Source organism: Podarcis muralis, chromosome 6 (genome assembly GCF_964188315.1).
Source record: "Podarcis muralis chromosome 6, rPodMur119.hap1.1, whole genome shotgun sequence".
Lineage (NCBI taxonomy): Eukaryota > Metazoa > Chordata > Lepidosauria > Squamata > Lacertidae > Podarcis > Podarcis muralis.
In genome coordinates, this window is record NC_135660.1 from 64,690,712 (window position 1) to 64,926,516 (window position 235,805).

Sequence of the window (235,805 nt, forward strand, 5' to 3'; positions counted from 1 at the left end):
GCGCCGTTTCTGAAGCAGCTGTGTTTTGGGCAGTTGTGTCATCTGGGTAGGATACTGGGAGAGAAGTCAGGGCCCCACTCAGCAGAAAGAAAAGGAGGGCTGTCCTTGTCTCTCTTTGGTCCACCCCCTTCATTTCTCTGTTCTGGGAAACATGGGAGATGGTTGCAGCAGGAGAGGGAGACTCTGGATTCTTCAGCAGCTGCCTTCCGCTCTGCCTCTTGACACCACTCTGCTTCTGCTTCTGCCTCTGATTCTGGACTGCTCTCTGCCACAGCCTCTTCCTGCTTACTAAACCCTGTTGCCTCCTCAGTTTCCAACACCTCCTCCCCCAGTATTTCCCCTCTGACCACTCATTGTCATCCCACCACCAGTCTCTGGACTACGAGGCTTCTTCCCTTGGAGATTCCCCAGATAGTGCCTCCAACCACTCCTCTGTACCCAGCCAGTCCATGACAATTGCCAGGTACCAAGAGGGAGAAGGGCAAGGCCGCGGGGAGCTCTGTGCAGTGCAGGTGCAGCAGTGGTGTTCCTCCTGTTGCTGTACCTACACTGTGCCAAAATTGCTTGCCACTTTGCCCCTCTCCTTGATTACTGGCAGTGATGCTCAACATTGGGAGCAAATCAGCCACACTACTGTATTGACTGCTACTGCTATGATAGTTCTGATGATCTGCCACACTCTGCTGTGCCCAAGAGCAATTTCCCACATCTTGCACAAAAAGGAAATCATGCCATGCCTATTGGAATATTGTACAGTCTTGCATGAAATGTCCTGTTCAAGGGATAGCCAATGTAGAGCCCTCCAAATATTGTTGACTACAACTCCCATCATTGCCAGGCACCCAAATACCTGGAGGGCACCATGTTGCCTACCCCTACTTTATTTGGATAGAGCTATAAATGATAGGCTAGTTTGATTCATGAAAGTCCATCATGACCACAGCATGCAGAAGCAAGCAAGGAAATGACTTGGTGTCTGTTTCAGTTCCTTCCCCTCATAACATATACCCAGCCTTTCTTTAGAAACGTGATCAGATGACTAAAAACAATAAAAAGCAGAAACTAAATGAAGGTTCTGCTTCAGTCAGTAATTTCGGCTGCCGTTGAAGAAGTTGGCAGTTTTCAATGGCATTACTGTGAGTGCGAAGGGAACAGTTAGAAATGTGCTGCCCCAGTATTTTAATTTTAAAAACTGCTCATTTTAATACAGCTTTTTACTCAGGATTCTGGGCACAGTTTTTACTGAGGAAAAAGATCCATTTAATGGCCACCTGGTGTGAACATCTGATGCAAGATTGTGTCAAGGTCACTCTGTGCAGAAATTCACTGAGTAGTGGCAAGGTTTTCCAACATGTACACCCTCTAGTGCTAGGGAAACATGCATCTAGGCCCTCTCTGAAGGAAAATCTACCCCTTTTTATCCATGCCCTTTTGTATCAAAACTGGTCTCTGATCTGGGTCTAATGGAAGCCAGTGTGGCACAATGGTTAGAGAGCAGGGTCTGAATCCCCACTCAGCCATGAAGCTCACTGAGTGACCTTGGACCAGTCGTCATCTCTTAACCCAACCTACCTCATGTTGTGAGGATGAAATGGGGAGGAGGAGAACCATGTACACCATCTTGAGAGCCTTGGCAGATAAAGGTGGTATAATAATAATAATAATAATAATAATAATAATAATAATAATAATAGGAGCATGAATTGCAGCACCCACGTTTGCTGGTGAGGGGCCTGTGACTCTAATGGTTGATATTAGGATGAGGCAAATTAGCTTTGTTTTGTTCTAATCTGAAATTCTTGAAGGTGTTTTTACACTGATAGCCTTTCTTAACTGTCTTTTCTTGGTAAAGGGTTTCTGTGCTTGCAGTAGAACCACCTTAATAAAGTGCTCAATAGTTTTCACCCAAGCTCTGGTGAGTAGGTAAGTGCCTCTTTTTTCTGCTCTTTTAACCTTTATTAGTTGTAGAAGTAGTTTGTGATTTGGTATTGCATTGATTTTTAAAGTGTGTCATAATGTCACTTCTGAGCACCTTAAAGTATGATTCAAATATTGCATATAAATAGACACATCAGTCTCGTAGGGTTTGTACAGGTGGATTGCAGCAAAGCAAAATAATACGAATGACCAAGCAGAATGTAGTGAGCACTCTCTACAATGGGGAAATCCCCAGCTGATTTCATAGGGACAGAAAGCACTCTGTGTCTCTGTGGTGCCATGGGAAATCCCAGCGGCGTGAAAATTCCCTTCCTCTGATTGTTATGCAGAGTCAAAAGCCATGTCTAAAAAGGTGGATTGTGAAATGAAACTGTACAAACAGCTTTGAGTGGCAGGTTTGGGGGTTTGTTTTTAGCCCATTGGAAATCAAGAGTGAGTGGTTAATAATAACACTGAGAGAAGCCAGATGCAAAAGAATATCCTGCACCTTTGCCAAGATGCACTTGCTGAAATCCTTTCTTTTACACAACTATTAAAGTTGCAGGAGCCCCCACCCTTTTTTTACCTGACCACTCCATATGTATTGCAACATTAATATGCCCATCAACTGTCCCAGAGAAAAGGAACATACCATTTTTTTCTTGTGGTGGGAGGTGGCCAAATGGCCACTGCAATCTTGCACAATTTTGGGCCACACTCTTGCCCTGAAAAAAGCCCTATCTTGCACCGCACCTCTAATCAAACATTTTTGGGCACCATGCTGGAAAAAGTGGTGGTTTGGGGGGGGGGCACACTTTTGCGTGGATTATGTGACTCACACTGGAATGCAGCCCTGGAAGCTGGTGTCCCAGTTTGGAGTCACTTTGTATTGGAGGAGATGCACTAAGGTTATAATCACAAGACTGCAAAATTATTGTAAAGGTGAAAGAGAGAGAGAGAGTACAGAAATGAGAAAAGAAAAGCTAGTGCTGTGTCAAAATCTATCCTCCACTTTCTAGAATCCACATCCCACCTTTCTCTACAAAAAAAAATAAATCCATTTTTTCTGCCTCATTCTTAGGCGCTTTAGAAATTGGTGCAGTCAAAACATTTTGGTCTATGGTTTTCCTGCTGGCTAGGGCTGATATGAGTTATAGTGCAAAAAATCTGGTGGGCCTTATGTAGGTGAGGGCTGAGTTAGAGCAAGGAGGGGAAATGTTATTCTGATTTGCAGAACAACTTATCCCAGGATGAGTGTAAGAAAGCATTAAAAACACACAATGAAGCAGCTCAATTTCAGTCAAAAGTTGAAAAGCATCAATTCCCATAGCTTTCCCTGGGCAGGTCTGTGATGCTTTTAAGAGCTGCGTGTCAAAACAGCATGTGAAACTTCTGCTCCCACCACTGCATCTCCATGCTGGAAAGACTCTTGCCTTGCACGCCAGCACAGCAGTTAAAAGTCTGCACAGAAAGTCTATTCAAAAGACTTGGCAAATTGACCTTCATGGTATGCTCTCCCTGGTTAGCCCAAATCCAGGAACGATGTAAAAATCATATCCTGTTTCTGCAAGATACTTTAGAATTCTCCCTCCACCCAGCAATACACACACAGGTTCAGTGAATGTGTGAAAAGTGAAGGGGGAATGTAGTCACTGGAGTCTGTGCAATGCACAAAGGAGCCTCTGCATCCTTACAGCAGAACACGTATAGGCTTCCCACCTGCTCAAGAAGACTGACTTGAGTCTTTTGGAAAGCCACTGATGGATCACTGGCTATTTTCCACCCGAGGCAAAAAAGCAATGAGGGAACAAGCGGGGGGGGGGGAGTCAAGCCACACTGCCCCATCTCAACAAGACAATGTGATCATTGGCCTACAGTTCCCATCCCTCCCAGACTGCTAGCCACACTTGCAGGAGCTTGTGGAAGCTGGAGTTCAATAACAGGAATGACTTATCAGAGGACAGAGCACATGACCTGCATGTAGAAATCCCCACTTCAGTCCCTGGCATCAGTCAGATTCCTCCTTCATGTCTGTGGGAAAAACCCTGGAGAGCTGCCACTAGCCACAGTAGAACAGGCTGTCTTGGATAAGGCGACCTTATACTTAGAAGTCCCACTTCTACCGAATGCATTGAGAGAAGGCACATAATGATAGATGCTCCCTCTGCTTCCCCTTTTGTACTTCTCAGTGCAACATTTCTACAAATTAGCAGAATAGTTAGTTCATTCACCCTCAGATCTCCCTCAGTTTGTTCTGCTATTTATGTCCTGAAGAGCTTGCTACAGTCACTTAACAACTGTTGTGTTTGTGGTTCTTTTCCCCCTTCCTTGCAATCATGGGTTACTAATCTCTGTTATCAGGTCTGTATGGTAGGGGTGGGGACCTGTGGCTTGCAGATGGAGGACTCCAACTCCCACAAGCCCCTGTCAGCACAGCCAGAAGTGAGGGAGGATGGGAGCAGCAGTCCAACAACATCTGGAAGACCGCAGTTTCCCCATCCATGCTCTAGATGATATGACATATGATTAAGCATTAAGTCATAATACTTATGTGATAAGATAAGATACATGTAGTAGTAATCATCATCATCTAATGAATGAACATTTCACCCTTTTGATTCAGCCACTTATTTACCTTTGAACTTGATTATCACTTTTAGGTGATAATCAAGGGCAAAAGTCTCCATATGAGCCCATGGAAGCCACTGTCAATCAGCAGGCTAGATGGACCATGGTCTGATACAACCTCGCCCCACCTGTTGTTTAATAAAATCTTTAGCCTTCACCCCATTTGTGTGTCCATTGTATTTGGAATCCAAAATGGCAGTACATGGGCCCCCTGGCATTGCAGAGGTTCTGCAGCTGCCCCAGACTTGGAGCAAGAGCACTGATTCTCCCTTGATTGTCATCTGAAAGAGTTTCATGTCTGTCTCTAGTCTATTTTTGGACTCTCCTAGATTTGGATCCAGATCTGTCTGTGGAGAGACTCTTGCATAATAGTTCAGCTTGGGGGTGAAAGGGACTACAATGTTTGCTCAACCAGAACAGAGTAAGCACGTTGATTATTGAAGTTCAGGCAGGGTCTGATTATGGCGCTCTCTCTCTCTCTCTCTCTCTCTCTCTCTCTCTGGTTCATTATCTGCTATTTTATTTTTATTTATTAAAAGATTTTCACAAAACTCACTGAAGTGGTGTGCAACAATCTAAAACAATATAACCACACAATATACAATAGCAATATACACATCACACAGTAGGCCAAGAATAAACCACAAAGAATAAGTGAGATGATGATGATGATCAAAGGCCTGCAAGTGCTCTGGTGGACAAGAATGGTTTTAATTGTTGGCAGAGACTATTAAGTGTTTTACAGCAGGGGTGGCCAACTTCCAAGAGACTGCAATCTACTCACACAATTAAAAACTGGAATTGATCTACCCATTTTTTTGGGGGGGGGGTTAGGTCAAATTTGTTGAGCATTTTTTAGCGAGGGAAATCCTGTTGGGGGGGGGGTCAGGGCAAAGGAATAAATAAAAAAGTCACACACCAAGAGATTGCTAATGAAACAGTCAGCCTCTCAGCAAGAGCTCTGTCTTCCGGTATAGCGATCTAGATGGCAGGGCCAGAGGAAGGAGCCAGCAATTGTCCTCAATCTACCAAAACCTCCCAGGGAGTGATCAGTAGATCATGATCGACCTGTTGGGCATCCCTGTTCTACAATGACTAACAGGATCAGCTGGAAAGTCTCTTCCAAGTGACGGGTTTACTTAAGGCTTAAGGCACAAAGTTACTAGATAGTCTTAGGCAAGACACTGCCCTCAGGAGTCACTTTTGTTCCCATTCTTCTACCACGATGTGCAAGTTCTCCTCACTGACTCAGCTGATGCAGGTAACAGCTCAGTAGTGGGGAAGGGGTGTGTGTGGTTCAGTCCTGCTACAGCTGCAGTAGCTCATGGAGAAAGCAAGGACTGACAACATCCATGGAAAGCTCTTTGCATTTCCATTATGTGTGCTGACAAAGAGAGTACCATTCTGACCACATGGAAATCAAGCCATTTGCTAATCCATTGCTACATCATTCCTGATAGGCAGCCATTCAGTTTTGGTCCTGAAACCTCTACAAAAAAGGGTCTGTCTTCTACTGTTCAGTTTAGCAAGCGTTGCTTAAATGGGCATATAACCATGTAAGGCATGAGCATCCTGTCCTCTGTGTAATGAGAAGAACACTAGGACACATCTGGCACCCAATAAGAAATTCAAGCAAGGCAGAGATTGGTAGAATTGGTAGAATACTCCTCATCAGTTTGTCTAACCCTCTTTTAAAGCCATCCAAGTTGTGGCTGTCACTACATTGAGTGGGAGTGAATTTTGTGGCATAACTGTGTGTTGTGTAAATAAGTACTTTTTTTGGTTTGTCTTGAATTCTCCAACATGTGTGAGTGATCGTCTATATTATATTTATTTGCCAGACACAAACATTCTCCAGCAGCTTACTGTTATAATGAAATAATGCAATGATTAATCAGTAGATTGAAAGAATTAAAAAATAGATATATGAGATCTTTGGAAGTCTTAATAGGCCTGGGAAAATAAGACAGGTCTCTTCCCGGCATTGATATTACCCCAGAGAAAGAGCCAGGATATAACTCGATCCATGTGCTCCTAAAGGAATGCATTTCTTGGCCATTCTTACTCTACAAATCTACATTGATTTAACAATCAATCTCCTGCCACCCAGCCTCCTCAATGACCCTGGGAACTATAGTTCCAAATTATGGTTCCTAGGATTATTGGTGGGGGCAGACAGTCATGATGGTGAGAAGCAACATACGTTTGTGGTGTAGATAAACACTGTGGGTGGCATCCCACAGTTAATTCTGCTCAGATTAGAAAATAATGGTTGTGGCTAATTTAGCTCCACTCTCTCTTAATTTAGTTGGACACAAGCCAATGTATTCACCCATCAAGGCAGGATGATGAGTATCTTTAAAGCTGTGTTTATGGAAGACAATCTTACTCGGCTACAAGTGATCGCCAGAGAGAAGAGAGAGACCCTGTACATACACGGGTGCATTGTCCTTCAGCCGGTGGGTTGAGTTGCAGACATGGGCTACATTCTGAGCTAAGTAAGCCCCAGTAGGAACACTGCAATATTATTTTGAAAAAAGGAAAGCACTTCACATGGCACACAAACGATGGAATTTGCTACCACAAAAGGTAATGTTGTCCGCCAGCTTGGAAAGGATTAAAAGAGGATTTGACAAATTCATGGGGAATAAGGCTATCGGTATCCAGAAGGGCTATTTTCCACCTCCAAGATCAGAGACAGGGTTCTTCTCAAACTGTCACTGTTCTGTGGGAGGCCAATTAAGCTCTGTGTGATTGAAGTGGATTAAAGTGCTCTGTCGGCCAAAGGGCAGCTAATTCACTTCAAAAGAAGAGATGGACTTTTTGCTGTTAGGGAAGTGCCAGGGAAATGCATCAAAGAGTGTGGGATGAACAAATGACTAATGGGAAGACATATGAGCACAAATAAACAGAGCAAGATGAATGTGGGATGAAAACTTAACAACTTAAGAAAAATACCCAAAGAAATACAAGATATAACATCTGTGTAGGCTTTGTGCTAGCACCTCAGGATGATTGCTCAACAAGTAGGCCATCTCAAGGAGCTCCCAGTAGCCCATGGAATACCAGTTGTTGGGGAACATGAACAGGAGAGAGTGCTATTGCACTCACATCCTCCATGTGGGCTTCTCATAAGCATCTGGTAACATATTGTGTTCTTATGGAAAAGAAACAGAGAGACACACAGAGTCCAAAGCAGAAGGAAGATCGGGTTCCTGTACCTTTAATGATTGTAGCAGAAAAAAGAATTTCATTGATGGTGGATTTTCTCAGCTATGCATAGCTAGCTACATCTACTAAAAGTGTACATGTTTCGTAGTTATTTTGTAGGTATGCAGCAACCCTCTCTTCCCTTCTATCTGGGTAGGGCACTCTAGAGAAGTCTTTTTAAAAGAAATAAGTCAAGGGTTTGTCCCAAGTTGCAGTTAATCTTGGATCCTCAGTAGGAAAAGGTTAACATCTACTGCATTAGAACTTGGCATTTAACAACAGTCTCTCCTCTCCTCTTTCTCCTGCTGGGAAATCAGAATTCCATGCTTCCTATTTCCTGATTTGAAATCCAGGCCAGCAGACAGGACTCTTTTGAGTGGGTGGTTTAAACATGATTGCTCATGTGCCAATTCCTGTTCTTGTGCTGCAATCCGAGGGGAAGTCCTCTGACATTGTGTCTTGATGGTGAATGGAAGCTAGAATGGGGTGTGGTGTGGAAGCCAAAAGTGGGGGGGGGGGGGGACAGAACAAAGTACAAAAGCATTAATCTGACCTGAAACTTGTGGCATGTTTGATCATGAAATAGAAAACAAACTGTATAACAGGAAAGTGTATGCATACGTGCGTGTGATGTGCTCCTTCTCTCTAATATCTGGGGACAGAAGAAAATCACTAGGCCTTTCACAGCTAGTGAAGAAAGAAGGCCATGTTTGAGCAACAAACACCTACCTGTCTCTAGACCAAAGATTCTAGGCATGTGAGAATTTTTGCACCCGTAAAAGAATTACACCAGTCTGCCCTTTGCAAGTTCTTGTGCACAAATATGCTGGAATCGAAGGTTGCTTAAGAATAGAACTAACATGGACACCATATCTGTAATTCCTACTGTGGGCAGCATATTCTATGGGAGAATGTGTTGGATGGTTGTCAATAATAATAATAATAATAATAATAATAATAATAATATAAATTATAGCCCTTGTACTGTGTACAGTTTGTAGCTCTTTTACTCTATACCAGGGTTTCCCAAACTTGGGTCTTCAGCTGCTGTTGGACTACAGCTCCCATCATCCCTAGCTAGCAGGACCAGTGGTCAGGGATGATGGGAACTGTAGTCCAAAAATACCTGGAGGCCCAAGTTTGGGAAACGCTGCTCTATACTGTTTCTTGCTTTAGAACTGGTGCCCCAACCAGGTGCAATTTACCATATGGCCCTTTCCTCTGTAGCAGAAGCCCGGATAGTAGCAGAATGTGACCCTTTCCTTCCTCTTCATTCTCCTTTTGTCTAAGACAGGAGTTGCTAACATTGTGCTTGCAGGCAAAATGGTGCCCATGAGGTCTTCCCCTGGCACAAATAGAGCTTCTGAGCCTCTCATTTAGTTATGAAGTAGTGAGGGTGGTTATCGATTTTCTCCCTTGAAAAATACGAAAGGGTCGAAGGAAGAAGTTGGAAGAGTGATGCTCTTTTCCACTTCCTCTTTCTGCTTGACATATTTTTCAAGACTCAAATTAATTCTATTGGATCCAATTTTTACCCAGATCCCTTGGAAAAGTGAGATGACTGTACTTTGGCTAGTATAGATCATAAACTCTGTTCCAATGAAAGAATTACGGTAAGCTTTGCTCTTCACTGCCATTTAACCATTAAGTACTAAGGGCAATATATGCACAAAACAGTTCTTGCTTTTTTTTGAAAGCATGGTTAAACAAGGGACTTTAACTATGAAGACCAAGAAGCCATGGGACAATGATTTGGAATGTTCAACCTATATAGATCAGGGCCACATATGAGCTTTCTGTCAGCGCTCTCTCTCTCTCTCTCTCTCTCTCTCTCTCTCTCATTACTCTTTGGCCAACAAGATGCTGTTTGTGCTAATCAGCAGCTCTGGGGAATAAATAAGAGCTGGGGGGGGGGGGGGTTAGCTGGAAGCTGGGGGGGGTGCCTTGTGCTATATCAATAGCACATTGTGGATTGGTAGCTGCTTTCAAAATAAAGGTGGCCCATTTAAGAACTTTTTAAAACAACTTGTATAGTGTGCATTTGGATAGTAAATGGAAGAAACAGGGTCTAATCTTTGGGAAGTGAGCTGAGAATACACACTCAAGCATTTGTAATTATACAATGATTTCCAGTGCATTCTGTCAGGCTACACAGATGTTTGTTTGTTTGTTTTAAAAAAATTATTAAAGATTTTCATGAACCACAAAAGAACGTGCAATCTCTCTCTCTCTTTATGTTCAGGTTGTGTTTATAAGTTTTTAAAAAAATCACTCAGTCTAAACTATTATTTAGAGAGGATCTGCAGGATCACATTGTCAATCTCTACTGGCAAATGCATTTATGTTGCAACCCCAAAGATGGTTAGCTGGTAGAAAGTCTCACTGAACTCAGTATGATTAATCATGAGAAGACATGTGTCAAATGCTGTTGCTTCAGATACTATTGGGGGTGTTCTTTTTAAACTAACCACATGCACATGTCATTCTTTCACCTTCTGTCCTTTGTTAGCCTAAATATGTGGTTGGGCAAGATGAGAACAGTGTCAAAGGAGTAAGTTGGCCCCTCCATCATTCCAGTAACTATTTTAAATACATGGGCATGCTCCAGATGGGTTTTCTGTTAAAATAAAAAGGACTCAAATCAAGCAGGCAACTGGGTGCTTAAATCCTATCTGTTGCAATGTGTTTTAAACATGCCTCCTTAAGAAGACAAAGTGTTCAGCAAAATGCTAAAATCTACCATGGTGACTTATAAGCAAAGAACTTTATTTTTTTATGTAGTGGCATGCGTAGGTCCTACGAGCATTTCAAAAAATGTTGATCTCATGTTACTTTTGCTTTGTGATTGGTTTCTATTTCCCATTTGCCTCTCCTTGTTGTTGCTCTGTTCAGATGTTTTTTATTATTTCACTCTCTACTCAGCCTCATCTCTAGATTGTATGGGGGTGGGGAAGGAAAAATGTTTAAAAGCACAAGAGAATACATGCAGAATGGAACACAACGTGATTAAACGTGACAAACATACAAACAGCATTACAGTTACTTCACACCACCCCAGTTAACACCCATCGCCAAACAGCAGCCCAAATAATGCTGTTTTGCTGAGCTTTCTGAAAGTTCTGCATCTCAGGTTTGGAATCTGGAAAATCTCAAGGGGAAGAGTGTTTCAAAGCTGGGAGGATAACTTTTCCAGTTGTTTGAAATGATGGGCAGTGCAGCCAAGACGATTAACCTGGTTCAGCTTAAATGTAATAATAGAATATAGGGGAGAAGGTGGTCTCCAAGCCACGTGGGAGACATGTGGCCCTCCAGATGTTGTTGAACTGCAACTCCCATCAGCCTCAGCCAGTCTGGCCAGTGGTCAAGGATGGTTAGAGCTGCAGTACCACAACATCTGGATGGCCATGTGTCAGTGTCGGATATAGGAGCCAGCTGTCTGTCATCTAGCCTGTATGCCAGCTGTCTGTCATCTATCCCTCCCTTCTGAACTGTATTTAAGCCAGGTTCCATAGAGTGAGGCCAAAGCAGCATCAGAAACCTTATTATCGGTTAACTCTTATTTTGCTATGGAGTTAAAGACTAGGTTGTTTTGTAATATTGAATTTGTTTGATGTTTGTCAAATTCTTTTTGTCACATAGCATGTTCTCTGTTTGGGTATATTTTGGATTTCTAGTGCTGTGGCATTTTGATGTTTTGAATGATTGCTATAGGATGCTTTGGGCAGAGCTCATGGTGGGGAAAGTGGCTTGTAAGTGAAGCAACCCGTCAATTTCCCAACCTTGCGAGTTACATAGGCTCCAAGCCATTCAAGGAAGGTTTTTTTTAATATACTGTATCCCACACCAATTACAGCTTCAATACAACCAAAAGAGTCTTTAAGAGAGTGTATTATTGTAGTCCAGCCTCAATATTGCAAAAGCATTAATGAATGCCCCCGGGACTTGATCATATAGAAGGCATCCTCACCTGGGAATGCGAGTGCCACTCTAGCTTATATTTCTTCTTTTTAAAATTTTCACTTATTGATTGTGATGACTGAATGCAAGACTTGTACATATTTCAGATAAAGCATTCCTGGATGGAGGATAGATGGGTGTGTGCAAGTGTCTGTAGAAACTGGCCCACTGTATAAAGGCGAAGTTCATATTAGTTCCTTCACTCACTTTTGCCTCTGTTCCCATCTACCATGCACATGTGGGCTGCAGCCCTTGCACTCTCTACCCTTGGAGCTACGAAGGCCACTGCTGCTTTAAAAAAAAATAGGTGTTAGGAATTCCATTCCACCCTTTGCTGCAGATATGTGGATTGTTACAGGTCACATGTCTGTTTACATTCCAGCATAGATTGCTGGCATGAGCAGAACTTCCGCTCTGTATTGCTTTTGTTTTCTGTGTCTCTCTGAGACGAACGGCAAGGAGAGAAGCCATGTTTTCTTTGTCCTGATATATGTATAATAAATGCGTAGCTTAGTATCGTGTCCATGCCTCAAGCCTCATCTGTTGTGCAGTTTACACTGCTGAGTAATGTGTGCTCAAGCCTGCTCTGCTGCTTGAGTCACAGATGCACATCGGAGGAGAAGAGGTCGATGGATCTCCACAGTGGCAAGGCTGAGAAGGGAGATGCTCCAGCTGGGGCTGAGCCAGCTGGCTTTTCGTCCCCCGATTCCGATACCAGGTATAGACCAAAGCTGTCGTCTAAAGAGACTAGGAGATCAACTTCTATTCTATCCAGAGCAGATGGAGGCAAAGGCAGTTTGCAGGCTCTTTATACTTAGGGGAAGTTGGAGTAAAAAGAGACCAGAACAGACTGTTTTTACTCCAACTTCCCCTAAGTAAAAAGAGCCTGCAAACTGCCTTTGCCTCCATCTGCTCTGGATAGAATAGCAATTGATTCACCCATAACCTGTGAGTGTCCTGCTGTAGCCAAACATGCCTTTCTTCTAATGCAAGTGACAGTCTGTGCTTTTTTAAAAAATAATCTAATTGATTCAAGATTTTCAGCCTGAAACCATTCCTTCCAATGACCTTATTGTTTTCCTCTAACCACCACCTACTCTAGTGACTGGTCTTTATAGATTTGTTACTTAATATGCACCCACTGCTTCCAAGCAATCAGAGGTTCATTGTGTACATATCCCCTGCTTCCCAGATTTCTCCTCCTGACTACTAGTGACTTTATTGCTAGATCCATCTGCTAACAATTTGAGAAAATGCAGCAAGAGACAATCATGTAATTTCTTTGTCCAAAGAAGATGGTATTGTGCAAGTACAGCTTGTTTGTTGGTCTCAACCAAGTCTCTGTTTGTAAACAGTTCTTAAATGAAGCATTGTTCGTTAGCTGGAGAAAAACAATAGTCATCATTGTTTAAAGAGATTTGATGGTGGCTTAATGGAGAGTACCAATAATGTTCACTTACTTTTCTTTTGCTTCACTGTCATTTTTGCTCATATACTTTTCTAGGGCAGGGAAAATAATTTGAGTTGCTCTGAAGAACTGCCCATACATAATTTGAGTTGCTCTGAAGTGTGCCCATACGTTGCACAAGCAACAATGGCTCTCTTGACTATGTTTCTCCCAGCAGGAACATGAATGCTTAGTAAACCATGTGAGAAATCTGACAAAAACAGTAACAGGAGAAGAAATGTTCCCTTATTTGTCCCATTCCAGAAGAGAAATCAATCCAGCAAATACAATCGGTATTTGCTGCTGCTGTTGGTCTCCATCTGTAAAGGATATGTAATTGGTTACTCCCCCTACCCCACAGTTGCATTGTGTTTCCTTTGTAATTAAATGAATGGGGTGGAGTAACAATGCAAATTTAATAAATACAGGGCTTTTTTCAGCCAGAACTCAGTTCTGGCACCTCTTTTTCTAGAAAAATAGCACTGCATAAATGTCACAATTTCACCATAGCAGGCAGCAAGATGATTAATATATATTTTTGGCTGAAGATGAACTGCAACAGAATGGAAACAATGCTGCATGCGACAAATACAAGGTTGATCAGAAAACAATGCTTTTTTATATCCCTAGTTATCCCTAGTTATATCCACATTCTCACATGCTAGATTGACAGCTGGCACTGGGTGGATTGACCATTTTATGTTTGTGCTTTGTTCTGGTTATCTCCTCCCATTTGTATCTAATTGGACCCTGAGGTTCAGTGGGTGGCGACTAGGGAAGGGACCTTTTTAGTGGTGGTACCCTGGTTGTGGAATCTCTCCCAAAGAAGCTTATTTTGCACCTACTCTGGAGTCATTTTGATGTGAGGCAAAGAGCCTTTGCTCTTTCCAGGCCTTTTGAAGGTCTTGGAGCTGATAATATTTAAAATTCTGTTTAAATCTGCTTGTTTTGTTTTGTTTTAACATTATTTATATGTTAACATTTTAGTGATGCTGTAAGCTACCCAAAAAACAATGTTATCAGGTGCCAGTCATCAAATGCAAAGAAGCCAAGTAATGCATGTGCAAAATAGGCCCAAGAGTTGCCTAAATATATACTGGCCCATTCCAGTGTCTTGGAATCATAGAGTTGGGATCTTGTAGGCTCTGTAGTACAACTTCCTTCTCAATGCAGGAAATCCAGAGCTAGAGCATCTTCAACGGATGACATAACGGTCTCTCCTTGAAGAACTCCAGTGAGGAGTCCACCACCCATCTAAGTAATTGGTTCCATGGTCAAACCATGAAGAAATGTCTCCTAATCTTCAACCACATCCTTAAACCTCTGATCCTGCTCTCTGGGACATGGTCTTCCTATGACTTGTTCTCTTTTACGTGACCGTTCCTCAGGTATCTGCACAGTGCTATCTTGCCCCCACCAATTGCTTTTTCTCCAGGCTAAAGATACTCAGTTCTTTCAGCCTTTCATTTTTCTCCATGCTGCTATCTTCTGAACCCACGCCAGTCTGTCTTCATCTTCTTTAAAGCCAGGAACATGGAATGAACACACAACCCCAGGTGAGGTCAAACTATGTCAGAATGAAGTAGAGCTATTATTTCTAGGAAATGATGCTACTATTGATACAACCTAAAATCACACGAGCCTTTGAGTTTAGTCTTGGCTTTCTTTTTCTTCCGCACTCTTTTGTGTAAACACAACCTTCCTTCTCCGGCTTCATGTTATGTCTGTAGCTTAAATCGTCATTTGTACAAACACATGCCTCTCTTCTTATTGCTTGCTTGTTTGTTCTATTCTCGGAAAGTAGCCAGGAATGTGTTGTAGCAAGCAATCCACGCCATCCAGGTCCTCGTTATTCCTTGCACTTCTCTATTATCCTGAAGTTGTGCTCCTTGTAAAGAAGTAACTGAAGGTGTGCCAGGCAGAAAACCCCCCAAAATATTATCTTCCAGCCGATCTCTAGATAGGCCACACAATGGGTCTCTGACTTCCCCTCCACTGTAAAAAGGATGTGTTGATGTCTGAAAATGTTTAGAAAACTGTGTTTAGCTTACCAGGAAGCTATTGGCTGACATTCAGTGTCATTTGGGAAGCTGGAAGAACAAAAAGGCAACAAGTGTTTCTGACATCCCCAGGAGATCAGTCAGTCATTTCCGTCAGCTACTCCACTGAGTCTAGGCTTCCCTTAAATTCAACCATCTACTGACTTACAAAGAGCAGTGGGTCCCGTCCCCCCACTTTACATTCCTACTTGAGTACATCCATGTGGAGACATGTGGAGTAACCAAAGACCAGAGCACAGACAGTTAAAGCATCAACATGTAAATAATTAGCGAACATAACATCCAGAATAAGTGGCTATTCTGATGCCCAAAAAACTGGCTGTCCTTTTACTCTGCATCCAATCGCATGCCCTCATTTTCTCTTTAGCATCTCTCTTTTTAACTACCTCCAGCTGTCGATCCCAACAAAGACACTCTCTTATCTGTCACTCACTCCACCTCTACCCAGCATTTCATCACATTCCTGTCCTCACTCCTCCAGGGACGGAAACCGTTTTCAGCTCAGGGGCGTGCGGACCTTCTGAGGGTCCATTGACTGGGCAGAGGCAAAAGTGAAGTTTTGTGGGTGTGATTTTGCACATAAGGCTACATTCTAGCCAGCCATAACACTATACATCTCTCCATCTCGGGCAGCAAAAGGCACAATCACAAAAGGCATTGCCACAAGAATACATTCCAGCCAGACAAGATCACTTAGAGTACAGAGCTGGGCCAGTGACATTTGTCTCCTGGCAGAGTCCTGAGGGCCCAACAGAGAGATATGGGGGGGCAGGTTTGGCCCCTAGGCCTGAAATTTCCTACTCTTGCTGTGTCCAAAAGACCAATTACACCAGGCCTAATATTCTGACACAATGACTTGCTTCCAGAAAAGTTTCCTAACTAGCAGGTCTTAAGAGCTCTGTCTTCCCACACTTCTGAAAGCAACTTCCCATGTCACTCCACACACAAATCATTTCCAATTTTTAAAATAACATCAGGAGGACCATCTGATGAGTGGTGGTGAAATAAGCCAGGGCGCATGTGGCAAGTTCTTGACATACGTGGAAAGGGCCCTTTGGGTTCCAGCTAAAGTTTGGCACTCAGGGCTTTCATAAAATACATTAATAATTTGAAGCTGGGAGCAAGAGCTTTCTCTTTTAAACAGCAGCAGCAGCAGCAACATCTTACAAAAGAGTTATTGGGGAGAGGGGAAGAATTCTTAGTGATGTGCACTACATATTTTGTATCTTGTAAATGTAATAAGATCCTGTATCAGTTTTGGTCTGTCTCTGTTACAAATAAAAGAATATATGGTCAAAATGATTCCAAAGTATGGTAGGTGCAAAATGAGCTTCTTTAAGAGAGATTCCACAACCAGGGTGCCACCACTAAAGAGGTCCCTTCCCTAGCTGCCACCCACTGAATCCTTGGCAGCTGGCCATCCAACCTCTGCTTAAAATCCTCCAAGGAAGGAGAGTCCACCACCTTCCAAGGTAGTCTATTCCACCGTTGAACAGCTCTCTCCATCAGAAAGTTCTACCTAATGTTTAGTCAGAATCTCCTTTCTTGCAATTTGAATCCACTGGTTTGTAAGTACTTCCGTTTATTGATTTTTTCTTTTCTTTATGAAGCAACCACATCTGCTGGCATAAAACAGGACCAACCCTACCATAGCAGAGGGAAGTAGATATGCGGGGGAGGTCAACATCCCTCCCATTCCTCTAGAGAATTTTAAGCTAGCCTGCCTTGTGCTCCCAAAGCTGGGCTGCTGCTCCCAGATGCAGGGGAGGGTGCTGCTGACAGCACTAGTGCTGAATAAGAAGAATTATACTGTCAGACCAACTGGATTCTATACTCAAAATGGGTGGGGGCTCCAGGGAGCAACATGTCTTGGCACGGCCCTGGACTAACGTGATAGAAAACGTTCCCACGCATATGGATGAAAACCATGATTGTGTGGAAAGGGTTGAGTTTTCCCTGCCTCTGTGTTCCACCATTCAACAACTTTGTCAATCTGGTTGCCATATGGTGATGTCTAGTCTACTTGCCTTGGAATGGTTCACTGTCTGATGTTGCAGTGCAGAGCTGCACATCTGATAGACGAAAGCCAGAGTTTTTAGGGTGGTATGCTGTGATTTTGGACCAAATCAAAGCTTGCCCTTCAGAACAGCTGCTGAAATGTAAAGGCAAAATATTGTTTTGGACCAAATCTGGTGCCTTCCTGATGCTGTTGGGGGCTTCAGTTCCCACCACCCCTGCTCATGGGCTGTGGTAGCTTAAGGGAGTCAAACAACATCTCTGCAGAGCATCAAGCTGGCTATTCTTGTGCACATTTACCAAATGGGCATACCAAGCACATTTAACATTGTGGCCCTGTTTCCTGTGCATCACTGCCTTCGGAGAAGTCAGCTGGTGAAGACACAGCCTAACTGGAAAAGTTTCCTGTTTCTCCGTTTCAGAAACACGCTGACTATTTAAGAAGGCAAAGTGCATCCCTCGTGTCTGCCAGAAATCTCTTCAACTGTTTACTCTTTGAATAAAAAGAGAAGCTACTTCATGAGCTTTTTTATTATCTTAGATTAGAGAAAACCAGTAAAGTATACAATAGTTGTTGAATCCCTCTTCCTGGCTTCCTTTCATTTCCCCAAAATGACATTAAAGCGGGAAACTATTATTCATTTTCTTCTTTAATAAGTGCTCAAGGTTTCCATATAGCATTTCCACTGTACACATGGGTTCATGCCAAGCTGTAACACCTTTAACATCCCATCAAACACGGTAGGCTATCATAATTATTACAACCATCACATACGTATTTACAATAGCATCATTAAGTCCACTCCACCTCCACTGCTGTCCCTCCCCTTTGCAATAGTATTTTCAAGACCAGGAAACATTGGCCCCCAAACTTCTTGGTGCACCATTTGTGTGTGTGTGTGTGTGTGTGTGTGTGTGTGTGTGTGTGTGTGTTTTTAAAAAATCACTAATCCCTTGATGCTTTATGAACTGATCATACATATCCCAAATGAGATAGAATATTTTTAACTTTAAGGATGTGTTTTCCTAGAATGTCTCTTTAACCTGTGCTTACTGTACACGGTCATGCCATTTCCTTTTGTGAATTTACAATAGGTCCATGGCATTCCAAAGCTGTGTCCACAACCAGGCTGTTTCTTGACCTCTGACCAAATGTTCCACCTCTGTTTCAATTAAAAGAATACATGCAGTGCAAAACAGTAATTACTCCACCCCCCAACAGTTCTGCCTTGAGATTGATGTAGAAAAAGGCAGCAAATTTACCAGCAAAGGACAATGGGTGCTGGGTCCAGTAAAACAGTAGTGTGAAGCTGCAACCCTTTTTAATAGAAGTTTGCATCAGAAAATTGATTGGAATAACTTATTGCATAGGCAATGTTAACATATTCAAGACAGAGATGGGATTTATTGTTATCATTATTATTACTGCATTCTTATAATTTTATTTAGCAACCTACACTTTGGCCAACCTAGCAGTTCGAAAGCACGTCTAAGTGCAAGTAGATAAATAGGTACCGCTCTGGCGGGAAGGTAAACGGCGTTTCCGTGCGCTGCTCTGGTTCATCAGAAGTGACTTAGTCATACTGGCCACATGACCCGGAAGCTGTACACCGGCTCCCTCTGCCAGTAAAGCGAGATGAGCGCTGCAACCCAGAGTCATCCGTGACTGGACCTAATGGTCAGGGGTCCCTTTACCTTTACCCTTTGGCTAGCATAGCTTCCGTAGCAGTTTCATAATGCTTAAGCATTAAGCATCTATAGTATGGAGATAATAGTTACCTACTGTATTTACTAAATCTTTGCTCATTTATTTATGTATTTCATAACCCACACTTTCACACACACAAATGTCAAGGCGGTGTATAACATGTAAAAATAAAATTGGCACAAAATATCAATGAAAACACCATTAAAGGAAATAAATAAATTTTGAGAACATTCATATTGCAAAGGCCTATCCAAAAAAATATAATTTTCAAATATGTCTAAAACAAGGGAGGGATGGTTTCTACTGGGAGGCAGCAGGGCTTCCACACTAAAAGCTCAGTCCTGCACTTCAGGGCTGTGGGTAACAATCACAAGTGTCCAAAGTTATTTAAGGCTTTGTAAATCAACACAACTTACACAAGATGAATGACAAATAAAACAGTCCCACCCTGACAAATGGGCACCAGAGAGTGTTGCTGTAATGGTGCCACTGGTGGAGACAGATATTGAGTTCTGCTCAGCAGCTCTGCTACAGACTGACAGGCATGACATTTCCATGCACTCTGGTTTCCATCACGGTGTTCTATTGCACCAGAAGCAGTTTAGTCATTCTGGCCACATGACTCGGAAAGCTGTCTGTGGACAAACGCCGGGTCCCTCAGCCTGAAGCAAGATGAGCAACGCACCCCATAGTCGCCTTTGACTGGACTTAACCGCCCGAGGGTCATTTACCTTGACATAGCTTGTGAACCTGTAGGTTCACAATTCTATAGCTGCTTACCTGGGAGTAAGCCCCATTGAACTCAGTGAGACTTACTTCTGAGCAGACATGCAGAGGATTGTACACATTTGGATGCTCTATAGAAATGTGAAGGATTAATCAATGGGATTTTTCTCTGAGCACCACATACAAACATGTATCAGCCAACTTCTGGGACACCAGCTCCCCTTGCACTGTCCTCTCCCTGAATTGTTTCCATTGCAACTGTAGCTTTAAGAACTGGCGCCAGAGTTTGCTTGCTTTGTTTCTACACACACCCGGGCCCATCTTGCAATTAGGACAGTAAATCGGCTGGAGGGACTGTTTTATTTGTCATTCGTCTTGTGTACGCTGTTCTGTGGGTGTGGTCAGCTGAAGATAAAGCTAATGCTTAAAAATAAATAAATATGTAAGAGAGAGTCTAGAACAGTGGTTTTTAAAGTGTGTTCCAAGTAACACTCTGCTTCTTGGAATTGTATGAAGAGAAGGGATGGAGGAGTCTGGTTTTGGTTTGTGTCACTTAAACAAGCTTTTAGTCATCAGTCCAGTCTGTCCCATTTCTGCACGAATATGCAGGGATCTTTTTTTGGGGGGAGGGGGACCCTCTCCATCTACATACATATTTGAATATGTATTTATATGTGTGTTTTCTATCAAAATATGTATCTCCATCCACATTTTACATGTTTAAACTGCTGAGAACTACACTCTGACATTCAAAAAAACTGCAAGATCTGTTGGATAACTAAGTTCTTATCAGGATGTTAGTCTGAGAGGTGGAAATTCACATATGAAGTCACAAAAAATGAATGCCTCAGCCATTGCTAATCAGGAGTTCCTCTCTGAAGAGCCAGATTTTATACGTCACTTCCTCATGCAGGGATCTGGGGTGGGGCAACCCAGAGTTACTGGGTTATTATTATTATTATTATTCTGTGGCCTGGAGGTAGACTGCATATTCACATACAGTGGTACCTCGGGTTACATACGCTTCAGGTTACATATGCTTCAGGTTACAGACTCCGCTAACCCAGAAATATTACCTCAGGTTAAGAACTTTGCTTCAGGATGAGAACAGAAATCGTGCTCCGGCGGCGCGGCAGCAGCAGGAGGCCCCATTAGCTAAAGTGGTGCTTCAGGTTAAGAACAGTTTCAGGTTAAGAACGGACCTCCAGAATGAATTAAGTACTTAACCTGAGGTACCACTGTACTGCATTTTCCACAACTACATTGTGCTCAAAGCAGTCCAGAGAATAGACAATTTAAGCACAATGGCCATCAACAAATAAAAATGTGCTACAGTGTACCATTGATATTTCAACAGATACCTCAGATGTGACAACTAGACGTGATCCAGGTGGTGTGGATGCCTGCACAGTTACAAACTGTTTACCTGTTCAGCATCATACTTAAACAAGGCTGGTGGATATAGCCAGTATCCTTCACAATACATATGCAAAGACATTATCTAGCAGATGGACACATGTAGAAAGGCTGCAGTCCTAAAACTTATCAAACATCTGGCGTGTGAGGAGGAACATACTTGTGAGTCCCTTCCTTCGAGAACATCAGTCTTAGGCTGGTGCGATTTAGAAATTGCAAATTAGGGAGGTTCACCTTGGAAAGTGAAATGAATCCATTTCTTCCTCATTCCTAAGAGGAATCAAATATTCCCCAATTAATTGCACTCTGTTGGCATTATGGTGCATTATGTTGTTTGTTGCATGTCTTGAAATCATAGAATTGTAGAGTTGGAAGGGACCACCAGGGTCATCTAGTCCAGCTCTCTGCAAGGCAGTGGGAATATTCTGCCCAACATGGGGCTCAAACCCACAACTCTGAGATGACGAGTCTCGTGCTCTACCGACTGAGCTACTTGGGCTGGCCTTGACTTTCAAGCATCTGTTGAAGCCCTTTTCATGTGGACTGATGTCTGCAGCTGTTTAAATTGCAGGCACTTTAATGATTACTGTATAGTTTGTGTTTTATGTTTTACTGTTGTACACTGTCCCAATACAGTGGTACCTCGGGTTATAAACACTTCGGGTTACAGACTCTGCTAACCCAGAAATAGTACTTCAGGTTAAGAACTTTGCCCTAGGATGAGAACAGAAATCGGGTGGTGGCGGCATGGCAGCAGCAGGAGGCCCCATTAGCTAAAGTGGTGCTTCAGGTTAAGAACATTTTCAGGTTAAGAACGGACCTCCGGAACAAATTAAGTTTGTAACCAGAGGTACCACTGTGTACATATTTGATTATACTTTTAAACAAAATAACTAACTAAATTTGTGTAGTTCCTCTTGGAAGAAGAAGAAGAAGAAGAAGAAGAAGAAGAAGAAGAAGAAGAAGAAGAAGAAGAAGAAGAAGAAGAAGAAGAAGAAAAGCAGCCCTGTGCTTCAACAGGCAGGTGAAATTTGAAATGTCTCAAGGTAAACAGACTCAAGTGGAGAAGAGGGCTGACTATACAATCCGAACAAGTACAATAAAGAGGCCATTTCTGCCACATGTTTTGAGTCACGTAGCTCATAGGAGTAGCATGCAAGTGTGGAAAAAAGCCAGATCTTTGGACTAAAACATAAATACATCGGTGGCAATTAAAAGTATTATTTATGAACCCCAAAGCCACTTCCCCAAGTGCATCTGAGTTGTTGTGCTTGCTCACTGCTCTCCTACCAGCAATTAAAATCGAGGTTAGCAAACCATGCTTATCCGCTTCATGCAATCTGTGGTTGATGAGGAACAGTTAATTCCAGTTTATGGAGAACCTCTGGCACCAAATGATTTCCGTTTGTGGCTACTCGTAACCACCACTCAGTCCCATGGCTGCCGGCGAAGCTTTCACCCTCCTGCTTTGGAAAACAGATTCTTTGGGACAATGCAATGACAAACAAACTTCTAAATAAAAAGGTAAAGGTAAAGGACCCCTGACAGTTAAGTCCAGTTGCAGACAACTCTGGGGTTGCGGCGCTCATCTCGCTTTCAGGCTGAGGGAGCTGGCATTTGTCTGCATTCAGTTTTTCCGGGTCATGTGGCCAGCATGACTAAGCTGCTTCTGGCGAAACCAGAGCAGCGCACGGAAACACCGTTTACCTTCCCACCAGAGCGGTACCTAGTTATCTACTTGCAATTTTTGGCATACTTTCGAACTGCTAGGTTGGCAGGAGCTGGGACCGAGCAACGGGAGCTCACCCCATCACAGGGATTCGAACCACCAACCTTCTGATCCGCAAGCCCAAGAGGCTCAGTGGTTTAGACCACAGAGCCACCCGTGCCCCAAACTTCTAAATAGCATGGATGAATTGGTTTGTGTTAACCTGATGCTGACTCGATAGCCATAATGATATATTTTTTATGACTTCCAATAATAACAAAGAAGATAAAAGTTTGCATTGCATCTTCTACAAAAGTTCTAATTTCAATTTTGGATCAACCTGTCATATTTTAAAATATATGCTCCCTCCATTCTTGATAATATGATCTTGGAGTTTACTATAGTCTACAGGTGTGCAGCAGCAGAGTTTAAGTAGAGCTGTTCTTGCATTTAAAAATCTGCCAGCTGCAATGCTATGGCCACTTACTTGGGAGTAAGTTCGTTTTAATTCTGAGTAGGCATGGTTGGGATTGAAAAAGTCAAGTAATCACATGGGCATAGCTTGCAGTCTAACACACATTAACCTAAAAGCAAGTGCCATTGAACTCAAAGACTTACCTCTGAGTAGACAAGTATGGGATTGCACTGTTAGTAGGTTAAGCAATTACTCTTGCATACAATTACAAACAACATTCCCATAGCAAAAGACCCTTTGTTTTTTATTTATATATAAGTAACAATCTTATAAGAGGCATTCTCACCTGTGTGGGAGAGATTGGTGGGGGAGCTTTTAAAAAAATAATAATGCTTGCCACCTGCAGCTTTTATAAATATTTGTATTAAAGCAGTTCTTTTAAAACTGCTTGACAATTAATTGGGGCACTTTTATGGTCCACCAGTAAATTTCAGAGAGATTAACCTAACCGATAAATTAGTTAAAGCTGCCCTGAGTTTAAGGTTTCATGTGTAACTGAAACTTGAGCAACATAACTTGCACAGATCATTTTATAGCTATATATATATTAATAATGCTAAAATAATTGTGGCAGGCTGTGTGAAAGGCAGTAATTTCCAGAAATGAGTTTGGCAGTTTGTTTGTTTTTAGCAATCCAATTCATTCATTTCCCTCCTGGGGGGGAAACGGCTGCCAGCACCATTCTTGGTATAGTGGTTGTTTGGCTCCACGCTCTGGAAGATCTTAGGGCAGTCAGCATAGAGGACTTTCAACACCAATAGTTGTGTAACTGGAAGACAAGGATTGGGTGCTGGAAGGATTTTGGGGCTCAATCTCATTTTTTTTTTAAAGTAAAAAAACATGTTTAAAAATTGGAACTCTGTTTTCTTTCCTGGAAAAAAAGACACCAACTTCCTGAATTTATTTCTTATTAGAATGCTGCCATCTGGTGGATACTTCCACAAAGGGAAAACACATTCAGTTTATTGATTATGTTAAGGATGTTTGACTTTCTCCCCATCATACAAATATCACATAACAGCTCAGGAAACCTCTTTTCCTGTTGCAGACTGCATTAACTTGGAGAACAGGAGTACAGTGGTACCTTGGGTCCGTTCTTAACCTGAAACTGTTCTTAACCTGAGGTACCACTTTAGCTAATGGGGCTGCTGCCATATGATTTCTGTTCTCATCCTGAAGCAAAATTCTTAACCCGAAGTACTATTTCTGGGTTAGCAGACTCTGTAACCTGAAGCGACTGTAACCTGAAGCGTCTGTAACCCAAGGTACCACTGTACTCTCAGAGACCACAGACTGGCAGTCAGTGAAGCCAGTATGGAAAAAGAGTTCAGATTTAAGGCATATGGAATAACAGACTGCCCTGCGGTTAGGCATTGGCAGGGGTAATTGTTATGCAAATGAAGGGGGGAAGGAAGCGCCATCACCTTCCCCCAAGGAAAAAGGGTAGTTCGGTAGAGGACTCCAGGGGGCATTGGCTTTGTCCGAAACCTAGGGAGGTAAGGGCCTCTGGCACGCCCCCGAGCGGTGACACCTGTGGGATCCTAGTTGGCGTACTTCAACAGGACTCCCATGGCTTGTGGATAACCCTTCCCGGTTTCCATGCTGGGTAGTCGATAGGAGCCAATGCCTAAGGCCAATACCTTTCAATTCTGTAATCAATAAAGTTGTGGCCTTTTATGCCCATTAACCTTAAATAATGTGTCCGGTGTCTTTATTTCACATGGGGGGAGGGGCCTTGCCACGCAACTTTCACCATGGCTATCACAGACTCCCCAAGCTGATGGGGTCTGCTTAGACGTAAGCCCTGCTGGTTTCAATGAGAATAACCTCAAAAGCCATGGAAGGACCTGCCAATGTTTGTTCTCTGTTTCTCCTCTTGCCAATGTCAAATTTGGCTCTACACATTTTTGTAGCAATTTGTGATTAATTTCTTTTTAAAATCCTCATGACAATTCATCAGTGTTTGGGTGTGATTTTCTCCTAATAAACAAATGCATTGCTATTATTTGTGCAAATGTTTTAATTTCTCTTCCTTCCCCCTTTTGCTGTTTTTTTCTTTGGGGGAGGGGATTGGAATGACTTTTGCCTCTTGAATTATGGAAAAAAGGTTGAAACCACCGTTACAGCCCTCATTTAATATATAGGCCAGGCCTACACATTTCTCTTGGGAGGGAATGACTCATTCCTGAGGTGCTTTTCTTAAAATAAAAATAAAAAAGAGGAAGAGAAGAAGAAAGGTTTGAATAGCCACAGCTGCTGGGGAAATTCCATTCTATCTAAAGTTCGCCACCAGACGGAAATGCAAGGTCTGTGCACCTTTTAGGAAGGAAAGGGTATACCGTAATCTACATCAGCTTCATGTGAGCAGGAGAGCTTGGTCTGGCTCCTGAAATATTTGAGTCATTTTCTCCTCCTCCATTTCTTTTTTTCTGCTTGACCCAACACATCCAGTCTTAGAGCCTGTAGTTTGGGAGTTAGAGACCCCCATCCGCAGGGCCATTTCTAGAAAGTAATGGCAGGGAACTTCTGTTTGGCCCCATAGTAGGGATGGGGGAGAAATTCAATTCAGTTAGCATTTGTGCTTTCTGAAACAATAGGCAAACTGAAACATGCAGTCCTCATTCAAAACTCATGCTTCTCCAAATTTTGCATTGCAGTTCTCCAGCCATGGAATGGGTACAAAAATGAATAAAGGTAAAGGTAAAGGGACCCCTGACCATTAGGTCCAGTCATGGCCGACTCTGGGGTTGTGGCGCTCATCTCGCTTTATTGGCCGAGGGAGGCGGCGTACAGCTTCCGGGTCATGTGGCCAGCATGACTAAGCCACTTCTGGCAAACCAGAGCAGTGCACGGAAATGCCGTTTACCTTCCCGCCGGAGCAGTACCTATTTATCTACTTGCACTTTGATGTGCTTTTGAACTGCTAGGTTGGCAGGATCAGGGACCGAGCAATGGGAGCTCACCCTGTCGCGGGGATTCGAACCGCCAACCTTCTGATTGGCAAGTCCTAGGCTCTGTGGTTTAACCCACAGCACCACCCGCGTCCTGCATACACTAGGGTAAAACATACTATTTGCACTGTTAGGGGGGGGAAATGTATATATGTAGATCTCTCGCTCTCTCGCTTGCTCTCCTCTTAATGGGGCAAAATATACTTGGGGGGTTGCAATTTCCATTTTGGAAAATGGCACAGCAGCAAAGCGTTGGTTTTCCTGCATCATGTCCTAATACGGACCACACACACGCAGCTGTTATTTGCAAACATGTAAAAATGGGTGAGTTGCATTCAAACATCTCTGTTGCCAGGCCTAATTGGCCTTTGGAGGATGTTCAGAATGGGTATATAGAAATTTGTAGGCGGGTTTCAGATGAAGGTGCTGGAACAAATCATAATATTCTTTGAATGGTAAGAAATTTCACAGGTAATTTATATAGGATCCATCTTTTCATGAGGAGAGAATAGTGGAGAATAGTGATACCTTTTTAAATAAACTGTTTATTTACATATTTACAGGCTGAACCGATTTTATAGGCTGCAACAGCACTCTCAAGTGACTTACAAGGAGAAATAAAACCATGTGAAATTCAATAACAATAAAAACAAAGAGGTAACAGAAAGCAAAAGTAGCTTAAAGTTAAAACAGATTAAAAGGCCTAGAAAATAATATTAAGGTTTTTGACTAGCACTAAATTCACTCCAAGGCAGGCACCAACCAGCCAAGCCACTTTGGGCAGGGCATTACACAGCCAGGGTGCCACCACTGAAAAGACCCACTCTCCTGCAGTGATAAACAAACACATAAACAGTGCTGGCCTGCAAGCAGTATCGTTTCAGCACTTTAGAAAGAGAGCTGTGCTGAATATTCCCGAATTTTGAATTTTGGGTTGACAAATCAATTTTCTTTTTCCCCCAGAGAAAGAAGAAAGATTTCATGAATATTTGTTTCGTTTTCCTGAATTAGTGTGATCCCATTCGATGAAGAATTTACTCAGTGTTTCTCAACTTTTTTTTTTTAATCCATGCCTCCTTTTCTCTGCTATACAAATCTCATGCTCCTCTTCAAACAAGGCTCCTTTATTTCATTTGAACTTCTAAAGAATTTAAATATCATGGAAGCACTCATACCCTCCTTCCCTTTAGATCCTCATGCACCCCTCATAGAGAAACACTGGATTACGAGAACAGAATGAAGTCATACACTTTGTAGCCAATCTGCTATTTGATGACACCAACGAAAGCATGAGGTGAGCAGAAGATCAACTGAATGTATATAAACCAGTGATCAGGAAGGAGCCTGATTGCTATTTTCTTGCACCATTTATTTTTTCTTCAATCTTATCAGCAGTGGCACGAAAGCGAAGGTCTCTCAGTGTGGTGATCAAAGTCTTGTAAGCATCTTTCATCCCATGTTCTTGGTACCAACATTCCAACAGCTTTATTTTCTGCTCAGCACCATCATTTGGATTATCATTTATGATCACATCTATGCGACTGGGCTTCACATTCAGTCTCCGAACAAAAGCCTTGACGTCTGACTGCCGCATCTCCTCTGCAATAACAGGAATGTGAGGGAGCAGATCAATATCTAGAAAGGAAAAATGGGGGAAATGTTACACATCATCCAAATCTCTAAGCAGAGAGAGAATCGAGGGGTTCCAGGTGCTTCCCAGGGTTGGCTTCCTTGGAATGAAGGTCAGGTGTCTTTAGGATATATGGTTTTATTTATGCATATATACAACCTCGGCATAATACGGAGGGGCTCACAGCATTATTGACCCCAAAGGTCTTCCTTCTTCATTCATCACAGATGTGGATCCAGCACAGAGCAAACATGTTCCAGCTCCCAGCCTGCTTCTAGCTTAGCTCACACCCAACTGTCCCCCTATCTCTCTCCTACATAGCAGCTAGGGGGGTGGGGGTGGAAAAAAGGCTTGTGCATTAGTCAGGAGGGCACCACAACATTTTTTGTTCTTGCAACCTAGCTCATTCTTTTGGGTTGCTGTTGAGGACATTTAATTGGCCTGAGAATCATGCAAAGAAACTTGTTCAATGAGTTCAGCAACAGATTTTCACCTTCAGTGGGTGTAGGACCCCAAGAATTGGAAGGTACTCAGGCATCATCCAGACTGACCCCCTAAACCCACAACAACATATTATCTGCATAAACAGGTAACTCGCAACTTATTCACGTTTAATTTGCACTCATTCATCTTTAAGTGTTTACCAAAACTTCTGGTGAACCAGAGCAACACACGGAAATGCTGTTTACCTTCCCGCCAGAGTGGTACCTATTTATCTACTTGCACTTGGACGTGCTTTCGAATTGCTAGGTTATCAGGAGCAGGAACTGAGCAATGGGAGCTCATCCCATCGTGGGGATTCGAACCGCCAACCTTCTGAACGGCAAGCCCTAGGCTCTGTGGTTTAGACCACAGCGCCACCCATGTCGTGTAGTGAGTTACACTTGTTTAAAAGTGTCCCTATAAGAAGAATGCTTTCTCCAAGGCGATACATTTTTTTTCTCTTGTGGAAGTGTGTGCTTTCAAAGCAAAAAACTAGCTTTCTAAAACCTGGGTTGATTCAGCAATGCTATTCACCCCCCCCCCCCAAAGAAAGAAAGAAAGAAAGAGGGGGGAGATGGTTACATATGTCTACCATGTGACATCTAGCTCACTTATTAAAATTTTACATGACTTTTATTATTAATTTAATCAAAGGGAGATAAGAGAAAAGCTGACAAGGGTGCTATAGAAAATTCCATAGAAACTCCTTAGACAGCTTTACAAATGAAAAAGAAAGCAATCAAGTGACCAAAAAATAGCAAGACATGTAAACCTGTCTCACTAGAATCCATATCTAAATATGTAATACTAAATCCTGGCCGACAGTGAGTGGGCTTCATAAAGAAGGGAAGTCAGTGTCGCATCAACAGCCCTGGCACTTGTGCTGATCGATTGGAAAAATGTCTTTGGCTATCCCAATTCCCATATTGGGCCACTTCCTATCATGTGATGGCAACAGAGTCCAGGCAGGCTCCATTGCTGGCCCTATTCCACTCCACCCATCAGGCTTCAGCGAATCCGATCTCTCCCCCTCACAGCAGACTGCCAGTAATAGATAGACAGTAAGTTCTTACCAATGTCTTTTATTCATTGTTCACAGAGAGAAGCTTGCAAATGTTGCCTCTTGGGGTAATGGCGATGCTCTGAGTAATCTCCTCCCCCCTTCCCTTCTCAGTCGTCAACAGCACCACCCCCTTTACGGTGGCTGCTTAAGGCCATTTGCCTCTTAGCTTTCTGCTCTCCCACTTTCACTGCTCGCTGGGTCCTGGGAGAAGGGGGCGTCTGGAATGCTTTCTAATGATAACGTGTCAGCCAGCTGCTCTGGCTCTGCTCCTCCCTGCTAAATTCAATTAATAATAATAGTGAAATCATCATTTTTTCCATACCTGGATAATGGAGAGGCTTCATTTCCTCTAAGGGCAGCTTACAACATATATAAAAAAACAAAACATTAAACATTAAAAACAAAATATCCTATACAAGCAACAAACCAATAAATCAATAGAAACCACTAACAACAACAACAATAAAGAGTGTTACGAGAAGGAATCCCCCCCCCCGACCCAAATTAATGTAACCACCAACCGCAACTAAACATTTAACCAACACCAACCTGACAAAAATGAAACAGAGGAACCAAAATTAGAACTGTTTAGGTTATTTAAAAACATTTTAGCCAGTTGTCCCAACCCAAGAATTGTTCCAGCAATGTCCCAGTGGTCTCCCAGGAGCCTCTTTTAGCTGTTCAAGGTAAGTCTGGGCCCCTTGCAGCAGGAACACAAGACCAGGCACCTTGGGTCCTATTGATACATCATCTAACACAGGAATAGCCAGTGTCTAAAGAAGCATTTAAATACATCTATGAGGTTTTAGGGACGCTGGTGGCGCTGTGGGTAAAAGCCTCAGTGCCTAGGACTTGCCGATCAAAAGGTCGGCGGTTCGAATCCCCGTGGCGGGGTGCGCTCCCGTTGCTTGGTCCCAGAGCCTGCCATCTAGCAGTTCGAAAGCACCCCCGGGTGCAAGTAGATAAATAGGGACCACTTACCAGCGGGAAGGTAAATGGCATTCCGTGTGCTGCGCTGGCTCGCCAGATGCAGCTTTGTCACGCTGGCCACGTGACCCGGAAGTGTCTCCGGACAGCGCTGGCCCCTGGCCTCTTAAGTGAGATGGGCGCACAACCCTAGAGTCGGACACGACTGGCCCGTACGGGCGGGGTACCTTTACCTTTACCTTATGAGGTGTTACAGATGGCCAAATGATGCACAGAGGTCTATCTGATTGTTCCATCTTCTGACGAGATTAATAGTCAGTTTATGATGAGGTTTGCAAAAAGGCATGCATGCTTATCTAGCCCAAGAACAAGGATTATGACAGGACAAACTGTACCTGCTGCATTATGTAATATAGGTAAAGGTAAAGGTACCCCTGACCATTTGGTCCAGTCATGGATGACTCTGGGGTTGTGCACTCATCTCACTCTATAGGCCGAGGTAGCCAGCATTTGTCCCCAGACAGCTTCCAAGACATGTGGCCAGCATGACTAAGCTGCTTCTGGCGAACCAGAGCAGCGCACGGAAATGCCATTTACCTTCCCGCCGGAGCGGTACCTATTTATCTACTTGCACCTTGACGTGCTTTCGAACTGCTACGTTGGCAGGAGCTGGGACCAAACAACAGGAGCTCACCCCGTTGTGGGGATTCGAACTGCTGACCTTCTGATCGGCAAGCTCTAGGTTCTGTGGTAGACCACAGCGCCACCTGCGTCCCTAGATTATGTAATATATGGTTGTGTTAATATCTTCCTTTATATTGACGTCAGCAACTTTCAGACTCTCTCCATTTCAGTGCTTGTATGAACTTTACTAAGGGACGCGGGTGGCGCTGTGGGTAAAAGCCTCAGCGCCTAGGGCTTGCCGATCGAAAGGTCGGCGGTTCGAATCCCCGCGGCGGGGTGCACTCCCGTTGCTCGGTCCCAGCGCCTGCCAACCTAGCAGTTCGAAAGCACCCCTGGGTGCAAGTAGATAAATAGGGACCGCTTACTAGCGGGAAGGTAAACAGCGTTTCCGTGTGCTGCGCTGGCTCGCCATATGCAGCTTGTAACGCTGGCCACGTGACCCGGAAGTGTCTGCGGACAGCGCTGGCCCCCGGCCTCTTAAGTGAGATGGGCACATAACCCTAGAGTCGGACACGACTGGCCCGTACGGGCAGGGGTACCTTTACCTTTATGAACTTTACTATCATTATTTAGATCTGAACTATGTCTTCAGGTTGGGTAAAAGTGGGGGGAGGGATAATAATAATAATAATAATAATAATAATAATAATAATAATAATAATAATAATAATTTATTTAAATGCCATCCATCCATCTGACTGGGTCACCCCACCCACTCTGTGTGACTTCCAGTAAATTAAAACACAGTAAGACACAGTTTAGTTCATTTTTTTTGTTCTCAATATGCAACTCAATGCACATTTTATTTTATTTTTTGCAACTAACTATAAAACTCAATTAAAATAAGAATGTGAAAAAGACGTACACATATCTAGATCAAAGGACTTTGTTATGTGGCCAGCTGTAATGTGCTTTGAATTTACTATAGAACCAGGGATCTGATTTTGGTCTAGGCCAGTATGGCTATTTCATCATTGCCAGCCCATAATAGGTGTCCCAAAGATAAGCAAAACTATTCTTCGTCTGAGGAAAAACATTGTCCCCTATTTTTTTTCTTACAATATTCCTTGGGTTATGTTTATATATTTATTCCATAAAATTTATATACCATTTTATTGTAAATGTCATGCACTGTATTCAAAGTAAGAAAGTATACTCACCATTCCATTTGGCTCCTCTTTGACATTGTACTCTTTGGTTTTCTTCTTTTTACGCACTGCAGCCCCACAGAAAAGAACTATGGTTTGTTTGTTTGTTTTACTACATTCATAAAACAACAGGAGCAGCAATAGGAAGGGACATAGAATTCTACATCACTGGCTAGAAGTACCCATTAGGGCTGTGAACCAGATTTGACCAAAGTCCATATCCCAAATTGTATCGGGCTGATTTGGGTGGATCAAGGTTTGGGCTGGATTGTGATGAGACAGTGCCAGATTGTCTCGAGTTGGGTTGGCCCACCTGCAGTGATCTGAGATGGTCAAAATGTAGGGGGAGTGATGGATTACAGGGGGAAAGAAGGTGAGATTGGCAACCCCTGAAAACAACAGCATGAGGCTGTCTGCAAAAGGGCTTTCAAACAGCCCTGCATTGCGCTGTTCCCAGTAGCCTGCTTCCATCAGGTGAACAGGTCAGTGCAGCCAAATTGAGCAGTACTGAACCCTCTGCTCACCAGATGAGTGGGTGGTTGGATCCTGATTGCTGCAGAGGTCTGTAGTCATGCGGGACAGGGTGGGAGGTGAGTTTAGAAGCCCATTTCCTGAAGTACAAAGACTACACTTCTTGCTAGCCCCATCCACCCTTGGATTAAAGCTGGGGACAAAAAATCAGATTGGTGGAATACCAGCTCAGAACTAAACCATTTAATGGTGCTTACTCCCAGGTAAGAGGGGTGAGGCTTGCTACCTTAGTTCTCTAGAAGTATGTTCACATGAACCTTGAGACAATCTCTGAAACTTTTCTTAAACGTGGCTGGGCATGAAAAGACCCATGTCTATGTTATATAAGCCTTAAGTACAACCCTCAGGCATGCATTGCAGGTTGCAGAATATTTTAGGTAGTTTAAAGGTGCATCAACTTACCATACCACATTGCCCCAATGACAATCACCGCCACAACGACTATGACTACAACGGGTGCAACAATTGAAGCTGTTTTATCTTGTACAATCTCTGTTAAGTAGAACATTGCAAAGTTTCATACAGAATATGCAGATACTTTTCACCAATAAGCATTTTAGACTTATATGGCTCACATGGCAGGTCTCTGCTTCATGAGGCTCAACTTTGACACAAAGCCATTTTATGGGTAGAATGAACAAATGAAACCCAGCCCCACCATGCCCAGTACAAAATGCAAACATCCCCTTAAATATAGTCAGATTGAAAACAACTGACAGCCCATTCACACAACTGTTTGTTTCACTCTGTGGCTGCTGAGTTTTTGAATCAATCCATGCTGACTTTCACTTCCCGCCCACCCCAAGGCTGAGTGATGAGCGCTGTATGTAGGAGAGGTCTCAACCCCACCCCAACCTTTTGATTTACCAGCCCCATCATATACAAATACACCACATGTGACCAGTGATAGGATGGCCAAAGTTTGGCTGACTGAAAAATGAAGTTGTCATGAACCTGAAACAGCAGACCAAAAGCCAACTCTTCTTTTATAATCATTCCCTTGTTTAAGGTATATTTCAGAGCTAAGTCAAAGATCCCAACAGTTACCTGTTCTGTCACATCTGGTGTTATTGGTTTGGGTGCAATTTTCTAGAATTTTACCACCTTTACACCTGTGAATAAATTATTTGAAAACAATGGAAAGATTAGGTCATCTGTCAAGGGAACAGAGCAAAATAGTCAATTTCCTCAAGTTATTGCTTTTTGAGTTTCTGATTATGATATAGGAATTTTGAAGTTCCTTTTGTCCAATGACATTGTCAAGCTGGACCCCCCAGAAGCTGCAATCTAGATCTTTTGACTTTCCAGCCCAGAGTCTCTGAAGTCAATGGCCAGAGCTGGAAGCTAGAACCTTATATGAAACAAATAGAAGGCACTGTTCCACAGGCTAGGCCAAGGATATGGAATCAGTAGCTGTCCAGCTGTTGTCGGGACTCCAACTCCCATCAGCCTCTGCCAGCATAGACAATAGCCAGGAACGATGGGAGTTGAAGTCCAACATCTGGAAAGCCACTGATTTCCCATCCTTGGACTATGCAAAAGCAAAAGAGCAGGTGCCAGCATAGACAATAGCCAGGAACGATGGGAGTTGAAGTCCAACATCTGGAAAGCCACTGATTTCCCATCCTTGGACTATGCAAAAGCAAAAGAGCAGGCTCTTGGTATCTATATACCATGCCTGGAGTATCCGATACTTATTGCTGATGATGCACACCCTTATTCCATTCTGCTCCAGAAAACGACTTTGAAGCATAAGCATGTGCACTCCTCAGTAGCTTTCTAGGCTAGGTTCAGGTCCCTGTTTAGGTGAAACTTAGAGTCCATTATGGAGAAGCTGGAAAGTGTGGTTATGTTTGTATGTCATCCCTCACCATTGGCCAAACTGGTGGGGAATGGTGGGAGATGTACTTCAGATTATGCTCCACTCCAAAACACACCCAGAGAATGGTTGGAAATACATGGAAGAAGAGCGAAGATGCCACCTAGTGTTTGGAAATTATTGTGCATTCTCTTCCTTCTGGATTTGCTTATTTTATGGTAGTCCATAATGAGTAGCCTGTGATTTGGACAAAGTTTCAAATCAGACCATCGAGGGTTGCATTCCTATGAATACAGAGCAGGGGTGCAAAATCTGTGGCTCCGTAGAGGTTGATGGTTGTGCATTCTTCAAATTCGGGGATCTGTATCTTTTATGGGGAAGTGCATACAAAGAATGCAGATTTTATGGGGAAAATACATAAAAACAACTATTTTGCAGGGGGAAATATGATGTGCAAAAGGTGTGTTTCAAGAGCAGTGCCTAGCAAATCATACAAAAATGCGTATTTAAGGAGCAGGTATTGTAAACTGTACAAAATGTGCACTGCAGGAAATATCGCATACAAAACTGTGTTCAGTTTAAAGGAGTCATGCATCCCTAGTCAACCCTATCTCATCAAAGCAATAGGTGTTTAGACCTATGGGGTGGATACTGTATATTTCAGAGACCATATATATCGGGAGCAGGTTCAGAGGTTCAAATGCAAGATCTACAATTCAAAAATGCTTTAGATCCTGTCTCCAGTCCCTGTTTTTCACTCAAATTGCCCTTTAGTCAGTAACTGTGCAGGAGACTTACTCATCGCATGGATCACAGTGGCGGCATGGTTCAGAAGAATTGCAGAAGTAGCCAGACCTACATCTACATTTTACGTTCTGGTGGATGGTACAATTCTTTTCAACTTCTAAACCTAAAATAAATAGAAACAGAAACAAAGCTGATTCCTGAAGGACTGTCACAAAAAAGAGGTCTATTGGGATTGTTGTGTTAGGTTTCCTGGTTATAATGCTAGTACTTCTTCCCCAGTTTCTAATGTTCTGTTTACACTGCATTACCTAGTGTGTTATGCCACCAAGGTGTGCTAAATTTCATTCACACCAGTGGACTTTATCAGACTTGCTGCTACCCTCCCACCTTTCATGTGTATGTGTGCTTCTGTTCCTCCATGGAAATAGCAGGGAATAACTGCATGCTGGCCTACAGCCCAATGATTTTCTGGAGAACATTAGGAGACACTTCTTAATGGTAAGGGCAAGTCAACAACGCAACCAAGTACTGGTGGTCTTCAAGCAGAGGCTGGGCAGCCATCTGTTAGGGGCTGCTGTAGCCTTGTATTCCCTGCAAGGAAACAGATGATTGGCAAGGCCCCTTCAGCTCTGTGATTCTAAATGTTCTTGAAGTTCAATGAAAAGCCAAAGGCTTGATCATATATTTAAGAGTCTTCAGTTGATGAAAATCAGGATATAAGCATGTTTTAACTTCTATATTGCACCCATTGTGTTCTGTTTTGTTCCATGTGTCTACATGTCTTCACCACAGCAGCACATAATGTTTAGCTGTTTTAATAAATAAGAGTCCTCTTCTGTTATTTGGTTCCCATCCCCTAGAGGCCAGTGTGTGCAACGGCTGCCACCACCACCTTACCCAGCATGCAATCTGATGCATATACGGAGGAACATGTGTAGGGAGACAAGAAGCCTTTTCTCTGTGTTGCACATGCTAGGCTTTCTGCAAAGACATGCACTTAAAACATTTCTCTCTAATGCAATACGCATCACAACCAATAGTTCTAGATTGCGAACATACCATGCTGCGTGTCACAGTGACCACATCGCCGACATTTGGGGTGATAATTGTAGTTATCCATATACTCTTCCCCATCTATGCATTTTTCACAAGAAGTTGTAGGATTGTCCTTTGTGCAACCTTCCCGTTTAGCAAAGGAACCTATTTTTAAAAAAACAAAAAAGCAGTTTAAACATTAAGATGGTGTGATTCACTTGAATGTCTCAGATTTCCTGAATCACTTTTTCTTGTTCAGCACCACCTAAGTGCCAAATCATTGCAGGAACAATGCTAACCAGATAGTGATTAGGTTAAACAGGTATCCATTTCCAAACTATTTAATAATGTGACTTAAGTGGAGCTTGACAGAGTAATATTCAAACGCTTTCCTTTTAAGTAACCTTATGAGAATGACACATGAAACGTGATGGTGATGGCAACAGAGGCCAGAGTTAGCACACTTATCTCGGCTGTAATAATAATAATAATAATAATAATATTAATAATAATAATAATAATAATAATAATAATAATAATAATAATAATAGTTTTATTATTTAAACCCCACCCATCTGGCTGGGTTTCCCTAGCCACTCCCTCATGGGGGACTAGAATGGCTGCACAGGGCTTCAATGTGTTTCCCCATCTGTATTCTGCTCTAAGTGGATGAGAGAGAGAGAAGGAGCATAAGTCTGGTTGCCTTGGCAATGAGAACCTAATTCATTTCCCTCTAACATTTACTGCCTTGTAATCAGGTTCATGCAAAAACAAAGTATAAAGCTGCCTGGAGAAGCTGAGTGTTCCATAGGGGTGAGCATGTTCCTCAAATGCACCCGTGTTTCAGCTCTCCACTATTGAAAATGGAAATGCTTCTCAGTTATCTTACAATCATACCTACCGGGCTTACAACTATCACAGCAAAAATCTTGAAACTGATATTGTGTATCATTCCGACATCCGATAACATTCCGCTTAAAAATACTTTTCACTGGCCCAGGTTTCTTATGTGCTCTGGGCGCCATAGACATAGAAACATTCTCATGCAATGGTCCAGGAGTAATAAAATCAAATGCCTATATGACGGAGAGGGAGAGAATATATAAATATTGCATGTCAATGCATTATGGCATTTTCCGAAAAGACAATAGTTTTCTTTGGATTCTGATAGGCAATAAAGACAGCCAAATTGCTCCTTGTCAAGTTTTATTCATATGAAAATAAAGAACAAAGCAAGTAAAGGCATATATACTCTGATGACAGAAGGCTGCACAGAAGGGATTGGAAGTTCTGAGTTTGTGGGGGGAGGCTTCCTTGTGGGTAATTTTGAGAATCACTCTTGGCTACTGGTGTGACCCCAAAGAAGATGTAAGCACCCCAAGTGCATAGCTTAAGTTTTCCTTTCTGTGAGGAAAAATAGAAGAAGCAGCTGTTGGGATGTTGCAGGCCCTTCCCCATCTGGAAACCAGAGTACACTCAGCTGTGGCTCCTTTGGTGTTTTTAAGGGCATGCTGTGTCTTAAATTTTATTTTATAGCATAGTAACCTGTGTGGTATCATATTGAGTGTCCTTTTTTGCACGTTAATGTTGCCATTTCATTAAAAATCTATCTCCCATCAGCCCCAGGCAACATGACCAATGACCAAGGGAGTTCTCCCCTCCTGAGCAGAGTAGTGAAGGAAGCAAAGGAATCCCGCACCTTTTACAATCATCCCTGATTACGCAGTTAAGAAGGCAGGAATTTCCATTCCGGCCTGTCCTTGTCACAATCAGTGCAGCTTCTGTGCCACTGCAGTTTAAATTCTGCCAGATACAGTGTTAGAAATCTAGTGCACCTGGCATGCTTCCATACCTCCCCCAAAACAAGATTTCCTGTTTCTGTTATCTCTTGAGCTTATCTGTAGCAAAACTACTACATAATGCTTACTACAATAATAAGAAACTGATAATAATATGCTGCATTGTACTAAGGTGAGTGAAACAACAGAATTTCTAATCTTCATCATGTTCAGGGCAAATTCACACGATAGAGTCCAGCTGAGACTACCCTCCTTCAAATTGCTAAAGATGAGAAATTTGCATCTTTAAACGGTTCTTCAAGTGAAATGTGTCCATGTGTCTAGAAAGTTAGCATGACAGGAAGATCTAGAATCTTGTCCCTAATGCGCTACTTTAAAAGAAAAAGGGGGGGAAAGACAGGGACTTTTTCTACAGAACAGAGCACATAAAAATACCATATCTAGCATGAGGTGGTGGTCCACAGGATGGAAAATTCTGTTATATTATTCTGTTACATGAATACAATAACACTTAATGACTCATAGGTACTTTCTTACTGACTTGAGCTCAACGGCATATGCCCAGACTTGACAGTTACCACGTATCATCTCCCTCTTTCCTTCAAGTTTTCTTGGGACTTCCCTTTGATTAATTTGTAAAGTAAAATAACTCAGTCAACCATAGATATTAAAGTGCATCGTGCTAAGAGTGAGAGATTTGTTGCTTCTCTGAAATACATTTGTGAATAATACATTCAGGAAGAAAGCTGAAGTCCCGACCAGTTGACAACAATGACCAACTTCCTATTGACACAACTCAGCATTGCATTATAATAAACTAAGTATCCAAAGATTTCAACTTACCTAACCTAGTCGTTTGAGGGAAGGAAAAAACCACCATCATGTGCTGGTGATAGTTGCGTAGCCAGATAAGAAAAGGAATTTACTGTACAGGCTGCATCCAATAGTTTATGAATTAATGCTTTTAATTTGTGGTTTTTTTAAAAAGGCTTTAATAATCTTTATTGAGGTGCAAGCTTCTCAAAGTACCTTCTTTTCCGCTACACAAGAGAAAAACAAACTGTTTCTTGGTCAGCTAACCACACTGTTCAAAACACTAAACCAAACCAATCATTTGGGATACTGTTTCAAACCTTGCCACTGCCTGACTACCGTTTCTCATGCAGCCTTCCTTCAGAACTGTTGGCAAAAACTCTCAAAACAACAGACTGACAGAATGCTTCTGAATAAGAATGTGGTGGCTAGTAACAGGTATTTCAATGATTACAGGGAGGTGATATGTGGGGGAAAAAATAATACTTACCAGACACAGGGTTAAGAGGCAGAGAACAAGTTTCTTGGCCATGTTGTTTCGCCGGCGCATGTAAAAAGAAAATGAAAGGAGAGCACTTCTGAGAAACTCCCTCCCCCTTATAGTCAGCAATGTAAACACGGCTTGACAGGCCGGTGACACACTCTGCTTTGGAGAGCTCGTGCTATTTCAAGATAAGGAAACAGCCTTCTGTGAACAGCTCAAGTCAAACGGACTTTGTCATGTCATTATTGCAGTGAGCCAAAGGAATCTTTAAAGCATTTGCTGTTACGTGTGTCTTTGCCACTAGGTGTCCTGACACCTCAACTGTCAAACAAGTGACCATTATGGTAGAAAGAACAACGCTTTTTGAAAGCTCCTTTATTCTGGGTGTGCGGTTGCACTGTGCGCAAGGTGCACAAAATAGTGTCTCCAGCTTGCAAATGCGTACTAAGGCCCTCAAAGTTTTCCTGTTTAGGAATAAGAATTTGTACAGCTCCAGATGCAGCGCACGCTGAGCATCTTTCCCCCACAAAGGTTCTCTCTGGTTCAGAATGCAAAATATTGTTATGAGTTTGGGGGAGTGGTCAGTCTGGATGATTCCTTATACCCTTCCAAACCTGTGATCCTATGCGTGTTTGGGGTGGCTTCCAATTATTGTAATAGCCAGGCCAGCCTTCTGATGAGGTGAGAACCAAGGTGATGAGCCATTAAGGGGGCTTAAGAGGCTTGGTGAAAGACGTCAAATGGGTGGGGGGCCCTCCCTCAACAGATAAATCCAGAAAGTTGAGTTTGTAGTGACTTAGAAGTAACAAGCTAGAAAGCAACATTTGAGAGGAAGTTTAGTGACTGTTTGAATCAAAGGTTGTGGTTATGGGAGAAACAAGAACTGAGAACTTTTTGGGGTGTTAATGCTGTGCACCCCTCCACCACAGGCTCAGCTTGTATACATGTGTAAATAAACCATATTATATAAAAACACTGCAGTCTTCACTGTACGTAATTCCCAAAAGGAAACACGAACCCTGGGAGAGAGCACAGAAACCATAGAATCTCTCAGAGATTGGAGTGGCATGCAACAATATATTATCAAGCTGCACAGATTTTGCTGTTGTTTACTCTTGCTGTGGATTTTTCGAGTGCAACAATATGTCATTAAAACCATATGTCCTAAAGACACCACAGTCTCCGTTGACCTTCATTACAAGGGAATTGAACCCTGGCTAATTGACTGAAACCCTTGGAATCTCTCACCACTTGGAGATAAGGATGGCGTGTGACAGTATGATTCTACCCATCAGTCAGAGTGAGGGATAACTGAGTTGGTTTGGGAGACTAGACATGCACAAAAGTGCTTCAGTGTTAACTCCTTAGCCTTAATAAAACTCTTGTTGAGTGTTGTGATCTATATGACTAGATCATCTGACAAAGCAGCCTTTTTGTTTGGTTAGTCTTATATCTCTCTTCGGGTTTATTGTTTCTTGCTAACAATGTTTGCATGTGCTATGTAAAAAAAAATTGTGATGTGGGAGAAACTGTGAAGTCGGTCATCGCTTCTCTCGTGATTTCTGCCACCCCAGTTGCTCTGTGCTATAAAATAACAGTTGTAACAATATGTTAAAGCTAAGTAAAAATGTATCGGCTTTAGCCCCCTAAGTCAGGCATCCCCAAACTTGGCCCTCCAGATGTTTTGGGACTACAACTCCCATAATCCCTAGCTAACAAGGACCAGTGGTCAGGGATGATGGGAATTGTAGTCCCCAAACATCTGGAGGGCCGAGTTTGGGAGTGCCTGCCCTAGGTAGTAGCAGTTGCCAGAACATTACCCGGTTCACCTCTACATAGTTCCATCCTTATTTCAGATATTGTGATATATTGGTATACAGTGGTACCTAATGTTACATATGCTTCAAGTTACATACGCTTCAGGTTACAGACTCTGCTAACCCAGAAATATTACCTCAGGTTAAGAACTTTGCTTCAGGATGAGAAAATAAATTGTGCTTCGGCGGCGCGGCGGCAGCAGGAGGCCCCATTAGTTAAAGTGGTGCTTCAGGTTAAGAACAGTTTCAGGTTAAGAACAGACCTCTGGAATGAATTAAGTACTTAACCCGAGGTACCACTGTATTGCAATGTTTAGCTGGTGATATATCACAACACTGAAAACCAGACATTGCTTAGCCCTAGACACCACCCAAAGTCTCTAAGGTAAATTGGGCTTCAGCTCCAATCTCTTCCTGTAATCTGAAGCCACTCAGTTTGAGTACCCAAGCAGCCAGCGCAGCTGAGAAACCACAAAAACCATTTTGCCCTTAAATGGTTCCTTTGGGGGGTAAGTAGTAGGTGATTAGGTCGAAAGACTCCTGCTCATGATGACACTGCAGCAGCTGGAGAGAAACTAAATGGAATATGTGTTTCACAGATTATTATGTATCTTGTTTTAGCCATAAAACCATATGTTGAAAATTGTCATTGCATTGTTCACAGTAGAACCAGCATTTCCCCTCAAATAGCCCAAGCATTCCCTTAGACTGGAAAAACAACAACAATTTGGCTTGATGCCTTAGTGTGCTCACAGCCAATCACTGCAACGTTAGCCTTAAATGTAAATGCCTTTCCATCTCAGAGTCTTTATTTTAGCCACAAGGCTCCCATGAATGTTCAGCTTTACAGAAAGAATCCCCTCCTGGTTTTCCCTAGTGTGAGCTTTGTACTACACCGTTGTCAGTTCTGAGGTAATTTTCTATCAGAAATGTAATGTTTTATATGTTGTTTATTTACTTATTTGAAACATCATCATCATCATCATCATTAATTTCCCCACCCTTCATCCTTAAACTCCAGGGCAGATTACAAGAATTAAAGCACAATAGTTCAAAACAGTTTTTTTTTAAAAAAAATTACAATCACAGAAATAAGGTGGGTCTTGAAGATATACAGCTCAAGTGTCAAAAGCAGGGTAAAGTGGTATGTTTTTAACTGAGAAGATGCCAGACGCACCGTTGTGGAGGGGGCGTTACACAACTTAGGGGCTGCCCCAGAGGATGCTGTGGCCTGGGCAGTGGCGTAGCGTGGGGGGTACAGGGGGGGCCAGCCGCACCGGGCGCAACATCTGGGGTTAGGGCAAATCCACAGGTTAGGGGGCGCAAATCCACGGGTTAGGGGGCGGAAATCCATGGGTTAGGGGCGCAAATTACTTGCCTTGCCCCGGGTGCTGACAACCCACGCTACGCCACTGGTCCTGGGCCACCAACATGCTGAACTTCTGAGGGCTGTGGAACAACCAACAGGGCTCCCTATGCTGATCTTGGCATCTGAGGGGGGTGGGTCTGTAAGGAAGGAGTGGGATTTATCAGGTATTATCAGGAGTCTCAGTCGTTTAGGGCTTTAAACACTAGTGTTAGCTTTGAATTGGACCCTGGGACAAACTGGCAACCAGTGCAGCTGCTTTGAAACAGGGTTTATGTGAGATCTGAAAGACATACATAATTAGAAAACACAAACAGTTTTCATCTCTTCTTAGTCTATTGTTATTTTAGCATTCTGAAAATTTTAAATTAGTCTTGTTAATTTTTCCTAGTGATAATTTTATTGTTTTATCTTTTTTTGTAAACCACTTTGAGGTGTTCTTTCTTTCTTTCTATCAGTCAGGAGGTGTTAATTTTTCCTAGTGATAATTTTATTGTTTTATCTTTTTTTGTAAACCACTTTGAGGTGTTCTTTCTTTCTTTCTTTCTTTCTTTCAATCAATCAGTCAGGAGGTATAAAGTTTATGAAATAAATAGATAAGATAAAGTAGAGGGATATAATAAGAGGATATTTAGGAACATAGGACCCTGCCTCAGACTACTGGCCCATCTAGCTCATTGTTGTCTACAGTGATGGGCAGTGACCCTTTAGGGTGTCAGGCAGAGGGTCTCTCCCCACCCTACTTGGAGATTTAACATGAGGCTTCCTGCACGCAAAGCAGATGAGCGACTTCTGAGCTAGCTCAGGCCAGTGTGATCGTCCCTTGCTGGTTCCTGCTTTTTATCCTACGTGACACGAGGGGAATATTCATCCTAGACATCTGACTGATCTAGATTGCCAAATGGCTCACATCCCATCATTTAGAAGGCATCATAATACACTGGTATGTATCCTTTACCACTTTCATGAACTTGGCAAACCACAGTTTTTAGAAGATGGCAGCTGGGAGTAATAAAATGGCGGCCAGTGTCACTATCTATAGCCGGCAGATGTGTGCAGTTATTGTCTGAGAGCAGTATTTCAAAATCCAACTGCAGTTCTCCACATGACTGAACTACGTAGGTGCCGAGTTTTGAAATCATGCTCTTGTTTTTCTAATTCATCACAGGATGTGCAGTTGGGAGGGGGGAAGAAATGCACAAAGTTCTGAAAAAAAAAGAAAAAAGACAGATACTGCTAGCAAGCTGTGGTGACTGAGAAGCTAGTATTGCTTCTCGTGTACAATATCGTGTACAATCGTGTGCAAAGGAGCATTTCCTTTTCCTGCTTTTTCAACCCTCCATTAATCCTTGGGATAGTTTGCATCATTTGTAAAAGCACAACATTAAAAACACCAAAACAAAACAAAAAAGCCTAACAGCACAGTCCTATATTTGTCTACTCAGCAAGAAGACTCATTGAATTCAATGGAACTTGCTCCCAAGTAAGTGTGCATAGGTAAAGGTAAAGGTACCCCTGCCCGTACGGGCCAGTCGTGACCGACTCTAGGGTTGTGTGCTCATCTCGCTCTAGAGGCCGTGACCCGGTGCCGTCCGAAGACACTTCCGGGTCACGTAGCCAGCGTGACGAAGCTGTGTCTGGCGAGCCAGCACCAGTGCAGCACACGAAAACGCCGTTTACCTTCCCGCTATAAAGTGGTCCCTATTTATCTACTTGCACTTAAGAGTGCTTTCGAACTGCTAGGTGGGCAGGAGCTGGGACCGAACGACAGGAGCTCACCCCGCCGCGGGGATTCGAACCGCTGACCATACGATCGGCAAGTCCTAGGCGCTGAGGTTTTACCCACAGCGTCACCTGTGTCCCTAGTGTGTGTGCATAGGACTGCAGCCTAAATCTCCAAAAATGAGCCAGGTCTTCTGTATTATCTCTTATGAGATATTAATAGATTCAGGTAGGTAGTTGTGTTGGTCTGACGCAGATGAAATAAATAAATTAAAAATTGTCCAGTAGCAGCTTAGAGTCCAACGAACTTGGTTCTGGGTATAAGCTTTCGTGTGCATGCACACTTCTTCAGATACCACTTCTTCACTTCTTCTTCAGGTATCTGAAGAAGTGCATGCACATGAAAACTTATACCCAGAACCAAGTTCGTTGGTCTCTAAGGTGCTGCTGGACAATTTTTTAATTTTGAGATATTAATAAATAACTATACCAAGCCCTTCAAAAAATACACCCAAGAGCTAGGATTGCTCACGACTTCAGTGGCAGTTTGATCAGCAGGTGCTAGCTGGTGATAAATGTCAGAAGAAATTTCACCTTTTGATTTCTGTAGACCGCAAGATAAGGAGGCAGTGAGGTCTGTGGAGCCCCAGGTTGGCACTGGCAGAGTTGCCACCGCTGTTGCCTGAGAGCTTCCCCCAACCCCACTACTGCCTTGTTCTGCCCCATCAAGAGGAGCACAGCATTCCCACCACTGGGAAAATGCCACTGTTGGCATGGATTGTGCTCTCTTTGTAGCACCTAGTAGGGAAAAACAACTGAAAAGTTTCCCCTCCCAGTTGCTCTAAAGGAAGAGCATTTACTGTATGCGAAATGCAGACCCTCCAAGTGTCCCTATTTTCCAGGGATGTCCCGGATTTAGAGAAGCAGTCCCAGTTTCTGATTTGATCCTGGAATGTTTCCTTAGGACGTCCCTATTTTTATTGGAGAAATGTTGGAGGGTATGGAGTTATCCAGCTCTTAAGCTGTCTGAAGGAAATCCTGTATAGGGAATATTTTTTAATGTTTAATGTATTATTATGTTTTTTTACATATGTTGGAAGCTGCCCAGAGTGCTGGGGCAACCCAATAAGATGTGTGGGGTAGAAATTATCATTATGGAATGGGACGTCCCTATTTTCATCAGAGAAATGTTGGAGGGTACTTCTGCTTGTCTCTTTCCCTCCCTCCCCGCACCTTCCTCTGGAGGTGTATCTAGTCTGTAGTGCAGCTTGAGCTTCCTTCCTTTTTGTCAGAGAGTCTACGTTTCCGTTTATAAACCTTGCATTTGTGCTTTGCAGACACGCTAATACGGCAGTTGCAATAAATCAAGCTGTTAGGAGAGTCTCTCCCTCCCTCCATCCCTCCCTCCCTCCCTCTCCCTCCCAAACTGTTCTGTGTCTCTTCTAGCCGTGTTTTAATAAGAACCTTGGTGACTTATGGTGAGGCAGCTGCATTTGGAAATCCTGTCAGCTAGCAAAATGACACGACACTTTCTAAATCAGAAGGGAGACAAATGCATTTTTAACAGGACCACCCAATTTCAGCACAAAAATGATCCTTGCATGCGCACAGCTGGCTTCCTTGCCTTATAAAGCAAAAGCATGTGCGTATTTTCCTTTGGAGGAGTGCAGCTGTTTTTGCTTCATAAAGCTGCGCGCCATTTTTTTTAAAAAAAGTTTTATTTACTACAGAAGCCTATTATTTTAGCCATGTAAAGTGCTGCAGTATGATGATGATGATGATGATGATGATGATGAATGATATAATAACACTGCACACTGGGCTGTGTGGGGTGTTGGGGGATGGGTAGTAACTGATGGGGGGCACATTTTGCTCCTTCTGGGAGAGATTGCTCACCTTTGGTTCCCCACCCTTTACTCAGTTTTCACCTGAGGCTCAAAGAAGATGTCAGCAGGTGACATCTAGTATGGAAATACAACTCTGGGGGAAGCTTCACCAGTTCATATTCAGTCTGGAAGTCATTTTATGACATTGTGGCGGAAGAGGGCACGCATTTGCATTTGATGAAGCATTTAAAGAAATTGGAGTGGGGGTATTTCCTTGGTTTTGTACATGTTTATTTCTCTCTACATGGTTTGTGGACGCTGCGTACTTTCCCATCCTCACCTTACCTTTTATCTTCGCAACAACCCTGTGAGGTAGGTGAGACTGAGTTAATTAATATATGTGCAGCTAAGCAGCATTTGGTAGCTGCAGTTCGTGTAACGTTAGGCATGCAGTCCCTGAAATGCTGAAATATATTCTTTTTGGGGTGCAGTCCTATACACACAGCTTCTTCAAGCTGAGAATTTCTTGATCCAAATCCCACGACAAAAGGGAACTCGGCAGGGCGTTTTCCTGTCCAGGCAGTAGCAGCTCTCCTTACGCCCCGTTTGTCAGCTGCCTGCTTTCTAACAAGGACGCTGTGGGGTGCATGACTGAAACACGCGCTCCTTGCCAGAAGCTGCCTGTCACTTGTGTGCTACCCCAGTAGTCTTTCAGCGGCTATCCTGAAATTTAGCTGTGTTTATATTACCGTGCTGCTGAAACCTCCCTCCTGCTTTGCGAACAGCAGAAAGGAATGCAGACTGGAGGAGACCAAGGGCCCTGCGAGGCCACCCAGATCAGAGAGTTTTGTGCAGAAGCCCCTATATGGCTCTGTTTGACAGAGAGATGGAGATGGAGCTCTGCTCTGCTCCTTGTTTGGGAAGCTGGTGGGAGGGGAACAGGCCAAGGAGCTATATAAGCCGAAAAGGTTCACTTTGCCAGTGCACCACCCCAGAACAGCTCTCCCCAGCCAAGCGCTGACAGGTAAGAGGCAGGGAACCAAAGAAGTGATTTCAGGATTTGCCTGATCAGTTTAGATAAAGAAAGAAGGGGGGGGGGGGGGAAGAGACTTTCTTTGCTGTTTCAATCCAGTATATTGGTGGCGCCTAGGAGAGTTCATCACACAATAAATGAGTACATGTGCAATAATCCACGCCCATTGAGCTTAATTGGTGTTTGCTATTTTACTTCAGTGGGATGTTCCATGTACTCTTAGGTCGCGCTCCTGCTGTCTGATGCACTGCACATTTACTTGGAAGTAAGTCATCTGAACTCAGTGGAGTTTAATCCTAAGTAACTGTGCTGCAATTCTAAGGAAACATTCTTGGATGTGGGACTTATTTCTGAGTAAACAAGCACTGGATTGTGCTGTTTGTCCTGATCCAATTAAGTTTTTATTTTTATGAGAACATTTAAGCACATGCCTTACTCTTCCAGTGAAATTGGTGGGGCTTAAAGAAGGATACTATAATTTTGCCTCGATTGTGCCATTGTCTTATTCTCTGACCCTCACTTTTGCATTTCCATTTCTAAGATGAAGCTGGTATGATGTTTATAAGCAATGTCTTTTATAGCTAAGCCTCTGTAAGCCTTTCTGCCAGAGTATTTATTTCTCAAGCTGCATTGCTCTTTAAGCACCATCCTTGCTGGGAAAGGGTGTCTCTCTCTCTCTCTCTCTCTCTCTCTCTCTCTCTCTCTCTCTCTCTCTCTCTCTCTCTCTCTGTTATGATTCAGATTTGTTCCTAGTGTGTTCTTGCTCTTTAGAAGCTGTGTGGATATTAGGCTTTGCATGAATCTGTACATTGTGAACCTGAAAAGGCTTTCCCACTTCAGGCTTTTGACAGGTTCTTTTCACACCCTCACTGGGATTCTCAAGCTTGGAATGAACTGGTGGATTGAGACCTAATTGAATGTGTGTGTGCGTGCGCATTTTCACATGGAACCCCTTCGGTTGTTTTGCCAAATGGAAATCATATGCATTCACTTCTAGTCATGGCCTTAAGTTCGGAGCAAGAGGAGATATGTAGCAGAAACTTGTGTTTTGCTTATGTCGTGGTGTAAAGTGCCATTTATATACATTGATAGTGCTGCATAAATAAAATTACTATTACTACTTCACGTGCTGCTATTACTCCTAAGTAGTGCCTAGAGGAAATTCCTTAGAAGCAAGCATAAAAGCACAAAATTAAAACTCTAGTGAGTCATAACTTCACTCTGTCCCTTGTTCTGTGTAAGTGTTGATGTTAACTAACAAGGGTAAATTAAAATACTGCAAAAAAGCATAATCCAGGGTGGCTAGATGCAAAAGAGGACATGGTTCTGCAGGTTGCATAGAAGTGGGATATTCAACAGGTGTGGCTTGTCATGCAATAAACAACTGTTGAAATCCTATCTTCTTTCTGTTCTTTGTCCCATTTTGCATCTTATTCTCCTAATAATAGCTGCAGCCTAGGTTCTCATGGATGCCCTGTACCCAGTTGGAGCTTGTGGGTAGTCCAATGCTCATATGTAGACCTGTGCCAGTGGAGGGTACATGCACTAGAATCCCTCCAGGCACACTGGCTCTGAGCATGGTCCTCTCCATGCCTCAAACACATAGCTATCCAAACTGGAGTGGCCAACATTTGTTGACATACCACAATATTTACTGTAGCATTTCCTCAGTATACAGTTGCCATTCTTCTCATGTATATAATGTACTTGCTGAACTCTGCCTATGATAATATATTTGGACATTTAATTATTAGAACACACACACACACCACTCACTCACTGGGGAAAGCCCATTTTTTGCTTTTCCTGCATGTGTTTTTTTGTCAGTGTCTGACACCCCCACACCTGAGCTTTGCCTGCACTGAGGCTGCAGGTCATCAGGACAGGCCAGCTGCTTCTTCCCCTTCCACCTGCAGTCCAGTGCTTGTATGTGAGGAGGGGCCAGTGGAGAAAAGAGCGCAAAGCCCAGGGCCTTCTCCATCGCGACACCATCCCTGCAGAATTCCCTTCCGAAAGAGCTTCATATGGCCCACTCCTTCCATGGTTTTCTAGAGGGCAACTCTTCTCTTTATAGCCCAGTCTAGCACCTGCAAGGGACAGCGATAGTAAATCTTCACTCGGAGTTGTGTTGTTTAAATTCTCCTTGTGTTGATTTCTGTCATTTCAACTTATAATTACTATAGATATTTACTTGCACAGCTTTGACATATTGTGAGCCTGTTTGTTTGGAAAGTGGGAAAAAATAGAAGGATCCTCCTCCTTCTCCTAATATCTAAATAAGCCACAATATGCAGACAGTATATTTCAATGAGATTTGCCTTTCCTGTAGCATACCTGGTATGCTGGGATGCCTTTTAGCTCTGTCAAGAAGCAAAAATTAGCAGACAATTCCACATCTTAGGACAGCTTGCTACTGCCCTCCAGATGATGTTGGAATACAAATCCCATCAGCCCCACTTAGTATCACCAATGGTCAGGGATGATGGGAGTTGTAGTCCACCAGCAGCTGGAGAGTACCAGGTTGGGGAAGGCAGCCTCAGGCTGCAATCCTGGTCATGCTTTTGCTGGCAGACAGTCCCTTTGAACTCAGCAGGGCTTACTTCTCAATAGACATCCATAGGATTAAACTATTAAAAGACAATCCTATGTATAAACTCCATTAGATGTACTGGGGTTTATTTTCTTAGTAAACATGCATAGGATTGCTCATGAGAGATGCACACAATGGGTTTGTTGCATGTTTCTGGGTTACATTAGCAGCTGCAGTTATCACCTTAGCACTCTGGAGCATCCCAGGGGCCTTAGAGCACTGCTTGCTTCTCTGTCACTAGAAGACACATGTTAAAATCTGCTTGAATTTATCCTAGTTACTAAATATGGTTTTCATTTCGAGTTCACCCTGCTCAGGCAGAAATGCAGCATTCCGCCTCCCCCCTCCTCCCTCTGAGGATTTTTGGCTCAGTTGGCTTGAGTTTGAGCAAACCACCCTTGACCTCTCCAGCTCTGTTCCAAAAACAGACATTTGAAAGACTTTGTTTCCTAATTAGGAAATCGTTTGTTCCAAACAGGCTAGCTAGAGGCACTCAAGTTAGGTAAGGTTTCTACTGTGCTTTGGAGTAAAATGGTCATGTATATATAGCCACTAGCTCCACAAAATATGTGCTATTAAACATTTCTTTTCAGTAAAACTAAATATAAAAAGTCTTCTTCTACTTGTTGTTCTAAATTTAAGGTTTAATTCCCACCCCCTCCCTGAGCATTTCAGATGAACTATATTATACCCTCATCCACTTTTTATGTGAAGTAACCTGGACTGATGAGACAAAGAGTGATTTGACACATCACGTTGCTTGAGGTGATGTGTCGAAGATGTGTCAAATGCAAAATGTAAATGTGACAGATATAGATTTGCAAATGTGGGTTTATTACCACCCAGGGAAGAGCTAAGGTTAGCAGGAGCTCTTTGCTGAGCTCACTCATTTTGGGACAACCCCAGGTTTCCCCTGTGTGATGTGTATAGAAGTGGCCTCTCTCCATATTTATATTTTGGTATAAACATTTCCTTAAAGATCTCTTATCCCAGGTTGAGAAGGCATTTGAATTCGGTTCCCTCTCACATCCAAAGCAAAGGCTCACTGGCTCACAAAGCATTTCCTTTGAACACTGCCTCACAGTTCCCATTCCTGAGTCCCAGGGTGTGTTCTGAGGGCACCATCTTGTATGTTTGGGACTGGATGGGAGGCCACCTGAGAATCGCAAAAGCTTCACCTTGAGTTCCACATTGGAAGAAAATGAACTAAATATTAGTGACAGCAGATACCAATGGAAAGGCACAGGAAATGCCATTCTTTGTTTCTAAGAGGCATTTAGAGCCTATGTTCTTTGCATTCATGCTAGACATCTCATTTTTACCTTCACCAGTTTGAGCTTTCATGCTGCTGCTCTCATGATGAGAACATCAAGTGCTTCTAGTTTCTTAATTAAGGCCTGCAGTGCTTGATCTTATCTGCCTTGTTAAAATCCAGCACCGCAGGCCTTAATTAAGAAACCGGATAACAGTATTAAGTTGGGTTAAGTTACACTTGAGTTTCCTCATGACTAGCAGAACTGTTTGTACCCTGTACTAAATCAAACTGAAATCTCGCATCCAAACCCTACACACACACACACACACCTTCTGAAACCCTTGGAGAAATGATGGGATAAAAATTTAAGTAAGAATTATATTGTCACTATTACGATAAGAAACATTTGCTTTTTAAGAAAAGTAAGCTCAGATTCTTAGGAGGGTGAATTCTGTACCTAATAGCCGCATTCTGTGGCTTTATCTTCACTCCCACTGCATCATGGGGGAGCGGGGGGTAAAATAGTAAAGATAAAGGACCCCTGGATGGTTAAGTCCAGTCAAAGGCGACTATGGGGTTGTGGCGCTCATCTCGCTTCAAACCGAGGGACCCGGCGTTTGTCCACAGACAGCTTTCCGGGTCATGTGGCCAGCATGACTAAACCGCTTCTGGCTCAGTGGGCAGGGGCGTACGAAGTGGGGGGGGGTGGAAGGGGCAGGTGACCCTGGGTACCACTCTGGGGGTGTGTGACAAGATGGCCCCTGCCTCCCCCCAGCTGTAGAGTGGCTGAGGGTGCACGCAGTCAGTATGGGCGCCACTCAAACAGCATCCGTATGGACTGCCTCTTGCACAGCGACTGTATGGGCTCCCACATGTGTGCAGTCCATACAGGATGCCGCACATGCGCACTCTGTACAGACGTCATGCATGCGTCACCAGACATTGCCCCGCCACTCGGCACCCTGCCCCGGGTGCCGGAGAGGGTTCCTCCACCACTGGCAATGGGACACCATGACACAGAAATTCTATTTACAGGGGGGCGGGGGAACAACTCTATAGATTAGTTACATATGCTGCGTTTCTCCACACTCAAACAGGTACCAAACACCTTTCTGGGTGTTGGCAAAAGAACTAACATTTAAGTTTATTTAACAAGATATATTTGTGCACCCATGAATACCTGAAACTGGTTTAAGTTCTAGTTACAGGATGGACTTCCATTTCATGCGGCTCAATGTGGTGCCTTCCATAGTTCCAGTTACAGGATGGACTTCCATTTCATGCGGCTCAATGTGGTCTTTAAGGTGCTACTGGAAGGATTTTTTTTTGTTTTGGTTTAAGTTCTGTAGATTTAAATGGATGCACCCGATCCTCCTTTCAGCCTTTGTTGATCCAAAGACCAAACAGAGGACAATAGCTGATAATCTGATATTAGACCCTTACATACACTGTAAATCACCATTTTGGCTCAGTCTACAGCTCAGAACTGAAGGCTGTCCTTCTCTATTGCAAGTTTGGATTAATTAAAGGATTACTGACTCTCGAGTCCTGCTATTATCTTTCAAGGACTTACAATTGCCTAACAACCTGTTAAAGTTATAATCCATTTAAATACCCATATTTACATCGTTGAGCCTGCAATTTAATAGAGAGTGAGGCTCCCGATCAGGATTCTATATGCCTAGCATGGAAACAAAATGGAGCAACAAATGTATGCTTAGATCAGTATGTGGGGAGGGAGCTCTTAATATAATAATCTCCATGATATTGGACTTAGGCCAGTATAGCAATAAGTATTATGGTAAATTCATTAGTCAAACAAGGATGGATGCCTTTTTCGGACTATTTAGAGAAATACTATAGTATGATGAGCTCATGAGCAGGATTTGAGCTATGAGGAACAGAAGTAATTAGATTATAATATTGTGGTTATGATTTGATAGATAGACGTTAGGGTGCAGCAGAAGGAAAGAAGCAGCAACTCCATGGGGAAAAAGAGGTGGGAAATCAACAAAAATAAGAGAAAAGTCAAAATTGTGTTTTGACTGTATATGTTTAAAATGTTTTAACATGTTAAAAACTTAATGAAATACAATTGGAAAAATATTCATTGGTCAAACTAAACATTACACTTAACCACATGGCTAGGGGTTGGTATGGGAAGTGAGGTGTAATGTTGTCACATGTGTTGTTTGCTCTAAACCAGGGATGGGAAACCTGTGGCCCTCCAGATATGCTTAGGACTCCAACTCCTATCATCCCTGACCATTGCCCATGCTGATGGGAGTTGGAGTCCAACCACAGGTTTCCTGCCCCTGCTCTAAATGAGTTTTTGTGTGTGGCATTTCCTCCCTACCACCCCAGAAGCTGCACAATGTGTGTGTGCAAACATTGGTAGTACTGAAAAATAGGTTTTGTCATCCGCTTCGGTAGTGTATGCCCTTAAGTAATATGGCTGCTCTGCTTGCATGGCCTAATGACTCCCTCCCTTTGTGCCAGTACTTTCACATTCAACTATAGGAAAAGAAAGGGCTAGATTGTATCTGCAGCACGGTCTACATAACTATCGTGAAATTTATGAGGTGGGATGCAAGAGCAGCAACACATTCCAAAAGACAAGCATAGACCAAATAAGAACTCCAAAATCATCAGGTGAATATAACATTTGGAAGTGACCCATATCTATTCTGAAGCCTCTGCCTGTTAGGGGTGTGGAGAGTTGAAGGTTAGACTACTACACATGTACTTGGGCTGGTTTACAAGAAGATGTCAATAATGGCCATTTGTATACTGTGTTGTGTTTGCAATTTTTCTTGTTCCCTTGGTTATGTTCTATCTGGACCCTAAACAAGGCGCACAGTTTGGCCTGGAATTGCCACCTTGGTTGCTAATGAACCATTTAAAAAGCAAGCTCTTGATTAGGTAGTAAAACCTGGATGAAAAAAAAACCCCAGAGGACTTTGCATTCCAGAAGCATGTAGTACTTCTATGAAGGAATGTTTTACATTAATTTAATGGCACATGGGCTAACTTTTTGTGCAGGATTTTGGTGACAGTTATATTGCTCTAAAACCAGCCATTGTGACTGAATATCTCTTTTGACTGCACCCCATTGGTGCACAACTTCTCTGACCTCCTCCTCCTCCTCTTCCTTCTTCCTTTATTTATTCTCTTTTCGCTCCTTATTTGCTTTCTAGCAATACTGAGTTCACTCAGAAGTGACCAAGGAATGGACTTTGAGGGTTCTTAGGCCTCAAACAAGAGGAAAATGTTTAAGTTCCCGCTGTTCTCCAGCTCAGGTCAAAATCCATGTCCCCATATCCCTATCGAGCCTCTTTGTCTCCAAAAGCGCCTTTCCTTTCTCACTGTCAAGGATGGAGATGGTAGCAGAGAGGATGAAGAGTCCCTCCCTCCTTCTCACCCCTTTGTCATCCAGAAGCATTGCAGGGCAGAAGAGTGTTGGCCATTGGGGCTACTTTCAAGGCAAGTGGCCCTTCAGAAGCCCGGAAGTCCCAAAGGCCACCACTTTTAAAGTCATGAATTGCTGTTCTGCCACATGTCAGGACAACTGAGAGAGGTGACAGGGATTTCCTTTTTGCTACTGTTACTAAGTCTCTTCTAATTGGAGCCAGACCCTGTTAACTCTCATAGCTAGCCTTCCCCTGCCCCCAACCACCACCACCACCACTCCTGGGAATGTTTTCTTTTATTACATTGAGACTTCTCTGTTCTCTTTATAGGTCTGTACTTGTGTGGAAGGTCTGAGAAAGTTGCTATAGAAGATGTGTGAGGAAGAGGACAGCACCGCACTGGTTTGTGACAATGGCTCAGGACTGTGTAAGGCTGGCTTTGCTGGGGATGATGCTCCAAGAGCAGTTTTCCCATCCATTGTGGGACGTCCCAGACACCAGGTGAATAACTGGTTCAGCTACTGAAACACTGCTTGGTACAGAAGCCACAGGATTCATTAGCAATAATAACGTGGACCTCGAAAGGAAGAGTTTTGTTTCCCCCACACACTCCCTTTACAATGCCACAGTCCTTATCCAATTTCTTTTAGATCAGTCCTGTTGCTGCAAATAGAGTTTTGCCATGTAGCATGTTGTGGTCCGATTTAAAATGCAGTTTAAACTCTTGAACAGCCATATTGGAAGAGAGTAAATTTCCACCAGAGGTTGGCAACCCTATTTCCTCAGCCAGTTTCTCTAATTTGGAAAAAGAATAATTACTCAATGTGCATTCAACAGTGCTTTTTGGTTTTGTGTTTGCTAAGGTAGAATGGGAGAACTTTGATCAACAAGTAGAATTGACTAATAAAATTGACTAATCAGTTGACTAATTTAGAACATCTTGTAGATTGGTAGACTAACCATAGATTGCTATAGAGATGAGTTTTAAGAAAGTCGGGGGGGGGGGGGACAAATATCAAGTAATCATAGCAAATCAAATATCACTAGTCAGATACCTCTTACTAAGGGCGCCTCAGGATGTCATTTTTATTGCACATTCATGATGATTTGTGCTCATGATTTTATCAGGGCAATAATATACAGTCCTGCTTTTAATACTGTTTGTAGCTTTACATGCTTTGGGGTAGCCACACTTCTTCCTTTTCAGTCAGTGCATATCCCACAACTTCCTGCTGAAATCTAGTAACTTTTTATACCACAAATGTTCTGGTTTCTTTTGTTTCACTTCTGTTCCGCTATAGCCTCTCCAGACAGCAATAATGTGATCGCACTGGGGAAGCATCACAGAACAAGCTAAATGGAATACATCCATCAGTAATGCACTTTAAATAGCCATGTCATCAAACTTCAAATTCACAGCCTAAGATGATCCTGAAACTGTTGAGATATCCATATGCTATAGACCTGAGTTGGGGGGCCCTTGTGTGTCCAGTCTCTGCATGTCAGATCAATGGAACTGTGGCTTGTATCAAATAATTATTGTGACCCAACAAGAATGGAAAATGCATGTATTCAAGTCCATCAAGATAGCACGCTTTTAAAAAAATGACTCTTTTTCTTCCCCTGTTAAAGCTGCAATACTATTTATCTGGAAGCAAATCCAACTGAAATACCTGAGGATTACTTCCAAGTAAACATAGCTAAGGATCAGGCTGTAAATGTGAGCCACAGAAGTGGAGCACTTGAGAAGAGTGTGCTGTCCAATATTTGCCACTAGATGGCTGTTCACTTATATTTATAGCATGTACCAGAAGTAGAGATGGCCATCAACTTGGATGACTTCAAAAGAAGATTAGACCAACTCATGGAGGATAAGGCTGCCAGTAGCTGCTAGCCATAATGCCTATGTTCTGCCTCTACTGTCAGAGGTGGTATGTCCCTGAATACTGGTTGCTGAAAATCACAAGAGGGAAGAGTGCTGTTAAGCCTGGGTCCTGCTTATAGGCTTCCCATAGATATCTGGCTGGCCACGGCGAGAACAAGATGCAGAACTAGAGGGGCATGCAGAAGGTCCAGTCTCTGGATGCAAGCGTTTGAGGAAGCACTATTGTTGGGTCAGATCCCTGCCCAAGACTCTGGCAAGCTGCACTCCATCTGTGTAGGTGATGCTGAGCCAAAGGGACCAATGATCTGAGCCAAAATAAAACAGTTTTCCTATGTTTCTATCCCATTGGCCACTTTTTTCCTATTACGTTTGTTATAGTTATGCTCGGTGGGGAAACAATGAAGGCTGGTTCCTCAACCTTTTATTTAAAAATAAGATAGAGGGTATGGGTCATCTTGTTTGCTTTGTTTCATTGCTTTCTTATGAGCCTGTTGTCATCGTCACCTTTTCTCCCTCTCTTACTTAGGGCGTGATGGTAGGGATGGGCCAGAAAGACAGCTATGTAGGAGATGAAGCCCAAAGCAAGAGAGGGATCCTGACCTTGAAATATCCAATAGAGCATGGAATCATCACAAACTGGGATGATATGGAGAAGGTATTGAAACCACAAATTAAAACAGAATATAATGCAAAATGAATGATAAACAGAAGCAGGGATTTTTGCTCTTTTTTGGGGAGGGGAGAAAGTTGTGATTTGCCAGTGTATTTTTGGTGAGAACAATCTGCATATCTTCTGCTATTGGGATTTTTAAAATTTTTCCCAATAAGTTCATGATGTTTTGTGTTCCAGTAAGGACTTCCCAAGAATGCATATTTGCTGCTATGATTTGGAACTACATAGAGGCTAATTAAGAAGTTACAGAAAGAAAATGCAATTAACAGGTTCTGGAAAGTGGTGGCTAGGGCTTACTTTCTACTTTATCTGGAGTGGGTGTGGGTGCTTCACCACCACTGCTGGTAATGTATACATCTTCTGCCCATGTAGGTTATCTTTACTCACAGTGTGCTGATTGGGAGCTGTTTCTCCTTATTGCTCTCATGCATGCAGCTCCGATGAATATTGCATTCACATAGGTGACACCACCCCTTCTCATAGTTCTGAATCAGACATTGCTAGTTTGGGACGGAATTATGCGGTCCACTTAGCCACATGGGCAGAAGATATAGATCAAGAGTGGGCAGAGGAGTAGACTGGGATTTGCAATGGTTTGAAAATTGTGACTATTAAAGTGTTTTCCTCACCTCCTAAATTAGGCAGCTGAAAGCTTTGGGGAGGGGGAATGGGATTATTTGCATGAGAACAGATTTGTGTGCAAGCTCCAGTTTTGCTACTGAAAGCATGTGCCTGTGGCGTTCGTACAGAGCCCCCAGTCGTTTCCTGTACACCATTGCTTTATTCTTCTGCTGCCACCAACCAGGTTTCTTCTGGTGAAATACTGAGTCTCAGTCAGGTTGTAAAGTCAACATGAAGATTAAAGTTTATTGAAGAACAAACAAGTTTTAAATATGTTCAGAACGGTTTCTCAAATGCGCGCCCGTAACTAGATGTGGCACTATCTCACACTGTCACACTCTTCTCTCTCAGTTCTATCCCTGTCTCTCACTCTGTCACAACTGCTATATTCATCTTTTACTAGCTTTCTCTGACTCTCCTATCTTCCAATGGTAAAATCCCTGGGCTGAGCCTCAAAAGCAGGTAGGCTTTCTCATTGGTCAATCTACATTAACCATTCCCATCCCCCTGTACAAACATAATCACAAGGAATGGGCAAATGCCCCAGTGCCCAAGAACACCTTGGTCCACAATGCTATGTCTGCCTTCTTGAGCCACGAGGGTCCAGTAAATTATCCAAGCGTAAAATCTGCCTACCCTTGATGTAGAAGAGGTTACCTGGACTGACATGGGTGAAACTATGGAGATATAGCACTTGCAGTCTAAAACATTCAGTTCTAATGTCTCATAAGAGTTCTGTAGCTACTGGAGCTTCAGAAATATTTTCAAGGTGGGGTAGTGGCCTGTGGCTGTTTATTATAACAATATTATAATAAAAATTCATTTTGCTTTTTATTAATACAGATTTGGCACCACTCTTTCTACAATGAGCTGCGCGTTGCCCCTGAAGAACATCCAACTCTGCTTACAGAGGCACCTTTGAACCCCAAAGCTAACCGAGAGAAAATGACACAGGTAAACAGCCTCTTCTTAGCATTAAGGTCTTTGAATTACTATATATTTATGTATTTCTTCGTTAAAGTTCTATATGGTGTAGATGCCAGCTGTATTTCTGATTGTTGATGTGGGTTATACACTGGTTTTGGTGGTTCTTTCTTCTGAGTTTGTAGGTGACCTTTATCTGTATTAGACTCTGTACTTCAGGACAATAAAAGGATTAACTCTTACTTTTCATTGAATGGTTGGGATTTCAGTTCATGTCATTAATATTTCACGGCACCACATATATATTGGTGTGAAACCCATTTCAACTACCCTGGTTTCCTGAGAATTGTAATTTTCTGAGGAATGGAAGTGACTATTAATCCAGCTTAGGTTTGTAAACATACTCTAGCCGCATAGTACTGATTTTTATTTCCTTAGAAAAGATGTCATGTTATACATTAACCCTCTCTAAATTAATGGAAACTTCTGTTGTTAGTCATGAGTTCTATTGATCCAGTTAGTGGAACCTGCAGGTTCTGGGTGCATTGATTAGGATTGTGGAAATCATTTAAATTATGTGCTGTTGGTAATTAATGGTTACGACCCTATTGCATGAAGTAACAAAGACGATATCACAAACCCGATACTTTCATTTTGTTTGTTTGTTTGTTTTTAATTACTTTTCAGATTATGTTTGAGACTTTCAACGTCCCAGCTATGTATGTTGCTATTCAGGCAGTTTTGTCCCTCTATGCTTCTGGACGTACAACAGGTAAGAAAGTGATGGGAGCTTTTGGATTTGTGAAAAGGAAGAAGAGTACATAGGTATCAGGATAAATTCTGCCGGTTTTGTGTTGTATCTAGGGATTGTGCTTGACTCTGGGGATGGTGTCACCCACAATGTGCCAATCTATGAAGGCTATGCACTGCCTCATGCCATCATGCGCCTGGACTTAGCCGGCCGTGACCTTACCGACTACCTCATGAAAATCCTGACAGAACGTGGCTACTCATTCGTTACTACTGGTAAGAGAAATACTTAGGATTGAGATTTGCTGAACATACTTTTAGGAGCTTTACAGACACGTGGTTGCTTTCAGTAATGGTGAACAAGTTTTTCTATTAATATGTCTTGCCTAGCACTATGTCTCCTGACCCCCTGGATGTGATGTGGGGACAAATGGGAGGCGGGTGAAAGCCCTATTCTGCTAGTACTGGCTCCTGCTAGTTCAATCAGGCCCAAAATATTTTGCAAATTCGTAACATTTGGAGGCTTCCTGCTGGGATGTGCATTTATTTATTTTGAATGAGGACATTGCAATTTTAAAAGCAAAGCAAGAGTCCTGTTTCATTATCATGAATAATACTGAACTAAAGATAAGCAATGCAGTTCCTTTCTTTGATTGCCAAAATTCTTTGGCGATCACTTGTTGCCGAGTAAGATCAATCAATCATTCTTTGATTGCTGAAATAGTGTGATTTACATAGTACTGTTTGTAATTTAAACACAAATCTTTGCTTTGAATCCCATCTGCAGCTGAACGTGAAATTGTCCGTGACATCAAGGAGAAGCTTTGCTATGTTGCCCTGGACTTTGAAAATGAGATGGCCACGGCTGCTTCTTCATCATCCTTGGAAAAAAGCTATGAGCTGCCTGATGGTCAGGTGATCACAATAGGGAACGAACGTTTCCGCTGCCCAGAGACACTCTTCCAGCCCTCTTTCATTGGTAAGATAACTTACACAGTTTATATTATTATATTCCTGCAAGAAATTCAGTCACCTCTCTCTAAATGGCTATACCTACCTGGTTATTAAAAATGGAGAAGAAGTGGTCCTCAGGATGTCATTAGACTACAACTCCCATCATCCCTGGTAATGATAATGTATGCTGAGCTGATGAAAGTTGGAGTCCAACTTCCTCTCGAAGGCTATAGGTTTCCATAACTGCTTCTATGCCAACACAACCAACGATCCTTGAACATTCATCCCTCAGTTCACTTCACTTTCTGATTTGCTTTATATGCTAGAGGTGATGTGGGGCATTTCACTCATGGTGTGGTAAAAGCCTGGACATGTATTTCCAGCCCAGAAGCTGGCTCCCTGACAAGTGTACAAAAATAGCATAAACTAAGGCTTAAGACAGCGAAGTGAACTTGCTGCCTTAGGGTAAATGAATGTTATTGATGGCAGCTGTAACATTTGGGAAGAGTTGTTTGAGAATCAAATTTGGATATAGTAGCAGCATTCCTTGCCAGGGAGATGGTCCAAGCAGTTACCGTACATACCTGTGAATTCTAGATTCAGGTAGGTAGCCGTGTTGGTCTGTAGCAGTAGAAATAAATTAAAAAAATGTCCAGTAGCAGCTTAAGAGACCAACTAAGTTTGTTCTGGGTACTGTATAAGCTTTTGTGTGCATGCACACTTCTTGTGATACACTGAAACAGAAGTCACCAGACCCTTATATATAGTGGGAGGGTGGGATGGGGTTTTTTCCAGAAGGGTAGTAGGGGATGGGTGACTAACTCAATGGTAAAGCTGTTGACGACTGTTAATAACTGCAATTAGTCCTAAAGGAAAAAGCAAGGAATAGTATGCAGATGACCAAAAATAGCTTTAGGCGCGTGTAATGAGACAAGAATCCAATATCTCTATTCAGACCAGGTCTCTGAATGTCAATTCATATACGTATGAATTGACATATTTTGAAAAGCCCAACACTAGCTGGATTTGTAAATGTTGAATAACTGTATTAGGAATTCTTAGCCTGCATTGAAAATTGTAAAGGTGCCTCTATTCTTCTTTCAGCTCTGTCATTCCCTTTATAAGAAACATTTTAGGAAACCAATTGTTGCACTTCAAATAACTTTTGCCTGACTTCAACCTACCACAAGATATTGGGTTTTTTTCCTAGTTAAGTGTGCACACAATTACCTGACTTCTATATGCTAGGCTTTGAATAACAATTTCTCTCAGCCTTGATAATTTAAGGCTACAGTGGTACCTTGGTTTTCAAACGTAATCTGTTCCGGAAGACCGTTCGACTTCTGAAACATTCAAAAACTGAAAGCGGAAGCCTCAGTTCAATAGGGAAACTCAAAATGGAAGCTGTGTAGTATGTTTGGCTTCCAAAAATTATTTGAAAACCGAAGCAGTTACTTCCGGGTTTTCGGTGTTAAGGTTCCAAAACGTTCGTCAATGGAGACATTCAAGAACCGAGGTTCTACTGTATTTCATTAAGGTTCATTCTAACATCTTGTCCACACCTTCACAGGTTGGTGGCTACTGGGTTTAGTCTTCTCAGTTGTGGCACCCACAATTCTACTATCCTAAGGCATGGTTAGAATTTTAGGATGCCCTCCCCAGGCAGATCCATCTGCCACTTAACATATATGACACCAATTTAAAACTATTTCATTCTCTGAGGCCTTGACAGAGGGTGCATTTTGAATTTATGATTTTGTTGTTGCATGTATTTAAGTTTATCAATTGTTTCCGGTCCTGTTTTCTTTCTGATTGCCATTTTCCTAATTATTATAATGGATGTATTTTAACACTTGACTATAACCCACACTTGGAGAGGCAGCTCAAAAGTTGAAAAGCCAAGGCAAATATATTTTAAATAAATAATTTCTCAACCATCACAGGCATGGAATCTGCTGGCATTCATGAAACCACCTATAACAGCATCATGAAGTGTGACATTGATATCAGAAAAGACCTCTATGCAAACAATGTACTATCTGGTGGAACCACTATGTACCCTGGCATTGCAGACCGAATGCAAAAGGAGATCACTGCCCTGGCACCCAGCACTATGAAAATCAAGGTACTGCATTATTTAATTATTATCTAATTTATAGTGGCAAAGTAGGCCAGCATATTTTAAGGTGACTAGCTAGCTGAACATATTTTAATGTAACCAAGAAAGGGATATGTAAAGCCCTTAATAAAATCTTGATGCAGAAAGGATTAAAGCTAACTAAACAACTTATCCCACTCCCAAGCCAATAAAGGGAAAGACTGGAACTGAAGAAAGCAGAAGACCAAGCAGAGGGGATTCCCAGCAACACAGTGATTCAAGGGGGAGTTTACACCATTTAAAAAAATTTCTTGCAAGAAAATATAATTAGATTATTTCCTGATGATACCATGGTTAAGCTCCTGTAAGTACTCTGGTGATCTTCCCCAAGGTTTTGCAGGAAATCACCCACCCAATTTAAACTGCCTTTAAAAACAGGGCAAAATATAAATCTGATCACGTAAGAGTGCTTTGGCAAGAATACTGAATTGCCCCAGGTGAACGAAACCCAGTGTTTACTTTTCTCCTGTCAAAAACAATTGCATAAGCACTCCTTTAGATAGGAAGACTTTAGAAGCAGCTCTTACCTGCTTGTGTCAGATACACAAGTATGGACAGATAAAACTCTTTTGTTTACCCATTTTTGCCATAGGAATGGCTTGCATCACTCCACTGAATTCAATTTCTTCATGCAGTTCATTTTATCATTGCATACAGCATTTTAGCTACATCCTTCCATTTCTCTTTTGTGCAGATTATTGCTCCCCCTGAACGCAAGTACTCGGTTTGGATTGGTGGTTCTATCCTTGCCTCTCTTTCCACCTTCCAGCAAATGTGGATCAGCAAACAAGAATATGATGAAGCTGGTCCATCTATTGTTCACCGCAAATGCTTTTAAACTGCTTCTCTCTTTCCTATTTTTTTCCTCTCTCTCTCCTTTCCTCTCTCCCCGAGCACATTACTGTGAATATATTCAGGAATAGCAATGTTTTTATAACTCCATTCCACTTATCTTAATAACAATGGCTCTGGCTATGTTTCCAATTAGATTCTGTGTATTTTGGGGCTGGGGCTGGGGATAGAATAAATTGTAAACATGCTACCAGTTGGGTGCTTGCAATTTTTCTTAATAAAAACACTTCCAGTTGTTCTTACTCAGCTGAAAAACTGCAGTTCACAAAAGTCATGGAATCTAAGACAGAAAATTCGGATGCGCTGCAAATGTTCCATCACTGTCACTGTTTCAAGTCCACTTTATTTTCATAGTATTTCAGCATAATAACATATCCTGATTGAATGCCACCATGAACTCTATCATGACAGAACAACAAAATAACCTCAAAATGGGAAAGGGCAATAAATATCAAATTATTAAATCTAAAATGTACAAATATAAAATGTCAGTAACTTTTGGAAAACACTGTAGGAAAATCTGGCAGCCATGTTCTCCTTTGGGCAGCTGTTTTTGAGGTGGTTTGTTTTCCCATCCACATCACCTCAGGTCCAATACAGTTATTTTTACATCTTTCCCAACGACGTGTTTACATATCTGCAAAAGAAGTCGCCAAAATCAATCACGGATATACGTCGGTGAGGAATCTGCTGCAAGAGGCAAATTGCCTCTGAAGTCAATCGAGAACATGCTGTTTAAGAGACAGCAGATCATGAAAGCGTTTCTCTTTGAAAATATGGTACTTCTCCTGGAGGTTAGTGCTGGCTCAGAGGAAAAGAACCATGGTGCCCATAAAGCAGCATTCTCCCTCCTCATCCTTGCCTTGCCATCTCTTGTAACTCACATATCAAATTGGAGGCAGTAGTTCCTCAGTCTCAGGCTGCCTACATTCCATACATTTAAAGCACATGACTTCCCCCCAAAGCATTCTGGGAACTGTAGTTTAACCTTCACAGCGCACAATGCCTTAAATAACTAGTTTCCAGGATGCTTTTTTATTTTATTTTTTGGAGGGGGGGCATTTTATATGCTTTGAATGCTGTGCATACAGCCTAAATCACATCTTGGTCAATGTAAGACCAGCCACACTTTTCCCTGCACCTTATGAAAGTGGATGTTTGGTGTCTGTGATGTCGGAAAATTAGTGCTTTAATTGTGACCAAAAAGCAGGAACAATGGGGGTAAATGGAAGAGAGTACACTTTAAACTTATTAGTTAAATTTAAAATTAGTGTCTTTTAGTAAAGACCAGCTGGGCTGCATATATAAACCTATGCAGTTTACGCTTCTTCCTCACTAGGCAAAAATAAACACTTCCAGTGAAGGGGAAGGAGAAGGAGAATTCACATTTCCTCTCCCCCCACTTTCTAGATGAGTTCTGCGTACTCCAGAAGCAAACAAAGAGAACACCCAGAATGATAGAGCACAACTCTCTTTTGAGGAAAGGTTACAGTATTGGGGGCTTGTTAAATTGGAAAAAGAGTTACAGGGACATGATAGGAGAGAGTGGATGGGGAGAAGCTTCTCTCCCTGTTGGAGATTCAAGGAAGACAAAAAGGAAGTGCTTCCTCACACAATTATGGAATTCACTCCTGCAAGACATTGTACTGGACAAACAAACACACACAGAGACAGACATACTCAGCCAAACTGTTGAGAAGTAATGCTTACATTAAATAGTCTAGGATCCTTGGTATGGGGATGAAAGCCCTTCTTTTTACAAGCAGAAACTTCCAACATGCCAGCATTAGTAAGTCTGAAGACTCCCGTGCTAGAAAGCAAAGAAAGTATTATGTCCAAGGAAGCAAACAGAACAGAGCAAAAAATAAAATAAAAATGTACATCTCAATAATGTGTGAAAAATCAGATGCATGAGCAACTTTAGGGAGTTTGCCAGAGGAGCATTTCAATTTAAGCTCACACCTGAGGACTAAGAAATGGACAGCTCAATTCTACGCAGCAGCAGTAGCAGAAGAGGTACGTATATACAGCAACTGTAACAGCTTCCTATGAAAGAAAAGTTGCTTAAGATTCATCCAGCTCTGCCCAACTGTGTTTATAAATGAGGCACCAGCAGGAGAGCGGGTTGCTTCACCAGAGAAGAGGATACTTTCTCTTTCTCTCCTAGTGATGAAATGGGTCATTTCTGTAGCACATTTGTGGCATCTGAATATAGACTGCATTTTTAATCAAGGCATATATTGGCTTATATTTGATCAGGTTCCTAAATTAAATGGGCTTAGATTTTCAAATGTTTCATGCCAGGCAAGAAGGCCAGCTGTTTATAGAGAAAACCTTGGCCATTCTCCTAAGACAAGGGGCCCCCCTTTGATTTATAGCAGAAAACAATTCTCAAAGTCATAAAAGCTGGAATTACAGGTTAAAGAGCAAGGTTACGGACCCAACATAATTAAGAGTTAGTAAACAGTAAAATAGAACCATGTGCCTTAAACTTGAGCCAGATCTTCTTTCTAAGGTTAAAAGGCCAAGACCAAATGGAGAAGCATCCAGCTGGCAGAAAGAGAGGCTTTTTGGGAAGTTTTTAAAGCATTTTTGGGAAGTCTTTTAAAACTGTTTCTTTCTTAAACTGAGAGAGTTTGAGGAAGAGCTAATGGAAAACGAAACAACTAGCTGGAGTATGAACAGAGGAAGAGGCTTTTTATTTCCTATTTTACTTTGAGGCTGTAAACTGTTCCTTCCTTGTTACTTTTAGGAAGTTTATCCTTCTAAAAAGCTATCTATGATAATGTATGAAATATGCTGGCTTAAATGTAATTATGCAAAGGATCTAGAAAGAAAGAAATGTTAAATTCTTATTTCATAGAGTCATATTGCTGTAGGAGACCAGGGGGGCAGATGAGCCTAGCCCCCCTGCCAGAAATGAGACGCCATCCGAGCAGTTCTGATATATATGGTTGTCAGACATTTGTTTAGAAACCTTCATATGAAGTAGATCTTTCAATGTTGATGTGAAACTCAAGATCCTTGACATATGTTTAAGATAAAAATTTAAGATTAACCATTTGTTTTAGAAGGCAGTAGGGCAAGGAGGGCAGGAGGTGAGCTGGTAATTAAGATTCCTTGTTGAGACACATGTAAAGATATATTAATACTTGTTTGTCAATTATAAATGGAAGGAAATATAGCTCTTTGTCTCCCATAAAAGGCAATAGGAAATGAGTGTATTTTTGTGATTGGTCATACCAATCAGCCAATAGGAATTTCAACCAGGCTGATGGGACAGATGCAGCCACAGGAGGAGCATAGGGGGCTGGATTAAGGAAATATAAGTGCTGGCCATAATGGCAGGAGAGCAGGCCAGAGCTTGGTAACCATATACCACTGTGCCTCACATTTATTTGTCTGACAAATAAATTATTTTAATTTCTCTGTTGCTGCGTTGAATATTTCATTCCAGCTAAGCGTTAACCACAAGCAGGATGCTACATTTTATGGTGCCCTGTGACTCGGATAAGTGGTCTGCTGGAACGCAGCCCCTTCGCCCTATTGAGCAGGGTACAAGAGAGAGGATCTCTAAACTGCTTTTCCAGCGCGCACTGGATAAATTTTTCCAGGGGAACGCAGAAGTCTCGTCTGTCTGATACCCTGCTCACTGGCGGCGACGGACCGGGGGGAAACGGAACCAGCTAAGGGTAAGTGCACTAAAGGGTTTTGGCCCTCCAATTAATTGGGAGGAAGAGAAGTCCTGATCAAACTTCTGCGTCTCAGTAAAGGGGAACTGAGTACGCTAGGTGGCTGGGTACATCAGATGGTGATCTGGTGTAGGGCAAAAGGGAAGATTGGGAGGTAGAGTGTGGTTGAAGTATCTAGCGCATTGCATGTGTGAGAAAGTACAATGTGTAACTGACCTAAGTGTGGAGTGAGTACTACTTCGTTTCCCAGTAAGGTGTGTGTGTGAGTGACTGAGTGGATACTTCACAGGGCCATACAATGGGAGTTGGGGGTTCAAAGGGGGAAATACACCTCTTGAATGTATGTGAAATAATTTTAAGAAAGCCTTCTCAGGGGCATATGGAGTCAAAAGGACGCCAGAGCGCTTGAGAACGTTATGTGAACTAGAAAGAAAGCCTTCTCAGGGGCATATGGAGTCAAAAGGACGCCAGAGCGCTTGAGAACGTTATGTGAACTAGAATGGCCAAAACAAAATACTGAATGGCCATCTCAAGGAACCTTTGATATAAATTTAGTAAGCTAACTTTGGTCTAACATCACCAAAGAAACTGGAGGGTGCCCAGAACAATTTTCATATATAGATTCTTGGCTGAGCACATTAAATAAAAATCCTCCATGGATAAGGGAATGCAAAGTCCAACGATGTAAATTATTGGCTGTAAAAGCCAAAGCTAGGAAAGGAATCTTGCCAAATAAATTCAAACCCTCCACCAGTTGTAACCCCAAGGCAAGAAAGTGGAATGAATAATGGGGGTGGAGTCATAGAACTTGATTCCTTGATAGATTATGATAAATATCTTCAGGAGGCATTGGAGTCCTATAATGAAGCCCAAGCAGAAGTGGTTATTCCACCTGTGAGTCCCAGTAGAACTCCATCTACAGTCTCTTTTAGTGGAACAACTGATTGCCTACCCCAAACCCCTGTACATCCAAGTCCTAGAGAATTATTACAGAAGTTACAGGGAGACCTTAATCGGTCAGCAAGCAATACAGCCAGGCGTATTAAGCTGCTAAAAGAACGCCTTGGGACAAATACCATCCCCTATGATTTGAGGCCCCTAGAGCAAAGTGAAGAAAAAGGTCACGTAGTAGCCCCTCTTAGAAGAGTATTTGATGCACTTGAGGAGCCTGTGCTGGTTAATGGGCAACCTGGACCACGGCCACCTCGAACTTCGACCCTGCAATGTATTCCATTCACAACTACAGTCTGATGAATTGGAAAACGCCCCATCTTTCGCAGAAAAACCTCAGGCTATGATGGACTTGGTGACTTCAATAGTAAAATACTCATAGTCCTACTTGGACAGATTGTCGCCAGCTCCTGAATACTCTCTTCACCACTGAGGAAAGGAGAGACGTAATTAAAAAGGTACAGATATATTTGCGTGAGCAGGCCAGAGTGGGAAATATTTATAATATTGACCGTCATCTCCAAGACAACTTTCCCTTGGAAGATCCTAATTGGGATCCAAACAATGCAATTCACCTGGCCAGGCTTACCACCTACCGCCAGACGCTTGTGCAAGGTATCCGCAGGGCATGCCAGAAGCCCACTAATATGTCTAAAGTCTCAGGAGGGTAGACGTGTTACCCATAACACTGTTTCGTGTTCGGTGTTACCCACAAAAAGACTTAAGTTGTCACCTTTTGAGCTCCTGTATGGGAGGCCGCCCTCCTTTGTTCAGGATATTCCAACTGACCTCAAACAAATAGGAGACCATGTGACACAGGGACAAGTGCAATCTCTCTCCCGTGTTTTTGTCTCTCTCCCGTGTTTGTTTGTTTTTTTTTATCTTAACAGGTGGGCCCTCAAGCACACGCCGTGCAGCATTGCCAAGCCGATTCATCAGCTCCAGGCTGGCATAGCATATGGGTGAAAGAGTGGAAAACGTGATCCACTTGCACCTAAGTGGCGTGGACCTTACACCGTCTTGCTCTCTACTCCAACAGCGGTGAAGGTAGCTGAGGTGACCCCCTGGATTCATCACTCCCGTTTGAAGAAGTCCGAAGGCAGTTGGACGTGCAAAGGTGACCCCTCTAATCCTTTAAAACTGACTCTCTCCAAAAACCCCTGTATCTAGCCCTACGGGGAACGGGTTAGGTCACGGGCAACATTAGACGACCGGCCTGCTGCAGCCACAATCTGGAAGCTGGCTGACCTGCGCACGCCTGAAGCTTGAGGAGCATCTGAACCAGCGATTGTGAAAGGGAAGATTCTCTTATACAATTGATTGACTGCCCCCTTGTGGAACAATTATCAGAGATATTACACATTGGGGATCCTTGGGATATATGTTTTGGTCTTGGTGGTTCCCCATTTCTGTCACTGGGGGAATTATATTGGGACTAATAGTTTTATGCTATCACAATAAGGTAATCTTTTGTGGAAGGAATGCATATGCTAGACATCAACATGATTTTATTATTAATCCTGATCCCTTGGTAAGGGGAAGGGTCCTTGAATCTGACCAGATTTGCTAAATATGGATTCAGCTATGACCACAATATGTGGGTAGGTTTAGCTGAAATGGTAGCCAATGTTGCAAATAGGACCAATTGCCTTGTTTGCTCTCTTGGGCCAGATGATTCAGAGGGAGGTATGCCCTTATTACCGATACCATTAGATGCCATTGGTATGGTAAGCGAAATGCCACACCAAACAGAAATACAGAATTTCCCCGGATGGAACTCAACTAAACCATTACAGTTACACCTGTACAAGGGGAATTCTGTGTACATAAATCATCAGATGCAGCTGATTCTACCATGATAGGCTCTTCTCATTGTCACTATACTTGGGATTATATTAAGAATAGTCATACCTGGGCACACGGTACTACCTATCGAACTCGGAATGCCTTGCCCTGTGCACCTCCTTTTATTCATGCATGGAAAGTGGTATGGAACATAACTGTGACAGAGAAAGGCAATCTAACATACTGCACTGTGAACTCTCTGCCTCTTTTGATATTTCGCCTTCTGTACTCCACGTACCAAAAACCTCAGACCCGATGGTTGTGGTGGATATGTGGAGAATGGGCATACAAGAAACTCCCTTCCAAATGGAGTGGGACTTGTTTCCTGGGATGGGTATTACCACCAATGTGGATATGCCCACTAGTTCAGCTAAGCGAACACGAAGGAATGCTGATATTTCTCGTATAGCAGGAGGAAGTACCCAAAGTTGGAGCGGTACTAATGATTGGCCACCAGAGCGCATTATAGCCTATTATGATCCTGCCTCCTGGAATCCTGGTGAGCTCATACAAGGGGCACGGGATCCTATTTATAATCTAAACAGAATAATTCAATTACAAGCAGTAGTGGAACTTGTAACCAATGCAACGGCCCAGAGTTTGAGACTTATTGCATAACAGCTGGATGAAAGTAGAGCCGCTATTTTGCAGCTGAAAATGGGAATGGATTATGTACTTGCCAAGCAGGGAGGTCTATGTGGAGTCTTGAACTTGACAGGGAATGCCTGTTGCTTTAACATTTCTGATAATGGTGAGGCAATCCGTGTGTTGGCTACAAAGATGGAGAATATAGCACATGTCCCAGTATAAACATGGGAAGGATGGGATATGGGATGGCTCACCAATTGGTTACTTAATGTCACAGGACTCAAAGGGATACTATTGTCTTGCTTGTTTTTCTTGACAGTAGTGGTAATGGTTTTATGTATGATGCCATGTATCATCTCATGTTTTAAGATCAAGCTATCAAGGACGCTTTGTAGCAAGGTCCTTGAGCTTGAAAGGGGGGAATGTGGCATCTGAATATAGACTGCATTTTTAATCAAGGCATATATTGGCTTATATTTGATCAGGTTCCTAAATTAAATGGGCTTAGATTTTCAAATGTTTCATGCCAGGCAAGAAGGCCAGCTGTTTATAGAGAAAACCTTGGCCATTCTCCTAAGACAAGGGGCCCCCCTTTGATTTATAGCAGAAAACAATTCTCAAAGTCATAAAAGCTGGAATTACAGGTTAAAGAGCAAGGTTACGGACCCAACATAATTAAGAGTTAGTAAACAGTAAAATAGAACCATGTGCCTTAAACTTGAGCCAGATCTTCTTTCTAAGGTTAAAAGGCCAAGACCAAATGGAGAAGCATCCAGCTGGCAGAAAGAGAGGCTTTTTGGGAAGTTTTTAAAGCATTTTTGGGAAGTCTTTTAAAACTGTTTCTTTCTTAAACTGAGAGAGTTTGAGGAAGAGCTAATGGAAAACGAAACAACTAGCTGGAGTATGAACAGAGGAAGAGGCTTTTTATTTCCTATTTTACTTTGAGGCTGTAAACTGTTCCTTCCTTGTTACTTTTAGGAAGTTTATCCTTCTAAAAAGCTATCTATGATAATGTATGAAATATGCTGGCTTAAATGTAATTATGCAAAGGATCTAGAAAGAAAGAAATGTTAAATTCTTATTTCATAGAGTCATATTGCTGTAGGAGACCAGGGGGGCAGATGAGCCTAGCCCCCCTGCCAGAAATGAGACGCCATCCGAGCAGTTCTGATATATATGGTTGTCAGACATTTGTTTAGAAACCTTCATATGAAGTAGATCTTTCAATGTTGATGTGAAACTCAAGATCCTTGACATATGTTTAAGATAAAAATTTAAGATTAACCATTTGTTTTAGAAGGCAGTAGGGCAAGGAGGGCAGGAGGTGAGCTGGTAATTAAGATTCCTTGTTGAGACACATGTAAAGATATATTAATACTTGTTTGTCAATTATAAATGGAAGGAAATATAGCTCTTTGTCTCCCATAAAAGGCAATAGGAAATGAGTGTATTTTTGTGATTGGTCATACCAATCAGCCAATAGGAATTTCAACCAGGCTGATGGGACAGATGCAGCCACAGGAGGAGCATAGGGGGCTGGATTAAGGAAATATAAGTGCTGGCCATAATGGCAGGAGAGCAGGCCAGAGCTTGGTAACCATATACCACTGTGCCTCACATTTATTTGTCTGACAAATAAATTATTTTAATTTCTCTGTTGCTGCGTTGAATATTTCATTCCAGCTAAGCGTTAACCACAAGCAGGATGCTACACATTTGCATCACATATGTAGGACTGTAACTGCTGCCTCACGTATCAGACACACATGATGCAAATGATGTCACACTGCAGCCAGTGTGACATAATGAGCAGAGTAATATCCAAAAAGTAGATCCTGCTGTGGAAAATTCTGAACTTGCCTAAACCAGACAAAAATAATTGCATTTGATTAAGCATTTAATTTTTAAGCTAATCAATCAAGGTTGACTGCTCCTGCACATTACATGGAAAAAAGACTCAGATTTAATCTCCAACTAGAAGGATATCAAGTAGCAAGGTGGGGAGAGATGCATGCTTGGGAACCTATCCCTGGAGAAGCCACTGCCAATCACACGAGATCACACTGGGCTACATGGTCCAATGCCGTATTTTGTATGTCCAAGTTTTATGCTCAACACTTGAAATAAAGTTCATCTCCTTATTTCCCTTTTTCCATTCCCCACGACAGTAAAGCAAAATTGCACCACAAAATAAATATGCCTACAAATTAACATTCCCACCAAATAAACTGAGTAAAATAACAAATGCCTATAGCTGAGTACAGAGACATCTTTCTGAACATTGCTGATGGATGGAGTCAGAGAGAGAGAGAGAGAGAGAGAGAGAGAGAGAGAGAGAGAGAGAAATAACTTACTCATTATGTTTTGGTGAACAAACAATTGCAATAGCCTCCGGTAGCATTAGCTGATAAGAACAATGTGTATGAAGATCAACACTGGATAAGAATGCCGTCTGTGTTGGATGTGTCTACAAAGAAAGAAAGGAAAATGTCTACTTAGTGGATGGATTATTTTTTTTTTAACAGATCAAGGTCAAATACAATCAAGGAGAAATCATAGTTAGTCTGAAGGCTTGTTGTATGATTTTCTAGCAACTGTTTATGTTATTTCCTTCACCCAAACAGGCAGCTTGACAATTCTCATCAGCAAAGAGGGTCTTCAAAGTCATAGCAAAGGTACCTGTTGTAAGTTACTCACTGCACCATAGGTGGGCTGGTAAGGAAAGGGAAATTACTAAAAGGAACAGAAAACTAAAGCCTTTGACCATGAAACTATATCAAAGAAATAGGGGCAGAAAATGACAAACTACTACATGGAAAATTTAATTAAATTGGCAGGTATAGATATATAATTTGCATCGTTTTGGTCAGACATACAAACGATTGATGTACAGGAGGCGGGGATGTAATCTGTCTTTCTTGTTTGTAGCTGAAAAAACAGTGCACAGTGCTAATTGCCTGACTCCTGTGACAATCACAAAACAGCCTCCCCAGAGGAATTTCCCCCTTGACTGACTGAAGTTTAAACTTCACCCCCAAAATGGGATGGGAAGTCCCCAAGCAAATGTTTTCTTGCAAAACTTTTCAAGGCACTTGGGGGATGTGGGAGGCAATGCCTGGCACGCACTGAAGTGATTATTTAATTGCTTTGGCACATGTCCAACTGGCAAGCTCACCTGAGCCACTGTTCAGGACATTTCTTTGGCTTTGAGGTTGAACGTGGCATGAGCTGAACATACTTCAGTGGTCACTGATAGCATGATAACTCCCCACCCCCACCCCCAAATGCTGAGCAACAGGTCTGGGAGCATGTGTGCCCACCTCTACTCATAGGAAAGTGAGACATATGGAATGCTCATTGGAAGTATATGCCAGTTAGTCGTATTTACCAGGGCCAATTTGGGGAGGGGGTACATTTGTAAAATAACACCAGCATTTTAATCAGGAATGCTGTGTTGGGGAAAAAGTTAACGTCTTCTCTCCCTACAGTCCTGGTCACTGTTCCCCTGTGACTGCTATTTAAATTTTGAAAAGATCAGTGTCTATACCTACCTAGAGTTACTATATATATTCTTGCAATGCCTTTTTTTTTTTTTTTGTATGGCTGCAGCATTTAATGACTTATTTGTTAATTTGCCTATTTAACAACAGTTGCATACCACTTATTTATAATAAAACATCTAAATGGTTTCAAGGTACATCAGTAAAACAGTTTAAAATAATGACAATTAACAGTAAGAAAGATTAAAACACATAACCATCTCCGTGTCTGGATAGAGTTGCCTAAGCAAAAATATTTTAAGCAAATGTTTTCATTAAATGAATTAAAGCTCAAAATGTGTCCTGGTTTACGGTGTCCTAATTAAAATGGTAAAATATATATTTTTAATGCATCATTATCATTATTATTAGTAGCAGTAGTAGTAGTACTTATAATGTCTCCTAAAGGACAGTAGTAGTACTTATAATGTCTCCTAAAGGATGCATCTGCCTCTTTCTGTCACACGATAAATTTTTTGTTTAAAAAATGGGATGACAATATGCCCTGCTATCATAAGTACTTCTGTGTAGGCATAACAAATCTGAAGATCTAGTCAACAAAAGTAGACAGACCTGTACTTGTTGAAAGATTTGCAGTGCCCTAAGGGGCTGCAGAACACTTGGTACATGTGGGTAGCAGGAAGGTTAAGGAGGAATAGTCTAGGGATAGTGCTTTCATTTTGAAAACAAACTGAATGCACTACCTTTCACTTTCCATTAAGACAAGCATATAACAATAACGAATGTGAAAAACAAATGTCAGTGCATGTGCCATGTTACAGGCAGTAGCAGACGAGATGGGTCTCCACTGAAATCCATGGAAAAATCAAACCAAAGTAAAATGGAAATAAACCAATGCAACTAAAATGAAGATAAAGCAAAAAGGACGTTGGCTTAAAAACCAAAACCAATCCCCCCCCCCCCATTGCACACCCTTAGAATAGTTTACCAAAAATATTGTTTCTGTAAGGAATGTCTTCTGCCTATTTCTTCACTGAGATCCACAGCATATTTATGTATATACGTACATGGATCCAGCCCAGAGTGAGGAGATCGTGTTGGTCTTGAACACTGAACAGCTCTTCCACATTCTCCATGTCACAATAATCTGGCCCCGCAGACTGTTTTGGCACTATCACATGAGTAATAGTGAATTCGTTATGGGTCTGTAAAATAAAAGTGTGGCAAAATAGCTTTGGGGACAAGCACCGAACGTCGACCCCCAGAACCATCACCATTACCAACTGAATCAGTTTTTAGTACTCTTATCATAGTCGCTGTGCTGATTTACACCAAGTGATTCATCACAGTAACAGACAAAGCAGAGGTCAACATTGATATTAAAATATTATATACGTGGACAAACATTTAAAGGGAAGATTGAAAGTTGCCATATTAACTGAGGCAAAGCTTTAGTCCATCTAGCTTGGTATTTTCTACACTGACTGGAAGCATAGCTGTCAACGTTTCCCTTTTTAAAAGGGAAATTCCCTTATTCCAAATAGGATTCCTCGCAAGAAAAGGGAAAAGTTGACAGCTATGACTGGAAGTGACTCCAAGGATACAGACTTTGGAGCACTTTTCCTCAACCCTTACCTGCAAATGCCTGGTACTGAACATGGAACCTTCTGCATTAAAAGCCCATGGTTTACCACTGAGCTACAGCCAGTGTGCGCCACGCTTATGTAAAGATACGGCAGGAAATGCTACCTTTTCTTAGTATGTAATCTTATTCACACTCACTTGCGAATGGAATTTACTTCTCAGTAAACATAGATAGGGTTGGGTTTCACAATGCAGTGTATTTTTTTAATCTTCTTATTAGCCAGAATATATATTATTTTAATATCTGTGTATGTTTTCCCGTGTGCCAGGTTGAGTACTTTATATATCAGCCATGTTTCAGATACCATTTCGCAGTTAACTATTGGTGTAAAGTGAACATTAGGCAACAGTGTGCATTATTTACCTAGGAAGCAAAATCCAAGCAATAATAGCTAAGCGATATTTGCTATAATTTCTCTCCACTCATACATACACACAAAATCTGATATTCAGAATCTGATATGCCACAGCATTAGCTCCCACTATATTTAATATTGGTTTTCCTGCAACAAATTATCATTTGTGTTTCATGAAAACCATTTTAAAAAATCCTTTAGTGGAGTCTAACTTCACAGCAGAATGATTTAATAGCATTACATGCTTCCCATTGCCTAAGATCAATGATTTCTGCTCCTCCCCCAAAAGGCAAACAGCAGACCACAGTTCAGTAAGAATTTCTGAGAAGTAAAGTCAATTATGTAGCACACTTACACTCCACATCTGCTTTTGCTCTGATATCAGTTCATTACAGGAAAATACAGTACTATCAAAAGTGCCTTCCCCATACAAATGTGAAGGTTCAACTGTACCAGTTTTCCACAGAGAATTCCACATGTCTCTATTCCTCTTACTGTATTTGCCTCTGCTAGCAGCAGAAATTTGTGGCAAAGATCCTTGGGCAGAACCACACTTCGCAGCCCTTCAGCCACATTGTCTAAAAAGAGAGACAGAGTAAGAGTGTCATTTATGCAGAGGTAAAGGTAAGGTAAAGAGACGCGGGTGGCGCTGTGGGTAAAAGCCTCAGCGCCTAGGGCTTGCCGATCGAAAGGTCGGCGGTTCGAATCCCCGCGGCGGGGTGCGCTCCCGTTGTTCGGTCCCAGCGCCTGCCAACCTAGCAGTTCGAAAGCACTCCCAGGTGCAAGTAGATAAATAGGGAGCGCTTACTAGCGGGAAGGTAAACGGTGTTTCCGTGTGCGGCTCTGGCTCGCCAGAGCAGCGATGTCATGCTGGCCACGTGACCCGGAAGTGTCTCCGGACAGCGCTGACCCCCGGCCTCTTGAGTGAGATGGGCGCACAACCCTAGAGTCTGTCAAGACTGGCCCGTACGGGCAGGGGTACCTTTACCTTTAAAGGTAAGGTAAGGGATGCGGGTGGCACAGTGGTGTAAACCACTGAGCCTCTTGGGCTTGCTGATCGGAAGGTTGGCGGTTCGAATCCCCACGATGGGGTGAGCTCCCATTGCTCGGTCCCAGCTCCTGCCAACCTAGCAGTTTCTGTCACGGTGTCCCGTTGCACCAGAAGTAGTTTAGTCATGCTGGCCACATGACCCGGAAAGCTGTCTATGGACAAACACCAGCTCCCTCGGCCTGAAAGCGAGCTGAGTGCCGCAACCCCATAGTCATCTTTGACTGAACTTAACTGCCCAGGGATCCTTTACCTTTACCTTTTTACATTTATGCAGAAGTCTACAATAAAATGCTCTTATAAAATACAATTTAAAAAGTGCTTGACTGACTTGAGTACATGTACAGATTGGGAGGCTAATTTTTTTAATAATTTATTTTGCATTTATTCATTTATTTTGGAAATTTATACACTACCTAGCTACAGTCAGAATTCAGGTAGATATAAAGACATAGCAAGTGACTGTCCCACTCCTAGCAGTGATTTTCTTCTGCGCCTGTTTCAGTTGCCCTCTACTTATGGCAAATAGCTTGTGCAACAAACAGAGGCTGAAATTTTTATAAAATATCACAAGCTATATTGGTTGGGTAGCTACTAGAGTTGCTGCAGTCTCACTTATTTGGTATGTGCATTTTAGGATTTGAGTGCCAGTGTGATGTAGTGGAAAAGCTGGTTTGGGATCCCTGCTCAACCATGAAGGTCATTAGCTGACCTTGGGCCGTTCGGCAACATTCCAGGGTGAATGAGCATTTATTAAACAGAATTTATTGAACTTTGGAAGCATAGTTCCAGAATCAGGGTATCAAAGATTTATATATAAAAGGATGTCATATAGAGGAGGGAGAAAGGTTGTTTTCTGCTGCTCCAGAGAAGCGGACACGGAGCAATGGATCCAAACTACAAGAAAGAAGATTCCACCTAAACATTAGGAAGAACTTCCTGACAGTAAGAGCTGTTTGACAGTGGAATTTGCTGCCAAGGAGTGTGGTGGAGTCTCCTTCTTTGGAGGTCTTTAAGCAGAGGCTTGACAACCATATGTCAGGAGTGCTCTGATGGTGTTTCCTGCTTGGCAGGGGGTTGGACTCGATGGCCCTTGTGGTCTCTTCCAACTCTATGATTCTATGATTCTAAGAGGTTCGAGTGACTTAAAAAGCTAAAGTCAAAGGGGAAGGAGTGATGAGGAATACAGAGAAACAGCTTTATGAAGGTAAACTAGGGGCATGGAAGAATGCAAACTACGTGAATGGAACCCAAATATTTCCCTTCAGCAAACCAACGAATAGCGTATACTAGAAGTCAGCCACAAACACACAACATAATGCGCACCTTGACTTCCATATCATAAGTGAGGTATTGTCTTGGATACCTTCGTTAGGTTGAACTGCCAATTATTTATTTATGGCTTTTCCTTTTTAGGGAAAAACCACTCAATTCAAATGGAGGTCTGAACAAGTAACTGGGCAACCTTTACAGAGCTCTCCATCCAGAACGTGGAAACACATTTCTAACCAGATAAAAGATACCTATGTGTGTATCAAAGTTTCAGAACATGCTCTATGCTGTAACATTTCAACGGTTTGGGATTTTAATCATTGGCATTGTGTAGATTTTTAGGTGAAATTTTTCATGTACAGTGGTACCTTGGGTTACATACATTTCAGGTTACAGACGCTTCAGGTTATAGACTCCGCTAACCCAGAAATAGTACCTCGGGTTAAGAACTTTGCTTCAGGATGAGAACAGAATTCGTGCTCCGGCGGCGTGGCGGCAGCAGGAGACCCCATTAGCTAAAGTGGTGCTTCAGGTTAAGAACGGACCTCCAGAACAAATTAAGTACTTAACCCGAGGTACCACTGTATTCCGATTTATATTGGATGCCACCTGTTGCGAACTTTAGCTACACAGTTGGCTATAGAGTCTAACAGTGCAATAACATGGGAAGAAGACAACAACAACAAAATTGCTCTCTTACTCTGAACAGCACTTAGAGTAGCAGCTGGCTTTAAGGCCCGACTTATAGGAGGAGACTGTCCATCGCTCTTGTTTGCAATTGTTGTGGGGATAGAATTATTCAGATGTGTTGCAGTGCACGACGATAACGTGCTCCCATCAGTCTGCTCAGATGTAATTGAATTATCCTTAGTTTTCTCATCACGGGCTCTTTCTTGCTTCTTCAGTTGATCTTCAAAGAATTGAAACTGTTCTGTTTCCAGCTGCTGTTGACGAATCTGTGCAATCCGCTTCTTCTCTGCTTCTATCAGTTTCTGTTGCTCTAGCTTCTTGAGTAATTCAGCTTTGCATTTGCCCTGAAAAATATATTACATGAAAAAATCCAATGTACAGCCCACAGTGGTTCAGACCACATTAGACGTGGCAGATCCAATTGTTTAAATACTTATCCCATTCACATATAAAGTGGAGTACAGTGGTACCTTGGGTTACATACGCTTCAGGTTACAGACTCCGCAAACCCGGAAATAGTACCTTGGGTTAAGAACTTTGCTTCAGGATGAGAACAGAAACTGTGCTCTGGCGGCGCAACGGCAGCAGGAGGCCCCATTAGCTAAAGTGATGCTTTCAGTTAGGAACAGTTTCAGGTTAAGAATGGACCTCCGGAACGAATTAAGTACTTAACCCGAGGTACCACTGTACTATTTAAAAGCGAGGAGTGTATGGGGTTGGGGAGAATGCTGAACAAACCTTCAGCCTGTAGCTTTCCCCCTGCAGGGCTTACTTCTGGTACTGGACCTTAAGAAACAGACTTCTGGGTAAACTGTCCAATACCCTGCTCCTGGCTGCATAGCTCTCTGACCCTTTCAGTTGCACCACCCACACTCGTTTTGCAAGTGAAAATGAGAACTTTTCATTTAGTAGGTCTGCTACCATCATGCATATTTTGGGCTTCGGAAAGGATCCTTTCCTCTGTGAGCACAAGCATAGGAAGTGAATAATGTCAAGGAACTGACACATGTTTATTGCTGGCTATGATTCTTGGCCAAACTTTTTGGCAAGGAACAGTGCAGTGCAGAATATGGCTGCATTGCTTTTGGGCAGTACAGTTCTTGGCACCCATGTTGTTTGGGCATGGCTGCCTATTTGTGTGTGTCTGTGTTGCCAGGGGATGGAGGAAGGGTTTGCATCAATCCAGTGGAACATTTCCATGGATCAAGAGGTAACAAAGGACTTTGGTTTCTAAATAGATAGCTGATATGTTAGTGTTCAGTTTCACTTTTTGTTCATTTTTAACATTATTATTATTATCATGGGACGCGGGTGGCGCTGTGGGTTAAAGCCTCAGCACCTAGGACTTGCTGATCGAAAGGTCGGCGGTTCGAATCCCCGCGGCGGGGTGCGCTCCCGTTGCTCGGTCCCAGCGCCTGCCAACCTAGCAGTTCGAAAGCACCCCCGGGTGCAAGTAGATAAATAGGGACCGCTTACTAGCGGGAAGGTAAACGGCGTTTCCGTGTGTGGCTCTGGCTCGCCAGAGCAGCGATGTCACGCTGGCCACGTGACCCGGAAGTGTCTGCGGACAGCGCTGGCCCCCGGCCTATAGAGTGAGATGGGCGCACAACCCTAGAGTCTGTCAAGACTGGCCCGTACGGGCAGGGGTACCTATTATTATCATCAATAGTAACAGTGTTACTCACCACCACTACCACAAAATGTTTAAAAGCTAAATAAATTATGTCATTCACAGAAAGGGTTCCTTACTAAAGGTTTATATATTTGCCAGCTTTGTTATACAGAATATTGATGATGGGGTACACATATAATTAAAAACACATACAATATAAATGTTCTGGTGGAATTTACCTTGTCTTGCATATATTCCCGATATTCTGCATTATATTTCTTTAACAACTCCTTCTTCAATTCATCAGTTCTTGGAAAGGCTATGTCCTTCAGTTTCTTTGTTAGAAAGAATATAAATAAATAAATAAATAAATAAATAAATGCATATAAATACTTGCTTTCCTCCCATTCCAGATCACCATCTTGATCTCATAATCAATTCATCTATTAGTATAAAATTAAATACAAAATATTTAAGGTTCAGATCTATGAATCAGCTTTATCTGTGATTAATGCCTCTATTGACATGGCTATTCAATGGCTTTAACTGCCCTTGTGTTTGCTACTGATAGATTTCAAAGGTCATGATGGCACTGCTGCCTTGGTAAAATGGATAACATAATTTAATCACGAGAAAATGTATAAAGTCTGGTCTCCGTAGGAGAACATGGCTTCCAAACCCAGAGTTCATACTGTAGCCCTCAGCACCGATGGAAACATCAGCTTCTAGAGCCCAAATGCCTTAGCAGAGCTGATGGTGCTGTTGTTATTGCTTCATGAAAAGAAAAAGGAGTCCTTTGAAATGCCTGTTGTTGTTGTTTTAAAAAAGCAACTCTACCTTCATGATATCCTGTTTTTCTGGAACTGCACATTGCTGGTAGTCTCGATGACAGGGCAGCTTTTCTACAAACAAACTAGAAAACGAGACACACACATTTTCCACCTTGCATGTCTGAGAAATATCCACAACACCATTGTTTTCCTGCAGAGACAAAAGCTGGCTGCATAAATCGTATGACGCTGGACCTAGTGTTCCTTTTTTGATTCACAGCAGCTTTCTGTACCTTTGGATTTTAAATTACAACACTGCAGTTCCACAGTCGGTTCTCAGTGCACAATTGGTTTACTATTTACTATGCTGTAGTGCCACTCATTCTCATGCAGCTCTTCCAGAAAAATAATGCTTCTCAATTGCAGTCAATGCTATGTTTAGAATATATTTGTAAACTATAAAAAGGTAAAGATACCCCTTCCCGTACGGGCCAGTCTTGACAGACTCTAGGGTTGAGCGCTCATCTCACTCTAAAGGCCGGGAGCCAGCGCTGTCCGGAGACACTTCCGGGTCACGTGGCCAGCGTGACAAAGCTGCATCTGGCGAGCCAGCGCAGCACACGGAAACGCCGTTTACCTTCCCGCTGGTAAGCGGTCCCTATTTATCTACTTGCACCCGGGGGTGCTTTCGAACTGCTAGGTTGGCAGGCGCTGGGACCGAACGATGGGAGCGCACCCCGCCGTGGAGATTTGAACCGCCGACCATGCGATCAGCAAGTCCTAGGCGCTATAGGTAATGAATAAAACAAAGCACTAGAACTATCCTTTGGTGTACCTACTTTCTTTGTTTGTTGTAATTGACAATGTAATTTTTCAATCCTTCACTCCCCTCCATTTCAATTCTTCTTGCCTCTTTCCTCGGGGGTACTAGCCCAGCACTGACTATTTCAATACTTCAACTGAAAACAACTTCTCAAAACTTAGGCAGGTGTCCCAGTCTGAAAAGTTGTGAACATTTAGACTGAAGGACTGAGGCTGGGACCTTCTGAGTGAAAAGCTTATGACTCACCACTGAGCTTCAAGACTTTCCCATTTAACTTCTCACATGGCTTTCCCCAGAACACATAGTTGCTGCAAGATTTCTGTTTCCTTTTCTCAGATGTGAGTGTGGGGGTGGGTGAATGAGAAGGCAGCATGGAAAGCAGCTCGTCTGCATCCATAATGCAGCCTATTGTGTTAAGGTACGTCTGGGAATAAAACTGGGCTTGAGGAAGGGAAAAATACTCTGCCAAGAGAGTGCCAGAAGCAGGTACAGGTGCACAAAAGGAATTCAAAAATGGCATAGCGAGCTTCCACTCATTCACTCGCAGGTTAGGGGATGGAATAGTGACTCAGCAACAGAAGCAGGTCTGGCAGCCTAGTTTATTGACACTATAGGAAACACTGGCAGGGCTCCCTATCCCCATTTACTGGCAAAATACTGCAGTTTCTAGTTCATGGAGGTTGCTTGCTAGAATGAAATTAGTCGTTGGCATGGCGATAGTGGCCGTTGTAATTGCTGGCTGCTTATTAAGGTATGCATTGGTTATTTGTACTGAAGATGCATGACAAGAGTTAAATAAAAAGCTGCTCTGTGTGTGTGTGGGGGGGAACACAGCTGTATTCAAAATGCAACATGCAAGATTAAATCACCCAGCAGAAATCCCTCATCTCAGTTTGAGCCCTAGCTTTGTGATGATGCAACAGCAGCCACATAGTTCATATGTACCTCATTTCTGCACTTTCCCTGAGTTTTTACAACCATCAGTTTTAGCAAAATACTAGCTGAAGGCAGGAGTCAACTCCAGCAATGCATGGTGCAGCCAAAGCTCACACATTCTGATGAGTGGTGGCCTGCCCGATGAGCCTGTCTCTTCTCAATTAAAGGAAAGTCTATTAGGCTCTTCTGCATTTGAAAAGGTCTGGAAGGTTGCAGACTGATTCCTTTAATTTTGACTGTGAAACTGGGATGTATGGCAAACATGAGGCAACCCATGAAAACAGCACCCTGTGTCTTGTTTCTTCCCTAGCCCCTTTCTCAAATGCCAGATAGCCAACACTGTGCCCTCTAGATGTTCTCAGACGACAAGTCCCAACATCCCAGCCTGCATGTGATATTCCATGCATAATATTATATCATCACTCTCTGTATCCATGTAGATCATTGTCAAGGAAGGTTACAGAGTAATGAAATTCTTCTGTATGTTGAATATCCTTTATCATTATGGACAGGAGAAGGGACACAAAGCTGATGTTTAAGATGGTGGCCTCAAGTTTGCTGTAACATCTAACTCCTGATTTTTGAGTGCTCCATCTTTAAACATTAAAAAAAGGAAAACTGTCTTTCCCATAAATTAACACAATGGTAGAGACATCAGGTAAGGATAAAAGGATGTCTATTTCCAGTTCATGTAACTTTTGCATCGAGTCTATTCATTCCAATTTCTGTGTGATTCTGCAATTTCTTTTTTTAAAAAAATCATAGGAAAATGTGCATTTTCTGTACACATTTTACCGTAAAATACAATTTTAATAGTTTTTTTTACCTAAAATACACATTTTAGCCTAAAAGAGGCAGTTGAATACACATTTGCGCTAACAGCTATATCACAAAATTCAGAGAAGTTTGAAAACGGAAAAATAACTGTGTTCTGATCTGCATATTAATCCAAGGTTGGATCACTTAAAACATGGAGTGAACAAAAACTGTGAAAATCCCTAGCACCAGGTGAGGGTTGTGTTGTTTATCACTACTAAAGTTAACATACATTTTCTACGAGGCTCTGTGGCACTAGTGCAGTTACATTGCATGCAGTGTTCACATCACAACTGGCACGCTAGCTGGGAGAAAGATGTATTTTCCAGGTATAAAAGTAATTACTGTTCACATGCTTGGAAAATACAGAATTTTGGAAGAAGAAGTTAGGAAAGCCTTCTGTGTGTCCTGTAACAAATGAGGGCATATTTGTTGAGCTCTAAAGTCATTGCCTAACAAGACCCCTTTTTTCAGACACGTATGGAATCATTTGCTAGCACTCCACTGGCTTAAAATTGCCATTTCTAAAAATTAAGATGAGGTTGATATCCATAACTCCAGACCAATCCTTACGTTATAAACTTATTATAGAGAACAAAGGCATTTTCAAGATTTCCTTCTTCCAGATATACAGATGCCATGCGCTCCATCTCCACTCCAGATCTGAAGTAGCGCCGTGGAGTAATGTCTTCATTTATTGTGATGTTACAACCAAGTTTGCTTAAGGCACGTACACGCTCCTCTGGGGTCAGTGAAACATCTGTGTGGTCAGGTATAGCTGCTAGCCTTTTCTGTTAAAACAGACAGCACAAATTGCATTTCACTTTGGTTACTGAACTTATCCAAGGAACTCGAGCTGAAATCTTGAGCCACAATTAGCAGTTGCAACCTACAGTTTCAGCAAGGTTCGATTTTGCTCCATCAGAGCTGTTGCAAAATAGTGGAGGGGAAATCCCATTAAACCAACCCCCAGCTACTCCATGCACATGCACACAACCACACTTTCAAAACCACACAACTTTCCAAAAATCATTTTGCTTAATGATGCAAGGGATGTGCACTTTATGCCCATTATGATATATTTTTAACAGCTGCTGATGTTCTGAAATGTTGTCTTTCACATTTACATATATGCAAGTCAGAATCATAAAGCTTTCAGTCGCCACTTTTTAAACCATCCAGAGCCACTCTGTTCGGCCTCTTTCATAAACAGGATGCAAGTGGCGCTGTGGTGTAAACCACTGAGCCTTGGTCGGTGGTCCCCGCTCCTGCCAACCTAGCAGTTCGAAAGCACATAGTGCAAGTAGATAAACAGGTACCGCTCTGGCAGGAAGGTAAACAGCGTTTCCGGGTGCTGCCCTGGTTCGCCAGAAGCAGCTTAGTCATGCTGGCCACATGACCCGGAAGCTGTATGCCGGCTCCCTTGGCCAATAAAGCGAGATGAGCACCGCAACCCCACTGTCATTCGTGACTGGACTTAATTGTCAGGGGTCCCTTTACCTTTAGCCACTCTGTTCAGCCTCATTCATAAACAGGAATGTAATATGGGAGGTTTGAGATATGATTCAGGCTTCAGCAAAGACATAGTGAGAAAGGAAGACTGCTGAAGAAAACACCAGTCCTGCATCTCTGCCTCCTCCTCGCAATTTAAGCACATGGCATCATGCCACCATGCTGAGAGTTTCCCTGTGTCCCCAACTGGCAGACACTTAAATGTGGCAAAGATATCCTCTCACTGTGATGATGTCTCACCATACGTTATGTATTAGTAGACATTATGGAGGGAGAGAAAAGAGGAGAGGGTGGTCCTATTTTTAGCAGCAGCCCTACATCTTCTGTCATGTCTACCTCAAGCCTTAAAAGTTGTGATTTTTAATTATGTCTGGGCCTACCAAGGCTTTAAAGGAGTGGTTTAGGATAACTTATCAACAATGATATGATTATCAGAGGAGTTCAGTAAAAGTAAAAAGTTATGGACCAGATGGAGAGTAAGAAGCAGCATTCATAAACTTTTCTATTTTATGCCAACTCAATACATTTTGGAAAGATGGACAACATGTCCCAGGGTGTATTTTGAGCTTGAGTGGGATGCTTGCTTCACAAAAAAACAGGGTTCAAGCCAATATCCACACCATTCAAGCAGACATGTCTGATAAGCAGCTTTCCATGCATCATGAAGCATCAGCCCTTAGCACTTACCAATGAACTTACAGTGAATGGTTGTTCCATGTTACTTTGTGCTTGCAACCCAAGCTTATTGTTCCTCTCCAGTCCTTCCATCTAGCCACAAAAATAGAATGGGAAAAGTTACAGTGCTCAATAGCAGTCTCATCCAACATCTCACGCCAATGACAAAGTTCCAAGGAAATATACTGACGATGCTCCTATCTTGTCAACAACTGTAACTAATCAGTATTTGTCTCTTGAAATATGAATCATGTATCATGAATCCATAGATTGGTACTTAAAGCATCATGGCTTTGCTAACCTGTATTTCAAAGGTAGCCATATCTTCTGGATATATACCTAGCAACTGCCCTGGAAAAATTGGGACATCGCCTTGTTTCATGTGAGATCATGGTGGCCATTTTGGGTGCCGCACTCACACACTGTGCTCTTGCCCCCTAAAAAGAGCTTTGGGGGGGGGGGTCGTGATCTCAAGCTTTCCCTGCTTTGGGGGCACATCAGGGGACTAGGATAGTTTTAAATCCAAGCCATTTCCTGGTCCTCCCCTAGCACAGCCCCAAGCCCTCCCTGGGGCCATAAGATTCCACCCTAAACAAAGAAAACGAGTATACTTTCATGGTAGGCTCCTTCCTAGCAATATATCATATGTGACAATGCACTACAGCAAGAGCCAAGTTCTCTGTTTTACTGCACAAAGTAAATATGTAAAGTGTAAGAAAGCATTTGTTCCTCCACTACTTTTTTCCAAGCAAGACATACACTGTTATCATGCATTGGTAGACAGTCTTTAATACACCATACCTTAGGTCTGTTGATATATCCCTTTCACCATATAAATAACAGTAGGACTAACTACTTTTGGGGGTGCAATTTGCAGCTCTACTGAAATATACCTGTACCTGATTCACATAACCTTAACTCAGCAGAAAAGCCCTTGAGATCTCTCTTCATATAAACCAAGGCCATTATCTCAGAATGTCAAGCATGGAAATGTCAAGCATGTTGGAGCTTGATTCTCCAATAAAAAGCCCTGTGAGCTCAGCAACCCCCCCCCCCCAGCCGCATAAACCCTTTGAAGGCAAAGAAACAAAACGCAGGGTTTGAAAAAGGAACGACGTGATTAGTAACATCAACAGGCAAGTTTGCAAGCCTCATTGGTTCTGCCACCTGCACCCTGGTAGATTTAGAGAAGTGACAAAACCAGACATCGGAAATCAAAGCAACAGAAGATGAGAGTGGTAAGCTGAAGGGGGTGAAATGCTATCTATAGATATCTTAGCCAGTAAAAATAAGCATATGCAAAATACTAACTCAAATTTACTAGGACTGTGAGCTACATGCTGATATTGTTCCATATTCTTTAAGAGGTGAAAAGTTCCAGGAAAATCACCTCCCAGGTTTTGCTTTCCTTTGGGGAAGAGAGTGCTGGAGACTGGCATTTTTATAATGTTTGGCTTATGTCCAAATATGCAAGCAGAGCATACATGAAAGCAGTGGTTGTCCTAAGAGGCAATATCTACTATGCCACACCAGATCCCTGGAAAGGCACTGGCACTTCAAGATGCTTCCAGCCTTTCATTCACAGCTTGTTCCAAAAGTGGTTTCTTTCTCTCTCTTCACATGCACACACAGCAGCACATACCCCTCTTACATCAGCTGTCTTTCCCCTTAGCAGGGCAGGCGTAATGCTCCCAGCTCTGCTAACTCTTAGTCAAAACACTCAACATTCTCTAACTACTTCCTAACAATTAGCTCCCATTAATGAAAAATCTATCAACCGTTCTGGACCATTAAGCAGTAATTTCGCCTTGCAGCCATAAACAGCATTATCACTTGATTATCCCAAGATGAAAGAAAGGGTTTATTCCAACTGAGCAATTCATATGTACTTCAATAATCTTCCCAAAATTTTGGAGGGTGGGCTTGAAAATTATTTTGCTTTGTTGTATGCAGTGGGGCTTACTCATTGTTATCAGCACAGTACTATCAAGCCATACTGCTGTACTATCGTGTTTTGGGATTCTTGTGATGCAATCTCAGCGCCATGCTCTTCACTCTGAGGAGCCACAGAAATCCTGGCACATGAACCTATATTCTTATTTTCCAAAATAGCATCTGACAGGATCGGGCTAAGGTGGAACTGTAGACTGTGCAAAAATAGCTCTGCAAAGTTTCTGAAAAATCTTTTTAATAAGCATTCATCTTCTATCATCTTTTAATAGAACTGGAGTATCTAACTCCAGCACTCAGCCCCCTTCATTTCGACAAAACTTGCTCTGACTGCCTAACTGGCTTTGGCAAACTGAGTTGAAGGATAGGCTATTTATAGGTTGTTCAACAATAATTTCAGTAGAATGTATTTACATCATCTCTCTCTCCTAAACAGAAGACATCTGTGTCTATAAATCGACACATTATTTTCAAAACCAAATAACAATTCAAGTCATTCTGCTATCACAATGCTGACATTATCCAATTATCTCACTGTGTGCCATCTTCCTCCAAAATAATAAAAATACCGAACACTCAGTGTCCAAATAATCTGATAGCAGAGAAAAAGCTGAGTTGGTAAAGAGTGCCCCTCCAAGATCTCTCATAATTATTTCATCACCTATTCTGAAAAGCGAAGTTCTCTCAGAGCCTACAGAGCCTGCAGGAGGCTGACTATATTACCACCATTTAGAGGGAAACAAGAATTTGCTTTGGCATTTGACTGGTCAAAATACTGGGCAAATTTAGAGCATTTCATTTTAAGAACAGTAATAAAGAATAATGGTAATTATGCTTATTATAAGAACACAGCTTATTATAAGAACACTCCACAAGAGGTTTGCTCCCATAATCATGACCGTTTCAGAACACTTGATAAAACCCTCACCACATCAAATGCAATGGATTTAGTGATAATCCACTGATAAACGGGAACTTGTGACTTATGTGAAATTGCTTGTGTGTGTTGCTCCCTATTGAACTGTAAACCTGTACTGTTCAGAGCTGGCAGTGCAGCATCCAGGTAGGAGGAGAAGCTAGGATTGGGTGGCTAACTGTCCCTTTGGCAGTCTAATCAATGTCCTCTAAGAAAATGTTTCTGACCCCCCCCCCCCCCGCAAGACTCTACTGATTTTGGCGATTGTGGCAAAAAAAACGGGGGTGGAAGGAGGCCACTTCATCATCAGACTGCATGGATCAGCTGAGGAGGGAGGCAGTGTGCCTATGGATGTGATTACAAGTGTGTGGAGCAGCAACACCTGTTCCAGAGGATTGGTCAAGAGTGAATGTGGTCCTTGACTGAAAAAAATTAAAAATGGTTAGCCACCCTTGAGCTAGGTGATGTGGTTAATAGGAAGGTAAGAGTGTGGAATGCATTTAGAAGGAATTACAGGGCAGGTTGTAACTTAGCATTTGCGGGGCTCAGAAATAGAGCCTTTATTCTCTGCCATTGTTACAAAACAATCCCATAGTATACAATAAAAAGGTAGAATTTTGCCTGCAACAGCTGTCATTACTCAGAGTGGCCATTTTGTCTTCCTAATCTGTCTGATTTATGCATAGAGGAAGCCCAGACATCCCAAGAACCACAAACCTGACGAGCCTTGCTTACTTACAGAATTGCCACTTGGGTCAATTGATCAAATATTGTCAACTGACTGTCCATTATTAGATGCAGTCAACTGGGAAACACTGGCCTGCAAGCGCTCCAATTGGAGAACAGCCTTTACCAAAGGTGTCATGTGTTTTGAAGATGCTTGAACTCAGGACAAAAGGGAGAAAAGTGCTAAGAGGAAGGCACGCTTGGCAAACTCTCACCATGATCAACTCCTGCCCAGAAACCTACTGTATCTCCCCACTGTGGAAAGACATGTGGGTCCAGAAATGGCCTCCACAGTCACTTGGACACTCACTTTTAAAACCGTGTTTATAGAAGAGAATCTTACTCGGCTGCAAGTGATCACCAAAGAAGAAGACGAAGATGCAGTCAAATATGATCAAATATTCAATGAAGTCAGGGGATGCCACCACACAGGTGTCAGCTTAATGCCATAATGAAATTAAAGAGGTTTTAGAAATTGCAGGAATGGAGATGCTTCCTCCTGGCCCTGCAGCAATTAGGGGCAAACTTGAAGGAAAGGAATTTTTTCCCCAGCTGGCCACCTAGAGTAATTGTGGATGGTTTTCAGCCTTTTTGAGTCCATAGTTCCCTTGACCAACTACATTCTTTCTGTGGCACCCCTGTGGAGCTCAAGAGCTCAGTTATGTCTCCCCTTGCCTGCAGAGCTGGCAGCCTCTCACCCTTTTTCAAATACACTACCTTGTGGAGTGTTCCCTCAGCATCCTCTCCCTCTTCCCTCTCCCCTCTCCTTGGGAGTCCTCCAGGCAGCAGCTGCTGCTGCCCCAAGGAGAGGTGCCTCCTCACACTGCCCCACAGGGGCCTGGGAAGAACCCTCTGAACAGCCCCAGAGGCACCATTTGCCTTGGGAGCTTGTAGCCAGGGCTGCTGCAACAAACAGCTGTGCAAGCCTTTGAGAGGTAGAGATGTGAGCGGGCATTAGAGGAAAGGAGGGAGGGAAGGAAAGAGGAACAAAGACCAGTGTTGCCCCTGGCATCCCTGACCATCACTCAAGGTACCCCAGGGTGCCATGAAAGACTGGTTGAAAACCACTGGTGTATCTGAACAGGAAAGCAGTCAGTTATCAGTGGCAAAGACCACTGCCAAAGAATACCCATTATTCTATCTTGCTTGCTGCAGGAATGAGCATTACCTCTGTGATATCTGTTGTTAATTTATCCCTGATGCTCCAGGATAAAAAGTAAAAGAAGAACGATTTGCAGAATAGTTAGCATTTATAGCAGAGCTTTCCAAACCGTGTGTTGTGACACATTAGTGTGTCGCAACACATTAATGTGCCGCGCGAACGCTCCCTACGCTCCTCCCAGAGCTGGAAAGGGGTTAGTTTAACCTAGGCATTGGCAAACTCGGCTCTCCAGATGTTTTAGGACTTCAACTCCCATCATCCCTGACCATTGGTCCTGTTAGCTAGGGATGAAGGGAGTTGTAGTCCCAAAACATCTGGAGGGCCGAGTTTGCCTATGCCTGGTTTAACCTCTGGTTTGCTAGCAAAACTGAACTACTGTGTCGTGAAATGATGCACATCTAAAAAGTGTGTCACCAACATGAAATGTTTGGAAAGCTCTGGTTTATAGAAACCCTACCTAGCAGTGTTTAAATTTATAGCAAGTTGTCTAATGACTCCAGGCATGATTTGAGGGCACATGAGACAGCTGCCTTGGTTGTGCTACACAGGTCTATGCCTGGTCAGTGTCTACCCGGGAAGCCCATGTATGCTGCCTTGAGTTCCATCACAGAGAAAAAGAGGGATATAAACGTACGGAATAAATAAATATTTTTTTAAAAGTGAATTTAATTGTATCATAATGTTAACTAATTTGTTTTTGTAATTAGTATAAGTTTCCTATCTGCTCATGACTTTATTGTTTTAACAGTTAATGTCTCTTAACATAGTTAATATATTTGATCAAGTGCCTATCCCTCATCTTCCAACCTATATTGTGGAAATTTGTTTGTCTGGTTGCTATGAATGTTATAAGCAAATTTTGCATGATAGTTCCTATGATCAAGTAGCAGGCTTTTATCTGTGTTTGGATACAAATGGATGCCATTTTGGCAGACTGAACCTTTGAAAACTGCACCAATTTGTTGGGTTCTTAGAATTCCTGAGCAACGTCAACTAGGTGGCTACAGGTTATCTATATAAGTAACTATATAAGTATCAATATAAGTTGTTCAGAACTGGGGATACTTTTTTATTTTTTCACTGTTGCAGCTTCTGAGTTTGTAAATAGTCCCATTGATGACTAGGCAAATGACTAACAGATATAATTATTTCCTTTTATGCTGCCAGGGCACAGCAAATTTCTGATACAGTGCATGCGTAGGAAGGTTGGCTAATAATAATAACAATAACAGCAACTTAGTAACTGAAGAAAGTAGACTACATCTCAAGCCAAATCAATAACACAAAGCAAACAGAGGCATGCAAACATTCAACTGATACATATTCACATCAAATTATGCAGAAATGTCAAACATTAAAATGGCAGCAAACTGCATTTGAATGTACAAAGTGAGCTCTAGGATTAGCTCCATGAAAGCTTAAGCAGTTACATTATAGATGACAACATGATTAAGATATATAAGCACTTCTGTCAGTTGAAAGTACTGTAAAATCTTATTACAATCATTTAATATGTGTGCGTCCTAACAACAGTTTAGTTGATTTTACAATGCAGTGCTCTGCATACTTATTCAGAAGTGACTATGGGCTGTGCGTGTGTGTGTAGCAAAATCATAATAAAATAGATCATATAGAAGTTTCAAGAGGGAAGTAGTTAGATCTCAGGTTACCCTGGTTGTTTATTGTGTGTAGAAAAGATACTGATGAATGCTGCCTCTGTATCAAGGTAAACCATTCCATTGATTTTTAAACTTGACTCAGAGCAAAGGTATCAAAAGAAGGTGACCTTCAGCTCATGGAGAAGAGTTCATTCCATATGCTTGTTTGCTACAAACTTCTTTAAGGTCAACTGGCATGATTATTCTAAGCATCCCATTACTTCAATACGCTCCTAATCCGCTCATAGCTAGCAGACTGGTGTATCCTCTAATAACACTCATGTGAGCAATGGGATTTTAACCAATGACCTGTTAGTAGGCAATGCCCTTATTACAACACAAAAGTAACATGTTGTATGGGAGGTGGGGGAAGTTGCCCCCATTTTTAAAAGGAACAGCTTATACGCAGTTCTGGTTTGTGAAACAAATATATATATATATATATGCAGTAGATACTAGTCCATTAAAAAAAAATCTAATTTATTTATTAGATTGTATTACATCCTTCTTCTAAGGAGCCCAAGGCAACATGCCCAAGACTTAACTGATGTGATGTAGGTTAGATGGAGGGAGCTCAAGGTCACCTACTGAACTGCATGGGTCAGCAGAAACTGAACCCGGAAAATCCCCTGATCAAAATCTAACATTCTGACCACTGCTATACACTGGCTGTCAACAGTTACTGACATTTTGGGCACATCAGGATGTCATGTGAAACCAGGGACCACCAATGTTGTGCCCATGGGTGCACATGTAGCCATAAAGGGCTTCCCTGGTGCCCACCAGGTCCTATCCCCTCTCCACACAGATTTCTCTCTTGTAGCCAATAGAATAGGCTGTGGTGTATGCTTGGATGCACCGTGTGTTTGTGTTTGTGTGTGTTTCTCTAGCTTGCAAATGTGCTCACAGCCCCTAAAAGGTTGGCATCCTTGGTGTTAGATTACAGGTTAGAATTATGCATGCACTCCATAATGAGCTGCCTTGAACTCTGGGCTCACATACTCTCCTGCTCCCATCTCATGCACCCAAGAGAAGAAGTTCCAAAGTGCTTGCTTTTGCTTAACCAGAGGTTGCATTTGCAGTTTGGAACTGAGACTGGGTCTTTTGCTCTTAGCTAAAAACCTAGTCTAACATTCAGGAATGATTGTGTGAAATCAGCCTGTTTGAAACTAACAATAGTGTTTGTTAGATATTTAAGAGCTGTTGAAAGAAAAACGGACATTATTCACGTATGCCACAACAGCAGCAAGAATCTTAATAGCACAAGTTGATGAACTATGCAGAGTTGGCAAAGTTAACAGCCAAATTGCATGAAAAGGACAATAGTGATTTCAAAAAAGAATGGGAACCTTTTACAACATACAGTATTTGCAGAAACGAAAAAACAAACAGACATGGACTCCCTGGCAGGTTTTAAATAAACATTTACAATTTTATTTACAGAGAACAAGAAATTTAACAATGTGACAACATAGTACTATATACAAACAGCAGGATGTAACATTTGATGGAATAAACCAGAAATGGAAGCTGAGGGAAGTCAATAGGAAGGGGGAAAATTGGAAAATGAATGTTCTTATATTGGATATTTTCTCATATGAGAAAAAATAATAATTAAAAAAATTTTTAAAAAAGAAACTAACAATAGTGTTAACCATTTTGCTGGTCTGAACTACATGACAAAAGCACTTACAGAATAATAGAATTGTAGAGTTGGAAGGGACCCTGAGGATCAACTACTTCAACCCCTTGCAATGCAGGAATATAAAGCTGTCCCATATGGGGATCGAACCTGCAACCTTGGTGTTATCAGCACGAAGCTAAGGTATGAAGTAGAAACAATGAGGAGTGTGGCCTGGCCAGAAAGAAGAGCCTGATAAGCCACATTTGGTCTGCAGACCTGAGCTTCAGCACGCTGGTTTAGTGTGCCATGCAAACACAGACGACAGAGGACGGGATATTTGGACAGTATTCTCGAAGCTACCAGCATGAGTTTGACCAAACTGCGGGAGGCAGTGGAAGACAGGAGTGCCTGGCGTGCTCTGGTCCATGGGGTCACGGAGAGTCGGACACCACTAAACGACTAAACAACAACAAAACCACCCAACAGATGGCCACTTTGCAAAGCCTGACAGCTCAGATCACCTGCTCGGGTTTGGAGGGGAGAGCTAAATCACAGATCCTCTTCTTCACAATCGGTAACACAGGAAGTAGCAAATGAATTATGTTCACTTCCTCCAAATGAATGTTAAGTGCTTTGTACAGTAACCAGTCCCATATCTGGAATTACACAGAATCTAAACAGAAGGATCCAAAGCCAGAAAACATGCCCACTGTATACTTTTGAGCATATAATTTCCACCCATGCAAGGGATGTGTACATGAGGTTTCCTTCTGTACATGCACCACCCTTGTTAAATTGAAAATATATGCAATTACTTTCTTGGGCTCCATGATGGTGACAGCACTCATGAAATTAAAAGGCGCCTGCTTCTTGGGAGAAAAGCAATGACAAACCTAGACAGAATCTTAAAAAGCAGAGACATCACCTTGCCAACAAAGGTCCGTATAGTTAAAGCTATGGTTTTCCCAGTAGTGATGTATGGAAGTGAGAGCTGGACCATAAAGGCTGATCGCCAAAGAATTGATGCTTTTGAATTATGGTGCTAGAGGAGACTCTTGAGAGTCGGATGGACTGCAAGAAGATCAAACCTATCCATTCTGAAGGAAATCAGCCCTGAGTGCTCACTGGAAGGACAGATCGTGAATCTGAGGCTCCAGTACTTTGGCCACCTCATGAGAAGACTCCCTGGAAAAGACCCTGATGTTGGGAAAGATTGAGGGCACAAGGAGAAGGGGACGCCAGAGGACAAGATGGTTGGACAGTGTTCTCGAAGCTACGAGCGTGAGTTTGACCAAACTGTGGGAGGCAGTGGAAGACAGGAGTGCCTGGCATGCTCTGGTCCATGGGGTCACAAAGAGTCGGACACGACTAAATGACTAAACAACAACAACTGCTTAATAGAATAAAAACTTTCTACTTCCAATTAGAAAACAGACAGAGCTAGCTGCATTAAGTTCCACTTAGAAACAAGAGGACAAGTTACTAAGCCAGGGGAGAAACATGACTGCTACCAACTCTCTAAAATGACTGTGCCAAACTCAGCGCTTGCCAGCAGCAATCACACTGCTCTCCCAAGTCAACTCATTGTAGGCTGTGTATTCTCTGAGGATGGTAACATGCTGAGAGGGTTGTGTGACTCAACTTTCAGTCACATTCAAAACCCCATCAGAATTCACTAAACTCATGATTTCAGTGTACTGATTCACTGTGTTAACTGCTCCTAGGCTCTACTGAGATAGGTCATTTTTGAGCGAGCACATTTAGCAATGGAATATAATTTGTTATGATCTTAAAATGTTTCCTGACACTAAACATTATCATAGCTGCTAAAAATAAGCAAATATTGGCAAACCTTTCAGCTTTATATAGTCCAAACACCAACAGCCCCAACAACAAAACTCCAAATTCAGATACAGTATATGTTTTCTTAAAGAAAAGAAAAGAAAGCTTCTATCACTAGAATACCAGTTTATGACATCTTTAACTGTGGCTGTCTAGCCACATTCTTAGCAATTTAGAATTTAACAGCACTTTTCAACTTGGATTTCTGAATTTCTCAAGACCTAATCTATTCTTACAGTCGTATCAGTCCTATTAATTGCTAATCTTATGAATTATCCTTTGTCTGGAGATCCAGTCCAGAAATGTGACATCATTATGCAATATTTTTAAAATACACTCCATTTTATATTTAGTTGGCCTACTAAAATATATTACAGCAAGCTAGGTTACGGTTATGCCAAGCTTTTATCTATTGAAAGGCAATACAAGATTCTAGACAGCGCAATTTCACACAGTTGTTGCTCCTTCCTCACTTTCTTAAGACATTTATTTTTCATATTCTGGCAATGCTATTTACGGGCAATATTTCAACATGTCCCTGGAGAAAGTGCCTGTTAGAACAAGAGCAATTACCAGGCCGAAAACCTAGTAGAGTGCTAATTGCTGTTCAATTTACAGTTGAATCCAATTAGGAACAGAATCTTGGGTTAATCCTAACATTAGTAACTCATATATATATATATGGCGTGGTAAATTATAAAGGACATATACTGCACTCACAATAAAAAGGGGAAAGGAAAGAAGGAAAGCTGTTTATGATAGAGAGAGGGTGAAAATTCTCCCTGAGCATCTTCTCAGTTCCACCTTATTGTCTTGATTGCTTCTCAGTATTTGTATTGCATTCAAGGCCATCTTGATGCAACCTGAAAGTCCTTGGGGAATCAATAACATAGCTGCAAAAGTGCTGAGGGCGGGCAAAGAGAAAACTGCAGCTCTGAAGTGAAGAATGAGTCTGAGGTACAGATGCAATAAAATCCCTAGGGCAAAAGCCACTTAACAGGAAAGGGGGGTGCTTGGAGGTGGGGATGGGGTAGCAAATCCTTATGTGGATTTGCAAATCCCAGTGGGCCTGTTAAGGGATTTGTGGAGTCTGCTTATAAAAAGAGAAGGGTGGGGGAGGGAGGGAGAGAGATCTATAATGTTGTTTCTGAAATGTGCACTCCATTCCAAGTTTCCCTTTAAAAACAAATGGCATCTGGAAACGACTGAAGCTGCTTCATTTCGGCCACATTTCAAAGGGGGCGGGAACTGCCGCCCGCCCCGTTGTCCAGATCAACTCCAGCCCCGATCATACAACCAAAGAGACCTTTTCAGCACAGCATGTTCCCGAGCGGCGATGCTCTAGGGGAAACGCGGTATATAATAATGGCCAGGGAAAGGGATCTGTCAGATCAGCCTCGGGCTGATTCCCTAAGCTCGAGATTCCTCGCCGGCAGTGGCAGCAAGAGGCGGAACTAGGAAGACAAGGGCTTCGAGATTTCCCCCGCCCCTCGAGGCACACGTTTGTCTGGCGGAGGGTCGGCGCCTTGTCAGAGCGGGCCCTTTCGGAATGGGAGCGCAAGGTGCCTGCAGCCCAGCCCTGCGCCTCCGGGAGGGGTCGGCCAGATGCGCCTGGCGAGCGCCGTGGGGAACGGCGAGGGCGGCAGCCCCCCCCCCCCTCCGGCTGCCTTCCCGCAGCCCCTCGTCGCCGCCCTCCATCTCTCTGCAGCAAAGCCATCCCCGTTTCGATGCCTCTCCTTCGAAGAGGAGAAAGCGCGCCAGCTTACCATAAAGCCATGGCTGCCCGGAGAGTCGCGTCAAGTCCGCCTCGCCTGAGGGCTTTGGTTTGAGAGAAGTGGCGGCAGCTGCCGGGCGCCGCCGCCACAATGGCCCAACAATGAGCGGGGCCGAGCCCAGCCGCCGCCGCCCGCCGCTCGGCTCGCCTAATCCGTGACACGCGCCGGGGGCGGAGCGCGCCCCAATCTCTCGCCGCGAGCGCCGTTCTCGAGCGCAATGCTGCCAGCAGGGCTCCCGCTGCCGTGGCTGAGACAAGGGCCCGTTGCTCCCCTCAGCGGAGACAGCCGGCTGGTGCCGCGCGCGCGCTCACATGGACCGCGGTTGGGCGGGGCGCAAAGGGAAAGGCGCGGTAATGCCGAGCGGCAGCCCGCGAAAAAGCGCCCCCCCCCCCGGCTCTCAGTCCCCGACTTCACTTAGCTCTCTGGGGTCTGCCTCAGGCAGGAATGGGAGTACAGTGGTACCTCAGGTTACATACGCTTCAGGTTACATATGCTTCAGGTTACACACTCCGCTAACCCAGAAATATTACCTCGGGTTAAGAACTTTGCTTCAGGATGAGAACAGAAATCGTGCTCCGGCGGCGCAGCGGCAGCGGGAGGCCCCATTAGCTAAAGTGGTGCTTCAGGTTAAGAACAGTTTCAGGTTAAGAACGGACCTCCGGAACGAATTAAGTACTTAACCTGAGGTACCACTGTAGTTGAGAGGCGGGTTGGTAGTATGAGCAGCAATTAAGACCCTGGTGAGGCTGAGCCCTGGTGAGGCTGGACTGACACTTGCACAGTTGTTGGTTTTGGTTTTTGTTTTTAAATGTAGAATCGTCGCGTTGGAAGGGACCCTGAGCGTCATCCAGCGGTTCTCAACCTGTGGGTCCCCAGATGTTGTTGGACTACAACTCCCATCATCCCTGAGCTCTGGCCTTGCTCACTAGGCGTGATGGGAGTTGTAGTTCAACAATATCTGGGGACCCACAGGTTGAGAAAGTCTGATAGTCCAACCACCTGCAATGCAGGAATATGCAGCTGCCCTATATGGAATCGAACCCGCAACCTTGGGGTTATCAGCACCATGCTCTAACCAAGTGAGCTATCCAACCGATGCATGTGTTTCTATTGTTATTTTCAAGGAACAGAGCGATCAGTTTGCAACTGTGTCAATTCACAATAGCAGCAGTAATGAAAAAGAAAGTTTAGGGTTAAGAGCAGGAGAGTCTTAATCTCAGGGTCGTGCGTTCCAAACCCATGAAAGATTCCTGAAGTACAGGCGGGTTGGGCTAGATGACCCTCATGGTACCTTCCAACTCTGCAATTCTATGATTCTGTTTCTAATGTGGCTCAGAAGTCAGAGGAGGAAGTAGGGGAGGGCAGAACCTCGTAATTCATGTGTCATGGCAGGTGCAAGAACTACCGTGGAAATTATTGTTGACTACAGTCACAGTAAACCAAAGCTGAAGCAGTGAAGAGTCTGACTCATATGTATGGGTGCACTGAAAGACCTTTTTTTGATCACATGCTGTTTGCCTCTAGCACACTTCTTCCGCTCCCTCCTGCAAAACCCTTTACCAGGTCTGTGTTCTGAACAGTAGAATATTATTGCTGGTTAAGTTTCCTTGATGATTGCACAGTTAAGGCACATACCTCATCCAAGTCCTATTTCCCATTGCTGTGAGGAAAAGCCATTCACCCTCTCCTCACCGACTGTAATATAATGGTGGGTAGAATATTGTGTCCCCCAGTGGTGCTGCTCTGGCAAGAGCGTGGGGAAAAGGGAAAATTAATTCTTTACAGCTGTAGTATGTACAGTTCGCAGGAACAAATTAATACCCCTTTGTGAATTCAGTAATAAATGACATGCATGATTATATGTAGGTCAGGTATGTTTGGCGAAAAGCAGATTACAGTATCCATTCATCTATTCATTTTTTTTTTTAAAGTAGCCTCCATGATAATGTCCTTCCACAAGTGTCACCATGGTTGCGGTGCTGATGGAAGAAGCCAACAGATAACAGGTTTATTTTCTATTTAGAAGCATGTGTAAATCATTTTAATACCTTTAACAAATTTCAAATCTATAAAATTATTAGGTGCACTTATATATAATGGAAATAAATAAATAAATAATTTTGTCCAGTAGCAGCTTAGAGACCAACTAAGTTTGTTCTGCGTATAAGCTTTCGTGTGCGTGCACACTTCTTCAGATACACACTTATATGCAATGCTTTGCAGTTAAGTCTGAAAACCACTCCAAATCTGCAACTCCAGAATCACTTGTTCCATGTTTAACTTACATTAAGTAGGAGTACTATGGACTCAGGCCTGCAAATGTTCATGTTGATGTATGCACCAATGCTCCCACAGTGATCTGTACAAGGTAAATGGGAATACATTAGCTTGCTATGCTGATCAAACTGAAACAATTGAGAACAATGTCCAGGGCTGTGCAGATGTCTCTATCATAAACCTCAACAACCCTGAAGTGTATCAGCTTTTAGAGTGCTTATCATGGGGGTGTGATGTTTCAGTTTTTAAAGTCCCTTTCTGGATACTTTGCTGAACAAAGGAGACCAGACTAGAAGTGAAATTGTGTACACTCATACTATTGCAATCAATTGAATTTTATTTTATTTTTAAACACTTCAGACCAATAAAAGTCAAAACTAACTTCACTTATGTATCCCAGGCTTTGAGGAACAGAACCTAAGCTGAGGGCATTTACTTCTACTTTTCAGCTTTCTCTATTCTTCCAGCTCCTCTGAAGAAGGTCAGCTGAACAACCAGCAGCTGAACCATGCAAAGCCAACGTGGGCGCAATCTGGTTTGCAAAATGCAGCCAGAGGCAACCTAGATACATACAAACAAGTATATATTTATTTGTATGACTCGACAGTAAACATCGAAATGGCCTAAACCCTGTACATTTCAGATCTAGCATAGAATGGAACCACCAAAGGCAAGTATAGATTTTCCTGATCCTATGTTAGTTGGGCAGCTAGGTTACATAGCAGAATGTGCAAAGGAACATGTGGCTGGACAGCTCCAGGTAACCTATAAATCCTATGCTGAAGCAGAGCATCACTCACAACAATATACTGTATCTGTTTGCAGTCAAATTACAATGGGATCAGGTGGAGGAGACTATGTGACTCACTAGCCTGTTTCCAGGCTTCATTTTGTAATTGTCTGGCTCAGTATTTTGGTCACATTTAGATTCTGAACAATCAGACATGGCTCCTTGAAATGTATCCCATGCAGATGTTTCAGGTAGACAGAAGGTACTTGATAGAAATGTTCCATGCTTTTCTTCTGGGTGCGCAGTACCGACACATTTTTTGAATGTTGAAGATAGTTCTCAATTGGTTTTTCATGCTGCATATAAAACCACTTTAATGCACTATGAACAGTGAGAGAAAGAAGCTTATGGCCCCATATGCACAGTCTTAATTGGTTCCGTACCCACACAATTGCTTCTAATATGAAAAATGTTGTTTAACAAGACTTTTGCCAATATATCTGTGAAAACCAAAGCAACTGCTTCTGGATATCTAGTTGCATACCTCACAATGGCCAGTATAAACTCTTTCTGCTTCCTTGTGAGTTTGTGGAAGAACATCTATATAAATATATCTAGATATATGCTTCTATTTGATAGATTGGTGTCCTATAAACGTCAACAAGTTTAGAGGAGCATTCATTTTTTTGTTATTATTGCCTTTAACAGATTATCCTTCCTCTAAAGTATATGACACTTCTGAGTGGGTTATTTTGGTTTGATAATAAGTAACCTTTCCTCCCAGAAATGACTGGTTCCTTCAGAACTTGATATTTCTATATTGTTTTCTCTCTCTTTGTTTTTCAAGCTTTAATAAAAATAGCTTTTTAAAAAAGAACTTTATATTTCTGAATCAGCAGCATCTTGTCTGGGATAACATGAACCAAGATCTTTTAAACACTTTTGTTGGTACTTAAAAAACCCCAACCCAAATCAAAACCCTGTTCTAGTTCTAGTTCACCTTGATGGTTTTTAACTTCTGCTTTCCCATGTTCATTTCCTACAATTTCTTTTTCTTTCTCATGAGTTAAAATTTAACTGCCCTCTTTTTTTCCTTTCACTGTGGAAGTACTGGGTTTATTGAAATGTTGGTTTTTTATTTAGTTCCTTGTAGTCATGTTCATTTAGCCGTTAAACCCCATGATGTATTTTTCAATGGAAAAGAACAACCTGACCTTCTATCACACCATCTTCATAAAACTTTGTCTCAACAAATAATGACACTGCTGACCACATTTGGTCATGTGACATTTTCTCCCTCTTTTAAGAAATTTCTATTTCTGTGGAGAAAAAGCTGGGTTTTTATGTCAACAGACACATATTATGTTTTAATATAAGTTGCTTTGGGTCCCTTTTGTAAGGAAAGCAACTAATGAATATAATAGATCGATCAATCTAATAGTAATAGTATACTCTGTTGAATAGCTCAGATGGTTAGGGTGTGGTGCAGATAATGCCAAGGTTGCAGGTTTGATCCCATTATGGGACAAATGCATATTTCTACATTTGATGTTCCTAGATGATCCTCAGGGTCCCTTCCAATTCAATGATTCCACTCTGCAGAAGTTGGTGCTGAACTATCATAGGGACACCCACCCTGAAACAGAAACCACTTCTCTTCCAAATAACCGAGTCAAACCTCTGCTCTTACATAACTTACATGTTTCTCCACAGCCTCAAACATTACAATTTTTGTTTGCAAGGGGTTGCTCCAACCTACCAATCATTTTGGTTGCTGTTTTCTGCACAATCTCTTTACAGATGCAATAACCAGAGTGGCACATAGCATTGTAGGTGTAGTCACACAGTAAATTCAAAGGAAGGCAGGGCAATCATGGCAGTTTTATTCTCTTTAAGATCTGTAACATAGAACTCAACATTTATTTTTTTATAGCTGCCACACAGTCAGCATTTTCAATGTGCTATATCCACCGCAGCCTCATGATCCCTTTTGTTGTCTGTCACCACCAATTCAGACCCCATCAGTGTATGTGTGAAGTTACATTTTGCCCTCATGTGCATTACTCTTACATTTAACTGCACCTGCCATTTTAATGCCCATTCTCCCTATATGGAGCTCTTTGCAATCCTCTTTCATCTTTACCACCCTGAATAATTGGGAGCTATCAACAAACCTGGCCAACTCACTGCTCATTCTTAACTCCAGATCATTCATGAGTTTGTTGCATGGTAAAAGGACACACCACATATGCCCATATCCATCCCCTGGGGAAAAAAGATGTGGTGGTATGCTTTCCATTCCTATTTCAAATCTAAACATCCGCAAATGACAAATTGTCATTTCTCAGCTTCACACCAGGTGGTGGTGTTCAACCTTTCTCCACTTGAAACTAAGAGAAGGGTTGGAGAATGCTTTGCCTGCTGTCTCCCTTCCTGCTTGTGACACCACAGACAAGAAAAGCGAAATAAGGTTTTTGGGGTTTGTTTTTAGTTTTTAGAAAAGAGATGCATTTTGTGCAGTTGTGCTACATTTGCAAAGGAGAGGAGGGTGACTTCTCCCTGAGAAAACGCTGTGATAGGTCTCAGTTCCTTTGGGAGCTCCTCTTTGTGTAAGACGCTAGTGTGCTTGGACCTAGAAATCTGATAGTGGGACCCACATATCTCAGTCTATGTGCTTCCAGTCGAGCCCACAGGTTCCTGTTCACAGAATCCCAAGCATTGCTACTCTGCAGTGCTACCCTGATGAAAGAAGACTAGCTAGGTTAATATAACAGCCGTCCTCCAGGTTGGCTTGCCAGTCTGAGCAATTTGGCAGTCAGAAGAGCTGACTAATGACGCCTGAAGCTCTGCCCTTATTCTCTGCATTTAGATGATTCACCGTATTTTTTGCTCTATAAAACGCACCCGACCATAAGACGCACCTAGTTTTTAGGGGAGGAAAAAAAGAAATAAGAAGCCTACTGAGCGAAGAGGGAGCGCTCCTCCCTCTTCACTCAGGAAGCTTTGCAGGGCTATCCCTGAAGCCAGGAGAGCAAGCGGGATTGGAGTGCACCGATCCCGCTTGCTCTCCTGGCTTCAGTGAAAGCAAGCCTCCTGGCTTTCCCTCGACCTCCCGCAAGAGGTCTTTAAATGGAGAGCAGCTCTTGGGGCACGCTGTGTCCCTTCCCCCACCTTCCGCAAAAGCCAGGGATAGCTGCGCGAAGCCTCTGCAGGGCAGCGGGATGAAGGCTCCCTGCTGCCCTGTGGAGACTTTGCACGGCTAAGCCAGAAGCTGCGCAGCGCTCCCTCTCGCTGTTCTGGCTTCTGGGATAGCCCACAAAGCCTGCATTCGCTCCATAAGACGCACACACATTTCCCCTTACTTTTTAGGAGGGGAAAAGTGCATCTTGTAGAGTGAAAAATACGGTATATACCATTCTTTGCACAACCCACAGGGTGGTTTACAACAGATTAAAAAAAGAAAAACCCCACCATCCTTTAAAACACAGAACAGATAACTAAAGGACAATTACTAAATAGCAGCAGCAGCAGCTTTTATTTCCTAGCATTGCTGCCTTTCCAAACCTCACTGCCTGCCTGTAAAATTTTATGTCACCTGCCTCTGGGCCTTTGCTTGCTTCCTTTGGAGCTTCACTTCATGCTTGTCATGGGGCCCCTTTTATGCCCTAAGTCTTCTCTTCAGCTTGGACTCACACCCAGCACCCCTAGACACACCTTGAAAATGGACCACTTGGGACCTGGCCCTGCTGGGCCTTCACACTTTGGTTGTAGTTCATACTCTGATTATGTCAGCAGCCCAGACCATTAAAGTGTAGCTAAAGCCCTTCCCTAAGCTACCGTACTGAGGTGCCCAAGGAGGCATGTTCTTCTTCTGCTGCTGCTGCACCCCCATAATGCCTGATCTACTTGTACACTTTTAAATAAACAGATTCATACAAAAAAAACCTTTATCAGTGTAATCCTATACATGTCTATTCAGAAGTAAGCCCCATTAAGCTTCCTGGGATCTTCTCCCATGAAAGTATGCCCAGGGCTGCAGCCTAAGCCTACAGACCTCTTTTCAAAGGTTTTCCCAACAGTATTATATGATGTGAATTTCAGTAGCTTTACTATATGTTTTGGGACCTGCCTCTAATATCATTGAGTACGCACTAATCTCTGAGCAGTGAGAGACTCCAGGAGTGCCAGCACTTGCCCAGGGTTCACTTTCTTTGGAAAGAAGGTCATTGGGGACTGCAATGTCTTTAGGATATATGGTTTTACTTAGACATCTATACAACCTGAGCAAAAGATAGAAAGGCTCACAGTATTAACACTCCAACAGATCTTGCTTCCCCATTAGGTTTCTAGGAGGGTCCCAAACTCATAGCTTTTGATTCAGCATAGAGAACAAGTCAAACCTCTGTCTCTTTTCAGCTCCCAGCTTCAAACCAGACTAACGTAAAACAAAACAAAACAAAACAAAACAAAAAACAAAAAACAAAAGAAAACCTAGCTCCTTAATGTTTTCCCACCCATAAGATGACATGACATCCAGCCAGGTGAGGAGGGAGGATGCTTACCCACTCCTGAAAGAGCATCAAAGGAAGCTTTGATTTTGCTTCTGATTCAGTGACAACTCTAGAGATGATTTGCTGTATGCTTTTGGTACTGTTACGGGGAGCTAGCAATTGCTGTATTCTACTCACATGCCTTGAGTCTCACCTTCCTGGAACCCAAGAGGAAATTCCATTCTGTAATCCTGCAGGACGATAACAACCTATTTCCAAAAGCCCTTTCTGCCAACAGCAGGCCCATCATGTTCCATCTTGTTCTCTGTGTCAGACAAAATGAAATAATGCATATTGACCTTGTGACACAATTATGGGAACAACAGATATGTAAGACAGATTGCTCATTTGCAGCACAACCAGACTCTCTAGGTCTGGTGAACAAAAATACAATTTCTAGCTTTCTGAAAGCCTTGCAGGGCAGCATTTTTGAGCCATACATCATCTTATTTGCAGTGTTGGTGAAAATAAAATGATATACTATGAGCTCAGTCACTCAAAACCTCACATGACCCTTGTGGTCCCTTCCAACTCTACAATTCTATGATTCTATGAAAGTATTAACTATTGCATTGTATTTTTCCACATTAGGAAAAAAATACAATGCAACGAATGCTTATGGGTTAGCAGAACCTAGATCAAATGCCTAGAACATATGCAAAGAAAAATTAGATAGCTGACATTTTACAGCCCTGCATGCTAGCATACCCTACTTTTATAGAATTCAATTATCCAAATCAGTGAATATAAAATTATTTATTGCATGTTTATGCCCCTTCTACTGATAAGCAGAAATTGCTATGAGTCTACACATACTACACATACCTACACATACCTTGGGTGTTGCCCATCTTTCGAGGAAAATATGATTGCTGACTTTCAAAACTCCACATGCCACTGTCACTTGTCTGTACAGCCTTTTGTTCTCCACACTGGAGAAAAAGGCAAACAAAACTGATTTAGTTACAGATAGGTAGCCGTGTTGGTCTGCCATAGTCAAAACAAAAAAATTCCTTCCAGTAGCACCTTAAAACTGATTTAACTAGCTTTCCTCAAACTTCCTGTGGCATCAAGTACTGTATTGTGGGCAGGCTTCTAAATAAATGGTGAGGCAGGTGTTTGTCAATTGCAAACATTAAAGATCCTTAGCAACACTCTTTAAATCTAAAGAGAAACAGATGTCAACAGACTGCTTTAGATGTGGAATAAATTGAGTTAGAAGTAAAATGCACCACTTATAGTTACTTTGCCAGTCACTAAGTTCCAAGCATGTAAAGAAGGATCTTTGCTTAGGTATGTAGCTTTCTGGATGCCATTAAAAGAGTGCGGCACATGTAAATCGCCAACCAAAATGAATAGCTAAAAAAGAAAGCTGGAATTATTGGAGTCAGTAATATTAGAGAGGGAGGCTGGCTCTGGTTTCCCTAGACTGCAGGCAGCTTCCATTAAAGGACAATGTGTGAGCAGTTGTTATTTTTATATTTGCACACATCTGGACTGAGGCCAGTGATCTCAGCCACATGTTCTGCAGCTGAAGAGCTGATCCTAGTCACCTTTTAAACATTAAAGCTGCATGAATAGATCTCCATTTTGCTGGTAGGTGGAGCTGAAAGAATTGAGCTTACATGCACATAAGTCTGCATTAGATCGGGGTGTTATTTAGAATCATAGAATTGTACAGTTGGAAGGGACCCCAGGGGTCATCTAGTCCAACCCCCTGCAATGCAGGAATCTTGACTCACACATTCATGGCAGATGGCCATCCAATCTCCAAGGAAAGAAAGCCCATCATTTTTGGGATAGCAAGTCACCTTGGCAGCAGTGAAATTTATTACAGAATAGACCTGGTTAGGAATATGCTGCAAGCCTAAGAATATTTATTGCATGTTGAGGTGTCTGAAATCGATAGGATGAACTACTAAGAAAATTTAGATAAGGCCATACAGCTAAAGTTTGAAACTTGCTTTCAAAGTTCCAAAGCAGTAAATGGAATTGAAGCCAGAACTACTTGCTATCTGTCAATCTTGTGTACTAAACAAAGGACATAATTGTAGACTGGCTTGGTTAGACTGGAGGTGTCAGTTCTCACCTTCCATATAAGCAGTAGCGACCAATTCCTTTTTGCTATGCTGAAAAAACCCACCAAGTTTCCCCTCCCAATCTGAGTGATGACCGAAACCTTTTTAGTTCCATATAGTAGTTCCCGGCCTAGGAGAAGGTGGAAAGGCCTTTGATCAGTGCAGCCTTGGGGCAGATCAGCTCCTCCTCACTGGACTCACACTCAAGAGATGATCTTGTAAATATAAATATGCACGAGTACCAGGGTGGGACTGCTGAACTTGTTTTGCAAGACTTAAGAGTGTTTTGTTGTAGCATTGATGGATTTGTGCTCACTCCACAGTGAAAATGAGCAACCACAACCTTTGCCAAACTCACCACGAAATCATCACATCATTGAATTGTAGAGTTGGAAGTGACCCCAACTGTCATCTAGCCCAACTCCCTGCAATGCAGAAATGTCAAGCTGAAGTTACTTTCAGAAAGTATAGTCAGGATGGTACCCTCTAGATGTAGACTGCAACTCCCATAATTCCCAACCATCTTCAATGTTGGATGGGGCTGATGGATTTGTATTCCACCAACACCTGGAAGGAACTATATTGCTATTCCTACAATATTTAGAGGGTGCAGGTGGCTAAAAGTAAAATGCCTGTTAGCACAGTACAAAGATGCCCCCATGGATAAGACGCCCCCCCCCATTTTTTTATATAAATATTTTTTATTAGATTTTCCATTAAAAAAATTTTTTTACAAAATTATACATCCATTTTTAACTTAAACCCTTTATTCCAGAACTTCCCTCAGCTTGTCTGATAATTTTCCATTTATTTTTTTTATCTTCGTCTCACATTTCCCAATATTATATTGCACTCAGATACTCTTAAACACATCATATTTTTTAAACAATATTTCTAACAGTAATTTCACAGAGCTTCTGGAAAGCCAACGAACATTATTTGCTCATCACAGAAATTTTTGATATACTCTGTAAATTTCTTCCAGTCCTCGGAGAATCTCTGGTCACATTGGTTCCTAATTTCCCCCATCAATCTGAGACGCCCCCCTATTTTGGGGGACTCAGATTTAAGAAAACGGGGAGAGATGTATCCGTGTATAAGACGCCCCCTAATTTTTGACATAATTTCTTAGGAAAAAACCCTAGTCTTATACATGGGAAAATATGGTAATTCTCCTGCAGAAGTCACAATTTTGGAATGAGTGCCTGGGCAGGGGTGTGTGTGTGTGTGTGTGTGTGTGTGTGTGTGTGTGTTTGGCATTCATATGCATTACGTTTTGTCTGCAGCTGCTTGTATCTCCTCAAATAACAATGTAATCATTCTGCCATTTCTGGTTTTACAGTTTCATTCTCTTTTGCCAGTTTGGTCCTCTTTAAAGACACATTGTACGAACTGAAAGAGCTTTCAATGTTTCTCTTGCTTTTATTTCAACAGCTTCCTTTAAGGAAACCTCTAATTTATGTTGCCAAACTGACAGCGTGAGCCAACTCTCTTTCTGTTGTAACTTGTACTACGGAGATGTGGGAGTCTTTCTGCAAAGCAATACTCACCTCTGCCTCACTGGGCAGGGCCTCTAAGCACACCATTGGCTCTCGGTGTGACTGATTAAGAAAGCCAACTTGCAGCCAACAGTAGGAAGTGCTTGGGAGTTGAGTACAATACTTGAGCCTGTTTGCTGCTCAGAGTGCTCGGCTGAAGGACTTTGCAGGTTACATTTTCATCAAATCGAAGGACAGTACAAAGTCAAGAGCCTGCTAATCCACGAAGGAGCAGAGGATTCCAGCCAGAATCCCAATATACAAAAAAAGCCATGGGGATATTATACTCACAGGTATGTAAGGCGTTTCCTAGTCTGCTAGAATACAACAGAAGTCTAGCAGGTCTGTTTCAAAGGATTTATAAAGTCTCATTTAAGTACTTCCTCAAGTGTAACTTTAAAAGTGACCTGAGGGTCTAAGGCATAATCATAGTAAATGTAATAACCAGATTACAGATATCAAGGGCAGGTATTTGAAGGAATATTGTGGTTTATGGCAGCTAAACAGCATGAACTGGGCATTCTTTCCTAGAGTCCTCAGCATGGATATTTCTGTAGATGTTTGTTAATGAGAGGGGCAAAAAATGGTGAAAAGCAATTCTTTATCCTCATGCGCACCTCACATTAGATCCATCCTGTAGCTTAGTTCAAGTCCTGGCCTGTGAACCTTAATGAAATAAGCCACACAGACACAAAATATTTGCCCTCATTTAAAAAAGAAGAAAAAACTGTAATAAATTATAGTTATTTTATTTTATAAAATGTATATAATGCTTGATTGGGAGAGAAAAAAATCCAGTATAGTTTTTTTAAAAAACCAAACTATATATTTAAACAATTGTGTATTTTTGCGTCAACTATCTGTATACATTTGTAAAAATCTTTCCCCCTATTAATGAACTTAGACAGTTGAGTGCTGATAGACAGGGAGTCATTAAGAAACAACAGATGGTGTATCAGCATTCTTTGGAGAACCCCAAAATATGCAGAGCCATTAAATGTTTAAAACAAAAATCAGAGGAGGGAAACCCTCCCAAACAGTAAACTCAGTGACAGGGATTGAGTAAGCTCAGTGACGTCCAGGAGCCCTGGAATGTTGAGTATCATTTGGAAAAGAAAACCAGAAAACTGTGGAGCAGCAGCACTGAATGGGCTTGCTTGAACCTCTTTCACTTTGTAATATCCTGGAGGAGAGCATGCCTGTCTGCCTGGGACCCTGAACAGAAGCATTCCTTTTAGAGGGCGTGAGAACACCATATACATTTAATCCCAGATTTAGAGAAAAACTTATTGGTGTTTGTGATTTTGGGGTGTAGCACTACTGCACTGCTCAAGAAAAACCTGTTTCTATGTTTTAAAGGATCATTATCTAAATGTACAGCATGTGGAGAAAATGTGAATGCTTGTTAAATGTGAATGGGAAGAAGACTTTTCTGACTTACACACAGATGAGCCAATTGTCATGTCTGGTTGGATAGCATTCCATTTCAGGGAATGATCTGGATCTTTTTAATCTGGCCTCTGTGTTCTTTGTTTTACTCACACATTTCATTGCAATGCAAAAGGCAGAGGGCCAGGTTTGTTTGCTTTTACTGGAGGTGCATAACACATGCATTCCTGTATAAGGCATTACTGCCTTACTTCCTTGTGGGTCACAACTGCCTTCAGAACTCCAGCGTGTGTCTCTTATGTTCAGAACCACCTGGTGAGGTTAGAGCTCTTCTGATCAGTAGATCCACTTTTATTGTTTGTTTAGACTCCTGCTCCCAACTTTACAAACCTCCTTCTTCCCATAATCTGTTTCCTACATCTTTGATAATGCTTACTCTTCACTTTTATTCAGCTACAATCTTGCCCCTCTTAACATTGCAGCTGATGGTATTTCTCCTTATTCATGCTTTTAGTCAATGCCTTGGGCCTGTCTCTTGTTAATTTTCTAGGGTTGTTGTCGCTGCTGCTGCTGTTTTGCCTCTGCTTGTCACCCCACCTTCTCCATTTCACACTCATTCACACATACACATTCCCTTTCTGTCCTCCATTCCCCCACTTTTGCACTCTCGTATGTCAGACTCCCACTCTACCCAGAGACATACCTAGGGATTGGTGAAATTGGTCCCTGCTGGGGACACAGGCCCAGCAAGGGTGCAAAAATCACCCCAGAAATCTGTCTCCAGTTGTCTGTGCAAGGTTGTGAGTTTAGACAAGAGCTGGAAGCTTAAGTAGTAAGTGAAATGGCAAGGTAGACCACTGGAGACTATGGAGTATTTGACATATAGGAGTTTGGTGATGTGCTGCCACTGTTGCGGTGAGATCAAACATGAGAGAAGCTTCCCATCCTTCTTGCACCATGGCCTAAAGGCATGTGGATGTTTTCACTCTTCCGCCTTGCCTGCCTCTTACTCTGGATGCCTTGAATACTTGGGCCATGTAAAATGTAGGAATTTCTAATGTGGCTATTGTGGTGAAGTGATCCCTCCCCGGGGGACTGTGCCAGTACAGTTGCTTGCCAAGGGTGCAAGGGACCCTATGTATGACTCTGACCCTACCTTCACACTAGGGGTGTGAGAAGGCTGCAGTTTCCATTCTGACCTGTATTTGTCACAATCAGCACTGTCTCTTTTCTACTGCAGTTCAGCTTCCACAATATACTACATTATTCATCTCACAGTGTGCATGGAGTGTTAGGGGAGGGGTAGTACCTCTGGTGGGGGGCATGTCCTGCTCCTTCTTGGGTAGTTTGTCCACTTTTGGTTCCCACTCTGAACTCAGCTCTCACCTGTGACTCCTAGACATCTGAAGGCAACCCTGTATCAGGAAGTTTTTAATGTTTGTTGTTTTACTATGTCTTATATATTCTGTACAGAGTGGCTGGGGAAACCCAGTCAGATGGGCAGGGTATAAATAATAAAATTATTATTAATGATTATTATTATAGAAGCTGTCAGCATGTGACAGCATCTACTCCCTAGGAAGCTGCTTTGACTGGCCAGCAAAACCAGGTGAGTGTAGCCAATGGGTTTCAAACACTCAGTGAGTTAGGAACTTCCCCTGCATGTGAAGACAGGCTCTGGCAGATTGAGTGGCCAAGACAAACAACCAAGAAGGCAGTTTCTGCATGTGCTGGAGAGGGAAGTGAGGGGCAGATGGGGCTCCTGAACCTGGGAAGGTATCCCATCTAGGAGAAGGAAAGTTCTGATTCTAAATCTCTGCTGCCTTGCCAGATATCTTTGGGAGAAGAAAAAGCTGAGGAGTGAAGCCTATACAAATGTTGTGTACTGAGTTAAATAGGATCCAAATTGCAGAAGTATGATTGGTCTGCAGGAGCCACCCAATCCAACTCCAGATGGAAGTGAATCCGCAACCTGATTGGCCTACAGGAGAATCCCGGAATTAGCCAATCACGTGGGGCCCATTGTGTAAATAACGTATATATAGCAGACAGTTCGGGGGGAATTCCATTCCTCACTGCTATGAGCTGAATAAAGAGCATGAAATCCACACTCAACTCCGAGTATATTTCAGCAAATCTGGAGTGGAGTCCTAACAGCTGGATGGCACCTTCTACACTTCCATCTGGCAACTCCTGCAGCCAAACTGGTGCCTAATGTATTGCTCTGCTTTCCTTTGGACCACATCAGCAAGCCTGAGAGAGGGGGGAGGGTCTTGTTTGGGAAGCCCAGGATGTCCACACACACTGCCCAGGCTTGTGTCACAGGGAGGCCACTTTGGTGCTGCTATATAACACAGCAGTTTGACTTCACCCCTGGAGGTGCACTCCATTGTCTCTCGAGACAGACGGATGCCAGCAACAACGTCTCGCCATCCGCTATTCAATGTAAGTTACATAACCTCTTACGTAACTTACCTTGATTTCAATGTAAAGGAAATGTCAAAACAGTGTGTAAAAGAATTACATCTCCTAAAAATAATTTGTTTGGCTGATTTCCATTCATGACCACAGATGAACATGCAAACTGCAGCAATTTCAGCTCCCTTTTCCATTTTCACCAGAATGGTCTGACTTCCCTACTTCATTCACATGCTGCCTTTTGCTCTCCTCCTCTCTCATGAGCTTCCATTCATCCTCATTCTTTCTGCTGCCGACTCTTTTGCTGACTCATCCTTGCCTGTATTTTGGTTCACCAGTTTCCCCTTTTCTTCCTTGGTACTTGGGACCTACACCCATTGTGTTTTTCACCCCACTTTTTTAATAAATAATTTTTTTAAATAAAATTTTTTATTTGATTTTACAAATTCATTCACACTCAAAATCATAAATAATAAAAATTACACAAGATTCTTTCAAAACTCTAGACTTCCCTCTGCACCTTTGTGGGTACTTTAGTTAACTTTTTCAACTGCATACTATAAGCCCTCCTAATTTTCCAGTCCTCCCATTATGTCCAAAGTCTATGTAACATTACAAGAGTTATTTAAGACCTGCCAAAGAGTTCAAGTGTTTACAGTGGTCTGTCAAATATAATATAAATTTGTCTCATTCTTTGCTGAAGTTTTGGTCCTCCTGGTTTCTGAGTTTCCCAGTCATTCTTGCCATTTCTGCATAATCCACCCCACCTTTATCCTTTATCAGGCTGAGTAGTGGCACATCCCCAGTTCCCCACAATGTCACATTTGAATGGACTGCCAGTGCCTCACTGCCATTTAGGGAAGCCTCTGTAGAGGCATCCCCACATAAAGTGTTTAAATCACATGCTATTACTATAGCATATAAAGTAGTGACCATGACAAATGTTCATAAGAATGCCCTTTTTTGTATTTTAATCTTAAACCTATGCAAGAGCTGAATATTGAAGCTTGCTGGCAGCTAAATGATTCCAAGTGAGCTACAAATCAGCTCTCATATCCTCCAACATTTTTTTCCAATGAAAATAGGTACATCCCATCCCATAGTAATAATAATTGTAATAATAATAATTTTATTATTTATACCCCACCTATCTGACTAGGTAGTCCCAGCCATTCTGGGTGGCTTCCAACATATATAACAACATAATAAAATTACATATACACACTTCCCCCAAACAGGACTGCCTTCAGATGTCTTCTAAAGGTTGTACAGTTACTTATCTCCTTGGCTCAGGGTTCGCATAGCCATATACCCTCCAGCAATTCTCCGATGAAAATAGGGATGTCCCAAGAAAAAGTGGGACATTCCAGGATCAGTAAGAAACTGGGACGGTTTCTGTAAATCTGGGACTGTCCATGGAAAATAGGGTCTGAGCTCTGACTAGTGTAATAAATATCCTTTAAAAATGCTCTTTTAGTAAATTCCCTTCAACTAAGATTGAAGACAGGTGACTCCATAGTTTGTCAGTGACCAGCAGTGAAGCCTGTTGAGTTGCCGAAGGTCTTGTACTACCTTTGTTTCACGGGCCTTACTGCTTCTCTGATGCAACCCTGCTGCCCTTCCAGATTTGGACCTGAGTGTAATATGTATTACACATACAGATAGGTAGCCGTGTTGGTCTGCCATAGTTAAAACAAAACAAAAATTCCTTCCAGTAGCACCTTAAAGACCAACTAAGTTAGTTCTTGGTATGAGCTTTCGTGTGCATGCACACTTCTTCAGATACACTGAAACAGAAGTTGCCAGATCCTTCTATATAGTGAGAAGGTGGGGAGGGGTATTACTCAGAAGGGTGGTGGGAATGGGTGATTGGCAGATAGCTGTGATGAGCCTGTTGATGACTCTTAACGACTGCAATAGGTCAATGTAAGTGTAAGTTCATACCAAGAACTAACTTAGTTGGTCTTTAAGGTGCTATTGGAAGGAATTTTTTATGTATTACACATGTGAGGAAAGAGGGTGTCCTGCTGCTGCTGCTGCTGCTGCTGTTACTGAACATTACCTTGGGAGATTAAGGATGATCTGGGAATCTGATCTTTGCAAATTCTGAAAGGAAGCCTGAGTGAATAAATGACTTCCAGTTGATTCCAGTGTGGAACAGTGTAGTGCTCTGCTTTTCTCTTGGAACTTCGGCTCCCATCAACGCCAGCCGGAAGCCCCAATGATAAGGCATGATGGGAGTTGTAGTTCACTACATTTGGAGGGGCACTACATTGGCTTCCCTTGTCCCAGACTAATGTGCCAGGAATGGCTCCCCGCCCCCATGAGGTTCTGCAATTCCCAAATGTCTCCCAAAGAGTTTTCATCTCAAAATTTCTTTTGAAATGCATGTTTCAAAACTATCCTAAAGCCTATCTTTGAAAGGCATCTGCAGGCCTATCTTTGAAAGGCATCTGCAGGCAGCCTTGTTTAGGGACGTTTTTAATATTTAATGCTGTACTGTTTTTAACATTTGATTGGGAGCCGCCCAGAGTGGCTGGGGAAACTCAGTCAGATGGGCGGGGTATAAATAAATTATTATTATTATTATTATTATTATTATTATTATTATTATTATTATTTATTAAATACATTTGCAAATGGACAATGATTTAAATAAACACTTTAATGTATTTTTAAAAATATGTCACAGCTTAATACAGGGCAGGGCAGAGGATAGATGTGAAGGCGAGAGAGACAAAAAATAGACTGATGCTACTTCAGCCCCCGCTCCCTGAGCTACTCTCAATTCTTCTTTCTCCAGACTTCCATATGTATGGTTTTTGTGCTTGCACGGTGAGCTCAGGTGGCTTTTGAATCCAGTCCATCTGAATACGTAGTATGCATTCTCTCACTACTTTCTCAGTCTTCTTACTGCTTGTGAAAGTTAATGATAAACTAGTAAGATGCCACAGCACTCATCCTCTTCCTGCTGCTACATACAAAGGTCTGTTTCAGGTGCCACATGGGTGCCAGAATTCTTGTATGCGAGATGAACAAGGAAGCACGCGGGATGTGTCAGGTGTTTAAGCTGTGACTCTTGCAGGTTTCCTTTTGATTGAGCCAATGGTGACTAATCTGCTAGCACCACTCTGTGGATTTAAACTGTGACTGCAGTTTTGAATGCCACGTGACTCTCTCTTTAGCTTCTCCTCACTTAGAAACATTAGGCGGGGTGGGAGGCTTTTGCTTTATATGAGTTGAGTATACAGTATCATCTGATTTTATGGCACTCAGATTATTCTGCACTCCCTCCATCAAAACTCAGGTGTAAATACACGTAAATGTGTCTTTACGAAGTAAGCCATATTTCACAAAGACACCACAGACTCCTCCATGCTAAGCAACAAGAACAAAGGGTTGGGGCTCCAGATAAATATTACTGTGTACCTCATGGGACACCCCATCATGGGTGATGGGACGCGGGTGGCGCTATGGGTTAAACCTCAGTGCCTAGGACTTGCCGATTGCATGGTCAGCGGTTCGAATCCCCGCGGCGGGGTGCGCTCCCGTTGCTCGGTCCCAGTGCCTGCCAACCTAGCAGTTCGAAAGTACCGCCGGGTGCAAGTAGATAAATAGGGACCGCTTACTAGCGGGAAGGTAAACAGCGTTTCCGTGTGCGGCTCTGGCTCACCAGAGTAGCTTCGTCACACTGGCCACGTGACCCGGAAGTGTCTGCGGACAGCACTGGCTCCCGGCCTATAGAGTGAGATGGGCACACAACCCTAGAGTCTGTCAAGACTGGCCCCTACGGGCAGGGGTACCTTTACCTTTTTATCTCATGTGGAACACCCTCCCACCAGATGTCAAGGAGATAAAGAACTACATGACTTTTAGAAGACATCTGAAGGCACTCCTGTATTGGGAAGTTTTTGACACTTGGCGTTTTATTATGTTTTTATATATGAGGGAAGCTGCCCAGAGTGGCTGGGGAAAACCCAGCCAGATGGATGGGATATAAATAACAAAATTGTTGTTGTTGTTGTTATTGTTGTTGTTGTTGTTGTTTTGTTTATTACTATTAACTGTTGAGGATTATGTCTAAAGACCAGAGAATGTACAAAATCTGCTGATATATGCACATTCACTAGCACATGTGCTTTAAATGTACAATGTACAGCCTTGGCAGATACAAAAAACAAAACTCGATTTGTTTTTGGGTTAGGCATTGGTGTTGAAACAGGAATTCAGAAGGAAGCAAGTCTGACACATATCCCCCAAATCCCCAAATGAGCCATGACTATGGCAGTTTCCCTTTGAACGGAGTCTATAAAGAGTAATTTGCTAGCTCCACTCTGTGGATTTCAATTGCAACTGCAAGTTAAACTGTGTGGGCAGATCTAGTGCAAACATTTCTATCAAGAAGTGGTGATAGTGGTGTTGCATTTGTGTTTTTGCTTTACTTGCATTGATTATGCAATCCAAGGTAGCAGTTTCTCATCTGGTTTTACTCTCTATTCTGCTATATTTAAGTTTGCATGCATTCCGAAAACGTGTGTGTGGTGGTAAGGGTGTTTAGTGGTATGGGTGTATGTTCTGTAACAATTTTCTTTCATGTGGGGCAGTTCACACTGTGGCGCTGTGGTCTAAACCACTGAGCCTAGGGCTTGCCGATCAGAAGGTTGGCAGTTGGAATCCCCGTGACAAGGTGCCCTCCCGTTGCTCGGTCCCAGCTCCTGCCAACCTAGCAGTTCTAAAGTATGCCAGTGCAAGTAGATAAATAGGTATCGCTGCAGTGGGAACGTAAACGGCGTTTCCGTGCGCTCTGGCTTCCGTCAAGGTGTTCCATTGTACCAGAAGTGGTTAAGCCATGCTGGCCACATGACCCAGAAAACTGTATCTGGACAAACGGTGGCTCCCTCGGCCTGAAAACGAGATGAGCGCTGCACCCCACAGTCGCCTTTGACTGAACTTAACCACCCAGGGGTCCTTTACCTTTACCTTTTTTATCACAGTGTAGTGAAGGTGAGTTTCAGCTGCCAGTGAAGTGTTCATTTGTCTATTTTGCTGCACACCCAGACTCCTCTTAAGCTTCGCCATGCTGGAAATCTTACACAGCTACATTCATGGTGATGGACTTTCCTTCCTCGGAGGTTTCTAAGAAGAGGCTGGATGATTATTTGTCATGTGTGATCTAGTTGAGATTCCTGCATTGCAGGGAGTTAGACTCGTTGACCCTCAGGGTTCCTTCCAACACTACAATTCTATGAAGGATCTAGATGTGCGGTTTTGTAGTAATCTGGTTAGGGTAGATGGAAAGCTCTCTGCATGCTCATGTCTAGTCAGCAAAACACCACAAGTCTAAGTCTACGTTTGTTAACCTAAGACACTTTGTTGAACTGTCTTCATTTCCCACTACTTCTTCTTCTGCAGCCCATTTGTCAGGCAGCTTATAATAATGACTTCAATGAACTGCAGCTCCTTCTGGAAGAAGACAGCAGTTATTTGAACGTCCAGGACAGCTTTGGAGGAGACACACCATTGATTTGTGCCTGCAAAAAGGGGCACAACAGAATTGTCAGTTATCTTCTGAAAATGAATGCTGATGTAAACATAAAAAATAAGGCAAGTCTCAGGAAACGTATACCCAATGAGGTCTTCCTTTAAGTTACTAAAGTCATAATGTGATCTATACCTTGAAGTGGAGGGGGTAAGTTTCTCACTCATTATTTGATTAGCTTAACATCCTCAAATATCCAGAAAAAGATAGATGCTGTTATCCACTTTTCCCATAAATAATTTTTTGTGCTCAGACACAGCTAAGACATTTGGTTTATTTTATTTTATTAATAATTTTTATTGAATGATTTTATGTTACAAAAAAACAATACAGCCATGCTACCACTAAATATAATTAAGAAATAAAAACTACATACATTGATATTTAGTTTATTTGTTATTTACCGTCTTATTTCCTCCCAAACATTGCATACAACAACACACATATGTGCAGACACCCACACACCCACACCCGCAAACAAAATGATAATAATGAAAGTAAATATTTTTCCACTTTTATCTTCCAAAATCTTTTCTTCAACTTTGACTTCCTGCCAAGTCCCTTTGCATATGTTTTATCTTACATTTGAATGTACACAAAACAATAAACCTTTCTGTATAATTTTTCTAATACATTCTGAAAACATAATAAATCCTTAATTGTTATTCACCTCCTTTTAGTTCCTTTATCACTCGAATGCTAGCACGGAGTCAAAACTATTATTATATTTTTGAACATATCTTCTATATAACCATCCCATTTTTCTGCAACTTTTTGCTTTGAGTTTCCTCTGAGTTTGCTAGTCAGTTGAGCCGTCTCCACCAATTCCTGTAATTTGATTTGCTAAACTGTTATTTTTGGAGCTTCGTGATCTTTCCATCCCTTGGCCACAAGTATACGAGCCGCTGTGGTTGCATACAAGAATAACTCTCTTAGATTTTTGGGGATCTCTTTATCTATAATACTTAATAGAAATGCCTCCAGTTTTTTAGTAAAAGTTATCCCCATCATCTTTTTTAGTTCATCGTATATTTCCCCCCAAAATTTTTAAATCTTTTCACACGTCCACCACATGTGGATCATGTCACCGTTATTTCCTCCACATCTCCAGCAAGCATTCGCCAAGTTTTTATACATTCTTGATAATCTGGAAGGAGTGACGTACCACCTATGAGCCATTTTCATCATGTTCTCTCTTATATTATAGCTGGCTGTAAATTTCAGATTTACCTTCCATAAGTTTTCCCAATCTTTTAGCATAATTGGACAGCCCACATCTTGGGCCCACTTTATCATTGAAGCCTTAACTTCCTCATCCATTACTTCGTAGTCTAAAAGAAGTCTATACATTTTTGAGATTATTTTAGTTTTACTATTCAGTAATTCTCTTTCAAATCTTAAAGGCTCCTTTTCAAAACCTATCTGCTTATCCTGTCTGAACATTTCATTAACCTGGAAGTAATCAAGCCAACTAGAAAAGTGATCTTTTATTTTCTCATAACTTATCAATATTAGTTGACCCTCCTCCTCCCTTAATATTGTGTTATACGTTATCCAGTTCTCTTTGATGTTATTTTTTTTTTAACAGCGATTGCTTCTAATAGAGAGTTCCATCTTGGGGTTTTCTGTTCCAAATATCTTTTGTATTTTCCCCACACCTTATATATAGCATTTCTTATTATATGATTTGAAAAACTCCGGTGCACCTTTATTTTCCCATAATTAAGATAGCCATGCCATCCAAAACGGGTGTCATGACCTTCTAAATCTAAAATATCCCAATTTTTTAATAAACACCAATCTTTCAACCAGAGAAGACATGAGGCTTCGTAATATAACTTCAAATCCGGTAACCCGAAGCCACCTCTTTCTACAGTATCTATTAATATCTTATGCTTTACTCTTGGTCTTTTACCATTCCACAAAATTTTAGAAATTTCTTTTTGCCACTTGTCAGTAGTGCTGGTCTTTCCTATAATTGGAATTGTTTGGAATAAAAAGAGTAGCTTTGGTAAGACTATCATTTTAATTACCGAAATACGGCCCAGGAATGATAAATTTAAGCTTGTCCATGTCTCCAACTGTCTTTTGATATCTTTCCAACAATTTATATAATTATCTTCATACAAGTTAATATTCTTTGGTGTTATCCTTAATCCTAAATACTTGATTTTTGGGTAGATTTTAATTTGTATTATTTTTTCTAATTCTGCTTTTTCATCTGGCGACAAATTTTTAACTAATAGTTTTGTCATGTTTAAATTCAGTTTGAGCCCCGCAACTTTACCGTAGCCATATATTATTTCCAATGCCTTTGTTATACTCTGTTTTGGTTGCTCCATAGTTATAATTAGATCGTCAGCAAATGCCCTCATTTTGTAACTTCTATAACCCAGCACAATCCCTTTTATATCTTTTTGCTCCCTAATTTGTTTACATAAAACTTCCAATGTTAATATAAAAATTAAGGGGGATAGTGGGCAACCTTGTCTGACCCCTTTACTGATTTCACACTCCTGTGATAAATTTCCATTTATTATGATTTTAGCTTTTTGTTTTGAATATATTGCTTCAATCACTTTTATATACTGCATACCAAAATCCTTATGGTTTAAAAGATCTTTCATAAATTTCCAGGAGACCCTATCGAAACCTTTTTCAGCATCTATGGCCTTCTTTTCTATTCTTAAGTCTAAATACTCTAATAAGTTTATAATGTTCCTAGTGTTGTTATAAATGTGCCTCCCGGGCAAAAAGCCAGCTGGGTCATTGTGTATAATCATCTGCAAGACTTTTTTTGATCTTTTGGCTAATATATTTGCATATAGTTTATAATCCTTATTTAGGAGTGTGACAGGCCTATAGTTGTTAATAAGTAGATTGTCCGTTCCCTGTTTTGGAATTAATGCAATAAGGCTGCCTTTCCATGAGTCATTTGGTTTAAAGAAGGTATATCTGAACAAAATCTTTCTCACATGCACAGTTCTTATTCACAGAATAAAATCAAAATATAAAACCACAAAATATATAATAAAAATAAAAATAACAACAACAACCCAATAACACCCCCCAAGAGCCACATTTTAAAAGGGCATAGGATGTCAATCAAATCAACCAAAGGCCTGGTGCCTAAAGGTGTATAATGAAGGCGCCAGGCGAACTTCCCTGAGGGGAGCATTCCACAGATGGGGAGCCTCTGCAGAAGAGGCCCATTCTCGTGCTGCCACCCTCTGTACCTCTCAAGTAGGAGGCACATGAAGAAGGGTCTCAGAAGACGATCTCAGAGTCCAGGTAGGCTCATATGGAAAGAGGCAGTCCTTGAAGTATTGCAGTCCTGAACCCTTTAAGGTTTTATAGGTCAAAACCAGGACATTGAATTGGGCCTGGAAACTAATTGGTAGCCAGTGCAGTCAGACCAGGATCCGTGTAATATGTTCAAACCATCTTGCTCTGGTGGGCAACCTGGCCTCTGAATTCAGCACTAGCTGAAGTTTCTGAACTGTCTTCAGAGGCAGTCCCATGTACAATGCATTGCAGTAATCTAACCTTGAGGTTACCAGAGCATAGACAACAGTAGTTAGGCTATCCCTGGCCAGATAGGGACGTAGCTGGGCTACCAGCTGAAGCTTATGGAAGGCACTCCAGGCCACTGAGGCCACCTGAGCCTTGAGCAACAGTAAAAGATCCAGGAGTACCCCCAAGCTATGAACCTGCGCCTTCAGAGGAAGTGTAATCCCTTCAAGAGCATGTTAACTCCCACCCAGCTTGTCTAGGGGACCACTTATCTGGATTGAGTTTCAGTTTGTTGGCTCTCATTCAGTCCATTACCAAGGCATATTTCTCATAGGCAATTTCTAATAGAGAAAAAGAAGCGAAATGTGCCACAAACATGTCTAACATACTCTGTGTATAAAATGGAAGGGAATTGGAGCTATTTGCCTAATATAATGCGAGTTCTTCTGCTTCTCTCTAGAAAGAAAGAACATGTTTACATTACGCTGTCAAAAAACGGTTCAGCTTCCTTGACTACCTGCTCATTATCATCTTAATGCCTGTTATGCTTCTTGGGTATCTGCTCATGGTAAGTTCAGCAAAAGAATGAAAATAGCATCTTTATATACCAGCCTTCACAAAGCTTCACCAACCTGGTGACATTCAAACAGCATGGCCACCTTGTCTGGGATTGATGAGAGTTGTAGTCCAAAATATCTAGAGGACACCAGGTTGGTGAAAGCTGTAAGATATCAGCAGATCTAGGGGAGCATATCTGGTTTGGTAGCACCAGGCACAGAACTTCTGGGCTGCCACAGTTATGACATCCAATAGAAGGCGAGAAGCAGGATGCTGGATTTTGGCATTGCACATGGTGCCACTGAAATTTGAGGTGCCAAGGTTCCTCGCTGGCCCCACACCCCCTTTTCTGGACATATTTTCTCTCACAACATACTTTATGGGCCCAACTATTACTTGTGCTCCCTTGCTCTAAAAGGTAAATCAACTCAACTGGGTAATCCCATTGTCTCACTCTCAGAACAGAAAGAAAGTATACATATATTGGTTTGTAGCCATTAGATATCAACCTTGGCTTGTGTGCCAAAGATATCAACCTTGACCTAAGTGACCCTCATCCTTGGCATACCAGGGCCCCTTCAATTATTTCCAAAAGCCAGTGTGCACCCATAGGCCTTGAGTGATTGTTACATGTGGCAATAGAACTTGTTTTCTATGGTTGACTATGCATTCTAGAAAGCCACAAAGCCAATTACAGCTTCCTAGCAAATAGTCATGCACATGACTTTATTTTTTTTTAAAAGAAATGTACATGCTTCTCACACAGAATTTATGTAACATGATGTAGTGCATTCTTGTAACTGCAAGTACAATGCACAGAAATGAATGGAGCCCACTTCACAGTATACCTGCATTGATGCTGAGTTGTAGTCACCTGACGGTGACATGTGAATTTAGTGAATTTAGACTAATTTACATTGCATATTAAACTTTGATCGCTACAGACTGCATTCACTAAGTAACTGCTTATTTCAGTGGTGAAGGCTAGGGGGAAACAAACATTTTGATACAATCTTGCTGATAAAATGTTTAAAAAGTTCCACATCATGAATAGAAGTACCGGTAAGTTTTCTTTGTTGCACAACTCAGTATGAGAGTTTTCTCATTGTGAATATAAACTGTCATTCTAACAATGCCCCATTGCCCATCTGTGGAACAGGTATCCAGAAGTAAGCAGAATGAAAATCTTATCAAGATGCTACTTAGAGCTGGTGTCGATGTTAATGTTACAGATGATGTAAGTGGACATATATATCCTTGGAGGGTTCTAGGACAATGATATAGTGGGATCCCCAGCTCTTTGCATTGGGAGTGATCAAAAAGTCATCTTCCTTTTTGGCAATCACTTGTAGCTGAGTAAGATTGTCTTCCATGGATATGGTCTTAACGGTGTGTCTGTAAGCAACTGTGGAGGCCAAAAGTATAACCATACCCAAAGAAGAGAGGGGTGTGTGTGGAAATATCCAGAGCAGGGAAAAACACATGTGGGCCATCCTCTGCAAATGTGTAGTTTGGACTCACAGAGGCCGTTAATTTAAATCATTTGTTTTCTGTAGCACTTGTGGCACCCTACTCTGTTTCAGCAGCCCTCTTGTAGGACAGTAACATGCATTCCTAATCATCACCACCATTCCATCAGGGTGCAAGTTGTTTTACAAAGTGTAAGAGGACAGGTCCACGTCCTAAGAAAGCTGAAGGTTAAACTTTGACACAGGGAAAACTGCAGAGGTTGGAGTAAACCATTAGGGGTTTATTGTTTTTTTTGGGGGGGGAGAGACCAAATCATTAGAAGCATAACACAGCTACAAAGTTACAAGGCTCACAGCTCTCCTTTCCTCTAGAAATAAAGGATGCATTAACAGAGAAGCATTAGGACATGACTGAAACGTCTGCTTCTATAATAATGCATATCTTTCCAAGGGTAATTGTTTGGTTTTTTTCAGTCAGGAAGGACAGCTCTCCACTATGCCTGTGAAATGAAGAACCCATCCATCGTTCCTCTACTTGTAGGAGCAGGTTCTGATCTCTCTATAAAGGACAAGGTAAGAAAGTCAGAGCTTAATACAGCTATAGTTTTGACTGACTTTGACTAGGCTTCTGGTTCATCCTCTCTTCTGGATGGTACCAACTATCATTGAGGGAGAACCTGCTGTCCCAAGTAGTTGTCCATTTCTAGAATGAAGGCCAGCACTGCTTTGTCCCTCTGGAAGACCCAGGCTGTTCATCATTTGTTTCTCATGTAATTGATTGAGGAAAGCCTTGATGTTTGTATAGTTCCCATATATCAGGTATGGGGAACTACGGCCTGTCACTAGTTGTTGGACTCCCAACACCCCTGAGTCCTATCTATTGGCTATGCAGCTTGAAGTCCAACAATATCTGGAGAGCTTTATGTTTCTCATCCCTGATTTACATCTTATAAACAATCTCAACCCTTGGGCATTCTAATTTAATTTTTACCACCTAAAAACATTCCACTGTAAACTGAAATGTGCAGCTGATTATGGGAGAGATGTAAGAGCTGGACCATGCAGGATTATACTATTCGTTTTGAATGGATTTCTTTTCACACACTGTATCTGCTCTCAAGAGCACCTGCACCAGCTGAATTGGAGCCCTCAGAAATCCTTTTGTCAATTCACATAAAAATGACCATTCTCTCTTGGCCATGAATAATCTCAAATCCTCTGCAAGGTGAGCAATATTGCATTGCAGAATGAAGACACCAAATATTCTTTTTCCATGTTCAGAGACCCACAATACTAAGCTGTGCCTTTGTTGAGGAAAAGCATTTGACTTGTTTCCTTTTTGTGTGTGTTGTTTCTGTCATTAGCTTTTGTAAAAGCAGAAGTATTTTATTCCTTTGCACAATGAATTAAGTGTTCATATTAGCAAGACTGGGAATATTTTGATCAAAATTGCTTCCTCCAGTGGCAATTCTTTTGTACTGATCTCAAAATGGATAAACAATTGGGAATTATTAAGAGAAATCCCACTAATTTCAGTGGAGAAATTCTCCCTCACTCTAGAACCCACAGCTGGCGACAGCTGGCACAATCTGAAGTAGGAATAGGGGAGAAGATTGATTCTGTTCATTATTAAAGGTTAATCTATCCAATCTGCACTTTCTGAAAAAATGTGAGAGCTGAAATACAGCCACCCTTTAAAATTCTCACTAATCCGTCTTTCATTATTTCATTCTCCATTATCTACAGAGATGCATATATTAGGGGAAAATGTACCTAAAAGTGTACCTAAAAGTTAATACAAGTGAAAATAACGTATAAAAATGAATTATATTAGGAGAAATTGCTGGCATATTAAGTCAAAGCTGCATACAAACAAGTGCTTATTAGGAGAGATTCGTACTGAAATGCTGGTGGATTTTCATGAAGATTTTCCAAATAAATGTACAAATTGCCAAGCAATGTGGAGAACTGAATACAAGACTCAAAAACTTGAGGGAACTGAAACGGGGAAATCTTTCCATCCCTAATCTGAAGGAATTGCATTTCACACAAGAAGCCATATTCAAAGATTAGCCCTGTTGCTCGTCAATATCTACACACACACACACACACACACACACAGACGTACTACGGTCTTGATTTATTTTTATCTTTGCTTATTTTATCTCTTTTTTTTTCAGGAAGGAGAGACTCCACTTGACATAGCAAGAAGATTAAAGTTCACCAACATAGAAAACATGTTAAGGAAGGATACTTAGGCCATAATGTGATGTTGTCAAGCCCGAGTCAGGGGAGGAATCTATGAGGGCAATGATAAGTCCCACAGCACTGACATGTTATAGTAACCTCATGTTTACAGCAGCTACCAAGTTTATACAGCATAGATGGACTGTGTTAAAATCTGCCGCTCCGTATGAATAGCTGATGTGACTTGACCAGAAGCACATGGTTAACATTATGAACATTAAGAGCTATTCATTATTTTCATTCCCCCTGTACCAAAGTATGTTTGTAAAGAGTATGAACAATACTATTTATTTGATGTATACTATCTGTAACAGTTGCAACTGGAAACAGATTAATCAGTAAAGATCTATTTTGTATTTTTTTTTTCACACAAGGTGTGCTTTCTCAACTACATAGAATTAGAAACAGCTGCCAATTTATGACATGGGCATCATAAATGGCAGAGCAAAGGGCTGTGTGGGCATGCCTCGGGAAGCTGAATATCTCTGTATCTTCTACATTGTGCTGTTCCCAATCCCAGTAGAAGCAAAACCGCACTAAGGACCTGGGAAGTAGGGTGATAAAGGAAGAGGGAATTCAGACAGGGTGGTTGACAGGTTGAAAGTAGACAGAAGACTGAACAGCAGATATCTACAAAATGATAATAGGAGCTATCATTTTCTTTTCAATATTTATTAAAAGATAATCTGGGAAGTATTTGCTGCTAGCTGTGTCATAGCTGTCAACTTACAGATTTGAAAATAAGGGACCAGCAGCCTCTAAAATAAGGGATCAGCAGCCAAAATGAGGGATTTTCTGGGCACAGGTATGTTCAACTTCTGAGCCCCTCCGAGCCAAAGGCAGCAAGCCCAGACAGCAGCCAAACAAAGCCTCAAGTGGTGGCTCCCATAGCGCAGCAACCCAGCAAAGGGGATGCACCAAGGAAAACCACCGTCATCTCTCCGCTGGGAAGCACTGAGCAAAGGCGAGTCCCCAGGCAATGTGGCCGATTTGATCGGCACTAGGCATGCAAGCTCCACCCCCCCAGTTGTTCTTAGACTCCTTATTGGGTGAGCAACGCAGCCAAGCAACACAGTTGGAGCCTCCCTCCTCCCTGGCCGGCAGGAAGGGAGGGAGAGGAGCTGCTTCCTTTGAAAGCCGGGAAATTTAAGGGACATCATCAGTAAGGGACAGCAGTGGGACACAGGTCTGGGATAAGGGACTTTCCCGCCAAATAAGGGACGGTTGACAGCTATGAGCTGTGTTGACAGGCCATTCTTTTCTCCGGAAGACTGAAGGAGCCAATAAGCGAGCAATTTTAGATGCCCAGAGATTATTTCGATTGTGCTGTTTGCATCCCCCCCCCCGGTGCATTTCAAATGTCAAACAGATACATCTTTCCATCTAGAGATGTACTGCAACTCCCATTATCCCTAGCTAGCAGAACCAGTGGTCAGGGATGAGGGGAACTGTAGTCCAAAAAACAGCAGGCAACCCAAGTTTGGGAAGAAACCCAGGAAACAGCTAATTAAGTTTGTTTTCTTCTCTGACCAACAACACAACAGTAAAGTAGAAAGCAGTGGGTTCCCCTCTTGGGGGTACTCAAGGGTATGTAGTACCAGAACCTTTTTTCTAGAAGAAAAGTACTAATAAAAAGAAATACCAAGATTATTTATGTCAGTGTTTCCCAAACTTGGGTCTCCAGCTGTTTTTGGACTACAACTCCCATCATCTCTAGCTAGCAGACCCAGTGGTCAGGGATGAGGGGAACTGTAGTCCAAAAAACAGCAGGCCACCCAAGTTTGGGAAGCACTGTGCTGTTTTGCCATATATGTAACTTGTTGCACCAAGGGAAAACATCTGAATATCTCTCAGCTCACACTTTTATTAAACGCTTGCCAAATTACAAAGGTATTGCAAAGAAAAGAGGTTGCGAAAGAGGGATTGATTTCTTCATCTCCAAAGCAGCATTGAGTGTAGTATATAGATTTTTCTTCTTCATCATCATCTCAGTTATTTCTATGTACAGTTGCATCAAAGATTATGGATATTGCCTGAACAAGAATATGAATATTCTCAGTGGTCAACTCAATTACAGCAGTTCTAATTGCTTTATCCATGATCTCTGTGTACATGTCCTCCTTCACTAAGACTTCCGAACATCAGTGACAAGCACTATGGATAATTCTTCATTATCTCTATGATCTCCATATACATGCGCTCAGTTGCATCAATTCCCCAGATAAAATCTAGGTGGTTCCATTCAGGAATATGCTTTTCATAAATGAGGTTAGTAATCCGTGGGCGTAATAGTTTTATATCATTTGGGTGTGCAAACAAGTCTTGCCCTCCAGTCCATATTGCGATCGGTATTTTAATATCTTCTATCCTGTATACAGGAGGCGTTGTCTGGGGATAAAACAACAGTAATGACCACTAAAAACTTCCTTCCAAGCAGATGATGTTAAAAAAAAGGCAACCTATAAAACAAAATAGGACTATACACAGGTTGCTCGTAACTTCCCTCTGGCCAGGAATCTTGAAGCAATATAGCAGAGGTCAGCAAACTTTTGCAGCAGGGGGCCAGTCTACTGTCCCTCAGGCCTTTTTTGGGGGGGTGGACTGTATTTTTTGGGGAAAATAATGAACACATTCCTATGCCCCACAAATAACCAAGAGATGCATTTTAAATAAAAGGACATATTCTACTCACGTAAAAACACGCTGATTCCTGGACTGTCCGCGGGCCAGATTGAGATGCTGATTGGGCCTGATCTGGCCCCTGGGCCTTAGTTTGCCTACCCATGCAATATAGTATAATATATCCAAAGGCAAGATTATTGGGGTACTATATATATGTAACTGAACCATTTTCACAACCAAAATCCATTTGTCAGTAGCGTATAAACTGTGTCTCAGCACACAGTATTTCTGAGAACATATATAGTTTTTCATAATCTACCTCTCAATTATTACACTTGTAAATTACAATTCCAGCCAAACGTTATTCCACATTATGTATAGTAATGTAAAAACTAGGAAAATGAAACCTATTTTAAACTACATTTAAAAACATTCAGTCAACTAGCAAGCAAAATACAAAAAACCCCCCTGTAAAATACCTCCAAATTACACACAACAGAATGTTTACTAAAATAGTGTGTAAATTTGAACACACCCAAGATAATAAAATGGACTTTAGATAACAGCAAAAAATATGCGAGGATGGGGGTTGAGCTTAGCTCCCTGACATAGGCATGCCTTTGAACATAAATCTAATGTGGTCCCCCTCTAATCTGTATTAAGTGGGAAATAGTATCAAAAAAGTTTCCATGTGCAATATACCTATTAGAGATGTTATTCTGATTTCAAACACTGCCCTACCTGATTGTACTTCTCCATATTCTTTTCCTCTGAACCATGGTCATATCCTTCAAATTGTTTTCTCAGACGCAGCTAGAAATAAATTGTGCATTTTTGTAAAATGTATAATTTCCAAAGATGCAAAAAGTGTCATATGTAGGATTTCAGCAATCTTGACAACAGCCCTGTAAGATAGGCTGCTGTTATTTATCCCTGTTCTTTGGATAGATTGCTATAATGGTCTCATTATGAATATCCGTCTATAATCATTTAATAGTTCCAGAAAACATTTTTTGAATCAACTACAGTGGTACCTTGGGTTACGTATGCTTCAGGTTACATACGCTTCAGGTTACAGACTCCGCTAACCCAGAAATATTACCTCGGGTTAAGAACTTTGCTTCAGGATGAGTATAGAAATTGTGCAGCAGCGGCGCAGCGGCAGCAGGAGGCCCCATTAGCTAAAGTGGTGCTTCAGGTTAAGAACAGTTTCAGGTTAAGAACAAACCTCCAGAACGAATTAAGTTCTTAACCCGAGGTACCACTGTATGGATTAATACACTGCTTCTTTAAAATGTTGTTTTATTTCCACATGAGTACATGGATGGAATCCCATTGCATTCTTTTCTGGGAAGTACTAGATAGAGTCAGATTTCATGTGCCACATGATCCTTTCCCTAATTCCAAACATTGGAGGAAGCTGCTTCCAGCCATTCTGTAGATAGCTACAAAATCTGCAGACACAAATAATAAACATCCTGCTGTGACAGAAGAGCTAGAATGATTGGCAGCAGGGAAGTGGAATAGGATGTTCGGCACAGTTTAAAGCAAGTAGAAAGCATGGGTTGAAAAATGACAGAGATAAGAGACTCTAGTTGTGTGTGGGAAAGTCAGAGCCCAAGGGAAAGTGAGATGGGAGAAATACAGAAAGTGAATGGGGAAGAGTTGGGTTAACTGTTTCGAAACATAAAATAGAAAGGTTAGATAAGAAAACCAGACTTCAAAGAACTGACCTGCCAAATTAGCTACCAGGCTAAGTTCAAGGTGCTGGTTTGGTGCATAAGACCCTACACAGCCTTCTCCAAAGTGTTGCAAAAGACAATCAGATAAAGAAAATGCGATGGTGGGAGGAGGGGATCTGGACTTGGCTGATTCAGAGCTGCAGGGTAGAATCTCAGCAACACTCTCCAGTTACAGGGCTCACACTGTTTCTTAGAAAAAGTTGGTCCAGCCTCTGTTTTGTCCAGCCTTTGATTTCTCTCTCTCCTCCCCCATTCCCAATCAATCCCAGATTCCTGTGTCTGTGTGTATGTGAAGTTTGATGTGTGTGTCTTAGCCTTATGGTTACATAGGTGGTGTCACACTTCCCTTACGACTATCCCTCATTTTGGTCCTACTTTTTAAGGTAAGGTTTATTTATAGCTGCATTCTGCTTCATGTACTTCTCCTTATTAGTACTTCTATCTTGTATGCATGCATGTGCAGCGGTGTAGCTAGCCGCTCGGGTGCCTGGTGAGGGGTGTGTGTCCTGCAGCCAGGGGTGGGCGAGCCTCTCTGCCGCGTGGAGCCTCTCCGCCGCCTCCCCCTCAGCTGTAGGGCAGCTGAGGGAAAGGCGGTAGGCAGAAGCAAGTCCCACGCTGCCATTTCAGGCAGTGTGGAACCTGCAGGCACCTAAGCCACCACGTCGCTCCTAAAAAATTTCATGAGGCCATTTTTAAAAACAAAAAAGCCCTCATTTTGTCACACACACCCCAGTAATGACACCCGGGGTGGTGTGCACCCCCCCGCACCCCCTTCCTCCACCACTGTGCATGTGTGAGTAAGTCTTGTGAGCAAACTGCACACAGTCCAATACATATACAGAACAGACCAGGGGTACAGGTGGCACTGTGATCTAAACCACTGTGCCTCTTGGGGCTTGCCAATCAGAAGGTCGGTGGTTCAAATCTCTGTGACGGAGTGAGCTCCCGTTGCTCTGTCCCAGCTCCTGCCAACCTAGCAGTGTGAAAGCACACCAGTGCAAGTAGATAAATGGGTACCGCTGAGGCAGGAAGCTAAACGGCCATTCTGTGCCCTCTGGCTTCCGTCAAGGTGTTCCGTTGAGCAAGAAGTGGTTTAGCCATGCTGACCACATGACCCGGAAAACTGTCTGTGGATAAATGCCAGCTCCCTCGGCCTGAAAGCAAGATGAGTGCTGCAACCCCATAGTTGTGTGTGTGTGTGTGTGCTTCAGTCATTAAAAAAAATATATCTTTTGGGGAAAAAACGGGAATTGTAAAGCTGACTAGCACGAAAGTCCTTGCATGGAGCTACCTTTCTGAAATTTCAATTACACATGGGGAGGAAACCCCCAAACAGGGGCATTTCCCCCTTGCATGCCTCCCCCTTCCTCTCAAGTTGGCTCAGGGTGGGTGTGGGTGTCAAGAGGACCCATGGAACAACTTGGGGGGAGGAGGAGAGTGGGGATCATTTTGTTTGGTAAACCAAAATGCTTGTCTTGCCAGATCAATTGACACAGCACTATGATGAATTTCTTCAATGGCATTTTAATAAATTTAAAATTGAATAAGCATGATATTTGAAAATTCAATATACCTGTTTCCAATGAAACACATTTTGCATTGATGTTCCAGCAGGAGAATGGCTTCCATACACGTCCATACGGCTCTGAAATAAAACAGTCTACATGGCTTACGATGCTATGATGCTCTGTTCTGGAAGGCTCACCTGATATTTACACTTTTCCCTTTTCAACAGCAGGCAAAGACCTTTCTTTTTCCCAGAGAAATGAATATACAACAGTCATGATGTCTGAAAATGAGGTACAGATAGAGTCCAACAACAACTAGAGGACCACAGGTTTGCCAGCCCAGTCTGACTGTAGGACTAGAATTCAAAGGGAATCTGTGGTTCAGACATGCTGCAGGAAGCTCACAGTCCATTAGGGCTTTCTGCCTATCCATTTCAGCTTCTCATCCGTAGTGCAAGAGTGCATGTGTACCTACAGGAAGCCTCTTGGATTGACAGGGGTCAACAAAATAGCCATGCTGGATTAGATGCATTTGCATGACTTCCCCATGAATGCATAGCAATACACAACAATACTTTGTGCACAGAATTAGAGGGAAAGTGATGCAGATCTGTGTTCCTTCCTGAGAACTTGTGTGATGAAACAAATGTTCATCATAAAGGTGGAATGGGAATTCTTTGCTACCCCTAGACAGAGGAGAGAAATGGTAATCCATTTCCACATTTCAATAATTTCAACCTGGAAGCTTTTACATAACAAAGCTTAAGCACTCATTAAGCTTAGATATAATATATTCTCAACTCCAGCAACCCCAAACAATCTATATGTCATAGATGTTTTTAATTATTTACAATATGCTTTTAATTTATTTTAAATTCTATTGTTCTACCATTGATGTGCTCCCTCTAGGGAGGAAGGATGAGGTAGGAATTTTTTATTTATTTATTCGTTGTTGTTGTCTCTAATCCAACAACAGGAAGTACCTCAAAGTCACATGTGCCCAAGCTTAAGCCTATGCATGTTTGCTCATCATAAACTCACCTGGGATTGCAGGGCTAGTTTTCAAGAGAAAGAATCACCCTTCAGGGGCAGAAGGTCTTGCCCTGCCCTTGCCACTTGGACTGCAACTCACTTCAGGGGATTGGGTGTGTAACATATAAGCAATGGCAACAATATAGTGACTGTGCATAAAGCTCCAGGACCAGGTCCATGTTGTCTGTCTGGTATCTACCCAGCTCACTGCGAACCCATTTTAGTGGTCAGTGGGTGGCAGTGCCACGTTTGAATGGGAGCCAAGCTTTGCCCCCACCCCCAGTGGCCACCTGCCATTTTGATTTACCTAAAATTTAATTCCCATAAATCTATGAAATTGCTTTGTGTGTGTTCTGGGGACCATCAATAACACTGAGCCAAGAGCACCCTGAAATCTGGTGCTGTCCCTGCCGGCAACTCTTTTGTTGTTGTTTTTGGTATGTGTCATGGTTCCAGCTTGACTTCCAGGTTCATCAGTCTCTTTCCTTTATACCTAACCTACTTAAACACAAGCTCCCCTAAAATTTCCATTAAGTGTTACAAAGACAAGAATATAACTTACCAGGTTGAAATTGGGAGTGTTATATCCAGCAATAAAGGAAATAACTTTGGCACAATATTTAGACTGATAAGTGCAAAACCTAGAGACTGGCGTTTTCCAATGTATAGCGTAATCAAAAACATTTTTCTGGCCAAATATTGCCTGAAAAATAATATATTTGAAATTAGCTACCACTAAACCAAATAAAGACCAACACCCTATTCCCACAGAGTCCCACTGTTGTGGAACGTGTATGGAGGCAGGAGGGAGGGAAGTCTATAGTGGTTTCTCAGGCTGCTACTGGGTTGCCAGTAGATGCCCATTTTGCAACTGGCACTGCCAGGATGTGGAAGAGGAGCCAGCCAAGCTGCATCATTCCATAGCACTTAAGTGCCTTTCCTGCTTCCTATGTCATTATGTAGCATAGCTCATTTCCTATTTTCTATTAGCATCATTTTCAAATAGACAGAGGGCTGCTTAAAGTCCTGATGCCACAAGTCCAGCCCTGCTGCCAATGAGCAGAGGGAGGGAGGGAGGCAGCTCCAAAGCCCAGGAAGGAGAGCCCAGATGTGCTTCAAGCACCTCCTGCTCTCCAGCTCAGGTTCCTCTCAGGGCATTTCCGCTGCTTCCAGATGACACCTCAGCTGGAGCTGCTTCACAATTCCCTCAGTGGTACTGTGCTTGGGAGGAAGAGCATTTGCTATGCAAACTCTCCTGCCCACACTGGATAGGGGAGACCTCCCAACCTGCAACACAAACCAGGCTGCATGCCTTTTCCTTCATTGCAAATGTCAATGAGACTGCAGTAGGACCAGCAAATATGGCAGGTTGGGTTGGACAAGAGAATAACTGCTGTGGCTGGGGATAGTGGCCAGAGTGCTGAAGGGGCCCAAGAGATCCCTCATACCTGACAGTGCCACTTCCTGCTTTGCCTCCCCCCACCATAGATCTAATGGGACACTCCTTAGTAAATTATAAGAAACTGTTACAGCACTCTTAGGGCCTTAGGGAAGAATAGCGGGGCACGCTGAGTTTGGCAAACAAATGAGAGCAGGGTGATGGCACTAGCATATACGTATGTGTGTGTGTGTGTGCGTGCGCGCACGCACGCACGCACGCACACACACACACACGGACTATGAATATAGATCTTTACTCAACTCTGTGCCTAATCTGTGCTCATATAAATAGTGCCCAGAAGAAGAAGAAGAAGAGTTTGGATTTGATATCCCGCCTTTCACTCCCCTTCAGGAGTCTCAAAGCGGCTAACAATCTCCTTTCCCTTCCTCCCCCACAACAAACACTCTGTGAGGTGAGTGGGGCTGAGAGACTTCAAAGAAATGTGACTGGCCCAAGGTCACCCAGCAGCTGTATGTGGAGGAGCGGAGACGCGAACCCGGTTCCCCAGATTACGAGACTACCGCTCTTAACCACTACACCACACTGGCTCTCAAGAAAGACTTACGTGCATGATCATCTCAGGAATACGCGCTAGGTTTGTGAGTGGGGTTGTGCAAAATGTCACTGTGGCTACAGGTGCCAAAGCAAAAAATACTTTGATTCTTTCAGCCAGTTTTGGCCGAGTAGAGAATCCTATGAAACCTGAGAAAAGAAAATTTATCCTAAATCAGCAAGCTGTCAAATTCTTCACCTTTACTTATAGTCCTTGCAGTTGATAAAAATGTAATTGTCTTCCTTCATGTTGAGTGCCTTTAGCTTTATATCCCATTCCTGTTGGGCCTTTTAATGGCTAGTTGGTGTCTTGGGGGGTTGGAATGGTCATGTTAGTTTATGCTGGTTTTCATAATATTTTGTACTGTCTAAAATGGAATTCAATGCCTGTTTTTAATCTGGTTTTTAAAATGTATTATGATTTATTTGTGTTCATTTTTGTAAGTCACTTTGGGAAGCATTTTGATTGAAAACCAAAATATAAATCTTTTAAATAAAGAAGGGGAGCCTTGCTGAATGCAAGGGGGTGGATAGCTCAGTTCCACTTGCTGCTCTGCCCTTTTTAACTAGGATGATGTACATTGGTCCATGTGATGGCTGTCTGAGATACCTGTCCAAGAATGTGGAGAGAAGCTCCTATCCAGTGTAGATTGGGGATAGGGAACCTGTTGCCTTCCAGAACATGTTGGACCCCCGGCCTGGATGACTAATGGTCAAGTATAATGGGAGTGACAGTGTAACAACAAACATTATGAGGGCCACAAGTTCTCCATCCCTGGTGTGAACAGTACTGAGCTATGTGCATCCACGGTTTGTATCAGGCAATTTCCTACTGAACCAGGGGTGGGAAAGTGGATTCTGCTGACAAGTTAGAGACTCAACATTCTCACTCCCCGATACGGCACATTTGATGCCAGTGATGTCGAGTTGAAACCTGCAGCTGCAAAGGAAGACTCAGGAGCACAGATTTTCCCTTTCTTCCTCTAGAGCCCTGCATTTAAACCAAGCCATGGCTGTAGGGGAAGATTCTCTCTTTGCAGCCACAATTTGAAATCAAGTTGTGGCTCTGGCTTCAAAGAACAAACTGGGAGTTCCTTCCAAGCGCAGTGGTTCTTCCATCCCAGGACTGCGCTTTTTGAATCTGGCACCTTTTTGGCCTCAGAAAAAGGCACCCAATTCAAAAAACAAACAAACACCCAAATCATAGCAGAAGCTGGCTGTATGCTGTGCTTCCCCCTGACAGCTTTGTTTCTTTCTAGACCTGGTTTTTCTCAGTGTGTCATTGGAACAATATCTCCACATCCCATTGTGATGCTCATGTGAAAACAGCCTGCATTCTGTAACATACCACTTGTGGAGCCTTCAGAATGGCCTATGTAATATAGTTGTTCCTGCCCGGTTTTATTCAGAATGAAGTGTATAACAGCTGGAAGGTCATAGTATCCCATCTCATGAAAACTAGAGAGAGAAATGCACACAATAATGCACGAGCAAGCATTGGTGATGTATTAGCATTAGTAATGGATAAACAAGAAGCAAGGATTAGCACAAACCAAAGAAAAATATCTACATGGATAATGTGATGACATAATCCACCATCTTTGTTTTCTTACCTAAACTCCCAGAATTTCTTTTCATTTCTTCTCATTGTTTTATGATTTGAAGACCAAAGATTTCCTCTGCTGTTTCCAAGCCAAACATCATACCCAGTGTCTGCTAGTATGAAACCCAAACTGTTGCTGGGCAAGTTCGAAATCCAGTGGGTAGCATCTCCAAGCAAAGCATGTTGCAAAAACACACTGGGCCGTGGACCTGTAAAATAGTAAGAGATGCTTTGTTAATGGCCTGTTATATTCTATATGAGGGACTCCAATTTTCAGTGTGGGAAGGAAACAATTTGATGTATTCTTCTTATTAACTTATTTATTTATACCCCACCTTTTCCCATGATGGGTCTCAAGGCAACTTACAGATAAAACCAAGAACTGCTTAAAACATAGAAAAATCAACCATTACTATACAATTAAATATTGCTAGAATTATAAACTATATACATATATAAAATCTGTTTAAAACATACCAGCAATTACAAGAAAAATGGCATGGCACCAGCCCTTTCATTAAAAGCAGCCAATTCCCAATTGCCTGTTGGAACAAGATTAACTTCACCGGCTGGCAGAAGGACAGCAAGGATGGAGCCAGTCTAGCTTCCCTAGGGAGTTCCGAGTCTGGGAGCAGTCACCAAGAAGGCCCTCTCCCAGTTCACCACCAAACATGCCTGTCAAGGTGGTGGGATGGAGAGAAAGTCCTCTCCAAAAAATTTCAAAACCTGGGCACGTTAATATGAGGGAATACCATTTTTTTCAGATAGCTTGGACCTAAGCTGTGTAGGGCTTTATAGGTCATATACAGTACATTGCATGGCTGTCCTTCTGCTAGCGTGTGTCACTGAGGCCAAATCAGATGTCTCAAGGAATGGGCACACTTGGCGCACTAGCTTTAACTGTGCAAATGTACTCCTGGCCACCACAGAGACCTGAGCAGCCATGCTTCCAGGAGCATTCCCGAATTGCGAATCTGTGTCTTCACAGGTTGAATCCCTATTTCCTGTTCTGCCTTCTGACTGACTAAAAGTACCCCTGTTTTGTCTGGATTAAGTTTCAGTTTGTTCACCCTCATCTATTACTGATGACAGACACTGGTTTAGAACCAAGATTGCTTCCTTGGATTTAGGTGGAAAGTCAAAATAGAGCTGGGTGTCACCAGCATACTGGTAACACTGAGCCCCCAAATGCCGGACACCCTCTCCTGGCAGTTTCATGTAAATGTTTCAATAGCATGGGGGACAGAAGAAAACCCTGAGGGACACTGAAGGCCAATGGCCATCGTGTCAAACAGGAGTCCCCAGACCATCTCTTGGGTTTGCCCCTTCAGGAAGGAACAGAGCCATTGTAAAACATTGCCTCCCAATCTCATCCTTGCAAAGCAACCCAGAAGGATATCATGGTCAATGGGACTGAAAGGCACTGAGAGGTCCAGCAGAACCAACAGGGACACACTACCTTTGTCCAGTTCCTGGTGTAAGTCATCCACTAAGATGACCAAAGCTGTTTTTGTCCCATAACCAGGCCTGAAACCAGATTGAAATGGATCTGGATCATCCAATTAACTGTCAATGGAAGTTAGTCCAATTCACATCTTTACTTGTTCTGCCCAAGACACTTCATTTGAAATGTGTAGATCACAATGTTCAAGAGGCTTTGCTTCACATATGGCACGACAATGCATTTTTCCTGTGTTGCCCTTGCATACCAATGTCCGTTATTAACTTGTTTGCAAATGTCAACATTACTCTAGAATTGAGCTGCAAACCTTCACTTACCAGATAATCAATGAAGGGACTAATTAATGGACTCAACACTTAATTCCTATTTAATTAAACAGTGCTTAATTACACACAGTTGGGATTAGGATTATAGCCAAAATTTGCAAAACTGAGGGTGGGATGGGGTAGGGCTTGTCAGTGTTATGGTGTTACCCTTTCCCACGGCATTACCTTTGTCTGCATCACAGTATCTTCCACAAGGTATTCTGTTGATTGTAAGTATATATCCGTCTTCTGTCTCAACATGGTGTTCCTCACTTGGGTATCCATGATAATGGATAATCTCACTCTGGGGAGAAAACAGAATGGGTTTGCTTGAAGGCATCTCCTTTGTACTTAAGTGCTGTCCATCCTTCCTTCTGCCCACCTGTCTCTGTTAGCAAGTAGGTGCACCATCAGTAGGGAAATTCACCATAGCTGAGTTTCCAGCTTCACCCAAGCAGATAGAAAGTAGCTACAAGGAGCTCTGCCATGAGCTAGAGGGAGCCCTGGCCGGCAAAGCATCAAGGGAAGTTTTAGCCTCAACCATGACATACGCTCCCACATTTCTCCAATTAAAATACAGATCCTATTTATTATTAATAATATTTATATTTATATATTTATATTTATATTATTTATATTTATATTTATATTTATATTTATATTTATATTTATATTTATATTTATATTTATATCTATATCTATATCATCTATATCTATATTTATATTTATATTTATATCACACCCATCTGACTGGGTTGCCCCAGTCACTCTGGGCAGCTTCCAACCTATATAAAAATGTAATAAAACATTAATAGTTCATCAAATTAATAGTCAAATTCATCCTTCAGGGATCCACTGCCATCCCCACTTAACTCACCAACAGGAACAGGAACAGGCAGGAGCCCAAGGTGTTGGGGGACATGTGGGTAGAGGAAGCAAGTGGGGAGGAGAAGGAGGATCCAAGAGAAGGGGCCAGTGAGTTGTGGGGTGCTGTGCCCCTCATGGTGGAGGAAGAGGGGAGTCAGAAGGAAGAGACCTGGCAGCCAGAGACAGGGGAGACAAGGAGAAGGAGGAGAAAGCGCTGCAGGAGGCCTCAGATCCTGTAGATACTGAGAGTCATGGCTTTGGAAACCTCTAGGTCAGGCTTCCTCAACCTCGGCCCTCCAGATGTTTTGAGACTACAGTTCCCAGCATCCCTGACCACTGGTCCTGCTAGCTAGGGATCATGGGAGTTGTAGGCCAAAAACATCTGGAGGGCCGAGTTTGAGGAAGCCTGCTCTGGGTTCTCTCCTCTGCTGTCTCCATCCTCAAGGAAGGTGCTGAAGGACTGGAAACAGCAAGAGCTGCTATTGAGGAGGTGATTGAGCAAGCTATAGCAGGCAAGGTGGGAAGGAAGCATGCAGTAGTAGGTGTCTTGACAGCTGTGTAGCAGGGAGTGTTTTTGAATGTTAGTAGCTGAGGTAACCAAGTGCTTTGCCAATGAAGAACTAAAGATCCTGTTGCTCATCCTCATAGAATCTTAGAGCTGGAAGTGATTTATTTTCAAATTCAAAATTCTTTTGCCTCAATCCTTTTATTTTCCTCTCTATTTAATTTCTTGTAATATAATGTTGCAAGTGATTAAATTATGACAAACACAATAGAATATTGTGTTTGTAGTAATTTAATTTCTTATAATATTTCTTTTTTTGAATTATGGTGCTAGAGGAGACTCTTGAGAGTCCCATGGACTGCAAGAAGATCAAACCTATCCATTCTGAAGGAAATCAGCCCTGAGTGCTCATTGGAAGGACAGATTGTGAAGCTGAGGCTCCAATACTTTGGCCAACTCATAAGAAGAGAAGACTCCCTGGAAAAGACCCTGATGTTGGGAAAGATTGAGGGCACAAGGAGAAGGGGACAACAGAGGACGAGATGGTTGGATGGTGTTCTTGAAGCTACAAAGATGAGTCTGACCAAACTGCAGGAGACAGTGGAAGACAGCAGTGCCTGGCGTGCTCTGGTCCATGGGGTCACAAAGAGTCGGACACGACTAAACAACAACAACAGCAACACAATATTTCTTTATTTCTAGGTTTTTGTAATAAATCTTTTTCTTTCCTTACTAACTCATTTACTTTTTCCAGTTTTTAAATTTCATTTGAATTTTTCAAATATGCATTTTGCTTTATTAGGTAGCTGCTTAGGACTGCCTGACTTGTGTCCCAGACCCTCCTCGAAGTAGAAGAAAGAGAGGAAGGTGAAGAAGTAGATAGTTAGAGATGAAGAGGAGCAAGAAGGAAAGGAGGAGGAGGGAAGAAAGGAAGGGAAGGAAAAGAGAAGATTTAGGGGGGGGAGGTTTAAAAGTTGACATTCTACTAGTTCTCCAAAGTCTTTTTTATATTTTCTCACAAATGATGTGACTTTCATTACTTCCACACATTTTTGTTTCTTTCCCTTGTATGTAAAGAGAATTCCCTCTGGATGTTCCCACCGGAATGAAAGAGCTTCTGTCAAGAATTTGTGTTCACTCCTTTTTTAAAAAGAACCTTATCGGGATTTCATTCAAGTTGATAATTCTTTGTTCCTCAATTATCAGTCCTTTCTGAAAGTGCGCCTGCAGTACATTATTTTTGAAGCTTCTGGAATTGAATACCACTAAACAGCTGGTGATTTCTTACTTTAACATAGGGTGATTCACTCTGAAAATCATGTGGCAACTGTAGTACTGCCGATTCCACCAATCAAAGTGATTGAGTGGGCACATCTAGTAGGCAAACTGTTCCCAAGTTCTGTTGGGCTTTATATACTAATTGTAACACCTTGAACTTGGCCCAGTAGCAAATTGGCGACCAGTGCTGATTTCTGAGCACAGGTGTTATATGCTGATATAGCCTCACTCCTGCCAGCAATCGTGTTGCAGCTTCTAGGTCAAACACAAGGCAAGCCCCACTTAGCATGCATTGCAGTAATCCAGTATTGAAGTAACCATTGCATGAACCACTGTGGTAAGGCTTTCCCAGCCCAGGAATGGCCACAGCTGTTAAATCAGTTGAAGCTGGTGAAAAGCAGTTCTAGCCACTGAGGCTACCTGAGCCTCCAGTGACAGAGCTGGATCCAGAAGCATCCCCAAACAGTGAACCCGCTCCTTCAGGGTGAGTGCAGCCTCATTCACAGTAGGCAACTGGTTAAATTTTCAGACATGGGAGCTTCTTACCAATGGTGCCTCCTTCTTGCCAGGATTCAAGTTCAGCTTGGTTTTTTTCCATCCATTTCACCTCTCCCAATGGCTTCATGTAGATAGCCACCAGCGGGCTGAAAGGCCCTCTCCCAATGCTACTGTCTGGACTTGGTCATGAAGGTAGGATTGGAACCACTGTAATGCAGTGCCCCAAATTTGAGTTCCTCGGAGCTGGTCCACGAGTATACCATAATCAATAGTATCAAGTGCCAACAAGAGATCAAAAAGGAGCAAGGTCACATTCCTCCATCCCACTCTCTGAAAAGGTCATCCATCAGGGTGACCAAGGCCAGTCCTGAACTCACCTGTGTCCTCCAAGAATGTCTTCAGTTGCTCCACCACTTTTCCCCAAAAGGGGATATTGACCACTGACTGGTAGCTGTTCTAATCCAAAGCATCTAGACCATTTCTCCTTAGGAGAAGTCTAGACCATTTCTCCTTAGGAGAAGTCACACTACTACCTCTTTCAATGCAGCAAGAACCTCCCTCTCATGCTGTGAAGCATTAACCACACTCTTGACCCAACCAACCAATAAGCCCCCCTCTGCTAGATTTAGGAGGGACAGGGGGCAAGGGGGCATGTGGTTGGATGCAACTGCCCTGAGATCTAAGAATAGTTTCACCTGCATCAGGTGAAACTGATCCCACAAAACAGGAGTTGCAACAAGTGCCGAGTCAACATTACTCTGGAGAAACCTGATGCTCAAAGTGCATAAGCCAGTTGATCACAGTGGGTCTTTGAGGGCTCCAGAGGTCCCTCCCTCACACTCAGTAAGCCCCAGATCATACAAAATAACTCCAATACGAGGGTGCAAAATGAGCATTTTCGCTGCCTGTATTGCCACATAGTAGGCAGGATTATGTGTTCTTTTTGGCAGCAGAGCAAGAATTGTGCTACTTTTAGTTTCTGTCTGGCTAGTTTCATAGCTTGGAGCTCCTCGGAGTACTAAGGAGCTGCTCGGGCTCTAAACTGCTGGAGAGGACACTCAGGAGCCTAACCTGTCAACTGCCTGTTTTGTCTCCTGGTTCCATAGGAAGAGCAGGGCTTCAAAGCTGGATCACCAGCTTTTCCCCTGGAAAGTATCCCACAGCATCCAGGAACATTTCAGGTTCCACTCACTCTCTGACAGCAGGTCATCTGAGGTGAAGATTTCTGAGTATGCATGTTAAACATTTTTTTTTCATGGGTTTAACTGAAAAGCAAATAAGCAACCAAGCAAATATAACTAAGTGGCTGGGAGCTGAGTAATTTACCAAAGGGTGGTTGACAAATTTACAAAAACAAAAAACCAAAAAACCAAGGTTTCCTTTTCATTGGAAAAATATGAGAATAGCAGTTTGGGGCCAGAAGTTCAACTGTAACTTCTAATGATCCATTGCTGTGCTGCTAGAGGTTCTGGAAGCTGTGATGGGACTGTGGGGAGTTACTGTACAGAAGCAGGAGGAAAAAGGATTTTGAGATTACTGTAGTATATTGTGTGCATGTGTGGCAGACCAGCTGAGGATTTGGCAACCAAAAAGGCAACCTGGGCTACTCTCCCCACCCCCATTTTAAAAACTTGGACATAAGTCTATACTGCAGCAATCCAGGCACTGATTGCATAATTTTGGCAGCTCCCTAAGGGGCATTATGTACCCAACAGAGGCATTATCTTAAATCCTTGACAAATTTCCTTGTTGCTTGGCAGAAAATCCTACTGCTTAAGACAGAACTAGTCATTTCCCCCAAAATCTCAGTATGTGTATTCTCCCAGCACAGAATCATCTCCTATCCAAAAACCTCTCCTTTGACATGGATTTGGTGAGAACAAAGTGTATTTAAGAGCTGCGTTTTAGACAGAAAGATGGTGTTCCAACCAGGTACCTATGCTCCTAAAGATTCAAGTCTGGATTTGGACCACAGGCCTGAAGGGGGTTTCTGTTGCTTCAGGGTAAAAGCTGGTATTGCCTTCCTGCTTTTTGGTCAGAGTTCCTTTACAGATGCAGCTGTATTTCTCACACCACTCTTGGAGAGTCTCATGATCTACTGACTGAGCCATCCCTTATTTGATGCCCAATACCCCTGGACCTGTGTCCCCAAAGCCCTGGATGGTGTCTCCTCTGTTACTAAGCCTTTCCTCAGAACCTACCTAGGTTAATCCCCTCATTTCTATGCACTACCTTTGTAGGTCAGTCTGTAAACAAGCCTGTGCCAATGTGCCTGATGGCATCACCCTTCCCTCTTTATTACTACCCATAGATACTTACTAGTAGTATCTGAAATAGCCCCTAGTACTTTGGCACAAGCACTGGTGATTCCTTTTTATCTCTCTTAGTTTAATGACAAAGAAATAGCAGTCAAAAGTATGTCTTACTTACAACATTCATAAAACACTCAGGATCCACTGTATCTGCAGTCACAGGTTTTTCTGAAGCTTTGAATTCTTCTGAAGTGTAAATTCCTTGGCACAAACATGCTGCCATAATAAAGCCCCACATCTTCAACCTGTATGGAACAATGCTGTTGCATAACAATAACAACAACAGTAGTAGTAGTAGTAGTAGTAGTAGTAGTAGTAGTAGTATCATATGTGGTTCCTGCAGATTTAAAGCAGGAATGATGTGCCCAAAACTTTTGGTTAACATGAAAGAAAATTCTGAAACCAATGTAATTCCCTGGTGGATCCTTTTTGACATAAAGACGGAGATGTAAGAATGTGTTGGGAATGGGGGCGGGGATGTAAAACAGATAGGAAAACTATGACCTTGGATAACATGTGATCAGAGCATCATTTAAAGCATTTCTCTGTCTCTGAGATTCATGCTGAAATAATTAAAAAATAAATATCAGTTGGACTCTTATGTTGTTTCCCAGCATTTTCTTTCCTTGCTCAAATTTGGGAACAATGGGGAAAACCACACCAGTTCCTGGTAGCTTTATCTGTGGTTAGGGGGATGTGTTGAGGGACTGGTAAAGTTTTGGATCCTTCAGATCCAAGTCTTCCTCTGGTTTGCCCTCAGCATGTTGCAAATCTCTCACCAGGCACCAGCTCCCTCTTCTTTTAAGGTCCTTCTGATACTGCAGCTCCAAAATTTGCAGTCCAAGGGCCATGGAAGTTTCTGTGGTGATGTGTAGGGGAGCTACAGCATCTGATCTCGCTCTTCTAGATCAACTATCTCTATCTCTCTCTGCTCTTGGGGAGGGAGATCCAGTGATTCCTAAGTCCCCTGGAATTTCAGGGATGTAGCACTACAAGTCTCTGTTTTCAAGACCTGTGTGGTTCCACTAACAAAACTTCCCAGTCACCTTCATGCATTGTATGCATACAGTGGTTCTGAAAAATACACACCCCCCCAATGGGGGAGAAGTCTTCTGTTCACCATTCCCAGAGCACTGCCTCATCATCTAAAATATTTCAAAAGCCTGAACTATTATTTTTGTTGATCAGAGTAGCTTCTTTTCTCCAAGCCTAGAACTATATTTCCCGGAGTTAACACCCCCCCCCCCCATGGAAGGAAATCTATATATACAAACAGACTACTCACCTAAAGCAGGATTCTCACCCTTCTTTGTTACAGTTGCAATTTTTTATTTTGGGCTAGAGTTCCTAAAGTGCAATTGCTAACGTTATTTGGACAGCTTAAGTTATTAGGCGAGTTTGTCGTCCTCTCTCAAAAGAAGTGCAGAGACCCGACTGAGCTTCGCAGAAGCGTTTATAAAACGGGAGTGTGCTAAAAGCTCTGGATGAATAGCAGTCCTCCAGAAGGTACATCGGAGGGTTACTCTCTTACGCCGGGCAGCGTCGCCGCCCACTCTCCCGTTTGCCGGATTGGGCGTGACTCGGGAGCGGAGCTGCAACCAGGCACGCTCCTTCTGGCGCGGAGCCCGGCTCAGTTGAAGGAGCCTGCTGTGACGCCACCACAAAATTGCGGCCGGGGCCACGCCACCCCCGCTATCATCGCAGCCTTTTGAAGAGACCAAAAGCAGTTCTTCAAATCCCAGCTAGCGACTCATTATTACCTCCTTCATAACTGTTTGTAAAGAGTTCGGTACAGCCCACAGAGACTGCGTGAGAATGTCGATACATGGCTGAGAGAGCCTTAAGTGGATTTCATGATGTCCGTCTAAAAATACAACATGCGTTTGATCGCAGCCGGCAAGCAGGACAAAGCGAAGCAAATGGAAAGGCTGCCTCTCCCCTTTGCACCTCACGATGCTAATATCACTTGAAACTGTTGAATGACGTAAACTATCTCTTCCGCTCTGTGTTGGCATCCATCTGCCTCCGGGGGTTAAGTCAAGCCGCTGCGTTAGCAGCACCGAAGTAAGGCGCAGGCCTGGGGAGTGTGTGTGGAAGCCCTGGGCTGCCCAGACCACAAGACGCAACTCTCAGTCTCTCACGGATGTGGTCCAAAGGAAAGCAGAGCAACCCAACCCATCAGACACCAACTTGGCTGCAGGTGTTGCCAGATGGAAGCGTAGAAGGTGCCATCCAATCGCCTTAGGGACTCCACTCTTGTGTAGGGTTTGCTCCTTAGCCTTTTCTTCTCCCAAAGAAATCTTGCAAGGCAGCAGAGCTTTAGGACCAGAGTTTTCCTTCTCCTAGATGGGGGGCAGATGGGGCTCAGGCTGGTGAGCCCCATCTGCCCCTCTTTTCCCTCTACAGCACATACAGCAGTCGAGAGGCTTCGGAGATCCCTTTCTGTACTTCCTAGAATTGACCTGTTCTCCCTGCCCCATCCCCACCCCCCCACCCCTCACTAGCAGGCTTGAGATCTGCCAGGCTCGACAAGAACCTTCACAGAAGTGACGCAAATCAGTGCGGCCTTTTCAGAATGCTGAGGGAGCTATTCTGTAAAGCATGTGGCTTTAGATTCATGCTCATTATTCAATAATAATTAATTCTGCGGAGGAATTGAGGACACCTGGTAGCAGATTTGTTTGCGATGACTCAAAAATAAATTGAGTCAATGCTGACACATTTGGGCACTGGGTTGAGCATGTTGCTTCATCAGATTGAAGATTTCATTATACATCCATTGATGTGGATCCCAACCCCAGACAAAATCCAGATGAGACCACCCAGGAATGAATTGGGGAGAAACAAGGTTCTTGGTTTGGCTGTCAGGTCTGAGAGCAGGTTTTTTCCTCCAGACCAAACTGCAGTTGGCACAGACATATCTTCCACTTTAGAGCCAGTGTGGTGTAGTGGTTAAGAGCGGTAGTCTCGTAATCTGGGGAACCGGGTTCGCTTCCCGGCTCCTCCACATGCAGCTGCTGGGTGACCTTGGGCCAGTCACACTTCTTTGAAGTCTCTCAGCCCCATTCACCCCACAGAGTGTTTGTTGTGGGGGAGGAAGGGAAAGGAGAATGTTAGCTGCTTTGAGACTCCTTAAAGGGAGTGAAAGGCGGGATATCAAATCCAAACTCTTCTTCTTCTTCTTTATATAAAGGAGGGGTAAACTAGAAGGTGGAGGAAGGTGAATGAACTGGCTCCTCTCTGTCATCCCATTTCAGTGACAGAAAGTGGTGTCTTGTCTAACAAGAGACCCTAAAAGAACTATTCCTTTCATAGCAGACCACACTCTGTTCTGTGTCAAAATTTTGTTGTTGCCAAAATTGGTGAAGTAGTTCAGAAAACACATTTAGTAGTTCTTTCCTGCATACTTTTAATGGACAAACAAACAAACCCCTGTGTTGCAAAATATGACTCAGCAATATCGAAAGCAACACGATGGCCAGAAACAATTACAGTACAGAAAACTTTATGGAATATTGCAAAACATCAAGTAGAAATATGTGTAAGTTCTTCATTAACCAATCTTTTTTCGAATTGAGAATGAAAAAAACTCTGGAACAGTGCTCATGCGATTATGTAGTCACTGCTAATTGGCTGTGAATGAAATAGAAAGAAACCTGTTGAATCATTGCCTGATGTTTTTCATCTTTGGGTATAGAAATGATTATGAGACGTATTCTCTTCCCTCTGAATTCTAATCATTCTCAGTGATGGATGGTGTGGTGGGTTGGAGACATGGAGTTACCAGTGTTACTACACGTTGCCAGGAAAAGAGCTGGGGTGGGTAGTGTCAAGGTTTGGACTGACTGCTGCTGCCCTTTATCTCTTTGTTTGAATCAATGTTAGCACTCACAGCATTGTCCAACCTTACCAATAATTCATCTTTACCAAGTAATTTCTCATCACAGAGCTTCTTGTCTCTTCCTTCCTTCCAGCGATGCCCAGCCTGCACTATGTGAAGCTCACTCTTCTAATGATATGGAATTTAATTCCTTTCCCATCTCTGCACTTCAGTTTCCATTCCCTAAGCTCCTTTACCTGCAGACTGTTCAGTTCCTAAAGCAACCATTTCTGTACCCATTACAGGCTCACAACTCAGGGTCTTTCTCCCACCCTACCCTAAGGGACCTACAGATTAGTAGATAAGGAATTAAAAAAAATAAAATAAAATACATAATACATACTGTAAAGTTCCCCTTGGATCGATATTTTTGGGAAATGATTGGTAGAGCTGGGAATGCACTACGGATGGTTGACTTCAAAATCTACCTGTGCTGAAATGTTCTCCCTACTCAGGTTGATTGCTCCTGTTACTCTGCAAAAAAATGACTCACTAGCTATTGTGCAACACCCACACACCCACACTTCTTCCTGCCCATGCCACATCTCTTCAATTTTCTAAACTTTCCTGCCGGCAGTATTTTGGTTGTCAAATGTTCTTTACTGTGTTACTGCCCATGTACTTCATTTCATAAACTGGATGATTTTACCTACTATGTACTTAACAGTCAGAAAGCTTCTGTTTCTTTATTATGAAGTATTGTTCCATCACTTAGATGGCATTTCTCTGGCCAAACTTTATGGCTGTTCTTCATCTTTAATATCTCACCAGTTTTAAAGAAGGCATATTGTAAGAACACTTAGCACTTCCACAATATCTTTTGCAAGTCAAAAGCACTTCACACCCATTATCCCATGGCCGAATTATGTGTTACATTCATGGATCTTTGTGTCAAACATGCCATTATTTCTGCTCCCTTAGTTGCTACTGCATGATATTAGTTATCAGGTCAATAAGAAGCACTTTCCTGCTTCAAGTGCTTTCCAGTTTTCAGTTACTGGAGATGAGTTAATGGGAGGGAGTCTCCTTTGGTATTAAAAACCGGTTATATGGAATTACACCATGTGAATCCATTCTTCTTAATGCCAAGAGGAATCTCTATTACAATTCCTGTTGGTAGTTGTGTACGTAGATCCCGCCCAACCTTCTTTTCTCCTTACTTTTCTGCTCCAAAGGTTTTCCTTTTCAATAATTGTGAATTGCCCTACCTGATTGTGTTTTTCCTTATTCTTGGTCTCATCTTCCCAGACAAAACCCTTGAATAGTCCACAGTGGGAAGCCTAGTAGCAAAGACAATGAATGAAATAAAGCATTGCTAGATTGAAGGCTAAACAAGATGCTGAATGTTTTATAGAATGCCAAAATTCTCTGACACTTTTTAAATTTGCTGTTTATTTAAGGTGTAGATCACTTAGAGCTTTGTTTAACTATAAGTGGCATATAAATTGTCCAGATAAATAAATAAGTATACTTAATTGACATTCGCACTACTTTCAATATGACTACAGCTCTAGATACACTTGTCTGAGAGTAATTCCCATTGAACTTCTGAGCAGACATGCATAGATTTGCAGTGTGAAAGTCTTACCTGGATTTGCAAGTTGGAGCTATAAAGGCAGCTTGCGCAAAGGAAACTTGATTTGCATAATATATTTTTATCTAAATCAAATAAGTAAGACAGTATTTGTCAACCTGAATTTGTTTGGAGAAGGATCCTTTGACTCTCAAGTTAGAGCTCAGAATTGCTTAGCCGTTTCTGGATATTGTTGATTGTTTTTCCATTAAGCACTTTCATGCACTCTATTAAAAATCTGCCTGTTAAAAGACTATTAAAAAATAGTCTGCAGTCCATTAAAAGTATCAAAAGCAACACAATGGCCAGAAACAATTACAGTATAGAAAACTTTATGGAATAATGCAAAACATCAAAACTATCAAACTGAAGTCTCTGAAAGTCCTTGAATAAGTCACGGTGCCAGACTTTACTCGGCGGAGATCAAGCTTGTAAAGATTTGTATAATCGGCAAATGTTCAATTCTGATGTCCAACTCTGAACTCTGCTGAACAGTGTTTCCAGATAGCAACTACTGTTTCGTTCAGTTCTTCATCAGTCAATTAGCAGTGACTACATAATCTTATGAGCACTGTTCCAGAGTATTTTTCATTCTCATGTATACTATATCAATTCGAAAAAAGATTGGTTAATGAAGAAATTACACATCTTTCTACTTACGAGTGTTTGTTGAACTAATTGTCTGATGAAGAACTGAATGAAACAGTAGTTAGACTTTCAGAGACTTTCCTGCATTTTCAGGCATACTGTAGATCCCCTCCTTGCTGTTTCTGAATTATTCTGTCACTTTTTCCAAAACCCTCACCATAATTTGCATTTAAATCCGAACTTTCCTCTAAAAAAATACATATTTCTAATTGCATTTTGTCTCAGAATGCAATTTAATTGCATATACCTTTCAGCCACAAACTGTGTTGAAACATCCTGGAATAGTGAAAAACATTAGTTCTGGGCTGTAGATGAGTCTTGAAGGCACAGATTTGGTTATAATCTATTAGAATTCACAAAAAACAGTTTTGCAGGTGAACAAGGAAGCAAGTGGAATGACTGAGTTTTGCCCGTGTACATGATCTTTCTTAATTTCTTAAACTTCTTCATATACATGAAAAATGTATATGAAAAAAATTGGCTATTTTTTCCTTTTCATATGAGAAAGAATAATAAAAAGACATGCCAGAACTACAGTCTTAAATCTTGTTATCAACTCTTTGGATGGCACTTGCCATATTTATATTTTCTGTGCTATAACCACTGAAAAAGAAGAAGACATTTCCACAAGTGCTATTAAAGAGTCTCCAGCTACAGAAGGTACTAACTACCCATTCCAGGCAAGAAATTGCCTTTTGCCAAGTATACCCTGTAAAATACAGCAAGAATGGTCTGTTGAAATAATTGACCTTTGGCTTATTAATGTCTTCTCCAAGTTCTGTTGCCATACTAATGAAGCAGATCACAGTCCTTTACATAGAGTACTTTCCCCTACAGTATCTCAGTAACCTTTAAGTGCCCTGTGTCACAGCCAGCCAGATGTCTACATCTGTACTCTGTACAGCTCACAGAGATTAGCAAGCTTGATTTATGATCCAGGGGATGAGCAGGTACTGGAAAGAAGAGACAAGACATACTGTGAGGAGTCTTTCTGGAAGGCGAAGCAATTTTATTGCAGGGCTTTTGGAATACTTAATTTTAGTCACAGGAGCTAAGGCAAAAATCATTTTGATCTTTTGAACCAACTCTAGCATTGTCAAAAATTATATAAAGGCTGAGAGAAATCAAAGAAACAAAGTCAATGGCAAATAGAGGTTAAAGAAAGTCAGTGGTATAGAACAGAAGTCTCATCTGCCTATAAACTAGGGTGAATCCTAGATCCTGAACCAGGCATAGGCAAACTCGGCCCTCCAGATGTTTTGGGACTACAATTCCCATCATCCTTAGCTAACAGGACCAGTGGTCAGGGATGATGGGAGTTGTAGTCCCAAAACATCTGGAGGGCCGAGTTTGCCTATGCCTGAACCGATTCAGATTGACCTGGGATTTGGCTGGATTGGGTGGAGTCAGCCGCAGCTGCCCACAGTTGAGATGGGGTTCACCTCGAGTGAACCCAGACTGGCAAAAGTGAGGCGGTTTGGCCAAGCCATGAGGTAAGATGACCTGCTGCCTCAGATGGCAGAACTCACAGAGGCAGCAGATTCAGCTTCCAAGGATTTTTTTTCCTGCTGTTGCTCTTTTGAGTTCAGCATGACCTGCTCTTAGGTAAGAATGTATAAGATTGCAGCCTAAATATTGGCTACTTTCCTTATAACTAGTTCAGCTTGCTGGCAGGCACATTTGCTACACAACACACTTTCTCTGAAATGCCATCTTCCTCCTTGATACTCACTATCAGCTTTCTTTTCTTATTATGCATCATGTCGACACCAGATTAGGCTCTCCAATAGTTTCATGAATAAGTGAGCACTGCATAGAATCTTATCATTCTGGAAACTTTTTATTTCTAAAAAAAAACAAAAACAAAAAACCATATCTTATAAAAGTCCTCTTTGCTCCCACTATTAGCTTAAGGTTTTTCAAATTAATAGCCTTTTTTATTACCCCCACCCAAATATCTAAAGCGCCTTTGTTGACTGTCCAACATAATCCTCAAAACTTACTCTCTCCTTTTTTGGGGGGGGGGGGGGAGAGGGTTGTCCAGCACACTAATCTGCGTTTATTAGTTCAACACACAGGTCATTTATTTATTTTACATGTAAAACTTATTCAAAGCCCTGCAAAGTGCATATTGATAAGGGTCACAAAAATGGCTTTGTTATATATGAGTCCTTAACCCAAGTAACATACCAGCTGCAGCACCCTGCGAATGGCCAACATAATACAACTGCTGTTGTCCAGTTTTATTCAGAATGAAGTTGAGCATAGCTAGAAGATCATATTTGGCCATCTCATCAAAACTAAAATGGGGAAAAAATCAAGCACACAGAATGATCACAACATACAAAGTGGCAACATACAAAACTGTATATCGGGCGTAGAGCTGTTCATTGCCACCCAGGGCATGTGTGTGTGCATGTGCACATGTCAGGCATAGATGGAACATGCTTGCTCAACTATTGCTGCCACAGGGCAGGGTGCAGAGTGTGCTGTTCACTGTCCACTCTCACCAAGCCCACGCTGCCAGAGCCAGGCAGGGTGTGGGGATCTCTACTGGGGGCGGGGCATTCCTGGTTCATGCCCCCCCAAGAGTCTGCACCCAGGGCCATGCCTCCCTGGCCCCCTATGCTATGCCACTGCTTTATATCCCAAATAAAACTGAGTAGTGTCTTTTTATTATTGAATTTATAGTTGTTTAGTGTCTTAAACAAAAACAAAAAAATAGCAAAAACTAAGAGTCGGGGTCCAGGAAAGCTTGGGTAAACATATACTTTTAGAGATGTAGTTAAAGATCATTCTTGTATTTGCCTCATAAATGACCCGAGAGAGGGCTTTCTTGATGGTGGGTACAAAAGTAGATTTAGAAATTTATGGGGTTTATGTAAGCAAGTGAAATTTTTGAGGCACAGTGGCAGAATCTGTTTTTGATCTATCTATCATCTATCTATCTATCATCTATCATCTATCACTCACAAATTAAGCAGCTGAGAGCTTGAGTCAGTGGCCAGATGGGGTGCAATGTTCTCCCAGAAAGCCATCTTTAGAGAGACAGGTGTGTTGTCACAGATGGGAAGATGGTGGTCCCCTCACAGAGAGATTCCTCCTGTTTGCCCCTCCCTCCTCCACATACACAGGCATATACCAGGTGCAACAGCAGTTGTCGTATATGGAGGTGAGTGGCAGAAAGGAGCTCTCCTGTGGCTCAGATTACAATCCAAGCCAGGTGAGAACTATCAGGTCTCACATTCAGAAGTACCAAATTCACATTCTGAATTATGTAATTAACAAGATTTGGTAGCATTACCGCTTTCCATCAGATGTGAAATCTTTTAACTATCAACTTGGAAGAAGTTCAACGGGTCTTTATTCCTGGGAAAACATAGCGAACCTCCGTAAGATTATGATGAAGGGTGGTATATAAAACTAATAAATAAAAATAATAAATAATAGCCACCTTCAGCCTATACAGATAAAAGGTGTACTTCTGCACCCACAAATTGTGGTGCTGGTGATATTTTGACAGATGTCATAGACTGGCTGGATTATTTTTTTAATTGACCTATAAGCTACTCTGAGAACCTTTCTATCTCAAAAGTTGGGTAACTATGCTTTAAACACACACACACACACACACACACACACACACACACACACCTGAAAGCCCCAAATTTTTTGTGTCTGACAGTCAGATTTTGGTGCCTTGTGGACTGTGTGCTTCCTCTGCTGTTTCCAATCCAAGCATCATAGCTAGCATCCACAACGATGAAGCCCAGACTGTCGTGGGCAAAATGAGTGACCCAGTTGCTTCCATCTCCCAACAAAACAATCTGGTGAAACACCACAGGTTTCAAAACTAGAGAAGGAACAGAATGCTTTTCTTAGTCATTAAGCATAACATGTTGTAATAATATGCTACAGCTAGAACTATTTGTAGTCTAGGAGAAGCATAATGAAGGGGTGAAGTAGCACCCGTCCCTTTGAAGCAGTAGCACTGCAGTGGAAATGGAGCGAGCTAAGGAGGCAGCAAGCTTGGGGAAATGTGGGTTAGTGGCAGCCTGTAGGTGCACATGCAGTTGCTGGGATACTGCCATCACCAAGCCAAGTGGATTTCACCACTGCTTTGTCCTGGTTTAACTCAGCAATTACAGCAACACCATTCCTGGGAGGGTGGTTTTAATCTACCCCGTTTCTACACCACTGCTGGTGTACTCTACAGACAGGGGGATCTCAACCAAAATCCTTCAGATTTTGAGAATTTTATTTCAAAATATATGTAATAACTCCACTCCCTCCTACCACAACATGGGTGTGTAACAGTATTCAAATTAATGTAATAAAATGTGGGTTTCATCACTAACACATCCTTAAAACAAGCATCAAATGTCATTATGAAATCTGCCTCATATTTCAAGTCTTCCTCCTTGATGAGGCATTGAAATACATTCTTCATTTTGAAGCAGGCAGCAAATCAGTATTTCATTCGGAACTGAAGTAAAACTAAAAATTCTGGGCTATCCAGACTCTTGCACTTAAAGAAATGAAGCTTTATGGTGCGATTCGAACCATGTCTCCTCAGAAGAAAGTCCCACTCAGTTCAGCGTGATTTACTCCCAGATAAGAGGGATTAGGGTGCAGCCTGAAACACTTCAATTTGACAGGAGTGTGCCTTTTGATTTTGCATATGGAAAGAGTACTTATTGATATAAAATGTTTTGCAGTTTGAAAGTGCAGTGCATTTTGGATTTATGTGACAAGTCCTCCCACCCAGGATCATGTATTGAACTGGCCAGCTGACCTCCCTTCAGAGAAAAGTGATTATTCCAGCACTCTCAAGAACACGGTGAAGTTAGAATTGCATTTAGGGTTTCATTTCATCTCTGTTATGCAACCCACCATGGTGAACTTCATCTGGGCATTTAAATATGCCCCAATTTGGCAGTTCACGGCATGTTCACAACACCTGGAGCTCATCTTCACAATTCAGCTGACAGATAAGGATGCCAACCAATAAAATCCTGGTTGAAGGCCATCAAGTCTTGCACTTTCCCATCAACTCCCTTCTCTGTTTTCTCCTTGGGAAAGCTTAACAATGCACCACGCAGCTGGATGTCTCAAGCAAATGTCACGCTAGCTTTTCTTAGTGATTGAGAGAGGAGGTGAGAAGGCAGAAATAAGAGTAGGAGAGAGAAGGGAGTGGGTGGAAAGAAAATGGAGTGGGTGGAAAGAAAATGGAGTGTCCTTTGTTACACACCCTACTAGATTGGTGGGGTGAGCAGCAGTGGGTGGCTATTTACATTTCCTGGAATGCCTTGCAGCAGAATGGAGGAAAAATCAATTTTAAATAGGCTGGTGTTTCCAACCTGATCAAACCTTGCTCGCATCAAGCACCCACTTATATCAAAGTTGCTAGTATAACTCTTGCTTCTCATCAAGATTAAGGAGGGAGTCAGGAATTTAGTAGGAAGCTTGCTATAGAGATTTGCATCCTTGGCGGTAACAATATATTTAGATTACTGTGGGAAATTTTAAGGGTGGATCAAATCAATATTGATCAGGTCAGGTGTAAGCATTGGAAGGCCTTGCCTAGTAATTGCCCAAGAGTGTCAAGTGTTGGCATTGCCCTAGAAAGTGCCAAAGGTACAGTGGTACCTCGCAAGACGAATGCCTCACAAGACAAAAAACTCGCTAGATGAAAGGGTTTTTTGTTTTTTGAGCTGCTTCGCAAGACGATTTTCCCTATGGGCTTGCTTCGCAAGACGGAAACGTCTTGCAAGTTTGTTTCCTTTTTCTTAACACCATTAATACAGTTGCGACTTGACTTCAAGGAGCAACTCATAGAACGCAGTGTGGTAGCCTTTGTTGAGGTTTTTAAAGACTTTGGTGATTTTTGAAGCTTTTCCAAAACTTTCCCGACACCGTGCTTTGCAAGACGAAAAAAATCGCAAGACGACAAAACTCGCGGAACGAATTAATTTCGTCTTGCGAGGCACCACTGTATTTGGTTTCAACCAGCATTAGATTTGCTGGCATGCTTGTTTATCAATTCAGTTGTGACTGCAGACTTGCAATGTGGCTGAAGAAGGTGCATTGAATTCACTTTTTACATTACAACTGACGTTTCCCATATTCCACAGCATACAAATTAATCATACCTCAATTCCGCTGACTCTCAATGCCAGATGGTATTCTGTTTATGCTCAGAATATAGCCATCTTCTGTCACCTTCTGTAGGTGGATGATAAGTTCATTCTTCAAGGGAGAAGATGTGAGTGGGATTTTAGCCCCTCCTTGAAGGATTTATATTGTAACGCATCTTATCTGGATTTCTGAAGTGATATCTTCCTTTTCTAGTTGGACTGGGTAGATAAATAAACTAGACTAGAGCCAGGGATGGGGAGAAGCATGAGTTAAAGAAGACAGGGGAAAGCAGGGTACATCTGTCAGGAATTTATTTAATATCCTTTGATTTTTAAAGGCAGATCCTTGTACACTCTGGCCAGGTTTTCAACTTGCTCATGAGATGGATAGTTGGTAATTGGTTTGAATGTCCTAGGACATGGGTCGTCAAACTAAGGTCCGTGGGCTGAATCAGGCCCAATTGCCTTCTAGATCCAGCCTGCAGATGGTCTGGGAATCACCCCATGGATCGCCAGCACATGTGTTTGTAGCCTTTTTCCCTCTCCCTCCCTCTCCCTCACATGGTGGTGCTTTTCTCCTCAGGGACGGAGCAATCTTGTCCCACACCAGGCGCCGTCGATGGCAGGAGTCAGCTTGCCTGCCTGCCCACTTCAGCAAGGCGGTGCTGTGTGACACTGGCTGCTGCTGCATTTTTCTCCTGCTCCTCCTCCCTCTGCCTCAGTCTGCCCTTCCTTCCTTCTCGGCACCCCTTTTCCAAGCCGCTTTCTCGCGTGCTTTCTTCGCCGCTACCTGCCTGCCTCCCTCCTTCATTCCTCCCATGGCATTCAGGCAGATTGTTGTGGTGGCTGAGGCCGCCGCTTGCGGGTTGGCGTGTGGCTCTGTCTTCTTTGCCGCAGTGCCTCTCGGGAAGCGGCAGCAGCAGGTTGTGGGTAAAAACTCCAGCAATGCCCCAGTTCCCCTACCTCCATCCGTGGCTCCTCCACCGCGGCTGCTGCTTCTGTCTTCGCTGGCCAACACAGCCTCCTACCCCACCACAGTGCCTGGCTGCTGGAGAAGCCCAACTGCGGCCATTTGGATGACAACTGGGACAGGTAAAGGGAAGCATCTTCAGGCCTCTTTGCGGGCAGGCAAAAATTGTTCATTTCCACCCCTTCAAAATATAGTCTTGCCCCCCACAAGGTCTGAGGGACAGTGGACTGGATGTTAGTTTCTGTTTTGCCACTGTTTTGTGCTTAGAGTCACAAGGCTCTGTTTACATTCCAGAGACAGTCCAGGCTGTTGGAAGTCTCACAGGAGATGGGAGACGGATGTGACGTTAGTGGTTTCCTGTTTCCTTTGTTGTTCAGTTGCTCTCTGCTTTCATAGAGAAAGGATGTATTTTTCTTTGCTGTCTGCGTAGCGAGAAATAAAACTCTTTAGCCATGTAGCCATAAATCTCATCACTTCCGCATGCTGCTTTGATTCTCTGCTGGATGGGAATGTGCCTGAGGCCTCATCAAAGGCTCAGGTTGTTAATTATCGTCGGGGGCGATTCTGGAGGAAAATGAGCTTTATCAGCTTGGCCGAGTGGAGATCCCGACACCGGCCCCCTGCTGAAAAAGTTTGCTGATCCCTGTTCTAGGAGATAGAATGAATGTAGAAGGGGACTTTAAAATGATGGTTTTGGTGTGTTTTTTTTACTTGAAGAAGTGTGACAATGATGATGTATCCTATTAATTGTGAACAATTATCACTAGGCACGCGGGTGGCGCTGTGGGTAAAAGCCTCAGCGCCTAGGGCTTGCCGATCAAAAGGTCGGTGGTTCGAATCCCTGCGGCGGGATGCGCTCCCGTCGCTCAGTCCCAGCGCCTGCCAACCTAGCAGTTCGAAAGCACCCCCGGGTGCAAGTAGATAAATAGGGACCGCTTACCAGTGGGAAGGTAAACGGTGTTCCGTGTGCTGCGCTGGCTTGCCAGATGCAGCTTTGCCACGTGACCCGGAAGTGTCTCTGGACAGCGCTGGCCCCCGGCCTCTTGAGGGAGATGGGCGCACAACCCCAGAGTCTGTCAAGACTGGCCCGTACGGGCAGGGGTACCTTTACCTTTACTTATCACTAGGCAACTTACAGTATTCGTGAATGCTTCGGGATCCACAGCTCTCTCTTTTCACACTTGTTCTTTTGAATGTGCAAGTCCTTGGGACAGGCATATAAAAATGATAAATGGCCACATCCTGCTCCTAGGTAACAATAAGAGCATAGATTCGTGAATAGTGGTGCTCTGTATTAATCAATTAGTACTGAGAAGAATGATACTAGTGGGTACAGAAATCCTTTTAAAGGCCCTGTGAATGAAAAACACATTGGGGGAAATGCAAATAGCACCTACTGGTATAGTCACTATGCTTGTGTCCCTGTAATATACTCAGATCTGAGAATGGGCTTTTGCATTTATTTATTTAAAATATGTATAAATTGGTGTTCCTCCAAAGGATCCCAGGGCAAACATTTAAATATGGTAACACAAACAGTAAAATTATAGGGCCAGATTCAACTAAATAATTGTGCCCACAGGAGGCAGCACAGATGGCTTGTTCTCAAAACAGAATTGCAAGTTAATACTGATGCCCATACCTGTGGCAATGAAGCCATAAAATAGTAAACGTCTCGCCACAGTACAGAAATCCAAGCTATTCAGTCATGCTTTGATTTCAGTGGACCTAAAAAGTGACTTATTTCCTGTAGATCCAACTTATAAATACACACACCTTAGAATAGATTTCTATGCTCAAGCTATACATAAACACACATCACATTCTATCCTAAGCTGTTATTAAGGTTATTCTGAATCCAGAGCACATGCCATTCTGAAGCCCTTCTCATTCTTTTCTCACATTACTTTAAAGATGATTGGGGGGGGGGGAGGAGGAAACAAGTTATAACATTTCTCAATTTGTTCCTCTCAGTTTGTTCATCTTGAAAATTCACACAAGCATTCATCTCCACATGTGGCTCCATGCAGCTCTAAAACAAATAAAATAAAGTTGTCACACTAACCTTTCGCAAAAGTCACTTGCTCTGCTGAAAAGTTCAAATAATTTGATGATGGACATTCTTGGCTCCTCTTTTATACCAGAAACATAAGGTAAATATGATAGATAAGTGACGCCAGTCACATACGACCTTTTCCTTGTAATCATTAGCTGCATGGGCAGTGAACATCCCCTTAGCTACTACTTACCTGTAACCTGAGGAATGTCTTTTACTTGACAGTTATCTCTGCTATTGTACATTACAAGGGAAATAATCTGTGTCATAAGACTCGTAGCATGTAATCCAGAGACATAGGATCATTGCTAAAAGATCTGAAAGGGCCAAAAGATTCTGTTGTCGGAAGGCATCTGAAACACATTCACATTTATGTTTGGAGTCAAAGAAAGGCTGTATTTCAGTTTTGATAATTTGGCTATAATAATAATAATAATAATAATAATAATAATAATAATAATAATAATAATAATTTATTTGTACCCCGCCCATCTGGCTGGGCTTCCCCAGCCACTCTGGGCGGCTTCCAACAAAGATGGAAAATACACTAAAATGTAACATATTAAAAACTTCCCTGAACAGGGCTGCCTTCAGATGTCTTCTGAATGTCAGGTAGTTGTTTATCGCTTTGACATCTGATGGGAGGGCGTTCCACAGGGCGGGTGCCACTACCGAGAAGGCCCTCTGCCTGGTTCCCTGTAACTTGGCCTCTCGCAGTGAGGGAACCGCCAGAAGGCCCTCGGAACTGGACCTCAGTGTCCGGGCAGAACGATGGGGGAGGAGACGCTCCTTCAGATATACTGGACCAAGGCCGTTTAGGGCTTTAAAGGTCAACACCAACACTTTGAATTGTGCTCGGAAACGTACTGGGAGCCAATGTAGGTCTTTCAAGACCGGTGTTATATGGTCTCGGCGGCCGCTCCCAGTCACCAGTCTAGCTGCCGCATTCTGGATTAGTTGTAGTTTCTGGGTCACCTTCAAAGGTAGCCCCACGTAGAGCGCATTGCAGTAGTCCAAGCGGGAGATAACCAGAGCATGCACCACTCTGGCGAGACAGTCTGCAGGCAGATAGGGTCTCAGCCTACGTACCAGATGGAGCTGGTAAACAGCTGCCCTGGATACAGATTTGACCTGTGCCTCCATGGACAGCTATGAGTCCAAAATGACTCCCAGGCTGCGCACCTGGTCCTTCAGGGGCACAGTTACCCCATTCAGGACCAGGGAATCCTCCACACCTGCCCGCCTCCTGTCCCCCAAAAACAGTACTTCTGTCTTGTCAGGATTCAACCTCAATCTGTTAGCCGCCATCCATCCTCCAACCGCCTCCAGACACTCACACAGGACCTTCACCGCCTTCACTGGTTGTGATTTAAAAGAGAGGTAGAGCTGGGTATCATCCGCATACTGATGAACACCGAGCCCAAACCTCCTGATGATCTCTCCCAGTGGCTGCATGTAAATGTTGAAAAGCATGGGGGAGAGGACAGAGCCCTGAGGCACCCCACAAGTGAGAGCCCAGGGGTCTGAACACTCATCCCCCACCACCACTTTCTGAACATGGCCCAGGAGGAAGGAGCGGAACCACTGTATGACAGTGCCCCCAGCTCCCAGCCCCTCAAGACGGTCCAGAAGGATGTTATGGTCGATGGTATCAAACGCTGCTGAGAGATGCAGCAGAACTAGGAAACAGCTCTCACCTTTGTCCCTAGCCCGCCGGAGATCTCCGGCTAAGATGCCCTGATGAGTTTCAGGGAAATATATCAATTATCACGATTGCTTGGCTAGCATATAAGGACATAAAAAGAGCTTGCTGGACCAGGCTGCTGGTCCTTCTACTCTAGCATCCTGTTCTCACAGTGGCCATCCAGATACTTGTCAGAAGCCTGCAAACAGGACATGGGCACAACTGTACTCTGCCCACCTGAGATTTCCAGTTACCGAAGGCACTTTTTATCATATGTGGTGGACATGTAAAATAGTAAAAGAATTTTGGGAAATGATATCTAACGAATTGGAAAAAAAATGTTTAAAATAGGGGTCGGCAAACTACAGCCCATGGGCTGGATCAGACCCACCTGGGTCCTAAATCTGGCTCATGCCACGAAGCCGGAACTCGCTGCAAAGCTGGGATGGTGATGGGAGAAAGAGGCTGCCAATCAAATGCTGCATTGATGGATTATGCCAAATGGCAAAAAATGACCAGAAGAATCAGAAATCAGGAAGACCAAAATTTTAATAAGGAATGGGGAAAATATATAATTTATCTTAAAAACCATTGTAAACAGCTAGAATCATTAGTAGGATTGGAATAACACCTGTAGTTTATTGTTGAATTTGCATATAATGGAGATGATAGTTGCTGATAGCTTTCAAATGCAAAGCAAAAGTGGGGAGAATCTAAGCTCACTCTATGGATGAAAGCAAACTACAGTTCAATAAACCCTCTTTTAAAGTGCATCTTTATGAATTGACAAAGTCTCTTTATCTTTAAGAAATGACTTGAATGTTCCAAGGAATTTAGCTTGAAATGTGATGTATCCAAATGCCTTGGCTCCCAAAGAGGTGCAGGTTCAAGCCAGTTTTGTTCTCTCTAGGGAATATGAATTCTAATGCCATGCAAAGAAAACATCGTTAAAAGAAATAGATAAGTCTATATAGATATGTCTACAGGCATATTATTCTCACTTAGACCTGGAACATTCCCTCTTGGAAGTAGTTTGCCCTGACAAGCCTCCATTGTCTTCTACGGCTTGAATTAAGCTCTCCTTGAATTTCTCACTGACACAACCCCCCGCCCCCCGCAAATTCCTATTGCAATTTCTTTATGAAGAACAAGCAACTCTAGTGACAGGGTTGTGCTTGACTCATGACAGTTTTGTTTTATAGTGTGTCAATGAATCTTGATTGCTGTTTTTAGCATTGAAACTTTTGGATAAGACATGGAAAATTGGAATGTCCGCTGATATCACCTGACCTTTGCCAAACAAACGACAGTTGTACCTTGGAAGTTGAACAGGATCTGTTCCAGAAGTCCTTTCGACTTCCAAAATGTTCGGAAACTAAGGTGCGACTTCCAATTGGAATGTCCGTGTTGGACATTCGGGTTACAAAGAATGTTTGCAAACTGGAACACTCACTTTTGCGGCGTTCGGGAGCCAAAATGTTTGAGTTGCAAGGCGTTCGACTTCCAATCTGTTTTGCTATTATCTTTCATACCTCATATGATGTTTTGTTTTGAAATCTTTAAGATAATGCTTCAGTTTTCCTGTTGATTACATTGCTTTGAATGTATACTTTTTGTTTGATTTTCTTCAGTAATGTTTTATTATGGATTGTTTTGTTTGATGTCTTAATGTGTTGCAAATGGCTTTGAGATTTTTTTTCTGAAAAAAATATAGTGGTAAAGAAATGAAAAGAAAATTTAAAAAGAATTATATGAAAGAAATAGAATACTTAAGCTTCTTAATGAAAAGGTAGTCATCACAATTTGTTGGCTCCTAAGGTGTATTTCTGAACAAATACCTGAGTCATCAGTCGAAGGGCAAGAGAATAAACTTCTAGTAAGATTTTTTAAAACACTTTGGACCAAAATAAGAGGCAAACTTCAGTGCTATTCTTGTTCATTTAGAAAAATGAAAGACAGGAGAATGACTTAAGGAAGCTGGTTTTTGTGATCTTTAGTCCTGAAAAATGCCTGTCAGGATTGAGACTGTGTTGTATTTTGGGGGAGAATTAGAACTGTATGGGTTTCAATTGTTACCCCACTTAGAGTAACAGTTAAAAGTAGACCTGTTGTGATGGCCTATGACACAGATCAATTATTGGCTGGCCCTTGCTTGCTTGTTATACAGTATTTGTCTTTTTCAGCCACCCTCCATTTTCTCCTGCCCCCCCCCCCCACTTTTGAAAGTAGAGTTGCCATACTTTAGAAAGTGAAAATCCAGACATGAAAGTTGTTGAGCTCCCCCGCCCCGAGATGGGTTGCCATACCTCCAGAATTTTCCATACATCTCAGCAATTTCCACCCAACACTATTTCTGATGGCCAAATCCCAGCTATGTCCAGGAAATTCTGGACATATGGCAACCCTATGAAAGTAAATATTTTATTATTGGTCACAGAAGTTGCTGGTGTGTCTAGAAGGTTAGAACCAATCTGTATTCAGTTGAAGCAAACTCCCACTACGAGTCACAGTATGGCAGCTTGTATTCTTCCGGCCCATCAGGCTTCAGTGAGACTTCCTCCAGCACTCATGCTTTATATGGTCGTAGCTCCAGACGTAGCTGACGACCACGTTGGCAGTTATCATCTTTTCTTCACATCAATGTAGTTCTTGACAAATCTGTTATAGCCTCCCCAGACACATATGACAAGCCCAACTGGGGTGTCATCTCGCATTGCTAACCAGTTTGGCAACTGTCCCACGTTTATATCCAGCAGCCTCATATCTTTTACTGCAACAGGTTGGTTTGCCATCTTGAAGCTGTCGGTATCCCTCTCCCTCATTTTCTTTTCAATCATAGTGAGTTGAAGGTTCGTTGTTGCAGATGGTCCTCAAAATGTGTAATATCACTCTTCAAAGCTCACCAAAGCACACTGAAATGTCCAGAATTCTATGTTGTATTGTTGAAGCACTCAAAGGAAACAACTGTTGACCATTTGCACTAAACTAGATTTCAAATGAGTCCATCAGAGGGTGTGGGTGGGTGCATGGAGTCTTTAAAATGTATATTTTAAAGAAAAGAAAAGTAAGTAAAAACCTCTAGCTATAACATTTCTCCCAGAATTTGATGCATGTATGCTTATCCCTTTGAGAATATGAAAGCTGCCAAATTTCAGAAAGATATATTTAATGGGAAATAGAAATCACCCTAGGGTGGGGTTTTTTTTTGGGGGGGGGTGATCTTGAAGACTGGGGACACTGGAGTGAGGTGCCCATGGGTAATATGCCTGCCAACGTTCAGACAAATAAGCCCAGGAGCTATTGTAGTATGTAATTTTATTTTGTTATAAAAAGATAGAAAGTCACAGTTTTTTCTTCACTGCCCCTCTGTTCCTGGATGTTGTGGGTAATGTGACCAATTTTGCAGATGTGCTAATAGATAAAACTCCCCTTGTTATCCCTAAGAGAGCTCTAGAATCAACTATTTGTAGTAGTGATGGTCAAGACAGCAACAAGGTTTGTATTTCTGTGAAGGCTGCCCAGTGCCTACTCATTCCCTACCCTGAAGTTCAAAGTATAAGGAGTCACTTCTGGAACAAAATTCAATGTTTATTTAATTACATTCTCTGAAGGTTTAAAGCATGATGATTTCAACCGTGAGACACAAAACTAAAGTTTAAGACATAACCTTTTTGCAGATAATTTTACACTCTTTTCTAAACCGAGTTTCAGGGAGATTTTACCCACCTAGAATGGCAGTCACTGTTCCTTACCAGAAACACCCACTCAATATCTTCTATTTAGTTTTACTCTCAGGGAATCAAAACTGAATTGCCCCGCCTAGTGCATCCCACTCAGATAGTCCAGGCCTTAACTGCCCACCCTGGCAGCCACATTCATTCAGCACCATACATTTTAAACACTCTGGAAGTGTACTATGCAGAGAATCAGTTGTGTGGTGAGGTGGTAATTCTTTTATCACATTTGTATCCTGGCCTTTTTCCTGGGGTCTGATGCAGCAAGGCAATTCTTATATTCTTAATCATGTGGTTAAGGATACACAAACCAGTGGTGAGGAAACTGATACACTTAAAATAAAATAAAAAGCACTCTTAAAACACTAAGTCATGACTTACTCCAAATAATTCTGGGAACTGTAGTTTATTAAGGATGCAGAGAGCTGTTAGAAGACCACTATTCCCTTCAGAGAGCTATAAGTAGAGGGATGATTGTTAAACCACTCTGAAATTGTAGCTCTGTGAGTTCCCAGGAAGCCATGACTGTTAAAGTGGTATAAGAGTGCTTTAAACATATGTCAATAGACTTTTAAATACTGTGGATTTCAGTGGCCTACATGGCTGCCAATGCAAGTATAGTGTTTGTTGTGACTGGTGTAAAAGGAAAGAAATGAAATTTATCATAGGAATGTATTGCTTTACAGAGACATTCTCATGGAATCATAGAATTGTAGAGCTGGAATGCAGGAATCTCAGCTAAAGCAACCATGACTCAGCTAAGGCATCCCATCTCAGCTAAAGCATCTCATCAACTTAATGATTTTGTAGTACATGAGCTCGGGGGCACTGAGGCCCCAGATGAAATCCCAGTGGTTCCAGTATGTCATATTTTTGTGGTAAACTAGGTTAGTGATACGAGGAAGTAAGACGGCTACATCTCTGGGGCTTGCAATCAGGTCATTTCCGCCAGTCCACACTGCAGTTGGCACAGTCATGTCCTCTATTTTATACAAAGGGGGAAAGCTCTGGAAAGTAATTGACAATGAATCATTGTTTGTTTGTTTTTTTAAAAAAATGTTGTTAGTGACAGCATCTTTACACAATTCAGACCAACTGTGGACAGTCCACAGGCTTGTATAGATGGGTGGTTTTTCCTTCTTTCTACCTAGAACACTTATAGTCTGCTAACATGTTTTAAATATGGTTGGGTGGATCCTCTGCAGTTCTCCACAGATTTGCTCCTGGTTTTTCAAAGTTTTGCACTACAAGCCCAGGAACTGTAGGCACTGATTTATTGCTTTCTGGAGTTTGCATTTTTTTTGTATTCTATCTTATTTCTTTTTAGCTTGTTGTACACTACTTTGATGGCCTCAGCCCATGAAGTGGCCTACACATTTGCAAAACAAACAAACAATGGAGCAGGGGGCAGGGAGAACCCAAGGCAACCTGACTGACAATTGAAAGCTTCCCTGAAAGAGCTACACTCTCTGTAATTCATCACACAGATAACATGATGATGTGGGAAGAAGATGGGAGTTCTCCCCACATTTCTTTGCTGCCAGTGCCATTGTTCCTGCAAGGAAAGTGGGGAGTGGTTTGGGTGGTGGGAATGGCTTTGAGGACCCTCCAACTATTTGCTGCTTGGTCTGAGGAAAAGGAGATTGGGAGTCAGGAGATTCACACCACATTTTAAGGAGGTGGAAAAGAACCTGCTTTGAATACAGATGGTCCCATATTAAATCCCTGGCAGGGCGAGGAGAAATCCCTGGAGACAACTGGACACATCTAGGCTCCTCCTCCAGACTTTGGTGAAATGTGTGGTCTGAGGTTGGATCTAATGTACATAGCCATGCTCCACCCACCCACCACACATTCTCTGAGCATGTGGAGGCAAACACTTGATGAGATCACATTCACATTAACTGTGAACTAGTGTGGTATACTGGTTAGATTGTTAATTAGTACTTGGAGATCCATGTTTACATTCCCCCTTAACCATGAAGTTCACTGACTGACCCTGGATCAATCACAATCATTCTAGACTACCTCACAGGGTTGTTATGTGGATAAAATGAGGGGATAATGACACATTCCAGCTTGAACTGCATGGATGAATGGTGGGAGGTATATAGGGCTACCATACATCCCGGAATTGGACTGTCAAAATGGGGTCTGTGCAAATTTTCACCGAATTGGCAAAATGTCTGGGAAAACCTAGATGTATGGCAACTAGGGCATTTTTTTAAAGAAAAAAATGTTTTAAAAATCCAATTCCCCCACCCCCCAAAAAAACTCAACAACTTTGACAAAAAACAAAACAAAACCCAACTTTGTCCTGATTTGGAAATATGTCGATATATATATATATATGTAGATATATATAGATATATGTCGATATATATATATAAGCTTGTGTCACCAAATCACTTTTGCAAATCCATGTTAAGAACATCAGAAAATTAGGCGAATTCTTAACTCTTATATTGACACTGATGAGAACTCCAAGCAGTTAATATCATCTGGGTTGTGCTGATAGTCAGAACCATTGTAAATGCATGTCCTTGATGCAGATTTCTATTTTCACCATATTTACTGAACAAAAATTGTTCACTCTTACCTGGTTATATCTTGCCTGATTCTCATTCCCATAGTCAAAGTATCTGAATAATCCTGAATCTCTTATCTATCAAAATAATAGGAAAGCCATAGCATTGGATATTAGCATTAGATATTATGTGATACATATTACAAATAATAAAATTACTATTTTTGATCCAACCTATTCGTTTCTGTAAAATCCTTGTTTGACTAATTATGAACGTTGCCTGTTCCTTTTGGAATTTATCTCTATGGCAGTAAATATCCCTTGGGGTAAATATATTTTATGTGAGGAATCCCTTTCTGAAATGAAGGGATTTGCAGAACACTTGGTGTTCATGTGCCCATTTTTTCATAAGACGAAAAGAGCTCCCTACTCCGCCTAAATAAACAAAACTAGGTTTTAGCCATGTCAGTTCAGAAAGCTCATATTAGAACAATAGCACCAACTTAAATTGGCTTAAAAAATTGTCCAGTAGCACCTTAGAGACCAACTAAGTTTGTTTTGTTGATAAGCTTTTGTGTGCATGCACACTTCTTCAGATACACTGAAACAGAAGTCACTGGACCACTGTTTCAGATGTATCTGAAGAAGTGTGCATACACATGAAAGCTTATACCCAGAACAAACTTAGTTGGTCTCTAAGGTTCTACTTGACAGGTTTTTTATTTATTTTGACTGTGTCAGACCAACACGGCTACCTACCTGAATCTTAAATTGGCTTAATTATTGTAGTGGCTTCCCAGGGAAAGTTAAGTACACTAATAGTTGCAGGATTCTTTGGTGTAGGCTCAGAAAGTTTGTAATTTTTGAGTGAGCATATAAGCATGGAACTCTCTTGACCATCACAGCTGCTAAAAAGTATACAACGCTCTACCTGTTTCCAGTGTACAACAGATTTAGCTGATGTTCCATCCATAAAGCGAGCTCCATACACATCCATTCGACTCTGCAGGAAAAGTTTGGAAAATAAACAACAATCTGAAAAATCAGTGAAATTAAAACAACCCCCCCCCAGAAACTCCCCTACAAGTAAAGGCTATTTTGTTTAGAAAAGGGATGAGGAAAATACTATACAATTGTAAATGGGATGAAAAGAGTGCATTTCACAGGGGGGGGGGGAGAGAGATTTCTCCCTTTCACATCAAAAGAACCTGAGGCCACCAAAGCTGGCAGATTTGGGAAAGTTCAAGCAAATAATTTTGTCACACAGTGTATATAGCTCAGCTGGGGAATTCACTTTTGCAAGATAGTGGCTTTGAAGTGGGTTGAGACAAATTCATAGATGATAGCTCTATCAGTGGCTATTAGTCATGAAGGCTCTGCAGTACCTCCAGTATCAGAGACAATATATTTCTGAATAGCAGCTGCTGGGAGACAGGAATGGGGTAACTGAGGTTGTGCTCAGGCTCCGCTTGTGTATTTCCTGTAGGAATCTGATTGGCCACTATGAAAACAGGATGCTGGGCGCCATGGGCCTTTGGTTTCCAACGTTTCTTGAACGTGGGTCCCCAGCTATTTGTCGGACTACAACTCCCATCATCCCTGGCCACTGGTCCTGCTATCTAGGGGTAATGGGAGTTGTAGTCCAGCAACAGTAGGGGACCCAAATATGAGGAACCCAAGGCTTTTCTTATGTTGCTAAATTCCAGCTTTTTAGTAGCAACTATTGTTAAGGCAACAAGGTGCATTAAAGTTGATTCACCCTTTGAGATGAATTGGCCACATCCTGCTTATTGCTCGGCAGGCAGTGCATGCATTCTGTCTTTAAGGTCACAGGCTGGACAGAACCAAAATTCTAATGGTCATTTTTCTTCAGGAGACATGTCTGCAATGCCAGCTGCACCTTAACTTTAAAGCAGTATCACATCACTTAAAACAGGCATGGCTTCCCCCAAAGAATCCTGGGGGCTGTAGTTTGATAGGGGTGCTGAAAGTTGTTTGGTGACACCTATAATTCCTCTCACAGACTCTTATTATTTCCCACACACTGATTGTTAACTACTCTGAGGGAAGCCATGACTGTTTAAAGTGGTAAGTTCCTGTATAGTGCAGATGGAGACTCACTTTCTGGCACCTAAACCCATTTTCCTGGGAGTAAGTCCCATTCAACTCTATGAGAATTGTTTCTGATTAGATAAAATTGTGCTGTTCTAGTGCAACCATAGGCATATCTACTCACAAAGTAAGCCATATTCTGTTCACTGAGACTTATTTAAAGTTTGTACAAGATTCCCATCTTATTCTGAGTCTTCAGTTTTTCGCAGGGCTTTTTGCACCCTTTGGGTGCTCAGCTTTTGCTGCAAAAACGAAGCTTTGTGAAGATTCAGAGCATGTAGCAAACCAATCATAGTAGCAAACTACTATGTTTTCTTTACACAATCTACACACCATATTTAGATTTGTTGCATTAAATCCGCCTGCTGAGAATATGAGTTGAGCACAGAATTGCTGCATCAATGTAACGCTGCACAATTTCCTGAAAAAGTCTGCCACGGGTTTGCGAAACAGTACAAATTCTCCTCTGACAAAGATGCTCTGGGAAGATACAAAAGGTGTTACAATTTAACCTTAAGAAAATATTTGCGGGATTAGCTATTGTTCCTCTAGAATTCTTTTGTGGCTGGTTGCAGCTTCTTAAAGCAGGCTCGGCCCTCCAGATGTTTTTGGCCTACAACTCCCATGATCCCTAGCTAGCAGGACAAATGGTCAGGGGTGATGGGAATTGTAGTCTCAAAACATCTGGAGGGCCGAGTTTGAGGAAGCCTGTCTTAAAGGTTTCAGTTGGAGAGTGGGAACAGAGACACATATGCTGATCGTACCTGGTCCACCTTCCCATGGGAAGGTCTGAAAGGGATTTAGAAGGACATCCAGTTGGTCATACTTACAAGCCTCTTCTCAATCAGGAACAATGATAACACCCGGTTCCAATTAGAGGGAGGCTTGTAACCATGTTCCACCAAATCTATTCATAAGACCCCTTCAGATCTTCCAACTCAGGTGGAATCTCAACACATATAAATGTGTCTCTGAAAATGCTTTTTTTTAAAAATGCTTTGAAAAATATATTGAATGTGCCATAAGCTCAACATCACCACTTAGTGTCACAGCTGTATAATGCACTTAAAATGATAGCTGAGTCCTCAGTGCAGGAAGGTTGGAGTGCGAATTAGTGAATCTGTTGATTCTATTATTTCTCTCAGTTTTTCATATTCCACTCTTAAGTTCAATTTTCCACATTTCTAAATCAGTTTGCATTTTTTTTAAGCACAAGTCCGCTTGAAACTTCTTCAGTGTGAATTTTTCCCTAATACATACATTTTTGGTACATTTTTGCCTAGCACACACATTTTTGCAAATTAATTTCCCCTAATATAACCAATTTTGTCTGCTATTTTTGCTAACATGTGGAATAATATACACATTTTACCCTAGTATATGCATTTTTGTATTCATAACCTGCTTGGAGAACCAAATTTTAGAGATGAGTCAATTTTGAACGGCGGCTGAGCTTCTTTTTTTGTGTATTGTGCAAATGAGGCAGCTTCTCCTACAATGCAAACTGATTTTTTTTATATAAAAAAAACACACCAAAAACCCCCACAACCTATTCCTAGTTTGGATGTGGACCAAAACCACAAAGTACACATACATTTCTCCCCTAGATTGAAATATTTAATCCTTAGGGCTTTTTTCTTGGTTTATTCTCTTTATGTTGTTCAGCACTGTAAGAGCAATCCACAGCTCACTGAAATGTATAGTAAAGCCTGTGTTGGTTTTTCAAAACTTTTTTTTAAAAAAACCGAAATTTTGCTATGCATAGCAACTCAAACAAATTTAGGTTGTATTTCTTATATTTCTAAACAGCCCTTCATCCAGTATGCTCTCAGAGCAACCCTACAGTTATGTAAAATGTGAACCTGTTATATAGAATCATAGAGTTTATAGACGTTTTCTTTTATTGCATAATCTCTATGAGGGTGACAGGTACAATTGTCTATCTTAGTTATGAAGTTAAGGGAAAGGTTACTCTTAAATTCCTGCTGGCCTAGTATTCTTTGATTTCCCGGTAATAAAATAGAGATTAATGTGTACCTTGGATGAGTAGTCAGGAAGTAGGAAGGAAAATTTGGAAGCAGGGCTTGTCACATGCTTAAGAGAAATCACAGGAGCCAAGGCGGTAAATAGTTTGATTTTTTGAGACAGCTCTGGTATGGCTGAAAATGCTATGAAGCCTAAAGGATAGGGGAGAAAAACACAGTGAGCATTTAGGACTGCTCATAGTACGAAATTCATTTGCCAATTTACCAAAGGCCTACTCCTAGACTCTAAAGCAGAGATGGGGATTCTGTGGCCCTCCTGATATGGCTGGTCCACAACTCCCACTATCGCTGTTCATTTGCCATGCTGGCTGGGGCTGATGGGAGTTGGAGTCCAAGTGCATCTGTAGGGCCACAGGTTCCCTATATCTGCCCTATGTGATCAATGGATCAATTGAGGCTAAGCAATAGATCTGCCATGGATGGCAAAACCTGACCATCTCCCCTCTCTACTTATCAAGTTAAAACCAGTTGCCAGTAAAGTAAGGCAATTGAGATTATGCTGTTATTCTTGTAATGGTTTTCTCTTTTAAATATAAACTGTAAAAGTCTAAAATGAATCTAAATAGGGCAAACCCTGGATCACAGCTGTATGTAAAGCAAGGCTGAATTCTTATGATAGATCATGGGGCACATGGTAAGGTTTTATTCTGTAACGTCAAAGCCTCTTTTTCTCCCCAATGAGAAGCTGCTGATTGGAGGTGGGCAGAGGACCAGTTGAAACTGGTTGTGGGGTGCATCTGGCCTAAGGGTTGGCAATTTCTGGCCCATGGGCTGGTCAACAGGACAGCTTACCACTTTCTCCACCCTTACAGCTATCTTCTCATTTCCCCCTGAAAACTCACAGGGACATAGCATAGTCACAAAGGGAAAGCAGGCCCATAGATACTGACTGGTTCACAATTCAGCACCAGCGTTGGGGCAAGGCTGACTCCCAACACAAAAGGATCAGCAGTATAAGGTCAAACTGGAATCTTTACAGCTGGCTCTAGGATCCAGAATAGCAGAACATAAACCCATTTTTCCCCTTAGAAAGAGAGAGAGAGAGAACAAGAGAGTAAAAAAAAATGGGTTAGCCCAATTTAGCATACCAATGGTTGTGCCTTGAGAGTAGCCTACGTAATACAGTTGCTTCTGCCCAGTTTTCTTCAGAATGAAGTTGATCATTGCTGGAAGGTCGTACAGAGCCATTTCATGGAAACTGAAGGAAATATTTAAATGTTATGGCAAAATTAGTGACACCTCTTCATCTGAACTCCTAGATGTTCACCCAGAGTTGCCTTCTGGAAGCTTGTGCTTGAAATGTGGGTGCAGAACCAGGTGATGGCGCCACCATCCCTATTCTCCACTTTAATTTTGCAGCGATGGCTTCCAGCAACAGAACATCACTAAACATATCTCTCTCTCTCTCTCTCTCTCTCTCTCTCTCTCTCACACACACACACACACACACACACACACACACACACACACTTTTTCATTTCATACATGAATCTCATGAAGAACCATCACACATAAAAGCAGGCTGTAAGATGTGAAGATGCTCAGTGTGTGGACTTCTACTTCTTTCCACACATTCTGGAATTGTGAAGGCCACAGTACATATGTGGAAATCCAACATGCATAGAGATCTATAGCTTTTAGTTACCATCCTGCTCAGTGTAACCATTCAGTGTATGACGAGGGGGGGGGGGGATTTGATTCAGTTTGCATTGAAACCTGAATTTTTCAAATTCGCACTTTCTAAAATGAAATGACAACTGAAACACAGTCATCCTTCGAAATTCATATTAATCCATATGTTGTGATGCCATCCTCCAACCAATCAAGAGTTTACAAAAATACATATATTATGTAAACAGTGAATAAAAATTAGTGAAAATGACATGATAAAATGTGCACACCAAAATATATCAAGAGAAATTTGCACTAAAGTACGGAGGAATTTCCATGAAGACTTGTCAAACAATTTTTTTTCAAATTGATGCAGATATGTGGAGAACCAGATTTAAGTTTGGGGGAAAATGACAGACTGTGAGAACCAAAACCGACAGATCCTTCCATCCCTAACTAGGAGTAACAGGTTCACCCAGCCACAATGGTGCCCTCACATATGAATCAGGGGAAAGGGGAATTGTGAGGAATAAAAATCTTGCCGTTTCAAAAGGCCACAAGGCTGCAACGGTTAGATGACCGCAGACAGCAGAAACTTGCTTACACATATCTTGTGGTTAGGAGGCTTATAGATATAGATATTGCTTACACATATCTTGTGGTTAGGAGGCTTATAGAGGGCTGTTTGCAGCCGTTATGCGATTCATCTGTACTCAGTTACACCCACTAGTGGTTGGGATGTGGCTTTCTTGCTTGAGTCAATGTGTAAAAACATAAGAAACATGGACCAAATAAGGAGAAAGGTAAACAGGAGTAGTGGTCGTTGGAACTAGAGTAATGGGAGAGGTCAACAAAGGTGGGAATTTTAGTATGTTAACTAGGTGGTCATGATAGGCTATAAACCTTGCATGTATCCAGCCAGTGGGGAAACAAGGGAAACCTGTGCTTCAGGTATAAAGAATATAAACTTGTGCCTTGCCAATTTGGGGTGTGCCTGATTTGGACACCCGCTCTTGCAAGAATGTATTGTACTCAATAAACTCTTTGCTGCTTCACCAATTTTGTTCAGAATTTATTTTGAGGGTCTTAGGACCCACGTTTTACTTCTAACAGGCATAAGACATAGAAAATCACACATAGGGCTGTAGGATGCGAAAAACCCCTGCGTGTAGACTTCTGCTTTTTCTCACACATTCTGGAATTGTGCAGGGATCCAAAATTTTGTAGTCCCTATTTCAAAGGGTTATGTTTCTACAGTTCATTTCTTAGGATAGCTACATGCATAGAAGCCTATAGATTGTAGCCATAGTCTTGCTCAGTGCAAATCTATTGACATAAAGGAATATGAATAGGGATTTAAAGCTGAATTTATCAAATTTGTTGATATGAGAACCAAAACTCAGCCATCCTTAAAATTTTTGAGTGATTAAGTTCGGCAACCACTCAGTGTTTACAAAAATGTATATATTTGGTAAAATTGTGCATAAAATGTATATTATTAGTGAAAATAACATTTAAAATGTACCATATTGGGAGATACTACTTGCAAAAATGTGTACATTAGTCAAAACTGCATACAAAAATGTGCTGATCTGGAGAAATTTGCACTAAAATGCTGAAGATCAGCAGAGTTAATGTGTGAAATAATATTGTTTATTGCTGTTTATTTTACAGTTCAAAATACCTGAAATCCCAAAATTCATCTTGGTCAGTTGACAAATTCTGGTGTCTCCGAGACCATCTTGACCCTCTGTTGTTCCCCAGCCAAACATCATAGCCAGCATCCGCTAATATAAATCCAAAACTGTTGTTTGCCAGATTTTCGACCCAGAAGCTAGCTTCCGCAAATATCCCATGCTGCAGCAACACAACAGGCCTGGGACCTGGTTTAAAAAACAAATCATTATAACAAAGCAGGTGAGAATCTCTGTGCCATGATAACAAATATGTTTTTGACAAATATCCCTTGTTTATATTATATTATTAGATTATAGTTTATATTACAGTACATTATCTCAGTATGTTTGCTAGGCTCTAGTCCCGGGGTTGGCAAGGTTTATCTTGCCTGGGTCGGATCGGTCCCATAGAGATCCCTTCATGTGCTGGATCTCTCTCTCACGTGAGTGCATGCGCCTGTGATTTCCGGTATCTGCGCATGCGCAGATGCGATTTCTAGCACCACAGAAGCGAGTCCCCATGCTGCGCTGCACTGGTTTAGCGCAGCATGCGAGCAGGCGGCTCGTGGACCGGTCAAACGATCTCTGTGGGCCCCTTCCAGCCCATGGGCCTTAGGTTGGTGACCCCTGCTCTAGTCTCATTCAGTGGCATGGATCTGAATTTTGACTGTAGAGGAGGCTTGTCAACAAAGCCCTATTCAAGAATTCAGAAAAAATCTGTGGGCACTGAAACTGGGGAAGGGGAATAGGCAGGCAAATGCCAAACCATGCTCCCAAGGCCCTGATATGAAGTGGACTTGCCCATCCCATCATTGACCTTCCTGGGAGGTCTGAAGGGAATTTATAAGGATGCTTTCTCAAGACATTTCCATGTGCTTCCATGAGGACATCTCCATGTGATCCTGATAAGGCCGGGCTCTCATTTGAGGAGAGACTTTTTAGGGTGCTCAGTCCCTTTCTGACCTTCCTGCTCAATACAAGACAGTTGAGGAATGAAGCTGTTGTACCTGCCCCTTCACCCATACAGTTTAAGGCTGCATATGCTCTTCTGAGCACTTCAATGGGGCTCCAGAGGGTCATGCAACAACCTTCTGGGCCCAGTCGCTTTGGGTCTTGACTGAGGGTCTGATAGCTTCGTGTAAAGCTCTAGTAATTACATAATTCTGCACTGTATTAAGGCTTTTATTATGCAACTGTGATAGGCCAGCAATTTGTTTTGAACTATAAATAAGGAAAAAAATATTTTCAGATACCTCCAGGGGTAAGATTTTCTCTTCCAAAGGGAATTCGGTTTACTGTCAAATAATAGCCATCATCTGTTAAGACTTCATACTCTTCACTCAGGTATCCTTTGTAGCGAATCACCTCACTCTAAAAGAAGAAGAAATAAACTCCTGAGATGTTTGAATTCAGAATGTTTTAATCTGTCACAGAGGAGACCTTTAGCTAACAACTGTACATTGATAGTGTCAGTATATAGGTCAGTCACTATATGGCAATGGAAGCAGTTGTTTCTATGTGACGTGAGGCCCTTCCTGTGTCTGCTCTGTGTTTGTTTAAAAGACACCATAAACAGATGTCACCACAAGTGTACATTCCATATATTTGCATACACCAATAGTTGAGCAGCACAATCATAGTGGTATTCACATGTAATGTTCAACAAGTTTACAACCTGAGTACAAAGCAGTTGAGCTGTGTAGACACTTTCAACAAGTGTAGACTCTGTCACACAAGACCCTTTCACTCTTTGCTTTAAAATTAGTTTGCAATAAGCTCCTGTTCAGTATGAAATGAAGCTGTACCAACACATCACCACCACCATCTAATTTCATTGCCTTTGTATACTGTCTTTCTGCAAAGGCACCCAAAACAGTTTACTGTTTTAAAGTACTAAGACAAATGATAAAACATCTAAAAGCAGGGAGGAAGTCTGACTGGAGAAGGTTGTGATGTTGTCTGTGCCTGCCTCCTTCATACTCACTCAACCTACACTCAGAATTGAGAAATGTTCCATACTCAGATTCTCTGATTCTCAGCCAGATTGTTACCAAACATTTAATCCCACAATTCACCACATAGATTATGTTACAATGAGTCCATTGTACAATGAGTCCATTAATGCTGAGCTCCAAGGAGCATGGGGTAGGTGTAAGCAAGGCTTTCTTTCTGCCGGAACTCACCAACTCAGTTCCGGCACCTCTCAGGTGGGCTCCATTGCCATTCTAAGGGAATGAGGGAGGTGTTTGTGCTGGTGTCCCATCCTTAGAGAAGGAGGCTCACTGTCTGATTCAGACTCAGGCACATCCCCAGAGATGGGGAGTGTTTTGCTGGCAGAAGGAGACACCTGGGTCAAATCAGCAGCCCTCCCTTGGTGCTTGGGACATCCAATAGTACTGAGGTGGGGCTTTCTCCCGCCAACCAGCATCCAGCACAGCACCTCACAGGCCACTGAGTCCCTCCCCAGGATCAAACTCCCCACTCTCGTCCCATTCCTCCTCCCCGCTCTGGCCAACTCTGCCAAGAAGTCTTTACATAATCTATGTGGTGAATTAAGGGACGTGGGTGGCGCTGTGGGTAAAACCTCAGTGCCTAGGACTTGCCGATTGCATGGTCGGTGGTTCGAATCCCCGCGGCGGGGTGCGCTCCTGTCGTTCGGTCCCAGCGCCTGCCAACCTAGCAGTTCGAAAGCACCTCCGGGTGCAAGTAGATAAATAGGGACCGCTTACCAGCGGGAAGGTAAACGGCGTTCCGTGTGCTGCGCTGGCTTGCCAGATGCAGCTTGTCATGCTGGCCACGTGACCCAGAAGTGTCTGTGGACAGCGCTGGCTCCCGGCCTACAGAGTCAGATGAGCGCACAACCCTAGAGTCTGGCAAGATTGGCCCGTATGGGCAGGGGTACCTTTACCTTTACCTTTACCTATGTGGTGAATTGTGGGATTAAATGTTTGGTAACAATCTGGCTGAGAATCTGAGTACCTCGGGTTACATACTTAATTCATTCTAGAGGTCCGTTCTTAACCTGAAACTGTTCTTATCCGGAAGCACCACTTTAGCTAATGGGGCCTCCTGCTGCTGCTGCGCTGCCGGAGCACAATTTCTGTTCTCATTCTGCAGCAAAGTTCTTAACCCAAGGTACTATTTCTGGGTTAGTGGAGTCTGTAACCTGAAGCGTATGTAACCTGAAGCGTATGTAACCCGAGGTACGACTGTATTGGGTTCACGACACTAAGAGGCAGTGCTTTTTTTCTGGGGGGGATGCGGGGGGACACATACACCTAAACTTTCTGTGAATCTAAGTTTTGCCTCATTGAGGGGCAGTATTTCAATATGAGTAGGAAAATGAGAGTACCACTAAACATTTGTAAAGAAAAAAGCACTGCTAAGAGGGAAACAGAATGTGCTGTTGTTTGTCTTTCCTTGCTGTTCTACATGCTCCTCTGCATCACCAGAAATAAGTTTTGCATTTCCCCATGGCTTGTTTGTCATCACTCCCAATTGCATATCCCCACGCCATTAACCAATAGTTATGCTTTTGATGTTCAAGACCTGGGATTGCCAACACAGCACCCCTGCAGATGTTATTGGGCTAGAACTCCCATTAGGTAAAGGTAAAGGGACCCCTGACCATTAGGTCCAGTCATGGCCGACTCAGGGGTTGCGGCGCTCATCTCACTTTATTGGCTGAGGGAGCCGGCGTACAGCTTCCGGGTCATATGGTCAGCATGACTAAGCCGCTTCTGGCAAACCAGAGCAGCGCACGGAAACGCCGTTTACCTTCCCGCTGGAAGTATTTATCTACTTGCACTTTGATGTGCTTTCGAACTGCTGGGTTGGCAGGAGCAGGGACCGAGCAACGGGAGCTCACCCCGTCACGGGGATTCGAACAGCCAACCTTCTAATCGTCAAGTCCTAGGCTCTGTGGTTTAACCCATAGCGCCACCCGCGTCCCTTGGGCTAGAACTCCCATTAGGCCCTGATAAATGGTAATGCAGTCTGGGGCTCATGGGAACTGGAGCACCATAACAGCAGCTTGAGGGCACCTCGATGGCTACCCCTGTTCTAGACTGGAGGAAGGGAGATAGAAGGAACAAGAGCTGCTCTTCAGCTCCCTCAGATTTGAATTCTAGCCCCATCTCAGGCCTGCCACTGCATAAGATTTATAAAGGAGTACATAGCTTACAACATTCATGTGAACTTCAGGATTTGAACCTCTGCTCCCACTCAGTTCTTCTGCGCTCCCAGTTGCTTGTATTAGACAAGCGATGGCAAGAAACCACCACATCTTCTTTCTATATATGATTTTTTTTAAAAAAAAGAAAAAAGTGGGGTGGAAGAGGAGGAGGGGAAAAGTGGGGTATCCTACATCAATTACTTCATAAACAATGCAGACATAATATATACATTTTAATTAAATATTCCAGAATGTCTGAAATCCAAATTCAATACATGAGTAGCATACAAAAATAAACCATCAAACCTAATAGGAAACATAAAATTGTGTTAAATGCATGAAGTCCAAGCTGCATAAACCAAGTAAACTAATTGGGGAAGAAAAGAAGAGTTTTCAACCATGCCAGGGCTTGCTTTCCTTCTAGGAGAAGAGAATATCAGGGAACTGGGGCTGCATGCCAAAAACACCTACTTGAGTCACAGCATGTTATACTCACAGGGGCAGATGGGGAAAAAATCTTTCTCTACAAATCTTCATTCTGTTCTGTTTTTAAAATTCTGTTTTAAAAATTCCAGGCTACACTGTACCTTGCCTTCCCCCTTATTTTTTGCTTATCAATACCCCATGCCCCTCAAAATGCAGACAAATATATACAAAAAAGCCCAGAATAAATGAAAATATTACCACTCAGAGTCCTCTTGCTGTGTTTAGGCAGGAACAGAATATCCAAATGATGCCTCCTCCAACATTGCCAGCATTATCTATTACCAGAGAAATTCCTTTTCCATGTTTCACAAGACATTTGTTTTTACAATTGCCAGTTCCTTCTAATCGGTTCTCTTTCTTCTTGATATCAAAGTATCTGCAGCATAGCAGTAATACTGTGGGCGGCTTCTTTAGTTATATGACTTGAATGGCACAACATTCTTGGTTAGTTCCATCGGGAACACCTAATTAAAATTGGTGACCAGTGTAAAGGAAATAAATGCACGTGACTGATGATCTCTAGCAGTGCACTTGACCTGACCACTCACAAACACAGCAGAACACATGCACGGCTCTGTTTTGGAAATTGGGGCATTTTTTGCCCTGAGAATCTATTCTCCCCTAAATTACTAACAAGGGATATGATGCACAAATATGCAGAAAGAGTGGAATCAAGGTTATGGAAATGAATCCTGAATAGGCGACCCATGACTAAAGTGATGTACTTAATAAACCTTTTATTTTCATGCCTATGCCATTCATTTTAAAGCTACCCTACATTTTAGTGCACAGTTTCTTTTGCATTCCTGCATGTAGGCATGTGACATAAGATACCTGTGCTTCCTTCTAAGCTCCTATTTAATATAATAGGTTTATGGTACATTCATAGAGACAGCATCAATTAAATCAATTTCATCCTACCTGTACGAATGACTTTCTGGCAGCACCAGTGTCATATGCGCGAGTGCCCAGGTCTGTAGGTGTAGCGCTGACCAGGAAAGGTGTTATGCTCAAATATTTTGGTTACTCCACCACTGCAGAGGCAACAAGGCCATTTTTTTCTCTCCATTGTAAATACATACCCTGTGACATTCTACAATTATATCCAGTGCCGCACTTTCCATACTGTGTTCTCCTTCTGACTCCTCCTACGTACACACAGTAAAACATATACCACTCTCTGTGTTCCCCTTCTCACCTCTTAACTGTCATTACATATCACGGGATGCTTTTCTTCATTTATAAACTCTTGCAAAAACTGTCCTAACTGGTTTCTGAACAAGATGTTTCAGTAGATTGACAAGATCCATGTGTGCAAGGGTGTCTGTGTATGAGTGCCATTCGAAAGAATCTCATCCTAGATTCAGTTTAATCTCGCTTATTTGTGAGCAATGCAATCACTTTTGGATGGAGCCCCTCAGGGACCCAAGCCTCTTCTATTTCTACATAGTTCATTCATCAAATCCATTGGTTTTCATTTCATCACCAGCCGTATCCTGGTGACACCCAGCTTTACTTTTCTACCCTGGAGATCTTTATCTCCATCCAGTCTTGCGACTCTCGCTGCCTGCAACAACATTCCTGCTTGGATGGTCACCATTTAAAACTCAGAACAACAGAGAGCAAACTTTTCATCTCTCCTTCCAAATCCTCACCTTCTCATAGATGATGTGCTAACACAGAGATGGACTTTTTCACTGCTGGTGTCAGTGTTGTGGAATGCCCTCCTTGCTAAAATACAAGATGTCCAATCTGTGTTGGGTTTCTGCTGGCTTCTGAAAACACACCTGTTTAGGCAAGCATTCTCCTGCGCTGAACTCCTGGCGTGTTATTGTTTTTGTTTGTGTGCTTTTAATTATATATTTATTACTGTGCGTTATAATTAAGGGTGCCTCAATGTCCCAGTGGATGGTTTGTTTTAATTATGCATTGATTTTACAATTGCAAACCACTTGCTAAATAAATAAATAAACTGCTGCCCATTTTCATTCATAGACAAGGGTCCCAATGTAACTTGTTGATAAGGCTCAAAGTCTGAATATTTTGATGGATCTTGCCTTCTTCTTCTTTTTTTGGTTTCCATATTTCATCCATTACCAAATTGTGTGACAACTCTGCTTCACATGTTTGTGTGCATGTGTGCACAATCATTTACTTTTGACTACAGTAACCTCTTCCTCCTCTGCCCCCTTTCTCATTCCTTAGGCCTCTTCCTTGAATGTTACGACTAAAACCATCTGTGTCACATGACTCAGAGACTGTAACAGCCATTCTTTGTTCCTTACATGAACTTCCTGTTTGCTCATATTCCTGAGCCCTTTCCAGGCATTCCTATGACACATGAGACAGAGATGCCCCCAACATTGCCACAAGAGCAGATGCTACAGGGCAAGAGGGCAGGTAATATAGGAGCAAGAGTGAGGCAGCTGGAAGCTCACAAGTGAGAGGGAACATAGCTCATCCCAATCCTGGCTGGGCACATATCAGGATCCATATTGCCTCAGGAAAAATCCTGAGCCATAAAGGATTCTTTTATACTGCTATAGATTTGTTATTCTTTGAACACATGCCAGGGGCCAAATTGAATAAGATAGAACAAACCTGAGCCCCAAAAATGGACCTTACTGCCCATCTACAAATATCCCCTTTGGGGGCAAAGTGCTTGAGATAGGGATGGCTGTGTAGCTTCAGCTGTACAGTGGAACCTTGGTTCTTGAACTTAATCCGTTCTGGAAGTCCATTCAACTCCGAAACAATTTGAAAACCAAGCCATGGCTTCCAGTTGACTGCAGGAGCTTCTTGCACTCAAGCAGAAGCCACATCGGACGTTCGGCTTCCAAAAAACATTCGACAACCAGAACACTTACTTCCGGGTTTTCGGTGTTCAGGAACTGATTTGTTCGTCAACTAAGCTGTTCTAAACCAAGGTCCCACTGTACTTGCATGAAACAGACTACAGTGGTACCCTGGCTTATGAACTTAATCTGTTCCTGAAGTCCATTCTTAAAACAAATCTGTTCTTAAACTGATGAACGCTTTCCCTAATGAGGCCTCCCACCACCAGTGCCCTTCCACCGTTAGGCTTCCGTTTGTAGACCGAGGTAAAGTTCGCAAACTGGAACACTACTTCCGGTTTTGCGGATTTCAAAAACTGAATAGTTTGTTAACAGGGCTGCTCGTAAACCAAGGTAACACTATATCTTGACCCATTTCTATTTGACTTCAGATCTGATTTTGGTGCGAAAGCAGATTTCGCGTAATGAAAAGAAGCATCAATAAATTCAATGAACTCAAATCCATCATGGCAAAATATTTATTTATAGAGAATTCCCCACCAAAAATTTTGGGGTAACCAGTGCTATTTTTCTAAAAGAAGAGGTGCCAGAACTTACCATGAACGTCTGCCTTGTTCTCTTAGAATGGCAATGTCTCCCACCTGAATGGTGCCAGAACTGAGTTCCGGAAAGTTCTAGCTGGAAAAAAGCCCTGGGGCTAATCCACGTAGCCCTGTTCATCGTCCATGCATTCTCTGAGTTTATGGAAGCAAACACCAGGTGGTCTCTCTCCGCCCCACAGTAGGCAGAACACACACTCTGAGCTGTTTAACCCTATAAGCTCAAATTTTCCTCACAGGGGTCACATTCACTTTAACTGGTAATGCAGGTAAGTCCGAATTATCAAGTGCAGGAAGACTTTTTAGAGCGTTCAACTGAATGTACTTTGAAGCCCTCTTCTGACCTTCTTGCTCAACCCAAGACAGTTGAGGAGTGGAGCAGATGTGCTGCCCCTTCACCCATCCAGTTTAAACCCATATTTGTTATTCTTAATGCTTTAATGGGGCTCTAGGTGTCAACCAATAACCTTCTGGGCCCAGTCGCTTCAAGCATGTATATAACTCTGTGGTGGCATAGCTGTCAAGGCTGTTATTATACCACCTTGACAGGCTAGGGATTTGTTTTGGACTTATTTTTAAAAAGAAATTATGAGAAACCTCCAACTGCAATATTTTTTCTTCCAGACGGTATTTTGTTTATTGTCAAATAATAACCATCATCTGTTAACACTTCATACTCTTCACTGGGGTATCCTTTGTAGCAAATCACCTCACTCTGAAAGAACAAAAAACAGATTTTTTAATTCATAACATTTTAATCTATCTGCTGGAGAGTAGACCTTTAAGCAACCACTTTTAACAGTATGTTGGTAAGGTCATTATATGGTTTAGTCACTAGATGGCCCTGGAGATAGTTTTATCTGGGTGAAGTCAGGAATTTCCTATGCCTCCTATGTTCTTATTTAAAAGGCACAATAAGGGTGTTCACACATTACATTCACAAATAATCTAGCTGTATAGTCAAAGTGTTATTCACAGGTAATGTTCAATGAGCATACAGTCTGTGTACACAATAGTTGAACTGTATATAGAAGCTAAGGACTTCTTCACACAAACACTTACAAATGTGAAAGAGACAGCTTCTACCTGTGTTCATTGTGTGAAGAAGCCTATCAATGATCTTGTACAGTATAGTTTTATCACTGGTGTACCATCTAAGCCAATTATGAAAAATGCCTCTTATCTTGTCATTTCTTTCCTTTAATATTTGGTTTGTAAAGGTAAAGGTAAAGGTAAAGGTAAAGGTAAAGGGACCCCTGACTATTAGGTCCAGTCATGACTGACTGGGGTTGCGGCACTCATCTCACTTTATTGGCCAAGGGAGCCGGCGTTCAGCTTCCAGGTCATGTGACCAGCATGACTAAGCTGCTTCTGGCAAACCAGAGCAGCGCACGGAAACGCCGTTTACCTTTCTGCTGGAGCGGTATCTATTTCTCTACTTGCACTTTGATGTGCTTTCAGACTGCTAGGTTGGCAGGAGCAGGGACCGAGAAATGGGATCTCACCCCGTCGCGGGGATTCGAACCGCCGGAGACAGCTGAACAGTGGATTATTTACACTAGTACAAATAGGAACTGGCTTTCTGTAGAAGGTTCTGAATGAGTAGGTCATGCATTTATAAAGACCATGACACAAGGTGAAAATTCTCCCATGGAAGAAAACAGCAGGCCATATTTTATATGTTTGTAACCTGCCTGGGAACCATATGGTGATAACTAGGCTATAAATGCATACAAATATAGTAATAGTCATTTCCCTCAAGATCACATGTCAAACCAGTTAGACCTTGTTAGCATATGCATAGTACTAATTATGTTGCAAACTATATGATATGGACAATGCCTGCATCTATTTTTTACGTTGTTAAAAAACAACTCTGAAAATTCCAGTCCTCCACAGGATTCTCATCTTCATAGTTCCTTACAAAACATAAAGATATATGGAAGACTGTGGAAGCAGACAAGAAGTGTGAATAGATGAAGCACAACTCACACTATTTGCATTGTTTCTAGAGCTATCTTCACCTTAAGTCAGAGATATTAGCTCTCCACTGCTGGTTCCCACTACCCCTGACCATTGGCCATGCTGGCTGGGGCTGATAGGAGCCAGAGTCCAACATCATCCAGATGGCCACAGGTTTCCCACTGCTTTAAGATATATGTGTGTGTGTGTGTGTGTATTTAAATGCTAGCCACAGCGTATTTTACTTGTCTTCTATTACTTTCTGAGCTCTGAGCACAGTACAGAGAAGCCAAGTCAATGTAGCCTTCCTGCATTCCATTTAATTCTGTCTCCTTTGGGAATAGCAAGGAAAGACCAACATCACACATATTAACTGTTTCTTGGAACTGATGAATAATTCCTTTACTGTCAAGGCTATGAACATCTTTGATGAGACTCGCCTAATATATTGAAGACAAGAGTTTTGCTTACTGATATTCTGCATCCCTAAAACATAGAATAAGTAAATATATTACCTTCCAGAGTCGTCTTGCTCTGTTTAGACAGGAGCAGGATCTTCAAATGATGCCTCCGTAAACAACGCCACCACTACCAATTGCCACAGTGATTCCTTTTGTGTGTTTCTCAAGAGACTATTTGTTTCTGCGATTGTTTTGTTGGTCTTGAGTGGCTTTGGAAACCCAGCCAGATGGGCGGAGTATAATTAATAAATTATTATTTAAAATTATTATGTTATAGTAAGTTCCACGCGAAACACCCAGTGAATACAGACAATGCACCCACAGGGCTTTTTGGAAAATTGTCATCATTCCATCCCATTCCATCCCATGGGAAAGTGTGCAATTTGCTTTTTCTTCCCTGAAAAGCACTTGATAGACATCTATGTTCTCCCAATTTACTAATGAGGGATATTATGCACAAATATTCAGAAACAGTGGAGTTAATGTTATGGAAATGAATCCTGAATAGACAATCCATGACCTTAAAGTGATTTGCTTAATAAACTTTATTATGCAATGCCTATGCCAATAGTTTTTAAGCCACCCTTCATTTTACTGTGCAGTTCCTTTTAACATTCCTGCAACAATATATTTTTAAAAAGCTATAATATAAAAAATACAAATTATTTTTAAAATGAAAGCCATACCTACAAACCCTGAAAACTATTAAAACCATTCAAACGGGTTAAATTAATGTACTTTTTATTGGGCTTTGGGTGGAAAATGGCCACTTATGTGGACAGCGCTTGTGGCCCTGTGAAGAAGCCCCTCCCTTCCTCCCCCAAGAGGGTGAAATGACTTCATCATGGTGGCTGGCCACTGGAACATCTTCCTGACTGGCCACCTTCGTGAAGTTTGAAATTACCCTATCAGGATCAAGCAGAGGGGTGGAGCCAGGATGGGGATAAAGTCCAACTGCACCCAAGCTGGGCGCCACAGTCAGCCTGAGGGCAATGAAGATAAAAGTGGCGGGAGTCAAGTGGAGAAGACTCAACTGCAGCATATGGGAAGGGAGAAGCCCAGCAGAGAGTGGAGTGGCGAGAGTTAACTTTGCAGCACATGGAGACAAAAGCATAAAAAAGAGAGAAGCTGGAATCCTTGCAGGAGCTAATCTGAGGAGAGCCTCAGAGGATTCACTACCCCTAGCTAAAGCCTCTTAGCGAACCATGAGTCTTCTAGTTAAAAAGAAGGGGGGAAAACACCCTCCATATAAGCCTGCGAATAGCCCGTAGATGGTCTAAATTGTGTCAATGTGCTGTCGTTAAGAACAATGTGTAGTCCCCCCCCCCCAGAAAAAAATAAAATATGATTCACTGTCTATTACTTTCTAGGAATTTCTTCCTTCATATAAAGTATGACGTTACATGTAATGCTCATAAAACACTTACCATCCCAGCCTTTCGGTTTTAAATTTTTTTATTTTAAAAGTTTAAGTTTTAAAATTAAGATGTGCTTTTAACGGAACTTGGTTGCACCCATCACTGTGCAGCCTGCAATCCTGAGGGAGTGATTTGCCATTCCCCTCTTCTTCCTGGGAACCCTCAAAATCTCCACCCAACCTTCTGCAGCAGATTTGTAGGGCACATGGGTTGGGGCTGGGGCTACAGGAAAGATGATATTTCCTGGGTCCTGCTCAGTAATATTCAAAAGTGACTAGCCGGCCTCAAACTGCCTTCATCACCCTCCATTCCTACCTATCTGACCTCTCACCTTGTGGCATCTGCTCTTGTGGCAATGACAGGGGCACATCTGATTCATAGGAATGCCTGAAAAGGGCTTTGGAGTATGAGCAAACAGGAAGTTCACATTAGGATCTAAGGGTGTCTGTCACATTCTCTGATGAACATGGCATTGATGGTTTTAATGGCCGTAGTCAGGATAGAGGCCTGAGCCATAACAGAAGGACAGGAAAGAGAGGTTGCTTTACTCAAAGTCGTAAGATGACTACTAGGCTCACCTGTGCAGAAACATGTGAACCAGAGTTGTCAAACAAATTGTCTCAGGATCAAATATGGCAAGAAAAAGAGAAGGAAGGATGCATCACAATGCTCCTACTTCAATAAGGTGGATGGAGACACTGTCCATGAATGAAAATGAGCAATATTTTATTTGTTTATTTAGCAAATAGTTTCTAAGTGGTTTGCAACTGCAAAAACAATGCATAATTAAACGAAACAATGGGCAATCCATTGGGGCATTAAGGCACCCTTAATTAGAATACACACACACACACACACACACACACACAGCATAAAACTAATACAATAAAATCAGGAGTTCATTTCAGGAGAATGCCTGCCTTAACAGGTGTATTTACATGATCCAATGGAATTTCAACACAGATTGGGCCTCTTGTATTTTAGCCAGGGGGGAATTCCACAACACTGGCACCAGCAGTGAAACAGCCCATTTCTGTGTTACCATGTCTTCTGTGAGGAGGCAAAGACGTGGAAGGATAGATGAGAAGTTTGCCCCTTGTTGTGCTGAGTTTTAAATGGTGATGATACATCCAAGCCGAATGTTGCTGCAGGCAGCAGGAGCTGCAAGACCGGATGGAGATGAAGGTTTCTGAAGAGAGAGCAGGGTGCCACCAGGATATGGATCGTGCTGAAATGGAAACTAGCTTGGAAATGGATCCATGAGGAACTCCATCCAAAAGTGATGGTGTTGCTCATAAGTGAGATTAAACCAAACCTAGGATGAGATTCATTTGAGTGTCGTTCATACACAGACACTCTCGCATACATGTTGTTGTTGTTGTTGTTTAGTCATGTCCGACTCTTCGTGACCCCATGGACCAGAGCACGCCAGGCACTCCTGTCTTCCACTGCCTCCCACAGTTTGGTCAGACTCACGTTTGTAGCTTCGAGAACACTGTCCAACCATCTCGTCCTCTGTCGTCCCCTTCTTCTTGTGCCCTCAATCTTTCCCAACATCAGGGTCTTTTCCAGGGAGTCTTCTCTTCTCATGAGGTGGCCAAAGTATTGGAGCCCCAGCTTCAGGATCTGTCCTTCCAGTGAGCACTCAGGGCTGATTTCCTTAAGAATGGATAGGTTTGATCTTCTTGCAGTCCATGGGACTCTCAAGAGTCTCCTCCAGCACCATAATTCAAAAGCATCAATTCTTCGGCAATCAGCCTTCTTTATGGTCCAGCTCTCACTTCCATACATCACTACTGGGAAAACCATGGCTTTAACTATACGGACCTACAGAACTTCTCAATTCACTAAAACACATTGCTTGAGAAACCAGTTAGGACAGGTTTTGCAAGTGTGCATGAATGCAAGAAAGCTTTAACATATCCACCAACATTTCTTCAATGAAATGCTATTACATGATAATTATAATAATAATTTTATTATTTATACCCTACCCATCTGATTGCGTTGCCCCAGGCACTCTGGGCATCTTCCAACATATATAAGAACATAATAACACATTATACTTTCCCTGGGAAGAGAGATATATTGTTAAACTATTCTGACAACTGTAGCTCTGTGAGAGGAACAGGGCTTTCTTAGCAACTCTCAGCAGCCTTAACAAACTACACTTCCCAGCATTCAATGTGACCAAAACAATGGACATGATCCAGGAAAAAAATGAAGCACCTTTAAATACTAGAAAGGCTTTCCACACCAGCGTAGCTTACTGCACAGGGATTGTTGTGACAGGTGTTAAAGAAAGATGTGTCAATAAAGGAAATGAAGTTAAAGCCATCTTAGCAAAGTATTTATTTACAGAGACTTCCCCATGAACTCTATGATTTTGCTGTACAGGAGTCTGGGGGCACTGAGGCCCCAGAGAAAATCCCAGTGGTTCCATTGTGATATATTTTCATAGTAAATCAGGTTAGTGATACGAGGAAGTAAGAAGTCTATATCTCCTGGGGTTGCAATTATGTCATTCCCACCAAACCACACTGCAGTTGGCACAGTCATGTCCTCTATTTTATATTCGGGAGGAAAGCTCTGGAAAGTAAAAGACAGAGGATCATTAAACACCCATAAACACACAAGTAGTCTTAGTGACAGCATCTTGACACAATTCAGACTGCCTGTGGGCTGTTCACAGGCTTATATGAAGGATCGGTTTTTCTTGATTCTGACTGGAACACTCAAGGTTTTCTAACATGCTTTGAATAGGGTTGGAGCTCACATATTTCTAAGCTTCTGGTCATGTGAGAGAAACCACAAGCACACAACTACACACATCCAGGCCCTCCCTTCAGACTTTGGCCAAATGTGTGGTCTGAGGTTGGATCCAGCAGAAGGGTGGGGTTGAAGGAGGGGCTAATAGACACATTCCTGTGCCCACCATGCTCTCAGCTTGTGGAGGAAAACACCTTTAGGGATCATATTCACATTAACTCAGAGCTATTGCATTATTGCGGTTAGATTGTTGAACTAGAACTTGGAGACCAAAGTTTACATCCCCACTCATTCATGAAGTTCATGGAGTGACCCTGGATCAGTCACAATCACTCTAGGCTTCCCCATAGGGTGGTTATCAAGAAATAACGGGGAGGAGGAGAACCATGTGTGCTGCCTTGAACTCTGCCGAGAAAAGGTGGGATGTATATAAATAAATGAATAAAATAATTGAGCTTTCATCTGGGAAGAAATCGAAATGGTTAATATTATCTGGGTTGTCCTGGTACGCAACAAGTCTCATTTCAGACCCAATCTAAATAAGTGTCCTTGATGCAGAGTTCTATTTTCACTGTAAAAAAAAAAAAAAAATTGTTCTCTCTTACCTGGTTATATATTGCCTGATTCTCATCCCCGTAGTCAAAACACCTGAATATTCCCGATTCTCTTACCTATCAAAATAATAGGAAAGCCATAGATATTATATGATACGTATTACTGAGGATTGTGAAAACCCTGCCGTTGAGAAAACAAAATCTATAATATTGTGGAAATGTAAAGGCAGCTTATAAAGAGGTTTACAGGGATATATATATATCCCTGTATATATATATATCCCTGTATATATATATATATATATCCTCATTAGCAAAGACCTGTCAGCTCTGTCTACATAAAGAAAACCAGGATTTAAACTCCTATTAGAACAACAGTACAAACATAAAGGTAAAGGTACCCCTGCCCATACGGGCCAGTCGTGTCCGACTCTAGGGTTGTGCGCCCATCTCACTCTATAGGCTGGGGGCCAGCGCTGTCTGCAGACACTTCCGGGTCACGTGGCCAGCGTGACAAAGCTGCATCTGGCGAGCCAGAGCCGCACACGGAAACGCCGTTTACCTTCCCGCCAGTAAGCGGTCCCTATTTATCTACTTGCACCCGGGGGTGCTTTCGAACTGCTAGGTTGGCAGGCGCTGGGACCGAGCAACGGGAGCGCACCCCGCCGCGGGGATTCGAACCGCCGACCTGACGATCGGCAAGTCCTAGGCGCTGAGGTTTTACCCACAGCGCCACCCGCGTCCCGTAGTACAAACATAAAATGGCTTACTTTTTGTAGCAACTTCCCAGGGAATGTTAAGTGTACTAACTCTTCCGTAATTCTTAGGTGTGAGCTTTGAAAGTTTAGTGTTATATAAAACCTATATGAATTTGTGATTTTGAGTGTACATGCAAGCATAGAACTCTATTCTTCAAAGTGTAAAACTCTCTACCTGTTTCCAGTGTACAATGTTTTTAGATGATGTTCGATCTGGAAAGTGAGCTGCATATACATCCAGTCGACTCTGCAAGTAAAGTTTGAAAAGCAACACATTTTTTTAAAAAAAGAAAAGAAAACAGAAAAGCTAGTGGAAAGAAGAAGAAAAACATCAGTTACCCTACAAATTAGTGCTACAACAATTGCTAGGGCAGCTTAGTTGAGAAAAAGGGTGAGCTAGAAAGTATACAATTATGCATAGTTTGCAAAGAATGGAGAGAAGAGGGACATTATGCTCCCCCTTACATTACAAGAAGAAGATTGGCTTTAAAATGGGTTAATACAAATTCATGGGTGACAAAACTACATGGCTATGTAATGTCTCTAGTGAGAGAGGCAATATACCTCTGAGTAGCAGTTGCTGGGGAAAAGGATTAGGGAGATTGAGGCCCTGCTTGTGGATTTCCTATAGGAATCAGGTTGGCCACTATGAAAACAGGATGCAGGCATGCCAACTCCATGAGGAATCCCAAAGTAGTAAGTAGAACAAAATTGGGGTGAAACACACCAGACGTGCATGGCTTCAAATGTATGCAATCACTCTATGTTTGTTTTCTTGGCAGTTGTTGGCATCTGTTTGTCTTGAGAAGTGGGTAGAGTGCACCTCCGCAGTGCGTTAGCTACTGCTAAAGTCACCTCCTTGGAGTGCAAGTCTGGGCAATGTGCATAGAGGCTGCCCAAATAACAAGACCCCTCTCTCGGCCTTGCTGATGCGGTCCAAAGGAAAGCAGAGCAATACATTTGGCACCAGTTTGACTGCAGGAGTTGCTGGAAGGAGGTGTACAAGGTACCATCCAAACAGTCTTCGGATTTGTGTAGGGCTTACTCAGCCTTTTCTTCTTCTGAAGATATACCACATGGCAGCAGAGGTTTAGGATCAGAGTCTTCCTTTTCCTAGAGGGGCTACTTTCCCAAGTTGATGAGCCCCATCTGCCCCTCACTTCTCTCTAGACAGAGCATGTGCAAAAAAATACCTTCTTGACTGTTGGACCCACTTTTGGTCCGCTCACATGCAGGGGAAGCCCCTAACTCACTGAGAGTTTGAGACCCATCAACTACCCTTACCTGGTTTAACCAGCCAGTCGAAGCTGTTCCTGGAGTGTGGCCACTGGCAAAGCTGACAGCTTCTAGGAGCCACAAGTAAGAGCTGAGTGCAGGGTGGGGGGACAAAGGTGGACAAACTACCCCAGAAGGAACATGACATGTCGAACATCAAAGGTACTACCCCTCCCTATACACCCCACACACCCCTCTTTGCAGTACAGAACATTTCTAGTTTTATTTATGCTAATTTCCCGGGTCTTGTTCCACAGGAAATATCAGTTGGCAGCTGCTCCATCTACTTCTCTCGCACGCCAAAGACAGAAATAAGCACCTGGGATAGCACCACCTTGTGGTGGTAATAGGGAACTATTTCAGATCTGATTTCAGATCATATCAGGGCTCCAGACATGTGCATCCCCAACCCCCAAACCAGTAAAAGTCAGTGGCTGCAATGCTACACCTATTTCCATGACAATAAATCCCATTGAACTGAATGAGACTTGCATCTGAATAGACATGTGTAGGAGTGTGCTGTAATAGGGCAATGCTAGGCACATCTACGCAGAAGTAAGTTCTCTTCTGCTCAGTGAGACTTGCTTTCCATGCATACCTGACTTCAGTCTTCCTCTAAGTGAGCTTTCCATTTTCCACGGGGCTTTTCACCCCTGAAAAATGGAACCTCGTGAAAATTCAGCAAACCAGTAATTAGCCACTGTGACTTCTTCACACGTCTACATACCATATTTATATTTGTAAAATTGATTCCACCCGAAAGGAAAATGGTATATGCACAGCCTGTATGCAGTAGTGAAACACTGCATATTGTGTTGATGAAGTATTTCAAAGCCTTGTAAGGCAGGTAAAATTCTCCTCTGACAAGCAGCCCCTGCAAAGATATAAAAGGTGTTACTTATATTGAACTTTAATTGTTTTTGTCCGACTGCCCTGCACATCCTCAGCCCCTTTAGGGTATGAGAGGGATCCCTTCCAAGGCCTAAGCCAAGGTTCCTACATCTGAAATTCAATAAAGTTGTGGCCTAATTTTAAACCCATACACTGTTGTCATGTCTCATTTTTTTTGGGGGGGGGGGGGTAGGCTCCAGGGACAGGGTTTAGCACGTGGGCTCGCAAAATGTGTTACTTATATTGAAATTCAATTGTTTTTGTTTGCAGAATTAGCTGTGTCTCTATAGAGATTTCCTTGTTGCTGTTTGCACCTCTTAAAAGGTTAAATTTGGCGAGTGGGAGGGGGCACCTATATTGTGACCCCAATGTCCCTACATGCACCAGGGGCACCTATTCCATCTCCAACCCTGCTACATTCAGTGAGAAAGCTGAAAGGGGATTGTAAGACCATTCAGCTGAACATGCCTGATTCTAATTGCAGGGAAGCTTGCAAGGATAATCTGACTGATCTACTTAGCAAAGGAAGGTTGGGATAATAATAATAATAATAATAATAATAATAATAATAATAATAATAATAATAATAAATATTTATTTATTTATTTATTTATTTATTTATTTATTTATACCCCGCCCATCTGGCTGGGTTTCCACAGCCACTCTGGGCAGCTTCCAACAAAATATTAAAATACAATAGTCTGTTAAACATTAAAAGCTTCCCTAAATGTCTTCAGATGTCTTCTAAAAGTCTGGTAGTTGTTTTTCTCTTTGATATTTGGTGGGAGGGCATTCCACAGGGCAGGTGCCACTACCAAGAAGGCCCTCTGCCTGGTTCCCTGTAACTTGGCTTCTTGCAGAGAGGGAACCACCAGAAGGCCCTCGGCGCTGGACCTCAGTGTATGGGCTGAACAATGGGGGTGGAGACGCTCCTTCAGATATACTGGACCGAGGCCATTTAGGGCTTTAAAGGTCAGCACCAATACTTTGAATTGTGCTCAGAAACGTGTGGATGGATGAATCTGACAATTACATTTCTCTCGGTTTCTCATTTTCCCACACTTAAGTTCAGTTTTTCACATTTCCACATTAGTTTGCAATTTTTATTTTTAAAAAGTCCACATGAAAATTGTCATTGTCCATTTCCCAGATACACACTTTTTTGTACGTAATTTTGCCTAGTACACATATATAGCATTTCTCCCTTTATAATGCATTCCAGAAGCTATTTTAATTAATGTACGCATTTATTTGCACATTTTAGGAATTTTTGAGAAATGAGCAATTGCGTGCCAAGGCACCTGAGCCACAAAGTGCCCAGGAGAACAATAAAGCACACTGACACGAAATATATTGGTTCATGGGTTCAAAAAGGTCACAACTTAATTGGTTACAGATGTGAGTGGTTTGGCTTAGGGCCTGGGGTGAAACCAGGCTATATATTGACTCCTGCCCACCTGCAGGGAGTCCACTTAAGGGTAAACCACCATTAGGGGCACTGCGAGGGCAGGGGCATCTCAAGGTTGGTGCAGTGGGAGTCACCACTGAGGGGGGTTACAAACTGGCATGCAGGGTCTCTGAGATGCGTGGCTCAGCGCGCTGCAGGCCCCGCAGTGAGTGCCACCCCCAGTTTGTCACCCCCCTCAGTGGAAAAAGACTGGGAGAGACCCTGTGGCTTGGGCGCCTGCAGGCTCTGCACTGCCCCAAGCCGCCCGCCTGCCACCTCCCCTCTCAGCTGTAGGGTGGCTGAGGGGGAGGATGTAGGCAGACTCCTTGGAGGCCCCACAGAGTGTCCTGCCCCTGCTGGCCCCGCCGCGCCCCCACGCGAGCCACCCCAGGCACCCAATCAGCTTACTCCGCTGCTGCCCGAGGGGTCCCTGTAAGGGCTGTGACATGGCCCTAGCCCACACCCAGGCTTTGAACAGGATTCACACCCTGGATCCCTTTAACATGATAACCTTACTGAGGGGGACAGGCGAAGGCTACAACCTCCCTTCCATCCAAACAAATGCTCACCCAATGCCTAACTTCAGAAAACCTGTGACGATTGCTACTAGGTGGGCGAAAACCAATTGGCTGGTGCCAACTTGCCAAGTGAAAAAATTCCTACCCAGCCCCAACAATATAGCAACCGACAATTGTCCATCACAAGGTCATATCTGAGCATAGCATGAAAAGAGGGTGAGTGGGTCAGGTGATCCAGTGATGGGGCAAGAGACAGGGTAACGGCTGGCTGCGCCGTGGTTAACTCGCCCACGGCCACACTCATACTGAGAGCTGATTGGCTGGTGCTGTCCCATGAGGGCAGAACCCCAGCAACAACAATGCAGCTGGCATGATGTAGATAAGAGATGAATTTGATTGTATATTGTTTTCGAAAGTGCATATTTGGTACATTTGCTTATAAATGCAAATTGTATTAAATTTCTCCTCCATCCCTTTCTGGGTGTGCAGCAGACACACCTGACAGATTCATATCCCCCCCAAGAACTGATCTATTTAAACTTTAGTTTCTTTGTATTTTAGTTTACTTTCTTCGTTTCATTGACAGTGCAATCGACAGCTCACTGAAATTAATAGTAAAGCCAATTGATGTGATTGGTTCTCAATCACATTTTTGGTAGATGAAATTTTGCAGTGCATGAATTGCATGTGAACCAAATTTACCTTTTATCTAGCATATTTCTAACTTGCCCTGCATTCAGAATAATCTCAGGGGAACACAACATTTCTGCAAAAATTGTAGTCTGTTATATTCTTCTATAGATACATGCAGTTTATAGAATCTTTATTTTCTTGCACACAGTAACCTAGATGAGTAACAAGAAATATTTGTCACGGATTTATGGTAGAAGTGACTTTTAGGGACCCATTAGCTTTGCATTTCTTGATTTCATCAGTCATGAAATAGTGATTGACCAGTACCTTGGATGAATATTCAGGAAGGAAGACACCAAGTTCGAAAGGAAGACTTGTTGCATACCTAAGAGAAATCACAGGAGCCAGGGCAAAGAATGTTTTGATTTTTTGAGACAGCTCTGGTATGGCTGAAAATGCTATGAGGCCTAAGGAGAAAGAGGGAGGGAGAAAAAACACAGTGAGCATTTAGAATCATGTTAAGTGATTCTCCAGTTTACCAAAAGGGTATTCCCTGACCTGAAAGCAGAGATGCAGAGCCTTTGGCTGGCCTAATATTATTGACTGGGGCTGATGGAAGTTGGAGTCTGACAGCAATCTGGAGGGCTACAGATTCCCCATATGTATTCTAAATGATCACTGGAGCTGCTGGGAGGAAATTGAAGGATAGCAATAGATCTACCAAGGGTGGAGAAACCCGAGTGCTACCTCTACCACTGCAACTTTCAAGCCACTTGCCAGGAAAGGAAGGCAGTTGTTGTGATTATTCTGTTCTCGAAATGTTTCCCTCTCAATTATATGCTCATCAGGTGAATGAGCAGATGAACTCTGCCCCTCGAGCTACCAAAAACTACATAGTCGTAGCCGTTCTAGACTCTGCACTCAGATCCTGTAGGTCTTTCTTGATTTAAGAACTGGCACCACTGTACCGCAATGGAAAGATAGTCTAAGGTAAATGGTGCAAGCACATTTTCTTGTTACCGAAAAGCCTTTAAATCAATCTCACTCTGAGAAATTGTGAACTCTAGGTGTACGTAAGCAGCAAGGCCAGAGCTCTTATGGTAGATGATGGGGCACATTTTAAGGTTCCGTCATCTAACTTCAGAACCTCTTTCCTCCCCTCTTTTGAAGCTGATGGGTAGTGGAGACAAGAGGACTAGTTGAAGAGAGGTCAATGGATGTATCTTACGTTCAGGCTGGTGATTTCTGTCCCCTATCTATATCTACCATCTATATCTATCTATCTATCTATCTATCTATCTATCTATCTATCTATCTATCTATCTATCTATCATCTATCTATCTATCTATCTATCATCTATCTATCTATCTATCTATCTATCTATCTATCTATCATCTATCTATCTATCTATCATCTATCTATCTATCTATCTATCTATCTATCTATCTATCTATCTATCTATCTATCATCTATCTATCTATCTATCATCTATCTATCATCTATCTATCTATCATCTATCTATCTATCTATCTATCTATCTATCTATCATCTATCTATCTATCTATCTATCTATCATCTATCTATCTATCATCTATCTATCTATCTATCTATCATCTATCTATCTATCTATCTATCTATCTATCATCTATCTATCTATCTATCTATCTATCATCTATCTATCTATCATCTATCTATCTATCTATCATCTATCTATCATTTATCTATCATCATCATCATCTATCTATCTATCATCTATCTATCTATCTATCTATCTATCTATCTATCTATCATCTATCTATCTATCTATCATCTATCTATCTATCTATCTATCTATCTATCTATCTATCATCTATCTATCTATCTATCATCATCTATCATCTATCTATCTATCTATCTATCATCTATCTATCTATCTATCATCTATCTATCTATCATCTATCTATCTATCTATCATCTATCTATCTATCTATCTATCTATCTATCTATCTATCTATCTATCATCTATCTATCTATCTATCTATCTATCTATCTATCTATCATCTATCTATCATCTATCAATCTATCATCTATCTATCTATCTATCTATCTATCTATCTATCTATCATCTATCTATCTATCATCTATCTATCTATCATCTATCTATCTATCTATCTATCTATCTATCTATCTATCTATCTATCTATATCATCTATCATCTATCATCTATTATCTATCTATCTATCTATCTATCTATCTATCTATCTATCATCTATCATCTATCTATCTATCTATCTATCTATCTATCTATCTATCTATCTATCATCTATCATCTATCTATCTCTATCTCTATCTATCTATCTATCATCTATCTATCTATCTATCATCTATCTATCTATCATCTATCATCTATCTATCTATCTATCTATCTATCTATCTATCTATCTATCATCTATATTTAAAAAGCTGTCTTCTCACTTTTCCTGAAAAGCCCTATGTCCTCCATAGTGGAGTCAAGCAAGGTCACAAAGGGAATGCGGACACAACAGTGCCAGGGTTGGCGCAAGATTGACTTCCAACACAGAAAAAGGGGATCAGCAGCTTATAGTGGAACAGCTGCCTCTAGAATCCAAAACAGCAAAACACAGGACAAAGTGAGCAACAGAGAGAGGGGGGAGAGAAAGGAGAAAGAGAGAAAGAGATGGGGTTGTTCAATTTTAACATACCAATGGTAGCACCTTCAGAGTAGCCTATGTAATACAGTTGCTTCTGCCCAGTTTTCTTCAAAATAAAGTTGATCACTGCTGGAAGGTCATACATGCCCATTTCATGGAAACTGAAATAGTAATTGGGAAATAAGATTGGGCTTTTTAAATTTTATTGCAAAATTAGTGACTCCTATGAGCTCACAAATATTTCACATTTGGGCCAGTCCACTCATGAAGTGAGGTGAAGCAGCTGCCTCAGGTAGTGGAAGCCCCTGAGGCAGCAGCCTTGCAAGTACCCCTCACACCTTGCCACCTCCACCACTGGTGGAGAAGTGGTGTCAGCATTGGCACCCATTTATGGTGAGATCTCATGGAGCATGAGAGATCAGGTGAGATTTCAGTGAGATCTGGCGAGATTGCACCATAAACCAGTGCCAATGATGCTTCTCCTCCAGTGTCGAAGAGAGTGTGGAGGGTGGGCAGAGGTGGTGCCAGTGGAAGTGGGCGCATGGTGGTGGTGCCAATGGAAGTGGGTACATAGTGGGGCACCACTTCCCATTTCAAGTGGTGAAATGGGATGCACCACCCCTGTTTTCCCTAGAGTTGCCTTCTGGGAAGTTTTGTTTGAAATGTGTCTCCACTTTAATTTTTTTAACTATGGGTTCCAGCAACAGAACATCACTAAAAATCACACACACACACACGAAAATCTCATGAAGGGGAATCACACATAGAAAAAGGCTGTAGAGTGTGAAGATCCCCAGTGACTGCCAGTCAGTATAGACAATGCTCAGGTAAATGAACCATGTTTGCTTGAACCATGAACCATGCCATCAGAATAAATACATTCCAACAACGTAATACATTCCAGAAGCCCGTTCGGCTTCCTAAATGTTTTACAACCGAGGCGCGGCTTCTGATTGACTGCAGGAGCTTCTTGCACTCAAGCAGAAGCCGCGTCGGATGTTTGGCTTACGAAAAAGTTCAAAAACCAGAACACTTACTTTCAGGTTTTCGGTGTTCAGAAGCCAAAATGTTCCAAAACGGAGGTGTTTGGAAATCGAGATTTGACTATGCTTGGAAATTTCATTAATATTACCTACCTTCATAATTGGGATGTGGGTGGCGCTGTGAGTTAAACCACAGAGCCTAGGACTTGCTGATCAGAAGGTCAGCGGTTCGAATCCCAGCGACGGGGTGAGCTCCCGTTGCTCGGTCCCAGCTCCTGCCAACCTAGCAGTTCAAAAGCACGTCAAAGTGCAAGTAGATAAATAGGTACCGCCCCGGCGGGCAGGTAAATTGTGTTTCCGTGCGCTGCTCTGGTTTGCCAGAAGCGGCTTAGTCATGCTGGCTGCATGACCCGGAAGCTGTCTGCGGACAAACGCCAGCTCCCTCGGCCTATAGAACAAGATGAGTGCACAACCCCAGAGTCGTTCATGACTGGACCTAACGGTCATAATTTGGTATTGTATCACAGCTGATTGGCTAATAACCTATGCCCCAACAGTGACGAATAGGTCAGCATAGTTGAAGTGGGAGATAACATTGTCAATGGCTGTAAAGCTGTTCCTTTTTTGTTCAAACTACCTGAAATCCCAAAATTCATCCTGGTCAGTTGATAAATGTTGGTGTCTCCGAGACCAGCTTGACCCTCTGCTGTTCCCCAGCCAAACATCATAGCCAGCATCCGCCAATATGAATCCAAAGCTGTTGTTGGCCAAATTTTCAACCCAGTAGCTAGCTTCTGTAATCAATCCATGTTGCAACAACACAACAGCCTTGGGACCTGTTTTGAAAACAAAGTCTTTGTTTTAACAAAGCAGACAAGAATTTCTGTGCCCTGGTAACAAAGATGTTTTTGATGAATCTCCCATATTCCTAAAACATTCTTTATATTACAGTACATTACATCCATAAGTTGGTTAGGCTGTGGTCTCATCCAATGGCATGGATTTGAGCCTTGATTGTAGAGGAGGCTTGTTAGCAAAGCGCTATTCAAGCATTCAAAATATTTGTGAGGGATTAAAATGGGAATGGGAGATAGGCAGGCACCCACCAGCTGTGCTCCCAAGGCCCCAGTCAACACTGGATGTGTCTGCCCTCTCACTGTCTTTCCCGGAAAGTCTCATGGGAGCTTGGAAGCATGCCCTGCTCAATGTGCTTCCATGGGGATGCCTCCATGTGGTCCTGGAAAGTCAGGGTTCTCACTTATGGGGAGGACTATACGGTAAGTATGTTCAGCTGATAGACTACAGATTTTGTTGTTGTTGTTGTTGCTGCTGTTGTTGTTGTTAAACACACATAACAAGGTACCTCCCACTGGAAGATTTTTTTGCCCAAAGGGTATTCTGTTAATTGTCAAATAATAGCCATCATCCGTTAACACTTCGTACTCTTCGCTGGGGTATCCATTGTAGGAAATCACCTCACTCTGAAAATAAAAATAAAATAAAATAAAATGCTGAGAGCTTTTGATTCGGAATGGTTTAATCTATCTGCCAGGAAGGAGACATTTAAGCAGTATGTGAACAGTGTCATTATACGGTTTAGTCACCAGATGGCACAGGAGATGGTTGAGTTTCTTCTGTTTGTTCTCTTCTTGTTTAAGAGCTACAGATATCTTCATACACTACATTCAACAAGTACCATCTGTGCACTTTTGTACACAAATTGTTGAGTTGTACATAGTGATATTCACATGTAAATTTCATCAAAGGTGTGCCTTTGTTTACAGCAGTTGAGCTGTGCAACTGATGTTGAATCCTCAGAGACAGATGTGGGTTGATGCTGCTAATTTTCCTTTACTGTCAGATTTAGACTCAGGTCTTAGCCACACTTCTTCTTGTCCAACCACTTCTCCCTGTGGAAAACAGCTCTTTAGCACTCAATAAGAGTGGACGGCAAATCGGATTTTATCCAGATTGACGTTTGCTCCAATTTAGGGCTAAAGAGTTGTTTTTCCATGGGAAAGGAGCGAGGCAAGGAGAAAATCCATTGGACCCATTCCTAGAGGGTTAGGGCCAAGCAGAAAACCACTCAGACCCATGTTTTCAAGGCACAGGACAAGCAGAAGTGTGGATGAGCCCTCAGGCATGACCCCAGAGGCAGGTAGTGCTTCGCTGGCAGGAGGCAGCGCTGAGGCCAAGTCAGACAGCTCTTCTTTGGCATTTGGGATATCTTGGCAGGACAGAGGCTCGGGCCTTCCCTCATTCCAGGCCTCACAGGAGTGGTGTAGCAAGGACAGGTGGTACCCGGTGCGGAAAAATTATTTGTCACCCCCCCCCCACAAAGGACTTCCTCCCAAATTTTGGATTCCTTCAAGCCTGCTGACATCTCCCTCTTTATGCATGGATGGTACTGTTTTAGCTACAATAAGAATCACCACTCGGCTAATAAGCATAGAACAAGGGTGGCCAACTCTCAAGAAACTGTGATCTACTCATAGTTATCATTTATACCCCAGCCATTCTGGGCAGCTTCCAACAAAATATTAAAATACAATAGTCTGTTAAACATTAAAAGCTTCCCTAAACAGGGCTGCCTTCAGATGTCTGCTAAAAGTCTGATAGTTGTTTTTCTCTTTGACATCTGGTGGGAGGGTGTTCCACAGGGTGGGGGCCACCACCGAGAAGGCCCTCTGCCTGGACCTCAGTGTCCAGGCAGAACGATGAGGGTGGAGATGTTCCTTCAGGTATACTGGACCGAGACCATTTAGGGCTTTAAAGGACAGCACCTTTAAAGGTGCTTCAGAGGAAGTAGCCATAAAATCAGTGGACCATGCTTATTTGTCTTACATTTTCTGCTATTTTTATTCAGGTTTGACAGAATAGAAATACACTGTATAAATACATAAGCCAGGGCATATGAACTATATAAGTCTTGGTAAAAATATGGGTGGTACGGGATGTGGGTGGTGCTGTGGTCTAAACCACTGAGCCCAGGGCTTGCCGATCGGAAGGTCGGCGGTTCGAATCCCCGCAACGGGGTGAGCTCCCAAAAAGTGCCAAAAAGTGCAAGTAGATCAACAGGTACTGCTCCAGCGGGAAGGTAAATGGCGCTTCCATGTGCTTCTCTGGTGTTGGTGTTCCATTGTGCCAGAACCAGCTTTGTCATGCTGGCCACATGACCTGGAAAAACTGTTTGTGGAGCGGACAAACGCCGGCTCCCTTGGCCTGTAAAGCAAGATGAGCGCCGAAACCCCAGAGTGATTCACAACTGGACTTAACTGTCAGGGGTCCCTTTACCTTTACCTTTACCTGTACTACTTTAAACATGCAGTTTATGTACTTATGCATGCGTGTTTACCTTGTGCACTTATCAACATTTATTATGTATTTGAGACCCTAGAATTTCTGTAACAATATGAAACACACAAAATATCTCATGAGGGGCAAGGTGAATTGTCAGAGCAAACACACCACAACTAAAAGCAGAAGCTGGAAATACCATATGGGAAGCCTCCAACTTGGGGACGTTCTTCTCACATTGTATTATGTGTATGCATCCCTTTTTTTTCTGGCTTGGGAAAAACACTGGTGATGCAGTCCAAGTAACAGTATGCAGCTTTCTGTCTCTGATGAAGCTCCTGTGTTTTTAAAGAACTTTATGACTAGCTGAAATTCAGCAAATGGCACTTTTCTCTACCTTGCATCTTCATGCTGGTATGTAGACAACGCTGATCAAGTGGTGCCATTTTTGTTCAACAGAGTGTTTTCTCTCTACTATGACCTAATGCTGTGTGCTATTGAATTCTCCAAAATACATCCATGCTTCCCTCGGGCAGAGGTAAGGTGTAGGAGTGGATGACTAACAAGGGTATTATAGATAAGAATTGATTCACCTTATTTGGTTAAAAAAAAGGAACAACATTGTGTCAGCAGTGCAAATATCCTCTCATCAAATGATGCAATATAATTTGATTAGTTAAATAAATAACCAGCTATGTGCAGACATATAGGTCACCTACTTGCAAATTAGATTACTCTGCTTACTTACAGGCAGCACATTGATTAGTTCCTTTTCCGTTCCTTTTCCGTATCTTCTATCCTGCCTGGCTATTAAGGCAGAACTTCTAATTTTTAGAAGTTTAACACTTGTAAAGGTAAAGGTAAAGGACCCTTGACAGTTAAGTCCAGTCGCGAACGACTCTGGGGTTACGGCGCTCATCTCGCTTTATTGGCAGAGGGAGCCGGCATACAGCTTCCGGGTCATGTGGCCAGCATGACTAAGCCGCTTCTGGTGAAACCAGAGCAGCGCACAGAAATGCCGTTTACCTTCCCACTGAAGCAGTACCTATTTATCTACTTACACTTTGAGGTGCTTTCGAACTGCTAGGTTGGCAGGAGCAGGGACCGAGCAACAGGAGCTCACCCCGTCACGGGGATTCGAACCGTCAACCTTTTGATCGGCAAGCTCAAGGCTCAGTGGCTTAGACCACAACGCCACCCGCAACCCAAAAACCATTTTGGCTCTCCTAAAGACTCTAAATATTTCCTCTGCCTCCTTAATCCCCCTTGCCTGAGAACAGGTAGGCAGAGAGCAATCAGGGGAAGTTATTGAAGGGATTCCTCTCCTATATCTATGAACCTCCTTTGTATGAATTGTCATTGTTTGCCCAGATGCTCTGCATTGAGTGGCATGGGCATAGCCAGGATTTATGTTGGGGGGTCAGAACTGAGTTGTCTGCAATGCAATTGGTTGGTATGTTAAGTATTTTTATTTATTTACTTGATTGCAGGGGGCAGCTATACCCCCTGGCTACGCCCATGGTGAGTGGGGAGAAAATCCTTTGTATCCTTGCAGGATGCTGGTGCAAGTCAGGCGGAAGGTTTCCTCCCCACAGCAGAGAGTCAGAATTTGGGGTGGGAGGGGGCACGCCCCCCTAACATAAAGGCTAGCCCCCCCCCAAATAAAGCCTGGCTATGCCCATGGAAGGGGGGAGTGTCTCTGAGTGCAAAGATAAGGAGGGGAGGGGTGAAAAGCTGTGCAATCTTCATCCATCATAGAACAGGGAAAGAAGGAAGGATGGAAAGGATTTGGGGGGGGGGTGACAGAATGAAGGGAAAGCAGGAAGAGTCTTCCCCCCACCCCATCCTACCTTCTCACTCACAAGGAGCTGCAGTGAGAGCTGCTCTGCCTGAAGCCCATACAGTCAAATGACTGGCAGTTTAGTGATACCTGGATGTTGTAACCAGTGGAGGAGGAAGGGGGGGGGGTGGGGGCAGCGTCGTAGAGAAGCACCTTTGCAAAAATAAAAATAAAAAATCCTGGGGCCCCAATCCTGTCTTCCCTTGCTTTTCTGCTCCCTGATCTCCAGGGAGGTAAGATTTTTTTGGGGGGGGGCCCCCTCTCCAAGCGGGGAGATCTCCGTGGGTCTCCATGTGCCAGTGGTAACCAGGGAGCTCTGCGAAGTTGGCCAGGAAGTTGGTGGCGAGGAGGAGGAGTTCTGAAGAAGAGGGGACTGAGTGACTGGAAAGCTGCCTGCTTCTGAGACTGGAAGCTATTCTCCTTTTCAGTGCCTGCTTTGGAGAAGAGAGGTCCTTCACAGAACATGATTTCCCTAAACCCTTCTGTTCAGTTTGAGCTGACGTCACAGTTGTTCTCTCTGCATCTGCTTTCGTTCTCTTTTCTTCCCCTTCTCCTTCCTTTCATTCAAAAAAACTTTCTCACAGACCACTCACTACGCTGGCATTTTGCTGGTCTCCCACCCCTGCCTTATTCCTTGATTGGAGGGATGGAGGAAATTTTATGTCACATCGTTTGATGAATTGGGCAAGAACAGGAAGAGCTGTTTGACAGTGGAACGGTAGCTGGGGGGGGGGGGGGCACGCTTGCCGTGGCTAGAGAAGGAAAGGCAAAGCCAGGTGGGGACAGAGGCTGAGGAGGGATCAAGCGCTTGGAGAGGAAAGGGAGCCAGGAGAGAGAGAGAGGCAGGTGGGCGGGCAGGAGGGACACGGCTGGCAAGGTGGTTGCCTGCGAGAGGAGCGCTTCCCGAGTGAGGGTGGTGCATGGACGGGCAGGGAGAGCAGGGCCTGGCCAACTGCGCATGCACCCGGCCACAGAGGTGGGAAGGGGACGCATCAGCATCACGATGAAACTCAACCCCACTTGGTTCCACTATACAGGTAGCATCGAGTTCAGCCGGCATTTTGTCACCCCCCTCATGACGGCACCCGGTGCAATCCACTCCCCCACCCCTTCCTCCGCCACTGCTCACAGGCCACTGGCCCAGGATCAAACTCCCCCCCCCCCGTTATCCCTCCCTCCTCCCTCCTGGCCAGCCCTGTCAAGAAGTCTCCACAAGGCTCATGATACTAGGAAGGAAATTGGAAGCACTGTTGGTACTCTCTGCCTCCTGTTTTCCAGGCTCATTGGTATCACTTCAAGGAATAGTTTTGCATTTCCCCTTAGCTTGTTCCGCATTCCCCAATGGCTTGTATGTCATCACTCTCAATTGCACCCCATGATGTTCTAGACCTGGGATTGCCAACACGGTGCCCTGTTGATGTTGTTGGACTAGAGCTCCCATTAAGCCCTGACCATTGGTCCTGCGGGCTGAGGTTCATGGGAATTGGAGTCCCATAACAGTTGCTTGAGGGGACCTTCTTGGCTACCCCTGTTCTAGACTGGGGGAGGAAAGACAGAAGGAGCAAACGCTGCTCTTCTGCATTTCAGGCCCATCTCAGGCCTGCCTCTAATAAGATTAATAAAAGATTACGTAGCTTACGACATTCATGTGAACTTCAGGATTTGCAACTCTTCCTCTCCTACTCAGATCTTCTAGGATACCAAATAGGCAAGCAAGTGCAAGAAACCACAACTTCTTTCCATACATCTATTTTATAAATGGGGTGGAAGAGGAGACAACAAAGTAAGAGGGGAGGATCTTACACCAATCAATTATGCTAGCAAAATATATACACTTTATTCATATATTCCAAAATGTATAAACTGCTCTGCATTCAAAGAAGACGTGTGTAGCATACAAAAATACACTATATAGATGGTCATTTTAAACTTAGCACAAATCATGAAACAACCTTAAAAACATGATGCCAAAGCTGCAAAAACCAAGGAGGCTAATTTGGGAAGAAAAGTTTTCAACCAACATCAAAATATAGAGCTTGCTTCCTTTCTAGGGCAGGAAATTCCAGGGAACTGGAGCAGCAGTGCTTAAGAACACATACTCAAGTCACAACATGCTCTGTGAACAGGTGCATCTGTCAGCATGAACAAATCTTCATCCACAGATCTCAGCGACTGAGGTAGGCTGTCCTGGGAGAGACGGCTTCTCAGACCTCTTAGTCCATAAATGTCTATGAGTTTTTACAAAAGCAGTCAAACCTTGAATCTAGCTAAGTAGCAAACTGGCAGCCAGTGCAATGCTTTCAAGCAAAGGTTTTCCTAAATAACTTTTTTTTTGTACTAGTCACAGCCGCACATAAAGCACGTTACAGAAATCAAGGTGAGAAGTTATTCTGTGGCTCACTGTTGGCAAGCTCTCTCTATCAAGGAACAGTAGCATCTGGCATTTCAGTCAAAGATGGGAAAGGGACTCCTAGACAGACCAGTGGGTCATTCGCACATGCACCAATAGTACCTGACCATTGGTTGGGAGTGATGGAAACTGGAGTCCAACAACATCTGGATGGTCACAGCTTCCACACTCCTGCTTTAAAGCGTCTTCTTTAAAAAAGTTGCTAGCTACACCATACATTGTTTGACCACTGTTGCCTTTTAAACTCTGATCCCAATAAGCCCACTTGCTGTTCCCACTTTCCATTTAAGTCTGTCTCCTTTGAGAGCACTAAGGAAGGACCAACATCAAACTTCTTAGCCATTTATAGGAGATGCTGACTGTTTCCCTAACTGTCAAAGCTATGAACATCTTTGATGAGAGCCAAACATAGTAAGAAATAAAGATTTGCCAGACATAGAATAAGTGACCATATTTACCATTCTGAGTCCTCTTGCTGTGCTTTAACAGGAGCAGGATTTTCAAATACTGCTTCCTTCTACAGCACCAACGTTAGTAACCACTAGAAATACGCCTTCTTCATGTTGCACAAGAAGGGATTTGTTTATCTGCCAGCCAGTTCTTCAGCATCCATTCTCAGCCTCCTCAACATGGCAGTAATGCTGTGGCAACTATTTTAGCTATTAGACATCTTCATGGAAAACAATGGCTCAATGTTCTTAGTAGAGAATTACATACCTCTTAACTCCCGATTCATGCACACCTCAGAAATTCCACTAATGAGGTCAAGTGGGCGGCAAGGGAGGATGCTTTGTGTGGATCCCCATGGTTTCTTTTGATACTTATTTGTAACGTTATGACATTTTAAAATGTTGTGATTTGCTCGTCGCGTAAAGGTCATGGCCTCTTCTCAGCTGGTGGGGCAAGGCCACGGTTGAGGTCCAACACAGATTCCCGTGGTGGGCACAGATCCAGCTTGGGCATGATCATGGAAGGCTGCCCATTTTGCAGCCATAGCAGGTGACCTTGTGGACATGGCTTGGAGGATGGACTGGAAAGAAGACTGAGGGTGGAGTTTGTTCCTCTGGTCCACTCCTGGGCATAAAAGCCAGCTGCATGCAGGCCCCAACCTGGACTCTGATGAAGACAGGCATTGCTGGAGGTTCTTGAAAAAGCTGAAAAGCTTTGGAGATCCTGGGCCATGGAAGCAGATGAAACAGAGATTTAAAGGGCCTCTGAAATGGCCAAAGAGGTTTTTCTTTGGCAGCGGCAGCAGCAGCAGCAGCAGGCTGGGAGAGCTACTGAAGAGCAGCAGTGGCAGGTCATGGTGGCAAGCAGAGACCAGGCACTGGAGTGAGGGCTGTAGACATGGGTTCTACCCTTCTTCCCTCCTTTTTTTGGCCTGTGCTGAACCTTTTATTTGTCCTAGCTAGAGGCCTTTCTGTATCAGGCTTATGCTATATCCAGTTCTAAACCTCTTCCGCATATATAGCTTCACCAAATCACACGGCTTTAATTTCAACAGCACCCAAATCCAGCTTTACCTCTTGCACTCTGATTAATTTTTTAAAAAACTGTTTTATTATGCTTCTAATTATTTTCTGGTATAGCTTAATTAAGGATTATTTAATGCCCTAATGGATTTGCTATTCTATGTGCACAGTCCAGGGTTCTGATTTGGATCAGAGAGAATAAACCTGAGCCAGAAAAAGACTTTACTGCCCAGTCACAAATATCACATTTGGGTGCAAGGTTCTTGTGGCAGTGATGGTTGTGTAGCATCAGCTGCACTTTCATGAAACAGACTATCTAGACTCATGGTTCCCAAGATGGGGCACACGCCCCAGAGAGGGGCAATTTGATTTTTAAGGGGGGAGTTGGAGAATGAGTTATTAACAGTTAATGGCCCTTTAGGCTTCCTCCACATGAATAGTTCACTTTTTGAATAATAAGAATTGTATGTCATGGGGGGGGGGAGGGATCAGGATTTTAGAGATGCTTAGGTGGGGCATGGCCACTGATCTGGATGCATTTCCATTTGACTTCAGAATGGATTTTGGTGCCAAAGCAGCTTTGGTCACCCGGATCAAAGACCTGTATTGGGAGTATGGGGAAGTGTAATCCTTAATCCCTTAAAGGCTTTTAATACAGTGGTACCTCGGGTTAAGAACTTAATTCATTCCGGAGGTCCGTTCTTAGCCTGAAACTGTTCTTAACCTGAAGCACCACTAATGGGGCCTCCTGCTGCTGCCACGCCGCTGGAGCACGATTTCTGTTCTCATCCTGAAGCAAAGTTCTTAACCCGAGGTACTATTTCTGAGTTAGTGGAATCTGTAACCTGAAGTGTATGTAACCTGAAGTGCCTGTAACCCGAGGTACCACTGTACTATTGGTTATAGTATGCTCCTGGACCAGTTCTGCAAGGTGGGAGTGGGAGATACTCAAGTGCTGCAGTGCTTCCACACCTACTTGAAGGACTGGTTCCAGAAAACAGCAGTGGGAGTCTTGTGTTTGGCCGCATAGCAGTTATGCTGTGATGTACCTTAGGTTTCCCATGCTTTATAATATCTCTACGAAGCTATTGCTAAGTTGAAATCTGGGGTTACAGATTGTGTCATCAATACACAGATAAAACCCAACCCTATTTCTCTATGTTACTGGAAGTTGGTCAAGTTGTGCAAATGTTGGAGTGATTTCTAGGGTTGCAATGCATTGGATGATGGCTTAATCAGAATCTTGACAAGACATAATTTATGATTGCATAGCCACGTCAGATGCAACTTATTCCAATCTAAAGGAGGCTTCACTATCCCTTATCACACATGGTGGGGCAGAGCCACCCTCCCAACCAGCTGCTTTCTTGGACCAGGCTGGGTTAGGTAGCAGTGAGGTTTGGGCCCAAGCACCAGCCTAGTATAAGTAAGCAGCAGTGATATCAGTATTAGCTGGGTGGTTCCACAGTTCAGCTCCACCACATGCAACAGCACTAGTGATCACTTCTGTGCATTACCCCCTTTGTAAGAGGAATTTATTTTATTTTCTCAGGAAGGAGGAGGAGAGATTCATAGGGACAGGAGGGGAATCAAAATTTGTGACCTATTTTTGATAATGCAGTAGGGGAGGGAAAGTCTGTTTTATGAGCAATCCTTGCAAAACTATATTTTTAATTAAAAACAAACAAACTCTTGCGATCTTGCTAAGCACTTGCAAGGAATGTTTGCAATACCCAGCTGAGTTTTGGGGAGGCAGGATGGTGCTTAACCATTAATACTCTCCTATAAATCTCTTTCTGCATCCTCGTATAAATTGCACCAAAGAGAATGTCTCGTTATGGAAATATGGCAAGCAACTGGATTTCATTCATTATTACCCCAATCATAAGTTACCATATTTGAGTTGAGGGCAGTTCCATGTTGAAGCAATGGAGGAACCACGCTTCTAGTCCCACTCCAGCATCACATCTCCTTACTCAACATCAATGCATCTTTCTTAAGAAGTATTTCCTGAGTTTTCAAAACAATGTGCGTACAAGATAAACAATGAAGAAACATAGAATAAGAATTGTGTGGAACACGTTATTGCAATTAGGATGAAATAGACAACAGTACACTGTTGCAGATATCACGATGAAATAGATCCTGCAAAGGGGCACTTTATAAATAAGGGTCACATAACAATAAGTTAGCTTCGCCGCATAGAGAACACTGAAGACATATGCAGTGTATAAAGCATATAAATGGAGACCATACAACATCTAAATGGTCTTGTTTCATAACCCCTCTTAGAACAGAACAACAAATGCCAAAAACTGTCCCTAGCAGTTGCAGTGCTCTGTGGGAGTCCTCATAAGGGAGCTGGTCCTGGAGGAAAAACTGTGAGGGGAGAGACTTCATCAGGCAAGGCCTCCTTCCACCTGCCTTGCTCCACCCTCTAGTCTCTGCTTCTCAATTTGTATTGTATTATTTTATGTACTGTGGCTTGCCGTTGTTTTAGTGCTTATAGTTTAGAAATTATTTATTGTAACTGTTGAGTGGATTTCTGTTTAACTTTTATATGTTGATATTATTCTTATTTTATACTATTCTAATGATTGTTGAATGTTACTTTTATGATGTAGGTTGCTTGTTTTAAAGTTTTGTTTTGTTTTCACATTTTTGTACTGCATTAGATTGTTATAAGATGTACATTTCTTCAGCTTGTAAACCGCCTTGGGTATTGTAAGCTAGAAAGATGGTATACAAATTAAAAATGATGATGTTGATGATGTGGTCCTTAAGTGTCTCGTTGCTCAGCCCTGGTGCCCCTAAATTCTTCTGGTGAAAATTCACAATTTGTTTTTTCTCTGTTTAGAAAAAAATATTGCAGGATAGGCCTCAGCTTTTTCTTTTGGGTGTGCAGGTTCCTTATCCTCCCTTCTCCAACCCTCCTTGTCTCAGTTGCTAAAGAGGGTTTCTAGATGGTCTGTTTCAGAATCATTCCAGGCCTTTGATCGGTCTGGTCAGTCTGAAAGGCCTGACAATGAAAGGGAGGTGTCTGCTGAGCAAAGTCAAAAGATATTACTAAATCAGTGGGATTTCTCTGAACTAGTTCACTCACTGGATATCCTCTGCCTCTCATGCTATGCCCTTACAGTGATAATTCAATGGTAGTTGTCTCTGTTTAGCGAAATGTCACAAGACAGGTCCCAGCTCCTATTCACCTCAGTTATGTGGGCAGAGGGATTGATTCTCTTTGTAAAAATTTTATTAGTTTTCAATTACAATAACCCAATAAAAGCCTCATTGTCAATACCAAATTATAATACCAAATTATAATACAATTATTAATGCCAAATGTTCAGATGCCAAATTATATTATTTTGTTGGCTCCCTGCATGCCGGAATTGATAATTTGATAATTTACTTAAACTCTGCATTCCAAAAACTTATAAATTCCAATGACACACCAGTCATAATAACAAACCCTTATACCGCATCTGCAATTTTAATGACTTCCATTTGCAATAGCACATCAAATAATTTACAGTCCTTCAGGTGAAGCCTTCAAACTCTCTTTTTGCTCTTCTTGTGTGTGGCTATTATTCTGTCCTTGTACTTTATTATGTCTATCTTTTGTCAGTTGTTGCTGTTATCCATCATACCTTGGGCGGAGCTAGTATTCCATTGCTGTTTCTTAAGTTCTCCATTGCACAGTTCCAAGCTTCATTGTTTTGCAACTCAAGCAAACTGTGGGTTTCAGTGGCCTAGAAGGGCTCTCCATGTTAGCAGGGCACAGGGTTTGTTGTGACAGGTGTAAAAGAAAGAATGGTTAATAAAAGATAGTGAATTAAATCTATTATAGCAAAATATTGATTTACAGAGACTTCCCCATCCACTCTATGATTTTGCAGTACACCAGTTTGGGGGCATTGAGGCCCCAGATGAAATCCCAGTGGTTCCAGTATGATATATTTTTGTAGTAAACTAGGTTAGAGATGCGAGAAACTAAGATGGCTGTATCTCCTGGGCTTGCAATGATGTCATTCCCACCAGACCACACTGCAGTTGGGACACTCATGTCTTCTACTTTATACAAAGGCGGAACACTCTGGAGAGTAAAAGACAGAGGATCATTAATCACCCATAAACACACAAGTGTTCTTCATGACAGCACCTTGACACAATTCAGACTACCTATGGGCTGTTCACAGGTTTATATGGAAGATAGATTTTCCTTCTTCCTAACTAGAACACTCATGGACTGCTAGCATGCTTTAAATTGGGATGAGTGAATCCACAGAGGCTCTCCTCGGATTAGCTGCTGTCTCCCCCCCGCCCCCATTTTGCAAGCAAAACCCATATAAAAATACAGTAATTGTACCTCTGTTCTCTGTAGAAATGATTTAAACTGCTTTTAGAATTTGTTGTTTATATATTTGCAAAAAAGTGAATTAAAAAACCCCCAAACCAAGGGTGGGGGGAAACCCTGAGGCAATCTGAGTGGCAGTACAGGCTCCCCTGAAGAGCTACCCCTGTGGTCTGTGGCCCATCATGCAGCTAGAATGATTATGAGAGGAGGAGAGTTCTCCTCATTTCTTTGCTGCCAGCACCATGTCTCCCTTCATGGGAATGGCGGAGTGTTTGAGGTGATGGAAATGGCTCTGGGACCCCCTCCAAGCACACGGAGCTTGATCTGAGTGAGGAAAAGGAGTTGGGGAGTTGGGAGATTCACCCCACATTTTGAGGAGGTGGTAGAGTGCCTGCTTTGCATGCAGAAACCCCTGTCTGAAATCATGGAGAGCCGCTGCCTTGGTGTGACACAACTCTGAGCTAGATGGACCAGTGGTCTGAATCACTGTAAGGCCACTTCCTCTGGGGGTCTCTCTTACTGCAGAGTTTGTTTCCAAGCCAGGCTTCTGCATCACGCCTGCTTATATTAAAAATAAAAATAAAACTCAGGATCGGAACTGTCGTATTTGGACTAACTAAGAGTACTGGAGCTGAACGAAATAAGAATATCATTCCCTGAAATCTAGAACACGGATTGTTTAATTTGGTATTGGATAATTGGCTTTTTTAATCGTATTATAATTTGGTATTGTATTAATGTAGCTTTTATTGGATTGTTATAAATGAAAATTAATTAAAAATTGTTGTTTTTTTTTAAAAAAGAACATATTGTGGAATGTGGCGTAATTAATTCCTAGTCTATGGTAAGTGATACTGAGTTTGCACTCTTTTTTAAGGGCTTAAGAACTTGTCTTCTACATCACATTCATTTAGTCTAGGATTCTTGACCCCACAATGGCCAACTGGTTATCCCCACAAACTGTGATGATCACTGGCTGCTGTGGTCTCTCCATAGTAACTATGTAATCAGAGATATTCTGCTTCTGAACATGGAGAGTTGTAGACAACCTAGTCCTAATCTGAGTAAACCTATTGAAGCTATACATGGCTAACTCAAGTTCGTCCATTTCAATGGGTCTACCCTGAAAGGATCTTAGTTGGATACAACCCATTTGAGGGTTGTTATGAGAATATGACAGGGAGGAGGAGAACCACGTATGAGCTCCGTGGAGGAAAAATGGAATACATATAAATAAGTGAAGAAACTTATTTTTTCACCATAAAAATTGTTCTCTCTTACCTGGTTATATCTTCCCTCATTCTTGTTCCCATAGTCAAAATACCTGAATAACCCTGAATCTCTTATCTATCAAAATAATAGGAGAGCCATAGAATTAGATAATGCATTAATTAAAATACATATTACTTATGTATACATATTTAATTAAAATACATATTACATATTAAAATACATATTACTGAACATTGTGAAAACTCTGCCACTGCTGGTATTATCAGCAGACAGCTTGAAGCAGAACAATAGCACCAACTTAAAATGGTTTAATTGTGGTTAGAGGCTTCCCAGGGAATGTTAAGCACACTAACAATTCCAGTATTCTTTGGTGGAAGCTCTAACAGTTAAGTGTTATAGCGGGGCCTCCCTTAAAGAGGGCACGTATTGCAGTGAGACCTGGACAACTGACTCCCTGTGTTGTGGGTAGGTATGATTGGTCAGCCACAACACCTGATTGGTAGGTCCCTCATAGCTGGGTGCAATCTGGCCAATGGGACACAGTCCAAACGGTTCAAGGGACCTATTTATACCCATGCACGTGACCCAAAGCTTCCTCTTTCGGCGCGTGCATTCGGAACACCCGTCCACCTCTCCCTACTTTTAGGGCTTTGTGCTTGACCTTGCTATGCTGCCGTGTGTCATCTGTCGTTGGGATAGGGGCACGGCAGGAATTTTTCCCACTTGGCTGATTGGCTGTTGCCATTTGGGTTTCAACTGCCGCATAGCAAATCGTCACAATTTGTAAGGTTGTGGATAGGCTCTGGTTCAAGTGATAGGGATGGGAGAACACTCTCGCCATCCCTATGTGAAGGGAATTCCGTTAAAGGAATCCAGAGACTCAATGGTTTGGTCAGCCCCTGAGAGGGGGTTGTGCCTGTGCCTGATTCCAGGGGGACATTTGGGTGGTGGAGATAGCTTGTTCCCAGCTTTCCGCTTATCCAGGTGTTCACCCTTGGCTGACCTATGCTGGAACCCTGGGTCAGTGCTACCTGCACAGCAGGGAGCTAGTCAAACCAGAACCTATGCAACCATTCACTTTCTGTAATCAATAAAGTTGTGGCCTAAATTCTGCCAAAAACCAAAACCAAGATTTGAGTCAAGTGTGAATTTATTTAGGGTTTTAGAGGCTTCTGGGTCTGAACACACAAATGCAGTCAATATGAGTTTGCAATTTTTGACAGACCGTAGAACCATAGAACCCTCTTGACCACCACATCTGCTTAAAAGTGCACAACTCTACCTGTTTCCAGTGTAGAAGGTTTTTAGATGATGTTACATCTGGAAAATGAGCTGCATACACATCTGCACGGCTCTGTGAGAAACATTTGATTTGAAAAGCAAACACATTTTTAAAATTTATTTTTAAAAATAATAATCTGAGGAACAGGCAAAGGAAACTACATCTGTAACTAGTCTAGAAATAAGGTGAGTAGGATAGCATACAACATGGGTAGGCAAACCAAGGCCCAGGGGCCGGATCCGGCCCAATCGCCTTCTAAATCCAGCCTGCAGACAGCCCGGGAATCAGCATGTTTTTACATGAGTAGAATGTGTCATTTTATTTAAAATGCACCTCTGGGTTATATGTGGGGCCTGCCAGGTGTTTTTACATGAGTAGAATGTGTGCTTTTACAGTGGTACCTCGGGTTACATACACTCCAGGTTACATACGCTTCAGGTTACAGACTCCGCTAACCCAGAAATAGTTCTTCAGGTTAAGAACTTTGCTTCAGGATAAGAACAGAAATCAGGCTCCAGCAGCGCGGCAGCAGCAGGAGGCCCCATTAGCTAAAGTGGTGCTTCAGGTTAAGAACAGTTTCAGGTCCGGAACGAATTAAGTACTTAACCCAAGGTACCACTGTATTTAAAATGCTTCTCTGGGTTATTTGTGGGCATAGGAATATGTTCATCCCCCCCCCCAAAAAAAAATATAGTCCGGCCCCCCACAAGGTCTGAGGACCAGTGGACCGGCCCCCTGCTGAAAACGTTTGCTGACCCTTGGCATACAATTATGCATGGTGCAGAGGGAGAGGGTTTGGGGTTTCACCCTCTTGTATTTCAAGAACCTGAAGCCACCCAGTGAAGCTTTGGGTTGGCAGATTCAGGACAGACAAAACAAATGATCTTTGCCACCCAGTGCATAGCTCAACTGGGAATCGGCTTCTGCAAGATGCAATGCTGGCTTTGAAAGGCGTCGAGAAAAAATCACGGAAGACAGATCATTCAGTGGCTGCTTGTCAAGGTAATGTCCAACCCCATGCTGTGCTTTTGAAAGTATTAAAAGCAGTGCCATTTTTTCTAGAAAAAGAGGTGCCGGACCTCACCATGATCGCCTCCCTCTTTCTCTTAGAATGGCAACAGTGCCCACCTAAGAGATGCCGGTGAGTTCCAGCTGAAAAAAGGCCCTGACTTAAAGTATTTTAAAAGCCCAGTCATACTGCTATTCCTTTGATTATATCTGAATTTCTTGTTGTATGGTATTTTGTGTTTGCATAGTACTTAGGGATTGGTTTACATGAAATGCTAAGCCAAAAACCTTGACTTAGTTCCAAGTGTGAAGATTCCTGGGAAGGAGTTTGCTGCATTCCTCTCGGGGTCCTCCGGCTCTTGCACTGCTGCGAGCTGAGCCATGGTTTGGCTTAGCATGTCACGCAAACACAAGTTCATGGTTTGTTTCCAGTCTAGACAAACCCTGAGCTGTAAACCCAGGAACTCTAATCTCTCTGGGATCCCATTTGCTCACCTTTCATGTTTAGCAATGGTTGCCCGAGCTGCTCCACATCTGCCTCTCTCAGGTTTCCAAGGCTGAGATTAGGGAGGGAATATGGGAGTAATTAGCCTCCCCAAAACTCCTCCAGGGTTGTAGAGGAGGCAGATTCAGCCGCAGTTGCCCAATATCTGCCACCCATCCCGAGGGATTGTGGGGGCAGAGGGCACTGAGTGGAAAACACACATGCCTAGGTAACTCTCCAAATGTCGTTGTCATGAGCAGAGGGCTCTTTTAAAAGATAAAATTCGGACTTATTTAGCAGGCTTACTTTGAACTAGCAGAGAGAAAATAACTTGCAAATTTAACCAGCCACTGAGAAGGATTAGATCTGGAGAAAGACTTTTGCTACAACTTAAGACGCTGCTTGGGATATGTGAGTAGACTTTAAACCTAACGAATGAAAAGGATTGTGTGAAATCTGGACTATGAGTTAATTAAGAGGAGGATGAAAGGACTCCCCAGTTTGATTTATTGTATCAGCGTAGAAGCAATATTTCATAAACAGCTGGAGAGACGCCAAAGAACTTTGGATGTTTGCCTGAGATTTATGGTGGAGTGGAGTGACGCAATTTAAAATCTGCAAGCAGCCACAGAGAACTGAAAGTAACTTTGCTAAGTCTGATCAGCTTGTTGAATCAACATATGGATTACCGGTAATTATATAGTTCCAGAGGGAGGTAAGCCTTTAATGTTCTATTTCTTGATATCTGTATTCCCAGTTATATATGGTAAAACCTCCCCTGGAAAGGCTACTACTTAAAAAACAGCTGGTTTGGAAAAGCTTTTGGTAGCCGCTTTGATTTGTTTATATCTGGACTGAGTGTGGACTTGGCAGCTACCTTCAGTGGGAAAAATCCTGGTCTGAGTTGTTAAGTTCTGGCAGAAATATCAGCTTGCAAAGAGATGCTGCGAACGCGCAGAGGGGAACCCAGGAGAGTTGCTAAGGGCTGCTGGCGTCTCTTTGTTTGAGACTTGGAATATTACGGCCCTTGAGAGCAGAAATATAATATGGATTTCAACAAGGAAGATTCCACACAGATTTATAAAAGCGAAAGTTGAACAGACCAGTGGCTGAAGGAATAAAAATTAATAAAAGACAGAAGGATTAACATTGGAGTGGTTCACTGAAGAATTATGAAATGCAATGCAACATTGGTTGATCAGCACTCCGCGAACTTCAGAGCATGGGAAGACACTCAAAAAGATAGATAATTCAGCATTTGTATTTGGCTTTTTTATGATTAATTGTAATTTGGAATGTTTTAATGTGGTTTTAATTGGTTTAATATGGAAAATTTAATAAATATTATTTCCAAGAAGAAGAAGAAGAAGAAGAAGGGGAAGAACAAAAAATGTGCACAGATTTGTTTCATTGAAAACACATTCTGATCTGAAATCATATCATGTGCAATCTGGACATATGCAAACATGCCAACCCACGAAGGCTGCAATGCTGTACACATTTTCCAGAAAGTAAGTTCCATTGAAGTCAGTGAGACTTGCTTCTGAGTAGGCCTGCATAGGATTGTGGTGTAATGATGCAATTCTAGGCGTATGTACTCAGGAGTAAGTCCTCTTATGTTTCCAAGCACAATTCAAAGTGTTGGTGCTGATCTTTAAATCTCTAAATGGCCCCAGGCCAGTATACGTGAAAGAACATCTCCACCACAATCGTTCTGCCTGGACATTGAGATCCATCACCGAGGGCATTCTGGCGGTTCCCTCACTGCAAGAAGAGTAATTGCAGGGAACCAGGCAGAGGGCGTTCTCTGTAGTGGCGCCCGCCCTGTGGAACGCCCTCCCATCAGATGTCAAGGAAATAAACAACTATCTGACTTTTAGAAGACAGCTGGTCAGCCTTGTTTAGGGAAGTTTTTAATGTTTGATGTTTTATTGTGTTTCTAATATCCTATTGGAAGCCACCCAGAGTGGCTGGGGAGGCCCAGCCAGTTGGGTGGGGTATAAGTAATAAATTATTATTATTATAATTATTATTATAATTATTATTATTATTATTATTATTATTATTATTATTATTATTTCTGTTCAACAGGACTTTTCCATTAGCCATGGAATTTTTGCTCCCTTTGGAAGCTTTTTGCCTCAAAAACGAAAGCTTGTGAAAAGTTGAACATATTGTTAAACCAGTAATCAACTACTATGCCTTCTTCACACATCTACATACCATATTTAGATTTGTTGCATTGAATCCACCCGAAATAGTGAACATGAGGCGTGCACATAATTTCTGCATAAAAGAAGCGCGGCATAATTTCTGCATAAAGTTTCTCACAGGCCTGCGAGACAAAACAAATTCTCCTCTGGCAAGCATGCTCTGTAAAGATATAAAGACCTTACATATAATGAAGCTTTCATAAAGTGGCAAAATAAGCTACATGCCTCTAGGGAATTCCTTCTCCCTGGCTGCACCTCCTAAAAGGTTTAAATCGGAGACCAGGAGGAGGAAACCATGTGGTGACCATGTGCCCTCAGTGTGCCTGCATGTGCCAGCTGCACCTGCTCCATCTCCAACCTTCCCACATTCGCTGATAACACCCAGATCCAGTTACAGGGAGGTTTGTACGCCTGTCCAACCAAATCTACTTAAAAGTCCCCTTCAGACCTTCCAGTTCAATGCAGGAAGTTTGGGGGTGTGGACAGTGACAAAGCTGCATGCTCCGGCACCAGGGATAGAGAGTAGGTGGGGGAGTGGCTGGCGCGCATCCCAGGGGCGTGGCACGTCACTTGTGGGGGCATGGCGTGAGCCCCGTGGGGGCATGGCATGAGCCTGGGGGGTGTGATGCACCGCCCGCAGGGGCATGATGCGCGTCCAGTGGGCTTGACGCATTGCTCACGGGGGCGTAGGCCCTGGCATGGTGGGGGGTGCATGGCATGTGTCCGGGGGTGGCCACGATTGTAGCCCCCTCCTCGATGGTGCCTGGGCTGGTGCGCTCTCCCCACGCCCCCCTTCCTCTGCCAGTGGGTGTGGATAGGCTCATCTATTTCATTTTTCTCCGTTTCTCATTCTCCCATGCTTAAGCTCAGTTCTGCATAATTCCCACATCAAGTTTGTGATTAAAAACAAAAACAAAAAAACAAGTCTGCATGAAAATTTCTGAGCAATGCACATTTTTGTATGCAATGTTGCCGAGCACACATAATTTTTGCAGAGCAATTTTCCCTATTATAATGCATTTTGTATGTTATTTTCACTATTTACTCTATATGAATATTTTACCCTGGTTTATGCATTTTTTTGTACATATTACTTGGCCAGAGAACCATAATTTGGAGATGAGCAAATTTTGAAAGGGGGGTTGAATTTCCATTTGCAAATTCTTGATTTCCACACTCATAAAATAGTGATTGACGGGTACCTTGGATGAGTATTCAGGAAACATGGGGCTTATTTTCAACATAGGGCTTGTTGCATGCTGAAGAGAAATCACAGGAGCCAGGGCAAAAAACATGTTGACTTTCTGAGACAGTTCTGGTATGACTGAAAATGCGATGAAACCTGAAAGGGAGAGGAGGGTGAACGAGAAAAACACAGTGGGCGTTTGGAGCTGCTGATAACCATGTTAAGAAATTCATTCACCAGTTTAAAGGGTACTCCCTGCAGAGGCAGACTTAGGGTAGCACAACCGGCTTGGTCACACTAGGTGCAGATCCTTGGGGGCTCTGCTACTATAATTAAAGGCACTGAATTTTGGCATTTCACAGGGCACCACTGAAATGAGATCCACCTCTGCTCCCTGGCCCTATAGCAGAGGAGAACCTGTGGTCCCCCTGATGTTGCTGCAACACAACTCCCATCATTCCTGGCTGGAGCTGATGGGAGTTGGAGTCCAACAGCGTCTAGAGGACCACGGGTTCCCTATAACTGCCTTATATGGACACTGGAGCTGCTGTTAGGAAACTGAGGGGCAGTGAAGAGTGGAAAAACCCAACCCTCACCCCTCTTCACTTTAGGTTGAAGCCAGTTGCCAGTAAAGTAATGTAGGTGATTCTTTAAAAGTTTCTCTTTTACAGATATACTCATTAGGTGAATGAACAGATTTACAATGAACTCTGCCCCTGGGACTACCCAAAACTACATAACAACATCCTTATATCCAGTGTTATTTTTCTGGGGGGAAAGGTGTCAGAACTCACCATGAGTTCTCTTACAATGGCAATGGCGCCCACCTGAGAGGTGCTGGAACTGAGTTCTGGTAAGTTCTGGCTGAGAAAAGAGCCCTGCTGGTACCTATTCTAGACTTCAGGTCATATAGGCATTTTTTTAAAAGGTATCACTACACAGCAACTGTAATGTAATCTAAGGTATATGGGACAAGCACTGAGCTCTGTTTCCCTTGTTACTGCAAAGCCCTAAAATGGACCTCACACTGGGAAGGTCTGGACCATAGCTGTGTGAGCAGCAGGGTCAGCGTTGTCACGATAACTGTGGGACTTATTGTAAGGTTTTATTCTGTAACATAACAGGTTATTTTCATTCCCACTGAATAGCTGATGGTTGCATGGTGGGGGGACCCAGAAGGCCAATTGAAAACTGGATCTGGGATGCATCTAGCCTGGGGGGTGTTTATTTCTGATCCCTAGTCTACTAGAAACCATATCCACCCGATATTCCCTTGAGAGTCCAATGTAACCTATAGGTGAGTCAAGCAAGAGCATGAAGGGAATGCAGGCAAAACAGTGCTGACAGATTCACAAAATCATTGCCAGTGCTGGGGGCAAGACTTGAATCCTTACAGCTGGCTCCAGGATCCAGAAGGGCAGAACATAGGACATTTTTTTTGAAAGAGAGAGAACAAGAGAAAGAGACAAAAATGGACCAGTCCACTTTAGCATACCAATGGTAGCGCCTTGAGAGTAGCCTACGTAATACAGTTGCTTCTGCCCAGTTTTCTTCAGAATGAAGTTGATCGTTGCTGGAAGATCATAGATGGCCATTTCATGGAAACTGAAGAAAAGGTTTAAATGTTATGGCAAAATTAGTGACACCTCTTCATCTGAACTCCTAGATGTTCACCCAGAGTTGCCTTCTGGAAGGTTTTGCTTGAAATGTGGGTGCAGAACCAGGTGATGGCGCCACCATCCCTATTCTCCGCTTTAATTTTGCAGCAGTTGCTTCCAGCAACAGAACATCACTAAACATCACACCCACACCCCATTTTTTCACTTCACACATGAATCTCATGAAGAACCATCACACATAAAAGCAGGCTGTAGGATGTGAGGATGTTCAGTATGTAGACTTCTACTTCTTTCCACACATTCTGGAATCATGCAGGTCACAGTACGCACGTGGAAATCCAACATGCGTAGAGATCTCTAGCTTTTAGTTACTGTCCTGCTCAGTGTAACCCTATTAAAATTAAGGGTATGATGAGGGAAGGGGAAGGGATTTGATTCAGATTGCATTGAAACCTGAATTTTTCAAATTCGCACTTTCTAAGACAATATGACAACTGAAACACGGCCCTCTTTCAAAATTCATATTTATCCATATGTTGTGATGCCATCCTCCAACCAATCAAAAGTTTGCAAAAATACACATATTATGCAAAACTGTGAATAAAAAATAGTGAAAATGACATGATAAAATGTGCACACCAAAATATATCAAGAGAAATCTGCACTAAAGCACTGAAGAATTTTCCTGAAGACTTGTTAAAAAGAAAATTTTCAAATTGCTGCAGATATGTGGAGAACCAAATTTAAGTTTGGGAAAAAATGACAAACTGAGAGAACCAAAACCAACAGATCCTTCCATCCCTAACTAGGAGTAACAGGTTCACCCAGCCACAATGGTGCCCTCACATATGAATCAGGGGAAAGGGGCATTGTGAGGAATAAAAATGTTGCCTTTTCAAAAGGCCACAAGGCTGCAACAGTTAGATGACCGCAGACAGCAGAAACTTGCTTACATGTATTTTTAGAACAGCTTGTGGTTAGGAGGCTTATAGATAGGGCTGTTTGCAGCTGTTATGCGATTTATCTGTACGTTTCAACTAATATGGGACTCGGTTACACCCACTAGTGGTTGGGATGTGGATTTATTGCTTGAGTCAATGTGTAAAACCATAAGAAACATGGACCAAATAAGGAGAAAGGTAAACAGGAGTAGCAGTCGTTGGAACTAGAGTAATGGGAGATGTCAACAAAGGCGGGGATTTTAGTATTTTAATTAGGTGGTCATGATAGGCTGTAAACCCTGCATGTACCCAGCCAGTGGGGAAACAAGGGAGGGAACCTGTGCTTTGGGTATAAAGAATATAAGATTGTGCCTTGCCAATTTGGGCTGTTCCTACTTTGGACACCTGCTCTTGCATGAACGCATTGTACTCAATAGACTCTTTGCTGCTTCACCAATTTTGTTCAGAATTTATTTTGAGGGTCTTGGGATCCACGTTTTACTTCTAACAGGCATCAGACATAGAAAATCACACATAGATCTGTAGGATGTGAAAAACCTCCAGCTTGTAGACTTCTACAGACAGATCCTTCCATCCCTAACGAGGACTAACTATTATGATCAACAACAGCACTCTGATTTTGCTGGATATAAGTTTATCCTGTGCAGATCTCTCCCGCTAAAGCCCATGCCTAACATGTAGATGCTGCTGGTAGGGATGAGAAGAGAGAAGAGTTCCATGACTTTGTGGTCAAAAAGTCTTTCAAAAAGGCAGGGAATATCTTAATTGTTTCAGCAAAATTATATCATTGCACTGGTTAATAGCCACCACTACCCCAACACAAACAAAATTTTGCTCACACATTGAGCATTGCCTCTGTTATGTAGACTACCTACCAGCATCTCTTTAGAGAAGATGATAGGTGCATAATTTGAAAGTTCATGGAATGTTTATCATCAGTTTGCGTATATCTGAATAACTGATGGCATGGGGCCTGTAGTGCAATAGTAGGAGTCCATTATTTACATGGATAAGGTCCCTAGTTTGATCTCTGACATCAGCCCTGGAGAGGCACTGCCAATCACTGTTGAGATTACTCAGGTAGATGAGCCATGCTTGCTTTTGTAATGTGAATAATCTGAGTGAATAATAGGTGTTTGCAAATTTCATGAATATTTATTATCTTCATAATTTAATAGTTAATGTGCAAGATAATACCGTCAATTGCTATGATATTGTTACTTTTTTCTATCCAAACTACCTGAAATCCCAAAATTCATCTTGGTCAGTTGACAGATTCTGGTGTCTCTGAGACCAGCTCGTTCCTCTGCTGTTCCCCATCCAAACATCATAGCCAGCATCTGCTAATATGAATCCGAAGCTGTTGTTGGCCATGTTTTCGACCCAGAAGCTAGCTTCTCCAAGTATTCCATGTTGCAGTAACACAACAGGCTTGGGACCTAGTTTAAAAAAGAAAATTTTAAAACAAAGCAGATGAGAATTTCCGTGCCATGATAACAAAGATGATTTTAAGAAATATATCTCATGTTCGGAAACCATCATTTATATTTCAGTCCATTATATCAATAACTTTGTTAGGCACATGAATCGGAGCCTTGACTGTAGAAGAGGCTTCTTAGCAAAGCCCTATTCAAGCATTCAAAAGAACATGTGAACACTGAAACAGGCGTCTGTGCAGCCAACAGCCCTGCTCCCAAAGCCCCCATATGCACTAGGGATGCGCACCCCACCACTGACTTTCCTGGAAGGTTTGAAGCGACCTTGAAAGCATGCTCTGCTCAATACCTTTCCATGTGCTTCTATGGGGATGCTTCCATGTGATTCTGACCAAGCGGGCTGCTTCTCACTTACAGAGAGGCTTGGAACTGCATTCAGCTGAAAGCACTTATGAGCCCCCTTCAGGCCTTCCTGTTCAACATAGGACAGTTGCAGTGGCAGATTTTGGACTTTTAAATTTCAGTGGTGCCCCCCACCTCTCACCTTCTGTTGTTCATCATAGCTGCAGCGCCCCCGAAGCACCCTTTTGGCTTGGCACCCACTGCAGGCGAACCTGTGGCGCCCCCCTAAATCGGCTTTTGACACGAGGAGTGGAGCTGGTTTTCCTGCCCTTCCGCCCCTTCAGTTTCAGCCCACCTGTGATTCTGAATGCTTTTGTGGGGCTCTAGGGGTCATGCAATGGCCTTCTGGGACCAGTCGCTTCTGGGCTTGACTGAGGCTTTGAAAGCTTAAGTAAAGCTTTAGTATTTTCAAAACACGGCACTGGTTTAGCGATTAAGGCTTTTCTTATACCACTTGCATAGACTTAGGATTTGTTAAAATATAAATATATACCAGATACCTCTGACTGTAAGATTTTTTCTTCCAAAAGGTATTCTGTTTATTGTCAAATAATAGCCATCATCTGTTAAGACTTCATACTCTTCACTGGGGTATCCTTTGTAACAGATCAGCTCACTCTGAAAAAGAAATAAAATAAATTGCTGAGATGTTTTAATTCATAATGTTATAATCTGTCTGCCAGAGAGGAGACCACCTTGGGTGAATCCTGGTAGACCTACTCCATACCCCTCAAGTGTCCCAATTTAGCTGGGACATCCTGGATTGACAGAAGCCGCCCTAGGAATCGACATAGGCATATCTGCAGCCGCCACCCTGAGCTATGGAACTGGGTAAGTAAGTGGGCTGTGTCCACTCACACTGCTTCAGCCACGTCACATCCTGTCTGATTAAGACTCAGGCACGTCCCCAGAAGCGAGAAGTGCTTCAGTAGCAGGAAGCCAAGTCAGGCAGCTCTTCTTGGGCACTGACAGCGCTGAAGCAGGGCGTTCTCATGACTACCCACTCAGCCCTTCTCCAGCATCCAGCTCAGCACCTCCATACCCTCCAATGTTTCTCTGATGGAAATAGGGACATCTTATTCCATACCCTCCAACATTTCTCCAATAATAATAATAATAATAATTTATTATTTGTACCCCGCCCATCTGGCTGGGTTTCCCTAGCCACTCTGGGCGGCTTCCAACAAAGATAAAAAATACACTGAAATGTCACATATTAAAAACTTCCCTAAACAGGGCTGCCTTCAGATGTCTTCTGAATGTCAGGTAGTTGTTTATCGCTTTGACATCTGGTGGGAGGGCGTTCACAGGGCGGGCGCCACTACCGAGAAGGCCCTCTGCCTGGTTCCCTGTAACTTGGCCTCTCGCAGTGAGGGAACCGCCAGAAGGCCCTCGGAACTGGACCTCAGTGTCTGGGCAGAACGATGGGGGAGGAGACGCTCCTTCAGATATACTGGACCGAGGCCATTTAGGGCTTTAAAGGTCAGCACCAACACTTTGAATTGTGCTCGGAAACGTACTGGGAGCCAATGTAGGTCTTTCAAGACCGGTGTTATATGGTCTCGGCGGCCGCTCCCAGTCAACAGTCTAGCTGCCGCATTCTGGATTAGTTGTAGTTTCCGGGTCACCTTCAAAGGTAGCCCCACATAGAGCGCATTGCAGTAGTCCAAGCGGGAGATAACCAGAGCATGCACCACTCTGGCGAGACAGTCTGCAGGCAGATAGGGTCTCAGCCTAAGTACCAGATGGAGCTGGTAAACAGCTGCCCTGGACACAGATTTGACCTGTGCCTCCATGGACAGCTGTGAGTCCAAAATGACTCCCAGGCTGCGCACCTGGTCCTTCAGGGGCACAGTTACCCCATTCAGGACCAGGGAATCCTCCACACCTGCCCGCCTCCTGTCCCCCAAAAACAGTACTTCTGTCTTGTCAGGATTCAACCTCAATCTGTTATCCGCCATCCATCCTCCAACTGCCTCCAGACACTCACACAGGACCTTCACCGCCTTCACTGGTTCTGACTTAAAAGAGAGGTGGAATGGAAACAGGGATGTCCTAAGTAAAAGCGGGGCATTCTGGGATCAAATCAGAAATTGGGACAGGTTCTGTAAATCCGGGACTGTTTCTGAAAAATAGGGACACTTGAAGGATCTGCACCTCTCAGACCAGTGGGCTACTCCCAAAGATCAACCCCCTCCCCACTCTCTTGTCCAGTTCTTCCTCCCCCCTTTGAGCCACTCTGCCAATAAGTCTGCACAGAGTTCATGACAGTAGGAGGGAAACTGGAAGCAGCATTGCTTCGTGTTTCCCAGGCTCCTCAGTATCACTTCAAGGAAAAGTTCCGCATTCCCCAATGGGTTGTTTGTCATTGCTCCTAATTGCATATCCCCACCCCATTAATCAATAGTTATGCTTTTGATGTTCTAGATCTGGGATTTCCAACACTGTGCCCTGTGGATGTTGTTGGGCTAGAACTCTCATTAGGCCCTGACCTTTGGCCATGCAGGCTGAGGCTCATGGGAACTGGAGCGCCACAACAGCAGCTTGAGGCACCTTGTTGGCTATCCCTGTTCTAGACTGGGGAAGGAAGAGAGAAGGAACAAGTGCTGCTTTTCGGGTCCCTTAGATCTGCATTCCAGGCCTATCTCAGGCCTGCATCTGTGATAACATTGGTAAAAAGATTATGGAGCTTACGACATTCATGTGAACCTCAGGATTTACATCTCTTCTCCTCCTACTCAATTCTTCTGAGCCTCCAGTTGCTTGTATTAGGCAAGCGATGGCAACAAGCCACCACATCTTCTGTCTATGTATTGTTTGTAAAGGTGGTGTGGAAGAGGAGAAAACAAGACAGGGTGAGGAAATCTCACAGCTATCGCTTCACAAGTAATGCTGACAAAATATATACACTTTAATAATTTATTCCAAAAATATATGAACAGCTCTACATTCAAAGAATACCTCAGTACCATACAAAAAACCCCCAAAAAAACTTTTAAACCTTTTGCAAATGATAAAACAGTATTAAAAACACGAAACCAACATGGCAGAACCTGAGCAGACTAATTGGAGGATAAAAGTTTTCAGCCAACGTCTAAATATATAGAAATGTTGAAGCATGTTTCCTTTCAAGGAGAAGATGATTCCAGGGATCTGGAGCCACAGTATCTAAAGGCACCAGTTTTCTTAGGATATCACCTTACGCCACATGTGCCTACTTGACCACTTCACATAATATCCACATAATATCCACACATCTGTAAGAACTCGATCTTTCCGTGTGGCAGCGCTAACACTTTGGAATTCCCTGCCTCTTGATATTAAGCAGTTGCCTTCAATGTGTTCCTTTCAGCGCCTGCTGAATACATTCTTCTTTAGACAAGCCTACCCAGATTTTTAGAAAATTTCTACGAGTTTCAGTTTATTGCACTGTAGTTTTTACTTTCTATATGTTTTAAATTATGGTGTAATTTTGGGGGGGAATCTGCCATGGGGGCGGGGTGAGCCAAGATCCAGTGCCAAGGGCCTTCTGGCAGTTCCTTCATTGTGAGAAGTGAGGTTACAGGGAACCAGACAGAAGGCCTTCTCAGTAGCAGCACCCACCCTGTAGAACGCCCTTCCATCAGATGTGAAGGAAATAAGCAGCTATCTTATCTTTAGAAGACATCTGAAGGCAGCCCTGTTTAGGGATGTTTTTAATATTTAATGCTTTATTGTTTTTAACACTTGATTGGGAGCCGCCCAAAGTGGCTAGGGAAATAAATTTTTTATTATTATTATTATTATTATTATTATTATTATTATTATTATTATTATTGCTTGGAGCCTCTCCGCAGCCTCCCCCTCAGCTGTAGGGCGGCTGAAGCAGTGGGCAGACTCAAGCCCCCTGCTGCTTGAAAAAGCTGTACAGAGCTTGAAGGCAGTCCGCCTGCCACTTCCCCCTTAGGAGAGACGTGTGGCTCAGGCCCTGCAGTGTGGCGCCCAGTGCCCCCTGCCTCACCCCACTATGCTTCTGGATTAGGCAGATTCATGGAGGAGAGGGCTGTCGAAGGCTACTAGCCATAAAGGCTGTGCTCTCCCTGCAGAGTTGGAGACATCAATGCTTCTGATTTCTGGAAATCACTCGAGGGGAGAGTGCTCCTGCAGTGGCGTAGGAAGGGGTGTGTGTTGAATGGTCTCTTTAAATTTGAAGGTTCATTATTGTTCCACAAGATATGTATGTCTTTAAGGGCCAGAGCAAATAACATGACCTAGTTTTACAGCTGTGAAGCAGTATAGCAGGTGCTGTTAAGTTGTGTTAATTAAGCTGTGTCAGCAATTGGGTATAGTATATAAAGAGCAGCACCTTGCTCTCTCAGTACCCTGGGGGTTGGGTCATGCTTATTGATATGTTTAGTGTAAAAGGAGTTTTTGTTATTGTTATTAAAACCTAGTTAAAGTTATTTTGCGTTCCTTGTAATGTGTGGCCTCCCCAGCAAGCTCTCTGCAGTGCAACTAGTCTGCAAATAGCCAACATCTTCGGTTATGGGCCCAGCTGCTGAGTGGATGACTGCACATTTTTGGACTTTGAGAAAGGTTTGGAAACTCCTTCTCCTGTTGGTGTGGTATTGTGGGTCTGGAAGAGTTCCAGAATGGTTGACCGGGTTCCAGGAGCTGAGAAAGCTCTGACCTTCCCACAGCTGACAGATGAGAACTACAGTTTATGGTTGTTTCGGGTGGAGGCACTTTTGACCTCTCGGGAAGTGTGGACCTATGTAACTGATGACCCTCCTGACCCAATTAACTGTGGAAGGGGTAACGGCAAGATTAATGGGCGAGATGGACAGAAGAGAGGCTTGCGCTATAAGCACTCCTATTTCCAGAAATAATGAGGAACACCATATGCAAACTTGTGGTGTTACGACTGCATTTAAAGTTGCCAAGCGCTGTTGGTTCTGCAATAAACAAGGACATTTTGCAAAGGACTGCAGATCCAAAAGGAAGCAAAGTACTCCTAAGTCCGTTTCTCTTCGTCAATCACGGTCGTCAGCCCAGCAGCCGACATCATATCATAAAGACAGAAACGAGCCGCGAGCTTTTCACGCTCGGACAACAGATCATAAAAGAATTAAAGGTGCCAAGTGGAATTTTTTTATTGTGAACTCTGGAGCATCCCAGCATATTTGCAAGGATCGAAGCTTGTTTATTTCTTTCAAAGAGGAAATTGGTAATGTACATTTAGCCAATTCACAAGTCTTGCAGTCGCTTGGCAGGGGTACTGTTAAACTTGACACTTTAAACATTACGATAGCGAACTGCATTTACTGCCCATCAGTAGATAATTTATTGTCAGTAAGGTGTTTTGCTCATCACGGCATAACTGTGTGATTCTTAAAGTCAATGTGTGAGTTTTTCGATGGGAACAAACGTCTATTGTATGCCCGGGACTCTGATGGTTTATTTAGACTGTATTTTCGCACCTACTCACAATTGCCTATAAATTGCAGAGCAGCACAGGGGCTGAGGAATGTAAGGCCACATTCTGGGTTGTCCATGAAGCACACAGACTATTAGGACATCTGAATTTTGCTGATGTAATTAAGACAAAGAATATTGTTAATGGCCTCAACTTAAAGCCATGTAAATTCTTTATGCAATGCCTATCCTGTTGCAAGAATAAGATTAAGGTTGCGCGCAAGGGTAGATGCTCAGATAGGAAAGTAACTGAGCCATTTGAGCGTGTACATTGTGATTTAGTTTGACCACTCCCATCATCATTAGGAGGTTCTAAGTACTGGCTTACTCTCATAGACCAGTATAGTAGATATTGTTGGATTTATGAAATAGCTGAAAAGTCACAAACATTTGAGAAGTACAAAGTTTTTACAAAGCTGGGTAAAAACACACTTTAACAAACCTATTAAGAACCTGTTTTCTGACTGGGGCGGGGAATTTGTTTCTGAGGTTTTTGAGAATTTCCTGGAAGTGCAGGAGACTGCTCGTGAGTTATCTTGCCCCCGAAGTCCCTGGCAAAATGGGCTTGTTGAAGTTGTGCAGCGTGACTTGCAGGCAGGGTTAAAACTTATCTGCACAATGCTAATCTGCACAGAGTCTTTTGGGCTGAAGCACTCAATGCTTTTTGCTATGTTAAAAATTGTAGTTATCATTCTGGTTTAGATGTCACCCCCCTATGAGATGTTGTTTAAAAAACGCCCTAATCTGAAGTACCTATGCATTTGGGGTTCAGATGTAATTATGCATTATCCCGCTAAGCAGAAATTGGGGGAGCGTAGTGTTCAGGGGAAATTAATGGGCTACCAGCAGGGGGCATACAGAATTTACATACCAGCAACTGGCAAATTTCATATTACCAGAAGCATGATACAAACTGTAAATTGGAATGGAGTTGCTGTTTTCCAAGATACTAACAGTATAGATAATACGGAAGAGGAGGAAGAGGAGGAAGAGAATAATAGTGATTCTGAATTAATGGAAGAAGATGAAAAGCCTGTTGAATCTGGTAATTTGTTTGATGATTTAAAGTTACAGGCACCCAAGGGGAGGTTAAGTTCTCTTGAGTTTTCTGACCATGAGCTTAGCCTACAGACATCTCCTCAGTCTGACAATAATGCTTTACAACCTGAAGCTAGTAGTTTACTTAGTCCCATTAAGTCTGAGGAGTCTGACTCTCCTTCCGGACTGAGACGTTCAAATAGAAAGAGACAGAAGCCACGAAGTTTTGCAGATGAACATTTTAATACTGTGTATGCCAATAAGGTGATTTTTGAGCCAAAAAGCTACAATGATGTTCGGAATTTACCTAAGCACCAAGCTGTAAATTAATATAAAGCTATGAACTCTGAGATAGCTTCTTTAAAAGAGCATAACACTTGGTCCCTTTTACCACAAACTCCAGATATGAGACTTATTGATTCAAAATGGGTTTATAGAGTTAAAATGAATGACAAAAATGAAGTTATAAGGTACAAGGCTAGATTAGTTGCTGGGGGTTTCAACAAATTTCAGGCGAAGATTATGATTTGTGTTATTCACCAAGTGTAAAATATGAAACAGTTAAGCTTTTGTTAAAAGATGCTTCACAACGTGGACATTCTATTTATCATTTAGATATAAAAACTGCAGATTTGTTTGCAGATTTAAAAGAACACATTTTTATGCGTGTTCCTGAAGGCATGGACGCCACTGAAGGTTTGGTATGCAAATTAAATAAATCCCTTTATGGTCTGCACCAAAGTGGAAGGAACTGGCACCAAACTTTAGCAAAAGAATTGCTGGATATTGGTTTTTCGCAAGGAAAGGTAGACAATTGTGTGTTTATAAAGGAAAGGGCAAACTCTGTAACAAAAATATGTGCGTATGTAGATGACGTGTTAATTTCTACAAAAACTAAACAGGAATATGAACAGGTAGTATCACAGTTACAAAACAAATTTGATGTGGTGGAATTAAAGGTAAAGGTAAAGGTACCCCTGCCCGTACGGGCCAGTCTTGACAGACTCTAGGGTTGTGCGCCCGTCTCACTCAAGAGGCCGGGGGCCAGCGCTGTCCGGAGACACTTCCAGGTCACGTGGCCAGCGTGCCAAAGCTGCATCTGGCGAGCCAGAGCCGCACACGGAAACGCCGTTTACCTTCCCGCTAGTAAGCGGTCCCTATTTATCTACTTGCACCCGGAGGTACTTTCGAACTGCTAGGTTGGCAGGCGCTGGGACCGAGCAACGGGAGCGCACCCCGCCGCGGGGATTCGAACCGCCGACCTTTAGATCGGCAAGCCCTAGGCGCTGAGGCTTTTACCCACAGCGCCACCCGCGTCCGTGGTGGAATTAGGCATAGCTAAAAATTATTTATCCATGCAAATTGAGAAAGGCAAAAATGGATCTTTTCTGGTTCATCAAACTGCAAAAATTGATGATCTTGTTGAAATGTTATGTCTAGAAAATGCGAATGGGAAGGAAATGCCCATGGTGTGTGGTTTCACCTTTACAGGTGAAGATAAGCCATTTCCTAACAAAACTTTGTATTGTTCTGCTATAGGCAAGCTAAATTTCAAAGAATCTTGAGACCTGATATGCTTTGGTCCCCCCAGCAAGTTCTCTGCAGCGCAACTAGTCTGCAAATAGCCAACAGGGTGCAGTGGGTGCAGGAGTCATTTTTTCAAAAACACATATTTTTGCCATTTTGTCACCTCCCTCAGTGATGACACCCGGGGCGGACCACACCCACCGCACCCCCTTCTTCCGCCACTGGGTAGAGGAGGAATAGTGGAGACCACCTCCCCAGCCTGACCCTTCCAGAGGAAGACAGTTTAGATTTACAACATAGGTTTGAGGGAGGTCACAGCTCAGAAGCAGATGAGGGGAAAAGTTGGGAAATAATGGAAGAGGAAGAGGCAGAGCCGGAGCAGCTGGCTGACACGTGATCACTAGAAAGCATTCCAGACCCACCATCTCCCAGAACCCGGCGAGCCTTGAAAGTAGGAGAGCAAAGAGCTCAAAGACAGAGGGCACTTCTCAGCACCCGTAGGAGAGACATTGAGCTTGATGAATGAGGAAGCGGGTGAGATGGTCGGGTGGAGATTCACTCAGGACAACGCCATTATCCAAGAGGATGGGTTTTAGAGACTCTCTCTGTAAATACTAAATAAAAAGCAGATGGTAATAACATTCCTTGTCTTTGTACGTTCCTGGGCAACCGGCCGTGGGAGTTGCTGGTAGCAGCTTGACAGGTAGATGGTACCATGAACAAATTTAACAGACTGGGGGAGGCTGTTTCTCAGATAGCCTAGTCCAGAACTATTTAGGGCTTTATAGTAGTGTTTAATCGTGCATCTAGCCTGGCAGTAAACTGGCAGCCAGTGCAATGCTTTCAGCAAAGGAATCACTTGTTGCCAATAGGCTGCCCCAAAGAGCAACCATGCACTTATACTGTTTTGCAGTTTCTGCTCCAAAGTGAAGGGCAGCCCCAGGTAAAGCATACTGAAGAAATTAAATCTGGAAGTTATCAATCTGTGGCTCACTATTGCCAGCCTATCTCTCTCAAAGAGCAGCCGCAGCTGGCATACTAGTCAAAGGTGTCAAAAGGGACTCCTAGACACTGGAGAAAACCGGCAGTGCATCATTCATACATGCACAAGTACTAATTTTGTGTGGCTGGTTCTGAATGATAGGGTCATATTTATAAAGACCGTGGCACAAGGTGAAAATTCTCTGGTGGTAGTGAAAGCAACATTTTGCCACATGAAGCCACACAGTGACAGGCTACAAATTCCTATAAGCAAATTAATATTCATTTTCCTAAACATTGCATATTAAACCAGTTAGCTATTGTTTGTGTATGCATAGTAAGAATTGTGTTGCAAATTATACAATATAGTTAACAACTGCCAGCCCTACTGCATCCAGTTTTTGTTTTCATTTCTAGTTTCCATAGCTGCTTACAAAACATGAAAACATATGGGATTCTCTGCAAGATACAAGAAGTGAGAACAGAGTCAGCGCAGCTCACATTCTCTATGTGCACTTGTTTGTAATCTTTGGAGCTGCCTTTGTTTTAAGTCGGGGATGCTTAAGTTCCACCTCTCTAGACAGTTCCCATCCTTACTGACCATTGGCCTTGGGTGGCCATGAGTTCCCCATACCTGCTTAAACTTTCTTTCAAAAAATATTAACAACTACACCATACCTTGCTATTCCTTACTGAAACCCTCAAAATGGAGCCAAACAAAAAGCAAAAATAGAGTCAAGGAACATATTACCAACCAGAGTCCTCTTGTTCAACAGGAGCAGGATTTTTGAATGAGTTCCACAGCATATAATATTGTTGGTGCCTTCTTTAGCGATAAGACTCGACTGGCAGAGCCTTCTATATTTTGCTGGGAACACCCATCTAATACTTGCATCAGATGTTAAGGAAATAAATTCACATGACAGATGATGTGTAGTAATGCACTTGGCAACTCACAGTCATGGCAGAGGGAATGCATCCACAAGGCAGCTGTGGAATCTGGGGTCACTCCATTACATGGAGGATAGCGAGCAATGGGATTTTGTGCCTTGAAAACGACATGATGCAAATCTATTCTTCCCCGAATTTTGGCCCATGTTTTGGAAATGAATTCCCATGCCGTTAAAGTGATCTGCTTAATAAACGATTTATCGTCATGCCTCTGCCATTAGCCTTTTAGCAACCCTTAAGTTTTATGCCACAGTTCCTTTGTCATTACCACATGTACACATGTCATTACTACATGTCGGATACATATGCTTCAGCCAGGGGCAAACTTTGGTCTTTTAAATTTCACTGGCACCCTGTGTGAGACCAAAATTTGGTACCCCTTCACCTTCCGTTCTGTGTGTGTGCTATATCATAGTTGTGGCACCCTGCGGCACCCCTCTTGGTTCAGCACCCAGTTTGGGGGGAATTGGTCATGCTTCCCTAAATCTGCCTCTGCTTCAGCCTAAGCTCATGTTTAATGTGCCATATTTATGGTACATTCATGACAGCAGCATTATTTATTTGACAGCCAATTTTCTTTGCAAATCAAATCCCTGCAAGTTAAGTTGAATGCATCATACCTACATCTTCACACTTTCCGGCACCACCATTGTCACATGTGTGTGCGCCCATGTCTGCAGGCATAGCGCTGGTGTCAGGAGTGAACAGGTCATAAATCACACTGTGGAAGTTTGTTAGAAAAACACTATCCTCGCAGACTAACTGCACTGTCAGGCCTAATTAACACAGCAACTCATTCCTGGTAGGTCTTGCCTCCATGAAGCAGTTGCTGAGGCTGAAGGTCTCCTCCTCTCCAAGGCTTTACCCAAGCAATCAGAGACTGTATCTACATGGAACCTATCTCTCCTCCACCCTTTTCATGCCTATTCTGATTCTGGGAGACCAGGGGGGAAGGGGGCTTATGCAACAGGAGGAGGGGACACCCATGACTCTTCACCAGTCTCTGCCTCTTGGCCTCCCTCCTCTCTTGCATTAGCTTCTGCCTCTGATTCTGGACTTTTCTCTCCCCAGACTATCCCAGCTCACTAAGCCCTGCTACCCTTTATGACACCACCTCATCCCAGTCTTCTCCCTCTGACCACTCATCGTTGTCCCATCATCCCTCCTCAAGCCCTGAGCTTTCATTCTTGGTGGTTCCCCAGCTGGTTCCTCCCACCATTCTTCTGTATCTCACCAGTCCGGGACAGCTGGCCAGGTAAGGAGTTAGCTCAAATACTTCGGTTACTCCAACAGTGCAGAGGCAGCAAGGCCATTTTTTCCCCATTGCTAATTTCACACCATGTAACATTCTACAATTATAAACAAGAACACTGTTGTGCATGCACAAAACTGCAAAGATTACTCTCTGTGCTCCCTTTCTGACCTCTTAACTGTCATTACATATCACTTAAGGCCTTTCCCCATTCATGAACTCCTGTAAAACCTGTCCTAACTGGTTTCTGAAACAGTGTGTTTTAGTAAAATGAAGGTCTCTGTGTGTTTCTATATGAATGTCATGCAAAAGAATCTCATCCTAGATTGGCACCCGCCCTGTGGAACACCCTCCCGTCAGATGTCAAGGAAATAATCAACTATCTAACTTTTAGAAGACATCTGAAGACAGCCCTGTTTAGGAATGGTTTTATTGTTTTATGTTTTATTGTGTTTTTAATATCCTGTTGGAAGCCACCCAGAGTGGCTGGGAAAACCTAGCCAGATGGGCGGGGTATAAATTATTATTATTATTAGTGAGCAGCACAATCACTTTGGGATGGAGTTCCTCCAGGATCCATTTCCAAGTCTTTTCTATTTCTATATTGATCACTTCAACACATCTGATGGTTTTCATTTCAACACCACTCATATATTGGTAACACCCAGCTTTACCAAAACATCCCTTCTCCATTCTGTCCTGTGGCTCCTGCTGCTTGCGGCAACATTACTGCTTGGATGTT

At 42.6% G+C, this 235,805-nt stretch overlaps 8 protein-coding genes, 1 long non-coding RNA gene, 1 other non-coding gene and 1 pseudogene across 12 annotated transcripts; 3 read left to right on the top strand and 8 right to left on the bottom strand.

Moving 5' to 3' along the window:
* Positions 1-21,511: 21,511 nt before the first annotated feature.
* Positions 21,512-21,584, bottom strand: TRNAT-CGU (transfer RNA threonine (anticodon CGU)). Its single transcript has one exon. It is a non-coding gene; the product is annotated as a tRNA-Thr (tRNA).
* Positions 21,585-26,744: 5,160 nt separating this feature from the next.
* Positions 26,745-39,718, bottom strand: FAS (Fas cell surface death receptor). Its single transcript, XM_028729711.2, has 9 exons — positions 39,389-39,718; positions 37,188-37,362; positions 36,311-36,451; positions 35,303-35,414; positions 33,733-33,797; positions 33,088-33,177; positions 32,167-32,222; positions 29,718-29,754; positions 26,745-27,854 (listed from the first exon to the last, which is right to left on the bottom strand). The coding sequence occupies exons 1-9, from the start codon at positions 39,446-39,448 to the stop codon at positions 27,571-27,573; spliced, it is 1,020 nt and encodes a 339-aa protein (XP_028585544.2). The 5' UTR covers positions 39,449-39,718; the 3' UTR covers positions 26,745-27,570.
* Positions 39,719-46,989: 7,271 nt separating this feature from the next.
* Positions 46,990-63,408, top strand: ACTA2 (actin alpha 2, smooth muscle). Its single transcript, XM_028729707.2, has 9 exons — positions 46,990-47,137; positions 54,732-54,902; positions 56,813-56,941; positions 58,424-58,534; positions 59,192-59,276; positions 59,369-59,530; positions 60,042-60,233; positions 62,152-62,333; positions 63,061-63,408. Exons 2-9 carry the CDS (start codon positions 54,774-54,776, stop codon positions 63,202-63,204), a joined length of 1,134 nt encoding a protein of 377 aa, XP_028585540.1. The 5' UTR covers positions 46,990-47,137; positions 54,732-54,773; the 3' UTR covers positions 63,205-63,408.
* Positions 63,409-63,530: 122 nt separating this feature from the next.
* Positions 63,531-97,874, bottom strand: STAMBPL1 (STAM binding protein like 1). Of its 3 annotated transcripts, none has more exons than XM_028729703.2 (11): positions 97,593-97,869; positions 85,973-86,041; positions 84,335-84,552; positions 81,254-81,329; positions 80,656-80,751; positions 78,815-79,148; positions 76,248-76,372; positions 74,862-74,999; positions 72,649-72,761; positions 64,929-65,028; positions 63,531-63,855 (listed from the first exon to the last, which is right to left on the bottom strand). In XM_028729703.2, exons 1-11 carry the CDS (start codon positions 97,593-97,595, stop codon positions 63,799-63,801), a joined length of 1,329 nt encoding a protein of 442 aa, XP_028585536.2. In that variant the 5' UTR covers positions 97,596-97,869; the 3' UTR covers positions 63,531-63,798. The 3 variants fall into 3 exon arrangements, with proteins under 3 accessions (XP_028585536.2, XP_028585535.2, XP_028585538.2); XM_028729702.2 differs by having other exon boundaries at positions 85,961-86,041; XM_028729705.2 differs by lacking the exons at positions 63,531-63,855; positions 64,929-65,028 and having other exon boundaries at positions 74,783-74,999; positions 85,961-86,041; positions 97,593-97,874.
* LOC144328033 (uncharacterized) lies at positions 65,792-70,752 on the top strand. The gene is made up of 2 exons (XR_013393248.1): positions 65,792-66,910; positions 68,752-70,752. It is a non-coding gene; the product is annotated as an uncharacterized LOC144328033 (long non-coding RNA).
* Positions 97,875-108,675: 10,801 nt separating the features above from the next.
* ANKRD22 (ankyrin repeat domain 22) lies at positions 108,676-126,266 on the top strand. The gene is made up of 6 exons (XM_028729701.2): positions 108,676-109,067; positions 117,994-118,185; positions 122,094-122,201; positions 123,351-123,428; positions 124,135-124,233; positions 125,841-126,266. Exons 1-6 carry the CDS (start codon positions 109,047-109,049, stop codon positions 125,916-125,918), a joined length of 576 nt encoding a protein of 191 aa, XP_028585534.2. The 5' UTR covers positions 108,676-109,046; the 3' UTR covers positions 125,919-126,266.
* A 743-nt stretch (positions 126,267-127,009) lies between these two features.
* On the bottom strand, positions 127,010-143,884 carry LOC114596709 (lysosomal acid lipase/cholesteryl ester hydrolase-like). Its single transcript, XM_028728456.2, has 9 exons — positions 143,753-143,884; positions 138,361-138,478; positions 136,418-136,616; positions 136,153-136,262; positions 134,818-134,954; positions 133,374-133,514; positions 131,845-131,916; positions 129,271-129,342; positions 127,010-128,295 (listed from the first exon to the last, which is right to left on the bottom strand). The coding sequence occupies exons 1-9, from the start codon at positions 143,870-143,872 to the stop codon at positions 128,062-128,064; spliced, it is 1,203 nt and encodes a 400-aa protein (XP_028584289.2). The 5' UTR covers positions 143,873-143,884; the 3' UTR covers positions 127,010-128,061.
* A 2,457-nt stretch (positions 143,885-146,341) lies between these two features.
* LOC114596805 (putative lysosomal acid lipase/cholesteryl ester hydrolase) lies at positions 146,342-163,419 on the bottom strand (annotated as a pseudogene).
* Positions 163,420-164,197: 778 nt separating this feature from the next.
* Positions 164,198-178,573, bottom strand: LOC114596707 (lipase member M-like). The gene is made up of 9 exons (XM_028728455.2): positions 178,471-178,573; positions 175,541-175,658; positions 174,296-174,494; positions 172,089-172,198; positions 170,993-171,132; positions 169,289-169,435; positions 167,775-167,846; positions 166,916-166,981; positions 164,198-165,323 (listed from the first exon to the last, which is right to left on the bottom strand). Exons 1-9 carry the CDS (start codon positions 178,570-178,572, stop codon positions 165,090-165,092), a joined length of 1,188 nt encoding a protein of 395 aa, XP_028584288.2. The 5' UTR covers position 178,573; the 3' UTR covers positions 164,198-165,089.
* A 9,798-nt stretch (positions 178,574-188,371) lies between these two features.
* On the bottom strand, positions 188,372-205,546 carry LOC114596804 (lipase member M-like). The gene is made up of 9 exons (XM_028728538.2): positions 205,439-205,546; positions 200,026-200,143; positions 199,300-199,498; positions 197,731-197,840; positions 195,355-195,494; positions 192,266-192,412; positions 190,439-190,510; positions 189,557-189,622; positions 188,372-188,771 (listed from the first exon to the last, which is right to left on the bottom strand). The coding sequence occupies exons 1-9, from the start codon at positions 205,544-205,546 to the stop codon at positions 188,538-188,540; spliced, it is 1,194 nt and encodes a 397-aa protein (XP_028584371.1). The 3' UTR covers positions 188,372-188,537.
* A 5,425-nt stretch (positions 205,547-210,971) lies between these two features.
* Positions 210,972-226,661, bottom strand: LOC114597292 (lipase member M-like). The gene is made up of 9 exons (XM_077930477.1): positions 226,555-226,661; positions 224,361-224,478; positions 223,263-223,461; positions 220,937-221,046; positions 219,458-219,597; positions 218,266-218,415; positions 214,551-214,622; positions 213,317-213,382; positions 210,972-211,774 (listed from the first exon to the last, which is right to left on the bottom strand). The coding sequence occupies exons 1-9, from the start codon at positions 226,657-226,659 to the stop codon at positions 211,541-211,543; spliced, it is 1,194 nt and encodes a 397-aa protein (XP_077786603.1). The 5' UTR covers positions 226,660-226,661; the 3' UTR covers positions 210,972-211,540.
* Between the last annotated feature and the right edge of the window lie 9,144 nt (positions 226,662-235,805).

Coding starts and splice junctions, on each gene's coding strand:
- FAS (XM_028729711.2), bottom strand. CDS start 39,448: ATGCGCCGGCGAAACAACATGGCCAAGAAACTTGTTCTCTGCCTCTTA. Junction 33,798..35,302: donor CACTGTGATCCATGCGATGA/GTAAGTCTCCTG, acceptor ATTTATTCACAG/GTGTAAAGGTGGTAAAATTC. Junction 29,755..32,166: donor AAGAGGAGCCAAATGGAATG/GTGAGTATACTT, acceptor ATATGTTGTAAG/CTGCCCTTAGAGGAAATGAA.
- ACTA2 (XM_028729707.2), top strand. CDS start 54,774: ATGTGTGAGGAAGAGGACAGCACCGCACTGGTTTGTGACAATGGCTCA. Junction 54,903..56,812: donor TGGGACGTCCCAGACACCAG/GTGAATAACTGG, acceptor TCTCTTACTTAG/GGCGTGATGGTAGGGATGGG. Junction 59,531..60,041: donor CTACTCATTCGTTACTACTG/GTAAGAGAAATA, acceptor TCCCATCTGCAG/CTGAACGTGAAATTGTCCGT.
- ANKRD22 (XM_028729701.2), top strand. CDS start 109,047: ATGGGGATATTATACTCACAG. Junction 122,202..123,350: donor TTCTTGGGTATCTGCTCATG/GTAAGTTCAGCA, acceptor TCTGTGGAACAG/GTATCCAGAAGTAAGCAGAA. Junction 123,429..124,134: donor ATGTTAATGTTACAGATGAT/GTAAGTGGACAT, acceptor GGTTTTTTTCAG/TCAGGAAGGACAGCTCTCCA.
- LOC114596709 (XM_028728456.2), bottom strand. CDS start 143,872: ATGTGGGGCTTTATTATGGCAGCATGTTTGTGCCAAGGAATTTACACT. Junction 138,479..143,752: donor CTGAGTGTTTTATGAATGTT/GTAAGTAAGACA, acceptor TTTTCTCCCCAG/AGTGAGATTATCCATTATCA. Junction 129,343..131,844: donor ATGTGTTTCATTGGAAACAG/GTATATTGAATT, acceptor ATTTATTTCTAG/CTGCGTCTGAGAAAACAATT.
- LOC114596707 (XM_028728455.2), bottom strand. CDS start 178,572: ATGTGGTGGTTTCTTGCCATCGCTTGTCTAATACAAGCAACTGGGAGC. Junction 171,133..172,088: donor CTCTCAAGGCACAACCATTG/GTATGCTAAATT, acceptor CCTATCCTTTAG/GCTTCATAGCATTTTCAGCC. Junction 167,847..169,288: donor ATGCAACAAATCTAAATATG/GTGTGTAGATTG, acceptor CTTTTCCTGCAG/AGTCGAATGGATGTGTATGG.
- LOC114597292 (XM_077930477.1), bottom strand. CDS start 226,659: ATGTGGTGGCTTGTTGCCATCGCTTGCCTAATACAAGCAACTGGAGGC. Junction 224,479..226,554: donor CTGAGGTTCACATGAATGTC/GTAAGCTCCATA, acceptor TTTCTTTTTCAG/AGTGAGCTGATCTGTTACAA. Junction 219,598..220,936: donor CTCTCAAGGCGCTACCATTG/GTATGCTAAAGT, acceptor TCTCCCTTTCAG/GTTTCATCGCATTTTCAGTC.
- LOC114596804 (XM_028728538.2), bottom strand. CDS start 205,546: ATGTATGGAAAGAAGTTGTGGTTTCTTGCACTTGCTTGCCTATTTGGT. Junction 189,623..190,438: donor ACATTGTACACTGGAAACAG/GTAGAGAGTTTT, acceptor TTATTTTGATAG/GTAAGAGAATCGGGAATATT. Junction 188,772..189,556: donor ATCAGGCAATATATAACCAG/GTAAGAGAGAAC, acceptor TTTACTTTCCAG/AGCTTTCCTCCCGAATATAA.
- STAMBPL1 (XM_028729702.2), bottom strand. Junction 81,330..84,334: donor CTCTATAATAAGTTTATAAC/GTAAGGATTGGT, acceptor CTCGTTTTCTAG/TTTGTTTGTAGAAAAGCTGC. Junction 75,000..76,247: donor GAATTCTCTGTGGAAAACTG/GTACAGTTGAAC, acceptor TTTATTTTACAG/ACCCATAACGAATTCACTAT.